The sequence below is a fragment of the Coccinella septempunctata genome, chromosome 8, assembly GCF_907165205.1.
Source record: "Coccinella septempunctata chromosome 8, icCocSept1.1, whole genome shotgun sequence".
NCBI classification, from domain to species: Eukaryota; Metazoa; Arthropoda; class Insecta; order Coleoptera; family Coccinellidae; genus Coccinella; species Coccinella septempunctata.
Genome location: NC_058196.1, coordinates 31,454,033 through 31,693,102, shown reverse-complemented (window position 1 = coordinate 31,693,102; position 239,070 = coordinate 31,454,033). Strand labels below are relative to the sequence as shown.

Sequence of the window (239,070 nt, the reverse complement as noted above, 5' to 3'; positions counted from 1 at the left end):
CTTTAAAAGTCGTACCCACATTCCAGACGATTTTTGAGGGGCCTTAAGCTATACCTTGTGTAGTAAGATTGACGATATTAACAGAAATCCTTCTCCTCATTTGAATATCCTAAATGAATTTTCAATTTAAAAAGGAATTATCAGTTTCAATCAGCGGCTTCTTCTGGAAAACTGGATAAAAATATAGAGTAATGATTGAATTTTTCACCAGAAAGTCAAGCATTTTAGCTGCTCTTTTCGCTTATGTTCTTTTACTGATCATCCATAAATATTATGGCAAGAAGCATGTTCAAAAAAAGAATATTTCTGAATTACAATAATTATACACTAGGTGGCGCTCGAATAGCGATCCTATCAAACCATAGATTTAACCATTGTTTTTTCAGTGATTCAATGCGTAATCTTTCAATTTTGTTTAATTTAATTATTGAATCCAAAAAGCTATATAACAGATCTATAGAAAATTTAGTGTTGTATGCTTGTCTGCGAATTAGTAATCTTAACAAAAAATGTTTTGAATAGAAAACGGTTGGTGGAAATCACTAGTGCACAGATAACGTAAACTCTGATCTGCAACCATAGACTGTCACAGGTCACAGGCCTCTGTGACTATTTTAAAATTTCCGTTGAAAGTACATTCCGAATGCGAATACCGATGCAAAAATTCTACAATCAACGAAATCAATTTGGTGAAGTGATTTTTTGGTGAATCTATTTGTTCTAGAATCTCACTCAGAGTATCTATTTACGTTAAAAAAAAGTGATTCAGAAAAAATGTAAGTTTATAATGATCATGTATGGAAGTAAATTTCATCTAATATTTTCCCACCATTTTCAGTAACCAGTGGCTGAAGAAACTCGAGCAATCCTTTTGTAAGTACACAATAATATATGAAAATTCTTAATTTACACTCTTACCTTTACTCAAAGAGTTCACGGTTAATGAAAGAGAAATATTTCACTGAATATATTTGTATAAATGATGAAACCGTATAGATAGATGCATTTTCACTATTGGTGAACAATTATTCCACAAGTATTCATGTCGATTAACTACTCTATATAGATTCTTTTATGTCAAATTAATAATAATCAACATTCCATAATCAAAAGCTATACAGAGTCATCTGTGGAGGAATTTTGGTTCCAGTTAAATCAAATTCATATGATTCTGGATTAAATACGAACATGTATCTTATTCCCAAATTTATTTGCTGGATGCTGACAAAATTTCAGAGGTACGACCAAACTTGATACCCTTTTTCCAAAGCTTTCCGGATAATATAGAGTTTGACCCAATTTGATCTCCATTCTTTTGCATAATCATGCTTCTTTCTGGTATATTGGCATTATAACAGAGAAACTTCCCCGTACAAAGGAAAAAAATGATAATTTCTCTCGTAATGATACTTTAATAGGAAAAATATCTACTGTCTCTTATTTTATAAAACATCAAGAAAATAAAATTCGTTGGTAAGTAGCAGCCTGTGAATAGGACATCTAATACAAACATATCATAACAAGTTACAGAAGAACAATAACAAAATAGTCAAGTACATCTTGGTTCAAGGTGGAGGAAAGTTGCAAAATAGTATTTTGTTCAGTTTTTCTGAACGAACGTTATCTTACAGGTAGGATGTGACCATCCAACAAAAGTGGACTATTTACAATTTCAAAATCACTATTCGAGTTATTCGCAAATCTAGTTCTTCCTCAGAAGAATAACTTCAACCACAAAGTGATCGGTTTTTTCGGAATTCTATCAACAAAATAATATGAGCCGAAGCAGCATTTCTGAAGATATATCATTGAACATACATTTACATAACTAAGGAATAGTTATGGAAATTCGTTTGCAAGCAATGTTGTTATTATCTAGAATTTTCCATCAATTCACTGAGATCTCAACATTGTTTGTTATTAATATGATATCGAATCAGAAATGTTGCTTCATTGAAAATTGACCGGCCTTCAAAACGAAAATTATATATAGTAACATAAATAATAATAGGGTCAAGGCCTTGAAATTAAACTTAGATGTTCAATATATTTTACAGTTTCTGATGTACTTTATTGATCTTTCAACAATCGAGGTCTTATATCACTTATCACTTCACACACATATTATTTATACAAAATTCTTTCTAAGTTGTGTGCAAAATAATACAAAAAGTGTCTATTTCATTAAATCAATTATCCTTTTATATAAGGTACATTGTTGCGTCAAAATTCTCGTGGCCCCTCATCCAAGTCAGGAGTTTTCAGTATATCACCTCATAAACCGTTGCTTTCTTGTCACCGGATCCAGTCACAATATACTTGTCATCACTTGAGATATCGCAGCTTAGCACGCTAGAAGATTCCTTCGACTGAAAATAAGAGAAAAATCAAGTTATAAACTTATTTAGAGTTTTTATATCTAGGGATATTTCAGTTTTTTATTTTGGTGCAACTTCATCCTAGTCCAATAAAGCCATTTCATTGGTTGGCCGGTTGCCGATGATCGTTGTCATTTCATTAACCTAACTTTATTGTCCTGTCAGTCAGTGTCAAGGATATTATTAAAATATTATCGAAGAGTTACAACTTTTTGTTGTTGAATTAGCATTAATATTGATAATGATTGTCAAATAAAAGTTACCTAAGTTTATATAAGTACAACACTTTCTTTGTAAGGTCTTGTGCGAATTTGTTTTACTAATGTTGAAGAGGAACGTGAAGAAAATGTCCTTATTGTCCTTGTTAGTACGAAAACGCTGAATTATTGCTAAGGAATTGGTGGTAATTTACGAAGGACACTCAACTTCTCAACAGAAGAAAAGAGTTTATTACTAACTATAGTATGATTTGTGACACCAAATTGAAAATTAAAAAACACTGATGGCATTACAATAAAGGCAAAAGAAAAGGCTGGGTATTCAGTAATGAGTTCATTCAATTTTCAAAATCCATCAAAAATGGGAAGTTCTGCAGCCAGTTCAACAAATTATTTTAGGTTAGAATCCCGGCCTTAAATACCTAAGTGGTCATTACAGGAGCGCTTAAATTTAAGGCTAGCTTTAGCCATTTAACAGTCACTTAACAGTTGGTGCAACGTAATTCAAGTTAAGGGTTCATTTAAAGGGACACTTAACACTAAGTGCGTTTGGTGCAAACGGGTCTTATGACCCAAAGAACTTTGAAAGAACTCTGTTTTGTGGTGTTCCACAGGGGTCCATTCGAGTCCCAAAACTTTAATCCGGATTCTTATTACAACAAATTCTGGAAACAGTATTTTGTACGTTGAATTGATATTCGGTGTCAAAGGTGCTTGTGAATTCGTCAAAGTGATACGAAGCTTAGTTGGTGTTGAGTAAACACGCCGAGCACTCACCTGGAATATACTGGCGCCGTAGGGGGTCCTCCATGCGTTCAAGAGATTGTCCTTTCCAGTAGAAACAAACCATTTTCCACAAGCGGCAAACTTCAAGCTGAGCACGCAACTTTCGTGAAGATGCAACTGATACTTGTCCGGCTTGTTGGCGTGCAACACCTCAACGTGGGAATTCTCCATTCCCACGGCCAACCACTCGCCGCCCATCGGACAGTAGCCCAGCGAGAAGATCTGCGAGCTGAAGTCGTGCTGTTGCAACTGTTTACCCTCCCTCAAGTCCCAACTGCGCACGGTATTGTCGAGGCCGCCCGTCCACAGTTTCGTACCGTCCGAGGAGATGTCGATGCAAGACGCGCCGTCCGTGTGTCCTTGGAATTGTCTAACTAGAGTCTGATTCTGTAAGTCCCACACCGCGATGTTGCCGTCACTACAACAACTGAAGCACACTTTGGAGTCTGGACTTATGGCTAGGGCGTAACAGGCCGGGGCACTGGAGGTCAGTTCTGCTTTTATCCTGGGGGTTGGGCTGGCGAGGTCCCATATGGAGAGGTTGCTGGCTTCACCGCCCACTATCAAGGTCCTACCGTCCGGTAGAAGCTTGACGGACCTGATGTAATTGTCTCTTTGCTGCAGAATGGAACAGAGGATTAGAAAAACATAGGTTAGGTTAAGAGTTGGTTTTGAACATGTATGTTGTTAATTGTTGGTACTATAGACATAGAGAATGGACTGAGGCAACCACTGTCTTTTTTCTGTGAACATGGACGTGAGTGTGGACCAATCAAAATTCTAGAAAAAGACGACTACCAGCCCCCCACTTTGGGTTGTCTCTTTTGACTGCCATATTTACTGTAAAGCTGATTAGGGAATGCCCAGTCTATTTTCTATGTCCATGGCCGATACAGAGCAGTCTCTGCTTGATTTTGTTGATGCTTGTTGTTGTTTTTTTCAATTATTATCAGATTTTTTCCATGTTAATGTCAATTTTGTAGAATTATTCTTTTTTTCTTTAATTTTTTTTCTTTAATTGGGCTTGCCCTGTTGGAAGCAAACTATTTATTCATCTGTTTATTTATTTATTTCTCATGCTGCCATTTATGCATTACAGTTCATTCACTTTCATAAAAGGAGTCGGTTGGCCATAGAATAATTTTCTTATGTTTTATAACCAGAACGGATTAAGGTTGGCACACATGGGATGAAGTTAATGTCAAAACGACGCGAAGAAAAAATATCAGCGATTTCTGTTTTGAATTTTAATTTAGAACGACTTATATTTCGGGAAGATTGTGAGTGAAGAGGATGACAAAGAATTTCCTTCTATTGGGAGAACCAAAAAGATGCAGTCGGGGATTTTATTTTCATAAAATATCTTCAACGAGAAATTTCGAATTATTATTTAAAAAATTAACATTTCGGTACTAACACATTGCGTGCAAAAGATAATTTGGGGTATAACATGGGACTAATACTTTTCAAAACTGAAATCCGTGGATTATAAATACAAAATGGGGGACGAATGCAAAATTTTATCTGAACAAGAGCCAAAATAACTCCCTAGTGAAAATTTTTAAAATATGATTGTTTGGATGAACGTCTTCAACCAACATTAACTATTCTCAAGCATCTGCATATTATGTGTCAATAATTTGAATTTCTTTCATAGCAAAAATAAATATAGGTAATTAAACACTGATGTGTTGTACTTTCCACGCAAAAAACCAGATAAGGAATCCCTTCATTCAGCTCATATAAACGTTTATGTTCATCACATACTTTCGAATTCATTTATTTTCCGAAGCAAATATTTTGACAAGCTTTATAACCTAACATTTTCGTACTACACAGTGGGATGTGCCAACTTTACAAGGTCAACCGACTGCTTTAATAATAGTGGATGGACTATGATTACTACGACTTTTATGTAAGAGCTGATTTAAAATCCAAAAATGATTCGACCGCCCTTGTGAAAGTGAATGGGCTATAAAAATGTTGCACAATATTTAATATAAACAATCTTGTCGATAGCTAACGATTATGGGGGTGCGCCCACCAAAGTAGCGTAGCACTGACCACTGACATGGCACACACATGACAAAGGCGATGCATAATTTTCAGATATCGCACATCTGAGTGTCAGTTGCTTGAAATATGTCGTTCTCAGTTCATATCTAAAAATTATGCATCGCCTTTGTCATGTGTGTGCCATGTCAGCGGTCAGCGCTACGCTACTTTGGTGGGCGCTCCCACTATAACCGAAATAAACATCGTAGTTTCTCCTAGCGATACTTCGACGCCAGCGCCATCTACGTTTCCGTTCATTTTTCGGAAAAAGCGACCTTTTGAATATGGAGAAAACCTACCAAGCAATCCAATTGCGACACGGGACTCTTCGAAGCCGGCTGACTGATGTCCCAGACCTTCACGCATCCCTTTCCACCTGTATATACATATTTCGTAGGATTCGAGATGGTAACGGCGCACACGACCTCGCCGTGGTTCAGGGTGTTGATCTGCCTCGCGTGCCTAGGAATTCCCGGTCCTAGTAAGGCGTCAGCAGGAAATGGGACTGGTTGCAGCTGTCCCTCGCCGTTCATGTGGAAGGAGTAGGCCCTGGAAACAAGCGAATGAAGCTTAAGCTCAAAAGTAGTGGCGGTTCCGTCGGTTTTTGAGCTCATCAGTACAGTATAACGATTGATTGAGTTATGCGGTACTGGAGAGCTCAAATAAGCGCCAGATCTCGACTACTGGAGGTTAACTAGTGAACAAATTGAAGTTCCACTTACGGTTTGCCGCCAGCCATACTTCCAAGGCCGTTGGTGATCGCTGGGGCTCTGGTGTGCGGATGGGCGTCGTACGCCATGGGCGGACGGCCGTAACCTGCAGGAACTACGTTGTTGTAAGGGCCGCCCATGTGTTCGGGCGCCCTCACTCCCATGGGGTAGGGCGGGTATTGGCTGGGACCCATCTTGGGCGTCACTGGTCCCTGACCGGGCCCGACAAGGTTTGGCGTTGTGGAACGCGGTTTCGAACCAGGGGTCATGGGTTTTTCCTGGAAAATGGCGGCATGATTCAATGGGTGAATGAGGCCAATTGGACAAAACTGATGATTTTCCATGGAGGACGATATTTTTTGGAAGTTGTAGAAGTTATACGAAATGTTTGAGAGGAAAACAAAACTTTTCCTTCATCAACAACTTGAGATAATTTTTGGTCGAATACACATTTTTGAAATCTTGATCTCGGCTTGGTTTACAAGATGAAATTCCTTGAGTTTTCGATGACTCGAGTGACTAGTTCGAGATTAGGTTGGGTATAGACCAACGACCTCGACTTTGCATCAGCTGACTTTGACAGGACCGTCAATTTGAGTGAGGGACACACAAGTGTTGGGTTTTGTCGATATTCTAATCGTTCAGTGGTTATTATTTATCCCTAAGTGGTGATTTGAAACTGTACAAATAAAAAGGTTTCAGATCACAGATGGTTTGTTTGCCCCTCAATATGACGTCAATCAGAAACGCCCCATACTCACAAAGAGTGATCGAAAGCTGTCAAATTGACAGTTTGACGTTTCTAGCAGTCAAAATAGGGCTGCCACGACATTTCAAAAATATAGTCCTTTTTGGAGAACCCTCCACCTACATTATGGGCAAAGCTACTTTTTACATTTCTAACAATTTCCTAATAATTTTCAATGAACCAAGTGCTTGCAGGGCTTGGAAGGCACTTGTATTGTGTATCGAACGATATTTTTATCAGGCCTGCATCGTAACGTCAGTACCATTGCTCGAAAACATTTTCAGATCAGGATAATGTTCCTAATGGAGCTAATAAGATATGTAAAGATATCTGCTGTCATGTCTCGTCAAAATGAATATAGCTTTTGTGTTCAGAGGCTTATCTGACACTTCTGATGATTGATTTTGGAGCGAGACGTAGACTCATTCAAAATTCCTGAGTCAGCTGAAGGTACTGCATCCAAATTGGTACCCAGAAAAATCCAGTACATAGTCTGGGAGGTTATGACATCCCCACAATCAATAAGATGTTAAAATTCCATGCCATTCACTTCCAAACACTGATAAAATCGTTTTTCAACAAGCTACGATAATTCTTCGGCGAAGGACAACACTTTCCAAATGACCTGAGAAAAAGCCCAATGGTTTTGAATCCAGGGATCTTGATGGCCATTACGTGTCACCACATTTTGATCCAAAAATGGCGTTATTGAATTATACTTGAAGCAGTACTGTTGAATGGCCCAGAAGATTTGCAGTTTTTACACCACTGGACTTTTTCTTGTGAGTTCATAAGTGTTAGGATGTAGTGAAATGGTTATTGATTGATTTATTCATGCGTGTTCTTCAATGAACTTGTCGTACGTGAGATAAACCGTATAGAAGTAGAAGAAGGAAGTAGAAAGTAGTGAGTGACAGTGTTATTGCCCAAGATAACTGTATATAAACTCTCCTCCAAATGTACCACACATACACACTCCATGCAGCCCATTACTTACATCTTTGACTTTGAGAGAAGGAGTGCTCCTTGAAGAAGAAGATCCACTTCTACTTGGCGGTCTTTCGATTTTAACTTTATCTCCATTGGTGCTGCCGTTTTCTCTTATATCTGACGCAGAATTACTAAGGGCTGCGTGGTCACCATTTGTGTGAGGCGAGGTTTCCTGAAAGGTTGGTCATTCTGGATGAGGAATATGCGAACCTTTGTATTTTACGTTCATTTCGGTGAACCGATCTTGTCGAGAATGAATGAAAGCCGGTTATGGTGGTATCACTGCTTGATAGTGCACATAACCTACAAATCGCGCTAGGAAATACGGTGAAATTGGATTTTTTAAGTGAGTTCTGAGGCAAAGGATGTGTGGTTATGCTTGAAATGGCATTTACTAATAGGTGCGTCAGAAATAGTGTATGCTATCCGGGAGATTTCAAATTTAAGTGTGGAATGTTTACGTTGGTACCACAGCTTAGAGGAGTATTATCAATAGGGCAAAGTTGGTAGGTGTCTAGGCTCGCGAATGAAAAATCATATGAAATATTCGTGAATCAGTGACGAGTGGCGTTTTGCCTTTCTGAATAGACCAAGAAATAATTTTTGGGACAAGGCTAGGCTGTTTGTCTAGGAAATCCCCTAATTTTTTATCAAACTTTCAGATATCTGACACTGTTTATGAGATGTTCGAAATCACCTTTATATAATTTATATAATCTTGCGAGCAGTTTTTGGAATTATATAGAAAAGCAACTATAGAATATTACAGAATTTTCTCGAAGGTAGTATCATGGGGTTAGTGGCCTACTATAACGGTAATAAAGAATAACTACCAAAAATTAACCACTACCTACATGTATGCTCGATAATAATTTGTTTGATTATTTACCTCATTAGCAACGTCCACTACTAAGTCTTGATCACTTTTTTCTCCATCGCTTTCCTGAAAATAAAAAGTTTTTCAATTTTCGGTTATCTGACTTCAAAATACAATTGCAATATATTAACTCAGGGCAAAAATCATTAAACTGGAAATTAAATCACATGATTTCCATTCCAATGAGTTTTTTAACAACTTATGGATGAAACTTCATGATGAGTTTCATAACCACACAGTGATTACAGAGGGATTGATCGAGTATCAATCAACCTATGTAATTTGAGGGGAATGAAAAAGTTTTCTGATTCACTACGAAAATACCACCCCTTATTGACCTAAAAGGAATGGAATAACCGAACAAATATACCTAAATAATTCACGATGAATCATTAAGTTGAGAATGAGGTTCAATATGGTAACCATTATTTGATTTTACTTAGGAACATTAACGTGATTGTTTGAAATATTCATTTTCTGGTATCAGAAGGTGTATTGGTTTGTTCAAGGAAATGGAACGTTCTTTTGAACCCCAAGTTGGGGCACTTTTTGGGTGAAAGTAAAAAATAATCGTGTAGGGTTGATTACAGGTTGTTCACAGAACTGTCTTATTGTAAACAGCCGATAGAGAAGTTATTGGAAAACGCTAAACGCGATATGAAGATATCGCTGTTCAATATCTCACTCCATTCACCTATTTGTGGTTCAGAATGTAAGAGAAATGGCTGAGGAGTGAAGTCAGTCTCTATTCGAGAACTGTATTAACTGATTCATGATTTACTCTCTCAATTTTTCACGTAGAAACCTCTCTTTTTGAATTTGCTAAAGGACTTCTAGTGTCACTATGCTTTCCTTTCTCTAAATTAATTGTTCTTTCAATCAAGAAAATGTTGTTGTATCTATAATACTTGATTCTATGTTTTTTTTCTCGAAGGTGTTCCATCATATAATGAATACAGGGCGCAGTGCAGACACTTGCTGTTTTGTTTCTTCCCAAGAGGCGAGGGAAATCGGACTTCTATTGGAGATGACGTGAAGTTCTGTCGACGTACGCCACTGTTTCCACGTGATCGGAACGGCAGAGACGAAGGCGTCGAGACCAACTTAATTGGGCGAAGCGGTTGAGTACAGGACCAACCCCATCAAGAAACTCAACCGAAAGCCATATCCAGATCTGTCTCTATTATCCCTCGAACCGACAATAACGCCATCTCTAGTCGGGTTCGGCTTGAACCCCCCCCCCCATAATTCAATTTCCGAAATCTCTCGTAAAATAATGCAATAATGCGTCTGCCAGGGATTGGCAACCCCGGTCCGGGGCGCATCCACCTCAGGGAGAAAACTGTCGTTTATTTATAACCCCTAAACTTCATCCGTATCAGTTAGGGATCCCGCGCGAAACATGGCCGACACTTTGTCATCGACGGGGTGAACAACAAACCACCCCCTCCGTCTCCCCAGGGAGGCCAGGGCCGTATCTATCAGATTCAGCTCTCGAGCCTGTTGGATCCTTCACTAGGTCTCTATTGGAGGAATATCCCTTACATCAAGGGTTTCTGTAAAGCCACTATTGTGGCCACTGGTCATTGAGGTTACAGAATGCCTCACCATTGCAAGCTTGCGCTAGGAATGTCTTGGACGTGAGAATTATAAGAAGAAAGTAGTATATCAAAGAGAGTTCTTCCTCACTTTTTGACATGACCTCACAATTCGAAAGGAATCAGGCCTCCTTGAAGCCCTGGGACTGGAGTTCATTGAAACTCTGGAGCTGGAGGACCAGATCTAGATGGAGGATAGTTCTTATGTGAGACACGATAGACCTCAAGGTCACAATGGAATGTAACCTCACTAAACAGAGGCTGTGATTAGTAAGGGTCGAAGAATTCTTTTCGCGTCTCAGAGGATGGTCAGAAATAAGTGAGATCTTGAACGTACACTCACTAATTCAATCTATGAATCCATTTCATTGCCAATCGTTTTAGTTCGGTGGTCGAGAGCTAAATAGCACTTGATAAATTACGGAGAATGTTGGTTTATCACTGGGGAGGCATTACGCTTCATGCTGCTCATTCTGGTTGCAAACTGGAGACTGCAGAGGAGACTTTCTCATTCTGAATTGATGGGAGGAGCTCGTGGATTGGTAACAGATAATCTGGCTTCAGGAAAATTTTCCAAGAACCATGAATAATTGATGAAGAATCAATGGGGTTGTCCCACAATTTTACGTGAATGATAATGCATAGCCAAATGGAGCTCACCAGGTAATTATAGCTTAAGAAACCAGGGTTTTAGATAATCTACATCCAAGATCCCCTCACTAAAATCCAATCGAGTTCACTTGGGACCAATTAGAACATGCACAGATCACTGTCAAAAAGATTTCAACAGCTCCAAGATCTTCTTCCACAGCTTTGGCAACAAACTGATCAGGATTTTTCCTAACTTGGAAAGGAGCGTGGGAAGAAGACGCCAAGAAGTTATTTAGGCATGTGGAGGTCACTTTGTATTGAGGATAAATTTTGAAATTTTCCAGTTTGTACGAGCAGTTTGAATATCGATTGAAACTTACATGTCCTAATTTCTCTTCTCTCCTTCTTTTTACATCTTGTTCTGGATCAGGCGACGACCTTGGTCTATATTTCTCTCTTTCTGCGGGTGATACGGAATTCTGAAAAAAAAGCTCGTTAGAATGATTAAGAACTTGATCTCCTGACCAACTAGTACAAATGTACATATTCAGGGATCAAACAGAGCCAGATGAAGGTATAATAGATGAGAGAGTACAATCGAAGATTAAGGATGATAATGAAAACTAGCCTTAACAGCAAGAATCTGATCAAAGCGATCAATACCTATGCTCGCTCAGCACTGTGCTACTCGTTGGGTATCATCTCTTGGATCATAACCGATTTAGCAGCCCTACAGAGAAAAATATGCTAACGAAACATCTTAAACTAGAAGGTAAACAGAACGAACAGAGTTGCCCAGGCATCTTGAAGGTCGAGGAATTGTTGATTCATCCAACCGTATGTCTCAGGAGATTGAAGAACTTCGAGAATATTTCCTGAACAAGGCTGTGTTCCTGAGACAGAAGGCTTCATCATTGCCATGCAGGATCAAGGAATTATATCGCCAAGGATGCCTCTGTGGCGGACGATAGCTGTCGTTATGGCTGTTAAAATCATGAAACCATCTAGTACATCAACGGTGGATGCCAGAAGTTAACGGGTACTAGAATAGACATGATACTGTTGTCAAGATTTAACACCAAGAATTGGCAATGAAATACCCACTTAAAAGGTCTATCTTCTAGATAGGCACATTGAAAAGATTTCGAAATATGAAAATCTCGGGAAACAACGAGGATACAGTTGAAAGATAACAAGACAATTCCAACAACAATGAGCCCGAAGAACAGGAAAGGGCTCCAAGAAAGCTTAATCCCTTTGATATCTGGGATAAGTGAATGTTCCTCTGGAGAGGATTGGGAAAGCCTTAAGGTTGAAATCATAATGTCCTTATTGAAGCAACAAGAAATGAACAATCATGCAAGTAATTCAAATAACAATCGCAGGGTGGCAAGCACAATCACCTCTACCACAATTTGAGGCTGCCATGAATCCTTACCAGTCTATCCTCGGTGTTGTTCGAACTGGGCCTCTTGTCCACCCCGTCTCTGGCGTGTAGGTCGGAAGGCTTGAGCAGAGGATGGGCTCCAGCTCCTAACGACGAGCTATGAGGCACTCCGGGTAGAGAGGGAACATTGGCTCCAAGCGCTGCTGCACCGCCAAATCCTAGTAGGCCGGCGGGACCCATGCCCGGTAGTCCTGGATGAGGCCCCATTGGTAACGCTGGACCGTGAGCGCCATGTGGTAGCTGCTGGGCGTGTATCTGTTGCTGAGAAAAGTTGGGTTATAGGGTTTTGTCGATCTGGTCGTTTTCTACAGACACCAATTCCCCGAAAAAGGCTAAAATTCTACCCCTGTCAAGGTCGCTAAGTCAGTTCTGGTATTTTATTACTCTCAACAGTGATACTAGACAGAAATGACTTGTACCAGTCAGCTCTCATCGCAAAGAATGAGAGATGAAGTCTGTTTCAGCGAAGAATTGAAAGATTAAAAGTTGACATTTTACTATAACATGCTTTAAATACAGGCTGTATTTAAATAAGTCTTTCTTTCATGACAAGAGGTAGAACTCATCAAAATTGATCGTCTTACCAAAAATCACCCCCTCAACTTGAATACGATATCATCAAAAGGCTTTTGGTTGAATCCCATAAATGTTTTGAAAAAACTCTTCATTCAGATCTTGTTGAAAGAAAGACTCACCTACAAAACAACTTGTAGAGGAGTAAGAGGAACTATTTCTTCTGTATGTCAACATTATAATGTCGCTGAGCATATAGGGGTGTTTTTTCCCCAATAATAGCTCATTATTTTGAAGGATAGACTACGATACTTCTAAATATCACTAACAGATCTACTTACAAGCAATTGTTGAAGACCTTGTTGTTGCTGTTGCTGGAACAACAACACAAATTAAAACCATAAAACAACCCACACCTTGATGTGAAGAGGAAAACAAACAGTCAGAGATATGAAATGTGTACTAATATTCATAACCAGGTTGAGTGGAACATAAACGATTGGGTAAATATTTTCACTTTTCACATCTCTCACTTTTCTGGCTTACATCTAAACAACAACAACTGGAAATAGATCGGGTACATGCACTAAAAGCTCTACGGAATGGGGAAATTACGCTTCTATGGAAAACAATTTAGACCTAAGGGTGGGCCAAAGCAGCATAACACTGACCATACATGACAAAATAATAACTGAAATTTCACTCAGATGTGCGATATCTGAAAATTATGAATCGCCTTTGTCATGTATGTGTCATGTCAGTGGTCAGTGCTACGCTACTTGGGTGTGCCCTCCTACTAAGGGTGTGAGAATTATTGAATTTGAACGCTTGTTCGCAGTACTAAATACTCTGAATATGGTTAACATCTTTCTTGTCCTTTTTTTTCGGTATTTTTTATGATTTTCATTATTTCAACATGGGTTCATAGATTACTTTGATAAAAAGAATAGATCTAGAGAATAACTACCCCACTAACTCCCAACTTACAAACAGAACGATAAATCAATTTCAACTGAAAATCTAAGCGATCGTAGTCCGATTCAGCCTAAGCAAGATCAAATGAGGAAATGGCATTCTTCTACTTCACTTACCCCGATGATTGCATTCAGTTCTGTCATCGTTACTTGCTTGGCCCTCTCAACTGCGCTCGCAACCGATTGCTGGTGTTCTTGGGCCAGGAATGGCAGCACTTGGGCGATGATTGCGTTTAAGCGTTTTGCTATTTCAGTCTGGAAAGAGAAATGGGAAGAATTGGAACGTTTCTGAGATTGATTGAAGTTTATACGTGATGAAACGTAATATTGGTCATCTGACGGCACTCATATCAAAGTGGCATGTCACTGAGGTTGTGCCTTACTTAGTTCTTAGGTAACCCAACATTCTGGGTCGGTAAGAATTGCCAGCAAACGCGATGTTATGATCGGATATTATCGACCATTATACGTCGTTTGCCTATCATTGAAACGGTGGTATTAATCGTTGAATTGCAATAGTTGTCACAAAGTATCCTTTTACAACATCAACCCACTCGTAAACTGCGAAAAATTGCTTTGACGAGGTTGAATTAACGTGAATGAAGTCGTTCTATTGAACATTTTGTTCAATGTAGAATATTGTTTGAGGAAACTTAGGTAGATTCATCGGAAATTCACAGTTGAGGGCAAAAATGCCAATGAAGGAATTGATCATATTCATGAAAACATGTTTAAGGTGGTTACGTATGTGTTTAAAGCACTTACCTGTTTGTGCATTTCTACATTAAGGCCATAGGACATTTCGTAATACTGAAACAAATGAATAGATCGTTAGATATACATGAATAACACAATTTTAAATGAAAGTTCACTTGTGGTCGAAGACTAAACTACTTTCAAACGGTTCAAATACGCTCTTTTCTAAAATAAACATAATATTTGATAATAAACTACCAATTTAATAACACAATATCTTGGAATAGACAACAAGAAACTGTGAAAACTAAAACTAAAACCATAGCGAGGTAGGCTGGCCGACCTTATATGGTCGGTGACGTAGTACAGTTCAACTTGTAGTTAACTGCGTGTTATACAGGGTGTTTTCAAAGGTGACAGAAGGTAGAACTCATGAAAATAAGTCGGTTAACCAAAAATTGTCTACATAAAATATCCAAGATGGCTGAGATACAACCCCTAGAAGTTCGACGAAATTTCATTGAATTCCAAGTACGGGACTGTGGAACAAAACATAAACATATGGCTGGGCGATGAATGGTTCAGTACCAAGTTCATCGGGTTAGATGCATCAGGTCACTTTTGGGAGAATCATTATTGTTGTATGGTGCAATTTAGGGTGAAAAAAATATGTTGAAAATCGAGGCAGTTTCTTGAAAGTGCTTATGTTAGTTGTGTTGAAAAAGTGCTATGATGTTTCCCCATTTCATCCCATTTTAACGACGATTGTTGGAATGTTCGAACAAGAAGATTGTGATGCCCATTGTGAAAAAATTCGTGAATAATTTAGACGAATTTTATTGGTGAGATTTCATTCTATTTTTTACACTTGTGTCCTGAGTCTCTTCTGTCAGTTGTTATCGAAATGAGCCATTTCATAAAATCGTGTAAGTTACTAAAAAATGATGAGAACAATTCGGTAATCCTAAGTTTCCATTTTCATTACCACGTAAATATCGAACGAGCCAATATCCCAAACGAAACCACATGGTCGAATTAGGAGATATGTTTTTTCCACTGCTTTTCTATAATTCATCTAACAAACAGTCGTATTAGGATCTATTTCAGCAATCATTTTAAATTTTTTTTCAACTTCGTCATTTTGAAAGTTTTGAATGGGTGATTTTTGGTGAAACGCTTCATTTTGACCAGTTCTACCTTCTATTGAAAAAAAGCCTCACCTTCTAATACAGCCTGTATAGTACTATAACTTGAAGCGCTCGCCAGTCTGGCCCGGCAGGCCGGCCCTCATCAAAAACGGACAATGGGAAATTCTCCTCAAATTGGGTTATCACTGCATATGCAAGTTTAAACTGAATAATTATGAGTTTCATTCATGATTTTTTTCAAATTCAACGCGGAAACTATTCAAAATCTTTCTTCAAATATGAGGTTATAAAATTTAAGAGTTTAGAGTTTACGATTTGGCAACAGGTTCTACTAGACAATGAAAAGAACAATGTCCGATCAGCTTGTTTATAAAATCACAGCTGTTGATTTACTTACTGGCGAGCCTCAACAGCAACCGGCCATAAAAATCCCATAAAATTTTACGACCTTCCTCGCTCGTCGCAGACTTCATAGACAGCCATCTTTGTCTATCTCAACAAGATAATGTGTTTGTTGTCCTTAATTATCAAGGCATATTTCAGTCGATGTTGCCAACTTGTGCAATCGAAACGAAACGCTTCAAATTTTGAATACCCAATTTTTTTATCATTTCCAAGTACTCAGAATAATTTTTTTGGGAAACGGTTGAAATGGTTATTTCAAAATGTGACGTTTCAAAGATATTTCATTATTATTATCGTCGACGGATATTCGCGTCTCAAAACTGCCGATACGGCCCTGTTCCGAGGAGGTTACCGTTACAAAAGCGGAATCAAACGTGTCGCAAAACTCCATCAAATCGCGCCGCGACGCTATAGACGCCGCCGATCCGGGTACCGAGCCGAGCCAATGGCGAAAAGTGTACACAGTCTGCCCGTTTGACAGCTCGCGTTGCCGCCGCATGACGCCCGATACCCGAAAGCTCCCCGTAATAACAAACGATGGGATTTTTTCCCATTTCCCAATTTGAATATCCCTCCTAGCCGTTTCCGTATTGATTCTTCCTTCTCCGGGTCGCACGTCGCTGAAGTGCGCTTTTTTCCCGGGGTACACGTTGTTTATTTATTTACGAGGAGGAGGAAGACGTGTGTGTGTGTGTCCCGTTTTCCGGGAATTTCTGGGAGGCATGACCGGGTAAAAATGCGCGATTTGAGCTATAATGGAGCTGGGTAGGATGTCGAACTTTAGACGTCAGTAGGGGAGTCTAATGAATTGAGTTGAACGTTGAGAATACGTTCCTTAAATTCTGAGCTCTTTTAGAATATGTATCACTTAGAGCTGTACGATGATTATTCTGGGAGATACGCGGGTCGAAAGATGACCTTCGAAAAATTTCCAAAAAGAAGGGATCAGTTAAAAGAATTACAAAAACGAACGGTTCTGCAGACATGGATGAAACTCTCAGACTGATTAGTAGAAGAGTCGCTCTATCAGAATATGTATCACATTCAAATTTATAATGATTTTTTCGGGAGACACGCGGGTCGAAAGATGACCTTCGAAAAATTTCCAAAAAGAAGGGATCAGTTAAAAGAATTACAAAAACGAACGGTTCTGCAGACATGGATGAAACTCTCAGACTGATTAGTAGAAGAGTCGCTCTATCAGAATATGTATCACATTCAAATTTATAATGATTTTTTCGGGAGACACGCGGGTCGAAAGATGACCTTCGAAAAATTTCCAAAAAGAAGGGATCAGTTAAAAGAATTACAAAAACGAACGGTTCTGCAGACATGGATGAAACTCTCAGACTGATTAGTAGAAGAGTCGCTCTATCAGAATATGTATCACATTCAAATTTATAATGATTTTTTCGGGAGACACGCGTGTCAAAAGTTGACCCTCGAAAAATTCTCCAAAAGATGGGATCAGTTAAAGGAATTACAAAAACGAACGGTTCTGCAGACATGGATGAAACTCTCAGACTGATTAGTAGAAGAGTCGCCCTATCAGAATATGTATCACATTTAAATTTATAATGATTTTTTCGGGAGACACGCGTGTCAAAAGTTGACCCTCGAAAAATTCTCCAAAAGATGGGATCAGTTAAAGGAATTACAAAAACGAACGGTTCTGCAGACATGGATGAAACTCTCAGACTGATTAGTAGAAGAGTCGCCCTATCAGAATATGTATCACATTTAAATTTATAATGATTTTTTCGGGAGACACGCGTGTCAAAAGTTGACCCTCGAAAAATTCTCCAAAAGATGGGATCAGTTAAAGGAATTACAAAAACGAACGGTTCTGCAGACATGGATGAAACTCTCAGACTGATTAGTAGAAGAGTCGCCCTATCAGAATATGTATCACATTCAAATTTATAATGATTTTTTCGGGAGACACGCGTGTCAAAAGTTGACCCTCGAAAAATTCTCCAAAAGATGGGATCAGTTAAAGGAATTACAAAAACGAACGGTTCTGCAGACATGGATGAAACTCTCAGACTGATTAGTAGAAGAGTCGCTCTATCAAAATATGTATCACATTCAAATTTATAATGATTTTTTCGGGAGACACGCGTGTCAAAAGTTGACCCTCGAAAAATTCTCCAAAAGATGGAGTCACTTGAAAATTCGTCAAGACCAAACGATTGCACCGAGGTCAATGAAACGTCGAGATTTATTACTAGAAGAATTGCTCTTTTAGAATATGCATCACTCATAGATCTACGATGATACCATCATCAAGTAACTCTATTTACAAAGGTTAAGAGATAAGATGATTTACGAAGATATGTTTAATACCCTTGGTGATCAATGTCCTTTGTATGCGACCGTGAAAAATTGGACTGCAAGCTTCAAGAGAGGTAAATTTTCCATTGAAGATGATGACCGATCGGGTAGGCCAGTTTCTGTGTCAATCCCCGAAAATATCGATGCAGTTTATGTCATGATTTTATTAGACCGTCGAATAGGGCTAAAACGGATATCTGAAGCACTGAATATTTCATACGAACGCGTTCATCATATAGTTCACGTCAATTTGGACATGGGAAAAATTGCTGCAAAATGGATCCCCAAATGTTTGAATGTTGACCAAAAGCGTGCAAGGGTAGAAGCATCGCGTTCGATCTGTGCTTGATTTGAAAACGATGTAGACTTCTTAAACCGAATTGTTACTATGGACGAGACATTTCTACGATCCAGAAACAAAGCAACAATCGATGGAATGGCGACACTCTGGTTCTCCAAGACCTAAGAAGTTTCGTGTCCAAAAATCTGCTGGAAAAGTTCTTGCTTCAGTTTTTTTGGGATTGCCATGGAGTAATCATGATTGATTTTTTGGATAAGGGTAGAACAATAACCGGAGATTACTATTCGACATTACTGACCACTCTACGGGAAAAAATTGAAGAGAAAAGACGCGGAAAGCTATCCAAATGTGTTTTGTTTTTGATCCTGCACACAAATCTCATGTTGCCATGCAAAAAATTCTTGATTTAGGGTTTGAATTACTAGAACACCCCCCTTAGTCACCAGATTTGGCTCCATCAGACAATCATCTTTTTCCTCAACTGAAAAAAAGTCCAAAACGTTGTAAATTTTCTTCCAACGAGGAGGTTATAAAAGCTGTGGAGGTCTGGTTTGCAGAGCAAGAAGAAACCTTTTTTTTTTTAAAGGTCTAGAGACTTTCCAGGTTCGCTGTAAAAAATGTATCCAATTAAGAGGAGAATATGTTGAGTAAGAAAATATGTAGACATTGATATTGTGTTTGATTCTATAGTAAGCTAAGAATTTTTCAGTATATCCCCGTATCTCCCACAATTTAACCCCACCAGTCCCAGAAAACGTCCGTTCCACTCTCGAATCGTTGCACCATAAATTCTCACATCATCGTGCAGTCATTACTGCGGAACTCATTAGATAAAATCATAATGGTACCGAAAGATGGGAACGAAACGTAATGAGACATCCATTGTCCCGGGAACAATGAAGAGACACTCAATTATTGTCACCTGATGTCGTCAGGAGTCGCGGAGATTACGGTTCGTACGTCCGCGGAAACAAAAGGCCAGATTGTTGGATCTCACACGGTTCCAGATCTCGATCTTTTAGATGGAAGTGAGTGACGGTCGTTTTCTGGAAGAATTCTTCCGCAACCGAAGATTAGGAAGATGTATCTTTTCGTCCAACCTAATCGGGTAAAATAGGGAACAAAGACATGAGTGTACTTTGTGGGCTAAACGCGGCGTTGCCAGTTGTACCAATTGTCCGGAGGTTGGATCAGGACGTCCGAACAAAGTGATATGATTCCAATTTTAGGAAAGGCTCAACGCGGAGAGTTTCGGTCGATATCGGGAATTAACCGGTCCGTTTCGGCGGGGAAAATCTGGCGTACGTTTTCGAGTGTTTTTCCGATAGCGACCGATACTTCAATTACCTAAAGTGCATTCGAAATTGGGGGAAAGCCGAACGTTGGATTGTCGTCGGTCCTCCGTGTATCGATTGGGGGAGGTTTGGAGGACTCGCACGTAATCTGGGTTTTCCACGGTAATTATCGGTTTGTTCGCTGTGGAACGAAAACGATATTCCGTAATTTGTCAGCAGACACTTAACGCAGTGCCCAGGAAATCGTTATTTATGTACTAAGGACGAAAAACTGTGTATTGCCTAGCCTCGGCCGCGTCTCGGTTAGCAATTTGCAGGCTCGACCATAATGGACCCACACGGGTTTCCACACAAACCGCAGTCCTAAGGAATACAATCTACTAATGAAAAGCCTCCATCAGAAAAATTAAAACAAGAAAATTAACATTGCAACAAAATTTTCCATTCCGTAAACGCTGTTTTTATGTAGAATGCGAAATGTATTGGGATATAACGCCCGAAAACTGATCATCATGCTGTGCCTCACGTAAATTGATAATTACGTCAATTGAGCAAACGGTTAATTTGAACGTGGGGGGTGTGTTCCACAATTGATAGCCTTGATGGTTAGGCTGTGCAACTGATTGATAATTAGAAACGTACCCCACGGTTACTCTTATCGAGAGATAAACGACTCTAACGTTGACTGTCGAAATATTTCCAAAAAGGATGGAATCAATGAAATAATCGTCAAGACCTAACGGCTGCATGAAATTTTAAGATTTATTACTAGAAGACTAATTAAGAGCGTAGCACACAGTTGTGCCCACTGAGTAACCCATCAACTCCCGTATCCTCCTTGCCTACGCAATAAAACGAATAAGGTCGCGAAAAATCAGTGTCCCTCATTCCCGTTCCTATTTCTATCGTATTCTAGCCCTTCGACTCGGAGTCCCTTTGTCGATTTCCTCATCCAACCCGACACCTAACCCCTCAATCTTCGACATACGGAAATCTCCGTTTTCCGCAAGCCGCTGCGCATGCAACGAACGCACCGGATCCATCCGGGCGTCCTGAATTTTTCCGACGTACTGACACGGTCGGTTTCCCATCTGAGAGGGTGGAGGGGGGGTGAATCGAGGGTGCGGGGGTGGGGGGGACGATGTATCGATTACCGAGAGCCCGACAAGGTGCTTGTCACGTCTGATACAAGCGAAATAGCTGTTTATGGTGACTACTTTAGCGGGTGCGGTCCGGATGTCAACTCTTATGTGTTCCGGGGCCTGAATGGATCTGTCTCAGTCGCTCTCCCTTCCCCCCACCACCCCACGACCGGCTTCAGGACGCGCAACGCTGGGGTCATTTGTTTTCGCGGGTATCTGGATCGGGTGAGATGTTGGGAGGGGATCTATCGAATGATGAGGCGATGATGATCTCGAATCGTATACAGGGTAGATTCTTGAGGTCAGAAGAAGCATTTTTTACTTCTCCGATTCGGCCTTGATAAAAAATATAGGTATTTTAAGAGTTCGTAATGAGCAACACCATTTTTAACCTCGAAATATCTATAGAAAATCAAGCATAAACTCACTTTTCTTATGCCATGGTCAACTAAGCAATATTTATAATACTATAAACGAGTTACTGTAGTTTCGTTGCCGATAACTTAAGTATCTGTGAAATTTGAAAATTCTGTACTCTTCCCTGCTGGTGTGAAAACCCAGAGGGAGCTGAATGCACTTCACCGTTCATTTTTTCTTCCTAACTTTCTAGTGTCCACCTCTACTGTTATAATTTGATGTTCAAAAATTCAAAAGTATGTGTGAAATTTGAAAGATTGGGTATTTTGTTTTTCCAGAGGTGGCATAGCTCATTATGAAAACTTAAAATGGCTATACCTTTTCATCAGGGCTGAATCGGAAAAAATGATATGGGAAAAAGAGTTTCTTTTGACCTCAAGAAACTACTGTAAGAAAATTTGTACGAGTCAAACATTCATCCTGTACATGTACAAGCCGAAGAAACATCCTGTATAAGTCATCGAAGAACAAAGGAAGTTACCTGTATTGTACTAATGAATACCGAAAAAAATCCCGTTCAACTCACCATAACATAATGCCTCTGCATCTCCGTCTTCTCGCTAGCTAATTTTTCACATTCTAATTTCAACCTGAAAAGGAAAAGAATCAATTAATGTTTCACGCTAGGTTTAATGATTACATGTGATGAAAAGAGAATTGTCTGTGATGGTTGATCTGATGAGGAATAATGACCGTAGTTTCTACGGTATATTATTATCTGAATAATATATGGGACGTGTTTAATGTGTGGGAATGGAATCGTGGATACGTAGAAATAAACGTTCGAATTATGTCGGAAATGGTAGAAGTTTACAAGAGACACGAAGCTTATTGAGGTTATTTAGCTCCAAGAAGGAGCTATGAAATCTTTGAAATTTCATCGCTATCGGAAACAACTAAACATGAAAGCAGATAAACGACGTAAAAAATGGTTCTTGAAAGCTTTTCACTGAGGAAATGGAGTAGGACTAAAACAAAATGCTTTTTTTCATGTCTTTATTGATTTCACTCCTGACTAATTCAAATTATAATTAATCCTAATCATAATTCCTCAAATACGGGTGGAAATCCTTGAACAAATATTTGTTCCATGATGTCTATTATACAATGTGTTATCTAAATCAACAAGATATAATCTAATATTTTCGATCTCGACTGTATCGGATATGGTTGTTATCCGAACAAATAGATCAACAATTTTTCGTGAAGTGTAGGTTATAAGTTATTATCTTAATTGATGCTTGACTCTAAGCCAACATACACCGAAAAGCTTTGAGTTCGAGATCGGTAGAAGTATGTATGCATCCGACAACTTTTTTAGGCTATTGAACCAATTTTCCATCATGAATTATTTTCAAATCAACTCTTATTATGTTTTGACAATCGTTGTCAGATTGTGGTGTATAGGTTGAAGTCAGTTTTGATGGAGGATGGGCTGGCAGTCATTCTAGAGAATAATGAACAACTAGTAGGCCAGGACATTTCAGTAGATTCACTTTTACGGTCTAATTTGCCTTAAAACTATAATGAAATCAACTCCATGGATGCTGAGGCCAAAGCCACTACTCTTCCTTCTGTACTACCCACCCCTCTCTGTGATCGGTGCCAAGGTCACTTTTGTCAACCTGACGTTAACCTGTGATCGTTCGGAACGTCAAGCCGCTGGATTTGCTAACATTTGCGTTCAGTAAACGTCGAAAATCTAAATGTTTTCACAAAAAATCTAGTTTGGACCACGAAAAACTCACTCCGATCGAAAGATATCGGATCCTGTCGTCGAGGTGGCAACGGCAACGACCACAAATTAGTCTCCCGTACCGGCGCAATTAATCCGTTAATCGATTCGATTTTTCACGCGATGCTCGTACGGGTAGAACCAGTTCTACCACCTACGAAACACCAGTCATCGGCGAATCCTTACAAAGCGCCATCGGACTTCATGCCTGAATAACAATTAATCGAATTAGCCGGCTCTGAACGCACGGGTGATCGATAGGCCGCGTAAATAATTGAGGCGAACGTTAAAACAGTTTCGCATTCTTTTGCGGCGTGTAATGAGTACGCGCTTTTAACTAGCCTTCGAAAAAATTCGTGGAATTTTGACAGTTGACGTTTGATGTGGAATGAAAGGTTGAATGGGTTAAGAATGAATCCGGCAACTTTTGTACGATAATAAATGATTACATGTAAGAGTAATTTTTCTCAATCTTTTCTTGTTGTATAGGGTCAGAATGCGTCCAGAGGTAAGACAGCACTCCGTACTATTATAAACCTCCATCATTTTCCACAATTTGTGTTCTACCCCTACTGTTAGTACAATCTTTTCCTATTTTTCTGGTGTGAAAACCCGGGGGGGAACAGGATGTACTTAGGGGTGAACCGCCGTGTATTTTTTTATTTACCTTCCAGTGTCCACTTCTACTGTTCTTACGAATACATCTCGAGGTTTAACTCCAATATCATCAAAGTAATGTCGAAATTTCAGCTAGTCGAACTTGGTGTCCCATTCCATTTACTGCTCAGTTTATTTTCACAGTTATTAACCCCACGAAAACCCAATTGCCCATCAATCATCGTCCCCCCTCTCGTTTTTAACATCTCCCTATCGATTACCTGGCCCAAACGGAGGGAACCCACCCCTGTCTCCGACGGAAGAATGACAGCCCTAGAAGGAATCCGTCCGTGAATCCTCGGCCGCCCAAACAAACCGGATAAAGACCCCTCGGTCCCGATAATGAAGAACAACCGTGGGCCGGTGGAATTCCGATAGAGATCTCGACAGCCTCGAGGGTCCGAATCCTCGATATTTATTTCTAGGGGACCGCTCCGACTCGACGAGGATCTAATTTAACACCACTTTACGGAATAGCAGCCTGCTCGGCGATTCTAGACACTGATAATTGCTTTTATACATTTGCGCGCCCGGGAATAATATCCCGGTTTTTTTGGCTGGAGGACTGGGGGATTTTGCTCCGATGGAATTGGTGAAATATCTCGGAATTTACTGGTCTACTCAAGATCTGGAGGAATTTGTACATTGGGGAGAAAAATTAAAAAGGACAGTGAGTAATACATCTCAATATGGAACCTCAAGCAATGAAAGAATCGATGTCACGTATACTCAAGCATTAACCGTTGGAAATCCCCAATTACATCGAACGAACACATAAAATTCCAACCCTCCAATAACGAAAACCCGGCGATAAAGTCCCTTCATTTATCCTTCCATAGACACGACATCATTAAAGGCCCCGTTAAGATGTTGAAGGCCATTACCGATAACCATCGAAATCCGCCCGTTCCATTCTTCCCCGTCTATGTTTCCGGCACGGCTGGGGGAATCACATATTTGATCTTCCGCCAGCGGCGGTCACGCGTTGCCAAGCGCCCGGAAAAACCGCGACTCTGGGGATTTTCCCGAGAACGGTCTTATTGGCAACGAAGCAGGGACTTCCGATGAAGGGTTAAGTATGGGATTTTTCGATTTCGTATGGTTCCTTTGTTTAAATGAGGATCGAAAACGCAGTTATATATCTTAGAGCTTCGGTTTAAATAGATTCTGATTGTTATTTCGACTAAAAACTGTTCAATTTGGATTATTTCAAGTAGTAGTGGTAGTGGAAGTTGTTTTTTAAATCTCTGTGGATTCAAGAGGCTTGCACTACTCTAGTTTTTTTTTGTAGGGGTGTTTGTGGCGAACGACTTGGCAACCCTGGCGGCTCTCCGGCCTCTTTCAACCCCCTCGTACGGAAGATTGATTATACGCATTCTTTAGGAATGCGAAACTCTTACTCTCGAGCTAACGGGCAAGAGTTTCGGTCCGCCATTTTCGCGTTGTCAAAAGAAGATTAATTCACACACAAGAAGATTATATTGGGATCGTTTTCCATTAGGTTTTATTGCATTTGGGGGCCCGAGGAGTCTTTTCCCGGCCCCTTTTATCCGTTTTATCGTTTTTTCTTCTCCGGCATCCATTATGATTTCGGCGCTTTATTGGGCCTACTTCTGCTGGGCGGATCGTTTATTTCTTGGATTCGTTGTTGTTCGGATCGATTGAATTTTCAATGGTACTGCAAAGTAATTGGATTAAACGGTTCGTAATCCGTGAAAATGTCGATTTAAGATGGCGGGGAAAAGATGGCAACCTTGTTTGAGGTTATAATTGTGAAAAATGTCATTTGAAATCGTTGGAGTCATAGGACCTACTATTATCATCCAGAACACTTGGATCTTCAGTATACGAGAGATTTCTTGCAAAATCTCTTTTTTTATTCGTTATTTCCCATTTTATTCTAGAAACAGATGGCGTCCCATCGAAATTCCAACGGATACCGGATCGAGTCGTCCGTCATCATAGACTACAGAGACACCTCGACCGCTGCCAAGATATCTTACCGTTGTTATACCTCGGAACATTATCTTGCGGCCGTCGAATGTAAAAACGACCCCACAAAGCAACAGAAATAAAAATAGACGGACGTTGCCGCGGTACAATGCCGACAATAAAAAGGAACATAAAACGCCAGCTCGAAGCGTGGAATACAGTAAATGAAATGGTTGTATTTCTAGATCTAATCTTTCTCGGTCAGATGTAATAATTGGAGTTACGTCGGATTGCGTTCGTTGTTAGACTTGTTGCGGTTTCGATGTTCGGTGCGTGACCAGAAGGAACGTCAAAACGACGGTACTTGGCGTCAACTTTTTTTTTGAGTATTGTTGGTGTTCTGCCCTGACTGCCGGTTTCCAATGCAACTCTTTCCTTAAAATCTCGATATTCAGTGGGATATGGGAGATTTGAGCTGTTTTATCTGCAGGTATTGGAAACTCTGATAAGTTTAGCGGAACGCGTGCCTTGTTAGCTTGATTAACTATAGATATTAGATATTATCTCTTGTCAGCGACGAGGAGGATACACAGAAATGAACTTTTTTCGATATTCAGCAGGATTTTTCAAGATATAGAGGTTTCCCTCACCCATTGATGGGTTTACACGACATGAAACATGGATGGGAGGAAACTATTCGGCAGTCTCTGTTGGCTGATTAAGGGTGTAAAAGGGAGACAACATTGAACTGAACTCTACCTAGAGAATAGAGTGTAGGTGGTCACTGGAAAGTAAGGAAAAAAAAATGAATGGTGGTGTGCATTCTGTCCCCCCCCCGTGTTTTCACACCAGCAGAGGTTGAAATATTCACACGGATCAGACTCACTCAGTATAGAACTTTTTAGGATATCTGGGTTTCTCACATCCCATCCATGAATTCATACGTCATGAACACGAACGTTTCATGACGCGAAAGAAACTTCTCGTTTCGTGTCGGTACACACCACGGTTTAGAGTGATGGATCCCCAGTTGATTAACACCTCATTACGTCAGTTCTCTCGCCCTTTTTACAATCGTACTTATCTCCCCTCGTATCTAACCTCAATCGTCGACTCATTTCACACAAACACACACGAACATGTATACCTACAACGGTCGCTCATAAATGCGATGGAATACTCACGTGTGGTACTGCGCCTGCAGAAAATTGAATTCCTCCTTTATCCTCTCCAGCGTGTCCGCGATGGTGAACTTGATCTGCCCGCCCTGGGGCGGGGGACCCTGAAACAAGTCGTACATTTCATTAACTCATCGTAACTGATTGAATTCGAGTTTTTAGAACGGATTCGGCACGGCGCGGCTGTAATTACAAGAAATGTTATTTATCGCGCGAAACGGGGAAGGAGCCGAGCGTACGGAACGTCTAAAGGTGGCCGTTCGCGTGAGGGACGAACAGATGGCGCCACTTATGCGCGAGACCAAATTGTAGGGCCTCATACGATCGGCATCGGGGGGATAACCACCGAAGAGGCTTTTCTTCTCGGAAATCCGAGGAGATACAAGGAGATCCAAGAAAATTCAAAGAGAATCCAAGGAGATGCAAGGAAATCTGAGTAGATCCAAGGACTTCCGAGGAGATACTAGGATAACCAAGGAAACATAAAGGAGATACAAGGAAATCCAGAGATCCCCACCGAAACGGTAGATCACATGATGCCTGCCGCCAGTTGGACAAGAGGCTACTACGCCACACACGACAAGGACGAACCCTACCGGGCCGATCCGTACTGTCAGGCTTCAACGCGTATGGCCGCCTTAAGTCGCCCCAGTCGAGTTGGTGGTGCAAAATAGCGGAACGGAAAAATTGAACGATTAAGGCCCGTTTGCACCAATACCTCTTAAAACGAGTACTTAACTAAGCCTCGTTTAAAGTTACGGAACGCTTAATTTTATTCCCAGTTGCACGACTATGGCTTAACAGAATCTTAAGTAAGGGGCCCTCAAGTTTTTATATCTAGTGATATTTCGGTTTTTTATTTTGGTGCAACTTCATCCTAGTCCAATAAAGCTATTTCATTGGTTGGCTGGTTGCTGATAATCGTTGTCATTTCATTAACCTAACTTTATTGTCCTGTCAGTCAGTGTCAAGGATATTATTATAATATTATCAAAAAGTAACAACTTTTTGTTGTTGAATTAGCATTAATATTGATAATAATTGTCAAATAAAAGATACCTAAGTTTATATAAGTACAACACTTTCTTTGTAAGGTCTTGTGTGAATTTGTTTTACTAATGTTGAAGAGGAACGTGAAGAAAATGTCCTTATTGCCCTTACGAATACGGTTAATGATTGCTAAGCAAGTGGTGGTAATTTACGAAGGACACTCAACTTCTCAACAGAAGAAAAGAGTTTGTTGCTAACTATAGTATAATTTGTGACGCCAAACTGAAAATTAAAAAAGACTGATGGCATTACAATAAAGGCAAAAGAAAAGGCTTGGTATTCAGTAATGAATTCATTCAATATTCAAAATCAATCAAAAATGAGAAGTTCTGCAGCCAGTTCAACGAATTATTTTAGGTTAGGATCCCGCCCTTAAATACCTAAGTGGTCATTACAGGAGCGCTTAAATTTAAGGCTAGCTTTAGCCATTTAAATGTCACTTAACAGTTGGTGCAACGTAATTTAAGTTGAGGGCTCATTTTAAGGGACACTTAACACTAAGTGCGTTTGGTGCAAACGGGTCTAAGACGCTTAATTGGAATTGGAGATTTGTCGTTTTCGCCACTAGCTCGCCAATTTGACAGCTGTCATTTTTGACGTATGACAGGTGAAACGTCACCTTCGATAAATAAGTGAACGTCCAACGAACGCAGCCTCGAGTCGAGCGTGGCTACAATCTGGAATCTAGACCGTCTTCTGGAGCGTCGGTCCTCCCTAATTTATGCTGATTGTATTCATGGAGGGCGGAGGGGGCTTTGGAGAGCGGCGCTCCAGAACTGCCCTTAACAGTTCGCCCGATACAATGGAAGTGTAAAATATCCGCCGAGATAATTCCGAGATTAGATTTTATCACTTCGCTCCGTGTTTCCATTAATCGATGATGAATATTTATTAGGATGGGCGTTCGACGACTTGCTTATGAACTTCCCAGGGGTATGTTGGCCGATCTAGTTTTAAACGGTTCCGATAATCATCCTCTTCGACATTAATTAATTAGTTCGGTCCGAGTAGTTTGGTTTTATCGACTCCTGACAGATGACACTAGATGACAGATGACAGTGTGCGGTTTATATGGACTAGTAGGCCTGGAGATCCTCTTTATGGGTCAAGTTTTGTCGAACTGACGTGGATTTGTTTACGTTTGCGTTTGGTAAACGTCAAAATCTCTAATTTCTCGGGCACTATTTCTTATAGTTACATCGCGTTAGCTACAAGTTAAATATTCTCAGGATTTACTTCAGAAGTGAAAGCCTCAATTCCCAACCATTTCGTGCGGGTTGGAGGTCGTGGAGTTAGTTAAATCCCATAAAAAATCTTGGAAATATCGAGAATATAATCGATTAGTGCCATTCATTACATTATACGCGGATCAAAATCGGTGAATGTTGAATAAACGATAAGAAATTGTGTTTTCAATACGGAGTATAACATTATTCACACTTCATTGAATCCTAGATAAGATTGTTCATTTGGATGGATTGTGGAGTTTTGAATCGAGAATGATTCACCTCTCTGAATATGGGATTAAACTCATTAGTCCCGATAATACCGGGTGAGTCTTTGACTTGTATTTTAACAATAGATTCTTGAGGTCGAGAGAAACACTTTTTTCTTATACCATTTTTTCCGATTCGGTTTAGTTTGATAGATACAGGCTGTCCAAAAACCATAAAAAATGTTATTTTTAGTGTTATCTCACAAACGGTTTTATCGAATGAAATGAATTTCGGAAAATAGTTTTTCATTTATTCGATTAATATTTTTCGAACAAAAGATATTACCCACGTCTTCCAGTTTTCTCATCTGACCATTACGTACCATAAAAATACCAAAAATTCAAAGAACCCAATTCTTGAAACTGAGTTGGACGCTATTTAATGAATATTTGAACATTTTGTAAAATAAAAGTATTCTTCATATTTTCTCGTATAATGAGGCGTTTTCTGCTGGTGTGAAAACCCAGGGGAACAGAATGCCTTCCGCCGTTCATTTTTTCTTCCTAACTTTCCAGTGTCCACCTCTACTGTTATAATTTGATGTTAAAAAATTACAAAGTATCTGTGAAGTTTGAAAAATTTGGTACCAGCCAAAATCAGCAAGTTCAATTAGAAATTTTTCTAGAATTCGGGTTCAAACAAGTTCGGATGGCAGAGATTAAATGTAGGTTGATCGTTATCCAACCAGTAATGTATTCCAACTCCAACGAACCATTTCATATAAAATACCGCGATTAAATACAATGAAGCAATAATATGACACGCATACATATTTTATAGGGTCATGTAAGGGGTCATGCGATTCTACATACGGTAATTAGGCGGCTTATTGATCTGTTTCGACGGATATAGTCCGTTCAAAGCGAGAAAAAATTAATGATCCTGGAGCAATTTATCTCTAACGGAATATCATCAAATTCTCCACAGTTTTCAGCGAGATTCTGTATTCTGACATTCACCGAACAAATCCACGATCACAGAATTAACTCTTGCTTGACGTTTCCAACGTCAGATTGACAAGGGTGAAGTTAGCACCAATCACAGACAGTTGTTAGAAGTGTTCTTGACCTCAGTATTTATTGAATTAATTTCGTTATGGTTTTTTTTAGGCAGATGTGATCGTAAGGTAGACATATTGATCATAAAAATCGAATCTTTTGCAACGAGTCACAAGAAAGATTACGAAACCATTGATAATTGCTATTCGATTAAGGTATTGATTGTGCTTAGCCTACGTGATTCATTGCTGACCAGAAATTTCGAACATAATCGAACACAGTATCGAATTTCTCTGGCGAACTACCTAGTTGAAACCGAATTAACGAAGCGCCCGATGTTTAATTTCGCATATTTGTATCTGACGGTTTGGAATCTATGAAATGGATCGCATTCTCAAATTATAAATACCCATACATTAGTTGTTGAAAACAATTTTGCATAATGAATAACGATGGCAAATGTTGAATATTCATCACTTGTTATAATCGTCCCCGATATGAACAATAACTACGTGTTTCGATCTGTCAGTTCAAGAAGGAAATTTTTCACAGGATGTTTTCGATGATTAACCAATTTTTTATTGGTATCAATGAACAATATCTGAAAACAATCGAATTGGATTGAACAAAATACCTAAATAATGGCAAAGAGGAGTTACAAGACGTAGAAAGTGTCTTCTTTGAAGAGTTTTGCCAGCAAATATACAAGGTGTCCCAACTGATAAATGGTGACCAGCCTATAGCTTAGCAGTAGAGATCGTGTTGTCTTCTTACAGTTAGTTGCTTGCGTTAGAAATTCAGGGTCGGAGATTGTAAACTTAAATCCATCAGTCGAGTCAATAAATCTTTTTTCAGGTAAAGATGGGGTAGGATGAAAAATACAGGGTGAGCCTTCGACTCGTTTTCATATTTTAAGAGTAGAGTCTTGAGGTCAAAACGAACCCTTTTTTCATATACCATTTTTTTCGAATCGGATCGGTTTGAAAGATACAGGCTTTTGAAAAACTATAAAAAAACGTTTTAGTTCTCAAAAACGTCGCAACTTCGAGAATAATTCAGTCAGATAGAGCATGTGCGTGTATACTAAGGATGCTTCCCAAACTTAATGAAAAATTTCGATGCCAGCATCATCCAACACAAAATTTTCACTGTTTACATCTCTGGAGGTGTCAAGAAACCAATAAAAATATCCATCAGTTCTCTTCAGACTCTTTCTGGAGGACCACCAATGGCAGCTCGAATGAAACACTCGAACATTTCGAATAACTCCATTATAAAGTTGTAAATAACGAAGACTATTAAAAACGAAAGCCTCCAGAATGCTCGAACTGAACAATTGAATTCATTCGGTACACCTCAATCCCGCTACCGGAATGCGTAATTACTTTTCTGAAATATTAATCGTCTTTGAGAGCATCATTACATGTTTATTCGAACCTGTAATGAAATATTCATAGTCCGCTCGTTCCTCTTCCTCTCCTTTCTAAATCGTCACATCAATATTTTACGATGATTCCGACGCTCCGTCGTAAAACACGGCATCAAATAAATAAGTAATGAAAAAAACATTGTCGAATGAAATTTAATGACGACAATTATATATACAATTGATGCTATTACGTATGAACGACTACCTGAAAAAATGGAAATTCAGATATTCAACAATCAACATTCATTGAGGTCAATATAATCAAATAAAGCTGAAGAAAAACAAATAAAAAAATAAATAAAAATAATAAAAAATTAATTTCGCTAAATAAAAATATTCCAAACTAACAAATGGTTTAATACCCAAAGCCGAAAGAAGTGGCAAGTCTAATGAAAGTATTTTCAAGGAACGATTCATCTAATTGATCTAATTTAGCCAATTGAACCAATTTGAATTCATGACTGATAGAACACGTTTCATTATAACATCGAAACAGGCAACACTGGACAAGTTCCACAATGAGATTCGTTGTGTTACACTAGGCGACCTTATGTCTAAAGTTATATCTGTTACGCCGAATGGTTTATCAATTCGTTATTATTTCCAATCTTAATGTTTCATCTTACATGTTTTTTTCAACCTCTTAGTTTTTTTTTAGGAAGAAACTGCTTTGTCAGAGGTGACAAGCAAACAAATTTCTAGTGAACATGTAAGTGTGAATACCTCGCAACTTTGTAGGTGTCATGAAGAAGACCAACCAAGGCGTACAATTTTTGTGTTAATAAAATTCATTGAAAATATTATTGTTTCATTTATATCTTCCTATATACATCTTATTTATATACTATACAGTGGAAGGTCCTAGATCTACCATTACGGGACGATTAGTCTTAAAAACCATAATGGAATCAATACTTTAGACTACTCTTCACTCTATGAGTCGAATCGGTACTTCGTAACCCCGTCTGTGATCGGTGCTAACCTAACTCTCCTTAAATTGACCTTAAACCTCGCCTTCACCTACATTCGTTAAAAACTTTGGTATTTTTTCGGTATTTTCTTTATGGGCCGGCGAGAAGCAGCGGTTTGGTCAAATAGAACCTTCTAATCAGCTCATTTTCTCCCCTCTCACTCGGTAGATACTCGAGAAATTAGTATATACACTGACCATGAACAAATTAATATTTCTAACAAACCCAATTGTAAAAATTTGGCGTAGAAATCAAAATTAACGAGGAATGACAGTAAATCATCAGGCCCAAACCCGCAAATAGCTCTTATTGACATCGCAAGATGTCATTTTCTCGGAAAGCAATCAATCAAACTTTCATGAACCGTTATCTGTTTGTACAATCGCCATCGGTTTCGGGAATAAATCACTAGGTAAACAAATTCACCCCATTCAGAATTGGTGAATATTTTCGTTCGTTATTACCCAACGATTAACCTTCTTGGGACATGAATGTGAATCATTGATTTCGCCATCGTTTTAAGTTATTATTTCTGCTTAAACGTCGGGATACCGAACAAAACTCTCGACTGTACTAAAAGTTTGAACGTTGAGGTCGTGCACGGTGCAGATCAACCTATCCCGGTCATGAGATCCGACCGCATAATTTTCTATGAACTCACCGAGAGACCAAGCGACGGAAAGTTCAAGAGTTCGCCGGGAACAGTTATAGTTTGCGATTTTTACCTACGCTTTCCATCTTTCATCTCTACAATTCGATCGATAGAACTGTACCGGACAACTCTGACAGAGAGTAACGACTCTCGCGAATGCAGAAATTGATCACTCTAATCTATGACAACGAAGCTAAGATCAGTGAGTTTGCCTTTCCGACGCGATGTATGTAGAGTTTCAAAAGCTCAGTGGTCGATTTAGGGTTTTCTGTGCCCGATAAACATTGTGTAAGATGTTCAATAGTATCGAGTCAATCATTATGTGATTTATGCTCTATAGGAGAAGAGAGAAAAACCTCACCTATCAGTAATATATTGGGAGTTGGCGGACAAAGATCCATCAGATAGAATTAGAATTGCCACTGGGGATCACACAAGAAGTTGACATCACAAATGAAATAGATAACCCCAATATTCAAAGGAAAAACGTCCAAACAAAAAAGTTATGGCACCAAAAAATCGATCAAAGGTTGGACCATATAAGAAATGTGGATATCAGATAAGAACTAAAAGAACAACCGATAACAGAATAAGCAACAAACTACAAGAGCAGATGGAGAGACTACTTGATAATACCCCAAAGGACGTAGTGTCGGTAGACTGATAATGAGGCAGTAAAATGTGTATAACATGGACCAAAGTTTGATCTCTTCATAGTTCTCTCCCTAATAATGTATTATCTCACGAAATATTCGATAAAGTAACGAATATTGCTGTCGTAATGCGCTGATTCATTCTTTAATACCCATAAACATTCCCCGAAGAGACCATGCCAAAATAACTGATCGGATTTCGCGTCCACGCGGTATAGCAACGTGTTAGTTCGCCAGCAGACCGTATCACATCTCTACCAAGAACCGTCCCAGCTCGAAACCGGTAACTTTCACAAGCACGCTTCATCAGCGCTTTACAGATACAATAACCCCACAACGATATCCATCGATATAATACTAACCGTCTTGAACATGATCGACAATTATTCCATAAAATAATCCAGTTGAGCGAGCGTTAATCCAAAGTGGCACAGAGGTCACAAAACCGCCAAAATCACTTCCACAGAAACGGCACGTCAATTAGGTTCACTTTGTCCGCCGTACAAGCGTTTCCGTCTCGCACTAAAGCGACCGCATTCTATGGTTCGAACGCGATGCGCATTCCTGCCGACAGACTCAGACAGATGTTGTCAAAAACGTACCTACTAAGAGACTAACAGCCCGAGCCAACACAAAATACAAGTAGGCGACGCTTCCCGCAGCTTGTGAATCGTTGGGAAGGCTCTCTTTGTCTATCCATCTCGCTCTGACAGGGACGGAATGGTGCTTTTCGCCCGTCACGGGCATCGGACGGATGGCTTTGAGGCGTCGATTTGTGATTTACAACGCTTAAGTCAGCTTAAGTGGCGTTACGCTCCGGACTATCCGTTCTACCTGACGGTGAAGACCCCTAAGCGATTATGGCTTTAGTCGAAAAATCATGTGTTCTTGAATTGGGCTGTTCTATGAAATAGACTGGTTGATTCTCGGGAGAAACTCATAAAAGAACATAAATCCACCACACCACTGATCTACCGAGTACTCGGATCTGTCATAATTGCCAAAACAATCGATTGGTGTACTGGTAAGTTGAATGAAATGATCTACCTCATTTGGTCTACAGAATTGGAGAATCTGTCGAATCTCCCAATAAGATACTTTTGTTACGCACACATCTACCCAAAAATAAGCTTCTCCAATCTACCTAGAAGAGAAATTATGGATTTGATGATCTACCTGTTCACTGAGCTACTGCAAAGGAGAATTATAAGATTATCTAAGGCATCATAACGATCGGTTAAGAGTTAAAACTAAGAAACTACCGAATCTCTGATCTACCCTGAGTAGGATCTACCAGTCGATTGATCTACCGGAAAATAATGGATAGTTTCAGTGATTCACCAAAAAAGATGATCATCCAATTCTCTGATCTACCGTTAAGTAGAATGAACTGATCTATCTCTACGAATTTTTCGGTTCACCAAAAAAATCCATAGATTCACTCATGTGCGAGATCTGTCAAATCGTTCTGCAGAAATGAAAAGTCTACCTATCTGATGATCTACGGAATTATAAAATTTATCGCTCACAGTTCCGAGAGGAATGATTTATAGGTCTACCCAAGATAATAATCTACATCAACATCGATTTACCAAGTAGAAGACTTACTGATTCGCTCATCTACCAAAAAAAAAATGATCAACTGGTTCACTCATCCACTGTTGGGATGAATTAACCGATTTTTTGATCTACCCAGAGAGGGTCTGCCGAAAATTTTGATGTACGGCTTCGATGATCTACCAAGAAAGAAGAAGAACTTCCCGATTCGCTGATCTTTCAAAGAGAAAAATGCCAGTTCACTCATCTACTAGCGAAAACTAGATTCACTGATCTACTGAATTGGAACTTTCATAAGTCCATTCACTGATCTACCAAAAAAGGGATCTACTGATGAATTGATCTTTAAAAATGGATAATCTACCGGTACATGTGATGTGATGCGAATTAGAGAGTACCAATTTCGTTATCTACAGAAATATAAATCAACAGTGATCTACCAGAGGAAGGATCTACTGATTTACTGTTCTACCACAAGTAATAATCTACAGCTACAACGATCTAAGACTCACAGATTCGCTCACCTACCAAGAAAATAATCAATTGGTTCACTGATCTACTGCAAAGAAGAATAAACAATTTTTCGACTTGCTGATCTACCAAAAAGAAAATAGATCTGTTTATACAATAAAAAACCAAGAAAAGAGTCTACTGATTCATTGATAGACCACTCTAACCTAGTAATGATCAATCAAAATGGGGAATTGAACGATTCTTTGATCCATCCAGAGAGGGTCTACCAAGGAACAAGAAGAACTTCGCTGATCAATCAAAGAGACAAAATACCAGTTCACTCATCTACCGGTGACTAGATTCACTGATCTACTGAAAACTCAAAATGGACTTCCATCATTATATTTGTCTGTTTCACTCGTAAATTCGATGTTGAAATTCTTCCGAGGCAGTTCGTCACGTTGATCACATTCGCGAGCACGGATCATCGTATCACGAGTGGAAATCTCGAAAAAAGAATACAACGCTTGATTGGCAACGATTCCCATTAACGACCCTGATGGTCGCAGATTAGCAATTATCAATTTTTATCGACAACATGCAGTCCCAACGGTAACCGTTAATTAGCCGGTCAATTAACATGCATGAGACCGCTAATCATTGAAAGATATAACTAGATCAACAGAACGCAATTAATTCCGTCAATCAGCCGTCGTCTCACCGTCATCCGGCCTCCGCCTGCTATGTTCGATGAAGCAACAACAATCCGCCGTAAATTTCGTCATCCTAGAGTTACCCCGCGAAGTATATTTCGCGAATTAAGATTCGGATACATTGTCAGATCGATCCGGCCTTAGATCCGGAGGAAATTTCACGAAAAAGGCAAGAACAACAAGGACTTTTCAATCTGGACCCTGGTCACTCTGTCGGTCAGTCACTTGTCAGAAAGAGAGCACAGACTGCACATACATGCCCCCAGGCGTTCTGTGGTGAAGAAATATGTACCCATGAGGAAGACTTTCTGGAGAAGGATGAAACCGAAGGAGGAACACTCTGGAGGAATCTTCCAAGAATGGATCATAGTAAAAAAATCCTTCGGAAGTTTGAAACTGCAAGATCCAAGGAGTATTTGGATCTCAGCCTCCTCCCTGGGTTCCTCAAAGTAAATTGTTGCCCTTGGAAGCATATGATGAGAATGGGCCCATCAGGAACTGACAGATGTAGATTCTGTGGAGAAGAGGAGGAAACTCCCCGAGCTCTGAGTGTCTTGGAGGAGGAAATTATAGGAGGACTTGACCTCCTTGAAGCCCTTTCAGATTCTGGAGTTCATTGGAGCTCTGGAGCAGGAGGGCCACCTGTAGATGGCGCAGTTGTGATGAGAGCTCTGCTAGGGGCACCGCGAATGGAGATTCGGATACATTGTCAGATCGATCCGGACGTTTTCCAACGGTTAGAACCGGAGGAAAGTTCACGAAGAAGGTAAGAACAACAAGGACTCTTCAATCTGGACCCTGGTCACTCTGTCGGTCAGTCACTTGTCAGAAAGAGAGCACGAACTGCACATACATGCCCCCAGGCTTTCTGTGGTGAAGAAATATGTACCCATGAGGAAGAATTTCTGGAGAAGGATGAAACCAAAGGAGAACCACTCTGGAGAAATCTTCCAGGAATGGATCATATCAAAAAGTTCCTTCGGAAGTTTGAAACTGCAAGATCCAAGGAGTATTTGGTTCTCAGCCTCCTCACTGGCTTCCTCACTGGAAATTATTGCCCTTGGAAGCGTATGATGAGAATGGGCTCATCAGGAACTGACAGATGTAGATTCTATGGAGAAGAGGAGGAAACTCCCCGAGCTCTGAGTGTCTTGGACGAGGAAATTATGGGAGGACTTGACCTCCTTGAAGCCCTTTCAGATTCTGGAGTTTATTGGAGCTCTGGAGATGGAGGGCCACCTGTAGATGGCGCAGTTGTGATGAGAGCTCTGGTAGGGGCACCGCGAATTGAGATTCGGATACATTGTCAGATCGATCCGGACGTTTTCCAACGGTTAGATCCGGAGGAAATTTCACGAAGAAGGCAAGAACAACAAGGACTCTTCAATCTGGACCCTGGTCACTCTGTCGGTCAGTCACTTGTCAGAAAGAGAGCACGAACTGCACGTACATGCCCCCAGGGTTTCTGTGGTGAAGAAATATGTACCCATGAGGAAGAATTTCTGGAGAAGGATGAAACCAAAGGAGGAACACTCTGGAGGAATCTTCCAGGGATGGATCATTCCAAAAAGTTCCTTCGGAAGTTTGAAACTGCAAGATCCAAGGAGTATTTGGATCTCAGCCTCCTCTCTGGCTTTCTCACTGGAAATTGTTGCCCTCGGAAGCATATGATGAGAATGGGCTCATCAGGAACTGGCAAGTGTTGATTCTGTGGAGAAGAGGAGGAAACTCCCGAGCTCTGAGTGTCTTGGACGAGGAAATTATAGGAGGACTTGACCTCCTTGAAGCCCTTTCAGATTCTGGAGTTCATTGGAGCTCTGGAGCTGGAGGGCCACCTGTAGATGGCGCAGTTGTGATGAGAGCTCTGGTAGGGGCACCGCGAATTGAGATTCGGATACATTGTCAGATCGATCCGGACGTTTTCCAACGGTTAGATCTGGAGGAAATTTCACGAAGAAGGCAAGAACAACAAGTACTCTTCAATCTGGACCCTGGTCACTCTGTCGGTCAGTCACTTGTCAGAAAGAGAGCACAGACTGCACATACATGCCCCCAGGCGTTCTGTGGTGAAGAAATATGTACCCATGAGGAAGACTTTCTGGAGAAGGATGAAACCGAAGGAGGAACACTCTGGAGGAATCTTCCAAGAATGGATCATAGTAAAAAAATCCTTCGGAAGTTTGAAACTGAAAGATCCAAGGAGTATTTGGATCTCAGCCTCCTCTCTGGCTCTCTTACTGGAAATTGTTGCCCTTGGAAGCGTATGATGAGAATGGGCTCATCAGGAACTGACAAGTGTTGATTCTGTGGAGAAGAGGAGGAAACTCCTGAGCTCAGAATGTCTTGGAGGAGAAAATTATAGGAGGACTTGACCTCCTTGAAGCCCTTTTAGATTCTGGAGTTTATTGGAGCTCTGGAGCTGGAGAGCTACCTGTAGATGGCGCAGTTGTGATGAGAGCTCTGGTAGGGGCATAATAAACCTTAAGGTCGCAGTGGAATGTAACCACGACCTTAAAGACAACTTCGAATCGCTTCAAAACTTCCTGATCCTTACGCCAATTGACATAGTCGATGGAGTTCTTGTCTGGAGGAGGCATTTAAATGTACTGTGACCTTCCTTGGCCACCAAGGTCGTGCGATTCGTCTCCGCTGGATTTTTTCTTAAGTGAGTGGTATATGGCGTAAGCCTTAAACACAATCTATCCTTGAAGTAAACATGAGTGATGAAAAACTCATAATTCGTGCCGATGGGTCTTGATTTACCCCCGGCGGCGCCCGAGCCGGCCCTGGGGTGATTTCATTGAAAGGAGGGATGGCGGCGGCACCCTTACAAACCACCACATAATCTGGCTATATCGTTCCCAGATTTTCACTGTATTATTCCGCTGCCAAGAGGGAACTCATTACACAGATTTGTTAAGAGATTCATTGAATCCGTCCGCTTGCGCCGTTCGGAGGGGGTTGATGTCGGGTTATTAAAGCCCACGACCAATCATACCAGGCACTCCTAGATGGTCGCGGGGACTTTCTGTGTGCTGCAGGATGATTTGTTTTTATCGATTCGTAACTAGGCACCGACACGAGGTTGACATGCCATTTATTCAGGTTTTCATCCTGAAAAATGGACGGGGGTGGGGAACGTATCGACTTTGTGACGATGTGGGGGGTTCGGGATGTTTTGTTCGCGGGGGTTGGGGGGTCGTAGGGGTCGGCGAACACTCCGACGATTGGGAAAAAAGCAATTTCGACTGCACTCCTGGATGTTGGTGGGATGGGGGTAGCAGGGGGGTTATCTGTGGGTTTTTCGTTGTTGCCGGAAATTTAGGGGTGGGTTTTTGGTGTTACTAGTGGAAATTTGGTCGCGATTTAGGTTACTCGTGGTAGAACTGGATGGAATCTTGGTAAAGCTAAAATTTCTTCTACTGTTAATTGGCTAAAATGTTACTAATGGAACAATGCTCACTTACTTACTTTTGGAACAAAATGCTGGTTACTACTGGGAGCATCATCCTTCACTTATGGAGCATGTCTAGGCAAACATATTTTAAAATATGAAATGCAGTGATACTCATGGAACAATACTTCATATTTACTTGTAACTGTAAAAATGTGTTACTTATGGAATGGGAAGGAAATAGATTACTAATGGAAGCAAACTTCCTTAGTGTTACTTCTGGAAAAGCTTATTGTATAATATTTCAAGGTTACTGATGTGTTTCACTTCAGTTTATAATCTTTACTAAAGAGTATTTGAGTTCCAAAATTATGAAACGTGTAGGTTTCAGTTCTGTTTGTTTTTTCTTTTCCAACTTCAGGTTACTTTTGAAAAAATATACTCTGTTCAAATATTGGAATGGATAATTCGCGTAGCTGTTATCCTTACTAATATTATAAATGTGGAAGTTCGTTTGTTTGTTAGTTTGTCTTTACATAGGTCTGAACCCAGATTTGCAACTTCAATGGAAATTGCATCATGTGTAGAGTGTAGAGAATTTGCCAGATTGGGTTGTCGTCTAACATTCATTCCTGTACAGAGTGAGTCTTACAAATATTTTAACAATAGATTCTTGAGGTCAAAAGAAAGACTTTTTTCCGAATCGACTCGGTTCAAAAGCTACAGGCTGTTGAAAAAGCATAAAAAATGTAATTTTTAGTTCTATCTCATAAACGGTTTCATCGAATGAGGTGAATTTCGGAATATAGTCTTCCATTTATCTGATGAATCATTTTCGAACACAAGATATCACGCACGTCTTCCAGTTTTCTCATTATGACCATTACGTACCATAAAAATACCCAAGTTTGAAACTAAGTTGGACGCTATCTAATGAATATTTGAACGTTTCGTGAAATAAAAGTATTCTTCATATTTTCTCTTATAATGCGCTGTTTACGAGTAATTTGATGTTCGAAAATTGAAAAGTATCTGTGAAATTTGAAAAATTCTGTACTTTGGCTCTTCCCCGCTGGTGTGAAAACTCAGGGGGAAACAGAATGCACTACACCGTTCATTTTTTCTTCCTAGTTTTCTAGTGTCCACCTCCACTGTTATAATTTGATGTTCAAGAATTCAAAAGTATCTGTGAAATTTGAAAAATTGGCTACTTTCGCTGAATGAAACTCTGTTTGAAAGATCCAAATATGTGTAGTGTCACAGATTTAGCTAGTTATTCTGAAGGTAATTTTGTTTTTCCAAGGGTGGCACAGCTCATTATGAAGACTGAAAATGGTCATATATATTTATCAGAACCGAATCGGAAAAAATGGTATAGGAAAAAGTGTTTCTTCCGACCTCAAGAATCTACTGTTGAAATATTTGTACGAGTCAAAGACTTGCTCTGTATATACACAACAATAAACAAGATTGCTCTAGCTATATATGGTAAAGAAGTTAACAAAGTATTGATTCCACCAGATACAGTCTGCAGGCTTAAAATGTTCCTTCTGTGTCAAACAAACACCTTGAAATCTAGGTTTAATATCGTGCAGGGCCTCCTCTAGATCATCGTAGAATCTTCTGCATTGTGTGTATGAGGTTATCAATGAAAGTTTAGGGATTGTTTTGCCGAATATTTGTGGTGGGTCAGGTATAAGTTTCTTCCAATCAATGTTGGTACCTCTAAAACTTCTCTTTTCTCATTTACATTGCCGATAGGAACGGAACGCTGATTTACTCATGGAATATTCAATTTTATTCACTAATGGAATAGTGAAATGATTGTAAGTTTTCTTCGTATTACTTTTCATTGTTCAGTGAACGTAGCGAGCTAAACCACGGTCATAAAATTTAACGCATATTGTATATACAAATCCGTCATCCTACTAACCACACCCAAGCCGATCTTTCCGCATAATCCCCAGAGTCAATAGTCGCGTCTATTCACAATCTAGCACTTTTACGGCCGCCCGACTTAGGAGCCCAAATATTTGATCTTCTTTTTCATCCCCCTCATAAATTTCGAGGCCGAAATATCGTGTGTGTGTATGTGTGTGTGCTCCGCGAGGAACACAGAATCAATACGTACTTCAGGGGTGGCCAATTCCTCGCGAACGATCGTAACGACTAATTGTCCATAGAGAATGGGGGATGAAGCTTTCGCCCCCGTACACACTGTCGAATGATTAGCGGTCGTGAGAGCTCATTTATATTATCTAAGCGTCCGCCGGCGTCGTCGTAGTCACGTGTGGCGTATAGAAATCGGAATCTCCATCTCTTGTATAAATAACTGTTATGGATTTGGGTCCGTAGGGGAGGTTGCGTATGTCTGGGTTTTATGGTGGACTGACTCATCTGTCAACATAACCAGGTGGATGTTGGGTTTGTTCTGTGAACGGTGTGGAAAATAGAGCGTTTTCCTACATATACCTCTCCCACTCGGTGCTATGATTATACTTCATTCAAATTTATTTTAGCAGTAGGTTGGCCATGAAATAATTTTCTCAAGTTTTTGTAACTAGAACGAAGTTAGGTTGGCACCCATGAAATGTCGTTAATGTCATAACGCCGTTGCCACAACTAATAACAATTTTTATTACGAAATTGCCGAAAGTGATTGAAAAAAGAGACAGGGTTTCAGGGAGTGCTATTTAGAATTCAGATCCGCTCATTCAAATAGTTATACCCTGATATTTTAAAATCCACAATACGTCAGACGGTAGCGAACATATTCAATGTAAGAGAATTTATATAATGTTTCATCTGAATCTGAAAGACTTATATTTCAGCTGAATATTTCCATAATCAGAAAGATTGTGAATGAAGAGGATGACAAAGAATTTCCTTCTATTGGGAGACCCAAAAAAGTGGTGGCATTTGGGAATTTTATGTTTGAGTGAATTAATGCGAAAAGTTTACTACAGGATTTTCGATGAATGTCATCGTAGAATAAGTTCCCTAAAATGGATTTTTCGATTTTTCATTTGACTTGTCCTATACAATGTAAATGTCTTGAGGTACTAATAAATACCTAATTATTATAATTACATCAATGTATTAAGATGAATAGCCACAAATACGCGCAAGTTGCCCTGTTACTTGTTTATTCATGTGAATTTTTTTTCAACGGTGAAGTTGCATCTTAATTTGAAACTTCCTTCAACTCCTTCTACTTATATTGATGCAAGATGATTTTTGTTGAAGAATTTAACAATCTTGTAATTATCTGTTAATTCCTTCGGGAGATACCCATTCTCAGCCATTGCATCATATGCATTTCATCTTCGGGTTAATATTTTTGAAATCTACAACTGATGTAACGTATTCAAACTTTAGGCAAAGAAAAAAACGAACATTAACTCTCCTCGAGCTAGTGCATATTATGATATACCGATCTCTTGTATTTTCCATGCAAATAACTGGGTTTGGTATGCCTTCAATCAGTTTGTATAAACTTCAATTATGTTCGTCACATATTTTCCGAAGATATTCGACATTGTGATAAAATACGTAATAACAGAAACTTTTACGTAGAACGGGCAACATAGCGTTGATTTAAAACCCAAAAATGTTTTGACAAGCTTCATAACCCCACATTTTCGTACTATACAGAGTGAAATGTGTCAAATTTCCATGGCCAACCGACTGCTAAAATAAAGTTGAATGAAGTATAGTTTATACCGATAATGTATGGAGGTTAGAACTTGATACTGGGAGTAACGTGGATCAATGGAGAGTAGAGTGTGTTGGCCGTCAAAAATCACGCTTTTTTGTAAGTGTAAGCGAAAAATCACCCGAACTTATTCAGAAGATAGTTCAGTACATCGCCAGTATCGGATACGATGTTACACCGCTATCTCCGTAACATCTAAATCATTTCTGGCAGGTACATTATTCCACTCCCACGTCAGATTACATCCATCATCGTGATGTTCACAATTCAACAACACGAATAATAACGATCTACCATAGTTCCAAGTACCGGCTATTTATCTTTGAGCCCCGTTCTTTTCCCGATCCGTATAATATAATTTGATGGTTAGGTTACGATAGCTTCACGTGTCCGATCACGGATCGTGTGAACGTACCTCCTGCGTCAATCAGCGGGTGCGGGTAGGGGGGGGGTTGGGGCTCCGATACTAATAAGGTTAGAAATGGGATAAAGGCGGCCTTTGGATGTAATTCGCGATTCTGGGAAAGATGCCGTAGCCGATATTGTTCGACGTTAGAACCTGGGGAATGCCCATTGTTAGTTGAGAAAATAAAGGACTGTAGGAAATGTCAGACGGGCTCAAGATTGAACTGGTACATGCCCGATACAGACCATTATGTACCGGTACCTGGAATTTAATCCAGCAAATCTCGGAGAGCTGCTGGTTTCGACGGAATCTATGCTGAGTTCATCAAGCATTTAGGCAAAAGGGCCTTGTTGTCTTTTTACAAGGATATATCGAAATGTTCTTAGCCTACTATAGAACCAAACAAAATTTCAATGCCAAAATATTTTTTTACTCAACATATTCTCCTCTCAATTGGATGCATTTATTACAGCGAACCTGCAACGTCTCTAGACCTTAAAAAAAATGTTTCTTCTTGCTCTGCAAACCAGACCTCCACAGCTTTTATTACCTCCTCGTTGGAAGAAAATTTACGACCTTTTAAACTTTTTTTTAGTTGAGGAACGAGATAATAGTCGGATGGAGCCAAATCTGGTGAATAAGGGGGGTGTTCTAGTAATTCAAACCCTAAATCACGAATTTTTTGCATGGCAACATGAGATTTGTGTGCAGGGGCTTTGTCCTGCAAAAACAAAACACCTTTGTATAGCTTTCCGCGTCTTTTCTCTTTAATTTTTGTGGTCAGTAATGTCGAATAGTAATTTCCGCTTATTTTTCTACCCTTATCCAAAAAATCAATCATGATTACTCCATGGCAATCCCAAAAAACTGAAGCAAGAACTTTTCCAGCAGATTTTTGGACACGAAACTTCTTAGGTCTTGGAGAACCAGAGTGTCGCCATTCCATCGATTGTTGCTTTGTTTTTGGTCGTAGAAATGTACCCAAGTCTCATCCATAGTAACAATTCGGTTTAAGAAGTCTACATCGTTTTCAAATCGAGCACAGATCGAACGCGATGCTTCTATAATCATTTGAAAAATATTTCTGAAATAGCCACCTAACAACCCAAAACACAATCTCTCCCGGCTCTTCATTAAAACTAATGCAATAGGCCCCTCTATTCTGATCCACAGAGAAGGGGACTAATCCAATGACCATCGAACGGCACGTGATCCATCCGAAGGGTTGGGGTGAGACGTGCTTATGCCCGGTAATTGTAAACATTTGTAGGGTTCAATCGACGCCCCTGTGAATGACGCGGGAAATATTGAAGAGGGCCCCTTTTCTTCTGGTCGTCGGGCTGTTCACATGACTTCGCATACGTTCTGCTCAGGGGTATAGGTATAGGTAGCAAGGGCGGTTCTAGTGGGGGTATCTTTTTTTCGAATATCGAAAAATGATTTTATTCGTTAAGACCGAACGGTTACACCGATGTCTATGAAGACATTATGAGTTGCTCTTTCAGAATATATATCACATTTAAATCTACGATGATTTTTGTGGGAGATACACTTGTAGGAAGTTGACCTTCGAAGAATCCCCAAAAAGATGGAGTCAGTTGAAACTTCCTCAAGACCGAACGGTTGTGCCGAAATTGATGAAATTCTCAGATTTATAACTAGAAAAGTTGCTCTTTCAGAATATGTATCACATTTCCATCTACAAAAATTTTCCTTGAAGATACACGACTCAAAAGTTGACCTTCGAAAAATCCCAAAAAAGATGGGGTCTCTTAAAAATCTCTCCTGGAACCGCCACTGTATTGATGGTGCTATTGGCAAGTGTACTGGCCTCTTATGAAGTGAAAATTTCACTGTTCTCTACATTAATTGCTTCCCAGACTGTCATCGACGTAAAATTACGGGTTTTTGACAATCGATGTCAGATTGAAGTGTATAGGTTAACGTCAGTTTTCTTGTCAGTTTGACACCGATCACAGATTGGTCAAACATAGAGCCAATAATACTGTTTTTGGCCTCAGTATTCATATAAACCAAACTGTTCAGTTCAACAATGGTGTCACTGTTGATCCTCAGTTTCAGGTAAAGTCATAGTAAGACTGCGACTGTCGTGTTACTCTTATATACCTTCCAGACGAAGGGTTGCTCCAATTATAACTCCCTTAAATAATTACGGGAGAATGAAGACGTTTCTAACTTAACATTCGGAACGACGAGGCAAAGTCGAGCAGTGTCATAAACCCGATTTTGCGTCCGCGATGAACGAACTCGTTGTTCATTAGAATATAATTAATCCGTGAATAAATTCACCCCGATTCCCCGAGAAAGATGAATGGAGCGAGAACAGATGGCCGCGGAGGGGAGGGAGAGAGGGCGACGAGAACAATTCCGACCCTGATAATTATCGTCCGAAAATCTTATCTCCGAGTTTTAAAGAGGTAGCTAATTGGCATGATTTTGTTATTTAGCGGGGTGACTGTTTCCCCTTTAATTTACATCAGAATTCAATCGAGTGGCCCCGGACCTTTTCCGGACCCCGTTTCGAGGGCTTAGGGGTGTCCAGGCTCGAAAAAATATCGATGGTTTCGACGCATCGCGTTTTGACAGCATCGTGGATTTGTTCGATACACTGGGACACAGTTTGAGGCGGTATGACATGAAAACGCTTCTTGTCGATGGACTGAAAGACGTTTATGGGAAACGTCTGTGCTGAAAATTTGGATTTCGAAGTTTTTGACCCAAAATTTCTTCCCAAAATGTTTTCACACCCCTGGAACTTGATATAACATCATTTCAATCTATTCTACGTAGAAAAAGAGCTGAATGAATCCAATACCTGAAGTGGAAACTTTCAGAGTTATCAAAGGAAAATTTGATACATTCCATCAACTACTTGATCATTCTAACCTAACCTATAAAAAAGACCTTGCTCTTCTTCCTGTTGTAACATAGAGGTAACCTTATCAGCCTATGATAAAACGTCGATTTTTTTTCCCTGCTACGTCGATGTTTTGGCATTCTGACCATCCCTACCCTCGAGCTCTGTTCTCGCTAGCTTAGGTGGATATCAAACATCGCGCATTTGTCACCTTCCATCCTCCCCTTCTCGTGTTTATGAGGGGGAAAGGGATCCCTTTCTTTTCTGCCCTTTCACATCGTACTTTGCGTTTTCCACCCTTCAATATTTGCGCCGGGGTGAGAGATTGAATACAACCCGGGTAATGTGTAATTCATTACGGCCGGAATTTATTCATCCACCGCGTAAACTCGTTTGATGAACTTCCTCGTTATCGACTGATGACACTAGGCGGTTTCGAAGACTGTTTAGGAGAACCTGAATTTTTTGGTTTTTCCATCTGAATGTGATACATATTCTGAAAGAGCAACTCTTCAAGTAATCAATCTGAGAATTTCATCCATCTAGGTGCAACCGTTCGGTCTTGTGAAAGTTTTAAGTGACCCTATCTTTTTGGGAATTTTTCGAAGGTCAACTTGCGAGTGGTTTATCTCTTAATAAAAGTGACCGTAGATAGAAATTTGATACATATTCTGAAAGAGCAACTCTTCTAGTTATAAATCTCAGAATTTCATCCATTTCGGCACAACCGTTCCGTCTTGAGGAAGTTTTAAGTGAAATTTGCAATTTTTGAAAAATGCCATTTTCGAGATGAAAATCTAAACGAAGGGAGACAGGCTCTCGAAATTGCTCGCAATAGATTCAGCGTGTTCGAAAACCTATATTTTCATACCAAAATTTCAAATATCTGGCCCTGTTTAGGAGAAAATATTTTTTTTTGTTTTTCCACTTTTCATTTTCGAGTTGACTTCGAAGAGCTCTCTGGAGTGCAATTCTCTATTGAAGCATCAACTGTTTGGTTTTCTAGAATCTTCAAAACAAATTCTATGCACCCCATATCCTAGGCCAGTAATAGAACATCCTGATTTTCAGACAGAGCAGCAAAGAGGTCGTTTTAGGGGGGTCTAACCCCTTGCTCATTTTTGACCCAAAAAATCGAGATTTTCGAAATCGAGTTTTTGTGCTAGGGTGGAAGCCTAGGCAATGCTGATTATATAACCGGAAATCCCAATTGGATCGGGCGAATATAACAGGAGATATCGCAGATTGAAATTCGCAATTTTTGAAAAAATCCATTTCCGAGATGAAAATCTAAACTAAGTGAGATAAGCTCTCGAAATTGCTCGCAATAGATTCAAGGGGTTCGAAAACCCATATTTTCATACCAAAATTTCAAATATCTGGCCCTGTTTAGGAGAAAATAATTTTTATTGTTTTTCCACTTTTCATTTTCGAGTTGACTTCGAAGAGCTCTCTGCGGTGCAATTCTCTATTGAATCATTAAGTGTTTGGTTTTCTAGAATCTTCAAAACAACTTAAATGCACTCCATATCCTAGGACAGTAATAGAACATCCTGATTTTCAGACAGAGTAGCAAATAGGTCATTTTAGGGGGGTCCAACCCCTTGCTCATTTTTGACCCAAAAAATCGAGATTTTCGAAATTGAGTTTTTGTGCTAGGGTGGAAGCCTTGGCAATGCTGATCATATAACCGGAAATCCCAATTGGATCAGACTAATATAGCAGGAGATATCCCAGGTTGAAAATTGCAATTTTTGAGTAATGCGAATCTAAGTATAGGAAGATAAATATTTTTCACATTGGGAGTGAGATATTAGCCGTACAAAAATAAAACTGCATTGTAAAATAGAAAGGTTCGCCCATGAGGACATTCTGAGAAATCCCGAAGAATGTACAGGTAAAGAGTACTTTCAATCGAAAGATTCAATTCAAAAGGAACCTACAAAGAAACTATACTAGAAATAGACCTTCACGGTTAAATTCACCGTGAAAACCATTATGGAATGAAGTTCATGAATACCAGGACTAAAAGCACTTTGCTCTCCATGAGTCAAATGGGTGCCATAGGGCATTTCTGATCAGCTGACTTTGACAGTACCTCTGAGTCTCCCACCTGTCTGTGATCGGTGATAACCCCACTCTTGTCAATCTGACCTGTTTCTGTATGAAACGTTAAACAGGCTTTGTAAACGTCAAAAATCTCAGTTTTCTCAAAAAACTGTTGCGATTCTTTGTGTACTAAAGCCTGGATGTTTCGAACTTCTTTGGTCTTCAGCGTTTGTGTTAGTGTTGTGTGCATTTTTTAATTGGTTGTTCAGTTATTTTTGTTATCTCGCTTATCTTCATCTAGGTCTTTACAATCTTTTTGTTTAGAATGAGCTCCTATGAAACCTTCAACTCCAATCGAAGATAAAAACATGAAATACCGCATCCCTCTCGTTGAAAACCGAAATTATGACGGATGATACGTCCTAGCAGCAGGGACGCGCTCCGCGCTCAGTCGAGAATCCAATAAAGCTCCCAATTTCCGCACGTGCAAAAAAAAAAGAGTTCCGTGGCAACCTCACACAGGAGGAATCTCCTCAGAAAGCGCTGAATCAATAAACCAGTCAGACACTCGAATATCCATCCTCTCAAACACACACACGCCGAGAATGTACACATTTGAATGTCGATAACTTTTACGCTTCCTCAGCTAGCGCCGTCTCGCTCACCCTCTTCTCGCTGACGGTGCGGAAAAAGCTAGAGAAGATTCGATAAACTTAGGGGTTGGTGGTAAATCTCCCGAAGAAATTCGTCGTCGATAGGTTACGGTAATTTGACAGTTGACATTTGGCGTTTGGAAACGTCAACTGTCAAAATATTGACAGTTTTGGTAGCTGCGAGGATTTTCACAAATTGATACCGACAGTAAGTTTGTCACGGAGTCAAAATAAATGTTTGGCAACTATCTCGATCCGTCTCATCCGATCTGAAAGCTCTCCAATTAGCGGCGCGGTATCGGCGTGTAAAATCTATTTCTAAGACCACTTGTGTCGAGCAAAATATTGTATAATTATCCTTGTTAATCTTATACATATACAAATATTCACACAGTAGATTTTTGAGGTCAAAAAAAAACATTTTTTCCTAATAGGCTCGGTTTAAAAGATACAGGCTCTTGGAAAACCATAAAAAAATGTTATCTTCAGTTCTGTCTCACTAACGGTTTCATCGAATGAAATGAATTTCGGAATATAGTTTTTCATTTATTTGATGAATCTTTTTCGAACACAAGGTATCACCCACGTCTTCCAGTTTCCTCATTATGACCATTATGTAGCAACAAAATACCAAAAATCCAAAGAACCCAACTCTTGAAACCATGTTGGACGCTATCTAATGAATATTTGAACGTATTGTAAAATAAAAGTGTTCTTCAGATTTCCTCGTATAATGAGCCGTTTTCGGATAATTTGATGTTTTCAAACTGTAAAGTTTGAAAAACTGGGTACTTTGGCAGAATACAACTCTTTTCTGCTGGTGTGAAAACCCGGGGGGTTCATTTTTTCTTCCTAAGTTTCCAGTGCTTCGACTGAATTCAAGTCTGTTTGAAGGATCCAAATTTGTGTAGTGTCACAGATTTAGCTAGTTATTCTGAAGGTAATTTTATTCTTCCAGGGACGGCACAGCTCATTATGAAGACTCAAAATGGCTATATCTTTTTATCAGGGCAGAATCGGAATAAATTGTATAGGTAAAAAGTGTTCCTTTTGATCTCAAGAATCTACCGTTGAAATATTAGTAGGAGTCAAAGACTCGGCATTTCTTCTAATGTAACAGAGTGTATTTCACGCTTTCCCGTTCGGAATTACAATAATTCAACCGCATCTCGGGAATAATGAGAATTCGTTCGGATGTTCGGAGTTTCCCCTTCTGCTAATCGCGAGCCCGTATATACAATGCGAATTGCAGATAAACCGTTTATTTTCTCGGAGTTAATAATGCAACGAAGGTGTTCGCAGAATCGACAAGTATCCCGTTTCCGCCGTATAGCGTCTGTGTAATTGCGCAAATCCATCTTTCATTATTAATGTCGAGTGAACTAGCGAGCAATTATACTATTGAGCCGCGACTCGTGAAAATCTATACTCTACAGGGGGGGATTAGAAAATGTTCGTGTTGACGCGAAGATATCGAGCTACTTTATCGGTTAGGAGCGTTAGGGATGATCCCCGTCAATTTTCACAGATGGAGTTTCAAGGGTGGTGCTTCTTTTGTACAGGGTGTGGCAAAAATTCGATGCTCTCTGAAAGGATCTCGGGAACTATAGGACTTAAAGAAAGACTCTTCAAGGATCCCTGATTTCTTTTTTGGAAATTTAGATATCAGGAAGCAGATCATAGACATCCTGATTCGTTCCTTGGTTACAGGGTGTTTCTGAAAAATGAACGTTTCAAATATTTCGCTTTACCTTGGTTTACGTTCGAGATATTCGAAAAATTCCAAAATATTTTGTCGGTTTGTAGATTCTTGAGGTTAACAGATGCAGGCTGTTAAATTACCATAAAAAATGTTATTTTAGGTCTACCTCACGAACAATTTTATCCAATGAAATGAATTTCGGAATATAGTTTTTCATTTATTTGATGAATCTTTTTCGAACACAAGATATCACCCACGTCTTTCAGTTTTCTCATTATGACAATTACGCACCATAAAAATACCAAAAATTCAAAGAACCCAACTCTTGAACCTGAGTTGGACGCTATTTAATGAATATTTGAACGTTTTGTGAAATAAAAGTATTCTTCATATTTTCTCGTATGATGCGCCGTTTTCGAGTAACTTGATGTTCAAAAATTAAAAAGTATCTGTGAAATTTGAAAAATTCTGTACTTTGGCTCTTCCCTGCTGGTGTGAAAACCCAGGGGGAGCAGAATGCACTACACCGTTCATTTTCCTTCCTAACTTTCCAGTGTTATAATTTGATGTTCAATTCAAAAGTACCTGAGTTTTAGAGAATCCTTCAGAAAAAGTCCCGACTTTTATCAGAGAGTCGGTCCGTCTCTGAAAAATTCGACGATGTAGTAGTATGCACAGCATTACATCATTACATTCCGTACGAAATGTATTATATCAGTGCCCCATGAAATGGCGCGGGTATTATTCGTGTTTCAATACACAATAAATTTATTCGTAAACATTATTACCAATCGTAAAATATTATACGTCCTCCTGATTTTATGGGTGCATGAATTCTGGAAATGTTGCGGTTTTACTGAGGACTCGTTTTTACATTTTCTCGATCTCGTATCTACGGAACATACTTCACAGAGAAGGATACATATGTATACAGGGTGTCTCACGTTGGGTGGCCTATTAGACGGTTACGGAGAACGGGTCTACCTGACTAAAATATTTTCTATGTTAAGACGTTGCCGCTTATTCGAAAAAATACTACAAACTTCGGTATTTCAAATGGGACACCCCATTTATTATTTATTTTTTCGCTTCTCTATCCCTATCTATAGAATAAATTTCCAAATAACTGATGAGTACTGACCCTAAAAGCTGGTTATGAAACTGTTCGCAGAAATATAAAAGAGAATAAAATAAGAATCATCCAGTTTTAATCTGACCTTTAACGTTTTTTCCCCAAAACGATCCGAGCGACTTCAGTTGTTAAGAATTCTATATCGATCACGTTCTGTTTATTTTTCCTAAGAACTGGGTAAATGTTTGAAAGGTACATAGCACACAAACATTTTTTCCGTCAAATATTTACTCAGCCATCAATATAAAATCATTTTGAGCACAAATACATGGCATTTGAGTAAATATAATGATGAATCAAATAATATTACCGGTTAAACTGTCGACAGAAATAGATTCACGCCGATACGGTTCAAGATTTGACTAGTTGAATAAAATAGAACCTTCCACTGGTCTTCGAAGACGATCAGTTTATCATTATTTAAAGAAATGTAGGTGGAGATAGGAGGACATTTTATAATCAGAAATATACAGAAGGAGTAACTCTGCCGAGCAGTTTTTGTTTATTAGAATCGGTTACGAATTCAATTTTTTTCGACTTTAATGGAACATGGTATACACGGTGAGTCTTCGACTCCAACAAATATTCTAACAGTAGATTCTTGGGGTCTACGTACCATGAAAATACCAAAAATTCAAAGAACCCAACTGTTGAAACTAAGTTGGATGCTGTCTAATGAGTATTTAAACGTTTTGTAGAATAAAAGTGTTCTTCATATTTTCTCACCCTGTATAGGGAATTGTTCATCTGAGAGATTATGAATTCGTTAACGAAATTCAAGATGGCGGCTCCAAAATGGCGGACGATAGCTGAGAAAACGATCTGATAATCGAGATGGAAGTTTATGAAAACTCTCGTACTTTTATTGCTTTGTCAGTTTTGTTTTGTGTCGGTTGGTACACATTGAAATAAATTCCAGCCTATATAGTTCAACGATGAGTCAGAACCTCGAAATTTCCGAAAATTCCAAGTGTCTGACGATGAAAAGCGACAAATAACAATTGAAAATGTTTATTCCTACCTGATACCAACCTTCCCGCATTTCACCATAATTCGCAATCATTATAAAAAACGTTCGGTACGAATAAACAGAACTGAACAGATTGAAACAAACATTCGAATATAATATCGAGATTAAAATTAATAGAGCATATGTTAGAAGTGAAATACACACTAGCTTGTAGACGACGATAAACTGATCGACATCAGCGTCGTTATGATACGAAAATAATTCTTCAGGACAAGAGGACGAACAAAAAATTCTTACAAAAATACAAAATAATATAAAAGTTTGTTTTATATGTCGAATTTTTCAAGATAAATCGACTTGTTTATATTTTGGCTACAACACTTCCCAGATTATCTGGACAGAACTAAAAATATTGAGATTTATTTCAAAATCTTTATTTTCTGGATCTGTTGAAAAATATTGTTCTCAGAAATGAAAAAAAGAACATATTTTTCTCAATCAAATTTAAATTTCACTTCGCATGGCACATTGGCTGCAAAAGACAATCGAACGATCAGAATAAGTAGCTAAATCTGTGACATTACACAACTGTGGATCTTTTAAAAACAGTTGCACTCGGTCAAAGTACCCAATTTTTCGAAATTTTGAATTTTCGAACATTTGGAAAAATGGTAAGGGAAAAAAGTGTTTTTTTTTGGACCTCAAAAATATACTGTGAATAAATTCCACGTAAAAACCTTTTCGAATGAATTCTCTGCGCTGTAATGAAATTCCGATCAAAATTTGACATCCGGTTCCGAAGTTATGGAAAGACAAACATACAAACAAAATGAATAACAAACACACAACATGGATTTTTGTTTATGGGTCGATTTTGGATAAAAATTGTTCACCACTCGTTTCAAAACTTCCATTATAACCTAGAAAAAGTCAATTTTCTATCCCGTATTGTTAAAAAACGAACATTCGACCCTAAAAATTCGAATCGATGTTGACGGTGAACGTTTTCAAAGATGGCTTTCAACCAAAGCGCCAATTTCGAAGATTTACAGCCACACGCTGCCGCGAGGAGTATGTGAAAAGTACCCGTTCATTCGAACGTTCCAACACATTAAATCGCGAAATTAATAATGACGCGATATGGCCTACGTTCGGAATGCAATTGTAAAAGGCCATTCTTCGCGATGGATGTAGCCAAAACATCGCGGAAGGGTCGAGAAATACGAGACGTTTCATACCAGACGGACGTTGTTTATTCACTGTGATCTGAATTTGTTCATTGCAACCTGTCCTCGAAAAGTAGCGAACGAGAAACAGATGATAATGCAGGAAATAAGCATACTAAGTGACATATAGAGAACTTAATACCAGTATTGATGAATCTACCAGGAAGAATTGTTTAGACCCGTTTGCACCAAACGCACTTAGTGTTAAGTGTCCCTTAAAATGAACCCTTAACTTAAATTACGTTGCACCAACTGTTAAGTGACATTTAAATGGCTGAAGCTAGCCTTAAATTCAAGCGCTCCTGTAATGACCACTTAGGTATTTAAGGCCGGGATTCTAACCTAAAATAATTTGTTGATCTGGCTGCAGAACTTCCCATTTTTTATGGATTTTGAAAATTGAATGAATTCATTACTGAATACCAAGCCTTTTTTTTTGCCTTTATTGTAATGCCATCAGTGTTTTTCAATTTTCAATTTGGTGTCACAAATCATACTATAGTTAGCAACAAACTCTTCTGTTGAGAATGTGAGTGTCCTTCGTAAATTACCACCACTTGCTTGGCAATCATTCACCGTATTCGTACTAACAAGGGCAATAAGGACATTTTCTTCACGTTCCTCTTCAACATTAGTAAAACAAATTCACACAAGACCTTACAAATAAAGTGTTGTACTTATATAAACTGAGGTACCTTTTATTTGACAATCATTATCAATATTAATGCTAATTCAACAACAAAAAGTTGTTACTCTTTGATGATATTATAATAATATACTTGACACTGACTGACAGGACAATAAAGTTAGGTTAATGAAATGACAACGATCATCGGCAACCGGCCAACCAATGAAATGGCTTTATTGGACTAGGATGAAGTTGCACCGAAATAAAAAACTGAAATATCACTATATATAAAAACTTAAGGGCCCCTTACTTAAGATTCTGTTAAGCCACAGTCGTGCAACTGGGAATAAAATTAAGCGTCCATTAACTTAAAACGAGGCTTAGTTAAGTACTCCTCTTAAGGGGGATTGGTGCAAACGGGCCTTAGAAATGAATCATTTAAAGTCATTTTTGTCAAATTTCGATCGACACGTGTGAAAAACATCTTTGTGATCGATTCATCTATAGAGGCGGAACTCTCACGATACCGTATCAGCGGAATCGTAATTTTTCGTTGCGTCATCCGCATAAATTCCGATTTTATGCAAATTGTCGCCTGCAACTGAAGTTGGCAAAGTTCGAAGTTTGTCGCCAATTTAATTAAAGCGTCCAAACGATGCCGAGAGAGGGTAATTTGATTGTTTAACCGCCGAAACTTTATTCCCGGCCCGGTTGCGGTTTCGCCCGTCTATTTTTCGTGAGAAAACACGGATCGATGAGCCTGTACGCCGTCGGTTAAAAATGGGAGAATTTGTTGGTGGTGTTGACGCCACGCGAAGGCCAAAGACAACGTCAATCGGAATGAATGATCGGAAAAAAAAGTTGTCTTCCCGAATTCACTCCCAAAAGAGTCATTATACGTTGATCAAACGATTCAAAACCTGGACTCATCACTAAATATGCACTTCCTCCATCTATGGGTGTTATAGTTCTCAGGATGATATTCGAAGATTTGGGCCTTAGACTCGATCTTGACAAAATCAAAATCCTGGTAAGTTCGCCAGAAAGCCTTCAAACAGATATCAGCCTGGAGAATGAAACTCTCTAGCAGGTCGAACAGTTCAAATACTTGGGAAGCTTCATAAATAATAGGGCTAACCTGGACAGGGAAATACACAACCGTATCAATTCGGCATCACAGGCATTCTGGAAGCTAAAGGACAGAATGTTTCAAAATCACGACCTCAATCTGAAGACCAAGACAGCTGTTTACAAAGCGGTGGTCCTCCGAACGCTTCTTTACGGAAGCGAAAGCTGGACGCCCTACAGGCGACATATTAAACAGCTTGAACAAACGCAACAACGTCATCTAAGACAAATACAGCACATCAGATGGTTCCACAAGGTTTCAAATGCAGATGTCTTGCAGCGCGCGAGTTGTATAGCAATTGAGACTCAAGTAACGAGGGCCCGACTCAGATGGAGCGGCCACATTCTGAGGATGCAAGACGCAAGACTCCCCAAAATAGCTCTGTATGGCGAATTCACAAAAGGAAGCTCGGAAACCAGAAGGCCAGTATGAGCGGTTTAAGGATATACTGCATCAATCCCTAAAATCAGTTAATGCCAATCATAACTGGGAACAACTAGCGTTAGACAGGTCACAGTGGAGGTCTTTGGACCACAGTTATAATGCAGACTCGACAAGAATACAGCGGCGGCCAGATCTGGTTGGTGACTATCCATGCCCTGAGTGTGGAAGGTTCTGTAGGTCAAGGTTGGGTCTCTTCAGTCACAGGAGGGCACACAGTCGCAAGTAGCCCTAAGAAATTATAAGTTTCATCGCACCGATAGCTTTGTTTTTGAGTCTTTTTGTAGATTTATTCTCGGTAACTGGACACAGCAATGAATGAATTAATGAGTTCTCATGATAGAGTGCTCAACGATATCCCATTAGCCGATCTTGTACGACGGTAGCTCTTGCTCTTCCACCTGCAGCATTTTTACGCAGTACGATAGCGATTCCGCCTTCTATTAACTACACATTGGTGAATCCAGGCTCGGAAGGACCAGAAATCGCCACTATCCTCGTTTGAATCGTCCAACAAAAACTGCCGCTGACACAATCGATAAAACGACGAACAAACATCATCGATTCGAACCTTAATGGCACGTAATCAGGTTAATCCACCAACTTATAGTTCCTCCCATTTTTATTATCGCCGTAAGGTCAATCTCGAAAATTACAATGAACCACATTGTACTTTATCGACCTTACGCTGATCGATGCGTGAAAAAGTAACAGTTCGGGAAAAGTAATCCATTAAATCGCCTCTAGAAAATGATATTTTAATGCGGCACACCTGTCAACGGAAATACATGATGTTTTAGGCGTTTTAAAGTGATTCAAGAGTATAATCTAGATGTGATACAGCTCTAGCGCGTAATTCTTTTCGTCTTCAACATCTGTCACTCCTGGTGACACAATAGGCTTGTTCGTAGATTGGTTCACAATGGTTGTGAACTGTACAGAGCAAGCGCAATTCCATTTTAGGGTAGCGAAAATTCATTTGCGCTTGCTCTGTACAGTTCACAACCGTTGTGAATCACTCTACGAACAAGCCTAATACATATATTAGTAGTTCTAACTGTCAATATTGAGTTGAACTGGGTTCAAACTTTCAGGTTAGAATTATGAAATATTTCAATCTACCCTATTTGAAATTTTAGGTCAAAAATAGTTGGAAATGAATGAAATTTTTAAATTTCTCATAAAAAGACTTGCTCTTTCAGAATATGTATCACTTTCAGCTCTTATTTGTTTTTTCTGCGAGTTCCAACTTCTGTGTAAAGGAGGGCTAAGGTATAATCTCAAATAAGCACGATATGGAGACAGTGGCGTAAAAACAAACGTAAAACCAGGTCTCACCTTCCGAATACCAAACCCCGGTACATCATTCTGTACAACGGGACAACGGGGGGCGTTTTTCATATTCGATAGCGCCCGTATTCCCATTGTGCGCCCGGCTGATAAATCCGGAATCCAATTTAAAACGTTATTGACGTCACGGGCTGAGTGCATGTCGGAAAATGTTGATTTGCATCTCTCTTTGCCTTTTCGCGTATAAAAATCCGGGCGGCATTGAGATTTATATCCAATTTGGAGGGCGCGGGGTACGCGCCCGGCGGCCTGATTTGACAGGTGGACGTGGCGCGGTTTTTTCTGTCATCAATCGTTGGTAGATGGAGGCACACGTATGATTCTCGTTTTTTCAGAGGACAAACGCTCGGTAAGATGTGAATATTGGTTAGGATACGTTGGATTCGGTGTGGACGGCACTGGCGAATCCATCCGAACGCTTTCCGACGGTTAGATGGTAGATCAAAGGGATGTTTTGTTGGTGTGGATGAGATTAGGATGTTTTCAGTCGTGGATAAACATCTCCTGGCGTCAAAAATATCTTCTGTAGTGTGAGCTGGTCCAGTTTACCAATACTACGTTATTCAGGTCGACCGTACGTTTACTTATCGTCAACTTATTTGAGTAACATTGCTGTTCTGCACTGACTGCCGATACTTGATTCACCACTTTGACTAAAAGCTCCAAATACTGCAATATTTGTAGCTCTCGCAAGCTCTGATAGCTTTTGTAAAGCGATCTCAAGCATCTTAAATAAAAGATGAAAATTATCGTCAAACTAAAGACATGTTCAAGCATCCACCAATAATAACAAAAAAAGTGATTGCAAGTTTATGACTGTGGAAGATTTATGATGAAATAATGACGATTCCAATAAACGTCCGACTTGTCACCATATTTCTAGGGACGGTGGTTTCAAGTTAATGTACCGATGATGTAGGTAGTCACCCAAAGCTATTGCTACAAAATAGGGGTTGGTATTGGATAGGGGGACAAACAGTGGCCGCTCTCGAAGGCTAGGGCCTAGTTTACATCTGTTAACTGAAGTGCACGCTACCCAGGGGATGAGATGTTTAGCAGCTGCGTTGCTAATCACACAATTCGCTAATATATAAATGCCAAATGCCAGAGGTGGATTCGTCCATCCGATCCACACATATAATTTTTTCCAAACTATGTACGGTGCCAATTTTGTGAACAACGTTCAGAAGAAGCCAGGGAGAAGAAGCTCATACAAATATTTCAACAGTAGATTCTCGAGCTTAAAAGGAAACACTTTTTTCTATACAATTTTAACCGATTCGGCCCTTATAAAAAGATATGGCCATGGAGAAACAATATTCCCTTGAGAATAAGATCTAAGTACCCAATTTTTCAAATTTCACAGATTCTTTGTAATTTTTGAACATCAAATTATGACAGTAGAGGTAGACACTGGAAAGTTGGGAAGAAAAAATGAACGGCGGAGGGCATTTTGTCCCCCCCGGGTTTTCACACCAGCAGAGAAGACTTGTATTCGGCCGAAGTATCCAATCAACATTTTTTCAAATGTCGCAAATACTTTTTAATTTTTGAACATCAAATTACTCGAAAACGGTGCATTTTACGAGAAAATATGAAGAATACGTCAAAGTTAGTTTCAAGAGTTAGATTCTTTGGATTTTTGGTATTTTTATAGTACTTAATGGTCATAATGAGAAAACTGGAATTAGTGGGTGATATCCTGTGCTCGAAAAAGATTAATCTAATAATTGAAAGTATATTCCGAAACTAATTTCATTCGATAAAACGTTTGTGAGATAGAACTAAAAATAATTTTTTAATGGTTTTTCAACAGCCTGTATCTCTCAAACCGAGCCGATTCGGAAAAAATGGTAAAGGAAATAAGTGTTTCTTTTGACCTCAACAATCTAATGTTAAAATATTTGTACGAGTCAAAAACTCACCCTGTATGAAATCCCGTGAATTTGGACTGCAATATGATTCGAGATAAGACTTCACAATTTTTGGACGTGTAACACTTTCGGAAGAATAGAAAAAATTTGATGTCGGTAGTTTTCTAATAATTTTTAGTGCCTGGAAAAATCAGGGTAGTGTAACACTTTCGGAAGAATAGAAAAAATTTGATGTCGGTAGTTTTCTAATAATTTTTAGTGCCTGGAAAAATCAGGGTACGGTCCTGACTGGAACAACATCCGATCTTAATCGGGCAAGTAACTGTGTGGGGAGTGTTTTATTACGTTAGGGCTGCCCCACAAGAGATACGCTCGGGTGTGATCAGTCAACTGAAAATATTGACTAACAGATCAATGACGTTTTATAAAATCATTATTTGTGCGGAATTTTTTCTCAATATCCTGGGGGTTGTCGACTTTCTACAGATAAGAGGGTTTAACGATTCATTTATTGCGACATAGGGGTGAAGAATTCACTTGCAGTAGGTCAAATTATAGAGACTCATGGAACATAATCTTTTCGATTCTATGACTCTCGACCATAAATTTGTGTCCATAGACGCTTGAATGGTAATCAAACTCTATTTTCTATCATATTTATTCTTCTTCCAGAAAGAAGAATCCCTGGAAAGGGAAGAAGCAGAGTACTGACGGAATAAAAGAATTTAGGATGAACGAAGCTCTGACCATTGATGATCCAAGGATCAAGACATATACGAACTATGAATGATAAAGGGATAAGAGCAGAATGAATTGTTAACCGGTTTGATTCGAATTAATACCGAAAACGCAACTTTATCTAACTGAGGGGCCAAAAAAAGACTGTCAACTGTCATCATAACGATGTTATCTGGAGAAAAAGAGTTCGGTTGCTGGTTGAGCATCGAAACAGTGTAAAATCACAGAAAATATTTTGCCCATTTATGGATTACCGTCAACGTTCATTTCTAAACGTCACATACGACTGTCTCCATCTGTGTTTCAAAGGTTGAACTGAATAGCGCCATCTGTTGACGGATTGTACGAACAATTGCAACACAAATAGAAGTATTCGTTTGCCATAGAGCACGCTACATCGTCGACTCGTCGTCCTTGGTACCTGAAGCGGGAATGTTTATTTTCGTCGAGTCTGCAGAACCCGTTTCGTGCCTTTTGACAGTTTCAGTAAGCACCGAGTCCAGTGAGCAGCTGACGGCGGCAGCAGCGACTAGATCGAATCAGGCGAATCAGCTGTGTGGGGTTTGCTGAGAGCGATGGAAATCTGATTTTTTTTTCTCCCAGGAAAATAGAGATTTTTTTCGAAACGGTTTAGTTCTGTGTGACAAGTGCCGATAAAAGATGGATTATAAGAGTGTTGTTTACAACGCCGCCAGGGATGGCAACCTGAATAGATTGAAGGTAGGTGAATCTCGATGTTTATTTGGGTGGCAGTGCCCCTGGAAGTTTTCGTTGATTTCGTTGGGGGATTTTTTCTGCGAAGACTGGCAGTTAGGTCATGGGAGAGAACGTCAACTGAGTGATGCTATAAAAATAGAGGAATTATCGCGATAAAATTATATTTTTGTACGCATTTGCGTGATACGTAACCTAATTTCTCACTGGGGTGACGTCCGGTTTTGATCCCTGGAAACGCTGCGTATTCTGGTCGATCTTTGTTTACGTTTTTGTTACTAAATGAATGCATTTTAATTATCACAGCTGTTTTTGTTTATGTCCGTTTGACTTAGGCTATGCTCGAATCTTTACAAGAAGTTGAAATTCGAAAATCTGAGACCCAGAAAATTATTTCATTCATATTTAATTTTCTTTTGAATTAACTTTCGACTTAAACTTGGTATTTTTCTTAAATTAAAAAAAAAAAGTATATCAAATATACCAAATATCAAGTTCTTATTCGTTATAAGAAAGATATGTAAGAAACATCAACTAATTCGAAAATTATGGAATCTGATTCAACTCAAATCATAAATAATTGAGACAGTCTAAAAATGGGATGTCAAGAGGTTTATCATTTTTTCTTGAACAAAGTCGAATACCACCAAAATTGAATTTAAAATTATTTATGGAAACCATTTCCCATCAGTTATCCTACACGTGAGGAATTCGTCTCAAATTCAGTTAGAAAAAAATACAGTAAACATTCGAATATGTAAAAGCTTGTGACTTAGAATAGAAAGCCTGGTAAGGCCAGTTTGCACCAATCCCCTTTAAAAGGAGTACTTAACTAAGCCTCGTTTAAAGTTAAGGGACGCTTAATTTTATTTCCAGTTGCACGACTGTGGCTTAACAGAATCTTAAGTAAGGGGCCCTTAAGTTTTTATATCTAGTGATATTTCAGTTTTTTATTTTGGTGCAACTTCATCCTAGTCCAATAAAGTCATTTTATTGGTTGGCCGGTGATCGTTGTCATTTCATTAACCTAATTTTATTGTCCTGTCAGTCGTTGTCAAGGATATTATTATAATATTATCAAAGAGTAACAACTTTTTGTTGTTGAATTAGCATTAACATTGATAATGATAATGATTGTCAAATAAAAGATATTTGAGTTTATATAAGTACAACACTTTTTTTGTAAGGTCTTGTGTGAATTTATTTTAAAGTTGAAGAGGAACATGAAGAAAATGTCTTTATTGCCCTTACGAATACGGTGAATGATAGCCAAGCAAGTGGTGGTAATTTACGAAGGGCACTCAACTTCTTAACAGAAGAAAAGAGTTTTTTGCTAACTGTAGTATGATTTGTGACACAATTGAAAATTAAAAAAGACTGATGGCATTACAATAAAGGCAAAAGAAAAGGCTTGGTATTCAGTAATGAATTCATTCAATTTTCAAAATCCATCAAAAATGGGAAGTTCTGCAGCCAGTTCAACGAATTATTTTAGGTTAGAATCCCGCCCTTAAATACCCAAGTGGTCATTACAGGAGCGCTTAAATTTAAGGCTAGCTTTAGCCATTTAAATGTCACTTAACAGTTGGTGCAACGTAATTTAAGTTAAGGGTTCATTTTAAGTATCACTTAACACTAAGTGCGTTTTGGTGCAAACAGGTCCAATTTTTGTTAATTCGACAACAGTGGAAACGATCAAGAAGACATAGAATTCCACGAGGAATTCCATATCCACAGATTACAAAAAATCGTTTCTGTAATCTGTGTCTATACATTCTTTAAACTCACGGCATTTTCTGTCATTGTTTGTTTTTCTGTTGTCAAATGTGATCACCAAACTTAATATTTATTGAATCTATGGTGATCACAAAACTTTTTTGACATTATTGTCGACATATATTTCGATTTTCCCCATACATTATTATATACCTCTATGGTGATCCCCACCTCATTGGCAAATCGCATCTTCCGAACACAGAACATGACATTTCTCCGCAAAATCCCCTCTATGCCCATCGATCCAGACATAGACGGCTTTATACCGAACAATGACAACGACTGTCACCCCGCGTCACGATGAATCATCAAATGGAACCGATCAAGAAATCGAAAATAGTCAATTTGGTGTTGACCGCGATCTCGGTCCACCTGCTCCTCCTCGTAGCCATCATGGACGTCCATTTCAAGAGCCCCTTGGAAGTAGGCCTGGCTCCCGTCAAATCCACAGACTACCCTCCTGCCAAGCGACTGGTGATCTTCATAGCCGACGGACTCAGAGCCCAGGCCGTCTTCGACTCCAACCAGAACTCCACCACGTATCTCACCTCCGTCAGGACGACCAGGGGATCCTGGGGAGTCTCCCATACCCGGGTACCCACGGAGAGTCGACCGAACCACGTCGCCATCCTTGGAGGCATCTACGAGGACCCCAGCGCCGTCTACAAGAGCTGGAAGAAGTTCCCCATCGACTTCGACACGGTCTTCAACGAGAGCAGGAACTCTTGGGTGATAGGAACGGAGGAGATCACCTCCATCTTCAACAAGAACGCGCAGAACAACGTGAAACTCTTAGCTTCACCGCCGGAACTGCTGGATTACAAGAGGGAGAACCACCAGGTGCTGGACGAGTGGGTTTTCAAGGAGATGACGTCGTTGCTGAAGAATTCCGGGAAGACGGGAGCTCTCCAGGAGTCCGGCATCATTTTCTCCCTCCATTTGTCAGGTTTGGACATGACTGGGCATTCTAAGAAGCCCTATTCGGAAGAGTACTTCAGGAACATCAGGTACGTGGATAGGATGGTGCAGAAGATCGAGGGTTTGGTCAACAAGACCTTCCCGGATAATTTGACAGCGTTTATCTTCACCTCCGATCACGGTATGACAGATTGGGGTTCCCACGGTTCGGGATCCGACCACGAGACCTTCACACCTGTGATAGCCTGGGGGGCTGGTGTGCGAAGAAACAAGGACCGCGTGGACATTCAACAGATTGACATCGCACCCCTCATATCCTCCATTTTAGGGCTGAACTACCCGGTGAATTCTCTTGGGAGAGTACCAATCCAATACTTGAACACATCCGAGGATGCGGCCGTAGAAGTGTCGCTGAACAACCTGAAGCAACTGTACAGGATACTGGAGGTGAAGCAGAACCGCATAGTGAACAACAAGTTCCTGTTTTTCCACAGGAGATCCCATCTGACTCCGGAGAATTTCAATAGGACCATCTCTGAGATCGCGGAAAGATCCGTGAATTCCACGGCTGGTAGGAAAGAAGCCCTCATCGAATCCAGGATGTTGTTCGATAAGATCGTGCGGGAGATTGAGTATTTCGATAATTATTTCATGGTCACCTTGATCTCTTCCGTTTCCATGGGTTTCTTCCTGTGGATACTGTACGTGTGCACCTTCTTCGTTCCGGATTTTGCCGTACCCAAGCTGGAAACCAATGAGATAAGGATACAAGGTGGGATATTCTTGGTGTCCAGCTTCTTCCTCGTTATGCTGTGCTACTCCCAGTCCTTCAATTTCTCCTATTACTTCTACATCCTCTTCCCGAACGTCATGCTTCATTTGCTGCTTAGGAAACGTAAGAAACTGTCCTATTTATTCAGGGAACTTGGGGAGATTTCCCTGTTGGAATGTATCCAGATCTCCCTCACAGGCATGTTCGTTATGGTCGCTGTGATATCCTTCTATTACCGTTTCTGCTTCTCCATCGTCATGGTCTTAGTGTCTTGTTCTATGTTTTTATCCCAGGCCGACACCGATAGCGTCCACATCCTCTCTTGGATGGTTTTATGTTTGATCCTTTCCATCTTCCCTTTGCTCCCAGTCATGGTCACCAAGTTCCACGTGGTCTATTTCGTCATCGGCTACGTCCTGTGGCAGTATCTAAACTTTTGCGTTTTCACCAAGAAATGGTTCAGACTCAGAGACGGCCCAGACGCTACAACCACCCAGAAAATCATTTTTTTGATACAGAACATCTGTTTGAACGTCGGCTTCGTCATGGTTCTATCCAACCAAGACGCCGCGGAGTTTTCATCGGGTGTTAAAGCTACCGCCTGGTTGGTGTTCCTTCTACCGATTTGTCTGGTACCGTTCTCGATGACCGAGAAGAACTTGAGGCTCTTCACCGTCTTCTCGGCCTTCATACCGTTTTATCTGATCACCTCCATGTGTTACGAACTGATCTTTATGTCGTTCTACGCCGTTCAGTTGATCCTGTGGATGAACATGGAGAAGAAGGTGGCGGTAGAAGACGCGGACATGTTGGAGAATCTCCAGAAGAGCTTGATTCTGGTGGCGTTGATCTTCATCGGGTACTTTGGGCCCGGGAACATACCCACGTTGAACTCCTTCGATCCTATGTGGGTCAAATTTCTTCTTTCCTCCTTCTGTCCCTTCACCATAGCCGTGCTGATCTTCCTCAAGCTCACCTTGCCTTTCTTATACGCCACCTGCGTGTTTAGGAACGTTGTGTTGGCGAGAAAGTTGAACCTGACGAGATGTTTCTGCATCATCCTCCTGATTTCGGACGTGATGGTCTTCTATTTCATGTTCAACGTGACCAACGAGGGTTCTTGGGCCGAGATTGGGTTGAGTTTGTCGTATTTCATCGTCGTGGAGTGTTTCACGATAGTTATTCTGTGTTTGTATTTCGTGGCTTACGTGCTGACGAGCGTGGAGGCTTCCTTTGAAATGCTGGAGGAACTGATGCGCAAATTCCAACTGCCTACTTGATGTACTTCGATTTTTTGTACGTAGCTTTAACGAAGGTTTGAAAATGTGTTGTATTAAAGTTATTTTTGAAGATTCTCTGGTTGTTTTTGTTGGGATAGACTCTGATTCGAGCTTCAATCATGAGCCATTCTCCAGTGATGTAACAAATTTTATGGTCACAACCACAGAAGCTCTGAACATACAGGCTGAGTCTCTGACTCGTACAAATGTTTTAACAGAAGATTCTTGAGGTAAAAGGAAACACTTTTTTCCTTTACCATTTTTCATTCAAATCAATCATTCAAATGATTTTTCATTTATTTGATGAATCTTTTTCGAACACAAGATACTAGCCACGTCTTCCAGTTTTCTCATTATGACCCTAACGTACCATAAAAATACCAAAATTTCAAAGAACCCAACTCTTGAAACTAAGTTCGATGCTATCTAATGAATATTTGAACGTTTTGTAAAATTAATGTATTCTTCATATTTTCTCGTATAATGCGCAGTTTTCCAGTAATTTGAGGTTCAAAAACTAAGAAGTATCTGTGAAATTCGTAAAATTCTGTACTTTGGCTCTTCCCTGCTGGTGTGAAAACCCAGGGGGGAACAGAATGCACTACACCGTTCATTTTTTTCTTCCTAACTTTCTAGATCAGGGCCTAATCGAAAAAAATTGTATGAAAAAAAAGTGTTTCTTTTGACCTCACGAATATACTGTTAAAATATTTGTACGAGTCAAAGAGTCACCCTGTTTAGGGATATTACTAAATAGCAATATTGAAATGTGAGAAGTTGCCGTAGCCAATAATTTTTGATGGACTTTTCACGAAAATCGAGCCCAGTTGTTTTTCACCTATCTAGTCTGGAAGTACCAGAAACAGCCAAAATCAAGCAATTTGGGATAGGTACCCTGTATTAGCATTTCCACGTCACTGAGTGTAATATCACTGACATATCGAGTTACCAATATTGCAGGACACTTCCCCATTCCTCGAAGTCTGCTTATTAGACCTACACGAATTCGTTGATCAACTAGAGGCGGGTCGTGAAGAACACGACACTCTATTTACCGCGTCTACCAGTGTGACTCATACGCCGTAGGTTTTACGATTTTTCCTCTGAGTCTTCCCCTCCGTCGGACATAAATTGTTCGATCAGTCTGCGAATTTACAGACATCGAACAAAGAATCCCCCCGGTTCTTTGAAGTTTTGATGATCAAGTCGACGTTGCACTGAAACAATGGAAGTGGGAGAATGGTGACAGTTCATCCTACCGCCCTTATAGGTAACGAATGTCACCTCGAATTACAGGGAAAGTTTGCAGATGATTTTTTTTCGAGGAATCTTCGACTAGAATCTGAACGGAATGGGTGGTATCGAGGATTCTTATGAATAATGGAATGGCTTAGAAATTCTGTGCTATACTTCACTCATTCGTCTCATGAATAAGAGAACCTTATCCAATATGATTAATATTCTGTGATTTTCATTCACTGAATATCATGGAAGTACGGTACGATGAAAAATTGATTACTATTGACAATATCGACTAGTACAATGTAATGACTTGTGATCATAGATGTTACAGATGGTTCGTCAGCCCCTTAGGGTAACGTCAAATGATATGTCGAAATAATTTATGGGATTTTGGTTCATTTTTATGGTTTTTGGAAGTCACAGATTAATTAAGCGTCTTCGTTCTTTCAAATGTCATATGTCAGACTCAAACGTCAATAGCCTAGGGCAAATACAGATCATATAGTTGTTTAATGTTCTGCCTACTCGCCAATTTATTATCCTCCATTCCCAAGCCTGATTTTTTTCAGACTAAACGACAAAAGTGACATTTCCTCGATGAATTAATCTACAGTCCTCTTATGTCAAACCAAGGCCGTCAGTTACGCACCTACCGTTCGTCAATTTGTTTTGCGTCGCGTATAAGGCGGTTATTGCGTATGTGTCCTGTCTCCTTGTCAAGGATGTTCGTCTATTTTTTCGGAGATGCCTATCGGGGAATAGGAAAACAATGGCCATTTGCATAGGGCCTTGCTGCGATCGTTTGAATATTGAAAATCGCCTACAAATTATGCAACGGAACCTATCGAGTGACCCATATTGAGTCCACAGTCGGCTTCGCGAAATTGTTTACAGTTTTCCCAGAAGCGTATCGACAAGAAGTTGTGGTTTACGGTTTGGTTTCAGCATCCAAATGGGTGATAGAGTAAGTGCATTGTTTTGTATCTGTTCGTCATTGATTTTATATGCCTATCTATCTACGTTGAAAGGAAAACATTGTGTCTGAGAAATTTGATTCAGAATTGATTTTTTTCCATTTTGTCCGACCCTTCTGCCTTCAGTTCCATTTTTGGAAATAAACTATGAAGAAATAATAAAAAGAAATTAACAAATCATGAGACAAAATAGAAAGAGAAATGAAAATAAAACGTTATCTCAGATAGCTATCGACAAATTTCTCGAAAACGGATGTAACGGATTTAAATTCTTTGCAGATGATTAATTTTCAATTTTACGCATTCCAGAGTTTAATGAACCTCCGTAAATTTCGAGGAATTTATTGTTATCTCAATTATAAAGAGAAATTCTTGGATGGAGACTTGTGGTCCGACATGCTTCAGTTATTTCGTCGCTATCAGTTTTTTGATGGTTTGCAGAACTTTCACAAACTACGAAAAAGATTTTACAAATTTTTTTATCGCAGTAGTCACATATCATGGTGGATCCTAAAGAATTTTCTTAGTTATTATATCGCTCTTTCAACAGGGAAATTCAATTTTAAATAGTTATATTTTTTTAATAGATTTTACAATTATTGAGTTTCAATGAAAATTTCTGAGAACATATCGGAACGTAAAAACATAAAACAACCGGTTAGTTCGTTTCATCGAATCAGCAATTAAGATTTATTCATATCTATCGGATATTTGGAAGTCGGACAAAATTCGTTTCTTGTTCCAGTTATTTTGGTATCACTCCAATTATTATCTCACTTTCCTTGATTGTGTTATGTTTATTTCATTACAGTGGGTCACTATCAAGGTCCCTTAGTGTAGCAAGGATTTTTACATTGTTGAATGTAGATCATCGAATTTTCTAACTTTGTATCTGTCTCAATCTTCACATTCTCGAAATTTTATTGCTTGAAAATTGGTTTTACTAAAGTTGTGCAGTAAAAAAAAACCTTCATTTATTACTTTATATTTTAATATAAAATCAGAAATATTCCTTCAAGTGTGTTCAAAATATGATCAATATCTTGATTCATAAAGAAACAAAGAAAAGTAATGAAAAAATAAATGTATCATTTATCTTCTAGGCCTTAAGGAAATATTTTGTTTGTAGTTTTTCTACTTTGTTGATATTTTGTACTCATATGACATTGGTAGGAACTATGAACATTCGATTTACGGTTTTTCAATCAAAAAAATCACATTTTCACTATGTAATCAATAAGCTCCAGGAATATATTATCAACTAATAGGCCAAAAACACTACCCTTAGCTATCAATGAGTTGAATCGACTACCCACCCCTGTCTGTCTTCGGTGCTAACCTCACTTCTGTCAAACTGACAACTGACATTAGATTTGCGTTTGGTAAACGCTATCGATGTGTTGAATCGACTACCCACCCCTGTCTGTGATCGGTGCTAACCTCACTTCTGTCAAACTGACAACTGACATTAGATATTGCGTTCGGTAAACGTCAAAAATCTTGAATTTCTGAGAGTATATTTTCCAACCATCAAAAAGTCATTGGAAATATTCAAAGCGACAGCTTCATCAGTTCCCATCAACCCTGATGATTTTCGTTGGCCAGAATTCAAACGAACGAACAAGCGGAAGACACGTCTCAAGTACGATGAACAACACACCGGTTTCTCGATCTGATCATCGCCATCGACATTCGTTGATTTTTATTCAAATGACCGCCGCGATCCTCCAACAGAGGTCACGCGAGCGGGCAGTCTTGTTTTTAACGTTTCAAGTTCGGAGAAAAATTGAATTTCGTCGGCAGAACGATCCTTTCAAGGTTCCCCCTGATCGATTTTCGACGGTGCGAAAGTCTAGATGTCCACTTTTCGACTAGCGTTGGCACTTGTGGCTATTCCAGAGCGCTCGATCAAAGTTATTATGTAATTACACGTCGGTAACGCAATTGGTATAGGAGTAAGTTCAACGAATCGCTCTGTGGTCGTGAGATACTTGAAAATTGGTTTTTTCTCGGGATTTTAGAAGGTTGGTAAACCTGTTTCGTGCCGTGGTTCATGCCGGAGAGCACAGAGAAATAATATTGGATGGGCATCGAATTCGATACATGCTCGACATGTTTTTCTGTGTAACTGACGCGTCAAACGAAAGACGAGAAGAAAAACGTTGCTGATTTAACAAAAGTCAGTTTCTGCTTTAATCAAATATTGAATTAATACTAAAAAATCAATAATTGAACTAGAACTAAATCAGAATTATAACTATTACGTTACTATCATAGAAGAAAGGTATGAAAAACTGTGGCCATGCTTTGACAGTGGATGTCACTAGGTTGGTAGGTAGGTTGGCAACAAATGCTGTCAAACGATGTCTAATTTTGTGTCAAAGGGAGAGAAGATATATAAATTTTGCGAAATGGTGCACACAAAGAGATCTAATGCCTAGTGGGTGGCTTCTTCACTAGCCTTGGCTTCAAATCTTGTGGTTTCTTACGTAATGAAACAATCAGTCAAGGTTATTACCCTAGCACAAAACGATTTCGAAAATCTCGATGTCAAAAATGAGCAAGGGGTCCAGGCCTTCCCAAAAATGGCATATTTGCTCCTCTGTCTAAAAATCAGAGTGTCCAATCACTGTCCTGAGATATGGAGTGCATAGAAGTTGTTTTCTAGATTCTAGTAAACCAAACAGTTGATGATTCAATAGAGAATTGCTCTTTCAGAATATGTATCAAGTTTAGATCTACGATAATTTTCCTGGAATATAAACGACTCGAAAAATGACCGTCGAAAAATTCCCAAAAAGTTGGGTTCAGTTAAAACTTTGTTTGGTTTCTCTCTCTCCTGCTTTATAAATTATTATATACCCATCATTATCATTTCCAGGCTGTATTTTCGATGTTCGACGTCAAAAACCATGACCTAACAACTGAAAACTTTATTTTTATCGCTCCCACGTCGTCGCCAATAAATTAATAGTGTTTACTGTAATAAATCGCGGAGGTAACAAAGTTCGAAATTGCACAAAATGATTGTCCCGGACGCGATGGTGGAAAAAACTCATTTGCATCCTTACAGCATGCCGCTATAGGTTAACTAGATGGAAATGTGCATGGTACCGGACTTTGTACCTGTGGTACGATCCACTTCTTGCCGGGTTTCAATGGAGAAAAACGAGCATGAGTGAAATATCACGTATATCGGTTAAATCCGTGGCTAATTGGTTTCCTATGGGGATTTTTCATTATCGATGCTGATTTGCAAAAGGCGATATCATTGCGAGAAATATACCCACGTCACTTTTTCATATCTTATCGGCTAATTCTAATTCGTTTTGTGTCGGTTTTAGACAGTTTAGACCAGTGATGTACCTTTTCATTGTAAATACACGTATACAGGGCGAATCCTTGACTCGTACAAATATTTTATCAGTAGATTCTTAGGGTTAAAAGAAACTCTTTTTTCCTATACCATGTTTTTAGATTCGGCTCTGATAAAAAGATATTGCCATTTTAATTTTTCAAAATGAGCTGTGCCACCCCTGCAGAAACAAAATTACCTTCAGAATAACCAGCTAAATCTGTGACACTACACATCTGTGGATTTTTTAAACAGAGTGTTGGTGTTCGTGGACTGTATTAACTTGATGATTATGAAAAACAAAACAACTCTTTTCACTTAAAGGGTAACTTTATTGTTTTTCGAACTGAACGCTTTTTACAATCTGGACTTGCTCTTTAACATCGAGAGAGTAAGTGAGTGAATGTATATGTAGTAAATGTAAACACTGACTCGTGATTAAGTTCGTAAATGACTAAGACTAAAGTAAAGAGAAGATTCCTTCCGCGCAAATGTTACATAGCTCTAAGAAAGCAAAAGATGCGGTAGATGGCAGGTCCAGCTCATCACGGTAGCGCTGTGGCGCGAACATGCCGCCCCCATTGCAAAGCCCAAGCTTTCAAATCTCAACGGGGAGAGGACAAATCTTCTGGAAATTCCGTTTTAGAACTCCTGCACTTGTTCGGATTGAGGCACTGCGAGCTACGCCATCTTGACCTTTGTGTAATGCTATGACTCGTCCAAGACGCCATTCAGTGGGTGGGGATTGCTCGTCCTTGATTACTACCATTTGATTTTCGAGCAATTGACCATGCTCGCTTTTCCACTTTTGTCTGGATTGAAGTTCTACGATATAGTCTCGCTCCCATCTTCTCCAAAAATCCTGACAGATCTTCTGCATTAACTGGAATCTTGAAAGACGGTTCATCTTTGTGTCAGTGACATTTTCTTCTGGTGCAGCTATCAGCGTTCTGCCAATGAGGAAGTGAGCCGGAGTGAGGGAACTGAGGTCATTTGGATCAGGGGAGAGTTGACAAAGAGGTCGAGAATTCAAAATAGCCTCAATCTGACATAAAACAGTACTAAACTCCTCAAAAGTAAGGTGTGTATTGGACAAAACATGTTTCAGGTGTGACTTTACGCATCGCACATTTGATTCCCAAAGACCGCCCATGTGAGGGGAATATGGGGGGATAAACTGCCAATCAATGCCCTCACAAGTAGAGGAAGAAGTCAATTTGTCTTTGTTCTGAGACAAAAACTTGCCTAATTCACGAAAGGCACCTACAAAATTTTTGCCGTTGTCAGAAACTATCTTTTTGGGCTTTCCACGCCTGGAAATAAATCTTCTTAAGGATTGCATAAAAGATTCCGTTGAAAGACTTGAAATTAATTCGAGATGCACAGCCTTTGTAGCAAAGCAGATAAATAATCCAATATAGCACTTTTCCAATTTGCCGCCACGACCTCTACTTAAACCATGACGTATAATGAAGGGACCTGCGTAGTCGACACCGACGCAGCTAAATGGAGGAGATGGAACGATTCTTTCTCGCGGTAAATTTCCCATCAAGGGCTGAACTGTTTCTCCTCTGTGTCTTGCGCACCGTATGCATTTCCTCACGATTGAGCGCGCCATATTTCTACCGCCGATAGGCCAAAACTCTTCCCTTATAAAGGCTAGCAAGCTATAAGGACCCACGTGTAGGTTGCGAAGATGCTCATAAGAAAACAACAGTTTGGTTAAATGATGTGCGCAATCCAAAACTATAGGATGCTTTTTGTTGAAACTCAGATCGGAATATTCTAATCGGCCGCCGACGCGTATAAGGCCAGCAGAATCGGAAAACGGAGTCAAACTTAACAATTTGCTCTTGCCATTTATTTTTCGATGTTGGGATAGATCAGACACTTCTCTGGGAAAGGATTGAATTTGTGATATTCTCAATAAAATTGTTCGAGCGCGATTCAGCTCTTGTTTAGACAAACATCCGAAAACTCGCTCAGTCTGAAACGTTCTACAGTTTTTGGCAAATCGCAACATGTAAGCAACCGTTCTCAGCAAATGGGTATAACTTGAAAATCTCTCGAAAGGAAATAAGGTTTCCTGACACTCTTTAATAGCGACGCATGTTTGCTGCCTTAGCTCCGGCAAGTTGACAACTGCATAAGTATGATTCGGCCAATTGCCTTTTTCTAGGCACAACCAGGTCGGTCCGCGCCACCAAAGTTGTGATTCCAACAACTCGCTTGGATAGAGCCCTCTTGATACTAAGTCTGCGGGATTGTCGCGCGTAGGTACATAACGCCACTCGCAATTAGCAGTTAAACCCTGAATTTCTGCAACTCTATTGGCGACGAAAACTTTTAACGAACTGGGACTCGCGCTTATCCAAGCAAGAACGATTTGTGAGTCGCTCCATAAAAAACATTCGTCAAACTTGAGTGTCATTGATTTTTTAACTTTGTCCGCTAATCGAGAAAGAACTAGTGCGCCGCATAACTCTAAACATGGCACACTTATTGTTTTAATAGGTGCCACCTTGCTTTTAGCAGTCAACAAATGGACATGTATCCTACCCTCGACGTCGATGCTTCTTACGTACACGCATGCACCGAACGCACGCTCGCTTGCATCGCAATATCCATGCAACTCGATACGTTGAGGGTTGTCGCAAACTACTCGTCGTGATATTGAAATTTTCTCTAAATTCGGCAGATCGTTTAAAAATCTGAACCATCTATCGGCTAGATGTCTGGGCAACGCATCATCCCATCCTAACTTCTCGAGCCATAAACTTTGCATCAGAATTTTGGTGATGATGATTGACGGGCTGACTAATCCCAAGGGGTCGAATATTTTAGCATTTACGGATAAAATGAGCCTCTTGGTGCATCTACTACCGACATCGAGATTCTCTAACGTGTACAATAGCTTATCATTGAGACACGACCAAGTTAATCCTAACGTTTTCGCGTTTTCCCCAGGACCGAACTCTATGATCCCGCAAGGAGAATCCTTGTTATCTATATTAGCTAGAACTTCTGGTTCATTGGAATACCACTTTCTTAATTCAAAGCACCCGCTTAGTAAAACAGATGAAACTTCAGCGCAAATGCTCTGCGCATGCTCAATAGTATCAGCGCCTGTAAGCAAATCGTCTACATAGAAATCTCGGCGAATGATTTCCGCAATGTATGGCTGGCTGTCTTGACACACTTTTGCTAGTTCGAAAAGGCAACGAATTGCTAAGTAACTCGCACATGCCTGACCATAGGTTACCGTGTTTAGCGTATATGATTTAAGCGGCTGGTCGGGACTATCACGCCATAATATTTTTTGAAGGTTTCGCTGATTAGGTTCGATGAGCACTTGTCGGTACATCTTAGCGCAATCTGCTGAAATAACGTACTTGTGCTGTCTAAATCTCAAGATGATTGACAACAAGTCTTCTTGCAAAATTGGACCGATATACTGGATATTGTTAAGAGAGATTCCGTTACTGGTAGGAAATGACGCATTGAAAACTACTCTTAAACGTGTAGTCTTGCTGTTTTCCCGTAAAATTCCGTGATGCGGCATGAAATATTCGCATACATCATCGTTTATCTGCTCTTCAGCTAAACTCATATGATTGAGGTCTATGTACTCCGAGAGGAAATTTGTATAGAGAATTTTAAGCGATTCGTTTTTGCTTAGTTTTCGTTCGGTACTATGGAACAACTTCTGTGCTTGACTACGTGATTCGCCTAAACAGCTAGGATGTTGCTTTAGAGGAAGAGTGACTATGAAACGCCCAGAAGAGTCTCTACGAGTGGTTTGTTCAAAGATTGTTTCGCATTCAATTTCTTCGCGTGACCAAGGCTTGACAACGGAGCACTCTTCGGTTTCCCAAAACTTCGACAGTATTCTACATAACTCTTGATTTGTGCTCAGGTGACATGAAGTGTTGCGAACGTTGTTATCATTACTAACGCGACCGGAGACGATCCAACCAAATACCGTGTCCTGTAATACTGGCTTGTTCCTACCGCACGAAATTTTATTAGGCTTGATGATTTCCCAGAATAACTCTGCTCCGATAAGCATATCGATGGGAGCGGGCTTATTGAATTCGGGATCCGCCAATTGCAGATCACTAGGAATTTTTAACGAACTAACATCAAACCCCCACGCTGGAGTCATACTGGTGATATTAGAAAGAACGAAACAGTTAACACTCGCTTTAAACTTACCATACCGAGAGTTTAGATCTACTACGCATTTCTCTTTGATTTTTGAAATATTGCCTGAGATACCTAGAACGTTTAAGCTTGCGTTGCTTGTTGATATACCCAAACGCTGACGCAAACTATCCGTGATGAAACTTGATTGCGATCCAGAGTCTAACAGTGCACCTACCGAAACGGGCTGATTGGACTCGTCAAAAACTATAACCTTTGCTGTAGACAATAACACTGTGTAATTATTGAGGACGTCTACGCCACTGGCTAAAGAGTTTACGTTATTCGAACTTGAGACGCTTTCTTTGGTAACCGCTGTGTATTCATTTTCAGGATGTAAAAGAGTGTTATGCCAAGCTTTGCATTTTTTACAAGGACCGGACCTACATTTTTTGCTCGAATGATTATTCAGTAGACAAATATTACAGAGATTGGCCTGTTTAACAAACTCTATTCTTTTTTCCAATGACAAACCTAAAAATGATTCACATTTATAAATCGAGTGAGATTCTTTGCAGAAGAAACATGACAAAGCCGTAGAATTATTGGAAACTAGGGATTTGGAACTTTGTCGGAAATCTTTCCTTTTGTTTTCATCTGCCACGTACCTACTGGAACCGCTTTTAAATTCAAGGGTTTCTAATAAATCTGCACGGTTGCGCAAAAAGGTTTGTAAATTTTCTAACGTCGGGTTATCACACGATAAGGAATGCTTTTCCCATTCACTAAGTGTTTTAGCATCTAACTTGCTTGCTGCTAGAAAAATCAATAATGGGTCCCAATTTTTTGTGTTCTGTTCCAATTGTTCTAGTGAGCGCAAATGCTTGGACAGATCATCGACTAATTTACGCAACTTGTAAGAACTTTCCTTTGTTATAGACTCTAAACCGAAGATTAATTTGATATGATTATGAACTAATAGTCTAGTATTATTATATCTATCGCATAAAACTTGCCAAGCTACTGTGTAACCTGCACTTGTGAATTCAACTGCTTTGATTACAAGGGCTGCACTTCCCTCTAGGGAGGCTCTAAGGTAATGATACTTCTGAATCGAACTCAGAGACTCATTGCTATGAACTAAAGACTCGAAAGTTTCTCTGAACTCTAACCAATTTTCATATTTTCCCTGGAACTTGGGAAGGGCAATAACTGGCAATTTAACTCCACTTAAAATACTGGTAGGACTACCTGTCTCTGACACTGCGGAATTTCTTGAAGAGATTTGACTGTTGAAGTCCACAATTACTTTACTTGCTAACAGGGACTTGGCAATAGACCGGTAATCGTAATACGTGTCTTCGAAGGTGGCCCTAATTTCATATTCCTTCTGGAGAGCTTCTTCGGAGGCTGCCAATTCTATATGGTTTTGCACCTCCTCGAACTCATCAAATACTATTTTCACGCGATCTAATCTTTCTTCTAGCTGGATCAGGTCGGTTTCACTCAGTTTATCTAGGTCTTTCTTACTATCTACGTGTTTAACAAAATTTGTTAGGGAGCTCTTTAGCGACCCTCGCTTTCTAGTTAACGAATCGGTCATTTTCAACACTACGCCAAGCAGAGCTATAATAATAATTGAGAAACAAAACGACTATTTCGACTATTTTAAAAACTCGACAGGTGAAAAGGGAATAACAAGATCTGGATAAATGGAAAAACAGGAACGGACTCACCAACTACCTCTTGGTGCCGAATGCAATCTGATTTCCAGCTTTTCTCCTCTTTTATTCACTTCTTTTTCACATCCGTTGGCTCGAATGGACCATGTTGGTGTTCGTGGACTGTATTAACTTGATGATTATGAAAAACAAAACAACTCTTTTCACTTAAAGGGTAACTTTATTGTTTTTCGAACTGAACGCTTTTTACAATCTGGACTTGCTCTTTAACATCGAGAGAGTAAGTGAGTGAATGTATATGTAGTAAATGTAAACACTGACTCGTGATTAAGTTCGTAAATGACTAAGACTAAAGTAAAGAGAAGATTCCTTCCGCGCAAATGTTACATAGCTCTAAGAAAGCAAAAGATGCGGTAGATGGCAGGTCCAGCTCATCACGGTAGCGCTGTGGCGCGAACACAGAGTTTTATTCAGCCAAAATACCCAATTTTTCAAATTTTTCAGATACTTTTTGAACATAAAAAAAGTGCATTCTGTTCCCCCCGGGGTTTTCACACCAGCAGAGAAGAGTTGTATTCGACCAAAGTAGGCAATTAACATCAAATTTTTCAAATGTCACAGATACTTTTTAATTTTTGAACATCAAATTACTCGAAAACGGTGCATGATACGAGAAAATATGACTACTTTTACAAAACGTTCAAATATTCATAAGATAGCGTCCAACTTGGTTTCAAGAGTTGGGTTCTTGAATTTTTGATATTTTCATGGTACGAAATGGTCATAATTAGAAAACTGGAAGACGTGGGTGATATCTTGTATTCGAAAAAGATTCATCAAACAACTGAGAAACTAAATTCCGAAATTCATTTCATTCGATAAAACCGTTCGTGAGATAGAACTAAAAATAACATTTTTTCAGAGTTTTTCAACAGCCTGTATCTTTTAAACCAATCTGATTCGGAAAAAATGGTATAGGAAAAAAGTGTTTCTTTTGACCTCAAGAATCTACTGTTAAAATCATTGTACGAGTAGAATACTCACCCTGTATATGGCAATCCTGGTTGTCAGATTTCTTCTGTTTGAGTCTGATGGGTGAATGTTGCTGTGTCTTTGTATTCGATCAAAGAATTACCATACTTATGTCACCTAGCCTTAAAATAATTTCAACTTTGTAATGGTGATTGGACTGAAAGAGGTGTTTCATCTCGTCGTGCTTATTGCATTTTGTAATATGAACAATAATGAAGATAATTAACCATGAGTCATATTGTGCTATGTCAAAGACCTTCCTTTCCAAACCTTCTATTATGCCCAATGAAATTTCATCGAATATAATAGTGAGGAGAATTTTATCTGTTTGCTGACCTCTCGCTCGTATTTAACAGTCCTTCCAATGAATATCTGTAACGATTCAACAGTGGCGATGATGCTGAAGCAAGGTTACAGCTTTGTTCGAACTAATTCTTGGTACAACAGAATTTTTGGCGCACCCTGATCATATTCGAAGATTCAGAGGAAGGAATGATGATTACATCAATTATTTTCATCCTGGAATTATCGAAACAAGCGAATTGTAAATTCGAAATGATCATCTTAAAAAAAATATTTCATGGGATTGAAATCCATTTCTTTCTGAGAATAATTTCATTAAGTGCCGGTTGTTTAATTATTTTAATTCGATGTTGCTATAATCATGTATCATTAGGACATTAATATTCTTTGATATCGTGTTGTTTCTTTGATTTTGACCGATTATTATCAATTAATGTGTAATGATTCAGTTGAGGATTCGTGGAAAATATTGAGAGGAGACAAGAACACTTCCAACACTCAATATAAATCAGTAGGAAAGTAAATCATTTGTTGATAAACCCAAATAGAACAAGTTCGTATAAGCTTCTATAGATAGAGGACAGGTTTTCTGAATTGAGAACGTGAAGTCATAGCCAATCTTCCAAATGCCACATGAAGGTGTAGAAGGAAGTGAAAAGCAGTCTTTTGACATTTGATTTTTTTCTCACTCCAGGTTTGTCCTCATCATTTTTCGTACACACTCTTGAAGCAAACAAAAGATGCTCTCAACATCAACGTAGTGGAAAGTACTTATAAAAAAGATGCAGAAATCACATTCAAATCTCTCAATATCGATCTGAAACTCGATAAGAACCTAGAAGGAAATCAGGAAAAGGATTTCAAAATGAGACATTGACTAACATCGTCATTCGACCACAATGAAAAGATTTACTCCCACAAATGTCAAGGGAATCACATCAGTGATGAATATATTTGGAATTTTATCACATAAACATCGAACAAAGGTGTATTGTTAGGTTGAAAATCGAACCTACGTATAGAATTGTGAAATAAAAACAATTTATCACTATAACGATGAAACTCAAGAAATGAATCCAAAATTGTGAATCCTCCGAAGCCAATTCCATGAATACATAATTCACAAACAGTATATTACCGGAATTTCCTTACTCATATCTTACTAATAGGCCAAAAACGCTACCCTTCGCTATCGATGAGTTGAATCGACTACCCATCCCTATCTGTGATCGGTGCTAACCTCACTTCTGTCAAATTGATAACTGACATTAAATTTGCGTCTGGTAAACGCTATCGATGACTTGAATAGACCACCCACCCCTGTCTGTGATCGGTGCTAACCTCACTTCTGTCAAACTGACAACTGACATTAGATTGTGAACCACTAGGTATGGTGAAATGAAAACAATTTATCACTATAACGATGGAACTCAAGAAATGAAAGAAAATTTGAATCCAAACTTGTGAATCCTCCGAAGCCAATTCCATGAATAATTCACGTAAAGTATATTACCGGAATTTCCTTACTCATATCCGTTTTTCTCTCGAATTGTTCACGGAAGGATGAGCAATCTTCAGATCCGCATTTTTCGAAGTCCACAACCGGTATATCTGTGTTTTTCACAGTCCACCATCCAGTGAAATTAATTTCAATAATGTAATTGGTCTGTTTGTGGAACTCCACGATTAATTACATACGATGTAGCTTTTTAATACGTTTGTGTGTTCTCATCCTTCATACATATTCAGAAACGAATGGTTCGGAAATTATATATACGATAAGATAGAAGATTGGAAGATCTATAATCTGGATACGAAAACACTTCCCGTTTGTGGGGAATATTTCGAAGGTGATTCCATCTCGAAGGAATGCCATAAACTGATAAGAACGACCCTAGGTACGACCCTGTCGCCTCAGGTAAATTTGAGAAGCATCCAGATGACGAATTTTCAACTATTAAGGAGTTCAAACTGCACTAAAAGTGTATTTTTTCGACACTATTCATATTTCTGACCCTCTTGACTGTTTTAAGTGTGCCACCCTGTATGGTGGGTTTTATGGAGACTTGGGTGTTCTTTCCCAACTATTCCCTCAATGGATCATGAGATCCAGTTGATGACTGATGATGGAGCTCTTGGTAATTGCATTCAAAGAGGTTACACTGCAAAATTGCATGCTAAGAAGTATTTATACGTCAATTTATGCAATCGATGGCCGACTTCTGCAGGTATTTCAGTGAGTAATGGACAATATTGAGACAGTGAAAGCGGCAGTTATATAACACGACTATTCTGGGAACACCATTCTGATTTTTGCTGATCTAAATAGCTTTGTTTATTTGGATGCGAGAGATGAAAAATGATTTATATTCCGCGTGAATCTCTAGGTTTTCCTTGAGAACATTAGTGCTTGGAAATGTTTCAAATAGGGATCAAATTGGGCCTGCTAAAACCACTTACTAACGACCGGATTCTGCATCTTGCCAAGTGCTGTTTTTCCTACTGTGTAATGAAAATGTGTTGCTGGTGATAGGTAATACTTCGTTATGATGCAGATGAAACCTTTCAAATCACTCAGAATCAACAACGATCGTCGCTAGGTGCGGTGTTCCACAAGGTTCTGTTCTAAGTACCATTTAATAATCATGGTGAACCTTAGAAGCTTTCTATATGAATTGGCCCTGTGTGAAAGGGGTAGAATAGTCAAATAAACCTTCCAATCAACCCTGCATCCATAAATTCTCTACCTGGGGAAACATGGCCTTCAAAATTCAGCATTTTCGTGATAACGAACATTATGTTACTTTTTTGATTCCGATCAGGAATTCACAGAGTCTTAGAGTGGTCGCAGCTGACACGACAAGGCCCTCTCCTTGTAGGCGTGATAAATAAACAATTTATCCTACAACCGTGAAGAATCCTTTAATAAAGTGGCTTTTTTCAAAGCGCACTTCCACATTTCTATCTGTCGTTTTTTCCACAACAAGGAAGAATAACAATGAGACCGATAAATCACGAAGATTGATCTGCGATAAACAAGAAGTATTTCACGAATGGTAATCGGTTTTATCTTTATACGAATCCATCAACACTGACGTCATTCGGTATACGCGAAGCATTCGATTGAAAAAAATTGAATCTAACACCTTGAACCAGTTCTTCATCGGAATCGGCCGTGTCTACTGTTGTTTTGGATCTTTGGTAACTATCAATCATAGTCGTGAAAAAAATGCGATGGTAATGGCATTTGATCCTACGAAATTTTTCACCTATGCTATGCAAAAAACGCTGCCATTAGGAGAAGGTCGACTGCTTAGAAAGCGCAAAGTGGGATAAGACTTTGTCTTGAGTTGAGCAGCACATAAAAAAAGAAATAAAAACGAATCAATCAACGATCACTACAATTAAACGGAACATTCCTGCGGAAATGCTGGCGCTACTTGACAATATTTTATGACACAAGCTTTCGCTGTCGTTACTCTCTGAAATTGAACTTCCATAAAAGTCCCCATGATAATGATTATTATGCTATCTCGGACTGGATCACCTTTGAGACAGGCTCATAATTCAAGAATCGAATAAACGGCAATTACCCGGCGCGTTTTAATGAAAAAATTTTTTAGACGTAACACGACCAAAGATTGCATTAGAATCTCCCTTTGCTGCAGGTCATGCTTCGCTGGATTTATTGGAAATTTATGGTTATCTAAAGATTTATGGCGATTTGATTTATCGGATAGCGTTCTGTAACGGCACAGAAAGAAGTGTATGAATATTAATCAAGGGCAATTTGAATAATTTCTGTATTGTGTTCTAATCTTCCCGATCGTTCATGTTTTAATTTCCTTCTGCGACGATTATGTTAAAAAAGAGTGTGTGTATGGTGATTTTGCAAAGCGTGGTTAGTAGAGGAAGCGCTGCATACTCATGGGGTGTAAGAGGAAGAGCTACAACCGTAGCACAAGATCGGCTAATACATTTAACTGCACAACGAAACAATATTCCAAGATATCGACCAAGAAAGCTCGAAAAACGTACTGCTACATTATTTCCTAAAGAAATCTGAATATCCCGCGAGTTCTGGTCCTTCGCGTCGGATGCGTAAGCAGAGATTTTCATTCCGAATATATCCCCAATGTCTACGCGCTATTTCTGCGCGAAACTGATGCACAAAGACGCTCGTTATCCGCGAATATGCCCACAAAGCAAGATGCGTTATTGTCTCCCGTTCTATTTCAATGTCCTTATAGCTGAATCACGTGTTATTCACTTGGCAAGAATTCGACCGTTTGTCTTGATATAAGCGCGCTAGAAATAGTGCAAATGGTGTAAATGAATGCTTCCGTTCATTAGTAGCTCTGTTGATGAGTCAATTCATACTGTTAGGTACATAGAATATTCCGTTATTCTAATTTTGACATGTTTATACGTCAGACGAACATGGAAATTCCTTTTTCAGAAAGTATTTAAATCTAGTGAGTATCAAACTGTGATGTCTTCCAGGGTGATAAAGGAGGATTATCCAGTTTTAGAGTTCCCCAAGCCGAGCAGCATTCGTGCAGGATTCTCAATCCGTCTGTTTCGCGTATCGAAAGAAGCCAGACAAAGCAGCATACCACAGAAACGTTTAGCGACCACTACACGCCTGGAACCTTCAGGTGTGGAGACTGGTCCCGCATCTATATAAGGAAGGAATACTCGTTTCCGGTTGGCGGGTTCATTTAACTCCCTGTCGATTCAAGTTCAATATCTGGTCGCGTCAAAAGATAAACAACGGTTATTCTTCTGGTTCGCGAAGATTTTAATCGATGGCCAATCGACCGATAGATTCGGCTAGGAAGAATCTAGAAAGAACAGGAATTCGAGGTTCATCCACCTCCACGAGTTGAGTCGAAGACCTGAAATCTTGACGGAGAATTGGTCAAACCGATGAGATACAGAAACTGTGATCAGAAGATTCACTTACACCCCGAATTGTCTTGAAAAAAAATATGCTGAATTAATTCTATGAATACCGAGGCCGATAAAACTGTTCTTAGCTCTATGAGTTATATCACCCCTGTCTGTGATCGGCCTCAACCTCACCTTTACCAAATTATGGTCGATCTGTTTAAGTGGGAGTGTCCACCGAAGTAGCATAGCACTGACATGGCACGTACATGACAAAGGCGATGCAGAATGTTCAGATATGAACTGAGAACGACATATTTCACGCAACTGACACTCCGATGTGCGATATCTAAAAATTATGTATCGCCTTTGTCATCTATGTGCCATGTCTGTGCTACGCTACTTTGGTGGGCGTTCCCCCACCAATTGACGCCATTGAGGGACAAACAAATCTTCTGTGGCGTGGTATGATCACAAAACTCAATATTTTCGATAAATGTCAGTTACTGTCATACTGCAGGGAAATATCTATGCCTATGGAAACGTCAGACGGTAGTTCTGTGATCGTTGATTTGTTAAGATCTGCGTTTGGTAAACGTTAAAACATCTCGATATCCCCAGGCGAAGATTGTTTCTCACAAAAATTGAAAGAAGATTAGATGCACCAAAAAACCTCGTAGTCTTCTATTTTTCGAGAGGATATTGATACTCTGAAATATTCCATGGATTTTCGGAGGATGACATCTGTTTCATTCATAGACAAAAGAAACAGGTCTATGGTTTCATTGAACTCTCCTGCACTTTTTTGACATTCTTCTTCTTCTTCTCCTCGCGAATCTGTCGAGATTGAAACACAGAGTAATCGAAATAGCACGAATACAAGAGGAGAAACCTTCGACTTCTCAAATAGTGGCTGTAAACCGTTTAGTATGCCCAACCTCATTTAACTGCCAGTGCTATATTGTCTATTTATTGCGTTTGTAAAACTGCAAGTCATTCTCCTTCAGAAAATATACCCGCGTTTCTTTGTTCTGGACTTGGCTATATATGATTGAATCTGATCCACATACTGGATGGATTACGTGTCAATATTATCTTGAGGAAAATGAGGTTTCAGGATTTATTGCGTACAGATCAAATGTAGTTTATATAACAGAGTTTTTGTATGAACCTCGTAAGTGGTTGTGAGACATGAAGTATCGGATAACAGCAATTATTTTTGTGATTATTTTGCAACGACTCGCTTGAAATTACTTTTTTTCAGCACGCAACTATGTCGTCCGAGAGAAATTGATGCACCGTTATATTGTGTTGAAATTAATGAAAACCTTATCAGCATATACTATGTATACCGGGAAAAACGAGAGTGTTCCCAGCAAATACTCTCTACCCAGCATTCAGTTCATTTTCCCTGACGTAAGTGTATCAGTGTATCGAATCACCTTCACAAAATACCGAGATATCAATGATACCATCCTGATGAATCACTGCGTAAACAACTGAAAATTTCCGCAAACCTTTGTTTGTGAGGTGTACGACATGAACCGTGTGATCTTTCCAGCAATTTCCATGATAACAACATTAGTATTTGTCTCGCTAGTCGATGCTCTTGAGTCTGCTAAATATGGTCTTGGTCACAAATCAGGAAACGCTACACCATTTACATTTAGCAATAAATCAAACGTGTAATAAAAATTATGCAAATGTATTGTTTAATAGATTTAATATCAACGATCTCAAGGGGATATTAATAAACATGCGGGTGTAAATTTGAATTTTTGAGCGTGAAGTGTTGGTATTTATCATTTTTGTAGTCTTTCCTCATGTTCAACATTGTTCGGTCATGGTTCGTGCACCAGGAGAGAAACACTTTCGTGTTTGTTGTTAAGGCCCGTTCGCACCAATACCCCTTAAAACGAATTCTTAACTAAGTGCCATTTAAAGTTAAGGGACGCTTAATTTTATTCCCAGTTGCACGACTGTGGCTTAACAGAATCTCAAGTAAGGGGCTCTTAAGTTTCTATATCTAGTGATATTTCAGTTTTTTATTTTGGTGCAACTTCATCCTAGTCCAATAAAGCCATTTCATTGGTTGGCCGGTTGCCGATGATCGTTGTCATTTCATTAGCCTATCTTTATTGTCCTGTCAGTCAGTGTCAAGCATATTATTATAATATTATCAAAGAGTAACAACTTTTTGTTGTCGAATTAGCATTAATATTGATAATGATTGTCAAATAAAAGGTACCCAAATTTATATAAGTACAACACTTTCTTTGTAAGGTCTTGTGTGAATTTGATTTACTAATGTTGAAGAGGAACGTGAAGAAAATGTTCTTATTGCCCTTGTTAGTACGAATACGATGATAATTGTCAAGCAATTGGTGGTAATCTACAAAGGGCACTCAACTTCTCAACAGAAGAAAAGAGTTTATTACTAACTATAGTATAATTTGTGACACCAAATTGAAAATTAAAAAAGACTGATGGCATTACAATAAAGGCAAAAGAAAAGGCTTAGTATTCAGTAATGAATTTATTCAATTCTCAAAATCCATCAAAAATGGGAAGTTCTGCAGCCAGTTCAACAAATTATTTTAGGTTAGAATCCCGCCCTTAAATACCTAAGTGGTCATTACAGGAGCGCTTAAATTTAAGGCTAGCTTTAGCCATTTAAATGTCACTTAACAGTTAGTGCAACGTAATTTAAGTTAAGGATTCATTTTAAGGGACACTTAACACTAAGTGCGTTTGGTGCAAACGGGTCTTATAAAATGGAGCTCTGTCTTGCTTTGTCATCGAATCCCGTAAAAACTACTGAACCGATTTTAACAATTTTTTGTGTGAAACCTTCTTCATGATTTATAGAATGTTTTAATGTAAGAAACGATTCCGAAAAATCCCATGTGAAACTGGGAGAGTCAAGAAAACTTAATGAAATTTAAATTTCGCGCGCAAGTGTATGTTGGGTAGTCTACCCTCCACGGACAAATGATTAACACTCGCTGGATGTTGGCAACTGGACGTCAAAGGTTGAGGATATTGATGGCTTTGGAAAATATTTTGCCACTGGAACTGTTCGTCAAAGACCCAATAATGACAGATCACGTACCACAGAGCCAGAAGATGATAAAATTTCGACATTCTCCACAGATCGAACCTTTCGGTTGTATAATATCGACAGCAATTGCAGATTGTGATACTTTCCAAGCTGAACTAGGTCATTGTCAAGGGTTGAGGAGTTCGTCGATCTGATTCGCGTTGTTACTCAATGGCGTTTCTGCCGTGTACTTTCTAAAATGCATGGTTCTTCTCTTAGACGTTCGGCCTGGCTGAGAAACCCAGATAATACCCAGTTAGGATCGAGTTATCTAACATAACAGATTCCGCAATGAAATGTCTGAAATGGCGTGTCGATTGAAAGGTGCATTGTCATTATAATACTCCATATACAAGTTTGGACCGCATGAGTTTCGCTCAAATGGATATTCAGTAGGTGAAAAATGTCGAATTCATTACAGCAGATTACATCAGCGCCGCCTCCTAGAGACTTTTAAAAGTCAATCAATCAAACTGGTTCATGTCATAGAAGGAAGGGATGAAAATCTGTGAGCCTTCACTCTGACAACAACTGACATTCAATGTCAGAATTTTTTGTCATAGAATTCAATGTTAAAATTTTCATCATAGGATTTAAAATTCAATATCAGAAGTTCTCGTCATGAAAAGTATAATAAATAAGAGAAAAAAGACTTTGTTCGAAGTTGGAACTAATTTGTAGAAAAATTATATGTTCCAGAAAGCAGGAAAGCTTAAAAAAATAAGATATTTTATGCATTAAACTATTTTATGCATAGAATTGAATAATGAGCGTATGATTTTATGCAATGCAATGATCCTATGATCTGTCAAGTTGATGTTTGGAAGATTTTGACTTCTTTACAGTATTTCTACAATTTGTGTTATATTCCTGCATTTGTGTCCGATTTCTCTGGAAAGAAGGTATTAGTAAAAGAAACAAGAGATTCAAATTTCAACAGATTCATCTCTACGTCTTCGTTTCACTGAAAAAAATCCCTAAATTCCTCACAATTGACAATGAACCAATCGAAACTCACATCTGGTATGGTCTCAAGTCCCTATTGGTCCATTATCATGTGACCCATGAAGCGGAAATATTTTAAAACTATCCTCTCCATTCGATCTCATAAATCCTTTCATTTGTTCCAGATATACCTACATTCTAACAAAGGTAAAGAAGAAGTATCCATGCTCGTGGCATCCAAAACGTCTGGAGCCACCCCTTTAGTGATAGCTTGCCGAAATGGACATTTCCACGTTGCCCAATACCTGATAGAAAAATGTGGCGCAGACGTAGAACAGCCCGGCTCAGGTAAACAATCCAAACAATACACTGTCACCATAAAAACGTTTAGAAAACACATCCCACCCGCTAGATGTCGCTAATTCTCTTCTCTTTCAGTCGTCTTCGACGGCGAGACCATAGAGGAGGCCCCGCCCCTCTGGTGCGCAGCCGCGGCCGGCTACCTGGACATCGTCAAGTTGCTGATATCGCACGGCGCCAAGGTGAACAGCACGACGAGGACCAAGTCGACGCCGCTTAGGGCGGCCTGCTTCGACGGCCACCTGAACATCGTCAAGTACCTGGTGCAGCACCGCGCCGACATCGAGATAGCCAACCGACACGGGCACACCTGTCTGATGATAGCGTGCTACAAGGGGCACCTGGAGGTCGTCAAGTACCTGCTGGAGCTGAACGCTGACGTGAACAGGAGGAGCGTGAAGGGCAACACGGCGCTTCACGACTGCGCGGAGTCGGGCAGCTTGGATATACTGAGGCTGTTGCTGGATCATGGCGCCGTTATGACTAGGGACTCTTACGGTAGGTTTAGGAAGTTTGTCCGTTGTGCTGCCTTGTGCCATTGAAATATTTTGGCGTTATTACTCTTATCCCTTACCAAAAGCGAATGTCAACGTCAGTTGTCAGTTTGACAGTACTGACAGAAGCGAGGTTAGCATTAGCAACGATTACAAACAGGAGATTTGTGTTTTTGGTTTCCGTATTTAAGAAATTGATTTTATTGTGGTTTTTTGAGGCAAATCTGCCGGAAAAGTTGGGTTTCCTGACCTGCTAGTCGGGATACAAGGTGAGTCCTTGACTCTCACGAATATGTCAACAGTAGATCACTGAGGTCAGAAAAAACACTTTTTTCCTATAACATTACCTAAAGTTGAGATGTTTTTTTCTCTGTGGAAGGACTCTCTCTATCTGTCATTTTAAACCATTTTTTCGATTCTACAGGGCGAGTTTTTGACTCATTCAGTAGATTCTTGAGGTCAAAAGAAACACTTTTCTCCCATTCGATCCTGATAGAAAGATAGAGCCATTTTAAGTTTTCATAATCAGCTGTGCCACCCCTGGATAAACAAGGTTCCCTTCAGAATAACAAGCTGAATCTATGACACTACACACCTGTGGTTGTTTGACTCATTTCAGTAGATTCTTGATGTCAAAAGAAACACTTTTTTCCTATACCATTTTTTCCCATTCGGTCCTGATAAAAAAATATAGCCATTTAAAGTTTTCATAAAGAGCTATGCCACACTTGGAAAAACAAAATTACCTTCAGAATAACTAGCTAAATCTTTGACCCTACATGTCTGTGGATCTTTTAAAGCGAGTTGTACTCAGCCAAAGTACCCAATTCTTCAAATTTCACAAATACTTTTGAATTTTTGAACATCAAATTATAACAGTATAGGTGGACACTAGAAAGTTAGGAAGAAAAAATGAACGGTGGAGTGCATTCGGTTCGCCCCGTGTTTTCACACCAGCAGAGTTGTGTTCTGTACCCAATTTTTCCGATACTTTTCAATTTTTGAGCATCAAATTACTCGAAAACGGCTCATTATACGAGAAAATATGAAGGATACTTTTATTTTACAAAACGTTCAAATATTAATAAGATAGCGTACAACTTAGTTTAAAAAGTTGGGTTATTTGAATTTTTGGTATTTTTATGGTACGTAATGCTCATAAGGAGCAAACTGGAAGACGTGGTGATATCTTGTGTTCGAAAAAGATTCATCAAATAAATGAAAAACTTTATTTCGAAATTCATTTCATTCGATAAAACCGTTTGTGAGATAGAACTGAAAATAAAAAAATTTTCTGTTTTTTTAAGAGCCTGTATCTTTCAAACCGAGCCGATTAGGAAAAAATGGTGAAGGAAAAAAGTGTTTCTTTTGACCTCAAGAATCTAATACTGTTGAAATATTTGTACGAGTCAAAGAGTCACCCTGTATAGGTTAACTTTTCTGTGCAGTACGTTTTTCGAGCTTTGGGAGTTTTTCCTCAACGAAAAACTCTGCGTTTCGTAGATTTCTACGTTTTAGAAGATGCTCGAATAGGTAGATTTCTTTTATTCAGACTACGATGAGCCACCTGGAGTCAATTTTTGCAACTAGAGCTGTTTGTTTACATCGAGAGCTTGTTAAACCTCTATATTTTAGGCAGTGCATCAAATATACCTATCTTCAATCTTGTTTAATGAGCTGAATATTCAATTTCTGATCCTCAGGCATGACACCCATCTTGGCTGCTGCCGTCACGGGCCATTACTACATCGTGAGCTTCCTGATCCATCACCCGGACGTCTCTAGGGAAGAACAGATAGACGCCCTAGAGCTCTGCGGCGCAACCTTCGTGGACAAAAAAAGGGACATGGTGAAAGCGATATACCTATGGAAGAAGGCTATGCTCATAAGGTAGGGCTCGTCGATCTTTATCGATTGAATTTTTCTCGAAATTCCCTCATCCCGCAGGTATCTTCCGGGAGAGAAGAGGATAAACAAACCGACGCCGGTGATCCGAAAAGCTTACGACTACGTCGAAGAGGTGAAAGACGCCGACGAGCTGGACAACCTGATCGCCAACCTGGACAGCATGAGGATGCACGCCCTCATCATCAGGGAGAGGATCCTGGGTCTGAGCCATCCGGACACCAGCTACTTCGTGAGGTACAGGGGCGCCGTCTACGCAGACTCGGGCCGCTTCGACCGGTGCATAGACCTGTGGAACTACGCGCTCGACATGCAACAGAGCAACAGGCAGAACGTCCATCCGATGACGCAGAGCAGCCTGTTCTCCTTCACCGAGCTGTTCTCGTTCATGATGGCGGAGGAGGGCAAGCAGACCCTTAGAGGCATCGTGCCGCCCGCCGACATCCGGGAGGTGCTCAGGGTGTTCAACAAGGCGGTCGAGGAGGTGAAGTTCGCGAATAGGAAGCTGGACGAGGCCAAGGGCGGCGACGAGAAGAACCCCAGCTATCTGACGCGGGTCATGATGATCTGTCTGCACCTGAGCTGTCTGCTGCTCAGGCTGATGGAGGACGCGCCGAAGGCCGACCATCAGCAGGTGCGCAAGGCGATCTACGACTTCGTCACGCTGGACATCAAGGCGAAGAAGGGGCGGAGGTTGCTGCATCTGGCGTGCTGTCTGGACGCCACCCTGCAGTGGACGTACCCCGCGTGCCAGTTTCCCTCGTCGAAATTGGCCAAGGTCATACTGGAGTTTGGTATGTCGGATTTCTTGGTCTTATTCTGTTTAATAGCATACTTCCCTCATCTCTCGTTGTATACTGATTGTGTTAGCACCGACTGGGAGGGGAAAGAAGATTAAATAGGCTGATTTAGATGGTTGTGAAAAAAAACTTTCATGTATTCTAGATTTTTGACGTTCACCGAAAGCAAATGTCAACGTCAGTTGTCAGTTTGACAGTACTGACAAAAGTGAGGTTAGAATTAGCAACGATCACAGACAGGGTTGGGTAGTACCTCTTCGATAGGGGAGATTCGTGTTTTTTGCTTTGGTAGTCAAGGAATTCATTTCATTATGGTTTTTTAAAGTAAATCGGCCTTAAAAAATGGATCACCTGGCCTGCTAGTTGGTATATACAGGGTGAATCTGTGACTCGTACAAATATTTTAACAGTAGACCCTTGAGATCAAAAGAAACAGTTTTTTCTGTACCATTTTTTTCGAATCGGCTCGGTTTGAAAGATACAGGCTGTTGAAAAACCATTAAATAGTGGGATTTCTAGTTCTATCTCACAAACGGTTTCATCGAATGAAATTAATTTCGGAATATATTCTTTCATTTATTTAATGAATCTTTTTCGGACACAAGATATCACCCACGTCTTCCAGTTTTCTCATTATGACCATTACGTGCCATATAAATACCAAAAATTGAAAGAACCCAACTCTTACAACTGACTTGGACGCTATCTAATGAATATTTGAGTCTTGTAAAATGAAAGTATTCCTCATAATTTCTTGTGTAATGCGCCATTTTCGAGTAATTTGATGTTCAAAAATTAAAAAGTATCTGTGAAATTAGAGAAATGTACTTTGACTCTTCCTTGCTGGTGTGAAAACCCAGGGGGAACAGAATGCACTCCACCGTTCATTTTTTCTTCCCAACTTTCTAGTGTCCACCTATACTGTTATAATTTGATGTTCAAAAATTAAAAAGAATCTGTGAAATTGAAAATATTGTATAATTTGACTGAATACAATACTCTGTTTAAAAGATCCACATATGTGTAGTGTCACAGGTTAAGCTATCTGTGAAATTTGAAAAATTGGGTAGATTGGCTGAACACAGCTCTGTCTAAAAGATCCATAGCTGTGTACTTTCACAGATTTGGCTGGTTATTCTGAAGGTAATGTCGTTTTTACAGGGGTGGCACAGCTCATTATGCAAACTTAAAATGGCTTTTTTTATCAGGGTCGAATCGGAAAAATTGGTTTAGGAAAAAGTGTATCGATTGACCTTGAGAATCTACTGTTCAAATATTTGTACGTGTCAAAGACTCACACTTTATATATAAGGTGTCTCATTTCAAGAATCGAGTCGAAAAACTGCGTTGTAAGATATAGGGTGTTCCATTGAAAAACCCCAAGTCTTCTCTATATCTCTAAAATGTAATTAATTTTGGAATTTTGCGAATATTTCGGACATAAACCAAGATATAACGTCTTGTAACTCAAGACTCGAGATGCTCTCAGTGAGCATCGAATTTGGGTCACCCTGTAGTAATTCCGTAAGCACCGACTGGCAAAGTTAAGGGGGAAAAATGAGCTGACTTTGAGGGGCACGAAAAAGCTTTAGACCCGTTTGACCAAACATACTTAGTGTTAAGTGTTCCTTAAAATAAACCCTTAACTTAGCAAATTACGTTGCACCAACTGTAAAGTGACATTTAAATGGTTAAAGCTAGCCTTAAATTTAAGCGCTCCTGTAATGACCACTTAGGTATTTAAGGGAGGGATTCTAACCTAAAATAATTTGTTGAACTCATAAACTTGCTGCAGAACTGCTGTGGTTTTTCTAATAACGTCAAGTACCTTTTATCTGACAATCATTATCATTATCAATGTTAATGCTAATTCAACAACAAAAAGTTGTTTCTCTTTGATAATATTATAATAATATCCTTGACACCGACTGACAGGACAATAAAGTTAGGTTAAAGAAATGACAACGATCATCGGCCAACCAATGAAATGGCTTTATTGGACTAGGATGAAGTTGCACCAAAATAAAAAACTGAAATATCACTAGATATAAAAACTTGAGGGCCCTTACTTAAGATTCTGTTGAGCCGCAGTCGTGCAACTGGAAATCCATTAACTTTAAGCTACGCTTAGTTAAGTACTCATTTTAAGGGGGATTGGTGCAAACGGGCCTTAGAAAATCGAGATTTCGACGTTAACCAAAAGCAAATGTCATCGAATCTACGTCAGTTGTCAGTTTGACAATACCGACCAAAGTGAGGTTAGCCCCGATCACAGACAGACAGGGGTGGGTAGTACATATTCAACTCGTCGATAGCGAAGAATGGCTGAGTAGCTTCCCGACGATTCCTCATGAAATATCTCCTCTTTTCCAGGTGCCAATCCGAACTGCAAGGACGACGAGGGCAACACGCCCCTACACCTGACCGCCATGGCCTCCCCCTGCCCGCCCAAGGTACCGCAGGTCCTGCTGGAACACGGCGCGCACATAGACACAGTGAACAACAACGGCGACACGTTCGCCGCCCTGCTCAAGGGTCAGAAGGTGAACGAAGTCGTGGACATGATGAAGTACACGAGACTGACCTGCGCCGCGGCCCGCGTGATACAACAGTTCAAAATACCGTACAAGGGCGTAGTTCCGGTCAATTTGGAATCGTTCATCGCCTGCCATTAGAACCGCAGACTAGAGATTGTGATAAAGTGATATCCGAGGTAGCGCGACGGAGTTCGACCACAGAGGAGGTTCGTATACGTGAGTCCGACCATAGATTTTTGACGTTTGGTGACTGTGTTACGTCCGATTTCGGAAGGGTTGAGGTGTTTGGGATATATTGTTCGATTTGAATTTTCCGTGTTGATGATTAAAGATGATAGACTGTATAGATGAAGCGTCGGAACTGTTTTAAACGTTGAATGGGGTGAACACGATGTTCGATACTGCCATAGGGGTAATATTTGGACGTTCTGCTATGCTATGATGAATATAGACCATTCGGTTATCGTTTATGTTCAGTTCAAAATGAAGCGGCGTCGAATTTTCATCGGCAAATACGTCAATATAGGTTAGGAACGAAGATAACCAACTGCGCATTGAAACATCGACCATACTTTGGGAGAATTCGTTTAAAAGCTGGTCAAATGATATACCCTTTACCTTTTGTTTTCATTTCGGATGGTAGCTTTAATCCGAATTATTTCGAAGAGTGAGATCAGTCGGCTGATAAGCGGTAGGACTTTGAACTTTACAGTCAGCGATCGTTTCGTTTTTAATTTTTTTACACATCTGTTTTTCATGATAGAACGTTTAGTTCCAGTGTCGGAAACGCCAAGCGTGTAGTTAGCCTAAAAACATCGATCGTAGTCGTCAAAATACAAACTATCAGCTTGCCGGAGTTGATACTGGTACTAACGGATTTTTCATGAGAAACTGCACGCGTAAAAAAATACGAACGAAAAGTACACATCTCGTGGTTGAATCGGTTAGTCATTGCCGCCAACAGAATGGGGAAGTTTGAGGTTATGCATCACCACCGATAGAAATTTTAAAAATTAACTGAATTTTAGCGAATTTTAAACGGCTACACCCATCTAGTCTCATTAAAATGCTTAGGTACAGTTTAAGTCTCGGCGAAACCGAATTTGTACAGTAGAATAATATAATTTATTATACGTAAATTGCAGCATTCAGTGAGATTTTATTTAATCGAAGGTGAATGAGTGAAATTCGATGGAGAGTTGGTTGTAGTCTTGATGAAAGTCTTTTGTCATTCTGCTCTATGAATTCGGTTCAACTTGATCAAGTACGTAAACGCCAACACTTTCAGTGCTTTACCATAAAATTTGTCACGAACCAAATTCGATTTTTTCCTGAGACTCGATGATAGCGGCAAGTTAAAAATGGAATTATATTAATTTCAGATCTAGTAACGGCTGAACAATGTGATATATTGAAATTAAAGTTGTATAAATCTAGGTTAATCTTTCATTTTTCATTGTAGACGCATCACATAGTTTTTATCTGATGTTCGTTCGGCATTGACTGAGATAAGAGGATGGAAAACGCATCTTTGTACATTCATCTTTTAGGATATTCCCGTTAGTTTCATATCTGGATGTGTGATTTATGTATAAATGCTGCATAGATTGCATCAGTTTGAATCTTAGCTATATGAATTTTGTTGATATATGAAGTAAATGGTTATTATAGGTTGGTTGTTTTTTTGACACCTTCATTACACCCCCCTCACGTGTTTGAAAAAAAAGATCTCCAAGCAAGTCGGGTTTCAGAGAGTGAGTATAGTGTATACTATACTTCATATGCATATATGGGAGTGCTTCTATGATATTGCAGAAATGCTTTTATTCCAATTTTCCTGTTTAGAATTTAGTTGTTTTCTAAGATGTTCGAATTTTTTGTCAACCTTTCACAGCATCCTTTATAGTTTATTTCAGATAGGGCGACAGATGGGTTAGCGATGGCCCAGAAACTCTCCATGTCGAGCACAACGAAAAATGAAAAAACAAAAGCATGGTTTCACACATTTATTAGATGAATTGATGAAATATTCAGTTGATGTGGAACTTAAAAATAACATTGTCAACAAACGGAACATACCAAAATTTCCTAACTAACAGTTGTTTTTCTGCATTAGAAAATTCTCGATATCTACTTCACTCTGAGAATAAAGTCAGTTAAAAACTAAAACAAAAGCAATAAAAATCCTAAACAAAATTATCGTCATGCTCCACGCTTAAATGAAGAAACTTGCGTCTATGGTCCTTCCGTCTATCCTCGCCCTGTCCAAATTTTCTAAAAAGAAGGTTAAGGAAAACTGCAATAAAAATTGAATCAATTCAGAATATTCAATTATCATTGAAACAGTGATTTTTTTTTTCAAAGGATACTGATAGCTCTCTCCGCTTGCCATTCGTTGGCATACATCACCAGCATAGTCCCAGCGCTCTTCTCTTCGAAATGCTGAACTTCTCCGAATTCGGAAAATTTATCGTGCAACATTTTATAACTGGCAGTTGTCGGTAACTAAAAAAAAATATATTAAATTAATCAAAGACTGACGTAAACATCGATGACTCACGTTTGAAACCACAATTTTCCTGGAAAACCCACTGGTGCTCTTGGGAACATTCACCGATCCTCTGATATTGGCGTTATCAGACAGTTTACTGTAGGCGGTAGAGTCCCTGTCGTTGGCAAAGGCTCCATAAGATACGTTTTTACTGCCAGAGTCGAACTGGTTCTGGAAACTCCTATTGTTACCGATACCGCCGCCCCCGGTACCGTAACCAGCGTCGGATCGTCCAAATTGTCCCAAACTAGAAGCGGAAGAACTGTTGATGCTGCTCAGCGCCGCCAACTGAGCGGGCGTCTGCGCCAGCGAGTTGGACACGAGACTATTGGCCAAGGACAAGTCGCCGCCGCCCAATCCGCCTCCCAGGAGGTTACCAGTCAAACCGCCCGCCAAATTAGCGGCCTGTAACACCCCGGTGTTGCCGGTCAAGCTCGACAACGGATTGATGTTGTTCAACCCGGTCAAGGCGCTGGCTACTTGTAAGGCGGGGTTGGGTACGGCCCCGAGGATACCGCCGCCCATGCTGTTGTTCTGCTGGGCGTTAGACGAGGGTAAATTACGCGCAACGTCCTTGAGCGGTTCCCCGTTGCTGCCGAGGCCCATACCGATGCCCTTGAGTCCTTCCGGCAGTTTGGTACCGTCGTTCACGCGGTCCATCCTCACGGACATCTGTCTCTCGTACAAGAATTGATTGTTGAACATCGATATAGCCTGGACGGCTTCCACGGGATGGTCGTATTCGATGACCGCGAAGCCTCTGCTTCTGCCATCTTTGTCTGTGTGTAATTCGACCCTCTGTATCCTCCCCGCTAGTCTGAACACCTCTTTGAGCTTCTTCTTGTCGACGTTGTACGTCAGCTGAAAATTAGAATATAACTGAAACGTTCTAAAGAATAATAAGACTTTATTCAGATGCATCCCACCCGCCGATACGAATATCAACAAGTGTTACGATCCGAATCGAACTAGCCAATTTGCCATCGTCGGGACAACTAAACGGAGAACGATCCACCGAAGAAGAGCATATGCTGACCATTTTCGGTCTCATTTGACCCTTATTGTTATATTCATTGCCTAAAGGCGTTATAACTTTGTTCTAAAGAATGTTTTGTGGATTTCCTGGCCTTATAGAACAGTGTGGAGATTTGTTCGCAGTGTGGTTCAAAACGGCCCCAAAATGGACAGACAGGATTGACTCCCGAGTGAGATGGAACGACTCTGGGCATTGACAACTGTCGAAAAATAAGGTTATGTCTTGTTTACTTAATGGCGATTTTCAAGAAGCCATGTTCGTTTATCTAATCAACCTAACCAATCAGTGGTCCTTTAAAATCTGTGGTCGATGTTGTCGAATTGTGAGAAAGTAACGAAGCCCCTTAAATTTTAAGTCTCCATATTCATTTTCCATTTTTAAGTACTTGAAATGAGTTTTTCTCAGGTGAAGATTGGAATGAAGTTTTTAAGATATTGCATAGAATTTTTGTCTGTAGGACGGTGTTCAATAGTATTGCTTCAATTATGGATTGACCAGAGTTTAAGATGATCAAAAACCACTGAAACATGGACTAAAGTTCAAGTGGATTTAGTTCTACTATCTCTCCAACCATTTTCGAGATTCTTGTTTGATTCCAAGAAAAGTCAAGTAGTTTGCCCCTATTTGTAAAAAAATTCAACTACCATCTCTTCAATACCAACGTGATCGATTTAAATCTCTCCTCAAAACGACAGTTTGAGTTGTTGATAGCGCATCGTGCGATTTCAGATTATTGAAGGATATTTCATGGCTCAAAAACTACCAGTCCATCGTTACTAAGCTATAGTTTTCATGCAGTCAATTCCCACTCCCAGAATACGTTACAAAATTGAGGAAGCATTTTTTCTACCAACCGATGGAGCAACAATACAGTGCACTGACGAGGTCCATTCTTTTCGGAGAGTCCAAATGGGGCCCACATCATCAAAATTAGTTTGAACGGGTGTGAAGGCAGCAACGGTTTCCAGCAACGGTTTTTTCATTTTCGCTTTTACCATACAGATTGTAAAAATACCTGTTGTTCGGGATTTTTTGATACGAATAGGTTATTTAGAACATTATAAACACAGTCTATAGGGTGAAATAATTTGTGCATCGAAAACTACCCCCACCAACCCCCCGAAATTTAACTATCTTGATACACAGTGAAAAAACCCCGTTGCTCGGAGTTTTTCTATGAAAATGGGTTCTTACCCACATACTGAACACGATCTATAGGGTGAAATAATTTGTGCATCAAAAAGTACCCCCCTCCAACCCTCTGAAGTTGAAATATCTTGATACAGTAAAAAGTGTGGAAAAAAACCGTTGCTCGTAGTGTTTTGATGGAAATGGGTTGTTACCAACATACTCAACACGATCTATAGGGTGAAATAATTTGTGCATCAAAAACTACCCCCCTCCTCCAACCCTCTGAAGTTGAAATATCTTGATACAGTAAAAAGTGTGAAGAAAACCCGTAGCTCGTAGTTTTTTGATGGAAATGGGTTGTTACAAACATACTGAACACGATATATAGGGTGAAATAATTTGTGCATCAAAAACTACCCCCCTCCAACCCTCTGAAGTTGAAATAACTTGATACAGTAAAAAGTGTGAAAAAAAAACGTTGCTCGGGGTTTTTTGATGGAAATGGGTTGTTACCAACATACTGAACACGATCTATAGGGTGAAATAATTTGTGCATCAAAAATACCCCCCTTCAACCCTCTTATGTTGAACTAACTTGATACAGTAAAAAGTGTGAAAAAAAAACCGTTGCTCGTAGTTTTTTGATGGAAATGGGTTGCTACCAACATACTAAACACGATCTATAGGGTGAAATAATTTGTGCATCAAAAACTACCCCCCTTCAACCCTCTAATGTTGAACTAACTTGATACAGTGAAAAGTGTGAAAAAAAAACCGTTGCTCGGGGTTTTTCAATGGAAATGGGTTGTTACCAACATACTGAACACGATCTATAGGGTGAAATAATTTGTGCATCAAAAACTTCCCCCCTTCAACCCTCTTATGTTGAACTAACTTGATACAGTAAAAAGTGTGAAAAAAAAACCGTTGCTCGTAGTTTTTTGATGGAAATGGGTTGCTACCAACATACTAAACACGATCTATAGGGTGAAATAATTTGTGCATCAAAAACTACCCCCCTTCAACCCTCTTATGTTGAACTAACTTGATACAGTAAAAAGTGTGAAAAAAAAACGTTGCTCGGGGTTTTTTGATGGAAATGGGTTGCTACCAACATACTAAACACGATCTATAGGTTGAAATAATTTGTGCATCAAAAACTACCTCCCTCCAACCCTCTGAAGTTGGAATATCTTGATACAGTAAAAAGTGTGAAGAAAACCCGTAGCTCGTAGTTTTTTGATGGAAATGGGTTGTTACAAACATACTGAACACGCTATATAGGGTGAAATAATTTGTGCATCAAAAACTTCCCCCCTTCAACCCTCTTATGTTGAACTAACTTGATACAGTAAAAAGTGTGAAAAAAAAACCGTTGCTCGTAGTTTTTTGATAGAAATGGGTTGCTACCAACATACTAAACACGATCTATAGGGTGAAATAATTTGTGCATCAAAAACTACCCCCCTCCTCCAACCCTCTGAAGTTGAAATATCTTGATACAGTAAAAAGTGTGAAGAAAACCCGTAGCTCGTAGTTTTTTGATGGAAATGGGTTGTTACAAACATACTGAACACGATATATAGGGTGAAATAATTTGTGCATCAAAAACTACCCCCCTCCAACCCTCTGAAGTTGAAATAACTTGATACAGTAAAAAGTGTGAAAAAAAAACGTTGCTCGGGGTTTTTTGATGGAAATGGGTTGTTACCAACATACTGAACACGATCTATAGGGTGAAATAATTTGTGCATCAAAAATACCCCCCTTCAACCCTCTTATGTTGAACTAACTTGATACAGTAAAAAGTGTGAAAAAAAAACCGTTGCTCGTAGTTTTTTGATGGAAATGGGTTGCTACCAACATACTAAACACGATCTATAGGGTGAAATAATTTGTGCATCAAAAACTACCCCCCTTCAACCCTCTAATGTTGAACTAACTTGATACAGTGAAAAGTGTGAAAAAAAAACCGTTGCTCGGGGTTTTTCAATGGAAATGGGTTGTTACCAACATACTGAACACGATCTATAGGGTGAAATAATTTGTGCATCAAAAACTTCCCCCCTTCAACCCTCTTATGTTGAACTAACTTGATACAGTAAAAAGTGTGAAAAAAAAACCGTTGCTCGTAGTTTTTTGATGGAAATGGGTTGCTACCAACATACTAAACACGATCTATAGGGTGAAATAATTTGTGCATCAAAAACTACCCCCCTTCAACCCTCTTATGTTGAACTAACTTGATACAGTAAAAAGTGTGAAAAAAAAACGTTGCTCGGGGTTTTTTGATGGAAATGGGTTGCTACCAACATACTAAACACGATCTATAGGTTGAAATAATTTGTGCATCAAAAACTACCTCCCTCCAACCCTCTGAAGTTGGAATATCTTGATACAGTAAAAAGTGTGAAGAAAACCCGTAGCTCGTAGTTTTTTGATGGAAATGGGTTGTTACAAACATACTGAACACGCTATATAGGGTGAAATAATTTGTGCATCAAAAACTACCCCCTTCAACCCTCTAATGTTGAACTAACTTGATACAGTGAAAAGTGTGAAAAAAAAAACCGTTGCTCGGGGTTTTTCAATGGAAATGGGTTGTTACCAACATACTGAACACGATCTATAGGGTGAAATAATTTGTGCATCAAAAACTTCCCCCCTTCAACCCTCTTATGTTGAACTAACTTGATACAGTAAAAAGTGTGAAAAAAAAACCGTTGCTCGTAGTTTTTTGATAGAAATGGGTTGCTACCAACATACTAAACACGATCTATAGGGTGAAATAATTTGTGCATCAAAAACTTCCCCCCTTCAACCCTCTTATGTTGAACTAACTTGATACAGTAAAAAGTGTGAAAAAAAAACCGTTGCTCGTAGTTTTTTGATAGAAATGGGTTGCTACCAACATACTAAACACGATCTATAGGGTGAAATAATTTGTGCATCAAAAACTTCCCCCCTTCAACCCTCTTATGTTGAACTAACTTGATACAGTAAAAAGTGTGAAAAAAAAAACCGTTGCTCGTAGTTTTTTGATAGAAATGGGTTGCTACCAACATACTAAACACGATCTATAGGGTGAAATAATTTGTGCATCAAAAACACACTTTTTACTGTATCAAGATATTTCAACTTCGGAGGGTTGGAGGGGGTAGTTTTTGATGCACAAATTATTTCACCCTCTATATCGTGTTTAGAATGTTGGTAGCAACCCATTTCCATCAAAAAACCCCGAGCAACGGTTTTTTTCACACTTTTTACTGTATCAAGATATTTCAACTTCAGAGGTTTGGAGGGGGGTAGTTTTTGATGCACAAATTATTTCACCCTCTATATCGTGTTTAGAATGTTGGTAGCAACCCATTTCCATCAAAAAACTACGAGCAACGGTTTTTTTTCACACTTTTTACTGTATCAAGTTAGTTCAACATAAGAGGGTTGAAGGGGGGTAGTTTTTGATGCACAAATTATTTCACCCTATAGATCGTGTTTAGTATGTTGGTAGCAACTCCTTTCCATCAAAAAACTACGAGCAACGGTTTTTTTTCACACTTTTTACTGTATCAAGTTAGTTCAACATAAGAGGGTTGAAGGGGGGTAGTTTTTGATGCACAAATTATTTCACCCTAAAGATCGTGTTCAGTATGTTGGTAGCAACTCATTTCCATCAAAAAACTACGAGCAACGGTTTTTTTTTCACACTTTTTACTGTATCAAGTTAGTTCAACATAAGAGGGTTGAAGGGGGGTAGTTTTTGATGCACAAATTATTTCACCCTATAGATCGTGTTCAGTATGTTGGTAGCAACCCATTTCCATCAAAAAACCCCGAGCAACGTTTTTTTTTCACACTTTTTACTGATCAAGATATTTCAACTTCGGAGGGTTGGAGGGGGTGGTTTTTGATGCACAAATTATTTCACCCTATAGATCGTGTTTAGTATGTTGGTAGCAACTCATTTCCATCAAAAAACTACGAGCAACGGTTTTTTTTCACACTTTTCACTGTATCAAGTTAGTTCAACATAAGAGGGTTGAAGGGGGGTAGTTTTTGATGCACAAATTATTTCACCCCATAGATCGTGTTCAGTATGTTGGTAGCAACCCATTTCCATCAAAAAACCCCGAGCAACGTTTTTTTTTCACACTTTTTACTGATCAAGATATTTCAACTACGGAGGGTTGGAGGGGGTGGTTTTTGATGCACAAATTATTTCACCCTATAGATCGTGTTTAGTATGTTGGTAGCAACTCATTTCCATCAAAAAACTACGAGCAACGGTTTTTTTTTCACACTTTTCACTGTATCAAGTTAGTTCAACATAAGAGGGTTGAAGGGGGGTAGTTTTTTATGCACAAATTATTTCACCCTATAGATCGTGTTCAGTATGTTGGTAACAACCCATTTCCATCAAAAAACCCCGAGCAACGTTTTTTTTTCACACTTTTTACTATCAAGATATTTCAACTTCAGAGGGTTGGAGGGGGGTTGTTTTTGATGCACAAATTATTTCACCCTATGGATCGTGTTAAGTATGTTGGTAGCAACCCATTTCCATCAAAAAACCCCGAGCAACGGTTTTTTTTCACACTTTTTACTGTATCAAGATATTTCAACTTCAGAGGTTTGGAGGGGGGTAGTTTTTGATGCACAAATTATTTCACCCTATAGATCGTGTTTAGTATGTTGGTAGCAACCCATTTCCATCAAAAAACTACGAGCAACGGTTTTTTTCCACACTTTTTACTGTATCAAGATATTTCAACTTCAGAGGGTTGGAGGGGGGTAGTTTTTGATGCACAAATTATTTCACCCTATGGATCGTGTTAAGTATGTTGGTAGCAACCCATTTCCATCAAAAAACCCCGAGCAACGTTTTTTTTTCACACTTTTTACTGATCAAGATATTTCAACTTCAGAGGGTTGGAAGGGGGTAGTTTTTGATGCACAAATTATTTCACCCTATAGATCGTGTTTAGTATGTTGGTAGCAACCCATTTCCATCAAAAACTACGAGCAACGTTTTTTTTTCACACTTTTTACTGTATCAAGTTAGTTCATCATAAGAGGGTTGAAGGGGGGTAGTTTTTGATGCACAAATTATTTCACCCTATAGATCGTGTTTAGTATGTTGGTAGCAACTCATTTCCATCAAAAAACTACGAGCAACGGTTTTTTTTCACACTTTTTACTGTATCAAGTTAGTTCAACATAAGAGGGTTGAAGAAGGGGGGTAGTTTTTGATGCACAAATTATTTCACCCTATAGATCGTGTTCAGTATGTTGGTAGCAACCCATTTCCATCAAAAAACCCCGAGCAACGGTTTTTTTTTACACTTTTTACTGTATCAAGATATTTCAACTTCAGAGGTTTGGAGGGGGGTAGTTTTTGATGCACAAATTATTTCACCCTATAGATCGTGTTTAGTATGTTGGTAGCAACCCTTTTCCATCAAAAAACTACGAGCAACGGTTTTTTTCCACACTTTTTACTGTATCAAGATATTTTAACTTCAGAGGGTTGGAGGGGGGTACATTTTGATGCACAAATTATTTCACCCTATAGATCGTGTTCAGTATGTGGGTAAGAACCCATTTTCATAGAAAAACTCCGAGTAACGGGGTTTTTTCACTGTGTATCAAGATAGTTAAATTTCGGGGGGTTGGTGGGGGTAGTTTTCGATGCACAAATTATTTCACCCTATAGACTGTGTTTATAATGTTCTAAATAACCTATTCGTATCAAAAAATCCCGAACAACAGGTATTTTTACAATTTGTATGGTAAAAGCGAAAATGAAAAAACCGTTGCTGGAAACCGTTGCTGCCTTCACACCCGTTTAGTTTGATTAAATGCAGAACTTTCCCGAATATCGCAAGATATAATAATTTCAGGTCAAAAAACAAAGATTACCTCAAAATTTCATTGATTTGATTATCCAGACCATCCAATGTTTTCGGTTAAATTTGACAATTCAGATATTTCAGTATTTTATAGCTTTCAAGGCAAAACTTTTGATTTATTGAAAATACATCAAATGTTTTTCTCATCCATGAACTCCACCAAGTCCCAAGCAATAAAAAGGATGTTCATATAATAATGGAATTAAAATACTTTTGGTTCTGATCATTATCGTCAAACCAAAGGCTACCAAGCAGAGAATAATAAAAATGGACATACATATTGGAAAACTGGGCTTAATTTTTCAGTTTCAAACTTACAATTGGCCAAAAATTAACAGAGTAGGAAAGATAAAACTGGGGGATAAATTTTTGAAGAGAGAAAAAGAGGAGAGGTAAAAATCATTGAAATTAAACATTCTTTTTATAGTCAGCTGAATCCACATAAGCTTGCTTGAATTAGTAGACCTTCAAATTTACTTTATAGAAAATGAATTATAGAAAGTGGGAATGAACAAATGCAATTTCTCTTCGAAAACACAATTCCGAGAGAACAATCAAAAGACTAAAATATAAAACCCCATATGAATATCGTATCATCATATTCACTAGATTTAATTTCCTCACTTAATTATAATACCATTCACTAACAAAATAATATCCAAAGAAAAATGAGAAAAGTACAAAGTGAAGGTTCTATTTCAATTGGCCCCAATAAAAGAACAACACCCCTGGTAGACCCCAGATTGCCAAAGTTTCAAAGTTTGCATTGGTGATAGCTCTGATAGCTCTAATATTTCGTATTAGGCCCTAAGAAAATGAGATCAAGCGCCAGTTTCAAGTGTTTTAACCAGTACCCTTCATTTCAAATAAATTCCAGTCAAGCAGAAAGGGACTCGTCGTAAAAGGAAACTTTTGAAGGGTCTAGATAACTCAAAAATAAAGACTTAAACTTCAAACCATACTTACATTGGCCACAAAAACCCTATTACAGAGGGGAAGATCAATTCGTAGGGACTCTAAGAAGCTTGGACTCAACCCATAGGTGTTTTCATTGGTAGATCTAACACCACCACCACCACCGCCAAAGGAAGAGTTGTGAGAATCAAACCGATCTTCTCTGTGGAACCTTCCCTCGTCTCTTGCACCGGCTCCACGCTTGATACTGTTTCCATGCTTATCCCTGACGTTGCCAGAATCCTCTTTGACGACCAACTTACGACCCTTCACTTCGAATCGCTGCATCACTTCAAGACATTTCTTAACACAACTACTATCGGCAAATTCGACAATTCCACAACCCTTCGATTTATCTTTATCGTCAACGAACAATTCGACAAATTGGACATCCCCAACTTCAACTCTGAACAAATCTTTGAGATCTTGCCAACGAAACTCATAAGGAATATTAGATACATACACCCTGTGTCCTGTGGATTTGCCGCCTCTATCTCGGCCTCTATCGACGCTACGATCCCGACTATTGTCTACATTGCGGTTGCCCCTGCCCCGGTCCCCTCGACGGGATCTTTCACGGGAGCGGTCTTTCTCGTCTGAGGAGTCGTTCCTGCAACGGAATTGTTGATCGCATAACAGAACGAGAAAATCGAGTAAAACTTACATTTTTAAGTATGGAATCGGGGTCGATCTGAAAATTTAAGAATGATCCTAGGGAAAAAAGCGCAATCGGCAATCCAGCTGAAGTCCTGAACCTGAAATTGACGTATGAAAGATGCAAAATTGCAGAAGACGCCGTTTGCGAAAGCGTCCCCAGAACATAGATACTTTCATAGATTTTCTTTTTCTCCTTGCCTTGAAGGATCATTGTTATATGGCGTTTTTAAATTGTAGATGTTTATTTCATCTAATATATAAAAGGATGGGAATAATAAATTTGATCAAATTGCATTAGAGGTGCGGAAATTTCGACAATAATTAATGGCAAGAAATTTCTCAATTGTTTTCGATGCTTGTAACATAGGAGTAGATAGATGAGGGCCAGGGTGGGCACGCCCGAGTACCGGTAAAAAAATCATAAAACCTGAACTGTATGCTATAGCTGAATAAAAATTGGACGTTTTCATTCGCAAAGGATCAATCTATATGATAGAAGAAGGTATTAAACATTATCCTTCTCAGAACCCACTGGAAATTCCGAGAAGTTCATTTATTTTTCATTAATCAATTACGAACCAATAATTTCACACAGCTTGTTTTAAAAAACCTTCTCAAATGACACATTCAGAAGATAAACAAACAACCAATACTTCTAGGTCAAATTTATTCATGAAATTCACATGAAAATACTCGCATTCAAAAAAATGCAGTCGGAATCAATAACTGAATACAATATACATAAAAAAAAATAATAAAATACATTTAATTTCCAATTAAAGTTAACTCATCCAAATTACATGTAGAATCGTGCATCGATAGTCCTCCCGTCAATTCTCGCTCGGTCCAAATTTTCTAAAAAAGCTGTCAAGGAAAATGCGATGATCCAATTTTACAATCAGTTCACTCAAAGAGCGGACAAAAAATTCGACATCAAGGAGGCTGTCAAATTTTGACAGTTGAAATGTCAACTGTCAAATTTTGACAGTTGACAGTTGAAATGTCAACTTCAAAATTCCAACTTGACTAATTCTTTTGTGGAATAAACGCTGAAAGAGATTGCGCGTTCGATTCAGTCGATCTGTAAAGGAATAAACGAAGGCTGCTTAAAAAGGATACTTATAGCACGTTCGGCTTGCCATTCGTTGGCATACATCACGAGCATGGTTCCGGTGCCTTTTTCTTCGAAATGTTGAACGTCTCCGAATTCTGAGAACTTGTCGTGGAGCACCTTGTAACTAGCATTGGTTGGTAACTGAAAAAATTGAGAATTAAGGCTTTCACGTGTTGTTTAGGTTAATAAACCGCTTCATTGACGTCTGTACTACTTACATTCGATATTATAATCTTCCTCGAGAACCCACTGCTGTTTTTGGGGACGTTGGCAGCTCCCCTCATATTCCCAGCTCCAGATAGGCCACCGTAGGATGTCTGCTCCCTCTCGTCGTATCCACCGAAAGAGCCCTTATTTCCGGAGTCGTACTGCGATGAATAACCCCTATTTCCAGCCCCGTAACCAGAGTCCGAACGACCGAACGATCCCAAGTTAGAGCCGGACGAATTGTTCATGTTACCAAAGGCGGACAGCTGACCGGGCGCCAAGGAGTTTGACACCAGGCTATTGGCCAAGGACAGATCCCCACCGCCCAGGAGGTTACCGGTCAAACCGCCCGCCAAATTAGCGGCCTGTAGCATCCCCGCGTTTCCTGTCAGGCTTGACAACGCGGCTGGATTGATGTTGTTCAACCCGGTCAAGGCGCTGGCTACTTGTAAGGCAGGGTTTGGTACGGCACCGAGGATACCGCCGCCCATACCGTTGTTCTGCTGGGCGTTAGACGAGGGTAAATTACGCGCAACGTCCTTGAGCGGTTCCCCGTTGCTGCCGAGGCCCATACCGATGCCCTTGAGTCCTTCCGGCAGTTTGGTGCCGTCGTTCACGCGGTCCATCCTCACGGACATCTGTCTCTCGTACAAGAATTGATTGTTGAACATCGATATAGCCTGGACGGCTTCCACGGGATGGTCGTATTCGATGACCGCGAAGCCCCTGCTTCTGCCATCTTTGTCTGTGTGTAGTTCGACCCTCTGTATCCTCCCCGCTAGTCTGAACACCTCTTTGAGCTTCTTCTTGTCGACGTTGTATTCCAACTGAAAATCGGCAGTTTTAATGGCGCACTCTGATTTGGAGGTGCTTATCCGAACTTCAAATGTCCCCATCTAACAACAGGATGTCTCAAATTCATTGCTAACTGAGAGCACCTCGAGAACTTCAAGACTTCAAGAGAAAATCTTCAAGGACATCAATCTCTTTTTTTCAAATAATCAGATATTGATATCTACATGGATAAGCACCCAAATTACAGATACTCTTTGAAACTGTGAAAATTTTCCTTGTGTTTTCCCTACAAATAACAAACTTCACCGAAATGAACACAAGTAGAGAGTGTTTCTCGTAAGCTGGTCTCCTTGAGCAAAATTAAAGCAATATGACAGTATTTTTCGAAGGTTTTCCGAGTAGGGTGCGCATTTGCACAAAATGACTGTGATCTGCTTACGTGAAACACACTGTACAATAATTTTTATTCCAAGTCAATGTAAAAGAGAAACTACCAAAACTTTTCAAAAATATCCTTCCAGCCGATAACGACAAATTTGGTACTACAACTTACAGATGGATATGTTTATCTACAAGGTGAGTTTTCTATGGAAATGTTCACCATAACCCTTTTTCGAAAATCAGATTTTCACAAAAAAGCCTTTAAAGGACTAGGAAAGGCTGATACAATACCCCCCAGAGCCCTTATCCAAATATTCTCACATAGAAGTTTGAGTCAGTTGTAAAATTTAAAAAATGAATATGTACGTACTGACGTATCACGGAATTGAGAGAATTTTTCTGAAGAATATTAATACGATTGCTGAACTTATTTCTTCGAAATCCTTACCACATTTCATCGACAAAGTAATTTGATTGAATTTTCCCAAATATGAAATTTACGTTGAAATAAATAATGGTATAATTTCCTACACAATACATCAAAGATATAACCTAATAATTTGAAGCTCATTCTACAACCTAAAGATAATGCCAGTACTAATATTTTGTCAGTTTATAACAAGGAAAAACGAAAAAATTACATATTTCATTCCCAAAAGACCTTTCAACCCTGAAGGATCTGCCCTTAGTATAAATAATACTAAAATCATTTATATTTATATCACAACCACTGGGACAGTCTCAAATAAACAGACGTGGGATATAATATCTGAATTTCCAAACCCTACTTTGAGAAAATAGCAGTTAAATATTCCAATTAATGCAATTACAAGGAAACACACGCATTAAGACAGAGAATGAATAAAACACAAAGAAATCTCCAACAGTTTACAATTTCATTATCCAGACCTTCAAACGTTTGATTTTAATACATTAAATTAACTCTTGCAAATGTTCGAGTGCGAAGAATCGTAATCTCTGAAGATCTACCACAAATTCAGTGATTTCCAGCGATATGCAGATTTTATTAAGATAAGCTTAAGGCAAGTTGATCAATCAAGTCTAGTAGATCACTTCTGAAGAAAAATTTGAATAGATGATAAAGAGACGAAGCAATGACCTCAATCGTTGGACATTTATCAATAAAAATTTCAACTTTAGGTGCCCAAATAAGCCAAAATCTGCAGCCATGCAGCCTCTTTCGACAAACTCCTGAAAACCACAGTTTTAACATTTGTCGCAATTAATAAGATTCAGAATGGATGAACATTAGGGAGCATCACTCTCAAAATAAAACTCTTGAAAGGTCTAGATAATTCTCGAGTAAGGACTAAAACTTCAAACCAACTGGAATACTTACATTGGCCACAAAGACCCTATTACAAAGGGGAAGATCGATTCTCAGAGATTCTAAAAAGTTTGGACTTAGCCCGTAAGTGTTGTCATTGGGAGCTGAACGACCACCGAAGGAAGAGTTGTGAGAATCGAAATTGTCTCTGTGGTACCTTCCTTCGTCTCTGTTACTAACATTTCCTCGCTTTGTGATATTTCCTTGCTTATCCCTCACATTGCCTGTATCCTCTTTGACGACCAACTTACGACCCTTAACTTCGAATCGCTGCATCACTTCAAGACATTTCTTAACAGAACTACTATCGGCGAATTCGACAATTCCGCAACCTCTCGATTTATCTTTATCGTCAACGAATAACTCAACAAATTGGACCTCCCCAACTTCTACTCTGAACAAGTCTTTGAGATCCTGCCAACGAAACTCATAAGGAATATTTGATACATACACCCTGTGTCCTGTAGATTTGCCGCCTCTATCTCGGCCCCTATCTACGCTACGATCCCTATTATTATCTGCATTTGAGTTACCCCTATCACGATCGCCTCGGCGGGTCCTTTCGCGGGAGCGATCTTTTTCATCGGTTGAATCGTTAGTCCTAAAAAACAAAGACAAACAACATTGCCATACAAAATAGGGTGAATATTACTCACATTATATATTTCTTTCAAGTCGGTAAAAATTATAATTTTAACTTAGCAGCAAATACGAGTGTAGTAATTGCAGTATGGCGTCGAAAAGGTGTTGAAAAATGAACGACGCGACATCATAGAATATGCCCTCAAATAATTTGAAAAAAAATGATTATTTCTCAAGAATCATAATTTTTGGTGATTTTAATATATCATTAAATGAATATTAGACATGAACAACTGATTATTTTAATTACATATAAAATTGTTTATAAATCAAGAACCGATGGAAGGCTAAAATATCGATAGGTCTTAGGTACACAGGGTCCTTTTGAACTACCTGTTTTTGTGTCCAACAAATGTGAAATTCTTGTATTTGTTCCATTTGCTTCAAACCCTTCTTTGTGAATTTTGAGAGTTTTTAAATGTGTGTTTCTGTCTTTGCAAGAATTTTTAATCTTTAACGTTCCGCCCACAATGGCAGGAGTAATAAACGATAAGTTTCGTTATGTGTACAGTTCTGTTTTACATCATAAAGTAACATTCAAACTGTAAATATTACGAAGAACATGGAAAGAATTTTTTTTAAATTGCCATTTTCAGAGGCACCCTCGAGGGGAAACTATGGAAGCCAACTGCTGAAGAAATTTTGAGAAATCCTTTGTTGAAACATACTGGATTTTGTCAACCAGGATGTGCTGACCTGTATCTCATCATTCAGCTCTTTGAAAATGGGGAGGCTTTGGCCATACCCAAACATATAATGAAGTCTTTTACTACAAGATATAAGTGAGTTTCTTTGAATCATCATTACATGAATTTTATCCCATGTTCAACGGCACATTTTGTGTGAGAAAGTAGTAGTCCAGGTTTTTTCATCAATGTTTTCTTAGTAAAAAAAAAAAATGAACATCTGATCTGATAAGTGATCTCAGGAATGCAAGGTACCACATGGCAGATAAAGAATAATGTCATTGATGTTTCAATGTTATGAAATTGAGAGAATTATTATATGCTCTTTTATTACAGATTTGAATTATTATGATAGCTTTTTTTTCACTCATTTGGATATTTAGACTAATGTTTGTACTTAAAATGCGGAATATTTTGAACTACGCATTTCTATATTCGAGAAATTTTTCTCTTGTTGAAAAAATCAGGAAACCCATTTCAGAGGAGGTAATACAAGTCATAATTTTGAAGGTATCGAGCTTAATTCCAGCAGGATTACTCCTATCCACGGTGTCAAAAATTCTATGGATGCTTGTAGATACTCTATGTTCAACCAATGAATTCCATATACATATCTTCTGATCTACTGCAAAGGTAGAGCTACTTTTAATTTTGCTTTCTTTGTTCAGCTTCAATGAATGGGTTCAACTACCGTTGTTGTACAGCGATTTACCAGAAAAAACCATAATGATTATAAATATATATACTGCAGGATTGAGGGAAGAAAACATGATTGTTGGAGGAACTGCAATTCCATTATTCGACAAGAGCGGTCTATTCAGACAGGCAAGTAATACATACATACTGAATTGTCACCTGAAATATTTTGAATACTGTAATTTCAGGGTATTATAGACTTGAGGATTTGGACAGGTATCGAGGCCGATCCGAAACATCCGGAGAAGACACCGTTCAGACCGAGCGAAGATGGGCAGGAGAAAATGCCGAGATTGGCTGAACTGGTGAAAAAGCACCAAGCCGGACTTATGCCCAAGGTGAGTGAATATTTGGAGAAGTTAACCCTTTACCCTGCTGCGTTCCTCACAATTTATCTCCTTTATTGAATTAAATAATTTCCCGGTCTGTATTTTTGGTGCATTTCATTTTCAGGTCGATTGGTTGGACAGATTAACGTTCAGAGAGATAGAGCAGACTAACGAGAGAGAGAAAAGATTGTCTGATCACCTGTATTTGATGGTTGAATTCATGGATTGTATGATAGATGGACATTCACACAACATTATCTATTTCGAGCAGAATGGTGAGGAAGTGTACGCCAAGGAAAAGAACGACATTATAACTGTGCCTGACCCTGAAATCGGGAAGGTAAGTCATATTATGACATCTGTCATCTGTCAAAAATTGACAGCACTGTTTTGAATTTTATTTGTACGGGCAAAATTAGAGACTATACGATTTATTCCATTAGGAAAACTTGGTAGAGAACATGTACCACAAAATTACACGTTCCATGCGTAGTGGATACTCCGACAGGGACGCCAAACCTAACGCCTACACCCGAGACTTCCTGAACAGAATAGTGTCTTACCCCCCGACCAAACAGCTCACCAACGAGGAACAGGACATCGTTTGGAAGTACCGCTTCTTCCTGAGCAACCAGAAGAAGGCCCTGTCAAAATTTCTGAAATGCGTCAGATGGACCCAGAACAGCGAAGTGAACCAGGCCATGCACATGATGGACATCTGGGTGCCGATGGACATCGAAGACGCTCTCGAACTCCTCAGTTCCAGTTTCACCCACGTCGCCGCCCGTCGATACGCCATCACGAGGCTGAGCAAGGCTCCCGACGAAGACATCATCTTGTACCTGCTGGAGTTGGTGCAGGCGTTGAAGTTCGAGAACTTCGAGTCCATCAAAAACGGTAAGGACTCGCTTGAGCATTGGGAGACGTGATTTTCACGCTTTGTTACGCAGGCCTGATGAGGCTGTCGAAGAAGCAAGAGTCGGCCTCCAAGACGGAAGAGAAGGAGGCCCAGTTGGTGCACAACGACAGCAAGGAGAGCAACAGCACGCTCACCGAGGAAAACGTGTTGCAGAAATCTTCGGGCGAGGAGGGGGCTTGCGCCTTGCCGACGTTGACCAGTAAATTGAAGGGGATGGACCTGGCGGCCAGTAATCTTGGGGATTCGGCCAACACGGACACCTTGAAGAATCAATTCGACGACGAGGTACTCGATTTGGCCTCGTTCTTGATACAGAGGGCGTCTCAGAACACCGCGCTTGCGAACTACTTCTATTGGTACCTGCTCTTGGAATGCGAAGATAACGATAACACTCAGCAGGATGTGAGTATCCAATATCTTCACTTTTCGTTTATTTAGCGCTCATATTTTTTATCGTTTTCTAAAAATGTAGCTCTAGTCACTCTAATTCCCGATCCCAGTCAGATCTATCACTTCTGGAAGTATGATTATCTAGCTGGCGTGAAAACCCCTTGGAAGCAGAAACCGTAGTGGTGAACAAACTCTTTTCCCTTGTTCTTTTGGGTTTCTCTCCGCTGAAAGTACGATTTCTGGCTGGTGTGCAAACCCGTTGGGACGAGATAACGAAGTAGAGAACCGTTTCTTAACGCTGTGCTTTGTTTCCCCAAACCTCAAACCCCTAGCTTTGAAACTGAGCTCCCACTTCATTGTCTGTTAAGTGCGTGTTGGTTCTGGCTAACGAACGAATCGGAAACACACGTTTGAGATCGTATGCCTCTTCTTTTTTCGAGATATCCGAGGAAACGTCGTTACTCATTCTGAAGATATATCTCTTAATCACTCATTCTGAAGATATATCTCTCAATCACTCATTCGGAAGATATATCTCTAATAACTCATTCAGAGATATATCATTCAATCAATCATTCTGAAGATATATCTTTCAGTCACTCATTCTACAAATATACCTCTCAATCACTCGATTCGGAAGATAAATCTTTTAATCACTCACTCTGAAGATATATTACTCATTCTGAGATAAATCTTCCAATAATTCATTCTGAGGTATTTCTTTCAGTCACTCATTCTGAAGATATACCTCTCAATCACTCGATTCGGAAGATAAATCTTTCAATCACTCACTCTGAAGATATAGTACTCATTCTGAGATATATCTTCCAATAATTCATTCTGAGGTATATCTTTCAGTCACTCATTCTGGAGATATACCTCTCAATCACTCGATTCGGAAGATAAATCTTTCAATCACTCACTCTGAAGATATATTACTCATTCTGAGATATATCTTCCAATAATTCATTCTGAGATATATCTTTCAGTCACTCATTCTGAAGATATATCTCTCAATCACTCGATTCGGAAGATATATCTCTAATAACTCATTCAGAAGATTGATATACTTTTTAATCACACATTCTGAGATATATCTTTCAATAATTCATTCTGAGATGCATCTTTTAGTCACTCATTCTGAAGATATATCTCTCAATCACTGGATTCGGAAGATATATCTAATAACTCATTCAGAAGATTGATATACTTTAATCACTCATTCTGAGATATATCTTCCAATAATTCATTCTGAGTTACATCTTTCAGTCACTCATTCTGAAGATATATCTCTCAATCACTCGATTCGTAAGATATATCTCCAAAAACTCATTCAGAAGATTGATATACTCTTTAATCACTCATTCTGAGATATACCTTTCAATCACTCATTCTGAGATAATTCATTCTGAGATATAGCTTTCAGTCACTCATTCTGAAGATATACCTCTCAATCACTCGATTCGGAAGATATATCTCTAATAACTCATTCAGAAAATTGATATACTTTTTAATCACTCATTCTGAGATATATCTTCCAATAATTCATTCTGAGATACATCTTTCAGTCACTCATTTTGAAGATATATCTCTCAATCACTCGATTCGTAAGATATATCTCCAAAAACTCATTCAGAAGATTGATATACTCTTTAATCACTCATTCTGAGATATACCTTTCAATCACTCATTCTGAGGTATATCTTTCAATAATTCATTCTGAGATATAGCTTTCAGTCACTCATTCTGAAGATATACCTCTCAATCACTCGATTCGGAAGATATATCTCTAATAACTCATTCAGAAGATTGATATACTTTTTAATCACTCATTCTGAGATATATCTTCCAATAATTCATTCTGAGTTACATCTTTCAGTCACTCATTCTGAAGATACATCTCTCAATCACTTGATTCGGAAGATATATCTCTAATAACTCATTCAGAAGATTGATATACTTTTTAATCACTCATTCTGAGATATATCTTCCAATAATTCATTCTGAGTTACATCTTTCAGTCACTCATTCTGAAGATATATCTCTCAATCACTTGATTCGGAAGATATATCTCTAATAACTCATTCAGAAGATTGATATACTTTTTAATCACTCATTCTGATATATATCTTTCAATAATTCATTCTGAGATATAGCTTTCAGTCACTCATTCTGAAGATATACCTCTCAATCACTGGATTCGTAAGATATATCTCCCAACACTCATTCAGAAGATTGATATACTCTTTAATCACTCATTCTGAGATATATCTTTCAATAATTCATTCTGAGATATAGCTTTCAGTCACTCATTCTGAGATATATCTTTCAATCACTCATTCTGAAGATATATCTTTCAATCACTCATTATGAAGATATATCTTTCAATCCCTCACTCTGAAGATATATAACACATTCTGAAGATATATCTCTGATCACTTATTCTGAAGAGATATATCTTAATCCCTCATTATGAAGAAATATCTTGATCATTCTAAAAATATATCTCTGATCGCCGATTCTGAATCTTCTCCTTCGATCCAGAAAGCCGTGCAGAACATGTACCTGAACGTGATGAAGATGTTCAGGCAGACCCTCGCCCAGGGCAATGCCGAGATGCAGAACAGACGCATCATCCTGTCGAAACAGCAGAAATTCATCGACAGATTGGTTAAACTCATAAAGACTGTGTCTAAGGAACGAGGCGACAGAAAGAAGAAGATTGAAGTACTGAAGCAACTTCTGGCCACTCCGGACTCATCGAAATTCTCCTTCACCAACTTCGAACCCATCCCGTTCCCCCTCGATCCGGACGTGACCATCAGAGGCATCGTGGCCGAGAAGTCGCTTCTATTTAAATCTGCTCTGATGCCCTCCAAGCTGTACTTCGTCACGGATGACGACAGGGAGTACGTGGCGATCTTCAAGTACGGCGACGACCTGAGGCAGGATCAGCTCGTGCTGCAGATGATCACGCTGATGGACAAGCTGCTGCGCAAGGAGAATCTGGATCTGAAGCTGACGCCTTACAAGGTCCTGGCCACGAGCACCAAGCACGGTTTCGTGCAGTTCATCGATTCGATAACTGTCGCCGATGCGTTGGCCAGCGAAGGTGAGTTGAGGTTAATTTGACCTTTAGTTTCTAACCTCATTATTGTGACGTATATCTTTCAATAATTCATTCTGAGATATAGCTTTCAGTCGCTCATTCTGAAGATATACCTCTCAATCACTCGATTCGGAAGATATATCTCTAATAACTCATTCAGAAGATTGATATACTTTTTAATCACTCATTCTGAGATATATCTTTCAATAATTCATTCTGAGATATAGCTTTCAGTCACTCATTCTGAAGATATATCTCTCAATCACTGGATTCGGAAGATATATCTCTAATAACTCATTCAGAAGATTGATATACTTTGTAATCACTCGTTCTGAGATATATCTTTCAATAATTCATTCTGAGATATAGCTTTCAGTCACTCATTCTGAAGATATATCTCTCAATCACTGGATTCGGAAGATATATCTCTAATAACTCATTCAGAAGATTGATATACTTTGTAATCACTCGTTCTGAGATATATCTTTCAATAATTCATTCTGAGATATAGCTTTCAGTCACTCATTCTGAAGATATATCTCTCAATCACTCGATTTGTAAGATATATCTCCAAAAACTCATTCAGAAGATTGATATACTTTTTAATCACTCATTCTGAGATATATCTTTCAATAATTCATTCTGAGATATAGCTTTCAGTCACTCATTCTGAAGATATATCTCTCAATCACTGGATTCGGAAGATATATCTCTAATAACTCATTCAGAAGATTGATATACTTTGTAATCACTCGTTCTGAGATATATCTTTCAATAATTCATTCTGAGATATAGCTTTCAGTCACTCATTCTGAAGATATATCTCTCAATCACTCGATTTGTAAGATATATCTCCAAAAACTCATTCAGAAGATTGATATACTTTTTAATCACTCATTCTGAGATATATCTTTCAATAATTCATTCTGAGATATAGCTTTCAGTCACTCATTCTGAAGATATATCTCTCAATCACTGGATTCGGAAGATATATCTCTAATAACTCATTCAGAAGATTGATATACTTTGTAATCACTCGTTCTGAGATATATCTTTCAATAATTCATTCTGAGATATAGCTTTCAGTCACTCATTCTGAAGATATATCTCTCAATCACTCGATTTGTAAGATATATCTCCAAAAACTCATTCAGAAGATTGATATACTTTTTAATCACTCATTCTGAGATATATCTTTCAATAATTCATTCTGAGATATAGCTTTCAGTCACTCATTCTGAAGATATATCTCTCAATCACTCGATTCGTAAGATATATCTCCAAAAACTCATTCAGCGAAGGTGAGTTGGGGTTATTTTGACGTTTAGTTTCTAACCTCATTATTGTGACGTACAAGTCAAAAATTGACCTTGAAACCGCATTTAATCACCTTGAAACTCGTTTTAATCTCTACAGGCAGCATCCAGAACTACTTCAAGAAACATCACCCGCAGGAGAACGGTCCTTATGGCATCGCCCCCGATATAATGAATACTTTTGTTAGGTCCTGCGCTGGATATTGCGTGATCACGTATCTGTTAGGGGTGGGAGACAGGCATCTGGACAACCTTCTCCTAACCCCTTGCGGTAAATTGTTCCATATAGATTTCGGGTATATACTAGGTAGAGACCCGAAACCTTTGCCACCTCCGATGAGGCTCAGTAGAGAGATGGTCGAAGCTATGGGAGGTGTAACCTCCGAACATTACCAGGAGTTCAGGACGCAGTGCCACACGGCTTTCCTGCATCTGAGAAGGTCAGTAATGTTTTGACATTGACAGCATGTGTAGCTGTCAAAAGTCAAAAGTGCAATGACATAAATTTCGTTTGTTTCACGCAGGCACGCCAACTTGATGTTGAACCTGTTCTCCCTGATGATCAAGGCTAGTATTCCGGATATCGCTCTGGAACCGGACAAGGCTGTGAAAAAACTGTTGGAGAAACTGCGTCTGGAATTGAGCGAGGAGGAGGCTGTGCAATATATCCAACAATTGATCGACGCGTCCGCGTCTGCGGTGATGCCGGTTATTGTAGAACAGTTTCATAAGTTTACTCAGTTGATGCGGAAGTGAATTTGTGTTGCTTGTTTTGAACGTTTCGTGTTCGTTTACTGAAGACTGAGATTATCACACGATAGGCTGGATGGTACATGATTGTGGTGCGAATGGTACGGTCTGTTTGTGTGAGGTCAACTTTTTGTAATTAATCAGAATTATACATGATTTTCGTGATTTTTAGATTCTCATGTGGAAATATATTATTGGAAAACTAGTTTTAATAAATATTTTATAGAAATTGAAGTAACTTCCATTGGATTAAGACGAAGAACTCCTTTCCACAGGTATCCGGCTATACGATGATCCAAAATGCTTCTGTTGGTTGATTATTTTGACATTCGAAGCATTTTCGGATCATCGTATTCTATGATCCTAAAATGCTTTTATCGGTTGGCTATTTTGCAATTCAAAGTGATCAACCAATAGGGGTTTTTCGAATTATCGAATACGATACGATGCTTATATTGATTGATTATTTTGAAATTCCTAATAATCGATCAATTAAAGCATTTTCCGAGCATCGTACTGTCTATAATTCATCTTATTCGATGATTCGAAAATGCTTTCCGATCATCGAATATCTTACTCGAAGGGGTTTTCTGTGATCGTGTCTATGAACGCTAATTCCGCGATTCCACCAGTTTATTTATTTTTTTAATAACTAAGTGCCTCACTTTTGATGTACACCCTTGTATAGCTTTAATTTTGAGTTGAACGATTACGAAAGAGACCCTCAATTATGAATTATATGACTGTCTAGAGAAGGAAATGTCTGGAAGGTTCCGCTGTTTCACAAGGAACAGTCTTGAAGTACGGAGAAACATGTAAGTCACAAAGAGAATGAAACACACTATTTGCCAGAAGGAAATTTCATTCGAAAAAAATGATGAATTTTTCATGATATTACAAGTGTTTGAACGTGTGAACTCAGCCTTAGTACATTAACCTTCAATTATCATTCGTTTCAAGTTTTCATTATTTTCCATCGAAAAACAAATTGAACTGAACGTATGAATCGTTTTTCATAAATAATCATAAACTTCTGAATATCAATCGACAAAACTCGATTTGCATAAGAACGTAAATTGATCGATCAGATTCAAGGTCATCTAATTATTCCAACCAAACAAAACGAAATAAATTAATCGCTGTCTTCTCTGTTCTGTTTAATAGTTTTTCTAGAATCTGTTGCTGGAAACGATTGTCGATTCATCTTTTATTATCGAACGTTATCGCGAAAGAGGTTATCAGCTAAATTCGCGATATTCTTTCGTAAACTTGTCGTACCGGTAGCCGGTTTTAATCAGGTAGTCGCTTTTCACGATTCCTGTTGTGAAGATGTTGCGAGTAACGAGATTCCTCAGTAAAATTCAGAGATGCAATTTCTCCGCCCAAACGATACCGAAACCTACGGAAAATCCAGAAGTGCTTTATAGCGGGGTAAGTTGTCACAGTATATAACACTCTATTGGTAAAATAGACGTGGAAACATTTAGATAATTTTTGTAATGGCCACTCTTTAGTTCTAACTTTATTCACAACTGTTTTCTGATTGAAGATCTTCATCAACAACGAATGGCACAAGTCTAAATCCGGCAAAACCTTCGCAACAGTCAATCCGACAACTGGGGAAGTCATCACCGAGGTGCAGAAGGGTGAACAGGCTGATATCGATGCAGCAGTCGATGCTGCTCACAAAGCCTTCAAGTTCGGTTCACCATGGAGGACCATGGATGCCTCAGATCGTGGGCACCTTCTCTACAAACTTGCCGATTTGATGGAGAAGGACGCCTCCTATCTTGCAGTGAGTAGAAAAGATTACACGTAGATAAAGACAGTTTGATCCACATATTCAAATTATGAATTTAGAGCTTGGAGACGTTGGATAACGGTAAACCATACACAGCAGCTCTCAGAGACGACATAGGCCTCAGCATTAAAGCCATCCGTTACATGGCAGGTTGGGCAGATAAGAACCACGGGAAAGTGATACCAATCGATGGTAACTTCTTGTGTTACACCAGGCACGAACCGGTTGGGGTTTGCGGTCAAATTATACCCTGGAACTTTCCACTGCTGATGTTTGCGTGGAAAATTGCCCCTGCTTTAGCCACCGGGAACACTGTAGTTTTGAAACCTGCAGAACAAACACCTCTGACTGCCCTTTATACTGCACAACTGGCTGCGGAGGCAGGATTTCCTGCGGGAGTGCTCAATGTTGTTCCAGGTTTCGGAGATGCTGGTGCTGCCCTAGTAGCCAATGATAAGGTACAGATTGATCGAAAAATTTCAAAGATACGTTTGTTAACTTTTCGAATACGTTTCAGGTAGACAAAATCGCTTTTACAGGCTCAACCGAAGTAGGTCTGAAAATCCAGCAGGCTTCGGGTGTTGGTCGCCTCAAACGTACTACTTTAGAATTGGGAGGCAAAAGTCCAAACATCATTTTGGCTGATGTTGACGTTGCTAAAGCGGTCGAGGCAGCCCATATGGCAGTATTCTATAACCAAGGTGTGTTAATCATCGAAACAAATATCCCTGTGTTGGAAACTTTGTCTTTCGATTTTAGGTCAAGTATGTTGCGCTGGAACAAGGACTTACATTCAAGAGTCTCTATACGATGAATTTGTTGAAAGATCAGTGGAAAGGGCGAAGAAAAAGGTAGTGGGTAATCCCTTCGATCTCAAAACGGAGCAAGGGCCCCAAATCGATGGCACTCAAATGGAAAAGATTCTCGGATTGGTGAAGGAAGGGGTGAACCAGGGCGCTAAATTGCTCACAGGGGGAGGACGTCATGGCGATAGGGGTTACTTCGTTGAACCAACAGTTTTTGCCGAAGTGGAAGATTCTAATGTGATCGCTCGTGAAGAGGTACGTTTATCCTTCATTGAACCCTTAAATTTCCATATATATTTTGTGGTTTTCAGATATTTGGTCCAGTTCAACAATTGATGAAGTTCAAAAATCTGGAAGAGATTATCGAACGTGCCAACAATACGAACTATGGACTTGCCGCTGCTGTATTTTCGAAGGATTTGGATAAAGTGAACTACATAACGCAGGGTTTGAGGGCCGGTGTAGTCTGGGTGAACACATACAACTCTCTGCCTGTTCAAAGTCCCTTCGGTGGATTCAAGGATTCTGGACATGGTAGGGAAATGTCTGAGTACGGAATCAGGCAGTATACGGAAGTGAAATCTGTGATCACAGCTCTTCATCAGAAGAATTCGTAGATTTGTGAATGGATTGGGTTAACTCGCCAATATTCTCCATGTGGGAGATGCTATCATCATATATTTTTGTACATTATTACATGTATGTTGAATTGAAACATTTTTTGTTGTTTGTTCTATAAATATGATATTATTATGAATACAGTTTGAATATTCAAAGCTTTTGACAGAAATTTTTTGACTATTTCTCATTTCTATGATGTCTGAAAGTCATTTCCATAGAGTCTATGGTCATTTCCTTGAGTTCAACCAAAGAGTAACAAGAGTTACTCTCTGATGCAACCATAAAGTATTATTACTCGATGAATAATGAAATCAACGTTTTTTTCTTGCTACATTTGATTGTATTTCAGTGAATTGTAATTTTTTAATCGAAATCATTCTCCTGGTCCCCGTTCGACGAGTTTTTCGTTCGATTTCGGTATTTTACTCTATTTAAAAAAACTTGTTTTTGATGAGAACATCGAATAAATCATCATAGATAACCGTCACAAAATTTGAATTTTCACGTGCCGGTATTTTGCTGAAAGCGCTTGCGTAAGAACTGTTGCACAGGTAAATTTTTTCAAATAACGAATATCAATTATCAATATTGTTCTCCCTGAAGTGAATCACTCCTAAAATCAAACAAACAGAATATTTTCACTGAAATAGGTCAGTATAAAATTTACACGGTTCATACTGTTCATAGATTCGTGTTACGTTATTGAAGTAAACTATGAATAAACAAATGATATCAATAATTATAAATAATACATTTATTGTTATGTGATATTTTGTCCTAGCTGCAGTGAAATTTGTTATCAAGAAATCGGAAACATTCGATCAAGATTACCCAAAAGAGATGACCTGACCTAACCCTACTTCACAAACACCGAAAAGTGGAAAATGGAATTGGAAAAGGGAACTTTCGTTAGAGAATTCGAGATTCCCGCAATTTCGGAAACTCTAAATTTCTATCAGAAAATTGAGGGAGATGTCAGCTGTGTTGTTTGGGACGCGTCGATGGTGTTATCCAAGTATTTAGAGAAAAAATTCCTGGAAGAAGAGGACTTCCTCAAAGACTGCGACGTAGTTGAATTAGGAGCAGGCTTAGGTTGCGTTGGAATCACCGCCGCCTGCTTGGGGTTCGTAGTCTTCAAATAGTTGAAACTCTAATTGTTGATGTCGATGAATTTTCAGGGCTCGAGTTATTGCAACCGACTTGCCGGAATGTATTCCTCTGTTGGATTTGAACATCGATAAAAACGAGCATGTATGGTCTAAATATGGACGCATTAAATCTGTTCCACTTAAATGGGGTGGTGATAATAATTTGGATATTCCAGACAGAATACTTTTAGCCGATTGTGTCTACTATGAACAGGTAAATATGGATTTTCTTCCGTTTGAAATGATTGAATATTAGTCGAATGAGTTTGTTTTTTACAATGGTACTTGTCAGTTTGCTTCTTCTTGAGCTTACATCATAGCGATTAATTATTCTTTGACTGGGTTGAAATAATGATGGATTTCCTTAAATTATTATGTGATCTTATGATGGATCAAGGTTATCGGTAAATTTCTAGTAATATTCAGTGATTCCGAGAGAAAAACATAGCTTCATCTTAAAGAATATGGCTTAACCTGACACTTTGAATGAACAGAGTTAATTTTAGTCTATCCAACCTTTGATCGAGACACTAATCAGCCTGTCAGGTCCTGGCACAGAAATTATACTTTGCCAAGAGATCAGGGAATCGGAGAATCAACAAAAATATTGGAGAACGTTTCAGAATCATCTAGAGGGGCATTTCGAGATGAAATTCGTACCTCTAACCGAGCAAAATGATGAATTTTGCAGTCCCGATATAATGCTTTGGCGAATGAGGAAAAAGTTATAGGTATAGATTAAAAATAAGATAATAGGAAACGTGTATAATTTTCAACAATTAGAAATATTTGTTACAAGGTTTATGTATAGAAATATAAATCGATATTTGATCTTTCGGATTCAAATGGCCGCCTTTTTGCTATTATAACCTGGCACATCTCTACGTCTTGGAACTTTTACTCGTATAACTTGCTCCACTTCCGATGGTTCGTAAAAATCTTGACATTCCCACTCCAACTTTTCCCTCCTTCTTTTCTCATCGACTTTGTTGATCGCGTAACAGGCTGGTATCCAGATAGCGGCCGTTATTATGATCACGCTGCCGACAATGTTGTCCCTGAAAAATTGCAAGATTTTGTTTATGCTGATCCTGTCGATTATCTTCCAAAAACGTTCCACGAACTCCGGCCTCGTTTTCTCGCAGTGACCCTGAAAAAAAAACATTAAAACTGGACATTCGTAGTTAAAATACAAGTTAAACTTACGCTGATGCAAATTCCGTACATGCAAGGGGTTCCATCCGGTAAAATACTGTCTGGTTCGGGTGGTGAACAGGTACCATCGAAGGAAGAACGGCAACACCGTTTGCATGCGTCTTGGGCTGAAAATTTCGAAATTTTTCGGTTAATCTGCGTCCACAATGCGTCTGTAGCATTACCTGTGTCGCACATGCAACTCTGTTGTCCCCTGGTCTCGCAGAAAGGTACGCAACGTCCCTTCGAACATTTTCCTTTTTCTTGACAATCTGTACCGTCTTGAACCGGAGGACTGGATGGACACTGCGGATGCCAGCCTGTACATTCGGACTGTTCTTCGCAGGTGCCGTACTGGGCGTTTCTGCATACCGTACCTCGGGGAGAGTATTGGCAGCCTTGGCAACACGGCGAATTCTTATCGCTGATGACAGAAATATGTACGTCAGACACATCGAGGAGATTTTATGTGTAGGGGGAATATTCTTTCAGAATATGTGTCAAATTTAGATCTGGGATGGTTTTTCTGGGAGATACGAGACTCGAAAGTTGATCAGAAAGATGGGGTCAGTTGATATTTCCTCAAGACCGAACGCTTGTGCCGAAATGGATGAAATTCTCATATTTACGACTAGAAGAGTTGCTCTTTCAGAATATGTATCACATTTAGATCTACGATGATTTTCCTGGGAGATACGCAACTCGAAAGTTGGCCTTGGAAAAATTCCCAAAAAGATGGGGTCAGTTGAAACTCCCTCAAGATCGAACGGTTGTGCCGAAATGGATGAAATTCTCATATTTACGACTAGAAGAGTTGCTCTTTCAGAATATGTATCACATTAAGATCTACGATGATTTTCCTGGGAGATACGCAACTCGAAAGTTGGCCTTGGAAAAATTCCCAAAAAGATGGGGTCAGTTGAAACTCCCTCAAGATCGAACGGTTGTGCCGAAATGGATGAAATTCTCATATTTACGACTAGAAGAGTTGCTCTTTCAGAATATGTATCACATTTAGATCTACGATGATTTTCCTGGGAGATACGCAACTAGAAAGTTGGCCTTGGAAAAATTCCCAAAAAGATGGCGTCAGTTGAAACTCCCTCAAGATCGAACGGTTGTGCCGAAATGGATGAAATTCTCATATTTACGACTAGAAGAGTTGCTCTTTCAGAATATGTATCACATTTAGATCTACGATGATTTTCCTGGGAGATACGCAACTCGAAAGTTGGCCTTGGAAAAATTCCCAAAAAGATGGGGTCAGTTGAAACTCCCTCAAGATCGAACGGTTGTGCCGAAATGGATGAAATTCTCATATTTACGACTAGAAGAGTTGCTCTTTCAGAATATGTATCACATTTAGATCTAGGATGATTTTCCTGGGAGATACGCAACTAGAAAGTTGGCCTTGGAAAAATTCCCAAAAAGATGGCGTCAGTTGAAACTCCCTCAAGACCGAACGGTTGTGCCGAAATGGATGAAATTCTCATATTTACGACTAGAAGAGTTGCTCTTTCAGAATATGTATCACATTTAGATCTACGATGATTTTCCTGGGAGATACGCAACTCGAAAGTTGGCCTTGGAAAAATTCCCAAAAAGATGGGGTCAGTTGAAACTTCCTCAAGACCGAACGGTTGTGCCGAAATGGATGAAATTCTCATATTTACGACTAGAAGAGTTGCTCTTTCAGAATATGTATCACATTTAGATCTGCGATGATTTTCCTGGGAGATACGCAACTCGAAAGTTGGCCTTGGAAAATTTCCCAAAAAGATGGGGTCAGTTGAAACTCCCTCAAGATCGAACGGTTGTGCCGAAATGGATGAAATTCTCATATTTACGACTAGAAGAGTTGCTCTTTCAGAATATGTATCACATTTTCATCTACGATGATTTTCCTGGGAGATACGCAACTCGAAAGTTGACCTTGAAAAAATTCCCAAAAAGATGGGGTCAGTTGAAACTTCCTCAAGACCGAACGGTTGTGCCGAAATGGATGAAATTCTCAGATTTATTACTAGAAGAGTTGCTTTTTCAGAAAGTGTGTCACTTTTAGATTCAGGATGATTTTTCTGGGAGATACGCAGTCAGATCGGAAAAAAAAACGAAAAATCCCGAGAAAATTGAGAATTGCACACGTTAAAACTGGACTACAAACCTACTAGTAAAGTTTAAACTGGAAAGAGTGTAGAGTATCTTCAGGATTATTTGCGAAAAAGATTATGAAATACAAACGACCTCGTTAACATGAACATTTTTTTCAATCCCTGTGGAATAAGTGTTAAAAACGAAACTGCTCTTATACCATACCTGCAAACTGCGCCTCTTCGAAGCCTGCATTCCTTATCGCAACAATTATCCGTATCCTCAGTCCCGAACAAACCCGCATCGCATTCTTCCCCTTCCTCCACCTTTGAGTTACCGCAGAAACTCCTTTCGGGCGCAGAAAAGCATATCTGCGACTTAGACTCCAACACCTTTCTTATCGAACGAATGCTGCAGGGCGAAAATTCCTGAAAACCCCGACATGAAACCTCTTTTCCCTAAGATGAAAAAAGTAGGGCCTACTTTGTTGTTTTTATCGTAGCCCGTCACCGAATACGAGTACATCAGATAGGACCCGTTGTTCCTGGAGCTGGGAGAACATTCCGGGATGTCTGGATCATGTTCGGAGCCCCAGTTGTGTCCGAACTCGTGGGCTGTTACCAGTTCGGCTTCTCTGGTTATCACCCTCTGACCGTAGTGGTTGCTGGTAGAGCTCAGTCCGGAGTTTAGGTAGACTTTGTGGCCGTCTTTGATGAATTCTGCGGAAATGGAGCTTTTGTTGTTGATTTGGCAGTTTTTTGCTCAAACATTTTCATCGATAAAGCAAGCATGCAAAGAAAATCGCAATCAACCCCTTTATTAGTGTTCGTAAAGAGTCATGCTATGTTTTAAATCAAACCTCCACCAAAATTTTAGCCGAAACAAAAAAAAAATTGTAACCTTTGGTGCAGATGCCTCCGTGTGAACTGATTCTTGGTGAGGCGATATAAGCCAAGCCTAGCACTACCGAATTGCTAGTTTTGAAAGTTTGGTGGGTGAACAAGTGCGCCAAACAAAAATTCTTATTGTCCGGATTTCGTGAAAATACCTTCAAATAAAAACAAACGAAAATAAAACCAATAACGAAGAAAACACATTTACAAAGTATCATTATGTATTACTTCTAATAGATGCCGCACATTCCATCTGTTCCTGTTCGTCCTATCCATGTTGTAATGCTCATCGTAATTTATGGTGGTTGGGGCACTATGTACGACGATTTTCTTGATCAGAAAGCCCATACCCTTGAAACCAGGACCGAGGGGATGTTCCCTCCATACCGTGTTGTTGTAAATTTTGTGCACTCTATCGATCAAATTAATCTGAAAACGATTAATGACTTTTCAATCATCTTATATCGAAAAATTCATTCGGTTACCAGATAATTGATGGTTTTTTTAGTGCTGGATCCGCCCATATATTTATAGAACGTATGATCAGCAACCAGCAACAGAGAACACCTAGTTTTTGTCGGGATGAAGTTGCTCTCTTCGTAATAGATAATTTGTCGTTTGTCCCTGAGAAGTGAGGAGTTGTGATACTCTTCAAAATCGGGAGAATCGTCCTCTACACCGCATGTTTTAGCCCCTAGTAGAGCCTCGTCTTTATCCCAGGTAAGTTTAACGTCAGACTGTTTGTATACCATCATGGTTTCGTTGTCTGTATTCGACAAATGTCTCCATGCAGGCTTAAAAAACACATAGTGAAATAACACTTCTACTAGTTTTCAATATTTTATTTCTCACTTCAATATGATAAGTTTCACTTTCCAATTCTATACTCCCGGTCATCAACCCATCGTCTATGTGCAGAGATACGTTGGACGATTTCTCACCAAATACTCTACCGGTAAAGAAATTCTCTTTATCTGCAATGAATATCCAAAATGAGGTGGTAAATTCGAACGACCGAGGAATTGGAACTCACTAACCTATATGTGTATATTTTTCTATTCCAGTCTCGTCGATTTCGTAAGATTTGAAATTCGAATGTAGAATATCATTATTAGGGCTTAATTCTAGCCGGAATTCCTTTCCGAGCGTGTTGAAATGCAGTTCTTTTATCTTGTTGTATGGATGGTAACTTTCCGACAACCCCCTTTTTACTATCACATGTTTTATGTCCGAGGAATGGATGGTTCCATATTTTTTTATAACTAGCGCCACAGACCCTTGAAGAGATAAAATGAGCATCAAAATCTTCCAGAAATATAGCGATGATTCATCACAATCATTCATTGAACCTTTTTGATTTACCTGTTGCCAATAGGCTTAAAAAAAAAGAAATACTGAAATGGAACGTCATATTTGATCACATAACCGTACATCCAAACAATTTATAACATTTTCTAATTGCTATCTTTGAATATATATCCAGTGGAGAGACATACTGCTCGATATTAAAAATAGTATAAAATATTCTTTTAAAAACATTACTCATCAATGAAATGACAATGGTCGTTCTTTAGAACTACTCGAAATCCGAACTAAACGGTTTGATAATATTCTATGGATCATGAGAACAGTGCTTAGCTTGAACTGCACACATATTATCTATGGCTGCATTTATCGATACGCTCGTCTTTGATAAATCCATAGAAAGCATAGTTTCTATGCTCCATACTCTGACCGAGTTCGGTAATGCATTACCGAACTCGCTATGCGTATGAACCATAGAAATTATGCTTTTCAATAAATTTCAATTTTTCGAAACTGATTGGTGGAACTTTGCCAAGTTCAAAGCATTAATGAACAGATTAGCGTTAATCTTTTGAAACTTCGAATTTGTGCTGTGTATATGTGCTTTCTTTCGGATTTGAAGGTGAGGAAACTGGTCACAGTATTAATAAGCATTATTGGAAGTTTCTCTTTATTACATTCACACAATGATAAAGATATTGGGCGATGTAAAAACCCCTTGGGTTTTCCAGGAAGTTTGGTTCGATCAATTTCACGAACAATACCTCGCAAAATTAACAAAAACTGGTAGGATTCTCGCAATGCATCGTCACAAATAATCCTTTTTTGGGAACATCATCCACATAAATGTTCAATTTTTCATCATTTTTCGCATTTCATTGGTGTGTTCAAAAAATATGATCGTCTTTTCTTTTTCTGATACATTTTTATTTAGTCATTTCCATTTTTCAATTGAAATTTTAATCATTAATACAGAATATTGGGGATCAACATCAAATAAATTTCTTTGAACGCAAAGAACCATTGCACAAACACTAATATTGCACAAATATCCAAGAATAAAAAATCAAGTTATGAGAATAGAACACATATAGAAGAATGTGGATTATTTTGGTTCATATTTTAGCACTGACATGTTATCTTTGCCCTCGTGATAGTCTGGGGGATAACTTCTCGTTTTGTTTATTTTCAAAACAATTTAATGGTTTCAAGGTTTAATATTTTCATATATCAACAATAATATCGATACATCCCATCTTTGATTTTAGTTTTTTCATCATGCGACTCCGTCTCATAGAATGAATCACAGGGGTAACGAAAATTTGTTTTGTTTTGTATGAATCATCATGAAATTCAGATTTCACGAATTTTTTGGTTAGTGAGAATGAGGTTATTTTCTCTGGTTATCTCATTTCGCTTGATATTATTTTCAATTCAGCTAGTTTCTTTCTTGGATGGACTGAAATTCGTTATATACATTTCAAAATATGCCGGATCATCAATATTCCGGTTATCTGTATACATATATTGTATATATTTATAAATATAAAATTCATTTGATTCGATGAATGAACGTTTACCTATTGATACAATAATTTCAATAAAATTCATAACACTTCGCATTTTAAAGGCACTAATATATATCTTCGTATATATTATAATACAGTTAAGTACAATTAACAATCTTGAGAATTTTCGCAAAACGGGCAACCTTCATACAGTCTATGGTTTAATCAGTTTGTTGGGCTTTTAATCGATGGTGCGACCATAGACATTCTTGAACCAAGTTATGAGATTATTTTATAGGAGATTTTGTATGAAATTGAAATGAAAATATTGAGTGGTTTTAATGTTGTGTGGTTTCGTAAACGTATCTGCAACAATGTACAGGAAGGTAAGGATAAGTTTTTACATGAAATTCTCCAGTTCTTTGTAATGAAAAACAACTGTGCAGTTGTCCATTTTGCCAATTCCGTCACAATTACATCATAAAATTCTCCCTTCCAAACATAAAATTACCTTTGATAACGAATATATATTTTATTTCGACTTTGGTGTTTGGAATGTATTCAATTTACACCTAATATATATTATAATTCATATTTTGGAAGACTTAGTTAACAAGTTCATTGGTGGATTCTAGACCTAAATGGTGGTATAAAAATAATCTCATTCTTTATATATATATTTATGACAATTAAACTTTGAAATTCTCTAGGATCCAACAGAGAACCATGGGGTACCATTTGCACTAAATCTTAACGTCGCCTCCTCCCAGAAACAAAAAACGAACGCGTATTTCAACCATGATTTTTCCGGAAAATTCAACGAATTATATAACCTAAAATTATCTTGAGAACATAGAACGCCGCCGTTCTGTGTTTTCTCAATAATAAATTAACTCTAAAATTAGCTCGGCTTCGATGGAATTTCCTCAAATACTCTCGAGTTTCAGGTGGGGGTGCGTTTTGGCTACTATAGCTTGGAGTTTCTGCAGTTGTGCTAAGAGGGTGGTGTTTGCGTCTTGAAATTCTTCGATCTTTTTCCTGTACTCGCTGTTTTCTGTCACCAAGAGGCCCACTTTCCTCTCCAGCTGATCCATGTACTCTTTCTTCTTCCTGCGGCTCTCTTGTGCTGATATCTGTAATCAAATTGTGAATTTAGGTTATGGTGTCCTTCTTTCATTGAGTGGGCGTGTTCAGAAACCCTTGCCAACTTTGTGAATACTTTTTGTCTTTGTGTAAATAGTATCGATGAATTTACTAACCTTGTTTTTTATTTTCCTCCTGATTTTCTTCAAGGACTTCTCCTCGGCTTTCGAGAGTGGTAGACGGGTGGGTACTGGATAACCTTCAGCTATCAAAGTCCTCTTTTCTTCTTCTGTCAGGATGAGGGTGCCAGTTGATCCCTTCTGAAAATAAAATTTAGGAATTCATTAAGTTTTACTGTATAAAACATGGAAGACCTTGTTGCATGCGCCCTTGACGCTACTTGTTTCTACTTGAGCTAGATGGCGCCACAGACTAATACTGTCTGTGGTGGGCGGATCCTCCACGAGGACCAGAAAAATTGTCGTTGACGTTTCTTACCGGCTGCGTGCTTATCAGGTGCGTGTGGATCGGCTGCCTGGTGGTGTGGTGATTCAGCAGTAGCCTGGCCGTGGACACCAGACTGCTCTTCTTGGGTACTGGGGCCGGGGATACTGTCACGTTGTCCTCGCTGTCGTCGCTGCTACTGCTGCAGGAGGGCGGGGTGGGCGGTAGTTGGAAGTTTTGCGTTGTACTGGGTTCGAATCGTATACTGAGTTTTGGTATCTGCGTTATCCTCTGCGGGATCACTGTGTTCGGGGAACTGATGACGAGTCCGGATTGTCGCAGGAGGTTCTGGGATTCTTTCTGCGGATCGAAGAGGCCAGGAATCAGTGAATAGGGCGTAAAACGCAGAAGGTTGCAGATTCACATAGACAAGTATTCAAATTCTACTCTATGAACTACTACTAAAAGAGTGAGGAACATAGAATGTATGTATGTATGGCAGCATTTTGACAATCGATGTCAGATATTTAGGTTAAGTCAGTTTGACTGAAGTTAGGTTGGTACCGATCACAGAGAGGTGTGTTACATCGATTCGGCCATACATAGAGCGCAGAATAAATTTTTTTGGGACTCAGTTTTTATAAATTTCATTTTATTATAATTTTTTTTGGCCTATCGGTCGGTAAAAGAGGATCTCCTGGCTTTACTAGATGAATAAGTATTTGAATTCTACTGTATTAACTAATACTAAAAGACTAAGGGCCATAGAATGTATGTAGTATATAGGAAGAGTACTCTTTGCTGCAGGATTTTGGCAATCGATGTTAGATTGCGATGTCAGATATTTAGGTTAAGTCAGTTTGGATGAAGTTAGGTTGGAACCGATCACAGAGCGGTGTGTTAAATCGATTCTGCAATACATAGAGCGCAGAATACTTTTTTTTGGCCTCAGTATTTATAAATCTCATTTTATTATTATTTTTTGGCCGGTAAAAATGGATCTCCTGGCTTTACTGGTTACTTATAGCATGGAATGAGTAGGTTAAAGGCGGCGTCCACATAGTAGACTCTCGCTTGAAGGGCTAGAGGTACCTTGGAAGTACAGGGTGGGCCATTGAAATGTAAATAGCGGCTCTGTAGGTCGGCAGAACCGAATTACATAAAAACTCTTCGTTCTCAATGGCCCATTCTGTATACGTACAACTTCTTTCGTTCTTTGAGACATATTCCGAAACTTACAAAATCTATGTTGAATTGCAGGTCACTAGTTGGCAGCACCGATTGCGGCGAAGAGGGACAGGATGAATGGACGCTCTCCGATTCGCTCATAGGTTCGTCCTTTATTTCGATCTCCTCCTCGTCCACTTCGTCCTCCATATCGTTCAGTTTTCCGCAGGCTTTCTTCATCGAGATGGCTGGGAAACATTCGTCCTCCATGTCTGGAAAAAAATACGGTTAAAAATTTTCGAAACGGATGGCATTTCGATTTCGAACATAGAACTTTACCGTCATGTTCTGTGTTACGTGAACGTATGACAGGTCGTTGGTATCATTGACGTTTGAATAAACTTGCTTCAAATTTGCCTCATACAAACGGTACTCTTTGATTCCATTGAAATGGAAGTAATAAGCGTAATATTGCGAATGATGAGGGGTTTCCGAAGGTATTTTAACGATAAATTCGAACTTTTATCGAATTCAGCACGACGCTGTGCCATGAAGCAATTCTATTATATAATCGTCAACGACGAGAATAATGGAAATTGATAAACGCAATCGTGAACGAGAAGAACGCATAAATATTAAATGGTCGAGTGTTCTGTATTATCCGAATTTCGTGATGATAAGACGTAATTTACGAGAAGTGGAAGATTTATCAATTTATTTTCGAAACGTGGTGACATTTTTCGACATAGACTAGGTTATTCATCCAGGGATACCAACAGTCTTAAATGAAGACGCGTCATGAAGTTCCACATGGCTCTGTTCTTGGATCTGTTGATTTTAACACATAAATGAATAACCGTACGATCCACAAGGTCTATCTAGATTTCGTTTCATTCCTGGATTTGTGAGATTTTAGATCATTCGATTTGAACTCACCAGATAGCCACTGTCGAATTAAAGGTTCAATATTTGCGAACTTGGTCGGTTGATCGTGATATTATTAACGATGATCATTTCAACACGCAAATGCATTACGAATATCATCGTGTAGCTTCACAACAAGAACTATATTATAGCGGATAGAATTCGATTGAATTCAATCGTGAAGGACACCGCAGACAGCGTTCCTTTCGAAAAAGGAAGCAGTGGCGGCTCGTGAATCTTTGTTGCCGCGTTTTTCGTGGGATTAACAGCGTTGACATTTCGTAAAATCGTCTGTGATTTTTTTACAAACGGGAACGTATACTTCATTCGAGAATTATTGACAGATGGCTGTGGAAAATTGTATTTAAGTTGGTAATGACCCAAGAAGAATGAACACTCGCCCATTTACATTCAGGTCTATGCATTTTGAACTTTGTACTGTTGTTTATGTTCTTGGTCTAATCGAACTAATTGGCAAAATAATTGTATCAATTTGGAATGCTGATTAATGCGCTTTGAATTTCGGGTATGTCCTCAGTTCAAACGCCTACTTCCTACTTTTCTAGATTATATTATATTTTAGCTATGTATGTGATTGAAACTACAGAAATTATTAGGCGTTTCGGATTGACGTCACTTGAGGTTTATGATCACAAAAATTCAAAATGTACCTGTCAATATTGCCAATAAAATAGTCAGTTTCATATCGTATCACTACTGAAAGATCAATAATATTCACTTAACGACGTTTTCTATTAAAATTGATGAGGATACATAAAAACCAGTGCCCTCAGTGGTCCTGTCAAAGTCAGCTGATCCGAAATGTCTTATTGGAGACTGTTTGTGGTCAAGGCCAACCGGGATGTCTATAATTCTTGAATGGATAAGTATATTCGCTTCAACAATTATTTACATCCAAGTAAACCCTGAAAGTCCAAACGCAGCTTAATATCTGATAACAAAAACTCTTCAATAGTTCACAGAACTAAAATATAACCTAAAAGAGTTTGTTTTATGGATTGACATTTTTATTTAATGAAAATTCTATGCTTAATCCTAGTGCATATTAATCTCGAGATTTCGTAGGCTTCTCAGTTCGTAGAACAAGGATTTTCGATGTAGGTACGATGAAAACAATAAAACAACGTCCTTCGAACCAGGATTTAGTCGACGCAATCCGCTGCGAGACGTTTTTCATGAGGTCGTGCAAATCGGCCCGGTGTATTGGCGTTATTGCGCAAGTATACAGAGGTAAATAATCACGAGCAATGCCTCGTTCTATACCAGCAATTCAATGACCGCTATTTGGCGTATTTATCTTCGAAATTTATTATGTATGCACTTTCCACATTATGCGGACCGATGATAAACTTTTGAATTTTAAATAAATAGGTTCGGAATCTGTTGTTTTAGTCGGACGATAAAATTTTCATTATTCATCAGAAACGTTGTTATAAATTGTTGCAATTTGTATTATAATATACCGATGCGAAACACGAGCGCTTCCAATCGGAAAAATTACCGAACGGTTCTCGGAACGGTTTGAATGAAAACACGATTCCTCGAGGCCGCTTCACAAAAGCACAGAAATTGAAAAAATCGAGATTATTCCAAGAAGAATCGATAATATTTTAGACCTACATCGTGCTCTATGCACTCGTCAACGAGGATGTATTGAAATCTAGCCAGCCCAGACCGTTTCCATGGATAAAGAAAATATTGTGGTTCCATAGCAACCAACAATAACTAATTAGAAATGTCAATGTGAAGTTTCATGTCGAATCAGAGTTGCGCAATCGAATTCTTAAAAGAGTGTCGAGCGAAATCTGCGAGAAATATGGAGAATTCAACTGAATCGTTGACCTACAAGATACATCCGATCGGTTTGAACCGTAAGGTCTAGAGACGATCTCTTTTTCAACGTCTAAAGAGACAATTAACAGTTCTTTCATATCCGATCGCGATTGCTGCAATGAAAGCCTTCTAGATGCAGTTTGAACTGAAATATTTTCTCCGATCGTTTGGTAAATGACAGTTGAAGTAGAGTACATAGTGGTTTAACTGGTAGGTAGTACTCATATCTGTCCCATTCACCTTTAAAACTGAAAGGTATTTGTTGAAATGGCTGGTAAGTATCAATTGACATTATAAGTTTTCCTTTCTCAAATCAATTATCTTTTTTTCAGCGTTATTTTTTGTGATTTCACCTGTAAACCAGCTCAATTTCTACCTGAACGATCTGTTATTATCACAATAATCGAAATACATATTTCACTATTCCTCATCGAGATATTATGGGCAGAATTTCCATCATGCCTGGTAATTTATCTTCTCCTCGCTTCAATATTTCGACGAAAGATGTGAATTATTTATCTCGCATTATCGGATCTTTCTGAGAATAATACACGTTCTCAGTACGCGCATTTTCTAGGCATGGACTGAGATAAGTGGTAATTATGAAACGGCGATAGGAAGAACAAATATTTTGAAGGGGTTTTCCTAGGATTGTTTGATAGCATTGGATTTCTTTCAGAAATATCGTTCGTACGTAAGAAATTGAACATTCATGAAGAATAGACGATCAATATGGATATGTTTCCGTTGGTTGGAAAATATTAATATTAATAAAACGACCTGAAGATGTGCCATGGTGGCGAAACGAGCTCCTCAGTCTAAGTACAGATATGTTCAACTTTTCATTTATAATTGAGGAGTTTATCGAGCAAACTTTAGCTGAACGGATTTTATTCATAAGTTCCAAGAAGGTTAAACGTTGAGTTTTTTAGTTAAATTGTATGTTAAAATGACAATTAGCCTTCTGCAATTTTCAATGCAACTTGCGTTCGCTGTGACAATAAATAAATCGACCTCGAGGGTTTGTACCTGGAATCTCGAGAATCTACTCTTTTCACATGGTCGATTGAATTAAGCTTGTTCCTGTGTTGACAAACCCTTCGTTTGTTTATAAATAGACAAAACCGAAAATGTTGAATAAAATTGTTCATAATATTATATGTATATGAGTTTTTTAGTTAAATTGTATGTTAAAATGACAATTAGCCTTCTGCAATTTTCAATGCAACTTGCGTTCGCTGTGACAATAAATAAATCGACCTCGAGGGTTTGTACCTGGAATCTCGAGAATCTACTCTTTTCACATGGTCGATTGAATTAAGCTTGTTCCTGTGTTGACAAACCCTTCGTTTGTTTATACAATAGACAAAACCGAAAATGTTGAATAAAATTGTTCATAATATTATATGTATATGAGTTTTTTAGTTAAATTGTATGTTAAAATGACAATTAGCCTTCTGCAATTTTCAATGCAACTTGCGTTCGCTGTGACAATAAATAAATCGACCTCGAGGGTTTGTACCTGGAATCTCGAGAATCTACTCTTTTCACATGGTCGATTGAATTAAGCTTGTTCCTGTGTTGACAAACCCTTCGTTTGTTTATACAATAGACAAAACCGAAAATGTTGAATAAAATTGTTCATAATATTATATGTATATGAGTTTTTTAGTTAAATTGTATGTTAAAATGACAATTAGCCTTCTGCAATTTTCAATGCAACTTGCGTTCGCCGTGACAAAAAATAAATCGACCTCGAGGGTTTGTACCTGGAATCTCGAGAATCTACTCTTTTCACATGGCAATTGAATTAAGCTTGTTCCTGTGCTGGCAAACCCTTCGTTTGTTTATACAATAGACAAAACCGAGAATGTTGAATAAAATTGTTCATAATATTATATGTATATGAGTTTTTTAGTTAAATTGTATGTTAAAATGACAATTAGCCTTCTGCAATTTTCAATGCAACTTGCGTTCGCTGTGACAAAAAATAAATCGACCTCGAGGGTTTGTACCCGGAATCTCGAGAATCTACTTTTTTCACATGGTCGATCTACTCAATAAATTTTCAAAATAAAAAGTTTGAAATAAAACGTTTTCATTTTTTGTATTATCCTAACTTAATTCGTTTTATCTTTTGATTATTCCACTTCCAATTAATAAATACAAAATAAACCCTCACTTCGGCCGTGTTAAAAAAAAAATTGACGTGTTCAAGCATCGGTAAAGGGTCAAATGACGAAGAATCGAGATGCCTAATTACTGTTTGATTTGCAATCAGTCTTGAATGTCATCCTGATTACCGATAACTCTGACTCTTTCGCTTAATCCGCCATGAAGTCATCGGAATAACGATCGTGACGCCGATGATGACGAAGTCTTCGGAAAATATAAGATTCGTGTCAATGCCTTCCTAGATCGTTATTTTGAGGCGCTCATCATCGTAGAAGGTTTCGCCATTTTTCCTTTCACGTTCTTCGATCCCTCAATTAACCGAAAGGTTCTCGAACGTTGCGATGAAGAATGGCGCATTGTTTGTCGCCTCGTTCATTAATAGCGGTTTTACCAATTAGACGCGATGATGGTCCTTCATCTAGCCGCGTACCAGAAGCCTAGATTTCGATGAGCCTCCGCCTGGGAAACGGAGTCGAGCGTGAAGTTAGGAAGAGAAATTCTCGCACATTTTTATGCTTATGATTAATTGGAAGCAGATTCGACGCTAATGGTTCAGGCGGAAACGGAAGGGGGTGCATGATGGGGACGAAGCGAGGGACTTGGCCGTCTTAGGTCATGTAGCAATGCGTCCGACCTTTAGTACTAGGAAAATGCCCGATGTATCTGGCGCTTCACGCACAACAGTCATGAGAATCCTTAATAAAATCCGAAACTACATGTTCAATGTCCGTTTTTCGGAGGTGCGTTTATTTTATGAAATTTTCCATTCCCAAATTCGCATTCCGATGCCTGATCGTGATGTCATCATAGCCAAATCTCGCTTCAACGGTACTTTCGCTGAAAAGGCAGGATAGGTAGGTGGAGAAAACGTCAGCTTGTGACTAATTTGTATACCGATCATGAGATCGGTCGCTGGAGTAGGAACGGTTATTGACTCCCGGTCGTTTCCTGATCATCTAAGGAGTTTGGAGCTTTGAAAAGTGAAACGTCTGGGTGGACGTGGAGCTGGCCCAACAGGAAACGTAAAGATGGACGAGTTGAATTTCAATTGGGACCTAAACGTTTTGGTAAGGTTGTATTTTTGGTGTTTAGATAGGATGCATCTATGGGCAGTGGCGTAGGTAGCCGAAATAGAATGAGGGTTGGAATTTTGTCACATTTCATTTAAGCAAAGGGAAAATTTGACTTTTAGGCGTTTGAAAGCCTCAACAAAGATTAAGTTTGGACATCTGGTAACAATATAACAAGAATTTTTGTTATTAGGTTCAAAAAACGCCCGATTTAAAAGAATTAATTAATAAATTTGGATTTCTCCCTTTACCTCTGAAAAACATCTCTAGTCGTGTGCCATACATCTCTAAAAGCCTAGCGTCTAGTTCCGTGGCGTTCTGTATCTTGTGCTTTTCCGTCTTAACGGAACCCTTCGCTACAGTGGAATTGCCTACAAAAGAAAATTTCAAATAGTTACGCAGGAAAATGGAAATGCACGAAAATTTCCTGGAAAACATCATTCCAGGACATCTTTCGATGCTGAGTTCGTGGGGTACCTCTTTAAAACCTCAAATTGCAGGAATATTTGCGAATCGAGTCGGTATAAATGTGAAAACGTTCGAGTTTTAATCGATGAGATGTTCAAATTGCCCGTCATTCACTTCCAATTAACGATAAATCTTTGTTCAACGAGTATTCGATCTAAAAAAACTCATTTTTCCAAAAAGTTCTATCGAATGGCCCCCAAAATCTGCAGATTTAGTACCGCTGGAGTTTTTCTTGCTGGGTGATTGAAAAAAAATTCCAACATTCATTCCAACGTTAAATAGAAAGTTTTGCTTGAAGGGACGGTCAATTTGAATTCATATCGGCTTTTTTATCGGGAATTCTCGAGCACGTAAATAATTTCGCCGTAACAGTATCGACAATCTCAAATATTTGTTGCTAGGTATTGTTTTCCGGGAATGTGTATGCGAAAATATAAACTTTTATGGAGGTTTATGAATGGATTGAATGAGACGTAAAAATCGTTGGGATTATGTAATTTTATGGGGTCAAATAAAGGCGAAATTCGTTTCGCAACTGTTCCGGTTTCAACCGGTCCGATTCGTCGAAATATTCAACGAAATCGAGCTCGCTAAACGATATAGGGTCGAGTATTTCATCGACAGAGGGTGGAAGTTGATCGAGTCGTCAATTCAAGATGGCGGAGCTATCATCCCCCGCAGTCGAATGCGATTGCGTGAAATTTCGAGTACGGTCCTGTTTCTTCCCGAGCTTTTCGGCCAACCACAAACGCCAGTTAGATTATGCGATAGGAGTTAGGTCTAAATCCTTGTTTAAGATACCTGAAACATTATGAGTGTTAACGTTTTTCAATGACTCTCTACTAGATTCGAAGAATGCTCATGTCATAAACAGTATATAAATGACATTTCCAGATGTCTCTGTGGAATCAAATGTCATCGCTTCTTCGACCAGTGTTCGATTCACCATTCAACATTGGTGCCATTATGTAAGTACGACCTCTTTAGAATTTTGATCGTTTTACCATACTCTCTGGTAACAGAAGCGAACGTTGTCGCTTTATGGTCGGTGCAGTTTTCCACAATTATGAATGAATAAAAGATAAGGCCGTGAGAAATATCGAGAGTGACCTCATCAACGTGAAAAATTGCCTCGGAAATGGATACCATTTACGTTCCTTTATCTAAGAGGTTGACGCATAAGCTGCATTTTTAGGTACGCGCCTGAGGAGTGCCCCTCAAGAAGGTATTCTTGAGGAATTTGACGGCAATGGTAATAAGAATGTCTGGTTGAATTTTTCGAATGGTTTCTTGATTGTTGGCCGAAAACGCTAGTTTAACAAAAATTATCCAAATATTCGCCAATGTTATACTATGCGTACTTTGAGAATTAATTCGTCGTTTATCGATTTATCCACCCCTGACAGGACCACAGATTTGAATATCTTACTTCTATGACATACACTATCTGACATTGCTTGTCGGATCATCTGTCTTTGACAGGACGGCTGAGGGGCACAGAAGTGTTGGTTAGGTTTATATTGTTGTAATTTTCTGTGGTTTTTATGAATCCTTTGCAATTTTCTGGGAACGTGTGGTTCAGTGAATATCATTTATGCTTCAGGAGTGATATGATAGAAAACCGACTATTCTTGATAATATTGACAGGTGCAACGCAAATTTTTGTGATCATAATTGTCGTAGACGGTTTTTATTGACTCATCCCTGATAGGTAAACGTCACAGATCACAGAGCGAGGTGTTTCACATCGTTCGGACTGATAGAAACTGTTTTTGGCCTCGGTATTTATAAAAAAAATCATCTCAATATGATTTTTTTGGACGAGATGGTTCTCATTTCGAGGACGCTCAGTGGTATAACTCACCGTCTTTCCTCAGCGACTGTGGCGAATCCGGAAGTGATCCTCCTTCGGAATTTAGGCTGTAGGAGTGTTCGTTCTTGATCGGCCTCAGCATCGTCGTGTGACCGAAGGCTGCGTCTGTCATCAGTTTGTCGTGGATTATGACCGCCGGTATCTCTTTGTCGCACTGTGTCCATTCTATGCTGAGGTCGCCCGAGGAGTGTAGACGCAGGACGTCTTGCATCGTCTGAAAGAAAAAATCATCGTTATTTTGGTCGAAAATGATCTTCTGTATGGTATAAAAGACACCCCTTCCAATTCGTGTTTTTTCTGTGGATACATGGACGTTATTCAGTTGCTCGCAAATTTTATTAAATTCTGAAAAAGTACTTCTCCGGGTGGGACTCGAACCTGCGACCCTTCGATTGGCGGTCGAGTGCTCTTACCACTAGGCCACCAGAGGATGCGCAAACTAGGAAAACCTCTTCTCGAGAATCAAACGTCAGTGATGACACCCTGCCAACTTAAAATGTTCGCAAGCTGTTCAAGGATAGTTAGACGACGTTCGTTATTCTGGTTATTATCCGAAAATTGATCGTTATTGATCCGTTTTTCTGGGAAATTCGTAACGAAATCGACGTTACGTGGGAAAAACCAAACCCTAAGCTCGATGTTTTTTTATCGGCTAATTTATGCCGTGGAGTAGACTCGAAAATTTATCAGTAATTCGCTTCGGCTTGTGAGTTGGGTAGATAACAGAGTCATGGCACGAAGCTAAATGCGTAATGTTGTGAATTATATATACAGACTGTTGAAAAACCATAAGAAAAGAACCCAGCTCTTGAAACTAAGTTGGACGCTATCTAGGGAATATTTGAACGTTTAATAAAATATTCTTCATATTTTCTCGTTTTCGAGTAATTTGATGTTTAAAAATAAAAAATATCTGTGAATTTCGGAAAATTTGGCCGAATGCAACTCTGTTTAAAAGTGCCACAGATTTGGCTTGTTATTCTGAAGGAAATTTCGTTTCTCCAGAGGTTGCTCAGCTCATCATGAAAACTTGAAAAGAAATGGTATAGAAAAAAAATTTGATCTCAAGTATTTACTGTTAAAATATTTATGCAAGTCAAAGACTCATTCTGTATACATGGTGAGTGAAAATATCAACGGACAAAATTCATATCTTGGGTGCACCAAACCAAAAGCTGACACACGAAATGAAGGTTTTCTTATGTTGTCTATTAGTCGTTTGAAAACCACTGAAATGGATGATAATTATTACTAGGTTTCTGGATAATCATCGTGGATCGTTATCTTATCGACGTTTCACGTGGATATTACATAATTCAAAGGAGAAATCCCGCGTTTTACAATTGGGAAGTCGACAATGGTGAAAATATACCAAGTGGCACTGCCCTGCGATTGACCTTGGGAACGTGAAGCGGTCCGGTGAAGACAAACCTAGGGGTTAACACAAAAACCACTCTGTAGATATGGATGGTTGAAAAACTGATCGTTTCTCAAACGGACTCAAACGTATATTTCCCTAGAAATTCCCCCTGTTGAATTAATTGATACCTGGTGTTCTATTTTCTATGTTACTTAGTTTTTGGAATTAATCAATCAAATTCCTTTTGGCTGATGCTCAACGAAAATCCATTATTAAACTTTAAAAAAATTAAATAAAAAGTTGAATGATTTCCAATAACGAGAGTTATTCAACCAATTGATTCATTCTCATCTGTTTCAGATAACTGAAATTTCGTTGATCGAATTCTTCGATGCTGCACGAGAGATTCCAGTCCACATCGTGAACAACAGATTGTTCCTACTATAAACTGGCCTCTTCCTGCGACAAATAGGAAGTAAGATACACTATCTTTCAATTCATTCAACTCATTCATCTGGATTAACGCCCACTCACTTGGTTGGGTTCCTCTTTCAACGTTACCTACAGCAGCTCCCAATAGAAAGCCTGGGATTGGTTGGTAGATGTGATTTTTCATGGGAATTCGAAAGCCTATATCTCTTTGAAGAGGTAAAAACGAAAATTTCAGAAAGTTTTTCGTTGTCGCCATCATTAGAACTCAAAACAGCTCAATAAAAAAATTATTTGCTTTCAATTTCGACCTGCTGTTTCAAATTCGAGAATTACGCTAGGCCAAGAAATTTTTTTTATCTAAAACTGTCGAGGAAATCGCCCAGAGAAGGATAAACGATACGAAGAACGGCTCATTCCGTAATTGAGCGAATATAATAGGCGATAGGTGAACATTATCGCGGCGAATTTTCTCCCATTTTCCGTTCTCTAAAGAACGGATATCAGCGGAAGAGGAAAACGAACAGAAACTTTATTTTTTCTAATCGCGCTTGTCGATAATTCCATGATAAGTCGCCTTTTATAGGAGAGACCTCGGTGCAGGTGCGAGTTAGTCATGTCGTTTGTCCTCGCATTTTACGTTTTTGTTCCATCGAATGGGTTGGAGCTTGTCTGCAAGATTATTCATCTTCAGAGGTACTCGAATCGTTTATTGGATTCCCATTCCAAGAACGGTAGCTCTGGCGACCAGTAGTTGCAACGTCTGGTAGTTCTAGAGAGAGGTAGTTCTATTAATCGGTAGTTCAAATGATCTTTGACTGATTGAAGAATAATCTGCAATGAGCTTTCGGTTTTTCGGGATTTTATAAAGGAGATTATAACTGAAAACACCAATATAACATCATTCTATCGAAAATTCTTTGAAATTTTCTGGAAAAGGTCATATCTTTTCAATATCCAGAAAATTTGGGAAAATATAAAATGAAAAACGCGTTATTTGATAAGATGCTGTTGAAGTTAATGAACGAGTCGAAGTATGCTTGTTCTTCGACTTATCTTCACCACGGATCACTCATCATAAATACCAATAAGTATGCATCAAAACCAAGTCGATAAATACTGATAGAAAACGAAAGTATTTTAGAAGCAGTACTCGTCTCTCCCATTTTATTACGGTCGTTTCTTCGCCGAACACTCCGACTTCGGCAACAGGTGCTAATTCAATATTTGAGTACAGGTCGTACATAAATTCTCCTAAATTGCTGTGGGCTAGGCGAGTTCGTTAACACCGAATATTTTCGAGTTTACCCACTGTTTGACCGTGAACTTCCGAAAAACCGTGAAAGAATTACGTTTGTACGTTTCTTCGGTTGGAGCTGAGATTCATCAGCAGTCGGCGAAGACGTACTGCGGTAATCGAAGGAACTTTGACAGCTGACAATTGATGGAAGAATTCGTATCTTCGGTGATCTCGGATTCTATGTCTGCGGATTGAAGAATTCGATGATATCTAGAAATTCATTTTGTGATGATTTTCTTAGGCGAATCGGCCTGTGGATCTCGTGCTTCATGTATCATAACTTCGAGTCGAGGGATATTCCTTAAAAGTTCTTTTCGCACAGTTTATGGTCAAATTTTACGATAAACCACCGACATATCGAATTATTTCTGTTAGATTTCAGATAACTCGAGGTTTCTTTTATTATCTCATTCGATGGTTCGATTCGCCGGTCATTTGAACTACTGGCCATTCGGACTACAGCGCATATGAACTGCCGGAAGTTAGACCTACTAGTCGCTAGAGCTACCGCTCATTGTGTCTAATATATGAACCAACTAGAAAATGCGAATCTGCCTGTGGAGCGTATCTTTTTGAAGGATGAATTCCTTGGAAGGACGAAAAAGTTGTTTTACGTGGTGGAATGTGTGAAACAAAAGTGTCTTGAATGAGCGTTAGAAAAATCCATCGCTTTATACTTCGACTGCCAAGTTTGTTAGTTCATTATACAGGCGTTCAACTCTCTGAGCACACCGCGAATTTGTTACCTTATAGTAGGCCGTGACACCATGGATGGGCGTTGGATAATACGTCTTTGAAGTCCAAGATCGCAATAATAGAGAGGACCCCCAAGGCGTAAAAGAAGCGGTTCATTCACATTCGGAGGAATAGATCGAGTGTATCAACCTCTATCACGACTCGAAGAGGTCAATTTCGAAATCCGTTCGGGATCGGGTACGGGCGTTGAATTTTCGATGGGTCCTGAGGCTGTTCAACTTATCGCGAATTCAGATTCGTCGAGTACCGATGGCCGTATGATATTTACCAGTTTTGAAAGGACGTGTCAAGTCGTAGAGATCGATCGATCGGTTGGGAAAGTTTCGAATTGAGGCTGTGGTCGACGTTTGATAAAAATCTCGACTTTTACTTGTCAGGGGATCATTCAGAGCCAAAAATTCGCCCGTGTTTCGTTAATACCGAGGCCAAAAACAGTATTCTATACTTCATTCAATTTTATTTTAGCAGTCGGTTGGCCATGGAAATTTGACACATTTCACTCTGTATAGTAAGGAAATGTGGGGTTATGAAGCTTGTCAAAACATTTTTGGCTTTTAAATCAACGCGTTGTTGCCCGTTCTACGTAAAAGTTTCTGTTATTACGTATTTTATCACAATGTCGAATCTCTTCGGAAAATATGTGACGAACATAATTGAAGTTTATACAAAATGATTGAAGGCATACCAAATCCAGTTATTTGCGTGGAAAATACAAGAGATCAGTATAATATCATAATATGCACTAGCTTGAGGAGAGTTAATGTTTGTTATCTTCTTTGGCTGAAGTTTGAATACGTTACATCAGTTGTAGATTTCAAAAATATTAACCCGAAGATGAAATGCATATGATGCAGTGGTTGGGAATGGGTATATCCCGAAGGAATCAACAGATATTTACAAGAATGTTACATTCTTCAACAAGAATCATATTGCATCAATATAAGTAAAAAGAATTGAAGGAAGTTTCGAGTTAAGATGGAACTTCACCGTTGAACAAAAATTTCACATGAATAAACAAGTAACAGGGCAACTTGCGCGTATTTTTGGCTATTCATCTTAATACATTGATGTAATAATAATAATTAGGTATTTATTAGTACCTTAAGACATTTACATTGTATAGGACAAGTCAAATGAAAAATAGAAAAATCCATTTTAGGGAACTTATTCTCCGGTGACATTTATCGAAAATCCTGTAGTAAACCTTTCGCATTAATTCACTCAAACATAAAATTCTCAAATGCCACCACTTTTTTGGGTTTCCCAATGGAAGGAAATTCTTTGTCATCCTCTTCATTCACAATCTTTCTGATTGTGGAAATATTCAGCTGAAATATAAGTCTTTTAGATTCAGATGAAACATTGTATAAATTCTCTTACATTGAATATGTTCGCTACCGTCTGACGTATTGTGGATTTTAGAATATCGGGGTACAACTATTTGAATGAGCGGACCTGAATTCTAAATAGCACTTCCTGAAACCCTGTCTCTTTTTTCAATCACTTTCGAATTTTCGTAATAAAAATTGATATTAGTTGTGGCAACGGCGTTATGACATTAACGACATTTCATGAGTGCCAACCTAACTTCGTTCTAGTTACAAAAACTTGAGAAAATTATTTCATGGCCAACCGACTGCTAAAATAAATTTGAATGAAGTATATGATTCTGTTCTGTGATTACTGTCAACCTCCCGTCGAAACTGACGTTAACCACAATCTGACGTCGATTGTCAAAACCCGGTAATTTTCTGTGACCATCGATGTCTGTCGGGAATGACAGGGGATGTCAGAAATACAATCCCTTTTTTAAGCATTTTTAAGGTATTTCTGGGTCGTTTTAGGACCGTTGCGGCTAAAATTGCTCAGTTCGAATGGAAAATGGTTTCCTTCTAGAAAACGGGTCAGAAAGACCTGTCGGAGAAATTCGAAGTTAACCAGCGTGAAAACAGCTCCCGGTTGGCTCTGTAGCCGGCTTTCGGATTGTTATATCACGGTCGAGGACGCACTAGCTCGACGGAGGTACTCTAGAGCGGTGGTCATTCAACTCCGTTTCCGGTTCTACACTTCTTAAAATTAATTCGTTCTTATCATCTGGTCAATATAAGAACCCCGTTCTTCTTCACCGCGATGGAGTGATTAGAAGTGGCGCGTCAATTTTCACGAGAAGGCGATGAAATTGAGGTTTTTTCATGAAATTGATGTTTGGCCGAAATCTAGATTATTTAATAATTCGGAAATTAAAGGGTTGAGACACAGAATATTTACTACCCCATAGAGAATTATGAGGGATAAAAAATTTCGTGTTATATAATAGATATATCTGGAATCGTTCGATTGCTATGACCTAGAGTATTTCGAAGTGAGAATTAAAGATAAAAGATAAATTATTTATCAGCAGGTTTATTTTAATCTTTAATTATACGTATTTGTGTGAATATGAGATAAGTAGGTTAAAATAGAAACAATGTCAGGTACATTGAATTCATGTATCGGATAAACATCAACTGGAATGATTTTCGTTTCGTTTTCGAGATACAGGGTGTTCACCACAGCTCACCAACTGGATTTCTTATGACAATCTGCATATTTCTGAGGATTTCGAGAGAATTTTTTCTCTAAATCGGTAGCAGATACGACAAAACTACAAGAGACCATAAAGTTCAGTATAAGAACAAAGCTTCTTTTCACATTTTTTTCAAATTAACAGTGGCTCACCAAAAAAAAGTTCTGGATGAAAACAGCTAGGGGACAGAGTTCGGGAAAAAATATCACCCTGTAGATTTACTATCGAAATTGGCATGTCACGTGGTGTGAACCTATTCATTTTAATATTTATGAATAATTTCAGCTGAATAACTTGTGAATTGTAGATATTATATGAGAGAAACTTGGAAGAATTTCTAACTTTAACACCCAGTATCTCGAGAAGGAATCTTTTGCGGTCCCATGTTTATGGGACTTATATTTCTTAAAATTACTCGAGGAATCTCCTCTTTTCACCACCAATTTAGGAACATCCTGTATACAGGGTGAGTATTTTACTCCTTCAAATATTTTAACAGTAGATTCTTGAAGTCAGAAGAAACTTTTTTCCTTTACCACTTATTCCGAATCGGCTTGGTTTAAAAGATACAGGCTGTTGAATAACCATAAAAAAATGTCAATTCAGTTCTATCTCACAAAAGGTTTTATCGAATGAAATGAATTTCAGAATATAGTTTTTTATTTATTGAATGAATATTTTCCGAATACAAGATATCACCCACGTCTTCCAGTTTTCTCATTATGACCGTTACGTACCATAAAAATACAAAAACTTCAAAGAATTCAATTCTTGAAACCAAGTTGGACGCTATCTTATGAATATTTGAACGTTTTGTAGAATAAAAGTATTCCTCATATTTTCTCGTAATTTTTCGAGTAATTTGATGTTCAAAAATTAAAAAGTATCTGTGAAATTTGAAAAATTCTGTACTTGACTCTTCCCTGCTGGTGTGAAAACCCAGGGGGAACAGAATGCACTCCACCGTTCATTTTTTCTTCCTAACTTTCTAGTGTTCATCTCTTCTGTTATAATTTGTTCAAAAATTAAAAAGTATCTGTGAAATTTGAAGAATTGGGTACTTCGGCTGAATAAAACTCGGTTTGAAAGATCCAAATATGTGTAGTGTCACAAATGTAGCTAGTTATTCTGAAGGTAATTTTGTTTCTCCAGTGCTGGCACAGCTCATTATGAAAGTTTAACACGGCTATATCTTTTTATCAGCGGAAAAAATGGTTTAGAAAAAAGTTTTTCTTCTGACCTCAAGAATCTACTGTTGAATATTCGTACGAGTCAAAGACTCACGCTGTGTAGCTGTATTTTTTTTTTTTGTCGCGGTGGCAGGTTTGGGTTAGTCCATCCAACACACCCAGCAATCAGTAAATCAGTAGCTGTATTTTACAGCCTAAATGAACAACCCTGATCCCTAACTGTGAAAATACGTGTTATTTTTCGTTTTTTTCTCTCATTTGTTACATTTTACAAGCGAAATTGACGTCGAATGGCAATGGCGTGGAAAAACTGTTATAGAAATAAAGGTCGTTGAATTTGACAACGCCGCTTTTCCACACAGCGAGTCCAATTAAATTTTTACAGCGCGGTTGATATTTTAGTGCGACCAACGTACTATGACCGGCGATTGGAGTAAATTGATCAATAAAATGTTTTGGTGTCTGACCAGATTTAATTGGAATGTATTATTCCTCGATCTTGCCCACGGGTGCAAGAGTTTTTGTTTATCCGGCTTCGAAGTGGATCATTGAAATCACGTGGTCGGTTGCAACACCCTCCGCCGGCTTTTATCATTTCAATTTTATCAGTCGCTTTCGGAAAATATGGGCGATTATTGCACAGATAACGATAAAACGGTGAAAATGTTACGGGTACTTGGAAGCGATTGCGTATGAGCCCAAATCTTACGATGAAAACCGTTTTTAGAAATAGATTTCATAAAAACCAAGGCCAAAAACATTACTCTTCACTCTATGAATCGAATCAGTACTACCCACCCCTGTCTATGATCTGTGCACTTATGTCAAAGTCACTTTGACAAAAGTGACGTTGATCTGTAAGATCAAGAAACGTCAAGCAGATTGGCATATACCGTCAAAAATAAGACGAAAAACTGAACCTAAATGGTCGAAGTTCTCGAAACGAACGTATTTTCAGCAGAGAGTGGTGTAATATCCATAGAAATGCTATTTACAAATTCGTCGATAACGAAGAATATTCTCTGGTCTTCATTCTCACGGCTCACTATGCATACCGAGCGAGCCTTTTACTTCGTCTCATGCCCGGTACGCCTGGTTATGTCATCTAACTGTTTAACGGGCTAACCGAGAATGTAAAGGCATACATATCGGAATGTTCGATGCATGGCTTTTGTGGCTAAGTCGACTGGAAAGATAATGTTGTTGAATCGATCGGGTAGGGAATGAATTAGCTTGTGGAATTCCGTATTTTCACGGTCGTACACATCAGATTTAATGGTTACTTGGGATTTTTTCTTTTCCACCAGCTTTTGTGTATGCGACCTTCACTATGTCCGTCCAAAATTTGCAAAGCATTTCTTCTATGCACTATTATTATACTATAGATGATGAAACCGTGAGATGACCATGGAAAAATTATTTTGATTACCTATAAATGACATTTTATCCTTTTTCGTCAGTGTTCGTAGACTAAAAACAATAAAAAAAAAATTAAACGAAGAAGTTGTTGAAGAAATACACAATTTAAGAGAAAATTCAAGTGAATGTGAGATTCAGGCTTCTCAGAACATTTTAGTGCAATTGACATTACCCACATTACTATAATAACCCCTCAATATTTAATGTTATCAAGTTTTTTTGTGTGTATGGATTTACTATAGAATAACTGAAATTTTTCTCAAATTAAAGCTTCTTTATTTCAATTCATGGGGTTTAAAAAAAATCGAGCTGTTTCAAATTATTAGGAACAAAATATTTGTAAGGTTAATTTCTTATATTGACTTTGACTGATTTTGATATTTTTTTATTGATATTCTGAATGTCTTGTTCAACAAATTAATTTTTTCCCCGCTAATATCATTGATTGCTCGATTGAATATTGTTATAAAACTCGAGTAGAAAAAAAATTAGATAAATAAAAATAAAAATTTCATTTAAAAATATGCAAGTCCAAAAAATCAGCTAAAATCACCGAATCAAATATTGAGGCGTTATAAAAATCGTTTAGTACAATAATTGGCAGCATCTCCTACTCCACTATAATGATACCGCGATATTTTGATTATTTCACCTTCTTAGTTAGGTATTAATGAAACAAGAGGTTGAGCCCTTTTTTTAATAAAAAAATAATTAACCAATTGATTCTAATTCTTTTTAATTTTCATTTAATTCAGTGGAGGTGAAAGTTTTTATTATTCTCATTTTTTATTTTAATAAATAAAAATAAAAATTTCATTTAAAAATATGCAAGTTCAAAAAATCAGCTAAAATCACCGAATTAAATATTGAGGCGTTGTAAAAATCGTTTAGTACAATAATTGGCAGCATCTCCTACTCCACTATAATAATACCGCAATATTTTAATTATTTCACCTTCTTAGTTAGGTATTAATGAAACAAGAGGTTGAGCCCTTTTTTTTAATAACAAAATAATTAACCAATTGATTCTAATTTTTTTTATTTTTATTTAATTCAGTGGAGGTAAAAGTTTTTATTGTTCTTATTTTTTATTTTAATAAATAAAAATAAAAATTTCATTTAAAAATATACAAGTTCAAAAAATCAGTTAAATTCACCGAATAAAAAATTGAGGCGTTATAAAAATCGTTTAGTACAATAATTGGCGCAGCATCTCCTACTTCACTATAATAATAAATCGATATTTTAATTATTTCTCTTCCTTAGTTAAGTTTGAGCTCTTTTTTTTAATAAAAAATAAAGGTTCTAATTTTTTTTTATATAACTTAGTGAAAGTGAAAGTTTTATTATTATTTTTTCATTAATTGAAGAAAAATTGAACTAAAGGTTTTTTTTTATTCATTTTTGCACGTGCAAATGCATCTTGAATCTTACCATGGGCCCCTTACATTTTTCCGTCCCTTAAATCCGAATTGATAAACACCGAAACGAGCATCGGTGTCCATTTCAAACGCTCATTATCTCCCGACGTTTTTTCGACGTACGTAATAAAACCTGTTCGAGAGAATATCCCGTTTTCTGGGGCCGCGCCGCCTCATCCGAAATCATGGCTGATCGTATCCGTTCCTCTCGTAATTATAAATTCCTCGACGTAAAATTTGAATGATAATGTCTCACCGGGTATCGTCGTGGTCGGGGAACAGGTTCCAGAAGTCACGTTTTCCGTAACATTCGATCGGTTTCTGCGAATAGGGAAGGATAGAAAGGATAATTTCACTTATTTTCTTGTTTTTTTTTTTTTCTTTCAAATAGATTTTCATGCTTTCAATTTCCGACCACTTGTTTCAGAATCGCCTTGTATAGTTTATGTTGATTAGTATGATTTATTTAATGATTTAACAGCATTTGCGTTGTTATAAGAATTTTTTTTTGCCACATTTGAATTTGTGAGGACAGGTTGGTTCGAAATAGGTACATTTGTGTTGTGAAATTATTTCATATCATTTACATAATTATGCAGTCATTTCTCTTGGTTTTAATGAAGAAAAAAATTAATAATGTCGAAATAATCTCTCATAATAACATTGTGTTCGTTAAATATAATTATTAAATATAATTAATTAAAGAAAATTTTGATTAATTACTAAAGCAAATTTTCAATACTTTGATGAGAAATAGGAATGAAAAAAATCAATAATTTCGAGAATAAAGAGAGCAACATCATAGATATATAAAAATATTGTTTTTTCTCTCAAATTATTTGATTAAAAAAAAAATTCATTTGTCTATGTATGTGAGATTTTATTTCCCTCTTCAAATATGAATGGGTTTAAAAGTAGTTTTCTTTATAAAGATATAAAATTATGGTCCCCACCCCAAAATCACCCCTTAACCGCCACTGCTTCTTTATCGATTGAAAGTGTCAAGTTGTGGTTGTCAATCTGATATCGGAACTTCGATGCATTATTTAATCGTGGAGGTTTGAATTATTTATGGGTATATTTTACGCCCGAACGATCCTTCTGTGGTGGGTTGATGTGATAATCGATATCGGTGGAAAATTTCTAGATAAAATTTAAAAAAAAAATGGAGAAAAAATGTTGGGGCTCAAAGTTAGAAATAGGATTAATCTCCTGATTTTTTTTATTTTTCATGGGATTTTTTCGGTCTTAAACTTCATGGCTGAAACTGGATATATTTAAAACTGCATTGGATATTTGTTTGGTTAGACCATTATCTTTAGGAATTACTGCTACTGTATTTCTTTCCAGGTAGTACAACGTTAAACAATAGAGGTCTACTCAGACGTGTTCAGATACCGCCCATGCCAAAAATACGATAACTTGCAATGCAATCGAATTCGACAAGCTGGTTGTACACTTATGCATAGTACATTTAATGGTGAGTAATACAATGAACTATTATTATAATCTCCTAAAGAAATTCTCCAGTAAATCTACCATGACACCGGTTAAATTAGGACTATTGGGCAATTAAAGTAGATGAACTGACTTTTAGGCCACACTCGTTATAATTATGCATTCAGTCATGTAGGTTTTAGATCGCTAAACTCGTGCAATTTCTTCAGAATTCCTCGCACATAAACCTCGTTCTATTCTTATTTCATAGCAAGATATTCAGGTCATTTGAACTACCGGTTATTCGGACTACAGGTCACCCCGTCTACGAAGCATTGTAACTAAATGATATTAGAACTAACCGCCACGTGAACCCAACGGCAGCAGAAACATTTTTATCCATTTTTGTCGACATCGAGAAGGTAAATCTGTTGATTCGAAAGGCGGATTGAAAAAAAAAATATCTAGGAAACGTTTGATCCTCTTCCCGATGAAGTGGTGAATGCGGAATTCTTGTGGCGTAAATATTTCGAGATAATTCGGTGTATATCAGGAGGAAAATCCTAGCGATGAGTCACAAATGACACCAGTGAGTTGACCTAGATTCGATTAATATGACTGGCTAGCTAGGTAGACAGGTAATGTCAAGAAGTTACTCTTCGAACCCGCTAGATTAAAAATTAATATGTATCTCTAATTTTTTAAAAAGGGCGGACATTTATCATTTCTCATGTGGGCAACTTGATATTTATTTCACAAAAAAAATTGCGAGACACGTTCTGGTTTCATAGTGGCTTGTGGTAACGGATTAAATCAGTCATCATTTGAAAAGGGTGTATGTATACGCAAGAACTGGATACCGACATGTATACACGCCCCCTCCCACTGCTGTATTAAAAGATCGAATTTTGAACGGCATTGTGAAGTGAACGTGGGTAGTGTTTTATTGGTAGAACTAAACTGTCCCGCGATAATAACAAATTTATATGTCGAATATATTATAATGGAGCCGGGGTACGCGTATGTTCAAATCGTTACTTGTATCGCGCAGTGTTATTGGGTCGACAACGCCTGGAAAGGTTTTTTCGAGCAGGATAATTTTTTTCGACCCAAGAAAAGTATTATTTTCGAGCTAGGAAAAAATATAACGTGGAAAAAATTATTTTTAACTTAAATAAAAAAGAAAAATATTTTTTGACCGGCAAAAGTTTTTTATTTCGAAAAATTTTTTTCATTTTTCCGAGGTCCAGAAATAATTTTACCATCTCAAGATATTTTTTCAGATCAAGAAAAAATATTTTTCCATCCTGAAAAAAAATATTCGGCATAAAAACTTCTCTTTTCGAATTTTTAAATTTCGATAGAACAATTTTTGAGTCCACAAAAAATTCAATCTAAGGAAAATAAAATTTTTAAATACAAAAAGATTTATTTCTAACCGAAATAAATATTGTTTGAAAGACAGAAAAAATTTCTGTCACGAAAAAAAAATTCTTGGGACCGGGAAAAATTTTTTGCTATTTAAAATTCCTCTAATCGACTTTTTCCGCTATTTCAATGGAATGGTTCTAAGAGAACCTACTGACCTTTATATTCCGATCTGACGCGAAACAGATTGCCGTCCGTCGAGGAGACGTCCGCCAAAAAATTCAAATCCGTAAATTAATTCGTTAAAGTTCATCGTAAAAGTCGCGGATATAAATGGAGATATCAAGTAGGAAGATGCGTGCATCATCTTCTATTAATGGTCAAGTGCTCCGCGCTGCATTCGTCGACGTTCTTATAAAAAAATTTCGAGCGCTGCAACGCTGATATCGTTTAACAGGAGCTTTACTTAATTGATGCAGCAGCAGAAAGAGTCGGCGGAGCTAAAAATAGAACTGTTATTAAATGAGGATCTTCGAGATTTGTCATAATTGAAGTAATCATGAACCCTTTGAATCCAGTACGAAAAGAAAATTATACAAAAATTTTTCTATGCTTTGTAGTTGTTCTCGAGTGATTATCCTGGATGTTTTTTCCATTGGTTTATTTTTAATATTGAAAAGTATATCATATTATACAATTTTGAATTTTACTTCAATATTTTCTATTAATAATATTTTTTTAATTTTTTTATTTTTCTATTGAATTAATTTTTTTTAGTCATTTTCCCAATTAATTAACCGCAAAGTTAATTTTCGGGGTTTATTTATTTTTTTGGTAATTATGAGAATTTTTAACTTATTTTAGCTCTATCTGCATCTTCTTTATTTTGATTTGTTAAATTTTCGAAAACTTTATTTTTTTTATTTATTTATTTTTTTTATTGATCAATTTGAAAATTATCAATTATTGGCGGATTTTACAACTGTCCCCTTAGCTTCTGACCTTAAAACATCACATTTACACGATCTCGCTTCGTCGTGAACCGCGACGGGGGAATTGTTAAATTAATCGTACTCTCGAATCGAAGATGCAACGACGTCTTTCTTCCGCGCCGTTTGGTTTTTACGCCGCATCACCTCGAGATCTATGCGGTCATGTGAGCCGAGCCGACAACGACCAATCCATTAACATTGCAATCAAGGATATAGACGCTCACCTACATTCGATCGAAGATCGTGTAGAAAAACGCAAGTCGCTTTCTGGGAAATTCGAACGTCGAACTTTTCTGCAAACTGTCGACTGGTAATACAGGATATATATCTCTATCTTATTTACGGCTTAAAACGCTAGCTCTGAAATCCCAGACAATAATAATGTCACGAGGTGACGATATGAATCGCACGATCGAAATTGTGATTCCTTGTTTGCTTATTTGTCGTTTCAACGAATAACCTGATGATGTGTGCATCGTGAATGGAAACGTTGAATCTCGAAGGGGGCTGCGTTTATCGCACCCCAGACATGTTTTTTATGCTCCCACTACTTCCCTTAGCATCAGTTATATTATAACAACCCTGTATTCTAAACCAAGACCTTCATATTCTGATAAACATGGACAACTTTAAAATCCAAATAAAAATATAGAAAATAAAAATTTGAAAATAAAATACAATATTTAAAAAAAAATAGAATTGGAATTTTTTTTTTGGTATTTAACACTGAGTAGCTCTAACAAAATGTGAATTTTTTTCGGGTGAAAAATTGAAATTGAAATAAAATAAAAATGCCCACAAGTAAAAACCCCTTTTAAATTTTTGTCAAATATTAAGACATACTATTATAAAAATTATAAACTACAAAATATTACAGGTTAATTCATAATTTCATTAAATAATAACCATACTTCCTCAAAAATGAAATAATGATTTTAAATAATTTAGCCCATGATTAAAAGCCTCGGTAAAGAATTCTCAGTTGAAAATTAAGATAAACTTTTATAAATAAACATTATAAGATGTTAGAAAATAAGTTACAATTTTCATTGAATAACAACAATACTGCCCCAGAAATGAAATCTTAATCTTCAAAATCATAATTTAAAATTAATTTCAGGAACGTGACGCAATTTCATCAGTTTAAAATACATGTATTAATAACATAAAAATTCAATATTTAAAAAAAAATATTTAGAATTTGAGTTTGATTTTGTCTTTGATTTTTTTATTTTTATATATTATATAATATTATTATTCAATATTGAGAATAGCTCTAACAAAAGGTGAATTTCCTTCGGGTGAAAAATTAAAATTGAAATAAAATAAAAATACCCATAACTAAAAACCTCTTTCAAATTTTTGTCGAATATCAAGATATAGTTTTAAAATTATTTTAGGTTAATTTATAATTTCATTCAGTAATAACGATACTTCCTTCAAATTGAAATAATAATTTGAAGTAATGTGCCCATGAATAAAAATCTCGGTAAAAAATAATCGAAAATTAAAAAAAAAAAATTACAATTTTCATTGACTAATAACAATACATACTTCCTCAGAAATAAAATCATGATTTTGAAATTAATTTTATTCAAATTTATATATAAATTCATTCATTTTATTGCATTTTTTCCAAAACCAATCATTTAATCTTGATAATTGAAGAAATAATTTTGGAATACCTCTATAAGCTTAGATATTTGTGTTCCGCCTGTCAATAAATCTACTCGGCCGCTCCAATGTATTCCCTTTCGTTTTTTCACTCACGCGTATTTTCCCATGAACGTTTATTGAATATCTTGACAGGTTCTATTTCGAATGGCGCTAATTATAATACAATTATCTTCTTAACTACATGTAAATATGCATTCCGTAACCAATTCAGTCTTGTTTTTACTCTTTACGCTTTGAAAATAGTTGGGTTATGTGTGCTGTCAAAAAAAAATTTCAGAAAAGAAAATTCATCTCAGAATATTATACTCCCGTAAACAAAGTCAATTTGCTCAAAAATCTCTAGGGCAATGTTGAGAGTAGTTGCATGAGCAATATTGTCGGGCTTCTGGATTTCAGCCAATGGCAGAACGATGTGCTACTGACGTCACAACAGGCGTCAAAAGCAATGCGTTCGAATTCTAACCTTTAAAAATCTTGTTTGACATGACAAATACGAATTTCTCATACTTCAGAGGGAAAATAAAGACAATATCATTGATTTGTCCACGTAAGGTCATTTCGAATACGTATTAGAAGAATAAGAAAGGATTATCGGTCACTTTCATTGACGTCTCATTCGTGGCGGATTGAAAACGTTCACCGAAAAAAAAAAATTACGCTATACAGGGCACGCCGAATAAGGATGTAGAAGTTGTCACGTGACCGAGCGCATCGAGCGCGTACCCATTCATGCAACCCGAGCAACGGGCGCGTGAACGTTGGCTCAGATATATTGTCGCGGAGTAAAAGGAGCTCAAATGTCCGGAAGGTCGTTTACACCTAGGTACTGTTAGTTTTGCGAAAAAATACGGAGGATTGCACTTGTTCAATTTGCTGCAGTGTGACTCAATCTGTGGGAGACGTCACTCGTCTGAGAGAGAAGACGTTGGGGAATTGCGATTGTAGGATGTGCTGATACGAGAGTAAAGGACGGTGAAAGAGAAAATTTTCCCTTATTCATTATTCCCCAGTTTTCAAACTGGAAGGCCTAACTTTGTCAAAAACATAACTGTCCGTTCTTCAAGTAATATCTATGTAACCCACTGCGATCTGTGATTGGTGCCAACTTCACTCCCTTCAAATTGACTTAACCTAAATATCTGACATTATGATTGTCAAAATCCTGTCTTTTTCTCTGATCATCGATATCTGTACTAAAGAGTATCAAGAGATACCATCATATCACCGCTGAAATAATATTCACTGAAGGAAATTTTCTAAAATTGATGAGGATCTTTGAGAACCACTCTAAATCACAATAATATGAACCTAACCAAAGATTGTGTGCCCCTCAACGGTTCTGTCAAAGTCAGCTGATCTAAAACCTCTCACTTATGCTGTCAAAAATTTCGGGCTTTCAATGTTTGCGTTTTTCTTTAATTTTTTTTTTGTGTGGGTATTTCAGCATGGCATCTCCAGTGTCTGTATCTCTTGATAGTTAATCTTGATAGTTATTTTGAATAGTTCCTTTTTCGTTTCAATTAAATTTCTCTTTTATTTCATTAGTTAGCTTCCCTTTTTTTTCAATTATTGGATCTTCAAAAATATTTAAGAGTTCCAGAAGATATCTAATAGTTCATTCCAATTTATTTTTTTTTAATCTTATATTCTTTTATCTTGGAGCAATTAGTCCCTTCATAATTTAATGAAAAATTCGTAGGTAAGCTTTTACTTTGCCAGGATCGTGATTTCTTTCAGTGCTGATGTTATTATTTTTTCATTTTGGGACCGATTCGGTAGTTTAAATAGAAACAATGAGCAATTCCGTATAGTTATCGTCGATAAAAAAGAAGTATTGGAGAAATGCAATAAGCCCAAACCGTGCAACAGTTATTCCTAGTGAATCGATTCTGAGCGATCAACCTTAAAATGTCAATGGCAGATTCTTGCTCACGCTTAGTCGTATTTTTATTTCATAACGATTATTCAAGACTGACGAGAAAGGGGTGAGATTACAGAGGTGTTACGCATTTCAAAACACAAGCATCTTCCTCATTACGGACGAAAAACTAACTGTCATAGCGAATTGTGGGATTGCACATAGAGAAAATTAAGATTTTTGACTTTTCCCAAACGACCACAGAATAAACACCCGACTGACGTTTTTGACAGTTACAGGTTAACGTCAGTTTGACAAGAAGTGGATCTCCTGGCCTACTAGTCAACGATCAACCGAAATATTCCATAGTGTTATTCGTTTGGAAAATTTCATCGCATTGAGATCCACCCTCAAGGTCGACAATGGAACAACTAGCATTAAAATAAGTACTTCCTCCGGTAACAAACGTATAGTTTGCGAATTGCGATCTCTCGCAAAAAAAACGGATCGTATGACAGTCGATCGCCCCATTGAAATTCAAATTACCGATCGATTTCCGATTTTTCACACAATAATAAACCCATATATTTGCATCCATGCGTGGAAACGAACAAAGATGAGCTGAACCCTCATGTTTTCGACTTTATGACGATTCAAAGGTCGTTCATCTAGTCGTACCCGCATTATTATCTCCTGTTTTTATCGAATGCAGTTTTATGTTTGGAGAGAGAGAAAGTCGAGGGTTGAGAGGTGATTTTTCTTCATTGGTGAAAGGCTCTTCATCGAAAATGGAAGAAAAAACGCGTAATCACAATTCTTCTTGGTTTTTTTTTTCAAATTCAGAATTTAAATTTCTTCAAAACAGCACGCTCTGAGGTAACTGTCGGTTTCGTGAGATTATCGACCGTTTTCATTGGTTCACAGAAGTCCATCTGTCATTGTCAATGTGACATGTGACATCTCGATGATACGTGGTCACAGATTTCCTCTCTCTGAAGGTGTTTTTCTTCTTAATCCTTAAAGTTATTAGGAATGTGAAATTCTGTGTGTTGTTAGTTTGTTTGTATACTGTCTTTTATCTGAAGGTTTTTTTATGTTCTTCTTCTGAGAATTTCTTATCGTTTTTTTCTTGTTTCGCAATACTGCCTAGATGTGAACTTGTTGAGAGGTCAGTAGGGCTATTGTAAATTGTTTAAAAGAAATGAATGAATCGCGAATAGCACACTTCCTAGCCCAACCGCCTCTTTTCCGGATAAAGGAGAAATCACGAGTGATCAGACGGCGAATCTGAATTCCAGAAAGACCGTGAATAAAACCGTACATACGCCGACGATAGTACTGGGTACTAGTTCATTAGTCATCATTTGAAAGTTGTTTCGAAACATCCTGATCGAATGGATGTTCACAAATGTAAATTTAATTACAGGCCTATAGGAACAGAAAGGTTGTTATTCGAGTTATGCACGATGCAATATTTCACGGGATGATTGTAACGCTGAACAACTATCGGAAACAATTCGATTATTATAAGACCTTGCGTTTCTTATGTTCCTTCTATCGGGAATCCAGGAATCCTAGATAAGACCGTGAAATCAGCCGTAAAAACTTTGGAAATGGGAAGGGCGGAAATGTCATCGATGTCTGTAGTACTTTAGACGGCTTCCTGGGGACTCAGAGAGGCCGCAGAGCAATTAGGGACTCACGCATCATCGCAAAAATATGCGGAGAAACGATTCGATCCATTAAACGTTTTTGGGAGCTCGATAAGTTGTGAAAGAGGCTACTTGGTCCTCGTCTACTCCTGTGGTCCTTTCCAGTTGGGTTTTCTGACATTCTCGGAGAGTTTCGTCGAGCACCTAACCTAAACTGTCATTATTTCTAGACGACAGATTGGAAAGTAATGTGGAAGGAGAGATATCACCAGAAGACCCTTAAATTTTGAAGCTTCTTTGAGTCTAAGTAGGCATCATGTAATTTTTGTACCAAAAATGGACCTAACCTAACCTAAACTGTCATCATTTCTAAATGACAGATTGAAAAGTAACGTGCAAGAGAAGAATTCGATTGATATCACTATAAGCCAGAAGACCCTTAAATTTTGAAGCTTCTTGGAGCTTCCCTTTTCAGTAGAACTGAAAGAATCTTCCCCAAAATAACATTATGTAATTTTTGTACCAGAAATGGACCTAACCTAACCTAACCTAAACTGTCATCATTTCTAAATGACAGATTGAAAAGTAATGTGGAAGAGAAGAATTCGATTGATATCACTATTAACCGAAAGACTGTTAAATTTTGAAGCTTCTTTGAGCTTTCCTTTTCTGTAGATCTGAAAGTATCTTCCCGAAATGTTTGTGCCAGAAATGGACCTTGTGGTTGATGTTTTTTCAACAATATTTCATGGGGATGAAATGGTCGAACTCATTCAATAAGAATTTTAACTTTTTTATGTATTTTCATGTCAATGATATACATTTTAGAGGTGATTGATGTTTTTTAAGCGGTAATGAAAACATGCCTTCTTCGTAGGTTATATAAATGTGTTTTCGTTATTTATTTTTTGGCATCTACATGCCTCAAAAGGAACGTTTGGAGAATTTCTGATCTATCTGGAATTTTGAGGTCGTTTCGATGACCAATTCCACATGAACGTAATGTGCAATTTCGTTTTTTCCACTATTATTATTATGTCACATTCGTAGAAAAACCTTCTGATGAAAGTGAAGTTAATTTGAATCGGAAGTGTGCAGTCCGTGATGTCCATGAACTCTCTCGTACGCCGCTCGAAAGTAATAACATTGTAAAAATAGTTTCCGTGCAATGAATGTAAATTTAGCTGCGGCTCTGATGGTTTTGCGTTACTACAAGCTCTTCTTTAACTTGGATGATAAAGTCTTCCTCATTCTCTATCTTGTGTGGTCTTCGGCGATGATCCAGAGAGAGAAATAGAGAAAAATAAGGTCTTGAATTGATCAGATAATAGGATTTATATAGTCAGTTCCATAAACAATTTAAAATTTCTATATACTGAAAAGAGATACTCAAAGAAGTTGGGATAGTTGGGTACTTTGGCTGAATGCAACTTTGTTTGAAAGATCCACAGATGTATGTAGTGTCATAGATTCAGATTGTTATTCTGAAGGCTGTCATTTTAGTGTTTCTCAACTTATCAGAGCTTATATGAGTGGTTGCAAGCTGAATTCTTATTATTATCGACAGTGAAATGTAAATATAGAGAAGAATATGAAATTTTTATCGCCAACGACATTTCGGTAACTCATTAATTGTTATGAATACTTCGTTGACTTATTTTGATGACTTTTTGTCGAAAAAATCCTCACCTTCGAACATTTTGAATAATGATTGGAAAAACTTCAGTGTGAAGTTTCCAGGGGTGGCATAGCTCATAATGAAAATTAGATATCTCACCACATATTGATGAAAACATGAAAACCATTTTTTAAGGATATTTCACTCAGCAGCTAATAAATATTGCTAAACTTTTCTTATTGCTCTCCTGATTTGATTGGACCATTGCGATAATTTCTGATGGCTAATTTAAAGAAAAACTCAACCAATGGAAGAAATTAACAGGAGCGAGACAGAAGCGGAAATATAAAATGCGTCCGCTTCTCACCCACATCAAAAGAATACCATTCATTCGTTTCGTTTCCTAAGAGAACAATGGGGAGCATTTTCGATAGAAACTCGTAATTTCTCGAAGATGTTGATCTTCTTGCAATTGTTATTTAATATTTTCATTACGGTATCTCGCATCGATCTCGATATGAAAAAATTGGTTCATCCGTCAACAATGGGTAGTAGAAAGCATCGAGATAGTTGGGTATCTTCGGTAAATCGATGGTCAAATTTGTTCTACTCGAAGAATATAGATTTATGTATAAATAAGTAATATTCGGTGTTTATTCTGAATGAGTGATACAATTACTATTTCGAAATTGATTTTAAAATCGAATTAGTAAACTGAAATGTTGTAAATTTTACCTATCGAATGTGTGAGAGATTTCTAATATGACAAGTATTATAATTGGGGCTGCGTTTAAATCAATCACGTTAATAATTATTATTAATGGTACCGATATAATTTCCTCGGGATATGCGGGTATTTCCTAGAAAACAACACGAGAGAGATATACAGGGTGGGAGTAAATAGTTGCGAAAAAATTTGAAGGGTGATTTCTTGTCAAAAAAAGTGCACCCCTTTTCTGTCTTCCTAGCAAAAAAAGCTGTATCAAAGCAGGGTTTTCTCAACAAAAATAAATGATATGAAAGGCCCATACTATTTTTCAAGTAGGTTGCTAAAAGTATTAATAAAATAATGGACAGGATTACAGGATATCCCTCGCACAGTTTTGGCCATCAATATTTTGCCATTTTATCCCAGCAGGCTTTTTCTTGCTTTGTTTATCTCATCAATAGTTATTGGAAACCTTGTAGCAGTTAATTTACGTTAAGAGAAAAATTAGACAAAATTTCTCTTGTTTCAGTGGCGTAGACATGTTGAATCTTGTTGGAAAAGTACCTAACAATTTTTTTCTACAATCTTGTTATTCTCTTAAAAGATGATGTGATCTTTTGGGATCTGTATTCGAACGTTTAAAAAACCGATTTAATCTTCATTTACACACAGACTGAATTTGGCCAAATGATTAAGACGTGTCAATTGGATTTCTGGAGGCGTATGCAAATAATTATCTCAATTCAAAGGTTCTGCGAGCGAAAAACGAATTCGGCAAAATATCGCCATAAAAGTCAAGTTCAAGGTTGCCGGATTTCGGTAATTTTCGACATTTTTCGAAAACAAGTTATAAATCTATCTGGTCTTTCTACGATAAGGACGGGAGAAAGTAATCATTCGAGAGTGAAAATAAATATTAGTGGAAATTAATAACCGATAAGTGAAATATGCAAATATACTCGGGTCTCTGTAGAGTACATTGAAATATTATCGTGTTGAGTGTCAAAAATGAATTTAACATGAAGGTTTCTCATTTTCAAAACTTCCCACGTTGAGCAAAATACAAAAAAACTTAAGAAAATCGTTGAATTTTAGCATTCCTTCATCAGTTTACCAAACGTTATAACAAATCTCAGCCTTCGCTTTTCTATTTTACGGAGTGTTGGTCGAGTTTCTCGAGGCTGTTGTTAATTCTTGAATTTTGTGTATTAAACGAGCAATTCGGGGACTTTAGGTCTTCACTGCCACATTTCGAATTGTAGCAGATTCTCTCGGTCTGGCATATTTAACGGTAGTATGCCGGGGCAAATGCCAACGACTATTGTCTGCGGCTATCTCGAGACTTTCACATCATTTCTATTGCGATAAATGCCGGTACACGAAGGACCAATAAGAACACCTTTCACCGACTGGCGTTGGCGTTGTTTTACGCCGGTTCTCAGCCGATGAACTCGAGGTTTGCACTCTTGTAGATTTACAGTTTCGCCATAGAAGATCGTTGGTCGATTTTGACTATCAAATAGACGATCTTGTAGGCTCCCTGTTGTTCCATGATCGCTGCCATCCTAGTGCCTTTACTGAATCAGTGGTGGGGACTGCCAAGGTTAGAATTGTTCCTTACCCACTCGTTACAGGAATATTTTTCTCGCTAGTAGGCCAGGGTTTCCATTTTGGGCAAATTTGACTCGGAAAAAATTATGATGGGACGAATTTCATAGATATCGAGGCTCTATGGGTCGAATCGGTGCTACACACCCCTGTTTGTGATCGGTGCTAACCTCACTTTTGTCCAACTGACGTTGACTGGACAACTTTCGAGTAGTTTTTCTTCCAGGAAAATTATCGTAGGACTAAATGTGTTACATATTCTTAAAGAGCAACTCTTTTAGTTGAAAATCTGAGAATTTCGTCCATTTCGGCACAACCGTTCGGTCTTGAGGGAGTTTTAACTGACCCCATCTTTTTGGGAATTTTTCGATGGTCAACGTTTGAGTAGTTTTTCTTCCAGAAAAATTATCGTAGAAATAATTGTGTCACATATTCTGAAAAAGCAACTCTTATAGTCATAAATCTCACGATTTCATTAACCCTGGCGTAACCCTCTGACCTTGACGAATTTTTAACTGAGTCTATCTTTTTGGGTTTGTTCGGTTCTGCCTACCTTCAGATCCTGTTGCATTTTCAATGGCCCACCCTATGTATATGGCCCATTATTCACTTCCCAATTTTTTCCAAAGTAGTATTCATATTATAACCGTATTATCTTTATCGGGCGCTCTTTTTATTATCAATTCCTTTTTCCCTGAACCCACGACCGAATAACCTTATCGCCAGTTTTATCCTAGCTAAGGCAACATTGGGCATTTCTAGGCAATTAATTCTATCGTCCAAGTGCAATATAATATGCACCCCAGATACGAAGATAAGTCGCTCGACTCTGTACTTTACATAACCGACGTAGAATTCCCCCGGTAATTCAATTAAAAAATGAAATCTTCGCGTTAGAATTAATTGAACGTGGAGCTTTCCCAACTCGCATAGTGCCCGGTTATGGGTCGACGACCGTCCGAGTTCCTCTCCGAAAGTTTCGTGCGTTGAACATCTTCAGACGATTGAATTCAAACGCGAGTTAGGTGGGGAAGTAAGACTCGATTTTGATTCATCAATCTAGACCTACACTCTAGAGACCACGTGTATTTCGAAAAACGAATAGGAAAACTGTATACAGAGATTCCATCATTTCCAAATTTCTTTCATTAATTTGAATAATTCTAAAAATAACGTAAGGTTTTTTCGATTACATGTCTCGAAAATTGTGTTATCATATTCCAGAATTCACGAATCGGTATAAAAACAATTCCACACGTTATGTAAGATTGGATGAATCTCCCAATTGGGACAAATAATAATTGGTTGCATTCTTATCGCGGCAAATTAATTGAATTAATATCTACCAATTGATAGCTGCGGTCGAGCACGATGCGTAGTTCGGATTGTTGTAATTTATACATACATGTGTTATAACAAGAACGAATATAGGAGGATACAAATCGATCAATGAAAAAATACAGTGATTCAATTCTTATGAGAACAGAAAAATCGAAAGAACAGGCAATACACCCCTAAAAGTGATGAAATGTTTACTCAATATGGCGAATTTTTAATTAATTGATTCCGAGTACCATGTTTCGATTTATTAAATTAAAAGATTCCAGAAAATCATTTATTTTCATCGTTCTGAGAATTTTTTTTTCAACTTTTCCTATTTCCTTCGTTATTGTATCAATTATTGGCGTATCAGGACATTATTTTAAAAATTTTGATTTTGACAACATCAAATGATGGATGATGAGTCTCGACAGTAATTAGTATGCTGATTTTCTTTATCTTTGTTCTCGAGTTCGGATAGTTTGTCTATTGAAAAAGTTCACAGTTGGCTCTGGAAATTTGCGTGGTATTTTTGGAAATAATGGGAAAAGCTTGTCAATTGTAGAAAAAGAAGCGTCGAGTGAGCTCATGACATGGATGGGTGACCGTTCTAGTCATAAATTCAATAGAACTCTTCATGTCTGTTATTTCCTGATTTCTTTCGAATTTTCTCGGAGATGACAAACGTTCGTGAAATTTTCGCATCTCCACTGTTTACTTCATGCATCAAAATCTAGCCACCTTGTATAAATAAATGCGAAATATGGTAACTTACCGGGTCTAGGTCGGTTTCCCATAATTCTCTGAGTTCGTCGCTGGAAACGATATCGCAGAACGGCTTATCTATGGCGAAGGTCTCCATAACGAAAGGATCTCCTATGTTGGGTAGCTGGACGGTGGCAGAATCGGCGGAAAACGGAAAAACGCACACGGATTTCACTCAAACCCGCACCTCTCGAACATATTAAAAAGCGCAAGGAGAGCTGCTGTCCGGATTTGCAACAATCTGGAATAGGCCCCTATCGAAACTGGCCGATTTATGCGGAAAATTCTTGGCTAGACGGATGGTCCGGTGTGTGAACGGTCAGAAAGGCGTGCACGAGTGATTTTTATTTTCCGGGGATGGGACGCGGCGTCGTTGGGTTCCTCGCACGCTGCCGGTGTGTACAATGCGAACGATTGGGGTTGGGTGACCTGTTGCTGCTCGATAGAGTGCCGGTTTCAGACAGTGAAAAGTTGTTTGGATAGCGTGTTCGGAGACGGGTCAGGCGCACTGGGAGTCGGTCGGTCGACGAATGGCGGGCGGCCACGACGGGCGGTTTGAATTTCCCGCTGGTGCGCCCGGTCCAGGGATGGCGTATTTCGACGCGTCGATCGGATTTGAAGTGTCGATGTCGATTGTCGTTCGAACGGGTTCGGTTGTGAGGATATATGATTGTTTTTTCGTCTTGTATTTTGATTATGGTGTAAAGCTTGGTGCAGATATACAACAGAACAACGTGTCGTACATCATCAGGCATCAATTTTGTTAAGCGTTGAACAGAGTTACGTGTTGCATGTCTGGACCCAGCTTTACGAAGCTTCTGTAACTTCAGATGATACTTATATTATTATTTTTTAAGAGTTTCATCGATATTTCGCTTCATTTCATCGACAATTCATTCACAATGTCGCACTTATTCATTGGGGGAGGAAAACATGAGACATTTAAATCTGAATTGAATTGCAGCATGATGTCGACTAATCATTTTCTTTTTTTTTACAGAAAGAAGAATTCAAAAAGCAATTGGTACATCAAGCATGCAGCATGGGACAGCCTGGAGCCAATATCCATCTGTTTTCGTTTAAAAATTGCGATGTATTTCATATAATTTTCGAAATAAATCAATAAATTCAGTATTCCCGTCGTTTCTTTCTAACATAATCGCAAAATTCAATTTCCTAGTGATCGTTACCTTCAGAAGTGGGTCAATTCAAAACAGAAAATTGATACCGACCTCTGAAAGTAGATCAAGGTCAAACGGAAAAATCCCGAGTTTGACCTTGAAAAGTAGGTCAAGGTCATCAAGAAAAATCGAAGGATGACCTTGAAAAGTAGGTCAAGGCCAAACCCGAAAAATCCGACTTTTTCGGACTTGAACTGCGAATTTCGGTGTTTGACCTTGACCTACTTTTCAAGGTCATCCATCAATTTTTGAGTTTGACCTTGAAAAGTAGGTCAAGGTCATCAAGAAAAATCGAAGGATGACCTTGAAAAGTAGGTCAAGGCCAAATCCCGAAATTCGCAGTTTATGTCCGAAAAAGTCGGATTTCCGGGTTTGGCCTTGACCTACTTTTCAAGGTCATCCTTCGATTTTTCTTCATGACCTTGACCTACTTTTCAAGGTCAAACTCAAAAATTGATGGATGACCTTGAAAAGTAGGTCAAGGTCAAACCCCGAAATTCGCAGTTTAAGTCCGAAAAAGTCGGATTTTCGGGTTTGGCCTTGACCTACTTTTCAAGGTCATCCTTCGATTTTTCTTGGTGACCTTGACCTACTTTTCAAGGTCAAAACGAAAAATTCGAAACCAGAATATTCGGATTTTTGAGTTCTAGGTTCACCTTCAAGGCAATCCTTCAATTTTTCTGGTTGACCTTGACCCTCTTTTGAAGGACTTGCTCAAAATTTGTGTTGCTTTCTGACGTTTTAGGAAAAATGAAACACCAACATGGAAAACATTACTTTTATTGCATTTAAAAGAAAATCACTACATCGAAATGCGAATGGCCGTTTCAGTTATTGCAGTTTTTATATAATTGGAATCCTAATCATTCGCAAATGAAACAGCAAACAGCGATTGATAACCGAAATGTTTCAATGGAACGTGCAGATCATCAAATGCTAGAATTACAAAATTTTTCTTTCATCTATTTCAATAAAATGATTCTAGATTGAACATTTTGCATCTAAACTTTCCAAATTGTAAAAATTTATATTGAGAATAATGTTCCTTCTTGACTGACAAAAAAGAAAAAAAATTTGAAATTGGAAATAACCAGTACTTGTGTAAATCTGACTACCAAAATGGAATTTTTCAATAACTTAACAACTATTAATGTCCATTTGTGATAATAAGTGGTAAAATCGTGGCAATATTGGACAATCATGGGAGAAGTGTAATTCACTTCACCCAGTTGCTATCAAAAATCGAAATCTAGAAGTCTCTTCGAAAGCATAAATACATTGAAATGGTGGATGTCTTACGATTTTACCAATTATTATAACGAAGGATCCAAAGAGGCAATGCTAGTCTCCTGCAAGTCTGCTAATGGAATTCATTCAACGCCAGAAACATTACTCTTACCCGTAAGCCAGAGGTGGACAATAAATAATAAATTCTTCTTATCTTGGGAATCTCTGAGCAAATCCAGTTGTAGACGGAGATGTGTATCCTTGTATCCTAGAACAAGATATAGATTTCATATTGAGTCAACATTTTGTAGTAATCCATTTTATATTAAAAAGTTTTTGTGAACATATTTACTCACCAATGACACTATTCCCCTCCATTATAGCTGATCCTCCATCGATGCTGGATCAAGAAGTTTCAAGGATTAACTGAAAAAAAAATGAAATTGTTCCTCATTCAGAATTCAATAATAAATCAGTTTTATGTATCAAAAACTCAACGTCCCTGGATGAAATCAACATGAATCAGCATTTATATAAGATGTGAAAATAATACAATAAGAATTCAACATGATCTTGCAACTCACCGCTGTAGACTTTTTCTTCATCTTTATTGTCGTCATGAACCCTCTCACATGTAAGTTCCTCAACTCTATTGCCTATCTATCAAGTACTTCCTTCCTTTCTTCTGATCGTCATCTTCATTTTCTTTCTTTCCAGCCTTCTGTAATTAAAACAATCTAAGGAGTTCCATTTTTGAATAGATTCCTCAATTTGAAAAATTCCCATCATTCAACAGATTGTCACACTTGCCCGCGCAGAAATACAAATTTTAGTGAATATTGTAAGAACTGATATCACACAAATTCTACATTTAATTTTTTGAATTCTTAAAAATTCAACTTAATCTTAACCTCTAAATTTTTGGCAGAAATAACTGAAACCATAGAATAGAACACAAAATGAAACGCAACTGTCCAAGGAGTAGGAGTGATTCAGAGATATCTCTGGAGCAGAGACAACTCTGTCTCTGCTCTGGAGTGAATCCCCTTGTCTTTGATCTGTGCATAGATCAGCATAGAAGATGATGTTGATTGAAGTAGTTCAATCGACTCATTAACTGATGGTTAGTTCTATGGTCTTCAGTTGTCAAATATCTGAAATAACCTCACTTTACACTCTACGAGTTCCTCGTAGGCAAAAATTATTTTTACTATTGGATATATTGGAAAATATTAAATTTTCAAAATGTCGAAACGTTTTCAGCCACCTTGGAGTCCCCCTCAGGAAACTAACACCCCCGTACTGAAATTGTACAACAGTTTAACTCGCCAAAAAGAGGCATTCATCCCCCTGAACGGTAAAAAAGTTACATGGTATAGCTGCGGACCTACCGTGTACGATGCATCTCATATGGGCCACGCAAGGTAGTCGACAGAGAACGATTCAAATGTCTGGAATCTCTACGCTGTCTATTTCAGATCATACATAACTTTCGACATCTTACGAAGAGTGTTAACCGATTACTTCAAGTACGACGTCTTCTTTGTGATGAATATTACAGACATCGATGATAAAATCATCAAAAGAGCTAGGCAGAATTATTTATTCGATAAATATGTGTCTGAGAATCACGATTTAGAAGTTGTGCTTTCAGATTCGAAGAACGTAAGTATCGCAGTAAAGACGTTGATAGAAATATTCATCTTATTGGCTTTCCGTAGATTTTATTGAACCTCAATAGTAAAGTAGAATCTACCAATGATATAGACAAGAAACAGATGTATGAGAAGTTATTAACTAGGTAATAAATATGCCTCTTTTATCTATAAACTTTATTCCCTCTATTTCTGTTTACGACAGGTTGACATCTGCTGTCCAGAACTTAGAATTATCTATTAAGAGCGGCGACAATGCTGAACTTGAGAAAGCTAAAAAGGAATTTATTGCCGCTTCGAAAGACCCTTTATCTGAATGGTTAGATTCCAAATTAGGTCATACGATAAGGGATAATGCAATTTTCAACAGTCTACCTAGACATTGGGAACAAGAATTCCATAACGATATGGATGCCTTAAATGTGAGTAATGTCTAGTAGGTTTTTCTCATAATTTTGTTTGTTATCGTGTTTTTTTGAAATTTTCAGTGATGAAACCTTGTTATTCCCTTATTCTTTCTGTAACAATTTCAGGTTTTGAGACCTAATGTGCTCACCAGAGTGAGCGAATATATCCCGGAAATAATTTCGTACATCGTGAAGATTATCGACAATGGAATGGCATACGCCGCGAATGGGTCGGTATATTTCGATGTTGCCAACTTTGACAAACAAGAAAAACACCATTATGCAAAGTTGGTACCCGAGGCTTACGGAGATACCAACAGCTTACAAGAGGGGGAAGGTAGGATCAATACAACCAAATTTTTCCTCTTTTAAATGTGAAATTTTCATTTCAGGAGATCTAACATCGAGTGACGTTCAAAACGAAAAACGTTCGCCCAACGATTTCGCTTTGTGGAAAAAAAGTAAAGCCGGAGAACCCTCCTGGGATTCTCCGTGGGGTAAAGGAAGACCCGGCTGGCATATCGAGTGTTCGGCGATGGCATCTGCGATCTTCGGATCGACTCTAGATATCCACACCGGTGGCATCGACCTGAAGTTTCCCCATCATGACAACGAAATAGCCCAGAGCGAGGTACACAAAGATGCTCAGATAAAGATATTTATTGAATTTGAGCAAAGATTTCCTTTTTTTCAGGCTCACTTTGGTGAATCCGAATGGGTGAAATATTTCCTACATTCCGGACATTTAACCATAGCCGGATGCAAAATGTCGAAATCTCTGAAGAATTTCGTCAGTATTCAAGACGCCCTCTCCAAATACACGGCGAGACAGTTACGTTTCGCCTTCTTGCTACACTCCTGGAGGGACACCCTGGACTACAGTCAAAACACGATGGAATCTGCCCTCCAAATAGAAAAATTATTCAATGCAAGTTCGATCAAAGCAACGAAAACTTATTTATTCATTTATTTCGTTTGTAGGAATTCTTCCTCAATGTCAAGAACGAAATTAGGAACGCTAGCCAATCAGGAAGTTTCGTAACAAAGTGGGACGATCACGAAATGAGGCTGATGGAACTTTTGCTGAAATCGAAAGAGGAGGTTCACGCAGCCCTTTGTGGTCAGTTGAAAATGAAAATGAAGATAGTAATTTGTGAATTAAAAAATAAACCGTCGACATATTTCAGATAATATCGACACTAGATCGTCCCTGGATATCTTGAGGGAGTTGGTATTGGGTGGTAACGTGTACCTGAGAGATAAGAAACCGCCCAACTGCGAATTACTGGAGGATATCGCCCTTTACGTTACCAGAATTCTCTCAGTTTTTGGCGTGATAAACGAGCCTCCAAAAGTGGGATTTCCGATATCTAATAATGCAACGTCTGACGTAAGAACGAATAACACTTCATAAATTCCCCTAAAAGATTGGCTCCTCCTCTTTTATCTGTCAAAATAGTTCTGTCATCATTGACAGTTGACTTTTTCACCGATTCTAATGCAATTAAGACCCGTTTGCACCAAATGAGCGTCCATTAACATTAAACGAGGCTTAGTTAAGTACTCCTTTTAAGGGGGATTGGTGCAAACGGGCCTAAATCTTCAATAATTTTCCAATTCAAAATTTTTCAATTTGTCTAGTACGAGTCAATCGTCATGCCCTACCTGACGATCCTGTCCGAGTTCAGAGAAAAGGTCAGGACCCAAGCGAGGACCGTCAAGGAGAACGAGATTTTGAAACTCTGCGACGAACTGAGGGACGAAATTCTGCCCAACGTGGGAGTACGATTGGAAGATAAAGAAGGTGGGTGGTACATTCGTATGATAGAATGAATTTTTAGAGGTGATTCTCGAAATTTTCAGGTGAAGTAACGGCTGTTAAATTGGTGAACAGAGATATTCTCATGAGGGAGAAAGAAGCTAAGAAACAGGCAGAACTGGAGAAACAGAGGAAGAAGGAGGAACGTCAAGCCGCCCTGTTGGCCGCCCAGGCCGAGAAAGAAGCCCTGATGAAAATACCCCCAATGGAATTCTTCAAAAGGGAAACAGATAAATATTCGAAATTCGATGATAAGGTATTTTTGTTATCTATAGCTTAAGTAAATGTATAAAAATATTTATTTTTTTCAAGGGTTTGCCTACTCATGATATGGAAGGGAAGGAAATAAGCAAGGGTCAGTTGAAAAAACTTCAAAAATTACTCCAGCAACAGGAAAAACGCTATAACGAATATTTATCTTCAAATACAAATTCTTCCAGCTAGGCTCAAATTCCTAACAGTTCCTTACAAATTAAAAAAAAAAAAATATTTTATTACAACTCGACTGATGTTTGATAATGCATTTCATAAACCTTGATGGTCTCTTATGTCTAATCGCAATTGTTTCAATTTATTATTAAAAATAATAAAAGCATTTTACTCAAGAGTACCTGTCTTATGTTTTACTTCAAACCCTACCAAATACTAGACTTATTTGACAATCTGTCGATTTTACCAACACTTTAAATTACAATATACATCATTTTGAAGATGAAGAAACGTCCATATTCTCGTTATTTTGTTGAATATATTCGCTTGAGAAAATGATGAAATTTTTCTAGTTTTCCGAGATTATTTAAAAAAATATTTGTCACTCGCATGAATCATTCCCAAAATACATAGATATCTTTTCGATCTAAATCTTCGAAATCAAGAACGTTTCATACTTTCGTTATTTTGTTGAATATTTCAGTCATAAGATACACCAATTCGAGAAAATTATGACAAATTTTCGAGGTTAATTTTAAAAATAGCTGCCACCCGCATATGAATCATTCTCAGAATAGACGAATATGCTCTCAATGTACATCTTGAATATCAAAAACATTCCGTACTTTCGTTATTTTGTTGGGTATTTCACTGGATAAATTCGCGTCTTATTTAATAATATCTATCATTTCATCGCTTGAAAGTGATGCAATTTTTTCTATCAGTTTCTGTCTCTTTTTCTCCCCCTTTTTTTATGCTGTAGTTTCATTCAAAAATTTTTTCCCGGAGTAATGAAAAATATGGCTCTTATGATGAGCGTTTTCGAGAGTTTTTTTTTCAAATTAAGCGATTCACCGAGAGTATAACTATTTCGAAATCGAACTCCCTTTGTTTTAGTGGTTTTATTAGGGTAGATTTAGTGAAACAGATTTTTTTTAATTGCAAAAATCATTTCGACATTTTGAAAATAGGTTTATGGAGAAATAGTCGTATCCATCTACCCTCCACTGTTGACTGAGTTGATTAAATCTTTTAATGAACGAAAACTCATTAGAAGAATGCACTGTAATTTGATACAACACATTTTCCTTGAAAAAAATTAAATGATATCGAGAGGATCAAAACAGGTGCTGGTAAATTAAATTCTCGAATACTCACCATATTTACCGGGAAGTTCTGGAACGTCCCATACCCAGAACCGGCTTCAGTACAATTGTTAACTTGATTTCCGAACGATGTCTTGAATCATCATCTATATGTTGAATAAGACACGATTAATCGTTTATATAATGATATAAACAAGGGATATTTTAGAGTGAGGCCATGAATTGTCACTTTAACACTACATAGTAAGACAAACAACATCCATTATTGGAAATCTATAACGTTTTTCTCAAATCTTGGAATTTTTAGTTTTTGTTCCTAAAAAACGCAACACCTATAGACCTTTGAACCAATTTCTTACATATTCAAATCATATATATTCAAAAAGGTTGCTCAATTCAGAAAATCCAAAAATCTATCAATAAAAAGAATATGACCAAACAGGAAAAACGTCCCCATATTTGTAGTAATTGTAGTTTATGTCGATGAATAAATAATTGTGAAATCTCCGAATAAGATTTACTATCAAAGTGAATATTTTAAAATTCCAAATTGAGTATAACCGATTAAAAAAAAAGAACGAAAACCCTTCCAAAGATCCCCTTCTCGTAGAACCATCTACATCACCATCACGCAATCTTTATGTCCTGTCCCCTCGAAAAAAAATGCTATAAAATCTATTAGAATCGTAAAAACACCTTGAAAGATGCGAAAACGGTACTTCATTGGTTATTTTCAATTATGAATTCCCAGCACAGAACACAAATAATTCCCAGTCAGATGTTACGCACGTGTATAACCATAGAGAAAGGGTCTCTGTGCAAAACATGAAGTTACTGCAAACTCTATGGTTAGTCCTGATGGCGTGTGACATTTCGAATAATGCTAATAACCACAGAACACTCTAATAACATTGAATTCCCATAGAGTTCAATGAAACTCTATGAGACTTCAATGGCTGATAACGCCAAATATGGACACTCAAGTCTTAACTCATTCATTCCTAGATGAATATCGTGAATACGCCCCTGTCCTCCGCCACCTATTTAAATCATCAAGTTCTAGAACAGTCGAGCAACTTCGGGAACGTTCGAGATCGATACATCGGCAAGTATATAAGCAGAGCGCAGCGCGGCAGATTCAAAGAATACAATACGACGTAGAAGTGAACACACCAAGTGTCGCAACTATAAAGTGCTTACTTGTGATCAAAATAAGTGTTTAAAACCAAAACAAAATGGTGAAATCGATTGGAATCGACCTGGGAACAACGTACTCCTGCGTTGGCGTCTGGCAGCACGGCAAAGTGGAAATAATCGCCAACGACCAAGGAAACAGAACGACACCAAGTTACGTCGCCTTCACAGACACAGAAAGACTCCTCGGAGACGCGGCCAAGAACCAGGTGGCCATGAACCCCAGCAACACGGTCTTCGACGCCAAAAGACTGATAGGGAGGAAGTTCGACGATCCGAAAATCCAGCAAGACATCAAACATTGGCCCTTCAAGGTGGTCAACGACAACGGCAAGCCCAAAATCCAGGTGGAGTACAAGGGGGAGAAGAAAATATTCGCCCCCGAAGAGATCAGCTCTATGGTCTTGACGAAAATGAAGGAAACGGCAGAGGCGTACCTTGGAGAAAGTGTGAAAGACGCTGTAATCACTGTACCGGCTTATTTCAACGACTCCCAAAGACAAGCGACGAAAGACGCCGGTGCTATAGCTGGGTTGAACGTGATGAGGATCATAAACGAACCGACAGCAGCCGCTTTGGCTTACGGTCTGGACAAAAACCTCAAAGGGGAGAGGAACGTTCTAATCTTCGACCTGGGTGGTGGAACCTTCGACGTCTCCATCCTGACCATAGACGAAGGATCCTTGTTCGAGGTTAGAGCCACGGCCGGTGATACACATCTAGGTGGTGAAGACTTCGACAACAGGTTAGTGAATCACCTGTCGGAAGAATTCCAGAGGAAATACAAGAAAGACCTGAGAAGCAACCCAAGAAGCCTCCGACGTCTGAGAACCGCAGCAGAAAGGGCCAAACGTACCTTATCATCCAGCACAGAAGCCACCATTGAAATCGACGCTTTATACGATGGAGTCGATTTCTACACGAAAATCTCCAGGGCAAGATTCGAAGAGCTATGCTCAGATCTGTTCAGAAGCACCCTTCAACCAGTCGAGAAAGCTTTGGCCGACGCCAAAATGGACAAGGGAACCATACAAGACGTAGTTCTAGTCGGAGGTTCCACCAGAATCCCCAAAATCCAACAGCTACTCCAGAACTTCTTCAGCGGCAAACCCTTGAACCTATCCATCAACCCAGACGAAGCAGTCGCTTACGGAGCGGCAGTTCAAGCAGCGGTACTGGGAGGAGCAACGGATTCCAAAATTCAAGACGTGCTCTTAGTTGACGTGGCCCCACTATCCCTCGGAATCGAGACGGCTGGAGGTGTAATGACCAAGATCATCGAGAGAAACGCCAGGATCCCCTGCAAACAAACCCAGTCCTTCACGACTTACGCCGACAACCAACCGGCCGTCACCATCCAGGTGTTCGAGGGCGAAAGAGCCATGACCAAAGACAACAACTTGCTGGGAACGTTCGACCTAACCGGGTTACCTCCTGCGCCTCGTGGGGTCCCAAAGATTGAGGTCACCTTCGATCTGGACGCAAACGGAATCCTGAACGTTTCCGCCAAAGATACCAGCTCTGGAAATTCCAGAAACATCACGATCAAAAACGACAAAGGTCGTCTATCCCAGAAAGACATAGATAAGATGGTCGCGGATGCGGAGAAATACAAGGAAGAAGACGAAAAGCAAAGGCAGAGAGTTTCCGCCAGGAACCAACTAGAGGGCTATATCTTCCAACTGAAACAAGCCGTAGCCGACTGCGGAGACAAACTGAGTAGCGAAGATAAAGCTACCGTCGAAAGAGAATGCCAGAATAGCCTCCAATGGTTGGACTCGAATACTCTAGCAGAAAAGGAGGAATACGAAGATAAACAGAAACAATTAACGTCCATCTGCAGTCCCATCATGTCAAAACTCTATGCTGGAGGAGCTGCTGGTGGGAACGCTGGAATGCCTGGACAACAAACCGGGGGAAACAAAGGTCCTACCATCGAAGAAGTTGATTAAAACATTGTTAACATTTCTATATCTTTAAGAAGACTGATTTATTTAGCGTTGAATAGTTTCTAAGTTGTTTTATTTTCATAGAAAAATGTGATAATTTATTTGAATAAAAGCTTATAATACTATGACTTGTGTTTAACCTTCGATATATGAGATGCAACGCCATCAACCAATATAAAACAGTGTATTCATTGCACGAAAAAACGTTGAATCAGATTCTAGAAATAGTCGTTCAAGTCAGAGACTTGTCTCTGGTTCAAGTCGTGAAGAATTCAACGTTTTTCCTAGCAGAGTACAATAAATTTCGTAACATGAAAAAAAATTGCTGGATACTTACTCAAGTTGTAACAGCATCTTCTAATTCGTTTTAAAAGCTTAGAATCTGCGATATTTCACATTTTAAATGTAGCAACTTTTCAGTTTCAAAATGATGAATCAAGCAAACGTCAAACTGAAAATCACAGAAAAAGAATGTTTATATCGCGAATCATAATTTCGTTGGGAAAAGAAAATAAACTTTAGAGGCATACCTATTTTATCTCGAATAAATAGGATTTTCCTTCGAGATCTCGGATATTAATGCAGAGTTCAGTAAATTCATATTGAGTTTTCAAGGTAGGTTGTATGACATGATTTCGAACTTTTTCTGTGTTTTGTGCATAATGGTTTCGTCACAGAACTACAACTAACTTTGCATAGATGAAAGAGTAACAACTTAAAGTCATCGTGTTGTTACTCCATAGAATAACTCTCTGTGTTACTCTGACAAGATACAAAGCATAGAACTGATGTAAAACTTCGATACCACCACAGAACATTGTTAAGGTGTTCTGTGACGAAACCATAAATGTAAAACAAAACCATAAAGAACTACGAAATTATCTCAAAACTCTCTTTGAAAATACTATAATAATTCTAGAACAGGCCCTAAGGGCCTGTTCTAAAATTTATTGCTGGTTTTACTGGCCCGCAATCGAATATCAATAGAACTCGAACGACTGGGCCAATAGGCATCGTCTCTGAAATACTGACAGTACTGATCAGGAATATCGGAACAGACGGTTGGATTTGATAGCCGGCGCTTTTCCAATGATTAAGACAACCAAAAGGCACAAATAGAACCGAAATATCATATTCCAGAAATTACCGTTTGAATCGTTACGCATTTTATGATTTTTCTAGCAGGATACAGTGAATTTCATAACACAAAATACGTATTTGGATAAATACTGTTGGTTTAAGACTTACCCAAGTAGTAATAGCCTCTAAATTCGTTTCAACACTTCAAACCTACAAGATTTGAACTTTTCACATTCAAAACTTCCCAACTTTTACTCTTCAGAAATGCTGAAAATACGCAAACGTCAAATTAAAAATCAGAGAAGAGCGTTTACATTCCGAATCACAGAATGGACCATAGTTTCGTTAGGGAAAAAGAAGAAAAAAACTTGAGGGACACCAATTTTATTTGGAATAAATAGGATCTTTCTTTTTCCTTGAAATCTCAAATATTTATCCCATTATTATTCAGTGAAAGAGACACAGATTCATTCCATAGAAAAAAATATATTTTACTAATACAAAAAAAATAGAACTATCGATTTATACCCAAAAAAATTTTGTTGCTAAAACAAAGAATATATTTACACATATTTGGGCTTAAATCCTTCTCACTAAATAATAACAGAATGAAAAAAAAAGTAACAACCAAAAATATTCAATCCCTTCCTCAAAAAAAACGAATCCTTTCCAATATACAATCCCTCCCACAAATTATATACAGGACGAATCAATTATGCAACATTTCGTTCGAGAAGATTTGTACTTCGATGGAAAGAAAATCAATTAAAAATGCACCAAAAATTCTACACAAATTCATTCGTCACACACACAACACACTACAAGAAAAAGCTACACAGAAAATAACGACAGTTTTTCTTCGAATTCACCCTCCACAATGAGGAAATATCTCATCGATTATATCAAATCGACCTCAATCCGAAGAAATGTTCCATTCCGTTTAAAAAAAATGTTGAAAGCTTTCAGGATGAAACATTCCTTCGTTTTAACGAACTACTTCATTAATCTATCACATTCAAGTTTTATTTAGAGTTTTTGTAGGTTGAAAGATATTTACCACAAAAATAGATACAGAATTAACAATAATTTACATTCATACAGATTTTTTTTCAAACAATAATCATCGATCGAAATCAATAATAGTTGAGTTGTAAACCAAGAATAAAAATGTCCAAAATTAAATACTAACGTATGTTGGATAAATTCTCGATTAAAACTAATACCGAACTTTTTGGCGCTTTATATACAGCTTCTTCTCAATACTCTCGATGATTTAAAGTGATGAATTTTTTCAAATATCGCTTAAAATCTGAAAAAACCCATCACCGACAAGAACTAATAGTTTCATTTCAATTACACAGGCTTAAATTAACATAGTATATGATTCTCGTTTATTCAAAATAGATCAAAATAATAAATATATTTTATATGTAAATGATTGTGAATTGCCAGTAAAATATTTCTTTATCTTACACGCAAACGAACTCTGCATTCTCTCCCTAATAAATCTAATAAAATTGCTTCGGAATAAATAATCGTATAAATGAAATCGTTTTCCACCGCTACATATTACCTATTGTCTTGTATAATTTACGTTAAATTTTTTCGTTAACGTATTCCCGTGTACAGACTGAGGACCGACCTGGTCTCTTTCTGCGACCTCGCTTTGCTGAAAACGTTCCAAAATCTCAGGGTTTCGTCGCCCGCTCCTGTAACTATCGCCTCGCCGTCGGGCGACAAGGCCAAATAAAGAACTCTGTAAGAATGTCCCGTCAACTTGGCCACTTGCACTAAACTGGGGTACTTCCACACGAGTATTTGATTCTGCGAATAGCCATGGGTGGAGACCAACTCCGAACTGTGCTTCGACCAGGCCAGATTGCACACTTGCGAACCTGCAACAAACTGACCATCAGCACAAGCACAACAAGACTCGAAAACGCTTTAAAATCATGATAGATTTAAAAAAAAAAATCAAAGTTCATAGTTGAACAAAAAATGAGTACTTCATAATATTTTTTACGAAGTCAAAGACTCACCCTGTATACAGGGTGTCCCGAATATGGATTAAAAAATCGATGGTTTATTCTACGTCGACGTATAAGACGAAAACTTCAAATAAACCTTTATCCGGCTGTTGAAGTGAATTCTCCGAAGACAGTTATTTTTAATTTCTGCGAAAACTGATGGAGGTAAATGTGTGAAAATTTGTACAGTCCTTGGATTTTTCAGCCTCTATGGAATGAAATATAATAAATGACGCAGGTAACGTCAGTGTCGGGTAGTACCGGGAAAGGACTTTGAACGGATTTTTCTCGAAAACGACGCCTCCTACAGACATAAGACTAGTATACCTTTTTGTGTATAAATGTACCTTCTACAAGATTTTATATTCGAAATGCCGAAAATGTCCCAAGAAAAAAAAATTGGGCGTTTTGCCTCCGCCTCCCCCCCGGTACTACCCGCCACTGTCTACACCTGGGTAATTTACTGCATTCAGTCCATAGAGGCTGAAAAATCCCAAGACTACACAAATTTTCACCGACTTTCCCCCACTATTTTCGGCGTAAATCAAAAATAACCGTCTCGGGACGAATCACTCCACAGCCTGTACATCGAAAACGGCGCCTTCCCGGACGTAGGTCCATGGGAACTTTTCGACGTAGAACATACCGCGGGACGTTTTAAACCTAATTCCGACGTTGAAAATCTACCCACCGGTGTCCACGCATTGCATGGGCTGTCCAGTCAGGGTGTTCCAGAATCGGATGCACCTGTCGGCGGTACCACCGCCGGACGCCAACAGCCCATGATGGTGGGGCGACCAGGCGATGGCCTTCACGGCGGCCAAATGGTCGGTGTAGGTCTGGACTGGCGTCAAGGACTGCATATTCCACACGTGCAACCTGTTGTCGTTGCCGCCAGAGGCTAGATATTGGTTGTCCGGCGACCATTTGAGTCCGCACACCTCCTGACGATGACCCACCAGTTTCCTTTCGGGAATGGTAGCTGAAACAGGAAGACTTGATTAAGCTACTTAATTTTTTTATATAAAAGTGTCCACTTACGATTCGTCCTGATGTCCCTCTGCAGTATCAATCGGTCCCTGCTGCCCGAACTCAGAACATCGCCATTCCACGCCAACGCGCCCACCCTGGCTGTGTGTCCTTGCAGCTTGTTGATCTGCTTGTTGGCCACCACATCCCATATCGTGACGTAGCCGTGGTGCGTTCCGACAGCCACCAAATTCCCCCTCTCACTCCACGACACGGAGGTCACTGCATTACTGTCGCCCGACAGATCGCACAGTCGCGTTACCTAAAAACAAAGTAAAAACGTTATCTCCAGAAATGCAACAACTAAAGAATATCCTAACCTAACCTAACTAAGAAATTAAGGTTAAGAGCAGCTTCACTAAAGAGGATAAGTATTTGACTTAAGGTCGAAAGAAACTCCTTTCCTCTTTACCATTTTTTTCAATTCGGCTCTGTTGAAAATATACAGGCTGTTGAAAATCCATTCAACATCACCGAAAATCGAAAAATTGGGTATTTTGGCCGAATGCACCCCTGTCCAAAAGATCTACAGAATTAACCTTAAAACGTTACATGTGGAGAGTATAGAGACCATAGATTTTTTGTCCCTAAAATATGTACCAATAGGTAGTTCATGTTTTTGCCAATAGGCGCGCTGGCGATCACTAGATGGCGAAATTTTGATTTAAACTAGGTGAAGTTGGCCGAGTGAACTGTCTTCCTGGTGACAGATGATTAGAATATTATTATTTTCGATTTTTGATAAGAGAACAACATATGACCTTGGTGAAATGTTGAAGCGTGCGCTAGTGTAACAGTGTTTTGGCATCGAAAAGAAAAGGAGAAGAGATAAAATTTCCGAGTGCATTTTTGAGACAAATTTGGAATAAACCTTACCTCAAGAATCGACTCTGAATCAATTTGTGTGTCAAAAGCACTTTTGCGATGAAGATATCAAAAAGATGATGGATTCATTATGAAAAAAATCGAAATTGTCATCCCTCGTGAGAAGTGGACTCTTCTGAATAAGAATATCTGACCAATAAAACTACATGGTTCAGAAGTGGATATTCTTGAAGAATTTTGTTGGCATAACATAATATATGGTCTATAAAGGTTCTCAGCTGAGTATTGGAAACAGAATCTACTCTAATAAGTGATAAATCTGAGATTGCTACCTTTTGTTGTCTTGATATGTTCTACTCCTCACTGCGAATGTATATAATTTTGAAGATTACATCAAACCAACTAACATATCCTGTTTTCAATAAACAATGATAAACGTAGGTACAATTTTTTTAATCAGTGATTTCTTTTGAATTTTAATTATTTCGTCATTTATTATGTATGAATAAAGCTGATAACATAGTCCCCTTTATAATATGAATTGTTTTTTATTGCATATAATTCAAAGAACTCATATTTAACATAGATTTGAAGAGAAGTATCCGAAAAATTATCAGAAAATCCACGATGACACATAACCTAAAATAAAATGAAGGCTGTTCATTTCAAATTGACGCTTAAATCCCCACCCCTCATCGATCAACCTAGCGATCGCAGCGACTCCTATTTTCGTGTTTTCGGAGACAAATTATTAGTACGGCAATCGTTCTCCTTCTCTCTACTCTCCATAACCTTACACATCATGTGCAGAGTCATAGATTTAGCTTATTGTTCTGAACGGAATTTTATTGTCATTATAATGTTCTGTGTTTGTCATCTTGGCAAAGAATAAGAACGTTTGAACCTTGATTTATTCATCCATTCATTTATTTATATGAAAATGAAAGATCTCATGAAATTAATTGAAAACGATAATAAATGATTACATATTGGAGATGAATATCAGATCTTATGTGGGTGGTTGCAAGTTGAATTCGTTATTATCCTTTTGAATGCTGAATTCATTCTGAATTGATTATATTTTTCAGTTCTATGATTGAAACTAATGAAATGATTGGAGGTCTTCTGTGACCCCTGATATGTCTAGATCTTCAAGGTCTACTTACTTGGCTGGTACAGGCGGACCACAAGTAAACACTACTGCCCAATCCGACGCTGAGTACGTTTTGAGCCGACCAATCGACGAGGTTCAGGTAGAAATCGTCCTGCAGTTCCGGGGCGTCCAGAACTTTGAAGGGTATCCTAGATATCTTTCTGGTAGCCTTGTGGGGGGACCTGAGCAACTTCTGGCTGAATGGAGTGAGCGGCGACAGGGAATACGGGCTGCAGGGCAGCTTGTTCTCGTTCTGGAAGAAAAATAAAAGATCAGAATTGACGATAAATCGAGTTTTCTAGCTACAGGGGGTGCGGGCAGAGCCGATTGACGATACATGGACTATATACCCCACGGTGGCGACAACGGGTCATAAAACTGTCAAAAATCCGCCATTTTTGTCAAGAATGTTGACAAATAATCATAGAAATAATAATATAGGTTAGAAATTCTATACAAATACCAGTCATTTTGACGTTCTACAGAACATGGCGGATCAACCAATAGAAAATGAGAGTCTCTGTAATTGACGAGTTTCGAAGGATCATTGCTAGGGTTGTGGTGGGGATAGGAACGTGCGGAAGGGCTCTATGCGTTCCTTAGGGTCTGTATGTCACTGTTCTATCCTACATATTCCGATGTTTTCTCAATCTTCGCTTTTATCATCAGCGCACGTGACTAACGACGCAAAACATCAAGTTCAAGAATACGAAACGATCAAAGATCCCTCTCCTAATTTATGACAGCGACCCAGTTAATCGACCTGATCCATTATTCTTCGTCTTCGAAATTATGCACCGCGTCCCATATTTCCCCCATGATGATTTTTATTTACACCTTCGTGTTTTATTTTCGCCTTTGTCAATTTACAAACGCGATCGATACTTGCTTAGGCACGACTTTTCCTAGTGTTACCATAATATGTCCTAGATAAGGAACGGTACACAATGCGTTGAGTGATGAAACCGAAGTGTGTCAAGAGATGTCTTTCTTATCGCTGGTAACATTGGGGGAGTCGCTTCAATTTCATTGAAAATGATCGAATAAATTCTATGATCATGCCTAACCTAACAGGTGTATCTAAGATATAAACGTTTGATGTACCCTTAGAATATAGATACATGGAATGGCCATTCAGTGCTAGAAATGAATGTTTTTTTAGTACACACATTCGATGTTTCTCTGTCTAGTGCGATACTAAGGCGTTAAATTGAAGAATTTACATGCTTCCTATCTATTCATACAGAAAATTGACGTGACAATGATGTCCGAGTCAACTGTCACAATTGAGATTAGCGACACTAAGCAACTATCTCACTCCAGTCTTTGGAATGTTTGGAGGATGTACCGTATTTTTCACCAAATTATATCATTTCGGGGAGCAGGGTTTGTAATTCTCTTCTCCGAGTCCAATTCTGAACGTTCCACATTCCAAAATCCACGGCCTTATCGCTAAAAACGCGAGCGCTTATACTCTAGGATATCGCGAGAACTTTTTCTAGGATTTTATTGACACCATTGACCCCTTTGTTTTCATGAATCCTAGATAAAATTATTTACGAAACTTATACTGCCGTATTAATAGTTTCGCGTCCTACAAAATCGACCCAAGGTCGATGTCGAATTAGAGATCGTTTCCTCGTGGAATGGACGTATTGAAAATCCATTTTCCACACAGTTAGAAATCTCGCCCACGCAATAATGACGAGTATGATCATTATAGCAGATTGTTCTCCCATATTCTGAGCGAACTTCTAAACGCCAAACATACGATCAAGCTGCCTGAAATGGAGGTGGAGTCCGAAGGCTCAAAGAAGGTCCATTCGGTTACAAACACCTCAAAATAAGGGTTCAATATCATGTGACGACTCCTCCGACTCTTCGTAGTGCCCCTTCTCCAATCCTCATTGTGTCAATGAGAGGTTAACGACGTAAATTCGAAGAACTTTTGCCGAATTCATTGGCGAGCTGTCGTTATGTCTGCAGCGGGCCGGGTAAACTGTGTTATTGCAGTGACATCGCAGACTAGACGTATCCAACGCTATTTTCTTCTGGAGAGGCTAAGGGCCAATCGATTAGGGATGCTGTGAAGAAGGGATTTGTCGCGCAGTTAAACTTATTAGCCGATCTTGTGCGACGGTTGCAGCTCTTGCTCTACCGCCCCCTATTAGCTTATGCAGCACTTCGATTCGAGTGTAAAAAATTACTTTTTCTTCGGGCAGTGTATTTCTTGGGTCGAATTCCTCAGTCTGTTGCGATTTTTGGCGTTCAGCGCCTCATGAAAATTCCGCCGGGAGCTTCGAGTCATTCCCCGGTCGATTTATCAATATTCGAAATGGCAAATATGGATCTGTTTCCTTCCTAGACCGGAAACCGTTCGACATGAAGCTATATTTGGCAGGTTGGACACCGTCTGAAGTCTAATGGCTCGATCAGCTGGGCGATAGAGTTCGTAATTAGCATTCCGACGAACGTTGTGGGAGTGCATCGTATACGGGGGCTCTACTGAAATTGTTCTTGAAAAAGATAATCGATCATTATGGATTTTTCAAGTAATCGGCAGATTACGACACATCTACATCATTAATTGACGTTTAACCTTCGTTCGTTCACATTAATATCTGTGACACTATTTCAATTTCGTCCATAGAAATCGATTATCTCTCTTTCACAATAGAAGAGAGGTTAACACCTCCAGTAATTGAAACTAATTTTTTCGAATATGATGGTAATGTCTTATTTTTTTTCTCATAGAAGACTATTATTGGAAATTCCATCTTTAGCAAGTATGTATTATATGGTATTTCATCTAGAGATCGATACGAAATTGACGGTAGAAAAAAATTCATCACGATAATTAAGTCTGTTGACATTAGTCTGAAGTATATATGTTCAACCAAGGATAACTTATCACAATAAGTGTAATTTGTTAATAATTTGAGGGCATCTTTCCCATTAAATTTTTACAAATTCGCAAACAGGGTTAATTTTCAGTTCATCGAAAGAATATGAAGATTTATTTTGGAGGTACTCCTTAATTAAAATAAACTCATAACTGATCAATAAATGCATGAATTTCTGAAAATTAATCAAACGAAACCTATTTTTCCTCACTTCAGATAGGTATTAGAATAGCTCACGAAAAATAATATTCAAATATTAAAAATTGAAGAAAAATCATGCTGGCAATATCCATAAATTACAGTTCAATTTTTCGGACCGGATTTGGCGTTGTCCAAAAACCCCCCAAATCGGACCGGGGGGCCTCAGCCGTCCTGTGGTCGTCGGTGTTGGCGTGGACGTGGTCGCTGCCAAAGATGAGCATACGGAATGCCTTCAAATTTCATTATATGATAATCGTAGAAAATGTGACTCACCACCAACGCGGACTATTCTCGAAATGGGCGTTCGATTTCTAGCATTCGATGGTTTTGTGTCGGTGGTTTGGTAGACGGGAAAAAAAATTATCGACATTCTCGATCGCAGACTCAAACAAAACATTTTGATTCTGTCTAAAAATTGACGCAAGGACCGAATTTGGGGCCGTTAATGCTTGTGTGTTGGCAACCCTTAAAAAATGACAGCCCATAGAGGAATTTCGCAAATAAGTAATGTCATTACTTCCAAAGAATAAATTGTAGGAGAATTATCATAAACCAAAGGAAAATAGCGTTTTTATCGTTACGAAACGAAAGGAAATCGAATAATCGCAAGTTATTTACATTTCGATCGTTGGCAGAATCCGCTTGGCGACTTAATGGACAGAACGAATAATGCACTTCGCGTAGGCATTTTTTTTTTAATTGCATCTAGGAAAAACATTTCCGAGATGCACAATGTTGACATCACGCGTAGTTGAAGGAGAACCGCTTCGATTTTTATCGTTATTACTTCATTGTTCGTCTAATACGTGCTATTTCGAATGGGACAAATTGAGAACGAAGAATTTCCGATGAAAAATTTCACTATACAATTCGAACTTATCATCACGTTCCTTTGGTTGAGTAACCCACTTAAAATTTTCATAGAATTTCTGATAGTGAATAATTATTAATTATCAGGAGATTTCCTCAAGCTAATAAAGGTATGTCAACTATCTAGAAAACGTAAACATCAGTGGATATTGCGTCCTAGAGCTGAGTAATCAATATGCAATTTCAAAGTCAAAACAATAATCATTCGGATCTAAAGTTGCATCGATGATGAATTTTTAATTCCACAGACTCGTGTACTAGGTATTCTTCATCACGTTTGACGTTCGATGCTTATCCTCATTGATGAGAAGTCAGATTCACACTTCAACTTCCGTAAAAATCTAGAAAAATTAAAGACTGACTAGTGTAAGAATAATTATTATTACTGTGTTACGATTACTCATATGCACCACGTGCATGCAGTATTACATCGATTTCGACATTGATATTCCGATTAATAACATCGTTGAACAATTTACACGCAAGGTTGAGTTCTAAACATTCACAGTGCAACTTCTAAGAAGCTCTGATACATCATAATATGACATATTTTATACGGAGTACTGACAGAAAAACCCAATTACCAACTTTTCCAATTTAGACGCATTTATCAGAATTACCTGACGTTTTTCCCATTCAAGGGAAGCTATGAAAGCTTCAGAAATTCGAGTTTATGAAGTTTATCAAATGCAAACAACGTTTGACACATAGACATATAGACATGGACTGTGCCTTCCCTTTCTATCTATGCATGAAATACGGTCAAAAAAAGTGACAGAGAGAAACGCACGTCGGGAATGCAGTTGTCTCTTTCTAGAATTTTGATTGGTCTACACTCAACTCTATGTGAACAAAAAAGAGACAGGTAAATTCCCGACGATCATTTCTCTCTTTCTATAAAAAAAGCCAATTTCATGCTGACATTGCTCAGTCCATGTCTCTATGTCTATGGTTTGACAGTAGTGGCTGAAGCGAGGTTAGCACCGAACACAGATAGGGGTGGGTCATAGAATTCTAGGTATTCTATGTTCTAAGGGGTGGGTAGTACGATTCGACTAGTGGAGCGAGTGTTTTTGGCCTCGGTATTTATGAAATTCATTTCGTTATGATTTTTTAAGGCAAATAGGCTCGAGAAGGTGGATCTTCGTGTTACTTTTCTCAATAAATGCGATCAGACGGAGCAAAAGACCACGATTTCTTCGGTCACGGAAATATAATCGCATTCAATGTTCCATTGTCGATTATTGCCTCTAATTCCGTAATAATCGTTAAATCTCATTGTCCCAATTTGTACACAATGGTGGAGGTTGTAGAAGCTTGTATCTTCTGAATTACGTGAAAGAATCCTCATATACGGGGTGTATTATGAGCATAATCGTCGACAACAGAAATAATTAGCCTTCGTTTCATAGAAATGAGACAGGTTCTATTTCCGTTTCACTTATGGTTTCTGTACAGGGTGTCCCAGCCGACAAAATCGATCAAACCGTTGATACATCCCACAAAAACGCCGAACAAGCAAAAATGTTCAGAATATTTAAAACTTAGAGATATTTAGAACAAGGAAAAAACATTTTTGTACAAATTGTGATATTTTTTTTTCATTTATTGTGTGGTGCAGAATAAGTCGAGTAAAAAATTAAAAAAGATACCAACTCGGATTTCTGAATAACACCAGATAGAGAGTAATATGAGCGAGAGAGAGACAGAAAAATCTCACTTTATAACTGACCTAATTCGCGGTTAATTATTTCCTATCTCTCCTAGGTCGGTGGGTTTATTTTGGTACCTTCCTGTGGTTGTCCAGGAACGAATCGATTACATGTGTTATATTTGTAAATAGACAGATAATTGTGTGTTTTTTCGCTGATAAGATTTCGCGCATTACCCGCGTAGACGGTCTTATCGTCTGGTTATTCGATATCCGATTGGAAATCGATGCATTTCGTCGAGGGGGGCGTTGTGCCAAATAACGTCGATAAGGCTCAGTTTTCCGACGATTAAGGTATTAATTGCTAGGATCATTTATCCGAATTCCCTTCGAGAACACCACAAAAATCAATATTTTTACCGAAAGATTCGCGCAACCTGAAAAAAAATCTTCAATTCCCTATGACCTACGGCGTTACCACTTATCACGACCCTATTCCAAATCGAAACGGTTTTGTCCCTTCCATAACCTCACCTAGAAGTAGCCGTAACGTTTCTTGCCTAAATTCGTATTCCTAACCTGTCATATCTCGCGAAAAATAACCTAACCCCGTTGCCAATCGAAGGAACTCGACTAAGTTTAAACTTAAAATTTTTCCAAAGGCTCTGAGAGGTAAACGAACCAAAAATTGCTACCTCCGGGTAGTATCTGAAGCGGGTGAGTCAATAGGCGGAATTTGAGGAACTGCCCACACCGCTAGACGCTCAATTTCCGGTCATATACTCGAATGACATTATTGCCGATCGCCTCTCTATGGTCGAACAATGCGATATACCGATAAACGACCAGGTTATCTTCGAAAAAAAATTACGGTACACGCGTTTCAGGACCTCGCTAATTGCCGAAAATCGGGGTGAATAGATCGCTCTAATCGTTTCTGCTAGAACGGACTTTCTAGATCTCGTTACGACGGACGCATTAGTTACAAAACTAACGACTAAGATAAACATGATAATTGACAGTGTAAAGATAACGAAACCGGCGAAATTACGTTAGAAATTCAGCACGTGGAGTTTCTAAAACGAGGAGCACCCAGAAAAACGACGAGGAATATTCGTGAATATCAACCAATCTTTCGAGATAAACTTGAAAAAAATATATACGACTACAATCTACCTACTGTAATAAGCTCACCTCGCTACTCTGTGATTCGACTGCGTACTACCCACCCCTGTGATCGGCGCTAACCTCACTTTTTATCGGTTTTGGCCAGCAGATTCAACCTCAATTTAAGGTTGAAATGAAAAAAATTCCGCATCTCCCGAGTTACAGATAACGTCGAAACGATATTATTTTAATGTCCGTTATCTAGGAAAGAGCAGGTTGAAGAATTCCCGTCCGATAAACGAAATCACCGATTGTATCAACAAGGCGAACCTGTGAAATGTCAATAATGCACGATGTTTGTTTGCTCTCCGTGTATTTTCCTGGAAAGTAGTTAATTTTGACGCCAGCGATACGCTGTCAGGAGAAAATGAGGATGAGGATAACATATAAGGAAAAATATGAAATTTTCGAGATATACAGGGAATCTTTTTCGAACACAAGATATCACCCACGTCTTCCAGTTTTCTCATTATGACCATCACGTACCATGAAATACCAAAAACCCAACTCTTGAAACTAAATTGGACGCTATCTAATGATTCTTATGAATATTTGAAAGTTTTGAAGAAACAATTCTTCTTATTTTCCCGTACAATGCGCCGTTTTCGAGTAATTTGATGTTCAAAAATAAAAATTTCTGTGATATACGAAAAATTGGGTACTTTGGCAACCCTGTAAAATATCCACAGATGTGTAGTGTCATAGATTCAGCTTGTTATTCTGAAGGGGTGGAATAGCTCATTATGAAAATCGGAATAAATGGTATAAGAAAAAAAATTGTGTCTTTTGACCTCAAGAATCTACCGAATGACTCAAAAACTCGCCCTGTAGAATCGAAAAAATGGTTTAAAATGAAAGATAGAGGGAGTCCTTCTACAGAGAAAAATACATCTCAACTTCAGGTAATGTTTTGACATATTTCACTTCAATATCCAACGTTTTTAAATTTTTCGTACTTTCTCGAAGCTCCTTCTCTGAAATTTGAGCGTCAGCGGAGAAACTCATCAGCAAATCGACGAAATAGTCGATGGAAGCATTAACGATCCTGTAAAATTTGCACATTTTCCGCACATGAAAAAATGTCTCGTACACGGCAGAGGTCATCAATCCGACATTTATTATTAGACGGGACCATTATTCTCATTTCTCGATATCGTTGGAAGTTCAGCATCTCCGACACCCACCTTTAATCTTACGATTTACATAATTCGTGTGTCTTTGCAACGCTACGTTGGAGTCGAACATTGTCAGCGTGCAAAAGTATAATACACTATAATATTGGAAAGATTCCGATTCTCTTACAATCATCCAAGCCCTATTTCAAAGAGAAAAAAGAAGCAAAACAAGTCCCTCACTTCCACTTGAAGCACAAACATCGCTATCAAAATTTTCGAAGTGACAGATGACGTATCTCTTCTCCGGGCGCCCATAGAACATTCGAGTTTTTCTCGAAACGCTCGACATATTTCGAAACAATGCAGGTTATGCAAATCTCCCCCGAAACGGTACCGTGAATAAACTAATAAGATACAAACTAATATTTACTCATACAAAGCTACCTTTGAATTAATTATAACTTATTATTAACCATATAATAATCGTACGGTGCGTAAGAAAATTAGGCGTCGGTACGTTACACCCGATCTTATAATAAATAATTTGAGTATTTGTTCGCATGGCTTAACAGAGCGGTCTTAATGGTATACTCCCGCCGTCAAGGGATCAAAAAATTAAGGTACCAGGAATGATTAATGGGGGCAAATAGGCTGGGCCAGGTTTATTACACCGAAAAAAGGTGTAAAACTAATTGGTTTTTATTCTAATAAGGAGGATTCATTAGAATTTCAATCAGTTTTAGTTCGGTTGCCTCGAATTTTCAAATTTTAACAGAATGTCTTTTTATTCGACGTTTACCGAACACAAATGTAAAAAAATCCACGTCAGTTTGACAGAAGTGAGGTTAGACCCGACCACTGACAGGGGTGGGTACTCATAGAGAAAAGACTAGTGTTTTTAGCCTCGATATTTAAGAAATTCATTTCGTTACAGTTTTTCAAGGTAAATCTGCATCTAAAGGTGGATCTCCTGGCCTACTAGTCATTTTGTGAAACGAGTAGGAACAAAAAATAAGGATCACTCTTTCAAATGTTTCTTATTTCCTCCTTTTTCTGAACTTTCTCTATGTACGCAGTGATTCACCAGTCATTCAGCCACGTCAAGAAGTATATTATCAGTGAGGACTTATCAACTGAGTAAAGACCATATCGATAACTTCAACTCGTACAAAACCAGCGTACTTCCGTTTCCCACAAGATCCCCAGATACCACCAGATAGGTAGAAAGGCCTTCAAATCCGAATTTCATGTCCTTGAAGCAATTTGACCCTAACTATTTCCATCATTGTCAAGGTGCTGAAGATTCTTCTGAATCAGTATTGCCATCGACCTCCAAGAAAATAATCCATCGGTGTCGAATCGCTCGTCCTTGGCGGCCAATCAACACCACCGTTTCCATAGAAGAGAGAAAAGAAGGATTTTCGAATAAACCGAACGATTTGAAATACCTACAGCTCCGGTGAAGTCACACGACCAGTCTCGAGATAAGTCAAAGTAATTAGATAAGAAAATTGAGTCAACACGTCCTAGATTTTCGTGGCTAAGGCAAATAATAAGTTTACTCGACTCACGATCAGAATTGATTTCGTTTTATTTTTCAGTAGCCGTTTGACAAATGTCGGAATTAAGTTGGTAAATTACTGAATCGAAACTAAAAATATCGCCACTGTGAGAAAAACCAAACGTCGATTAAAAAAATACGTTTGACACCCCTGATTCATAGAGCTTCATAGAGAGCAAAGAGTATTGTTTTGATCAGACATAGAGACATGTCTATATGTCTATGGTTTTGGCCTAGGTATTTATCGTTGGATATCCTGGCCTCCTAGTTCCCATTTCATAGAAAACGTCAACTGTCCGCCCAAAGTCTACACCGTCTGTAGGTACATCGACCTAACATACGTCAGGCGACGCCGACCGGGAAAACTGAACCGGAAAACGAAACGAAAATCCATAAATAAAAAAGGATTTTCACCCGGACATGTTCGCATAAATTAACAGTAAAAACGTCTTAATAATGTCGAAAAATGAAAATCGGAATATTCGTCGATTCAATTAGAGCTTGAATAAGTTCTAATTTGCAATGCACCCTTCCTTTTTCGAAACGCTCAACCTCATTAGTCGTACGGACGCACGTGTCTCTCGTAATCTGTACGATATGATATATGGACGGATAAGGAGATAAATAAATAATAATAACAATAAAAAAACAGTTCTGCAACGCACAACAATCGTCACGTTCCAAGGAGTTGTATATTTCTGCATTTTCTGGCGTCGGTCGTTGAATACGAACAACGAGAGCGACAAAAGAACTACATTTTAAGTTAAATCACATTCGAAATCGGCTATTCTGCCGAAAATTACAAACGAAGGTTCATTATGTCCAGTATTCGAAGAATTTCCGGTTACAAGACCTCTGAGCCACGCAAGCGGTTGTAAAAGTACAATTATAATAATGTTTCGAAAAAAATCCACAAAATTTCTCTGAAAATTCTATTCAACATCGATGGTTCTTCATTACATAAAAAGTAGATCTAATGACACCTCAGTAGTTCCGGTACGTCCTTCAAAAAAAGACAAATTCCCTTTTCAATCGCTGTCAAACTGACATTAACCACGGATGCACTCTATGGATGAGTAAACGCACAGCAGATAAAAAAACAGAACCGTCGCCTCGATGACCGACTTTTCTTCGAATCGACGTCCCAGTTCGATTGTCTATTCATTCCATTCCGTTGCATATTCATCATCAGAAGTAGATTAATACCGAATACTAATTGTCCCTATTGATAACGTAATAAAAACACCAGATAAAAACGCAGCGAAAAATTGAATAATTTCACATTTCTGTGGATCGACCAAGGATTATAGAGTTCAAAGACCCCCCCACCTCGCCGGTAGTTTGTGGACTATCGATACCACAGATTATTATGCAACAAAAGGTGCTGATAATGGGGTTCGATGATGGGTGTCCGTTTCGTCGTTTCCGTCTTCGGCAGGCCAGTAGGCGGGTGTCAAATGGAAGGATTAACTACCTCTAATTTCATTCTAGACTCACGATAATCCAAACATCCTAATTATTTTTAGGAGTGAGACGGTCATTAGTAACAATAGATAAAGAACAGTTCTCGATGGCGATTAAGGCACTTAGGTTTTGAAGGTTGTCAAAACACGCTTCGCAAACAATTGAACATTTGCCGGTGTTCAGCTTTATTATTGTAGAAAAATAAACAAGAATTGCATGCCAAGAAAATTGTCTCATTTTGTTAAAAAATCATAATCCACTATCTGGAAAAGATTTCTTCAGAGATATCTCTCTACTCTATTTTTCGCATAAATCAGTGTAGTATCTGACAAAAGCAAACACTGATAAGATAGATAAAAATAGAAAGGTTTCGAGAAAGCCTTAGAAGGAATAATTATCCTGTTCATACCGACAAACAAATGACTAGGGAGAAAAATGGGCTATTTATAAGCTCAACTCAAGGATCTCAATGGCCAAAATTTTTCACCATCAAATCTACAGGGCATAGCAAACTGGAAGATCTTTCTTAACTATTCTACAGAACAGAATTGCTAAAATTTGGGTCCTTGGATCACCTTATAAGGTCATAATAATGAAATTCAGTGCTTCTGTTCATATGTGTGGAAAATACTTGCTATTTTATTCAAAAGGAACATACAGATGTTATTCCTTGTCCACTGATGAAGTTGAGAATCAATGTTTGTTTGTATTGGAGATACGTAGATAAGGCGAATATTTCTTAGAAAGACCCCGAATAGAGGAAATTCCATCTAAATATTTTCTCATGCAATATTCATCTTCATTTTCAATAAATACCAACAAATAAAGTTTATAAATCAACACAAACGGTTCCAGCAACAATGAATCCATAAAGAATAGAATACGTTTTCGTAAATCAGTGTAAAATGTTTCTCTGGACTGGAATAATCATGCAGTCGTCTTCTCTAACAAAAATAATAAAAGAAAACACCCAGGATATAGACTCACCCTCTTTGGAGTTCCATATCTGAAAAGATTCCTAGGTTGCGTCGGGCTCAGCACTAATCTATCATCACACTGTGTCTTTATATCATGAATACGTTCTCCCAGTATCTCATTCCTCAAAAGGATATTGTACACTGAATGGTCCCTGGCATTTTCACCATTTTCCCTTGTTTTTTTACATTGCGCTACAACTTTATTGTTATCAGGTATCACTGCGAAGTTTGTTTCCCAGTTATTATTAGCACGACAAGGTATATATCTGTCACAATTCAAGCTTCTCCCAGTTCCAAACAAGTTTCTCGCCACTGTTAATCTGGTAGGTTGTAGGGCTCTGTCTTCATACATCAGATCTAAAGACATTTTGGATTAAAACTATGTACACACTTGAATTCCAGGTTTGGAATCAAAAACTTCAGTCCCTTCTTTTCTGATTATTTATGCGAGTTCAAATGTCACCAATGCATTGAACTGCATTGGTAATTATACTTTCAAATAACTGAATTGAAATGTTCACTTATAGCCCAAAATGTATTAATTCACTACCGTCCAATAAAGCATTCACATCAAAAGTTAGAGCACAACTAGGAGGAGCTGGAATATCTGCTGAGATACGACTGCCAACAAGCATTTCAGGCACAAACTCTGTTACCGTATAATGTAACAATCACAAGGATGGTACAGCACTAATGATTTTTTCATTAATTGTTTTTAAATGTCCCTTGCATTTGCGAAATGCCATAATCAAATTAACGAATATTCTAATTGGAGTTCTATGATTACGAATTTTTATACCGTGACACTAAACAAACACAGATGATGATTCATTCGAACTACTAGGACCATAGAGCTAAAAATAATATTTTATTAGGTCTAGGACTCGTTCGATTCGCCAGGACCGGAGTCAGCCTCTTCTACCTTCGTATAGAGATCTGAAACAACTTCTTTTTATATTCTGGAAGATGCTCCTCTGAAGGAATTACTGAATTGTACTAAGTAGGATCGGTTATTCTCGGAATTGTTGCCTACCTGTTCTATTAGGAATTTTCGGTTCCGTTTATGGGTATATGAACAACATGCATTCAAACAATGAATAGATCGTCACTAAACAAAGTTACGGAACAATTATTTTTTAACCGTCATTTGCGTTCTCACTTAAGTAAACAGGCAGTGGTACTTTGTATAATAGTGATAGGATAATCTTCATAATTTTGCTATTTGCAAATGCCCAGCCTCTTAACTGATAAGGGCTGAAATGTGCAGACCTGGCATGTTTTAGAGGCAAATGCAAATGAATACCTAATCAGTAATTTTTTCGAATAGAATATTTACGAATTGATAAAATCCACAAAATTTCATGGGACTTGAAGGTTTAATCTTATCAATTTGAAAATGAACTTCCGTGAAGTAAAGGCCGAATCAATCGAATATTTACATATGAATATTTCTTCACAGAATAAGATCAATAATAGTAATACCTTCAACATCCTTATGCTGAATACCATTATAACATGCGTTCTATATACCAATACACTCTAGCATTCACACTTAATTGAATTCCAAGTGCATAGCATTCACCTATTAGTGGCCTAATTTGTTGTGATAGCCGCTACATTGAAAATTATGCGAGAGGTTCAATTGAGAGATATTTTCTTCAACATGAAGTGATTCATCTTGTAAGTGGAGGTTGAATTGAAGATAGAATCCACGTAATTATTGTTTGTTTGATATACCTCACTCAAATGAGAAATATACAAGAATTGAACTAGAATGAGTAATAACGTGTTTCGCTATTAAAATAGTATCTTCAGGTGGGTGAGGGTATACGCTGTAGTATATAGGTCACGCCAATTCAACATATCGAAAAGTTGTAGATCTTAAATTTTTATCTTGACTATGCCAGACGTTTATAGCGTAAGTATACAGGTTGATGTTAAATTCTAGTAGAATTCAAATTTTCAGTCATCATTCTCCAAAATTATCATAAAAGAACCTAGATGCACTATATTTAGGTGCGATTGTGAACAGGTTTTGAAAAAGATCCCAATTTTTTATAACAATATATTAATAATACATTCATACATCTTATTTTAAATTTATACATAAAAAAGTCATCAATCCACTCATTTAATGTTCAAACTGCCGAAGATCTGAGCAGGTACATCTTGTTTAACAGGGGACTCAGTTTCTTCCTCAGAATCACTGTCCCCGATATCAATCTCATCAGGATTAACAACCTTTTCTTCCCTACTCCCTTGCGTCTCTCCCCTAACGAACATAATCTTATTGAGTCCTGGATTGGCCGTCGTCATACCAGCCATTTCCGCCGCTTTGGCCTCCAATAAACGCATGCCATCATTGGCACCTGGTGCCAAATCAGCCACAGTGCTGGCTCCACTGTTTGCCGAGGTGATCATCTGAGCGGACATCATGTTCACCTGGACGTTGAACATGGCCTGCACGCTTCTCTTTATCCTCAGCATCTCCCTCATCGTATCCTCGTTGCCGTGCTTGATTTCGAACTCCTTCCATATCTGCCAGAATTCCGTGGTCACCCTGGGATCGCAGATCTGGCTGCAATGGGCGTAGATGGCCCTCGCCCTGTCGATTTCACCCAGCTTGGTCTCCATTTCCGCGAATTTCTTGCACATCGCGATGGTTTTATCTTCTGGCAGGACTTCGATGGCTTTCTCGTAGATTTGCCTGGTTTTCGAAATCCCGTAGATTTCTGCTGCTCTCTTCAGGTAAATGTTGAACACGTCAAACACTTCCGATGGTAATACTGCACTTGTTGCCCTTTCGTAGATACTCATCGCATGTCTGGCCATACCATGATTCTCTTCTAGTTTAGCGTACAGTAAATAGATGTTCTTCGCGAATTCTGGTGGGCATTTTTCTAAACATTGCTCGAACAGATCTCTCGCTCTCTCTAATTTCTCCCCACCATACCTCTTCAAGAATTTCAGCAAATACGTGTTCCATATATCATAAACATTGGGCCATTTGAATAACGAAACTCCCTTCTCGTACGTTCTAAAAGCCTCTTCGAAATAGTTATGTTCCTCTAAAAACAAACCGTAGTTTATTATTATTTGGGGCGTAGCAATTTTCAGGTCCAGTATTCTATCATAGACAGCCTTACAAGACTTGAAAGACCCCTGACTCTCCTCTAAATCAGCGTATAACGACCACAATTTAAGCGATTTATACAGTCTATTTTGGACAGTTTCGGAGTCATCGAAATAAGAAGCTTTCTGGGACGGTATGGTGGTAGCCTTATGCATCAATTTCAAAGCCATCTCATAGTTGTCATTTCTGATTTCCATTTCAGCCCATTCGCACCAAACCGCTGCCAAATCGTCGACTTTAACGAAAGGTACTTGAGTTCCTTTTTCAAACACTAGTCTAGCATCATCGATTTGATCATTTTTTTCGTAAAACTTGGCGAATTCTATCCATAGCGTGTGAAATTTACCGATGGCGAATTTTGGATTCACCGTTTGTACGGCTTCTGTATAAGTGTTGATAATTTCATGAGGCTTTCCTTCGTAAAGTTTAACTCGGGTGTGCCATTCTTCAACATTATGAGGATTTTGTCTGAGTAAAACGGAATTGAGTAGGAGTAATCGTCTTTCATATAAACGTTCCAACCTTGCTATTCTAAGGTCTATATCTTCGTCATCGGTAGGATTTGGATTCTTGGCAGCTTCCTCTGTTTTCTTCCCCAAACTCAATTCTTCAAATTGAGCATAAGCGTCGAATATTTGAGTGAAATCCCTGACAGTAGTAACAGTTTGGATGGCCTCCTCATAGATGTCCCTAGCTCTTTCGAATAACCCACTTCGAACATAATAATCAGCAAGCGAATTCCATAAATGACCTACTTGATCTGTGTACCTCCTCAATCCACCTCGTATTATAGCATCGACATTCAAAGATACCACCTCTTTAGGATTCTGTGAAATCAATTCACATAATTCGTTCCAAAGCTGATGTTTGGATTTTCCTTCTCGAGACACAAAATTCTCATCATTCACTATTTTAGCTAAGAGTTTCGCACATTCATCTAATCTTGAAATACTCTTCAAGTATTCAATATATTCTTCAGCATTTTCTGGAAATAACTTCAGATATCTCCGGAATACCCTTACAGCTGTTTCTGGAATAGGGAACTTTTTGACAAAATTTAAGTATAATGGCCATATTCTATTATGTTGAGTTATTGGTAGAGCTCTGAGCGCTCTATCGAAAACTTTTCTGGTCCTAGTTATTTTACATTGTCCTGTCAAGAAAACACAATAATCTATCCATATTCTAGGCATTTTATGCATAAAAACAAGAGCTCTTTCAAAGGCATTGTTCACTTCCTCATAGAGTGGATCAGTGATACATCTTCTCTTTACTTGTATTCTCCTAGCTCGTAGGTAATTGTACCATAATTTGTACGAACCGGGCAACTGTTTCAACGCTCTTTCATAAATCAAATTTATTTCGAATTTAGGTGATTTCTTCTTATGTTCAATATATCTCAACCAGTGCTTCACAGAATGGGGATTTCTCAATATTTCTTCTTCGTACGGCAAATCTTCATCCCCAAATTCAATATCCATAGGTTCCACATCTTTTTTCGAAGGTACTCTGTTGATTTCCATTCCCATAATATATATTTGCAAGAAAACTCAACGGAAAATTGAAAAATTTTTCCACTTATAAACAAAAATTAGATCACAGAGAAAAATTTAAGTATTAGGTTAGAAGCACAGAACACTAGGTCAGAACCACAGAACACACAATCTTCTTCTTTTTACTCCAAAATTTGGGCTTTCTTCTTGTTTTGTCCATAGAAATAATGGAAGGACTAATAATAGGTCTATGATTTTGACAGAAATCTAACCTTTAACCCGCTTAACCTAACAAAAATTTAAAGGATGTCCTAGATTTTGGGAATTAATTGAATTCAAAGTCTCAAAAACCAAGAAACATGAGAAATATGAAGAAATACTTACTCTGGTTCGCAAATGAGAATATTGATTTCCGGAAACCGGTAATAAACTTAGATATCGAGAATCAGAAGTTTTTAATCGAATACATTTTTAGGAAATAGACTCGCTCCTATCTCTTTTGAATATAAAAATGAAGTTTATAAAAGAACCCCAGAATACGGTATAACGAGCAAAAAACCATCATTAACAATTTGATCATACATGCAATTTTTTTGATAGGAACCTTATTGGATTGTTCAATTTGATACTGACGACGATGTAAAAAAATTAGCTGAAAGATCTGTCTCGCTCAAAATGTGTTTAGAACTATGGGCTTATGCTGAAACGACTTCTGAACTTCACGACATACTAAAAAATCATCAAAAATCATTTTATGAACAAAATTTCAAGCCCGAAAAATCTTTTAAGATAAAAGTGGAAACCTTCTGTAAGCATTTTAGTCAACAAGAGAAAATTCAGAAGATTGAGGTAAGAATTCAACTGTTTGGAAATTGAAAACTCAATAATCTACTTTGTAAACTGTGGACAATATTTAAAATTTTCACCAGTGAAACTACAGTCATTTAATTCTATGGTTTTATTGCATTTGCATGAAATCTAATTTATAGATGAGCGTGAGATGTAATTTATGTAGTGCGAGAAACATGGTGAAGTGAGCATTATTCCTCTTTAAGACAATTATAAATGTCATTCAACACAACATCAATAACGTTTTGAATTCCGCTATCGATATAAGTAATATCCTCAACATTACTCTTGATATCTTCAAGGTGTTTTAAGTATTCGGGCCATACACATTTATCGAAATAACCTGGAATGTCTGGTGGATCGTAAACTCTTCTCTCTCTCCTCCTGACACATTCTTCTCTAGTGAGAATGTGAAAATATTTGAGTGTAATTATCGGTAGAAGAGGTTTATAACCGTACAGCAAAAATCCATCGAGAAACACCAGCTCGATATCATTTTCGTTTATTGTCTTATTGATAATTGCACTTAAGCTACTTCGACAGATATCACTTTTTAGAATAACCTGAGCATCAAATTTTGTTCTTTTTTTGCACAACTGTCTCGACTCCACAACCGTCATGATATCTTGAAACATTTTATCCATATCTAAAGACGTCAATATGTCGTAATTTATATGATCCACATCCTTGCACCAAACATGACGAGGGTCATCCACTTCCAGAAAATAATCATCTTGGTGAAAAATCCTACTTTTAGGAAACAACTTTTGCAACTCTAAGGCTAGGGTAGTTTTTCCACTACATGTAGCACCACTTATACCTATCACCAAGGCAGATTTCATTTTATTATTGTAACTATCAGATTTTGGTTGAACCTTGATAGTGGATTTTGAGGAAGTAATTTTTATTTGAGTGTAAACAAAGTTCGTCAAGGTTATCTTTTACGACGAATTATCTACGATAACACTATGAGTTTAGGGACTTGATTCATTAGTTCTTAAAGCATCCTGGAATGTAAAAATGGGCTCAAGGAAAAATTCCTTTCATTGGTTGTTCAAAATGGTCCATCGAAATTTCATTGTGTCAAAAATTCAACAATCCCCGATACTTCGCGAGATCAGTTTGTAATTGATTTGATTCATTCTAAAATGTAGAAAAAAGCGCTTGATTGCTATCGATGTAATCTCTCCCATTATTATTTATTACGTAAGAATTTTTTTTTATCAACTATCAGTTTTCGGTACATTCAACCTAAAATATTGATCATCTGTCACTTGCATCATTTATAATATAAAAATGAGGAAATTATTTGTATCCACATGGTGTGGCTTAAACTTAAGGAAATTAATAAAGTACTTCCGAAATATTTTGAAAAAACCCGATGACAACCATCGATATAATTCTGTGCATTACACAGGGCCGTCTTCAGGAACGTTTTCCCCGTAGATTGAAACCAGCGCCTGAACGGTTGATTCTGGAACTACATACTTGAATCAGCCCCCTCAAGGCGGTTTTTGATGAATCGTTCGGTACTTACAGCTGCGCTTATATTTGTTTTTAGCAATTCGATTACTTACCTGTGGAAGGATCTGTTAAATTGAAAGATCCCGATGTGTGCCTTCAATATATCGAATATTATGGAACAATCCCAACCAGCGCGCCCGAGGAACCGTACTGCGTATTTTTCGGGAAATTGGTAAAATTCTCGATTTACATTTACACGCAACTCGAAAACACAAACACGATTTCCCAAATTTCAGATAACTACCGGTCTACGGCAACTGATACAGACTTTATCGTTAAAATCCCGAAAATTCATTGGAAACACCAGCATGGACCCCCAACTATCTCTTCTAATGGCTAATCAAGCAAAAGTAAAGAATGGCGATGTTGTTTTAGACCCTTTCGTAGGTTCTGGGTCATTGTTGATTGCAGCGGCTCAATTTGGAGGTTATGTTTTTGGTACCGATATCAACTATTTGATGCTACACGGAAAAACGAAACCCAGTAGGATCAAACAGAAGGTAACTTCTATGAATCAAGAATCTGACCAATCCAAATGACAGTTTTTTCATATTTGTAGGTGAGGGACAAAAATGAAAGTATAAAAGCGAACATGGAACAATACAAAATCGTTCATCAATATCTAGACGTTCTAGTGAATGATTTCTCATGTTCTTTCTGGAGGGATAACTTCAAATTCGATTCCATCGTCACTGATCGTAAGTTAATAGTCGTGGAAAACCTATTATTACCGTCATCCACCAATGTTTTATTTAATTTTTTTCTCCGAGTCCTATAATTTTACCTTCTTTGAAGCGCCTTACGGCATCCGAGAAGCGACCGAAAAAATAGGCACAGACAAGCAGAATTACATAGTAAACGAGGAGCATTTACCAACACACATTCCATCGAAAATAGAGTACGGAATAGCAAGAATCTACGGTGATCTCATCTCATTTTCATTGAAACATTTAAAATTAGGAGGGAGGCTGGTCTGTTGGTTTCCAATTTTCAGGTAAAACACCCTCTAGGAGAGGTTGAATGAATTAACTACCTTCTGTCATTGTCAAAATGACATATGTCATTGTTATTTCAGAGAAGATTACACGGAGGAGGGTCTGCCCTCGCATCCTTGCCTGAAATTAGTGGCCAATTCCGAGCAGGTCTTATCGAAGCTAACATCAAGAAGACTATTGACCTATGAAAAAATACAAGAGCCTTCTCCTGGAACAGAGATAAATATCGATAAGATACTGGATTTCAGGGACAAATATTTCGAAACTAGGGAGGAGAGTAGGAACGAAAAGAGGATACGAGAGGCTAAATTGAGGGAAGAAAATAGGATAAAGTACCTAAGCAAAAAGTGAAAATATACGTTTTATTTTACATGTTTTTATTTGCTTTTTTGAATTTTTTGTTCTTAAACCTATCTGTTCTGATTTTCTTCACGAAAAGATCTGAAAATAAATTCATACCATCAATTACGTGGAAAAGACGAATTTCCAAAGCTATTTTAAATTAAATGCCTTCAGTAATAAATAATGTACGACCAAATTTCTCGCTTCATTATAGTAAAAGTTGACTTACCTTTGTCAGGTTCTTCCCCAACCTCTTGCCTGTAATACTCGGCGTCATCATCATCATCTTTACCGTCATCTTCCAAAGGCCTCTTTTTAGAAACATTTTCTCCTTTTTCTTCTCCATTACTTTTCTTTTTCCTACCCTGTTTTTCTTCCTCTTTCTTTCTAACATTAGCTTCTTGAATTTTTTTCCTCTTTTCTTTAAGCCTCTTATTAGCCTCTTTCTTTTTTCTTATTTCTTCTTTTTCTTCTTCGGTTTTTTCGATGAAGTCATGGTACAACACTTCTCCGTCCATCAGACCGTCTTCAATTTTGAATAGTTTCAGAGTCAACCTAGGCCCCAATTCACTAAGCTGGAATAATAATAATCGGATTATCGAAATGAATGACTCATGAAAACTTGAGGTTGTAAATTATGAATTAATTTTTCACTTTTCTCTCTCACCTTAATGGCCGATTTTCCACTTTCTAAATTTCCTCTCGATATAATCTTTTGTCCTAAAATTACATGACTGTTTGGGTCTTCTTCAGCTTCACTTTCTGATAACATGCCAGCCCTGTAAAATGGAGATAAATTATATTGGTTAACTCTTCTACAATTAGAACTTTACAGTCAATTTTTTAAATAAGTAAAATCGAGCCTATCATTCATCATCATCATTTTAAATGCTTGTTCCAATTATACTCACTTCGTTAAAAACTCTGCCATATCTGAACATTTCGCTAAATTGGGCACTTTGCCTTGAACAACTTTTTTCACTCCTTTCGATATATTAACAGGCGCAATTTTTATTCCATAGTGCCTAAAATCTATCTCTTTGGATGATGCGTTGTAATTCAGTAATACACATCTTCGAACATCATTAAGATCTACCTAAAAAAAAAAAAAAAACAAAGGTAAAACTGAAAGGAACTGATATAGAAGTAACTGAATAATAAACACTCTCTAAAGATTTTGCACTTACTGATGTTAAGTTCAGGGTGGGAAACATATTTTGAAACATGGAAGCCATCAGTTTCATCTGCATGCCTTCCCCACTGAAACTGTTCAACACAACCAGCGGTGAATGCTTGAAGGCTTCTTCGACTACATATTGTTTCTTCAGAGAAGAGATGACGTCTTTCGCTAACGAGTAATTGCACACTTTGAACGTTAAAGTAGGACCCCTCGGAAGCCTAGCGATCTTCAAATACAATCCAAGATCCGACCTCGAAAAAACAGATATGTGGGAAACATGTAACGGTCCAGCTATCGAAACAAAATCTTTTATTGTGTTCTTCTTTCTGGTCTGAAATAAAAAGGTGGTTAAAACAAAATCAACGATCGATAATCACGAATCTTACCTTGAGGTGGGATGCGGTGTAAGGTTCCATAACTTTACGGAAATCTTTGGTCAATTCCGCCACATTTCCATCGGTAACACCTTTATTAATCACGAACGAATGGGGCGCCTGTACTAATTCTTCCGGTTCACCAAGCCGGTTTTGATTCTTCCTAACGGAACGTCCTTTCCTTTTTCTAGCCATTTTCGAAGTTCAATTTTTGAAATGTGTTTGGTTACGAAGGTTACCAAAGCAAATAACCTCTTTATAAAAGTTAGGTTATGTGTTCGTAACCATAGACATTATCCTTCTTTTTTTTTTGAGGTGAAGAAAGTTCGGAAGAAAACAGGTTTCCGTATTTAATTGAAAAAATATAATTTTAACTATATAGTTCTTACAAAAATATGCTATATCATTACTCATTCATATCATTGCACATTTTGGTTAAGACGAGTGGTTCGCAGGCTTTAGGACTACAGATTATCGTATTCATGGCTAGTCATGGCGTTTCAAACGCGTGCATTTGAAATTTGTTAGTACGTTTGTTTGTTATCTTAAATTATTGTTTAATCGAATCGTAATATATAAAAATAGGTAGCCACTTAGTAAGAAACATTTTGGCCTCATCATTTCTCAATACAATAAATAAATGGATCCATAGGATCAAAAATAGGTTTATCTGGTAAAACTAGGTACAATTTTATCCGAGAAAAACTTACTGAACGTTACTCTCCGAAACCCAGGTTGAGCTTAAAAGCCAATTCGATCATGTTTTGGGGAACCAAATCGTTGTAGCAGACGTACATTTCCCTCACATGCGGAGTGAAAAATAACCTCCTGAAAAATAAAAAGTTGGGAGAAAATTCCATATTCGATGTTACCGGCACTCACCCGACAATCCAATAACATATCTTAATTTTTTTCGACTCTCTATCGTCAAGAGCGGGGCATTCGAACATGGCTCCCTGTTCTTTGACCGCAATCAAACTCTTATTCATTGCCGTTTTGGTCATTTCTTGATTCGGCATATTCTAAAATTTTCATTGTATAGTTTTCTCGAAGATGTTAAATTCAGAAGCATAGACAACAACTCAACCATAGACATATTAAACAACACGTTTAAAATGTCTATGTACTCCACACCATAGACATAGAGATATGTCTATGCTCCACACATAGTGAACACAGAACTTACCACTTTTCAAATGAGATTATGCAGTACCTAGAAAATTTAAAAATGGGGAAAAATATCGATTGAATCTTCTCGAAAACAATTTTTTCTACCAATTTATCCATTTGTCCGTTTCGTTGAGTACCCAAACTGAAATTTACCTTGAATCTGATGGTGTTCTGGAAGAGGTTATGCATGGCCTGACAGCACCTTCTGAAGTTAGAAATAACGACATTTCTAGTTGGCGATTCCACAGCACACTCAGGGGGGCTGATGAGTATTCCTTCAAGTTTGTCGAACTGCACGAAATGGTACAGAACGTTTACGGGACCGGCCGTAATTTGAATCGGCTGTATACCCTCAGTTTCGGCCAGGAGCATCTGTTTCATTTCAGCCACGTCGAAACTGTTAGAACTCATCTGGCTGCCGTCCTAAACGAAATATTCGTTGGTTAAATCTTCGAGAACGTTCGACGATGTAAAGTACATACTGCATTTTCTTCACTGTCCGATTCTTCGCTGTTCGAATCGTATCTATGTCGTCTTTGCGCTCTCTGATCGTCGCTGAATTCGCTGCCGCAACCTTGACTGCCGCTATCTTCCGAACAAACGTCGTAAGTATCCTCCAGCAGAGAATGAGCAGTGTACACTTGAGATTGATCGTTTCCCCTTTTCTTCAATATCGAAGTCACTTCTTGCTTTTTACTGGTCAAGTACGAGTCCCTGAATTACAATAAGAAATAATTCCGCTGTCATTTTTGACAAGTGACAAATATGTCATGAATTAATTGAAATTCTATGCGTGCAACCACTTGCAGCATTTACCTCGAATGTGAGGGTTGCGGTTTCACAAAGTTGAGGACGTCGAGCTTTTTCTTATTACTTGGGGCCATCGGTAGGGTGACTTGGGGTCCCGGGTTCATGTTCAAGAAACGGTCAGCCAATTCCGGTATCCCTAATTCTTGAATATGGGACAGCGTGGCTTGAACCTCTTCCACATAAAATGGTTCGGGCGCCGCGTTTTCTTCTGGAGCTTCTGTGCAACCTCCAGCTTCCATGATGACAACCAATATGTCCTAACGAAGAATCAATTGGCTAAGGCTTCACTGAACGAATACTTGACTACTTACATTCTTGGTACCCACGATTAGTAAATGCCTCCTTGCTTGCGGTATATTGAACAGTGGATCGTCTAGGTCTCTACAAGAACTCGGAAAGACTTCCCTCCACAATATAAGCGTCTTAACTGGTTCGGTCTTAGACAGATGGAGTATACCTTGGTGCTTACAAAAGGAATGGATATCAACAAGGTCCTCATGTATAAAATGGGAAGCCATTAAATAACCGGCATGATACCATGCACTACCGAGTACAGTAAAGATTCTTTGACAATCCAAAGGCTCCTCGTTCTAGAAATATCGAAAACATCTAGATTGATTCTGACCAAAATTTTCGTAATGATGAACTTTTTAAACCGTCAACTCACCCATTCCCTATAATCGCAAGACTCCAATTCCGTCAAGGCATCTTCCACCTGAACCATCGCCTCGTTCGGTAAATCGACGCTATGAACGGCTGGCAGAATATCCTCGAAGACATAATCGTTCTCTGGGATATTCTCGTGATTTTCCGGTACTTTAAGTTCCCCAGGCCATATTCCACCGTTTAGCATTCTAACGAAAAACATGGAAAGGATATGATCCACGTGATGGAGATTATCATCGTTGAAACAATTATCTAGAGTGTCGTATGTGAATGTAAACATTCTGACGATTTCTGATGTGATCAATTCGATTTCGTTCAGTTTGGCACAGGTCTCGGGTAACATCAACAGTAACAGATGTTGGTCAAGATGAAAATAACTAGTGTAACATAACATCTTATTGTATGTAAATGAGGTTATCTTAGTATTAGCCTTCGTGATATCCTTCAGTAAATGATTTAAGGTTATGAATATGCCCTTGGAGCAACACAGAATGCTTTTTTGCAGAGGTCGTGGATAGCAATATATCACATTCTGATACTCTGGCGCTGATTCATCTAAACTCTGTGTATCCAAATAAATCAATCCAACTGGAAATCCACATAATATTTCTTGAATTTTCTCATTTTCCTCTGCACTGAATGAAATGAGTTGCCTTACGAATGGAGATTGATTGTTCAGCACATTTATTGGAGGGTCTTTGGTAATTTCAACCCCTGCCACTCTTTGTAACTTAATCAAAACTTCTTTTTGACCTGAAATTTTTTTCTATGAATCATCTTTGATTGATACCATAGAATACGAATTGTTGCAACAAACCTGAAATCTGCTGTAATACTGAAACAATGTTATGACAATCTACTTCAATACCATTCACACTTTTCAGCCAATCCCCAATTTTTATATTCTTATCATATTTTGCACTACTATCGTTGGAAAATCCGGCAACCATCAATCTTAAACCATCCGATAAGGTACTGACATTTATTCCGAAGAGAGCTTCAGTTGATATGATATTCCGTTCATTACGCACTGTCAGCAGTACTTCTCTTTCCTCCCCTTGTTGAAAGTCTTGAAATTTCACTTTGTTTGACGTATGAGACTCTTGTTCTTGCACTCTAGTATTCCGTTTGCTGTATCTTTTACTTTCACGTCTCCTCAATAATCTCAGAAATTTTCCTCGTGTACTACGTCTCGATTTGTTTCTCACGAAAGTATTATTCTGGTTAGCGGAGTCATCTTTTATGTTTTGCGTAACGAAAGGGTGGCATTCTATATATAAAACCTCTCCTGTCTTTTCATCGACTGAAGAATCCCAATCAGGAATTGAACTACTACAAAATAGTTGTGCTTTTCAAACTGAATTTCTTCTGTTACCTGTATTATATTACCTATCAGAATCTGAATAATAGGAACTTGATTCCGACCATTCCTCTTCTGAACTCAAATCATCTTCTTGGTGGTTTTCAAACTCTTTAATGTCGGTCATTTTTGAATTGGAACCTTATTTCTTATTTATGGTGAAAGATTAACATGATTTGTGTCAATTCATTCATAGGAATGCTCATTTTATCCCAGCAAACCTGTTGATTCAAAACACTGCGTTCCAAGGAAGTGGTATGGTTTGAGGTTATGAAACTTGTGTTGTGGCAACAAAACAAACATTTAAAAAAAGGTTTTTCTGTTACTGATATTAATGAAAATAAGATATGGCAAACAACAATTCTATTGTAATTGAGAAGTTGCAGAAAGAAATAGAGGAACTAAAGCAGAAACTTACAGAAAAACAAAGATTATTAAGCAGTCTCAAAATATCTGAGGTTCAGATTTGTGATAAAATATAAAGCTATCAATATTTCTCAAATTTCAAAACTTTGTAGAATAAGGTGTGCCCATATTCTGATGGTTTGACTACTGAAGAAGTATCAAGATATAGCAGACAAATGCTTGTGCCATGTTTTGGTTCGAGAGGACAGATAAAACTCAAACAATCTCACGTTTTGATAGTTGGAGCTGGTGGATTGGGATGCCCTGCAGCCCTTTATCTAGTTGCAGCTGGTATAGGTTAGTAACTTAGTTTTTTACTCAACTCTTATTAATTTTGTCCAACTAACTGCACATAAATTTCACACAGGAACCATTACGTTATTAGATTATGATCAAGCCGATATCACAAATTTGCATCGGCAAATTTTACATTCTGAATATTCTCTTGGTGTTAATAAGGTAGATTCAGCATGTGAAAAATTAAGAAGGTGAGTTATGAAAATAATACAAGCTTTCATTATTCTATAATGAATTGATTATATCCCATTAATTTTTCATCTATTTTCCATGCAGCATTAACAGCAACGTTGAAATTATACCTATACTGATGTCAGCAGATAGCAACTCATTGAAAAATCTGTTTGCCAAGAATAAATTCGATGTTGTTCTAGATGGTAGTGATAATGTCGCTACCAGATATCTGCTAAATGATATTTGCGTTTTAAATCATGTACCTTTGGTATCTGGAAGCGCCCTCCAGATGGAAGGTCAACTAACAGTTTATAACTATCAAAATGGGCCTTGCTACAGATGTCTATTTCCTGTACCGCCTCCACCACAGACAGTTACAAATTGTGGAGACGGTGGGGTACTCGGACCAGGTAAGTATATTCAAGCAGTTCAAAGTTGGAATATTCCAATATTGATTTTTACTTTAAAAATGCCACAGGATAATATTTTTTTCAGTAACTGGTACCATAGGGGTCCTTCAGGCCTTAGAAACTATAAAAATTCTGACAGGAATGGACAATGTTCTATCAGGACGTTTATTGATATTCGACGGATCAGAAACTCAGTTCAGAAATATCAAACTTAGGAATAAGAAAGAAGACTGCGATGTTTGCGGAAAAAATCCAACAATTAAAGATTTGATTGATTATGAACAATTTTGTGGATCTAAAGCGCACGACAAGGTCAGATATAAATAAAATAGCCATGATTATATGAATCGGAATGATTTTACTTTCAGGTAATCGATATTGATGTTTTGTCGAACACACAAAACATCAATATTCAACAATACGTCTCTTTAGGAGAAGACCGAATAGTGATAGATGTACGACCTAAGATAGAATATGAATTTTGTAAATTGCCGGGCACTATAAACATACCGTATTCTTATATCATCAATGAGAAAAACTTACATGATTTAACGGATGTTATTAATTCATACAAGTCGAAAACGTCCACAAGTAAGTATTCAAGCGGAATTTCGCAAGTTGAATTTGGCAGGCCATCTGTTTTGGATTTACTTGTGTCAGTTCATATTTTGTACATCGTTGAATTCAAAAATTTTGAATATTCCTTATTTGTAAAGATCATAGACTAATCACAAAAAGCAAAGAGTAGCAACTCTCAACTCTTTTGAAATTATTACTCTATGTCTTGAATAAGACCCCTCTTTTAGGTCAAAATTGTCAAAGAGATGTCAGCATAGAATATTGTTTGCCCTACACCAAAGAATATAGACTAACTCTATAATCTTTGCCCTACACCATTGAACTCTATGTTCCCATGGGTTGAGTTCACAAACTTACTCCGAGAGTAGAGTAAGAGTATGGCCATGCTCAGAGAGCACACTCTGAGGAACTAAAAGTACGTTTGTGAGGGCTTCGAGTAATCAAAGCTTACTCAGAGTAAGTTTGTGAACGCAACCATAGAGTTCAATGCCCTACACTTAAGATTTTTTAGACATCTTACCTACACTGAAGCTCGACTCATTCTGTCAGTGTTCAAATGTCAACATTCCACGCATTTCATGAAGAAACCAATAGATGGCCTACCTTCGAAAAGTTCTTCTAATCAATTAGTGTAAATACCTTTCGTTTCAGTTCATTTTATATGCAGAAGGGGAAATGATTCCCAGAGGGTAGTGAACTACTTGAAAAACATTTACACGGACAAGTCCTTGACTTTATTGAATATTTCCGGCGGTCTTTATGCTTACTCCAAACATATTGACCCATCATTTCCGATCTACTGAAATATACTTTCATACAGAGAGAACAGAAAGGTGGTGTGAACAAAAACTCTGTAGAAGAAAATACAAAATAAAAGATATAAGCTAGAACCTAGTTTCATTTAAGCTCATTCTATGTACCTAAGCTTATCACGTCCTTAGGACATAGATCGCGTCTGGTTTCGGAGTCATAGGCATCTGAAATTTTTTGAAAATTCGATAGAATATACATCAGAACTCGAAAAAGTAGCTTCTCATTTGAATAATCAGATGCATCAAAATGATTCTTTCAACGGGAATACCCTTTATCTGTTTACGCAGAGTAATATAAGCGAAACGACGACGTGTGGAATCTGTGATTTTCAATGAAATCACCAATAGACCGACAGATAAAAACACTCAATCGTATCAGGGAAGATTACGACCGACCTTTGATTGAAAATTTTTCGTTGCCAGTCTGAGAACCGTGGAGAGACGAAAGCAATATGCATCACGTTACAGTCGATCCGGTGGCATGTCATAGGGCACATTATGATCAGCACACTCTCGGCCGATGTCACGATAAGGGATAATCAACAAATGTTTTCCACGCACGCATCATCGCTTCCAAAAAACCGGCTATCATGGGCAAAATGAACAATGCTCGCATAGTTTCAGTTCCCGTATGGGACACGCTGAAAATACACTTTCTTTCTTGCGTTTACGGGTTGTGGGTGTTGACGAAGAGACTTTTGAAGTATTTGTGGAACGGGAACCTGGAACACTTGAAGGCTAACGTGAGGGACAGTCCCCCCAGCTGTTTGGAAGATACGTCATTGGGACAACATAAATATGTCAAATTGAAGGTTAGTCGATAAGAAGAATATACTCTTTTCTCATTAGATTAGATAAATTTAGGTACATGAGGAATGTTAAGATGCCTATTTACTTGAAAATACGTTTGTTGACATTGATATTGCAAATAGGTAATAATAATATTCTTAAAAGTGTGAGGACATAAATGCCGAGTTAAATGCCCATTCCAAACTCGCACTCAAGTTCATGTTACGAAAATACAAATTTTGAGGGCCTTAGTAATTCACAGAGAACAGAGAACACACAGGATCTCAGTAGGCACTGACTCAGACACTACTGAAAGGTTTAAAATGTCAAAAATATAAAAATTAAATCAACCATTTTTTCCCAAAAAAGAAAGAAACAGTTCTGAAAGATTCGGTGAATAAAACAATAAAAATGACTAATACCCTTCTTGTCTAGTTTAAAGAATCCGACTCTACAATACAAAAATTAAGCATTCTATAAAAATGTTCAACCGTATAATTTATCTCGTGATATCGAAACAATTTTTTATCAGAGAGCATCGGAATGATCCATAGAAAATCCCATTGTTATGGATCAGATATTCATATTATTATGACTAAATGTCTTGTTTACGGAAATTATGAGATAGATATATGCTTGAAAGGGACATTATCAAGAAGTAGGTACATAGTTCAGATTAAAGGACAAATCACTGCAGACATCCACCATTCCACCAAGTTCAACGGAAAATTTTAACCTTTAATACAGAATGATCGATTGAAAGAAACAACCCGAGACATATAATTCCTTTAGGATAATAGATTCTAAGATGTTTGAAATTGAATACACCGTCAAGTAGTGAATTTAAATTGTGTTTTTCGTTATTGTATGAAATGGAAGCTTGGATCGGAATAGCAAATTAATAATTTTGTTGCTTTAATGATTATACCTTTATAGAATTGAAAAATATTAATATAGCGTGAAAATTTGGGCATTCATGAAGGAGACTTTGTCCTGTACTAGGACAAGCTGTTCAGAGTTAGGTCGAGCAATCATCCTAGCTAATCGAATAACCGATACAGCTATAGAACAGACATAAACAAAATGAAATTATTTCTCATCAGCCTTTTCATAGATAAACTGAATAATTGCAATTAACGTCAATCAATTCAAGGTCACTGTCTAAGAGCAGACATAGAAAAACATTCAAATCTTTATGTTTTCACTTAGAAACACTATTGTTTACTAATTAACACTGTTAATTAATTCAGATAGAGTTTATTATTTCATGCGATTGAATTTCAACATCGATCGCTCCGAGCTTATCATCGAATGCATCACGATGTGGTTCAGTGTAATCTAAGATTAAATTATTATTCAAGATTCATGTGAATTTGACTATTTACAAGAATATTTCTGTTCACAGGTTGGGAAGATCTGTAAACAGATCTAGGATAGAAAAAATTGTCCAGGAGGATGAAAAACCTATGGTTTTTTAGATACTCAAGCTTTCCAATCATGTTTTTCCACTAAGATATACCAATATACCTAATTGTCACTTTCTTGAAAGAAAAAAAACCATTTTATCACCCATGTTTTCTATATTATCTTTGAATCGATATACAAAATAATGAATTTACATGTACAGATTAATTATTTTGATGTAGCAACATATTACAATTGGTAAATTTTTTGAAAATATTCTATTCGTTCCGTATCAACTAACTCTCTTACAGTTGGAAGGCATGCATCATAGACATAGAGCCAATTTTATGGTGGCATTGCTCAGTACAAGTCTCTATGTCTACGGCATACATCAAGTGTTGGTTAAGTTAATGTTTCTGTGATTTTGAGTGATTTTTACAAAGACATTTAGACATGTCTCTATGTCTATGGATTTTTATAAATCCTTGTCATAGATATACTAACCCCACATTGAACTTCTTTAGTGCAATGTAACCCCATTGAACTCTATGAGCTCCATAGAGTTCAATGACTAACCCATAGACATACAGACATCTCTATGTCTATGTACTAACCTAGCAAGTAAAGTTATAATCTCTATGATCCTTGTCAATTTTCCCAGAAAATATTGTTCAGTGAATATTATTCACCCTTCAGTGGTGATAGGAAAGTGCGGTGTGATAGAAAACTTACCTACTATTATCGACAATATTGACAATTTTCAGTTTTGTTATCATAAAGGTCATGTATGGTTTGTTTGCCCCTCAGCAGAATGTCAGTCTGAAATTTCTTACAATATTAATTGAAAATCTATGGTTCGTTGATTAATAGGTTAGAATGGGGCAAAAATACAAACTATATGAATAAAAAAACCCATAGAATAAACAGATTTACGTATATTTCAATCAGATCGGTTGTTGGTTTGTGATTACCAATGTCGCCAACGTGAAAACGTCAACCCCATTTTTTGCGATCACCTTTAATGACCGAGCTTTTTTCAGGGCGTCAAAATCCACTACGTAGAGGCGGGCGATCGCGCCGATCCCCTAATCCTCCTCCTGCACGGGTTTCCCGACTTCTGGCTGGGATGGCGCCACCAGATCCCGGTCCTGGCAGAGGACCACAGAGTCGTGGCCATCGATCTCAAAGGTTTCGGCGATTCGGACAAACCGCAATGGCGTAGCGGCTACCGCGTGGACGTCATCCTGGACGAGCTGAAACAGTTGATCTCGGCGCTGGGAGCCACCAGTTGCATCGTGGTGGGCCATGATCTCGGAGCACTTATTGGTTGGTCAGTTGGCAGTTTTTCTATCTTTACCGATCTAAAACCGACGATACATATTGAAATATATATTTATATAGTTTTGTCGTCATCGTTGGTTGAGTTATGCGGTACGTATCGCAACTCCTCCTCGTTGGCGTTCTCTATGGTTCAATTCGAGAACGAGTGATGACAATTTAACTAATTTCCAGGTACTTCGTCTACCAAAACCCGTCGCTGGTCAATAAATTCTTCTCGATCTCATGTCCCCACCCGAACATGTTCTGGAACACCTCGTCCAACCAATGGCTGAACTGCGTCCAGCTGCCCTACCTGCCGGAGATCGACGCCCTGAAGCACGACGTCCAGATAATCAGCGAGTACCACAAGTACCTGCCGGAGAACTACCTGGAGGCCTACAAGTACACCTTCTCGCGCAAGGAGGACTGGACTGGCCCGATCAACTACTACCGCAACCTCCCCTTCAACAAGATATCGGAGAAGAACAGCGAATCTCTGGACGTGTACACCGTCCTCGTGACAGGTAGCAACGACAAGATGCTAAGCCTGGAAGCCGTGGTAAAATCCTCGGATTATTGCGAGAAGGTTCGCGTCAAGATTGTAGATGGCGCTGGTCATTTTCCGCACCAGGAGAAGCCAGAGGTGTTCAACGAAATACTGGTCAAGTTCTTGAGGAGGAGGAGGAAGGTCAGCAAGACGCCGTCGCAGAAGCTCATAGAGAGGATGTACGGCGCCGTTTCTTCAACTGTCAAATATGGTAATTCCGTGCTTGATTCCGTACAGAAGAGGTCTAGTGTCGTGTCTATGCCGTCCATAAACATTCTGAATAATTTGCATGGCGCCGAGAGGGGGAAAATGGATTGATATGGTTGATCGGGGTGATTTTTGTATACCCAGTGAGTGAGTCGAGTCGGTCGTAGTTAGTTATTACCTTGTTACTTTATAATTGTACGAGTTTTTATGTTAGTTAACTATTTCTACAAATATATGAATGTACGTATCTACTTTTACCTATTTTGAGTTTTTTTCCACCTTAAGTTATTGAGAATCATTTAGAAAATATATACGACTACATTATACCCACTATAGTAAGTCTAGGATATCCATATCTCTTCAGTACCACCTGCCTCTGTCTGTGATCGGTGGCAACCTCGCTTTGGTCAAATTGACGTTGACGTATGACGTATTTGTCAGGCAGGAGTTTGTTCTATGATCGTGGGTTTGTTTACATTAGTTTAGTTCACATTTGTGTTTCGTAAACGTCAAAAATCTCGATTATTGCCGATTATTGGACACATTCATACCATTCGTATTTACTATGTCGTAAAATAATGCTCCCTCTACTGAAGTGTATCCTTTTCGATATTATATAATTTTTCCTATTCGACTAATTTACCTGTAGATTTAACTCTCAGATAGGATCAAAGGTTAACTTCCTCTTTCATATAATCACCTTTTAATGAATTTCCGGTATCAGTTAGAGTGTTAGACACGATGAACGGTAGTTCTAATGCTTCGTGGTTGTAATGGCCGATAGTTGTGATGCGTGATAGTTAAAATGTCTTGGCGTAGTTCAAAATCGACCAGGAACATGAAAATTTACTATGAACCAGAGAATTTACCATTATTTGCGATGTTTTATCTTTGATTGCTTGCTGTGGAAATTGACATATGCAGCAAAGAAAAGTTAGTTGTATATTGTCCTGGTAATTTGCAATAATTACTCAACATCTGCTCGAAATGAACTGGAATTTAAAACTTTAACGTTTCATTCTCCGATAACTGTGAATTTAAGTTTTTTTTTCAAATTATCATTGAAAGTGGATTTTATCTTTTTGATTTGTTGTGGATTCAATAGAATCCTTAACAAAATATGAAATACAATTCAAGAGAAATTATTGGTGGTTTAAGAATTCATTTTGTGAATATCGCATAATCTGTTTTATGTTCAATTTTGGAATCGACCACATCATTTCAATGAAGAAATTTATTATTGAGTTGAGTGATTTCTTATTAAAAAAAAACAAATCATTGTGTAAATTGTTTTCTTTCTGCATCTATTCCGTTCCATGAAAGCTCCCTGAATTGAAATAATAGATCAAAAAAATTTGGCAGCGGTGGGATTCGAACCCACGCCTCCGAAGAGACTGGTGCCTTAAACCAGCGCCTTAGACCGCTCGGCCACGCTACCTTGATGCATAGATTGGAGTATAGGTGATATTAAGTCTAAAAAATAATGTTTATGTATAGGTATACAGTAACTTTTCCCTACATTAACGTTTAAAAATGTAGTCAATGAATTGTATTACTCATTGGCAGTTCTAAACAATAATAGAAATCAGAAGTTGTGTCAAACCAATTTTAGAATGAAATATAGTAAACTGCATTTCCAATGTTCATAGAATCATAGAAATAATGGGAATCGATGCCACATTTTGTATTGTATCCAGTGAACTCTATGGGAACCATAGAGTTGAATGATTTTGTCCGTTGTAATCCTTCAATGTGGTGCGTTCCATCAAATGAGTATTCAACGGAGCGAATCTATCAAGTTAATACGCCGTTATTCGCGATTCAATGGTAGGTTGCGCCCTCTATAAACATTCGTTTTGTGACATCTACACAAGTAGGTCGAATCAGTGTAAACAGAAGGAAATTTGTGTAGTTTCGTTGTTTTTGTACGCAAGAATGATGGCTAATAATGAAAATAGTGTATTCCTAAACCTCAAGGAGTATTTTAGATATTTAGGATCCATTCCTACTAGCAGAAATTTATTAGAAGGTGAGTAAATGCAAATTCATAAATGAAATATTCATTGACCAAACAATAAACATTTTAGGAGGAGCAGTCTTGAATGCTGGGCATATTATGATGTGTGGAAATTTGGGAAAGAGCAGCAGAGTCATTGAAATTTTTGGTTTGTGTTTGCAAACATCGGCCCTCTCCTCAGATCCTCACGAGATTATGGGGAAAATTATAATCAATGAAGAAACGGCCATAATATCAGCATTTACCTGTTCTTGTAAGGCCGGTTTAGGAGGGAGTTGCAAACATATTTCAGCAATTCTATTAGAGTGCACCAGGTTGTATAAATTCAATGTATTTGATGTCTGAATCAGGACTTGCAATTTCTCAATCATATATACACAATATAATTGTTAGTTTTTTTGTTGTTCCTTGTGTTTTTTGTTTCAGGACTGACCTTCTCAAACTTGAGAAAATTTCAAGCACCGACCTAAAATGCTGGTGGAAAAAGAAATATCAAGCTCTTCCACTTGAAACGAATTACTTAAAAGACAAAGCGTCCCCTGCGCATCAACTATCATCACAGGATGAAGAAGATATAAGGAGATTTGTTATAAATAAGATGCCTTCATCCAGCATTGCATCTCACAAAAAAACAACTTTAATCTCATTTGAACCTTTGAAACTATAATGGTTTATTTTCAGAATGAATTCTGATTTTCTGAAGAATTTCTATAAATTTGGCCCACAAATGAATTTCAAATGCCCTCAGTGTATTATCACATACAATGAATTGGCTATGTTCAATTCTTCAAATGTATGTATGACAACTGAATCCAATAAGGCTCTCTGGAAGCAAGAAAGAAAATTTCAAGTCACTGGTTCTCGATGCTATGATCTGTATACCTATTCGAAAAATTATTGGGAAGAGAAATGTACATATTTCTATCCCAAACAATTTTCGAATGTTTATACCAGACATGGTATAAAATACAAACCATTGGCTCCAGAAATTTTCGAAGAGAAGACGGGGTTGTCAGTACTGAAGATGGGGCTAATAATATGCAGAAGCGAACCTTGGAAAACGTTACATTTTTTCGAATAGTGTGTGTGACATTTTAAATAAAAAAATTAAGTATGTATATGTTATGTTTTTTCATTAATTAAAGAATTATGCATGTATGTATTATGTGTTTATACATATCTGTACCTATCCTGGAGATTTGAATTAATTCTTTGAAAAGATTAGGAGTGTGGTAGTACTGGTAGTAATTTGAAAGCAATACAATTCAATTCAATAATGTAAATTATTATGTTAGGGAAAAAAATGAAAGGACACCATGTCCCTTTTGGCACAACTATTGCATCCATAAACGCAACAAAACACTTTTGATTTCGACATTTTGACTAATTTATCATCCATCTTAATATACAAATATATAAACCAAAACAATATAAATCACAAAATTCTTCAGACCAAGTGTTTACTGTTTGTTTTATAAATGGACGATCTGAAAACCAAGCTAAACAACTTCTTCAACCTACTTCTGGAGTTTTAAATTTTCGCCACCAGGTGGCCTGAAGATGAACTTGAATCGCCAATAAAGCGGGAAGGGGCAAAAATGTCGCCCACCTCGTAGAACGCCATTGTTGCTGATGCGTTTTCAATTTGGGGAAATCACGTTTGGATTTATTGTTGGCTCCCGGCCAATCAGCGCACTGCTCCCTTTCATCCCTAACCCCCTAGCCCTCGGGCGCTGCATTGTTATTCCAAATGAAAAAGGACCCTACGCACCTCACCCGCATCTCAACCGAAACTTCTCATTGTGTTCTCCCTTTTTTTTCTTGAGGGATAACTTGAATAATTCACGGATCGGGACTTCGTGTTTTCATTTGCATCTTGAAACTCGAGTCGAAGAAATTGTCCCTCAATTTATGCGGCTTGAACAATAATCAATTCCACAATTAGATAACTCACACGAATCTGGTAGTTCCATTTCAGTTTAGAATGCTGTCAGTACCGTTTTTCTATGATTGTCTGTCAATTGTTAGGGTATTTCGGATGAGCTGACTTTGACATGGCCGCCATTTTGGCTGAAAGGTGAGAGGCACGCGAGTGAAGGTAAAGGATATCGCAAATCGCTATTGACTGAAAAAAGCCATTGATGGAAATCTAAACGAAGGGAGATAGGCTTTCGAAATTGATCGCAATAGATTCAGCGTGTTCGAAAACCTATATTTTCATACCAAACTTTCCAATATCTGACACTGTTTAGGAGAAAATAATTTTTTTTGTTTTTCCACTTTTCATTTTCGAGTTGACTTCGAAGAGCTCTCTGGAGTGCAATTCTCTATTGAATCATCAACTGTTTGGTTTTCTAGAATCTTCAAAACAGATTCTATCCACTCCATATCCTAGGTCAGTAATAGAACATCCTGATTTTTAGGCAGAGGAGCAAAAAGGTCATTTTAGGGGGGTCCAACCCCTTGCTCATTTTTGACCCAAAAAATCGAGATTTTCGAAATCGAGTTTTTGTGCTAGGGTAGAAGCCTAGGCAACGCTGATTATATAACCGGAAATCCCAATTGGATCAGACGAATATAACAAGAGATATCTCAGATTGAAAATTGTAATTTTTGAAAAATGCCATTTCCAAGATGAAAATCTGAACGAAGGGAGATAGGCTTTCGAAATTGCTCGCAATAGATTCAGCTTGTTCGAAAACCTATATTTTCATACCAAAATTTCAAATATCTGGCCCTGTTTTGGAGAAAATAATTTCTTTTGTATTTCCACTTTTCATTCTCGAGTTGACTTCAAAGAGCTCTCTGGAGTGCAATTCTCTATCGAATCATCAACTGTTTTGTTTCCTAGAATCTTCAAAACAAATTCTATGCACTCCATATCCTAAGACAGTAATGGGACATCCTGATTATCAGACAGAGTAGCAAATAGGTCATTTTAGGGGGGTCTAACCCCTTGCTCATTTTTGACCCAAAAAATCGAGAGTTTCGAAATCGGGTTTTTGTGCTAGGGTGGAAGCCTTGGCGACGCTGATAATAGAACCGGAAATCCCAATAGGATCAGAGGAATATAACAGAAGATATCGCAGATTGAAAATTGCAATTTTTGAAAAATGTCATTTCCAAGATGAAAATTTAAACGAAGGGAGATAGGCTTTCGATATTGCTCGCAATAGATTCAGCGTGTTCGAAAACCTATATTTTTATACCAAAATTTCAAATATCTGAGCCAGTTTAGGAAAAAATAATTTTGTTTGTTTTTCCACTTTTCATTTTCGAGTTGACTTCGAAGAGCTCTCTGGGGTGCAATTCTCTATCGAATCATCAACTGTTTGGTTTCCTAGAATCTTCAAAACAAATTCTATGCACTCCATATCCTAAGAGAGTAATGGGACATCCTGATTTTCAGACAGAGTAGCAAATAGGTCATTTCAGGGGGGTCTAACCCCTTGCTCATTTTTTACCCAAAAAAATCGAGAATTTCGAAATCGAGTTTTTGTGCTAGGGTAGAAGCCTAGGCAACGCTGATTATATAACCGGAAATCCCAATTGGATCAGACGAATATAACAGGAGATATCTCAGATTGAAAATTGTAATTTTTGAAAAATGCCATTTCCAAGATGAAAATCTGAACGAAGGGAGATAGGCTTTCGAAATTGCTCGCAATAGATTCAGCTTGTTCGAAAACCCATATTTTCATACCAAAATTTCAAATATCCTGGCACTGTTTAGGAGAAAATAATTTTTTTGATTTTCCACTTTTCATTTTCGAGTTGACTTCGAAGAGCTCTCTGGAGTGCAATTCTCTATTGAATCATCAACTGTTTGGTTTTTTTCAAAGTTCGGAACAAATTCTATGCCCTCCATATCCTAAAACAGTAATAGAACATCCTGATGTTCAGACAGAGAAGCAAATATGCCATTTTTAGGGGGACTAACCCCTTGCTCATTTTTGACCCAAAAATTCGAGATTTTCGGATCGAGTTTTTGTGCTAGGGCGGAAGCCTAGACAACGCTGATTATAGAACCGGAAATCCCAATAGGATCAGAGGAATATAACAGAAGATATCGCAGATTGAAAATTGAAATTTTTGAAAAATGCCATTTCCAAGATGAAAATTTAAGCGAAGGGAGATAGGCTTTCGAAATCGTTGGCAAAAGATTCAGCGTGTTCGAAAACCTATACTTGCTTTTACCAAACTTTGGAATATCTAACACTGTTTACCAGAAATTCTTTTTTGGGATTTTTCGAGGGTCATCTTTCCACATGCGTATCTCATAGAATAATCACGATACAAATGTGATAAAACCACCCCCATCTTCACGTCATTCAGCACGCAATTTTCTTAATGCTTTCTTTCCTCATCAGCAGATGTAACACTCACATTATACCTCCTGAACCGTGCAGAATGAATCCTCTAAAATTGATCAATACAAATCGCATTACGGACCTTTTGCCATCTTCTAATATTACAAATTCCGAATTCTTCTCGCACCATGGTACACGTCCCCTATGGGTGTTTCTCGCCCGAATTATAAGCATAATGGTTTGCGGTATAGGGATTAAAACGAACTTTGAAAATGTGTCAAACTAAACGGGTAATTCGATACTTGTTGACGCCCTTTCACAGGGAATTCAAAACCTATCTTCGAATCTCTTTGGATGTGGATTGTGTGAATGAATTTAGAATTGGAGATCGCAGATACCTACAGTGTTCATATTGATACAATAAGAGTGCGATAAGATTAAACCGTTTGGGTTGGGGCTAAAATGTGTGTCGTTTTAGAATTACGAGAATACAAGGTGTCCAAAATTCGATGACCGGTGACATCTCGCTCCACGTAGAATGTCTGATGAATTTTATTTCTGTCAGTTTTTATCCTAGGATACTAAGTATGTAATAGGATATACACTCTGATTTTTAGACATCAGACACCAATAAAATCACACACTTCACAACGAATTCATGCCTATTCGTTCAAGGATTCATTTATCTTTTTTTACCTTTGTCAAAAAAGGCAAAGGGTGAATGTAGATATGTTTGAAATGCCTGTTTACCTTACCGTCATTTTCTAATACTTATTACCATCGTCCACTCTTATAATCCCAATTTTTACTACTCGAAATTATCAACCTACCAAAGCAAACACCTTAGCGATATAGTCAGAGTGTCCATAATATAAACGAAAGATGTTATCGTGAGACGGACATAGAAGTTTCCTACGCAATCAAGCAACTGTACAAATGACAATCATTAAGCATGATGACTTAACTGAAAAATAAGAGTCTAAATATTGTGAATATCAGAGTCGAGGTTTACCCAGGTAGAAATTCGTATTCGATATCTACCTACGTTTATTCTGTCAGAGCTATATCGGGGTTCTCAAATCGATCACAAGTATACACATAATTTGGGGCCAGCTTCTGTTCTTGGAAATTCCTAACGCATGGACTTCTGTGGTCGAACAAGTATCTATACTTCATTCAAATTTATTTTAGCAGTCGGTTGGCCATGAAATAATTTTCTCAAGTTTTTGTAACTAGAACGAAGTTAAGTTGGCACTCATGAAATGTCGTTAATGTCATAACGCCGTTGCCACAACTAATATCAATTTTCATTACGAAAATGCCGAAAGTGATTGAAAAAAGAGGCAGGGTTTCAGGAAGTGCTATTTAGAATTCAGGTCCGCTAGTTCAAATGTTATACTATTCTGGATTCTAAAATCCACAATACGTCAGACGGTAGCGAACATATTCAATGTAAGAGAATTTATATAATGTTTCATCTGAATCTAAACGACTTATATTTCAGCTGAATATTTCCACAATCAGAAATATTGTGAATGAAGAGGATGACATAGAATTTACTTCTATTGGGAGACCCAAAAATGTGGTGGCATTTGAGAATTTTATGTTTGAGTGAATTAATGCGAAAAGTTTACTACAGGATTTTCGATAAATGTCATCGGAGAATGAGTTCCCTAAAATGGATTTTTCTATTTTTCATTTGACTTGTCCTATACAATGTAAATGTCTTAAGGTACTAATAAATACCTAATTATCATTATTACATCAATGTGTTGAGATGAATAGCCACAAATACGCGCAAGTTGCCCTGTTACTTGTTTATTCATGTGAAATTTTTGTTCAATGGTGAAGTTGCATCTTAACTTGAAATTGCTTTTAATTCCTTTTACGTCCATTGATGCAAGATGATTTTTGTTGAAGAATTTAACATTCTTGTAATTATCTGTTAATTCCTTCGGGAGATACCCATTCCCAACCACTGCAATATATGCATTTCATCTTGGGGTTAATATTTTTGAAATCTACAAATGATGTAAGCCAAAGAAGATAACGAACATTAACTCTCCTCAAGCTAGTGCATATTATGATATTATACTGATCTCTTGTATTTTCCATGCGAATAACTGGATTTGGTATGGTTTGTATAAACTGCAATTATGTTCGTCACATATTTTCCGTAGAGATTCGACATTGTGATAGTGATAAAATACTTTAAGAAACTTTTACGTAGAACGGGCAACATAGCGTTGATTTAAAACCCAAAAATGTTTTGACAAGCGTCATAACCCCACATTTTCGTACTATACAGAGTGAAATGTGTCAAATTTCCATGGCCAACCGACTGCTAAAATAAAAGTGAATGAAGTATAAGATAATATTCACAACCAAAATATACGAGGATTGATATCTAGTTATAGCCTAGACCAGTTCCATGCATTAAAAAAATATTGCGTTACCATAGCAACGAACAATAACTCATTAGAAGTGTCAGTGTGAAGTTTGAGGTCAAAAAAGTAAACCAGAGTTACGCAATGAATTAAAAGAAAGAAGATGTCCACCGAAATTGTGAAAATCGAAAAATTGGAGTATCGAGCCATCATCAAGTACCTGAATTTAAAAGGGTAAGAGGTGAGCAGATTTACGAAGATATGCTTAATACCCTTGGTGATCAATGTCCTTCGTATGCGACCGTGAAAAATTGGACTGCAAGCTTCAAAAGAGGTAAATTTTCCACTGAAGATGATGATCGATCGGGAAGGCCAGTTTCTGTGTCAGTTCCCGAAAATATCGATGCAGTTCATGACATGATTTTATAAGACCGTCGAATTGGGCTGAAACGGATATCTGAAGCACTGAATATTTCATACGAACGCGTTCATCATGTAGTTCACGTCAATTTGGACATGAGAAAAATTGCTGCAAAATGGATCCCCAAATGTTTGAATGTTGACCAAAAGCGTGCAAGGGTAGAAGCATCGCGTTCGATCTATGCTTGATTTGAAAACGATGTAGACTTCGTAAACCGAATTGTTACTATGGATGAGACTTGGGTACATTTCTACGATCCAAAAACAAAGCAACAATCGATGGAATGGCGACACTCTGGTTCTTCCAGACCTAAGAAGTTTCGTGTCCAAAAATCTGCTGGAAAAGTTCTTGATTCAGTTTTTTGGGATTGCCATGGAGTAATCATGATTGATTTTCTGGATAAGGGTTGAGCAATAACCGGAGATTACTATTCGAAATTACTGACCACTCTACGGGAAAGAATTAAAGAGAAAAAACGCGGAAAGCTATCTAAAGGTGTTTTGTTTTTGCAGGACAACGCCCCTGCATACAAATCTCAGGTTGCCAAACAAAAAATTCGTGATTTAGGGTTTGAATTACTAGAACACCCCCCATATTCACCAGATTTGACTCCATCCGACTATCATCTCTTTCCTCAACTGAAAAAATGTTTAAAAGGTCGTAAATTTTCTTCCAACGAGGAGGTAATGAAAGCTGTGGAGGTCTGGCTTGCAGAGCAAGAAGAAACATTTTTTTTGAAAGGTCTAGAGACGTTGCAGGTTCGCTGTAATAAATGTATCCAATTAATAGGAGACTATGTTCAGTAATAAAATATTTTGACATTTAAATTTTGTTTGGTTCAATAGAAGGCTGAGAATTTTTCAATACAGGGTGTTCCTAAATTGAACGTACAAACGAAAAGGGGAGATTCCTTAAGTGAGTTTAAGAAAAAAAAGTCCCATAAACATGGGGTCGCAAACGTTTCGTTTTCGAGATACAGAGTGTTGAAGTTTGAATTTTTTTCAATTTTTTTTTCTCATAGTATCTACACTTCACAAGATATTCAACTGAAATTTGGCATAGATATTACATTTTAGAGTTCTCACCTCGTGACATGGCAATTTCGATAGAAGATCTACAGGGTGATATTTTTTCCGGAACACTGCCACCTTTTCTTCTGCAGAACTTTTTTTTGGTGAGCAACTGTTAATTTGAAAAAATGTAAAAAGAAGCTTTGTTCTTATACTAAACTTTTCGGTCTCCTTTAGTTTTGTCGTATCTACCAACGATTTCGAGAAAAAAAAATTTGAACGATTCTCTCGAAATCCTCGTGAAAATCCAAATTATGATGGGAAGGCCACTTTGTAAGCTGTGGTGAATGAATTCAGTGTCAGTTTTTATGGAAATTTTCCTGATCTGTAGCGATGATTCATAAAGATTCGATAAACTCGTATAATCAAGAAGAAGTGTAGATACTATGAGAAAAAACTTGAAAAAAATTCAAACTTCAACACTCTGTATCTCGAAAACGAAACGTTTGCGACCCCATGTTTATGGGACTTTTTTTTCTTAAACTCACTTAAGGAATCTCCCCTTTTCGTTTGTACGTTCAATTTAGGAACACCCTGTATATATCCTCGTATACATACAAATTACAAAATATGATCCTCCGAAATTTCATCGAACTCGTTCAAATGAAGTTTCTTTCACTGAAACGAAAATAACAAACCAAAACGCTTCCACTAACAGCTAAAATTCCATTAACGCTACCAATTTGTCACGTGTACTTATTCATTCATAGTCGACATCGACGACAATCTGTCACACTTCCCTTCCTCATGGCCACCCCGAACCGCTAAAAACCCCAAAAATATGCACCCCAACGAAAGGCGAGCCGACGCCCCTCTACTACCCCTAGAGGACGTGTTTTATCAATGTTGCGATACCGAACAAAAGGGTCCTTTGGAATCGAGTTAGCGTAAGCGGCCATCTTGATCGAATTGCATTCACATTTCGGCCTCCCCTGATGGTTCAATTGAGGCCGAGAGAAAGCAGAACACTAGATGCTATCGTTCGTGAATATTGGATGCGTTTTATCTGGTCCTGGACATGAATTGTGGGCATGGAAGGTGTCGGATGTTGTCTGATCGCGAAGAAGATACATACGTCGAGATAGTTCGAACATACGAGGATACATTGAAAGATTCTAAGCCTACTATAGAACAAAACAAAATTGCAATGTCAAAATATTTTATTACTCAACATATTCTCCTCTCAATTGGATACATTTATAACAGCGAACCTGCAACTTCTCTAGACCTTTCAAAAGAATATGTTTCTTCTTGCTCTGCAAAGCAGACCTCCACAGCTTTTATTACCTCCTCGTGGAAGAAAATTTACGACCTTTTAAACTTTTTTTCTGTTGAGGAAAGAGATGATGGTCGAATGGAGCCAAATCTGGTGAATAAGGAGGGTGTTCTAGTAATTCAAACCCTAAATCACGAATTTTTTGCATGGCATTATAAGATTTGTGTGCAGGGGCGTTGTACAGCAAAAACAAAACACCGTTGGATAGCTTTCCGCGTCTTTTCTCTTTAATTTTTTCCCGTAGAGTGGTCAGTAATGTCGAATAGTAATCTCCGGTTATTGTTCTACCCTTATCCAAAAAAGCAATCCTGATTACTCCATGGCAATCCCAAAAAACTAAAGCAAGAACATATCCAGCAGATTTTTGGACACGAAACTTCTTAGGTCTTGGAGAACCAGAGTGTCGCCATTCCATCGATTGTTGCTTTGTTTCTGGATCGTAGAAATGTACCCAAGTCTCGTCCATAGTAACAATTCGGTTTAAGAAGTCTACATCGTTTTCAAATCGAGCACAGATCGAACGCGATGCTTCTACCCTTGCACGCTTTTGGTCAACATTCAAACATTTGGGGATACATTTTGCAGCAATTTTTCTCATGTCCAAATCGACGAGAACTATATGATGAACGCGTTCGTATGAAATATTCAGTGCTTCAGATATCCGTTTTAGCCCAATTCGACGGTCTGATAAAATCATGTCATGAACTGCATCGATATTTTCGGGGACTGACACAGAAACTGGCCTTCCCGATCGGTCATCATCTTCGATGGAAAATTTACCTCTTTTGAAGCTCGCAGTCCAATTTTTCACGGTCGCATACGAAGGACATTGATCACCAAGGATATTAAGCATATCTTCGTAAATCTGCTTACCTCTTAACCCTTTTAAATACAGGTACTTGATGATGGCTCGATACTCCAACTTTTCGATTTTCATAATTTCGGTGGACATCTTCTTTCTTTTAATTTACTGCTTAACTCTGGTTTACTTTCTTGACCTCAAACTTTACAGTGACACTACTAATGAGTTATTGTTCGTTGCTATGGTAACGCAATATTTTTTTCTATGCATGGAATGGAGGAGTTCCCTACATGTTGGCCAACCTAGAAAAAGGTCTACCAACGGGAAATGACTGCTTTCTAACGAAACCTACTTCATTCTTTCCGCAATGATGAAATATATTTATGAAATTCTACCGAGCTTTCTAGAGTTTACTGTTAAAAAGAAAAAAAAAATTCATAACCTCGATTGCTGATTGGTTGAAATTTATGTTGGTATCACTACTTCTTGTGATAATTGACATATTTCATTGGCAAATGTCATTTTTACTGATACAGAAGAAAGAATTAAAAGAGTAATCTGTGACCATTTACGCCATTTATGGTTATGTTATGTGCAAAGTTTTGGTTATGTGCATAATCTTTGCTTGACCGCATTCTTGTTTTCTTGTATTTTGTAAGGTATACAGCACATTGACTAACAGATTACTTTTTCCTTCTTGACATTTGCTAACGAAACATGTCAATTGTCACAAGAAGTAGTAACACCAACATAAATTTTAACCAATCAGCAATCGAGGTTATGAAAATCTTTTTTTTCTCTTCAACAGTAAACTCTAGAAAGCTCGGTAAAATTTCATAAATATATTTGATCATTGCGGAAAGAATGAAGTAGGTTTCGTTAGGAAGCAATCATTGGCCGTTGGTAGACCTTTTAGACCTTTTTCTAGGTTGGCCAACATGTAGGAACTCCTCCATTGGTCTAGGCTAACTGGATATCAATACATCCTCGTAGACGGTACTTACCCTCTACGTCTTCTTATCGCCAACTACCGATCATTCGTACCCTAATAAAATCCTCCAACTATCACAGAGTCTTCTCGTCCCAACGTCCCTCACTTCATAAGGTGATTTTTCTGTTCCAACATAACCTACAAGCAAAACGAGGACAACGCTCGACGCGGAAGTCGATCGAAGATATTTCCATTAAAACCAACGCCGGGGGAACATCCAAGTAACGTCGAATATAAATTAAGTAAGTATCCGAGAATGAATTGGAGCTCGGAAGAAAAGTGACATGGCCGCCGCCGACCGATATAAAACAATTTCCGGTTCCTACGTGTATTGCAAGTCGAGGCACGTTCTTGGCTAGCTCGACGAGGCTGTCAGAATGGCGATGACAAAGGAGGAAGGCGTGCAGGGTCGTATTCGTACAGGTCTCACGTTGGTAAAATCGAATTCGAAGGGGTCTCGCCTTGCAGGTTTGATATTCTGCTCGCAGTTCGTAAGAATCGAACTGTTCTGTGAGAACCAAGCTGGAATTGACCCAGAATGGAGTTATTGTATTGAACAAGCCCTGTCTGCAATGTCAAAGCAATTACACCAGTTACCTGACCCACCGCAGACATTACAACAGCTCGCCAATGCTTCGACGGACATTTGGCGAAACATTCATCAAACTTTCATCAATCTGAGCTGACTATCTCAAAATCTACAATAATAATTACAGAGCTTTTAGATTTCGTTATCAATCTAAAGGGATTTTATAGACTTGGCTCTGTATTCAAGTTGACAGAATACTGTAAACGAGTAGCCGTTTGGGAAAGCTCCGGTCACGTGTGAACATGCCTACATACTCATCCACCTGGATGTTTCCTACTTCAAGCGCTATGTTCGTGATTCGGTGCGGTCCTTTTTCAATTTTTTTTCCATCGATCATTCACAATGTGGCAATCAGCGTGATGTGTCCGATTCGTGACAAGCGTTAATAACAGTCCGACGCAAACAAATTCACGGTAAGAGCGAAGCGTGTTATTTAAAACCCCTAAACGGTCCTCGGTTGATGTCGGAACCAGAGCAGGACTGAAAAGACCAAATTGGGAATATTCCTTTAGACGAAAATGATGTATTTTTTATGAAATATCTTTGAAACGTCACATTTGAAATAACCATTTCAACCTTTTCCCCCAAGAAATTATTTTGAGTACTTAAAAATGAAGAATAAAAATGGGTATTCAAAATTTAAAGTGTTTCGTTTCAATAGCACAAGTTGGCAACATCGACTGAAATATGCCTTGATAATAAAGGACAACAAATACACTATCTTGATCAGATAGACAAAGATGGCTGTCTATGAAGTCTGCGACGAACGAAGAAGGTCGTAAAATTTTATGGCCGGTTGCAGTGGAGGCTCGCCACTGAGTACGCGCCTTATGATGGCTGTAAATCAACAGCTGCTATTTTATAAACAAGCCATTGTACTTTTTTTTTCTAGTAGGCGCTGTTGCCAAATCGTAAACTAGAGACGAAGCGATTTAAATTTTAAAACCTCATATTTGAAGAATGATTTTGAATAGTTTCCGCGGTGCATTTGAAAAATTCATGAAGGAAACTCATAATTATTCAGTTTAAACTTGAATAAGCTGTGATAATCCAAATTGAGGAGAATCCCCTATTGGTCAGACTAAAAACAGAATTATATGATTTTCACTAACATGAGTTGCCAAACTGAGCGTTTCGCTTTCACAATAGCATCTTCAGGTGGGTAAAAGTTAAATTTACCTTTACCGACCCAGAAATACCCGAAAAATGCTCGAACAGGTGGAAATTTTGAAGTATTCACAGAAAAACTGTGTAAAATTAATTTTCTCATATACATCGATCGATGATAACAGAAAATTTCGGGGTTTTGACAATCAGTGTCACGATTGATGTCAGATTGTGGTTTACGTCAGTTTTGATGGAGGTTAGGTTGGCAACGATCACAGAGCGGGGTGTAGGATTCATGGAATACTGTTTTTTGGCCTTGGTATTCATGAAATAGATACCTATGTACCACTATCCATTCTTGATTATAATGAACACTAGCATTCAAACCACATAAGTACCTAATTCACTCGTGAGGTCTAGCTTTTTCGTAAATAATTAATTTGAGTACAACAAATGACAGTTAATATCACGGGCACTTTATGATTTCATCAAATTCCGTACTAACAAAATCGATTCAATCGCCTCTCTATCTACAATTGGTATCTTATAGGTAGTGACGAAAAATCGGACGAAAAAAGTTTGCGGACGAAAGGTGTATGCGGACGAAAAGTACTTGGGTCAAAAAATAGGCGAATTTTTGTTGGAAATTAGTATGTAAAATGTCATTTCTTGTTGAGGTCGACGATAAATGAGTTTATTGTGTTTTTTCAAGGCAAATCTGTCCTTCTTTTTCTCTATCACTGGCTGCTTCTGCCGCCTCATTCGACTAGCAACGATCCTGTGTTCGAATGGGACTGGGGACGTATTGCAAGCATATTCCCGTAATCAAATCTGCGATTAACGAGTTTACTCTTCTATTGTCGGCGCAAAACGAATAAAATCATCGATGGCCGGGATAATTCGATGGAAATGAACATTGATAGAATCGACGCTACAAAAACGAGTCGATGTGACAGGTTTTACCCGATTAAAATTGTTAGACTGTTCCGGCTGCAAATGCAGACGGTCTGCCCATTTTCGGATTAGGCTACGTTTCTCTTTCCCGTTTCCATTTTGTAATCTACAGCGTGGACCGTCTGTTATATGGGGAAAAAACGATTGTTTTTTTTTTGGGTTGGAGGTGAATCGAAGCAGTTGATTGAAAACGAAAAATGATTCAGAACCATTGACAGCATATTAAGATTACAAACGAACCAACACTTTCCTTTTCAAGAGACTGAGCATTCGGACACATCGGTCCTTTGATAATGGAAAAATCGTTACTTGTACATACTCGAGTGTGTCAGATTTTCATACAAATGATTGATCTCATTTTTGCAGACGTGTTGATCCATTAATATGATAGTAATCAAGGAGGGTTCCCTCAATCTGACACTTTGAAGATGACAAAAATGCATTTTTTTAGAATACCTCCCTTCCAGTACCTCTAATCATTTCTGTATTCATCATGAAAGTTGTAGATAATAAAATTCTATACAACTTTCGTCTGAAGCAATTTTAGAAACTCCTAGCCGTTTTTGAGTTAGAGGGCGATGAGGGCGGGGAGCTTAGCCACCCATGTGAAAGGCCAAGGTCAATGTAGAAACCCAGTCTAATGTACATCCATCGCCGTATCTCTAAAACGTTCAAACGTAGAAAAAATTGCTTCAGACGAAATTTTTAGGAAATGTTATGCTCTACAACTTTTATGAAGAGTACGAAAACAGTTCAAAGCCCAGGAGAGGAGAAAATTCAAAAAAACTGATTTTTGTGAGCTTAATGGCAAATTTTTTTTGTTTGGGCTTGCTGAAACTGTCAGATTATATTTTTTCCGTTATTCTTGAATCATTAGCTTCAAAAAAAGGAAAAAGCCACCGCGCTCGAGAATGTCCACGTGACGTTTTGTTTTTGCAAGTTTGGCGCCCTCCCATACATTCTCGTCAGGCTTAAATTTTCAGATTGAGAGAATGCATACTTTTCAACATGTAATTAATCACATATATCTTAATCTGACAAGCTCGAGTATGTACAATGATTGTTTTATTTTTACTATTCTGACAGTCTGTCCTAAAAAATGGGGTATTCTCCTCAATTTGGGTTATCACAGCATATGCAAGCGTAAACTGAATAATTATGAGTTTCATTCATGAATTTTTCAAACGCACCGCGGAAACTATTCAAAATCATTCTTCAAATATGAGGTTTTAAAATTTAAATTGCTTCGTTTCTAGCTAACGATCTGGCAACAGCGCCTACTAGAAAAAAAAAACAATGGCTTGTATATAATATAACCATTGAACTCTAAAAGAAGTTCTTTTAGAGTTCAATGAATATAACAGCTGTTGATTTACAGTCATCATAAGGCGCGTACTTACTGACGAGCTTCAACAGCAACCGGCCATAAAAAACCTATAAAATTTCACGACCTTCCTCGTTCGTTGCAGACTTCATTGACAGCCATCTTTGTCTATCTCATCAAGATAGTGTTTTTGTTGTCCTTTATTATCCACGCATATTTCAGTCGATGTTGCCAACTTGTTCAATAGAAACGAAACGCTTTAAATTTTAAATACCCATTTTTATTTTTCGTTTTTAGGTATTTTAAATGATTTTTTCTGGATAAAGGTTGAAATGGTTATTTCAAAATGTGACGTTTCAAAGATATTCCATAGAAAATACATCATTTTTTTGTAAGAAGGAGTAGGTATTCCCTATTACCTCTATATAGGGATCTAATTTTTGGTAGAGGTAGTCTACAGGGTATACCTTCCCTTATATTAATCTGACACGCTCGAGTAAATCCCGAATTTCCCTCTTGGGCTGCCCAACTACTAGTTAGGATTTATTCCTCGACCTCATCATCTACTGACAATGAATAAAGAAGTCACCAATCAATTCGATTTTCGTCGGAGTATGAGTTGTGTTCCTCTGAGGGGTTAAATGAGACCGAAACCATTGTCAGCATCTATTAGGTACTATTTCTCGACGAAGAAGTATTTCTGTTGATGCTTTGAGTGATGGTGGTTTTGTGGTTCGATTTAGATCGTAACGTTTCATGATTTTCAAACATCGGATGTTAATTTCGATTATTATTCGCCCAAAGTCGGCCATATTGTTCCCTGATCAGCTGTTCTCTTCGAGTGCGCTAAGACTCTTTCCCCAACCTACGTAAAATTTTCCGTACGCTCAGCGGCCGAGAGAACAACCACAATTTGTTGAATTTCGAGTGGTAATCTCCCCTTCCTGCGGTTCCCCATCAGATCGACTCGTCGACGATAGACGTGCAAGGACGCGAAATTATAATTCCGTATCATCGGGAAACTTTATCATCTCCCCCTGCCTGGCCGCTCGAGATCATCTTGACGTCGCTCAAGTGCCCGTGGCATAATCGACTCCTAACTGTCACGTACGGGGGTTCGAAAGCCGCGTACGAAACGGGGAGTCGACGATTATGGCGGCCCTCGACTGCATAATATGAAGAGGCGGCCTGCCACTCCAGACGTGACTATCGTTTGTTTTGCGATCAATTGCCCGCCGATGTCGGTTCGTTATCCGGGAATTTTCCGACGGCGACTACGAGAGGCCTGGATTGGTTCCATTCCGGTACCTGCCTCTGGTCTTCCAATCGAGATCGCACTCGGGGCGACATTAATTTACGAATGTACAGTAGGTTTGTATGGTTTAGAATATTAGTAAGACTAATAGACTTATACACACTAAATAGATGAGCAGCTACGATAACAGGTGAAATAACATGCAATAATCGATAGTCTTTTAGCGTTCTCCATCAATCATCATCTATAAAAGGAAAGTCCTTGATTATTGTCCGATATCAGTCCTTATCGATCAATTGTCCTTATCGATTATCGATTCCTCTATGGATCTATAATAACCGTTCCTCATCCCTCATCGATTTTCATAGATCACTGATCCTTAGCGATCATCGATCATTATCGTCTATCGATCATCATAGTTCAACGCTCCTCATCGCCTTCTGATTCTCTTCGATAATCGCTTCTCATATCCCTCATCGCTTTTCATAGACCACTGATCCTCAGCGATCATCGATCATTATCGTCAATCGATCATCATAGTTCCGCTTTATCTCAATCGTCCTTTCATTCATTTCGACAATCGTTTCTCATACCTCATCGTTTTTCATAGATAGACCATTGAACCATCATAGCGCAACGATCCTCATTGCCTCTGATATTCTTTTCAATAATCTTTCCTCATTTCCCCCCACCTTAGCGATCGTCTATTATTATCGTCGATCGATCATCATTGTGCTACGATCCCCAGAACCTTCTGATTATTTTCGATAATTGTTCCTCATTCCCTATCGCATCAGCGATCATCTATTATTACCGTCAATCGATTACCATAGTGCAGCGATAACCATCGACTTCTGATCCTTTTAGGTAAACGTTCCTCATTCCTCATCGCTTGTCATAGAGCACTGAACCATTATAGTGCAATGATCCTGATTTTTTTTCGATAATCGTTCCTCTGTCCTTATCGCCTCAGCGATCATCGATCAGTTTCGTGAATCGATCATCATTGTGCTACGATCCCCAGGACCTTCTGATTATTTTCGATAATTGTTCCTCATTCCCTATCGCATCAGCGATCATCTATTATTACCGTCAATCGATTATCATAGTGCAGCTTTTACCATCGACTTCTGATCCTTTTAGGTAAACGTTCCTCATTCCTCATCGCTTGTCATAGAGCACTGAACCATTATAGTGCAATGATCCTGATTTTTTTTCGATAATCGTTCCTCTGTCCTTATCGCCTCAGCGATCATCGATCAGTTTCGTGAATCGATCATCATTGTGCTACGATCCCCAGGACCTTCTGATTATTTTCGATAGTCGTTCCTCATTCCCTATCGCATCAGCGATCATCTATTATTACCGTCAATCGATTATCATAGTGCAGCGATTACCATCGACTTCTGATCCTTTTAGGTAAACGATCCTCATTCCTCATCGCTTGTCATAGAGCACTGAACCATCATAGTGCAATGATCCTGATTTTTTTCGATAATTGTTCCTCTGTCCTTATCGCCTCAGCGATTATCGATCATCTTCGTTAATCGATCATCATAGTACTATGATCCCCAGGACCTTCTGATTATTTTCTATAATTGTTTCTCATTCCCCATCGCTTCAGCGATCATCTATCATTATCGTCAATCGATTATTATCATAGTGCAGCGATTACCATCGACTTCTGATCCTTTTAGGTAAACGTTCCTCATTCCTCATCGCTTGTCATAAAGCACTGAACCATCATAGTGCAATGATCCTGATTTTTTTCGATAATCGTTCCTCTGTCCTTATCGCCTCAGTGATCATCGATCAGTTTCGTGAATCGATCATCATAGTGCTACGATCCCCAGGACCTTCTGATTATTTTCGATAATCGTTCCTCATTCCCCATCGCTTCAGCGATCATCTATCATTATCGTTAATCGATTATCATAGTGCAGCTTTTACCATCTACTTCTGATCCTTTTAGGTAAACGTTCCTCATTCCTCATCGCTTGTCATAGAGCACTGAACCATCATAGTGCAATGATCCTAATTTTTTTCCATAATCGTTCCTCTGTCCTTATCGCCTCAGCGATCATCAATTATTTTCGTCAATCGATCATCATAGTGCTATGATCCCCAGGACCTTCTATTCATTTTCTATAATCATTTTCGATAATTGTTCCTTATTCCCCATCGCTTCAGCGATCATCTATCATTATCGTCAATCGATTATCATAGTGAAGCGATCACCATCGTCCTCTGATCCTTTTAGGTAAACGTTCCTCCTTCCTCATCGCTTGTCATAGAGCACTGAACCATCATACTGCAATGATCCTGATTTTTTTCGGTAATTGTTCCTCTGTCCTTATCGCCTCAGTGATCATCGATCAGTTTCGTGAATCGATCATCATAGTGCTACGATCCCCAGGACCTTCTGATTATTTTCGATAATCGTTCCTCATTCCCCATCGCTTCAGCGATCATCTATCATTATCGTTAATCGATTATCATAGTGCAGCGATTACCATCGACTTCTGATCCTTTTAGCTAAACGTTCCTCATTCCTCATCGCTTGTCATAGATCACTGAACCATCATAGTGCAATGATCCTGATTTTTTTCGATAATCGTTCCTCTGTCCTTATCGCCTCAGTGATCATCGATCAGTTTCGTGAATCGATCATCATAGTGCTACGATCCCCAGGACCTTCTGATTATTTTCGATAATCGTTCCTCATTCCCCATCGCTTCAGCGATCATCTATCATTATCGTTAATCGATTATCATAGTGCAGCTTTTACCATCGACTTCTGATCCTTTTAGGTAAACGTTCCTCATTCCTCATCGCTTGTCATAGAGCACTGAACCATCATAGTGCAATGATCCTAATTTTTTTCCATAATCGTTCCTCTGTCCTTATCGCCTCAGCGATCATCAATTATTTTCGTCAATCGATCATCATAGTGCTATGATCCCCAGGACCTTCTATTCATTTTCTATAATCATTTTCGATAATTGTTCCTTATTCCCCATCGCTTCAGCGATCATCTATCATTATCGTCAATCGATTATCATAGTGAAGCGATCACCATCGTCCTCTGATCCTTTTAGGTAAACGTTCCTCCTTCCTCATCGCTTGTCATAGAGCACTGAACCATCATACTGCAATGATCCTGATTATTTTCGATAATCGTTCCTCATTCCCCATCGCTTCAGCGATCATCTATCATTATCGTTAATCGATTATCATAGTGCAGCGATTACCATCGACTTCTGATCCTTTTAGGTAAACGATCCTCATTCCTCATCGCTTGTCATAGAGCACTGAACCATCATAGTGCAATGATCCTGATTTT

The 239,070-nt window shown here is 38.3% G+C and overlaps 21 protein-coding genes, 1 long non-coding RNA gene and 1 other non-coding gene across 37 annotated transcripts; 11 read left to right on the top strand and 12 right to left on the bottom strand.

Annotated features, from left to right (window-relative positions):
• Positions 1-1,392: 1,392 nt before the first annotated feature.
• LOC123318776 (protein groucho) lies at positions 1,393-54,193 on the bottom strand. 5 transcript variants are annotated; one of them, XM_044905511.1, is made up of 14 exons: positions 54,048-54,193; positions 27,132-27,229; positions 22,150-22,213; positions 14,651-14,695; positions 14,003-14,140; positions 13,253-13,285; positions 12,390-12,659; positions 11,332-11,430; positions 8,775-8,828; positions 7,893-8,057; positions 6,160-6,425; positions 5,737-5,986; positions 3,374-4,000; positions 1,393-2,369 (listed from the first exon to the last, which is right to left on the bottom strand). In XM_044905511.1, exons 1-14 carry the CDS (start codon positions 54,087-54,089, stop codon positions 2,262-2,264), a joined length of 2,259 nt encoding a protein of 752 aa, XP_044761446.1. In that variant the 5' UTR covers positions 54,090-54,193; the 3' UTR covers positions 1,393-2,261. The 5 variants fall into 5 exon arrangements, with proteins under 5 accessions (XP_044761446.1, XP_044761447.1, XP_044761448.1 ...); XM_044905512.1 differs by having other exon boundaries at positions 12,390-12,653; XM_044905513.1 differs by having other exon boundaries at positions 54,059-54,193.
• A 7,621-nt stretch (positions 54,194-61,814) lies between these two features.
• Positions 61,815-96,275, top strand: LOC123318477 (protein fem-1 homolog CG6966). Of its 2 annotated transcripts, none has more exons than XM_044905105.1 (6): positions 61,815-62,102; positions 88,694-88,856; positions 88,947-89,366; positions 91,066-91,252; positions 91,310-92,061; positions 94,441-96,275. In XM_044905105.1, the coding sequence occupies exons 1-6, from the start codon at positions 62,043-62,045 to the stop codon at positions 94,740-94,742; spliced, it is 1,884 nt and encodes a 627-aa protein (XP_044761040.1). In that variant the 5' UTR covers positions 61,815-62,042; the 3' UTR covers positions 94,743-96,275. The 2 variants fall into 2 exon arrangements, with proteins under 2 accessions (XP_044761040.1, XP_044761042.1); XM_044905107.1 differs by lacking the exon at positions 61,815-62,102 and adding an exon at positions 68,910-69,048.
• LOC123318476 (GPI ethanolamine phosphate transferase 1-like) lies at positions 64,146-66,876 on the top strand. Its single transcript, XM_044905104.1, has one exon. It carries the CDS (start codon positions 64,173-64,175, stop codon positions 66,840-66,842), a length of 2,670 nt encoding a protein of 889 aa, XP_044761039.1. The 5' UTR covers positions 64,146-64,172; the 3' UTR covers positions 66,843-66,876.
• A 320-nt stretch (positions 96,276-96,595) lies between the features above and the next one.
• Positions 96,596-107,008, bottom strand: LOC123319013 (myelin expression factor 2-like). Its single transcript, XM_044905814.1, has 5 exons — positions 106,850-107,008; positions 106,198-106,795; positions 97,165-98,016; positions 96,974-97,109; positions 96,596-96,878 (listed from the first exon to the last, which is right to left on the bottom strand). Coding segments are annotated over exons 1-5 (1,647 nt in total). The 5' UTR covers positions 106,852-107,008; the 3' UTR covers positions 96,596-96,819.
• Positions 107,009-107,492: 484 nt separating this feature from the next.
• LOC123318619 (myelin expression factor 2-like) lies at positions 107,493-111,489 on the bottom strand. Its single transcript, XM_044905286.1, has 5 exons — positions 111,344-111,489; positions 110,700-111,288; positions 108,175-108,990; positions 107,962-108,097; positions 107,493-107,697 (listed from the first exon to the last, which is right to left on the bottom strand). Coding segments are annotated over exons 1-5 (1,602 nt in total). The 5' UTR covers positions 111,346-111,489; the 3' UTR covers positions 107,493-107,638.
• Positions 111,490-111,674: 185 nt separating this feature from the next.
• On the top strand, positions 111,675-119,758 carry LOC123318617 (phosphatidylinositol 3-kinase catalytic subunit type 3). Its single transcript, XM_044905284.1, has 10 exons — positions 111,675-111,873; positions 111,926-112,111; positions 112,684-112,840; positions 112,900-113,049; positions 113,165-113,380; positions 113,484-113,937; positions 113,991-114,361; positions 116,894-117,461; positions 118,875-119,214; positions 119,299-119,758. The coding sequence occupies exons 1-10, from the start codon at positions 111,800-111,802 to the stop codon at positions 119,528-119,530; spliced, it is 2,748 nt and encodes a 915-aa protein (XP_044761219.1). The 5' UTR covers positions 111,675-111,799; the 3' UTR covers positions 119,531-119,758.
• An 862-nt stretch (positions 119,759-120,620) lies between these two features.
• LOC123318620 (aldehyde dehydrogenase, mitochondrial) lies at positions 120,621-122,921 on the top strand. Its single transcript, XM_044905287.1, has 6 exons — positions 120,621-120,955; positions 121,074-121,319; positions 121,385-121,783; positions 121,843-122,026; positions 122,085-122,386; positions 122,443-122,921. Exons 1-6 carry the CDS (start codon positions 120,854-120,856, stop codon positions 122,746-122,748), a joined length of 1,539 nt encoding a protein of 512 aa, XP_044761222.1. The 5' UTR covers positions 120,621-120,853; the 3' UTR covers positions 122,749-122,921.
• A 179-nt stretch (positions 122,922-123,100) lies between these two features.
• Positions 123,101-168,528, top strand: LOC123318623 (protein-lysine methyltransferase METTL21D-like). 7 transcript variants are annotated; one of them, XR_006538384.1, is made up of 6 exons: positions 123,324-123,402; positions 123,534-123,875; positions 123,931-124,114; positions 143,670-143,784; positions 153,741-153,870; positions 168,395-168,528. XR_006538384.1 is itself a non-coding variant. In XM_044905294.1 (5 exons), the coding sequence occupies exons 2-4, from the start codon at positions 123,637-123,639 to the stop codon at positions 143,754-143,756; spliced, it is 510 nt and encodes a 169-aa protein (XP_044761229.1). In that variant the 5' UTR covers positions 123,324-123,402; positions 123,534-123,636; the 3' UTR covers positions 143,757-143,784; positions 168,395-168,528. The 7 variants fall into 7 exon arrangements, 5 of the variants coding, with proteins under 5 accessions (XP_044761228.1, XP_044761229.1, XP_044761225.1 ...); XR_006538383.1 differs by having other exon boundaries at positions 143,670-143,957; XM_044905294.1 differs by lacking the exon at positions 153,741-153,870.
• Positions 124,651-129,635, bottom strand: LOC123318618 (ADAM 17-like protease). Its single transcript, XM_044905285.1, has 11 exons — positions 129,441-129,635; positions 129,116-129,355; positions 128,931-129,052; positions 128,564-128,872; positions 128,307-128,507; positions 128,086-128,233; positions 127,669-127,904; positions 127,411-127,613; positions 125,280-125,518; positions 125,107-125,222; positions 124,651-125,050 (listed from the first exon to the last, which is right to left on the bottom strand). Exons 1-11 carry the CDS (start codon positions 129,487-129,489, stop codon positions 124,742-124,744), a joined length of 2,172 nt encoding a protein of 723 aa, XP_044761220.1. The 5' UTR covers positions 129,490-129,635; the 3' UTR covers positions 124,651-124,741.
• Positions 130,040-167,913, bottom strand: LOC123318622 (cyclic AMP response element-binding protein A). 2 transcript variants are annotated; one of them, XM_044905288.1, is made up of 7 exons: positions 167,405-167,913; positions 141,941-142,163; positions 139,860-139,979; positions 133,658-133,857; positions 132,473-132,778; positions 132,151-132,294; positions 130,040-132,024 (listed from the first exon to the last, which is right to left on the bottom strand). In XM_044905288.1, the coding sequence occupies exons 1-7, from the start codon at positions 167,489-167,491 to the stop codon at positions 131,818-131,820; spliced, it is 1,287 nt and encodes a 428-aa protein (XP_044761223.1). In that variant the 5' UTR covers positions 167,492-167,913; the 3' UTR covers positions 130,040-131,817. The 2 variants fall into 2 exon arrangements, with proteins under 2 accessions (XP_044761223.1, XP_044761224.1); XM_044905289.1 differs by lacking the exon at positions 139,860-139,979 and having other exon boundaries at positions 167,405-167,910.
• Positions 168,529-169,339: 811 nt separating the features above from the next.
• On the bottom strand, positions 169,340-175,364 carry LOC123319065. Of its 2 annotated transcripts, XR_006538445.1 has the most exons (4): positions 175,271-175,364; positions 170,387-170,523; positions 170,159-170,228; positions 169,340-170,070 (listed from the first exon to the last, which is right to left on the bottom strand). It is a non-coding gene; the product is annotated as an uncharacterized LOC123319065 (long non-coding RNA). The 2 variants fall into 2 exon arrangements; XR_006538444.1 differs by lacking the exon at positions 175,271-175,364 and having other exon boundaries at positions 170,387-170,729.
• Positions 170,937-174,285, top strand: LOC123319064 (cysteine--tRNA ligase, cytoplasmic). Its single transcript, XM_044905912.1, has 12 exons — positions 170,937-171,226; positions 171,281-171,467; positions 171,524-171,603; positions 171,663-171,879; positions 171,991-172,201; positions 172,257-172,495; positions 172,559-172,792; positions 172,846-172,984; positions 173,052-173,254; positions 173,506-173,668; positions 173,728-173,939; positions 173,996-174,285. Exons 1-12 carry the CDS (start codon positions 171,048-171,050, stop codon positions 174,125-174,127), a joined length of 2,196 nt encoding a protein of 731 aa, XP_044761847.1. The 5' UTR covers positions 170,937-171,047; the 3' UTR covers positions 174,128-174,285.
• A 988-nt stretch (positions 175,365-176,352) lies between the features above and the next one.
• On the top strand, positions 176,353-178,486 carry LOC123318465 (heat shock protein 68-like). The gene has a single exon (XM_044905089.1). It carries the CDS (start codon positions 176,454-176,456, stop codon positions 178,362-178,364), a length of 1,911 nt encoding a protein of 636 aa, XP_044761024.1. The 5' UTR covers positions 176,353-176,453; the 3' UTR covers positions 178,365-178,486.
• Positions 178,487-179,809: 1,323 nt separating this feature from the next.
• Positions 179,810-197,287, bottom strand: LOC123318466 (fizzy-related protein homolog). Its single transcript, XM_044905090.1, has 5 exons — positions 196,395-197,287; positions 184,489-184,728; positions 182,510-182,759; positions 182,160-182,450; positions 179,810-181,336 (listed from the first exon to the last, which is right to left on the bottom strand). Exons 1-5 carry the CDS (start codon positions 196,749-196,751, stop codon positions 181,050-181,052), a joined length of 1,425 nt encoding a protein of 474 aa, XP_044761025.1. The 5' UTR covers positions 196,752-197,287; the 3' UTR covers positions 179,810-181,049.
• A 1,148-nt stretch (positions 197,288-198,435) lies between these two features.
• On the bottom strand, positions 198,436-201,136 carry LOC123318464 (pre-mRNA-splicing factor syf1 homolog). The gene has a single exon (XM_044905088.1). The coding sequence runs from the start codon at positions 201,044-201,046 to the stop codon at positions 198,512-198,514; it is 2,535 nt and encodes an 844-aa protein (XP_044761023.1). The 5' UTR covers positions 201,047-201,136; the 3' UTR covers positions 198,436-198,511.
• Positions 201,137-201,278: 142 nt separating this feature from the next.
• Positions 201,279-204,754, top strand: LOC123318467 (tRNA (guanine(10)-N2)-methyltransferase homolog). The gene is made up of 8 exons (XM_044905091.1): positions 201,279-201,432; positions 201,486-201,551; positions 201,611-201,859; positions 203,421-203,555; positions 203,620-203,883; positions 203,943-204,081; positions 204,179-204,377; positions 204,459-204,754. The coding sequence occupies exons 1-8, from the start codon at positions 201,370-201,372 to the stop codon at positions 204,727-204,729; spliced, it is 1,386 nt and encodes a 461-aa protein (XP_044761026.1). The 5' UTR covers positions 201,279-201,369; the 3' UTR covers positions 204,730-204,754.
• LOC123318471 (nicotinamide riboside kinase 1) lies at positions 201,959-203,212 on the bottom strand. Its single transcript, XM_044905095.1, has one exon. It carries the CDS (start codon positions 202,699-202,701, stop codon positions 202,051-202,053), a length of 651 nt encoding a protein of 216 aa, XP_044761030.1. The 5' UTR covers positions 202,702-203,212; the 3' UTR covers positions 201,959-202,050.
• On the bottom strand, positions 204,727-206,562 carry LOC123318469 (protein Peter pan). The gene is made up of 6 exons (XM_044905093.1): positions 206,287-206,562; positions 205,908-206,231; positions 205,632-205,816; positions 205,388-205,499; positions 204,950-205,295; positions 204,727-204,819 (listed from the first exon to the last, which is right to left on the bottom strand). The coding sequence occupies exons 1-6, from the start codon at positions 206,467-206,469 to the stop codon at positions 204,746-204,748; spliced, it is 1,224 nt and encodes a 407-aa protein (XP_044761028.1). The 5' UTR covers positions 206,470-206,562; the 3' UTR covers positions 204,727-204,745.
• A 62-nt stretch (positions 206,563-206,624) lies between these two features.
• Positions 206,625-210,451, bottom strand: LOC123318463 (protein inturned). 2 transcript variants are annotated; one of them, XM_044905086.1, is made up of 10 exons: positions 210,310-210,451; positions 209,738-210,252; positions 208,922-209,673; positions 208,566-208,844; positions 208,261-208,511; positions 207,927-208,158; positions 207,598-207,867; positions 207,157-207,296; positions 206,985-207,102; positions 206,625-206,760 (listed from the first exon to the last, which is right to left on the bottom strand). In XM_044905086.1, the coding sequence occupies exons 1-9, from the start codon at positions 210,405-210,407 to the stop codon at positions 206,991-206,993; spliced, it is 2,649 nt and encodes an 882-aa protein (XP_044761021.1). In that variant the 5' UTR covers positions 210,408-210,451; the 3' UTR covers positions 206,625-206,760; positions 206,985-206,990. The 2 variants fall into 2 exon arrangements, with proteins under 2 accessions (XP_044761021.1, XP_044761022.1); XM_044905087.1 differs by lacking the exons at positions 206,625-206,760; positions 206,985-207,102 and adding an exon at positions 207,461-207,487 and having other exon boundaries at positions 207,156-207,296.
• Positions 210,452-210,595: 144 nt separating this feature from the next.
• LOC123318468 (adenylyltransferase and sulfurtransferase MOCS3) lies at positions 210,596-213,032 on the top strand. The gene is made up of 7 exons (XM_044905092.1): positions 210,596-210,738; positions 210,799-210,982; positions 211,053-211,173; positions 211,259-211,566; positions 211,652-211,878; positions 211,935-212,157; positions 212,797-213,032. The coding sequence occupies exons 1-7, from the start codon at positions 210,628-210,630 to the stop codon at positions 212,946-212,948; spliced, it is 1,326 nt and encodes a 441-aa protein (XP_044761027.1). The 5' UTR covers positions 210,596-210,627; the 3' UTR covers positions 212,949-213,032.
• A 345-nt stretch (positions 213,033-213,377) lies between these two features.
• On the top strand, positions 213,378-217,481 carry LOC123318470 (epoxide hydrolase 4-like). The gene is made up of 3 exons (XM_044905094.1): positions 213,378-213,769; positions 216,191-216,480; positions 216,663-217,481. The coding sequence occupies exons 1-3, from the start codon at positions 213,548-213,550 to the stop codon at positions 217,333-217,335; spliced, it is 1,185 nt and encodes a 394-aa protein (XP_044761029.1). The 5' UTR covers positions 213,378-213,547; the 3' UTR covers positions 217,336-217,481.
• Positions 217,482-218,580: 1,099 nt separating this feature from the next.
• Positions 218,581-218,662, bottom strand: Trnal-aag. The gene has a single exon. It is a non-coding gene; the product is annotated as a tRNA-Leu (tRNA).
• A 397-nt stretch (positions 218,663-219,059) lies between these two features.
• Positions 219,060-219,731, top strand: LOC123318796. Its single transcript, XM_044905541.1, has 2 exons — positions 219,060-219,253; positions 219,312-219,731. Exons 1-2 carry the CDS (start codon positions 219,160-219,162, stop codon positions 219,584-219,586), a joined length of 369 nt encoding a protein of 122 aa, XP_044761476.1. The 5' UTR covers positions 219,060-219,159; the 3' UTR covers positions 219,587-219,731.
• Positions 219,732-239,070: the final 19,339 nt, after the last annotated feature.

Bases quoted from the DNA above. Each gene is read 5' to 3' on its own strand.
- LOC123318468 (XM_044905092.1), top strand. From the start codon at position 210,628: ATGGCAAACAACAATTCTATTGTAATTGAGAAGTTGCAGAAAGAAATA. The intron at 210,739-210,798 runs GTTCAGATTTGT...AAAACTTTGTAG, and splicing joins GCAGTCTCAAAATATCTGAG to AATAAGGTGTGCCCATATTC. The intron at 211,567-211,651 runs GTAAGTATATTC...TATTTTTTTCAG, and splicing joins CGGTGGGGTACTCGGACCAG to TAACTGGTACCATAGGGGTC.
- LOC123318622 (XM_044905288.1), bottom strand. From the start codon at position 167,491: ATGGAGACCTTCGCCATAGATAAGCCGTTCTGCGATATCGTTTCCAGC. The intron at 139,980-141,940 runs GTGAGTTATACC...TTTCTTTTGTAG, and splicing joins ACAGTCGCTGAGGAAAGACG to GCAATTCCACTGTAGCGAAG. The intron at 132,025-132,150 runs GTTAGTAAATTC...ATTTGATTACAG, and splicing joins GGAGGAAAATAAAAAACAAG to ATATCAGCACAAGAGAGCCG.
- LOC123318469 (XM_044905093.1), bottom strand. From the start codon at position 206,469: ATGGCTAGAAAAAGGAAAGGACGTTCCGTTAGGAAGAATCAAAACCGG. The intron at 205,296-205,387 runs GTGAGAGAGAAA...TTATTATTCCAG, and splicing joins GTGGAAAATCGGCCATTAAG to CTTAGTGAATTGGGGCCTAG. The intron at 204,820-204,949 runs GTAAGTCAACTT...ATTTATTTTCAG, and splicing joins TGGGGAAGAACCTGACAAAG to ATCTTTTCGTGAAGAAAATC.
- LOC123318463 (XM_044905086.1), bottom strand. From the start codon at position 210,407: ATGACCGACATTAAAGAGTTTGAAAACCACCAAGAAGATGATTTGAGT. The intron at 210,253-210,309 runs GTAATATAATAC...ACTATTTTGTAG, and splicing joins TATTATTCAGATTCTGATAG to TAGTTCAATTCCTGATTGGG. The intron at 208,845-208,921 runs GTGAGTTGACGG...CGATATTTCTAG, and splicing joins CTTGCGATTATAGGGAATGG to AACGAGGAGCCTTTGGATTG.
- LOC123318796 (XM_044905541.1), top strand. From the start codon at position 219,160: ATGATGGCTAATAATGAAAATAGTGTATTCCTAAACCTCAAGGAGTAT. The intron at 219,254-219,311 runs GTGAGTAAATGC...TAAACATTTTAG, and splicing joins TAGCAGAAATTTATTAGAAG to GAGGAGCAGTCTTGAATGCT.
- LOC123318619 (XM_044905286.1), bottom strand. The intron at 108,098-108,174 runs GTAAGTAGTACA...CAATTTTTTCAG, and splicing joins GGAAGATTATAATATCGAAT to TTACCAACCAATGCTAGTTA. The intron at 107,698-107,961 runs GTATCCTTTTTA...CAGCTTTTTTAG, and splicing joins GCAAGCCGAACGTGCTATAA to AAAATTTGGACCGAGCGAGA.
- LOC123318477 (XM_044905105.1), top strand. From the start codon at position 62,043: ATGGATTATAAGAGTGTTGTTTACAACGCCGCCAGGGATGGCAACCTG. The intron at 89,367-91,065 runs GTAGGTTTAGGA...TCTGATCCTCAG, and splicing joins TATGACTAGGGACTCTTACG to GCATGACACCCATCTTGGCT. The intron at 91,253-91,309 runs GTAGGGCTCGTC...CTCATCCCGCAG, and splicing joins AAGAAGGCTATGCTCATAAG to GTATCTTCCGGGAGAGAAGA.
- LOC123319013 (XM_044905814.1), bottom strand. The intron at 97,110-97,164 runs GTGAGTCATCGA...ATTTTTTTTTAG, and splicing joins GGAAAATTGTGGTTTCAAAC to TTACCGACAACTGCCAGTTA. The intron at 96,879-96,973 runs GTATCCTTTGAA...CCTTCTTTTTAG, and splicing joins GCAAGCGGAGAGAGCTATCA to AAAATTTGGACAGGGCGAGG.
- LOC123318466 (XM_044905090.1), bottom strand. From the start codon at position 196,751: ATGTCTTTAGATCTGATGTATGAAGACAGAGCCCTACAACCTACCAGA. The intron at 184,729-196,394 runs GTGAGTCTATAT...TTTTTCTTCCAG, and splicing joins GATATGGAACTCCAAAGAGG to AACGAGAACAAGCTGCCCTG. The intron at 182,760-184,488 runs GTAAGTAGACCT...CTTTGTTTTTAG, and splicing joins GGTCCGCCTGTACCAGCCAA to GTAACGCGACTGTGCGATCT.
- LOC123318776 (XM_044905511.1), bottom strand. From the start codon at position 54,089: ATGATTGCGAATTATGGTGAAATGCGGGAAGGTTGGTATCAG. The intron at 8,829-11,331 runs GTAAGTTTCAAT...TTTTATTTTCAG, and splicing joins GAGAAGAGAAATTAGGACAT to GAAAGCGATGGAGAAAAAAG. The intron at 2,370-3,373 runs GTGAGTGCTCGG...TCTTATTTTCAG, and splicing joins ACGGCGCCAGTATATTCCAG to TCGAAGGAATCTTCTAGCGT.
- LOC123318471 (XM_044905095.1), bottom strand. From the start codon at position 202,701: ATGAAATCTGCCTTGGTGATAGGTATAAGTGGTGCTACATGTAGTGGA.
- LOC123318470 (XM_044905094.1), top strand. From the start codon at position 213,548: ATGGGCAAAATGAACAATGCTCGCATAGTTTCAGTTCCCGTATGGGAC. The intron at 213,770-216,190 runs GTTAGTCGATAA...AGCTTTTTTCAG, and splicing joins ATAAATATGTCAAATTGAAG to GGCGTCAAAATCCACTACGT. The intron at 216,481-216,662 runs GTCAGTTGGCAG...ACTAATTTCCAG, and splicing joins CTCGGAGCACTTATTGGTTG to GTACTTCGTCTACCAAAACC.
- LOC123318620 (XM_044905287.1), top strand. From the start codon at position 120,854: ATGTTGCGAGTAACGAGATTCCTCAGTAAAATTCAGAGATGCAATTTC. The intron at 120,956-121,073 runs GTAAGTTGTCAC...TTCTGATTGAAG, and splicing joins CAGAAGTGCTTTATAGCGGG to ATCTTCATCAACAACGAATG. The intron at 122,387-122,442 runs GTACGTTTATCC...TGTGGTTTTCAG, and splicing joins ATGTGATCGCTCGTGAAGAG to ATATTTGGTCCAGTTCAACA.
- LOC123318465 (XM_044905089.1), top strand. From the start codon at position 176,454: ATGGTGAAATCGATTGGAATCGACCTGGGAACAACGTACTCCTGCGTT.
- LOC123318623 (XM_044905293.1), top strand. From the start codon at position 123,637: ATGGAATTGGAAAAGGGAACTTTCGTTAGAGAATTCGAGATTCCCGCA. The intron at 123,876-123,930 runs GTTCGTAGTCTT...ATGAATTTTCAG, and splicing joins ATCACCGCCGCCTGCTTGGG to GGCTCGAGTTATTGCAACCG. The intron at 124,115-124,406 runs GTAAATATGGAT...AGTTAATTTTAG, and splicing joins ATTGTGTCTACTATGAACAG to TCTATCCAACCTTTGATCGA.
- LOC123318618 (XM_044905285.1), bottom strand. From the start codon at position 129,489: ATGACGTTCCATTTCAGTATTTCTTTTTTTTTAAGCCTATTGGCAACA. The intron at 125,223-125,279 runs GTAATGCTACAG...CGAAATTTTCAG, and splicing joins GAGTTGCATGTGCGACACAG to CCCAAGACGCATGCAAACGG. The intron at 125,051-125,106 runs GTAAGTTTAACT...TTTTTTTTTCAG, and splicing joins TGTACGGAATTTGCATCAGC to GGTCACTGCGAGAAAACGAG.
- LOC123318617 (XM_044905284.1), top strand. From the start codon at position 111,800: ATGGCAGGAGTAATAAACGATAAGTTTCGTTATGTGTACAGTTCTGTT. The intron at 111,874-111,925 runs GTAAATATTACG...TGCCATTTTCAG, and splicing joins CATAAAGTAACATTCAAACT to AGGCACCCTCGAGGGGAAAC. The intron at 112,841-112,899 runs GCAAGTAATACA...CTGTAATTTCAG, and splicing joins AGAGCGGTCTATTCAGACAG to GGTATTATAGACTTGAGGAT.
- LOC123318467 (XM_044905091.1), top strand. From the start codon at position 201,370: ATGAGAAATATGAAGAAATACTTACTCTGGTTCGCAAATGAGAATATT. The intron at 201,552-201,610 runs GTATAACGAGCA...TTTTTTTGATAG, and splicing joins TAAAAGAACCCCAGAATACG to GAACCTTATTGGATTGTTCA. The intron at 201,860-203,420 runs GTAAGAATTCAA...ATTTGTTTTTAG, and splicing joins AGAAAATTCAGAAGATTGAG to CAATTCGATTACTTACCTGT.
- LOC123319064 (XM_044905912.1), top strand. From the start codon at position 171,048: ATGTCGAAACGTTTTCAGCCACCTTGGAGTCCCCCTCAGGAAACTAAC. The intron at 171,604-171,662 runs GTAATAAATATG...TGTTTACGACAG, and splicing joins TATGAGAAGTTATTAACTAG to GTTGACATCTGCTGTCCAGA. The intron at 173,669-173,727 runs GTGGGTGGTACA...CGAAATTTTCAG, and splicing joins ACGATTGGAAGATAAAGAAG to GTGAAGTAACGGCTGTTAAA.
- LOC123318476 (XM_044905104.1), top strand. From the start codon at position 64,173: ATGAATCATCAAATGGAACCGATCAAGAAATCGAAAATAGTCAATTTG.
- LOC123318464 (XM_044905088.1), bottom strand. From the start codon at position 201,046: ATGGGAATGGAAATCAACAGAGTACCTTCGAAAAAAGATGTGGAACCT.